This window comes from Rhinoderma darwinii, chromosome 13 (genome assembly GCF_050947455.1).
Source record: "Rhinoderma darwinii isolate aRhiDar2 chromosome 13, aRhiDar2.hap1, whole genome shotgun sequence".
NCBI lineage: Eukaryota > Metazoa > Chordata > Amphibia > Anura > Rhinodermatidae > Rhinoderma > Rhinoderma darwinii.
Window position 1 is genome coordinate 35,686,718 of NC_134699.1, and position 288,358 is coordinate 35,975,075.

A 288,358-nucleotide genomic window follows, 5' to 3' on the forward strand; every position below is an offset into this window, starting at 1 on the left:
AACAGCTCTATGGGGTTGAGATCTGGGGACTGCGCTGGCCACTCCATTACAGATAGAATACCAGCTGCCTGCTTCTTCCCTAAATAGTTCTTGCATAATTTGGAGGTGTGCTTTGGGTCATTGTCCTGTTGTAGGATGACATTGGCTCCAATCAAGCGCTGTCCACAGGGTATGACATGGCATTGCAAAATGGAGTGATAGCTTTCCTTATTCAAAATCCCTTTTACCTTGTACAAATCTCCCACTTTACCAGCACCAAAGCAACCCCAGACCATCACATTACCTCCACCATGCTTGACAGATGGCGTCAGGCACTCTTCCAGCATCTTTTCAGTTGTTCTGCGTCTCACAAATGTTCTTCTGTGTGATCTAAACACCTCAAACTTCGATTCGTCTGTCCATAACACTTTTTTCCAATCTTCCTCTGTCCAATGTCTGTGTGCTTTTGCCCATATTAATCTTTTCCTTTTATTAGCCAGTCTCAGATATGGCTTTTTCTTTGCCACTCTGCCCTGAAGGCCAGCATCCTGGAGTTGCCTCTTCACTGTAGACGTTGACACTAGCGTTTTGCAGGTACTATTTAATGAAGCTGCCAGTTGAGGACCTGTGAGGCGTCTATTTCTCAAACTAGAGAATCAAATGTACTTGTCTTGTTGCTCAGTTGTGCAGCGGGGCCTCCCACTTCTCTTTCTACTCTGGTTAGAGCCTGTTTGTGCTGTCCTCTGAAGGGAGTAGTACACACCGTTGTAGGAAATCTTCAGTTTCTTGGCAATTTCTCGCATGGAATAGCCTTCATTTCTAAGAACAAGAATAGACTGTCGAGTTTCACATGAAAGCTCCCTTTTTCTAGCCATTTTGAGAGTTTAATCGAACCCACAAATGTAATGCTCCAGATTCTCAACTAGCTCAAAGGAAGGTCAGTTTTATAGCTCCTCTAAACAGCAAAACTGTTTACAGTGGTGCTAACATAATTGCACGAGGGTTTTCAAGTGTTTTCTAATCATCCATTAGCCTTCTAACACAGTTAGCAAACACAATGTACCATTAGAACACTGGAGTGATGGTTGCTGGAAATGTGCCTCTATACACCTATGTAGATATTGCATTAAAAACCAGACGTTTGCAGCTAGAATAGTCATTTAGCACATTAACAATGTATAGAGTGCATTTATGATTAATTTAATGTTATCTTCATTGAAAAAAACTGTGCTTTTCTTTCAAAAATAAGGAAATTTCTAAGTGACCCTAAACTTTTGAACGGTAGTGTACGTCTGAAAAAACGACTCCAATACGTCGGCATGTACTGTGCCGACGACCTGTCATTTTACGCGTCGCTGTCAAAAGACGATGCGTAAAATTACAGCCTCGTCAAAAGAAGTGCAGGACACTTCTTGGGATGTTTTTGGAGCCGTTTTCTCATAGACTCTATTGAAAACAGCTCCAAAAACGGCCAAAAAAATGCCCTAAGGGTATGTTCACACGCTGAGCCAAAAACGTCTGAAAATACGGAACAGTTTTCAAGGGAAAACAGCACCTGATTTTCAGAAGTTTTTGGAGCAACTCGCGTTTTTCGCGCCGTTTTTCGCGTTGTTTTCGCTGCGTTTTTGCACCGTTTTTTCGGCCGTTTTTAGAGCTGTTTTCAATAGAGTCTATAAGAAAACGGCTCCAAAAAGTCCCAAGAAGTGTCCTGCACTTCTTTTGACGAGGCTGTAATTTTACGCGTCGTCTTTTGACAGCGATGTGTAAAATGACAGGTCGTCGGCACAGTATATTGGCAAACCCATTGAAAGCAATGGGCAGATGTGTGCCGACGTATTGGAGCCGTCTTTACAGGCGTAATTCGAGGCGTAAAATGCCTCCATAAGGGTATGTGCACACGTAAACTGCATTTACGTCTGAAATTACAGAGCTGTTTTCAGGAGAAAACAGCTCCGTAATTTCAGACGTAATTGCTCGTTCTCGCATTTTGCGAGGCGTCATTGACGGCCATAATTTAGAGCTGTTCTTCATTGAATTCAGTCATTTTACGCATCGTCGTTTGACAGCTATCAAACGACGACGCGTAAATTACAGGTCGTCGGCACAGTATGTCGGCAAACCCATTCAAATGAATGGGCTAATGTTTACCGACGTATTGGAGCCATATTTTCAGACGTAAATCGAGGCGTAAAACGCCTCGTTTACGTCTGAAAATAGGTCGTGTGAACCTAGCCTTAGGGTATGTGCACACGTAAACTGCATTTACGTCTGAAATTACGGAGCTGTTTTCAGGAGAAAACAGCTCCGTAATTTCCGACGTAATTGCTCGTATTCGCATTTTGCGAGGCGTCTTTGACGGCCGTAATTGTGAGCTGTTCTTCATTGGAATCAATGAAAAACAGCTCAAATTACGTCCAAAGAAGTGTCCTGCACTTTTTTGACGAGGCTGTTATTTTACGCGTCGTCGTTTGACAGCTGTCAAACGACGATGCGTAAATTACAGGTCGTCGGCACAGTACGTCGGCAAACCTATTCAAATGAATGGGCAGATATTTGCCAACGTATTGGAGCCGTATTTTCAGGCGTAAATCGAGGCATAATACGGCTTGTTTACGCCTGAAAATAGGTCGAGTGAACCCAGCCTAATGGTATGTTCACACGGCAGCCTCCGGTACGGCTGAAATTACGGAGCTATTTTCAGGAGACAACAGCTCTGGAATTTCAGACGTAATGGCATGTGCAGGCGTTTTTCGCTGCGTCCATTACGGACGTAATTGGAGCTGTTTTTCCATGGAGTCAATGGATAACGGATCCAATTACGTCTCAAGAAGTGACAGGCACTTCTTTGACGCGGGCGTCGTTTGTACGCGCTGTCTTTTGACTGCGGCGCGTAAAAAAAATGACCGTCGGCACAGAACATCATAAAACCCATTCAAATGAATGGGCAGATGTTTGCCGTCGCTTTGGAGCCGTATTTTCGGACGTAATTCGAGGCTAAAACGCCCAAATTACGTCCGTAAATAGGGTGTGTGTACCCAGCCTAATAGTGCAGTCACAGAAGCTGTGCCCACACCATCACCACTGGGTGTCAGCTGTATGTTACAGCTGACACACTGCTGTAACGGCCAGGACCGGAGCTAGTCTCAGATCCAGCCTATTAACCCCTCAGATGCTGCGCTAAATAGAGATTGCAGCATCTGAGGAGTTTTTAGCCCCCGGCACCCCAGCGTCGCGACCATAACGACCCAAACTAGAAAACTGTTTTGTCATTTATCCCACACTGTGAACGCCGTAAAAAAAATAATGAAAAACAACGCCATAATCGCTGTTTTTAGGTCCGATCGCCTCCCAAAAAAATTGAATAAAAAGTCACATTTACCCCAAAATAGTACTAGACAGTCCGTCCCACAAAAAAAATAATCCCTGACAGTCTTGTCCACGCAAGAATAAAGAAGTTATGGCGACAGAAAACAAATGATTTGTTTTAAAAAGTGATTTTATTGTGCAAAAGCTTAGAAACTGTGGTACATAACCTTTTTAACCCCGTCCCGACATTTGACGTATCCATACTACAAAGTCGGGTAGGGGAAGTATCAGGGGCGTAACTAGGAAAGACTGGGCCCCATAGCAAACTTTTGACTGGGGCCCCCCTCTGCTGGGTATCACACAACCCCCCCCCTTGTAGATAGTGCCTCCCTATAGATTCCACCACACAGCGTCCCCCTATAGATAGCACCATACACAGCCCCCTGTAGATGACGCCATAGAGCCCCCCTGTAGATAACGCTATACAGTCCACTCTGTAGATAACGCCATACAGCCCCCCCTGTAGATAACACCATACAGCCCCCTCTGTAGATAACACCAAACAGAACCCCTCTGTAGATAACGCCATATAGCCCCCCCCCCAAAAAAAAACGGCCTATCCGCAGGATAGGGGATACATGTGTGATCGCTGGCAGTGATAAGGAGAACGGGGGACCGAAAGTCCTCCGAAGTTCTCCATGACTAACCTCGGACTTCCGGCGTCTGCGCAGTTCAATAAAAATGAAAGGAGCGCTGGTCACGCATGCGCATAAGCGCGACCAGCTCTCCATTCATTATAGGTTTGTACGGCGTAAAACTACAGCTCCCAGCATGGCCGGAACAATGGTAAGGATATGCTGGGAGATGCGGTTTCACAAAAAAAATCCTATCACCATCATCTTGCTGCAGATCATACAGTGACTACAATACTGATTAGAGGCAGAATAAACATTTACATTAAGTGACTCACCGGTGACGTCTCAGATTCTAGTTCTTTTCTTCTCCCTCCGGTTCAGACATCTATGATGGATTTCTCCCGGCCATGACCCATTTCTGCAGTTTTCCGTTTAGATGTCTTCAGCTTCTCATTTCTGCACCTATAAACAAAGTCAAAATTCTCAACACATCTAAATATAACTGTCACACACACACACACACACACACACACACACACACACACACACACACACACACACACACACACACACACACCGTGCCCCCTGTAGATAGTGACCTACATAGAAGCCCCTGTAGATAGTGCCCACATATGGACTCCAGAGCTGCAAGGCAATAGTGCTAACCACTGAGCCAACGTGCTGCCCTACATATAGCTTCCCCTATAGTTAGTGCTCCACGTATAGCCCAAATCTGTAGATAGTGTCTCACATATAGCTCCCCCTGTATATAGTGTCCCACATATAGAGCCCCTGTATATAGTGGCCCACACCCCCACATATAGAACCCCCTGTATATAATGGCCCACATATAGAGCCCCCTGTATATAATGGCCCACACCCCCACATATAGACCCCCCTGTAGCTACTGCTCCACATGTAGACCCCCCTGTAGCTACTGCCCCACATATAGACCCCCTATATATAATAGCCCACATAAAGACGACCCCCCCCACTATAGATAATGCCATTCACATTTTTATGAGGGGGAAAAAAAATAAATTTGACATACTCACATGATCCCGTTCCCACACTGTTCACTGGCGATGCAGACATGCTCTCTTCTGAGCATGTCTGCAGGAGCTGAACGAGCATCCTCCAATGACGCTGATTGGCGGGGCAGAATGACTTGCCCCGCCAATCAGCACCTTCCAAGCATGGAAGCGGCGCGATGATGTCATCGCGCCGCTAGCCAATCAGTGTCATTGTAAGGCACTGGATGGTCAGGCACGGAACATGCCCGGTCATTCAGTGCTAATACATGTATTTGGCTGCCGCTAGCACTGGGGCCCCCTCCGGTGCTAGCGACACCTACAGGCATGAGAGGGCCTGTGTAAGGCTCGGCGTCGCGGGCCCCACAGTAGCGGCGCTAGCGCTGTAGCAGCCATAACGGCTGCTAGCGGCGCCACCGGGCATTTGGGTGGGCGTGTCGGCTGGCGGCACGGGCCCCCTCAAGCCCCGGGCCCCGTAGCAGCCGCTACTGCTGCTACCGCGGTAGTTACGCCACTGGGAAGTATGGAACGGGTTCACGGAATAAACCCGCTCCATACGATGCCGGTGTCGGCTGTTTGTTACAGCTGACACTTCAGAGTAACCAGCGGCATCGCGCTCGAGTGCGATCCCGCTCGTTTAACTCGTTAAATACCGCGGTCAATAGCAACCGCAGCATTTAAATCGTTAGTGTAAAGGATCTGCCAGGCACAACTTCTGTGTATACGCCCATAGGTAATCAGTCTGCACCTGATTCTATGCCTCTGAGACTGACTCCATCTTCCACCACTCAGGATGGCAGGCTTAGGAGTGGGAGAGCTTATCGCAGCCTGGCCAGACGGAGCTAGCTCCCGACCTCTGTCTATTTATACCTGCCTTTCCTGTTCCTCCTTTGCTTGTGATTCTTCTCGTGTGGTTTCCTGGCCCAGCTACAGCTTCTGACTATTTGATCCTGCTCCATACTGACCCTGGCTTGCTGACTACTCTCCTGCTCTGCGTTTGGTACCTCGTTCCCTCCTGGTTTGACTCGGCTCGTTCACCACTCTTGTTGCTCATGGTGTTGCCGTGGGCAACTGCCCTTTTTCCCTTAGCTTTGTGTACCCTTGTCTGTTTGTCTCGTGCACTTACTGAGCGTAGGGACCGCCGCCCAGTTGTACCCCGTCGCCTAGGGCGGGTCATTGCAAGTAGGCAGGGACAGAGTGGCGGGTAGATTAGGGCTCACTTGTCCGTTTCCCTACCCCCTCCAATTACATAATCACAAGCCCATATACCTAGTCTACCCTGGTCCCTGACACTACTATGGACCCCCTTGAGACCCGGGCCCAGCAAATGCAGGATCTCTCCCTACAGGTCCAGGCCCTGGCTCAGAGGGTCAACCAGCCAGATGCTACCATGGTAGTACCCCTCACCTCACCTCTTGAACCCCACCTCAAGCTGCCTGACCGGTTCTCAGGGGACCGGAGGATTTTCTCTCCTTTCGGGAGAGTTGTAAGCTCTACTTTCGCTTAAAGCCCCACTCCTCAGGTTCTGAGAGCCAGCGGGTGGGTATAATTATGTCCCGGCTCCAGGAAGGGCCCCAAGAATGGGCCTTCTCCCTGGCTCCTGACGCCCCTGAACTTTCCTCTATTGACCGTTTCTTTTCTGCTCTCGGACTCATTTATGACGAGACTGACAGGACTGCCTTTGCCGAGAGTCAGCTGGTGACCTTACGTCAGGGTAAGAGACCTGTGGAGGAGTATTGCTCTGACTTTAGGAAGTGGTGCGTAGCTTCTCGGTGGAATGACCCTGCCTTAAGGTGCCAGTTTAGGTTGGGTCTGTCGAACGCCCTTAAAGACCTGCTAGTTAGCTATCCCTGTTCTGACTCCTTAGACCAGGTTATGGCTTTAGCGGTACGACTTGACCGACGTCTCAGGGAACGACAACTTAAACGGTTTTGTGTTTTCCCCTGTGACTCCCCATGATGCCTCCCGAGGTCCCGTTGCTTCGCTCTTCCACTGAAGACTCGGAGGTACCCATGCAACTCGGGGCCTCCGTGTCCCCCCGATAACGTAGAGAGTTCCGCAGGAAGAATGGTCTCTGCTTCTATTGTGGGGATGACAAACATCAAGTGAATACCTGTCATAGGCGTAAGAATAAGCAGCCGGAAAACTTCCGCGCCGAAGTGATCATCGGGGAGGTCACTTGGGCGCACAGGTATTTCCCGTAAATATGAAACTTAATAAAATCTTGCTTCCCTTTCAGGTCTCTTTTGGTGGTAGGTCTGCTACCGGCAGTGCCTTCGTGGATTCAGGGTCTTCTGCTAATATCATGTCTGTGGAATTTGCTATGTCTCTAGCCATGCCTTTGATTGATTTGCCTAAACCTGTCCCGGTAGTGGGTATCGACTCCACTCCTCTTGCTAATGGTTATTTTACACAGCATACCCCTGTTTTTGAACTCCTTGTTGGCTCCATGCATTTGGAGCAGTGCTCTGTACTGTTGATGCAGGGATTATCGTCCGATTTGGTTTTAGGCCTTCCCTGGTTGCAGTTGCATAATCCCATGTTTGACTGGAATACTGGGGAGCTTACCAAATGGGGTAATGAATGCTTGACGTCATGTTTTTCCGTTAATTCTATTTCTCCCCCTGAGGAGGTGAACACGCTACCTGAGTTTGTTCAGGACTTCGCTGATGTTTTCTCTAAGGAGGCCTCTGAAGTGTTACCTCCTCATAGAGAATACGATTGCGCTATCGAATTGGTACCAGGAGCTAAGCTCCCTAAGGGTAGGATATTTAATCTTTCTTGTCCCGAACGTGAAGCCATGAGAGAGTATATCCAGGAATGCCTGGCCAAGAGTTACATTCGCCCCTCTACTTCTCCGGTAGGTGCTGGCTTCTTCTTCGTAGGGAAGAAGGATGGTGGTCTTAGGCCATGCATTGACTACCGTAACTTGAATAAGGTCACTGTAAGGAACCAGTATCCCCTTCCTTTGATTCCTGATCTCCTTAATCAGGTTCAGGGGGCCCAATGGTTCTCTAAGTTTGATCTACGGGGGGCGTATAACCTTATCCGCATCAAAGAGGGGGATGAGTGGAAGACTGCATTTAACACGCACGAAGGTCACTTCGAATACCTCGTCATGCCCTTTGGGTTGTGTAATGCTCCTGCGGTCTTCCAGAATTTCATAAATGTGATTTTAAGAGATTACCTGGGGGTATTTCTTGTAGTGTACCTTGATTACATACTGGTGTTTTCCAAGGACTGGTCCTCCCACATTGAGCATGTCAGGAAGGTGCTCCAGGTCCATCGGGAAAACAAACTGTTTGCTAAAACCGAAAAATGTGTGTTTGGGGTACAGGAGATACCATTTTTGGGTCAAATCCTCACTCCTCATGAATTCCGCATGGACCCCGCCAAGGTCCAGGCTGTGGCGGAATGGGTCCAACCTGCCTCCCTGAAGGCGTTACAGTGTTTCTTGGGGTTCGCTAATTATTACAGGAGATTTATTGCTAACTTCTCGGTCATCGCTAAGCCTCTTACGGACCTCACTCGCAAAGGTGCTGATCTCCTCCACTGGCCTCCTGAGGTTGTCCAGGCTTTTGAGGTCCTTAAGAAGTGTTTTATCTCGGCCCCGGTGCTGGTTCAGCCCAACCAAATGGAGCCATTTATCGTGGAAGTTGACGCATCCAAGGTGGGAGTGGGGGCTGTCTTGTCCCAGGGTACCAGGTCCCTCACCCATCTCCGCCCCTGTGCCTACTTCTCCAGGAAGTTTTCGCCCACTGAGAGTAACTATGATATTGGCAACCGCAAACTCTTAGCCATTAAATGGGCATTTGAAGAGTGGCGCCACTTCCTGCAGGGGGCTAGGCACCAAGTAACGGTCCTTACCGACCACAAGAATCTGGTTTTCCTAGAATCTGCCCGGAGGCTAAACCAGAGACAAGCTCGATGGGCGCTACTTTTTACCAGATTACCTATAGGGCTGGGTCTAAAAATATTAAGGCCGATGCACTGTCGCGTAGCTTCATGGCCAGCCCTCCTTCGGAGGAAGATCCTGCTTGTATTTTGCCTCCTGGTATAATCATTTCCTCTATTGATTCTGATTTAGTCTCTGAGATTGCGTCTGATCAAGGTTCAGCTCCCGGGAACCTTCCTGAGGACAAGCTGTTTGTTCCCCTGCAATTCCGGCTAAGGGTACTTAGGGAAAGTCATGACTCCGCACTATCTGGTCATCCAGGCATCCTGGGTACCAAACACCTCATTGCCAGAAACTATTGGTGGCCTGGGTTGCCTAAAGACGTTAAGGCCTACGTCGCCGCTTGTGAGGTTTGTGCTATGTCCAAGACTCCCAGGTCCCGACCAGCGGGCTTACTACGTTCTTTGCCCATTCCTTAGAGACCTTGGACCCATATCTCCATGGATTTTATCACCGATTTGCCTCTATCTCAAGGCAAGTCGGTGGTGTGGGTTGTAGTAGACCGCTTCAGTAAGATGTGCCAAGAAACTACCCAATGCCAAGACGTTAGCTACCTTGTTCGTCAAACACATCCTGCATCTCCATGGGGTCCCTGTCAATATTGTTTCGGACAGAGGGGTACAATTTGTTTCATTGTTTTGGAGAGCCTTCTGTAAAAAGTTGGAGATTGATCTGTCCTTCTCCTCTGCCTTCCATCCTGAAACTAATGGCCAAACGGAGAGGACTAATCAGTCTCTAGAACAATATTTAAGGTGTTTTATCTCTGACTGTCAATATGATTGGGTCTCATTCATCCCACTCGCCGAATTTTCCCTTAATAACCGGGTCAGTAATTCGTCAGGGGTCTCCCCCTTTTTCTGTAATTTTGGGTTTAATCCACGGTTCTCCTCCGCTTCACCTGGTAGTTCCAACAATCCCGAGGTAGAGGTCGTTCATCGGGAACTGTGCACAGTCTGGGCACAGGTTCAGAAGAACCTAGAGGCGTCCCAGAGCGTACAAAAAAACTCAGGCTGATAGAAGACGTTCTGCTAACCCCTTGTTTATGGTCGGGGATCTGGTGTGGTTATCGTCTAGGAACTTGCGCCTTAAGGTCCCGTCCAAGAAGTTTGCTCACCGGTTTATTGGGCCGTATAAGGTCATTGAAGTCCCAATCCTGTCTCGTTCCGACTGGAGTTGCCCCCACCTTTTCGAATACACGACGTGTTTCATGCCTCCCTCCTTAAACGCTGCTCCCCGTCCTTGGCTCCCTCGAGGAAACTTCCTGTTCCCATTCTCACCCCTGAGGGGGTGGAATTCGAGGTGGCCAAGATTGTGGACAGCAAGATGGTCCAAGGCTCCCTCCAGTACCTGGTCCATTGGAGAGGATACGGGCCTGAGGAGAGGACTTGGGTACCCGCCCGGGATGTTCACGCTGGGGTATTGGTCAGGAGGTTCCACCTTCGTTTCCCCAATAAACCAGGTCCACTTAGAAAGGGTCCGGTGGCCCCTCATAAAAGGGGGGTACTGTAAAGGATCTGCCAGGCACAACTTCTGTGTATACGCCCATAGGTAATCAGTCTGCACCTGAGTCTATGTCTCTGAGACTGACTCCATCTTCCACCACTCAGGATGGCAGGCTTAGGAGTGGGAGAGCCTATCGCAGCCTGGCCAGACGGAGCTAGCTCCCGCCCTCTGTCTATTTATACCTGCCTTTCCTGTTCCTCCTTTGCTTGTGATTCTTCTCGTGTGGTTTCCTGTCCCAGCTACAGCTTCTGACTAATTGATCCTGCTCCATACTGACCCTGGCTTGCTGACTACTCTCCTGCTCTGCGTTTGGTACCTCGTTCCCTCCTGGTTTGACTCGGCTCGTTCACCACTCTTGTTGATCATGGTGTTGCCGTGGGCAACTGCCCCTTTTCCCTTAGCTTTGTGTACCCTTGTCTGTTTGTCTCGTGCACTTACTGAGCGTAGGGACCAGCGCCCAGTTGTACCCCGTCGCCTAGGGTGGGTCGCTGCAAGTAGGCAGGGACAGAGTGGCGGGTAGATTATGGCTCACTTGTCCGTTTCCCTACCCCCTCCCATTATAGTTAGAAAGAGGGTGGTGACCCACTCTAACAGCTCATAGTGCCCCCCGCAACTCAATCGCAGGGGGGGGGGGTGATGGGTGCTATGGCTGCCTGCCAGGTCTGTCATCTTTGTGCACCTTTGTGGCTTAAAGAGGCTCTGTCACCAGATTTTCAACCCCTATCTCCTATTGCAGCAGATCGGCGCTGCAATGTACAGTGGAGGAAATAAGTATTTGATCCCTTGCTGATTTTGTAAGTTTGCCCACTGTCAAAGTCATGAACAGTCTAGAATTTTTAGGCTAGCTTAATTTTACCAGTGAGAGATAGATTATATAAAAAAAAAAAAAAGAAAATCACATAGTCAAAATTATATATATTTATTTGCATTGTGCACAGAGAAATAAGTATTTGATCCCCTACCAACTATTAAGAGTTCAGCCTCCTCCAGACCAGTTACACGCTCCAAATCAACTTGGTGCCTGCATTAAAGATAGCTGTCTTAAATGGTCACCTGTATAAAAGACTCCTGTCCACAGACTCAATTAATCAGTCTGACTCTAACCTCTACAACATGGGCAAGACCAAAGAGCTTTCTAAGGATGTCAGGGACAAGATCATAGACCTGCACAAGGCTGGAATAGGCTACAAAACCATAAGTAAGACGCTGGGTGAGAAGGAGACAACTGTTGGTGCAATAGTAAGAAAATGGAAGACATACAAAATGACTGTCAATCGACATCGATCTGGGGCTACATGCAAAATCTCACCTCGTGGGGTATCCTTGATCCTGAGGAAGGTGAGAGCTCAGCCGAAAACTACACGGGGGGAACTTGTTAATGATCTCAAGGCAGCTGGGACCACAGTCACCAAGAAAACCATTGGTAACACATTACGCCGTAATGGATTAACATCTTGCAGTGACCGCAAGGTCCCTATGCTCAAGAAGGCACATGTACAGGCCCGTCTGAAGTTTGCAAATGAACATCTGGATGATTCTGGGAGTGATTGGGAGAAGGTGCTGTGGTCAGATGAGACTAAAATTGAGCTCTTTGGCATTAACTCAACTCGCCGATTTTGGAGGAAGACAAATGCTGCCTATGACCCAAAGAACACCGTCCCCACTGTCAAGCATGGAGGAGGAAACATTATGTTTTGGGGGTGTTTCTCTGCTAAGGGCACAGCACTACTTCACCGCATCAATGGGAGAATGGATGGAGCCATGTACCGTCAAATCCTGAGTGACAACCTCCTTCCCTCCACCAGGACATTATAAATGGCTCGTGGCTGGGTCTACCAGCACGACAATGACCCGAAACATACAGCCAAGGCAACAAAGGAGTGGCTCAAAAAGAAGCATATTAAGGTCATGGAGTGGCCTAGCCAGTCTTCAGACCTTAATCCCATCGAAAACTTATGGAGGGAGTTGAAGATCCGAGTTGCCAAGCGACAGCCTCGAAATCTTAATGATTTACAGATGATCTGCAAAGGGGAGTGGGCCAAAATTACATCTAACATGTGTGCAAACCTCATCATCAACTACTAAAAACGTCTGACTGCTGTGCTTGCCAACAAGGGTTTTGCCACCAAGTATTAAGTCTTGTTTGCCAAAGGGATCAAATACTTATTTCCCTGTGCACAATGCAAATAAATATATATAATTTTGACAATGTGATTTTCTGTTTTTTTTTTAATATAATCTATCTCTCACTGGTAAAATTAACCTAGCCTTTAATTTCTAGACTGTTCATGTCTTTGACAGTGGGCAAACTTACAAAATCAGCAAGGGATCAAATACTTATTTCCTTCACTGTAGATAAGAGTAACTTTTTTTTTTTTTTTTTTAAACGAGCATTTTTGGCCAAGTTATGACCATTTTTATATTTATGCAAATGAGGCTTTCTAAAGTACAACTGGGCGTGTTTAAAGTAAAAGTACAACTGGGCGTGTATTATGTGCGTACATCTGGGCGTTTTTACTTCTTTTACTAGCTGGGCGTTGTGAATGGGAGTGTATGATGCTGACGAATCAGCATCATCCACTTCTCTTCGCTAACACCCAGTTTCTGGCAGTGCACAGACACAGCGTGTTCTCGAGAGATCACGCTGTGACGTCACACACTTCCTGCCCCAGGTCCTGCATCGTGTCGGACGAGCGAGGACACATCGGCACCAGAGGCTACAGTTGATTCTGCAGCAGCATCGGCGTTTGCAGGTAAGTCGATGTAGCTACTTACCTGCAAAGGGGGAACTAATAAAAAAAGTAAAAATTAGTTAAATAAAGTTTTTGTTTTTTTTTATGTAAAAGAAAAAAATGTAAAATTAAAAGTTCAAAAAACCCCCCTTTTCCCATTTTCCCCCTAGAGCATAGTAAAAAAAAATAAAAAATAAACATAATTGATATTGCCACGTCCGTAAAAGTCTGAACTATTACAATATATCATTATTTAACCCGCAAAAAACTTTAACCCACTTAATCGACGGAAAAATACTTGTAAATGTAGTAAAATATAGAAAAATATATATATATATATATTTAGTATCGCCGTAATCTTATTGACCCACAATATGTTGTTTTAATTGCACAGTGATTTCCGTAAAAACGACGCACAAAAAAACATGGATGAATCGCTGTTTTTTTCATTTTCTACCCCACAAATATTTTTTTTCCCGTTTCCCAGTACATTATATGGCAAAATAAATGGTGTTGCGAAAAACTACTACTCGTCCCGCAAAATCAAGCCCTCATAGGACTATATCGACGGAAAAATAAAGAAGTTATGGCTTTTGGAAGGTGGGGACGAAAAAACGAAAATGAAAATCTGAAAAAGGGCAGGGATTAAACAGCTCCTTCCTGATTTACCCGACCGCTATTTTGATGTTAACAGAGTGCATACTGCTCCCCGCTCGGATGGCCTGCCCAGAGACGGTGAAACCTCATTATTACTCTGTGAAGGAAAAGGTCATGAAAGCTTCCAGATCCGCGCAACAGCTGTGACATACATATCTTCGCTGATTTGTCTCCTCGCACGATGCAGCGGCGTCGGTCCTTAAAACTCTCCTCCAAATTCTGTTTCGCCGGGAGATTAAATACAGATGGTCCTTCCCCTTTCGTCTCATATTTTCCCATCACAGTCGGCCATAGTTTTGCTTCTATCCAAGAAGGAGAGGCCATTCTGGAGCGTCTGGGTCTACTTTCAAAAGATGGTACACCTCCGCCGAGGAAATCATCACCGCCAGCGTCCTCATCTTCTACAGCATGTATTCGACCATTCTGGAGCTCCAGATCTTCGTCCCGGCCTTCGACTTCTGCTACCTGATCTTATATATCTTTGATGCCATCTTGATACACCTCTCATAGGATCCTATGATTGGAACTTTCTTCACGTAACTGTTCCCTTTGCTGCTTACTATTGACGTTTAATTTTACATTGCCAATGTCTTTAAACTCTTAACGCCGAAGGACGGATATATCCGTCCTCCGCAGCTACTAGTTCGCGCAGGAGGACGGATATATCCGTCCTCTGATCGCGTGGGCACTGCCAGTGTACACACGCGATCAGCGGCAGGAGCACGGCTGTTATAGACAGCCTGGCTCCTACCGCAACTGCCGGAATCAAAGCGCGCTCCGATTCCGGCAGTTTAACCCATTAAATGCCACTGTCAATAGCGACAGCGACATCTAATGTGTTTGACAGAGGGAGGGAGCTCCCTCTGTCACTCCATCGGTGCCCTCGCAAAGAAATAGCGGGGCGCCGTCGGGTTTCCATGGCAGCTGGGGGCCTAACAAAGGCCCCCCAGGTCTGTCTTCAGCAAATGCCTGTTAGGCCATGCCGGAGGCACTGACAGGCAATAATGCTTTGATATACTAAGTATACCAAAGCATTATATATGCGATCAGCAGATCGCATAGTGAAGTCCCCAGGTGGGACTAAAAAAAATAAAAAATGTAAAGCAGTTAAAGTTTGTGGAAAAAAATTAAAATAAATTTACAGTCAAAATAAAATAAAACCAAAAAGTGGTTTTATTTAGTAAAAGTGTCAAAACAAATAACACATACACATATATGGTATCCCCGCAATCATAACGACTTGAACAATAAAATAAACACATTAATTTAACCGCCGGATGAACGGTGTACAAAAAAATCACAAAGAACAACGGCAAAAATCCCTCTTTTCTTCCACTCCTCCCATAAAAAATTAAATAAAAGTTAATCTATAAGTCCTATGTACCTCAAAAAAGTACTAATGAAAACTACACATTGTCCCGCAAAAATCAAGCCCACATACGGCCACATTGACGGAAAAATAAAAAGTTACGGCTCTTGGAATGATGCAAAAACAAGTAATTTTTTTCTAAAAGGGTTTTTATTGTGCAAACGTAGGAAAACATATAACACCTTTACATATTTGGTATCCCATTAATCGTGCCGACCCATAGAATAAATTTAACATGTTATTTACACTGCATAGTAAACGGCGTAAATTTATAACGTGAAAACCAATGCTGGAATAGCTGCTTATTTTCAATTCTCTCCTAAAATAAAGTTAATAAAAGTTAATCGATATATTATAAGCATCTAAAAATAGTACAATTACAAAATACAACTCGTCCTGCAAAAAACAAGCCCTTATATGGCTATGTTGACTGAATAAAAAAAAAGTTACGACTCATAGAATGCGACCGTGAAAAATCAAAAAATAATCCTTGGTCATTAACGCGCAAAATGGCCTGGTCATTAAGGGGTTAATATTGGAATTTTTTTTTAATTTTTTTTCTGATGTTGTTTTTCAGCTAGTTCTGGACCGAGTTATCGTGAGCTGGCCCTGCCGCCGGGCGATAGCATGCCCTCCTTGGGATCTTGAGAGACACCCCTGATATTCTATTGTTCTCTGGGTGGTGCTCTCTCAACATCCCCTATGGCCCTGTTTGAGCGATGCTTTACATTGTACTCTATAAACCGCAATAGTTTATGTTTATTGTCCTTTCCTGTGACCTTCTTCTGATGGTCGAGTGTCTTGGGTATTTTACTTTCTGTGAACATTTTGGTTGCGGCTGATCTTTCGTCTTCCTTTAACATTGTTACTCACACTGTCCAGGGCCACAACCCGCAGAATAAACGGCGGCAAGCCTTCCAGACATATAAATCTTTGCATTGTGATGTTGTGTTTTTACAAGAATTGCATTTCTCCACTAACTCTTGTCCTAAATTTATGCATAATCAATATCCTTTGTATTACTTAGTGGTGGCTGCGGAAAAGAAGAGACGAGTGGGCATCTTTTTCAAACTTAACCTTCCCTTCGTAAATCAAACCACGGTGCCAGACCCTGCGGGCAGGTATTTGCTTGTAACTGGTACACTACAGGACACTCAGGTCACATTTATTTTTTATTATGCACCAAACGAGAGACAAATAGTTTTTTTCACTACAATGTTCAGACATTTACGTCGCCATTTTCTTGGTAAAGTGGTTTTAGGTGGAGATTCTAATGTAGCATTGGATCATCTCCTTGACAAAACGAACGCAGGTGTAATGTCTGTGGCTGCGGGCTGTCAGCTCCAACCTCCCCCTGACAGCCGCAGCCACGAGTCGGCATGTCAGAAGTTTGGATTGGTGTGGGTCCGAGCACTGAGACCCCCCGCCAATCGCTAGAACGAAGCAGCTGAAGCGCTCGTGTAAGCACTCAGCCGCTTTGTGTCTGTTCGGCTTTTTCCGGGAATAAATGTATTGGTGTACGGAGTCAATAGAAAAGTGTATGAGCCCGTACTCCGCTACATTGGGTTTCCGGAAAAAGCCGAACAGACATGAAGAGACTGAGCGCTCACACGAGCCCTTCAGCTGCTTCGTTCTAGCGATTGGTGGGGCTCTCAGTGCTCGGACGCCCACCAATCCAAACTTCTGACATGTCGCTATGACATGTCAGAAGTTTGTCAAGTATTTCAGGAACTTGCAACTGAAATTGAACACTATTTCCAAGTCAATTGTGCAACTGACACTTCCCCAGCTATTAATTGAGAAGCCCATAAAGCTACCCTTAGGCCGGATTCACACGAGCGTGTGCGTTTTGCGCGCGCAAAAAATGCAGCATTTTGCGCGCGCAAAAGGCACTTAACAGCTCCGTGTGTCATCACCATATGATGCGCGGCTGCGTGCTTTTCGCGCAGCCGCCATCATAATGACACTCCGTTTGGATGTTTGTAAACAGAAAAGCACGTGGTGCTTTTCTGTTTTCATTCATAGTTTTACTGCTGTTGCGGGAATCACGCGCATCAAACGGTAGTGCTTCCGTGTGGTGCGCGTGATTTTCACGCACTCATTGACTTCCATGGGTGCGTGATGCGCGAAATACGCACAAAGAACGGACATGTCGTGAGTTTTACGCAGCGGACTCACGCTGCGTAAAAATCACGGAACTGTCTGCACGGCCCCATAGACTAATATAGGTCCGTGCAACGCGCGTGAAAATCATGCGCGTTGCACGGACGTATATCCCGTTCGTCTGATTAAGCCCTTAGAGGGAAACTTATTCAGATCGCTTCAAGATAAGGACGCAATTTATTTAGCTTTAGTTAGACAACAAAAGGCAGACAATACCCTTGACTTACGATCCAAACTTGAGAATGCCCTTACAGAACTTAACTTGTGCCTTACAACTATAGCAGAGCGCCACATTCGTTGGATGCAATATAAATTTTTTGCCCAAAGTGACAAACCCCGCACCCTTTTAGCTCGGAAACTTGCTCAGTTGTCCCGTAACTTTATGGTCCCTAAATTACTGTTAGCGATCGGCACTCTCACACAACACCCTAAAGAGGTTCTCAACAGTTTCTTCGCATTTTACTCCTCCCTGTATAAATCTCCTCCCCACTTAAATAAAGTGAAAGTTGAGGCATTATTTCAGGATATCTCATTGCCTGTATTGACGGACCCTCACAGGGATACTATAAAGGCCCCTATATCGATTCAGGAAGTTTTGAATGCGATTAAATCCCTCCAATCAGCGAAATCTCCAGGACCAGATGGGTTCTCTAATCTTTAGGGCATGCCCCCACGTGGCGGAATTCCTCCGCAACTGTCCGCATCAATGCCGCACCTAATCCGGGTTGCGGATTATGGCTGCGGATCTGCCCAAAATGTGCAGTAAATTGATGCGGACTAGCTGCTGCGGACTGCAGAAAAAGTGCTTCCCTTCTCTCTATCAGTGCAGGATAGAGAGAAGGGACAGCACTTTCCCTAGTGAAAGTAAACTAATTTCATACTTACCGGCCGTTGTCTTGGTGACGCATCCCTCTTTCGGCATCCAGCCCGACCTCCCTGGATGACGCGGCAGTCCATGTGACCGCTGCAGCCGTCACTTACACTGAAACGTCATCCTGGGAAGCCGGACTGGAGACAGAAGCAGGGAGTTCTCGGTAAGTATGAACTTCTATTTTTTTGACAGGTTGCTGTATATTGCGATCGGTAGTCACTGTCCAGGGTGCAGAAACAGTTAATGCCGATCGCTTAACTCTTTCAGCACCCTGGACAGTGACTATTTACTGGCGTCTCCTAGCAACGCTCCCGTAATTCCGGGAGCCCCATTGACATCCTCAGTCTGGCTGTAGACCTAGAAATACATAGGTCCAGCCAGAATGAAGAAATGTCATGTTAAAAAAGCAAGACGCATCCGCAGCACAAATAACATGTGCACGACAGCTGCGGACTTCATTGCGGAATTTAGAATCTCCATTGAAGTCAATGGAGAAATTCCGCCATGAGTCCGCAACCAGTCCGCCACTGGTCCGCAACAGACAGAGCATGCTGCGGACACCAAATTCCGCTCCGCAGTATATGCCCCGCAGCGGAATTTTTCTCAACGTCTAAACGAACACTTCTAAATTAAAGTGGAAGTCAATGGAGAAACGGCTCCGCTGCGGATTAACGCTGCGGAGTGTCCGCAGCGGAATTCAAGTGCAATTCCGCCACATGTGAACCCAGCCTTACTATAAAATATTTGCAGATGTTTTGGCCCCTCACTTGGTCACCCTTTTTAATGATTTGAAGGATGGGGGCTCTTCTGGACCTGAAGCCCTCAAAGCATACATTTCGGTGATCCCCGACTCAGGTAAGGACCCCTCTTCCTGTCAAAATTATCGGCTCATATCATTGATTAATGTTGACATGATTATACTCACTAAAATTTTGGCCACCCGACTTAATGGCTTTCTAGAACAATACATTCACGCTGATCAGGTGGGTTTCGTACCGAATAGACAAGCGGCTGACCAGACTAGAAGGATCATTGATCTTATCTCCCTTGTACGTTCCCATTGGGATGGATCGCAGAGGTTGTGAGCATTGTGCCTGTCGCTAGACCTGCATAAGGACTTAGATTCCCTGACCTGGGATTACTTATTCTTTTTATTACGGAGATGGGGGCTTAGTGATAAATTTATTAATCTTATTTATTACTCAATCATGACACGTCTGAGGTTTTGAACATCAGCGTTCCACATTCCATGGCCAAGTTTATACAACTGAACTTTGAGCTGAGATGGAGGGAAGACAAAATTTCCTATCTGGGCGTTTATCTCACTCCTTGCTGTTCCACCCTTTTTCGCACAAACTTCCTCCCTCTCAAACAAAAATTTGAAACAAACCTATTGCACTGGGCTTCTATGCCTCTTTACTGGTTTGGCAGGATAGCAGCTGTTAAGATGATGGTTCTCCCCAGAATCTTATATTATTTCCACCCTTTACTAATAGATGTCCTTGCTCCCTTTTTAAAAGACCTTCAAAGGCTTATATTGTCCTTCATTTAGGGTCCTAAATGTTGTAGAGTCCCACAAAGTACTTTATATGCTCTTAAAGCCTCTGGGGGTTTGGGTTTACCGAACCTCACTAAATATTATTATACTGCTCGTCTGGCACCCTTACTCTCACTCCATAGTAGCAGTAATCAAACACGTTGGATTTATATTGAACAGGCACAGTTGTTATGGTTGAAGCCCAAACACAGACCACCTGCATTGTGTCCACTCCTCTCTTCTTCCTTGGCGCTGTGGGATAGGTTGAGTCACAGGTTCCGGCTCTGTTCTGTACACATGCCTGCAGCTAGATTGTATGCTAATCCTATTTTTGCACCTGGAATGCAACCGTCAGCATTTCAATGGTGGCTGGACAAGGGTTTGTATCGAATTGGACACTTTTTGATAGACTAGGCGTAAAACCCTGTCATTTTTATCAGTCTATCCACGACATGCCGGACTCATGTACTCATTTAGACCTGCTTCGGTTCTGAAAAGTACGTCTGCATTTGAACATTTATGCTTGAATAATCCTAATGGCCATCACCTCCTGTCTCATATTTATTCATATTTAGTTTCTCCGTCGGATAAACTATCGTATATGTCTATGTGGGAGAGGGACTTACACACATCCTTTACTGTAAGGAAATGGTGGGATATGGTAGAATGTACTGCGAAAATTTCTATTAACGCTTCGCTGGTCGAAGCCAATTATAAAGTATTTTTACGATAGTGGAGAAAATGGAGAAAATGATCCAGCGCTGCAGGAGTGTATTTAAAAAGGAACGTATTCCTAAATTTATTGGCAAACAAATGTTAAAAAAGTATGGCAGGCAGACTTGGTAGCAAGGCAGCAACAGGTAGGTATATTGAGCCTACGTGTTTCAAGCACGTCAAGTGCTCTTACTCATGGCTATCATTCATTCACTGAGACACAAGTCCAAAGGTTTATATGGTAGGCTCCATAGGTGGAGCTTTGGATATTTCTTAATTAGTTAATTAGTTTGGGCAACTTCTGTGTTGCTTGGGAGTATAGAGTATAATATTAACCCCTGGTTGTTTGTGGGTTAATTAACTTTGTCTCTCCTCCAGGAAGACAGAGAATATAAACGGTGGATACCAAGCAAGATCGATCAATTTTTAAGTATATTCTTATTAATTTATATCTTAGAAGTGGTATACATCATAGCTCCAATATATATCTTTAATATGGAGCTATTTGATGTCAAACAATAATAGAAAAAATCGACCAATATCGCATTTGGACCGCACCAAATGTGAAAGTGCCCTAATTGTGCCGATTAAAGATAAAGTTTTAAACCTCTTTTAGGACTTGTGTATCTGTGGATCAGTGAAATGTAGATAAATACCAATATTGCAACAAGTTTGGAAAACATGAAAAGATATTTTAAAAAAAAGTAATTTTGAAGAGGACATATATAATTTCAAATGAAAAAAACACGAAGAAAATGTTAAAAGTAAATGTGAATGTGAATGTTCACATAATAAATTCTATGTTATTTTGAGAACCAAAAATATTGGTATAATTAAAGTGGAAGCAGTTACTCCTATAATGTTGTATATGGTTGTTTGATATATTCTTTTATTGTGCATAAATATATATATGGAGAAACCTATCTCCGTATGTCATCTATTTTTAAACCTGAGTATATTAAATACGATAATGGTAGTAAATAAGCACCTAATTAATAGTATTAATGCTACAGCTTCAGCTATATGGAAACCGAGGTGTACTGGTCATTCATGCGTGAGATACATCGGGACTCCAGTTATAACATGTTGCAGAAATCCTTTTTAAAGGGGATTGAAGAATAATGCGGTTATAGTATATTTATAACAAGTTTGCCATATTGATGGGGAAATTTAGATGTCTATATGCTTCCATGGTTATAATATATTATATATTGTTTGTAAGAAGTTGACTATGTAGGGAAACATTTTTTGGGGGAATGCCTGAGTAACTCAGTATAAAAACATGAGCTCTTTTCGCAAATTTAGACCCTGTGGAAACATGGTTTTCAAATTATATATCCAAAATGCCTCACGAGTTAGAAGCATTTTTTTGAGGTCCCCTCCTCTGATAGAACTTTTAATTTTTTCAATGGCATAGGTTTTTAGAGAAGTTATATTCCTATCATGGCAGGTGATAAAATGCCGCGCGACATTTGATATGTTGGTGATTGCGGGATTTCTGACATAGCTCAAGTGCTCTAGAATTCTAATTTTAAATTTTTTTGTAGTACAGCCTACATATTTTAGGTCACAACTAGTGCATTCTATGATGTAAATTACAAGCTCGGTGTTACAATTAATATATGATTTAATGGGAAAACTAAGTTCACCATTAGAATCTTCGAATTTTCTAGTTATTTTAGTGTAATTGCACACCTTACAGGGGTGGGATCCACACTTGAAAAAACCTTGCTGTTCAAGCCAGGTAGTGTTGGTTGTGTTGGTTGGCAGTAGTGAGGGAGATAAGATGTTACCTATCGTCGGTGCTCTGCGTGCTACTATCCTGCACCCTGATTTTAGAATGTTTTCTAATTTGATATCCTCGTATAATAATGGGATATATCTGTGGATCATATTTTTAATAGCAGAAAATTGTTTGCTAAATTGTAAGCTTAATGTTGGAATATCGTTATTTACGATGATTATCTTTTTATTGATATTTTTATCTGTTAGTAAATCCTGTCTATCTTTAGTGTTCACAATTGCTTTAGCTCTATTGAGCATCCAATTCTTATAGCCCCTTTCGGTTAATTTTTTGCTCATTTTAGATTGTTCCCTATCAAAGCTTTGGCTTGAACGGCAGTTCCTCTTAGCTCTTGTAAATTCACCTATAGGAATTGATGCAATGGTATGCCTTGGATGATTAGAACTGGCATGTAATATAGTGCTACCAGATATTGGTTTCTGGTAAATTTCAGACTGTATAGTTTTGTCTGTTGTAGCAGTAAGTTGTAAATCCAGGAAATTGATGTTATTCTCTTGACTATTGTAAGTGTACCTGAGATTAAAGTCATTGTTGTTAAGATATTTGAGAAAATCAGGAATGGCAGATACATCTCCCTCCCAGATGAAGAGGAGGTCGTCGATGTATCTGCCATACCAATGTATATATTTATTTTTACGATAGTACTTAGTTCTCTCTAGAATGGCCAAGATTTTCCCTTCTTCCTCATCGTTGTGCTTCAGACACTGTGGATGTGTGGGAGATCCTTTACATATATGGGGGGGGCTGCCCGAATGTTCACCGATTTTGGCTGAGAATCTTTAATATGTTATATTCCATAACTCAGATTAATTTGACTCTGTACCCGTCACAGATGTTACTTAATGAGACTGTCCCTGGCTTGTCTAAGGCCTATCATAAATTTGTATCCTTTCTTTTACTTGCAGCCAAAATTGCTATAGCTACATCTTGGAAAAGTCCTGTGATTCCTCTTCATCTGGTTAAGACTAAGTTAAATTGGATTATGGTGAATGATCGATTACAATTAGAGATGAGCGAACCGGGACAACCGAACCCGGTTTCGGTCCGAACTTCCGGAAAAGTTCGGTTCGCAGCGAATCCGAACTTCACCGGGTTCGGTCGAACCCGTTTTGATCGAACCCGGCTACATTTTGGCGCCTGCCACATGTTACATCTAAAATGGAGGATTTCACAAGATCACCTGACATCAGGCTACCCCATAATGCCTTGCAAACGGCTCTCCCAGCCAATCGGGAGGCAGCATAGGGGCGGGCTCAAGCCTGCAATAAAAGTCTATGCACGGAGCTCAGCGGCCATTTTACAGACAGGAGCTGTAGGGATAGCATCTCTGTGCAGTAAGGGAAAGCTTTAGGAATCTAAAAGGCAGGAATTCAGAAATCGAAGGGGCTCATCCACTACTCACTACTCAGCCAGTGTGTGAATACGCTTTTATAAGGGGCTCATCCCCGTTGCATCCAACTTGCAATACAGGCAGCCTTTGTAGTAGTGGTAGTAGTAGTACTACAAGGCCCAGCATTCCCTGAGTGCACTGCGGCGTGGCTGATAGAAATTCTCATTCATTGCCATTTGGCAAGCCAGTGTCAGTGTGTGAATACGCTTTTAGAAGGGGCTCATCCCCGGCCGTTAACATAAATAACAATCCAACTTGCGATACAGGCAGCCTAGTAGTACTACAACACCCAGCATTCCCTGAGTGCACCGCAGCGTGGCTGATAGAAATTGTCATTCATTGCCATTTGCCAAGCCAGTGTCAGTGTGTGAATACGCTTTTAGAAGGGGCTCATCCCCGGCCCGTTAACATAACAAACAAATAACAATACAACTTGCAATACAGGCAGCCTTTGTAGTAGTGGTAGTAGTAGTACTACAAGGCCCAGCATTCCCTGAGTGCACTGCAGCGAGGCTGATAGAAATTCTCATTCATTGCCATTTGCCAAGCCAGTGTCAGTGTGTGAATACGCTTTTAGAAGGGGCTCATCCCCGGCCCGTTAACATAACAAACAAATAACAATACAACTTGCAATACAGGCAGCCTTTGTAGTAGTGGTAGTAGTAGTACTACAAGGCCCAGCATTCCCTGAGTGCACTGCGGCGTGGCTGATAGAAATTCTCATTCATTGCCATTTGGCAAGCCAGTGTCAGTGTGTGAATACGCTTTTAGAAGGGGCTCATCCCCGGCCGTTAACATAACAAACAATACAACTTGCAATACAGGCAGCCTAGTAGTACTACAAGGCCCAGCATTCCCTGAGTGCACTGCAGCGAGGCTGATAGAAATTCTCATTCATTGCCATTTGCCAAGCCAGTGTCAGTGTGTGAATACGCTTTTAGAAGGGGCTCATCCCCGGCCGTTAACATAACAAACAATCCAACTTGCAATACAGGCAGCCTAGTAGTACTACAAGGCCCAGCATTCCCTGAGTGCACTGCAGCGAGGCTGATAGAAATTCTCATTCATTGCCATTTGCCAAGCCAGTATCAGTGTGTGAATACGCTTTTGGAAGGGGCTCATCCCCGGCCCGTTAACATAACAAACAAATAACAATACAACTTGCAATACAGGCAGCGTTTGTAGTAGTGGTAGTAGTAGTACTACAAGGCCCAGCATTCCCTGAGTGCACTGCGGCGTGGCTGATAGAAATTCTCATTCATTGCCATTTGCCAAGCCAGTGTCAGTGTGTGAATACGCTTTTAGAAGGGGCTCTGAAATGTCTGGGAAAAAAAAGGTTGTGAAAGGACGGGGTAGAGGAAAAAACACCCATGCCGTCTCCTCTTCCAGTCCAAATGTTGGATCTGTTTGTGCCAGACCCAGTACCAGCATTTGTGGCACAAGACATGTGCCCAGTTCCACTAGTAGCAGCTGCCATGTGCCTGCTGGTAGTAGTATCAGCAAGCCAGACTTGTCCATCTCCTCCGGTGGGCGGGTTACTTTAGACAATACGGCCATTGTGGACTGGTTGGCTGGCGCGCGGTCATCTCAGCAGGAAGACTCTGACGATCTGGCTTCAAGCCAGGTTTCGTTGAATTCCAGATCCTCTACAGTTCCTTAACACAGTGACAGTAGTAATATAGGTATTTCTAGCGTTTCCATTCCATCATCTATGTCTTCACTCCCCCTTCCTAGCGGGAAGCCATCTTTCCTGAGAGTCCTAAGAGACATCTCCTCGGGTGCGAAGGAAGATACTGAACAACATAGTGATGATGATGATGATGATTTGTTTTCCGCGAGTCAGCCAACGGAGTGTGTTGCGGCAGTGGTGGAGGTGGAAGCAGTGTCCGAGACGCATAGCTGCGGTAGTGGGGGTGTTGGTGGTGGTAGCCGTGGTGGCAGACGCAGTAATGAGGGGGGGCATGGAACCCGCCATGATGTCACATCACATTCACAACATAGTGACAGAAGTGGCGGGGATGATGAGGAAGGCTATGATGATGATGTTGTTTCAGACAGGACGTGGGAACCAGGTGACCAGGTGATGACGGTGTCAGAGGAGGAGGGTAGTAGTGGCGGCACTGGACGTGATAAACAGCCAAGCCGAGGTAGGGGCAGAAGTCAATCTGCAAAACGTTGCAGCGGTAGGGTCAGCTCAGGAGCCGGTGACGGCGACACAGATGCTGGTGTAGGCTCCCGAAAAAAGCCTGCCAGACAAGGGGCAAGCTCGGGTGGTTGTGGTGGTGGTGGTGGTGGTGGACGTGGTACTACCTCTTTACGGTACTCTGCCGTGTGGCAATTTTTCTGTACCTTCCCGGAGGACGAAAACATGGCACAGTGCCGTATCTGCAAGCAGAAAGTAAGGCGTGGGCAGGGCAGCAATGTAGGAACTACCGCTCTACGTAAACACATGGAGCGGCATCACAAGGCCATGTGGGACAATCGACATGCCCCAATATCATCATGTACATCTAATGAAGACCCCTCTTCCGCTGCTGCTGCTCCGAGTCCCTGTCATCTAAGTAGTAGCCAGGCCTTATCCACCATCTCGTTGTCATCATCATCACTGTCATCTAGTGCTCCTCCTACGTCCCGTCAGTTATCCATTACGGAATCGTTGTCCAATAAGCAACAATATATACCCAGTCATCCACTTGTCGTGCGGCTTAATTCACACCTGGCTAAGTTGTTGGTGGTGCAGTCGCTGCCATACCACCTGGTCGACTCCGCCGGCTTCAAGCAATTGATGGCGTGCGCTCAGCCTAGGTGGCGAATACCTAGCCGACATTACTTCTCCAAAACAGCTGTCCCTGCCTTGCACAAGCATGTGGAGGAAAAGGTGTGCCAGTCCTTGCAATTATCCGTGTGCAGCAGGGTACATGCCACCGTCGACATGTGGAGCAGCAAATATGGGCAGGGACAGTACATGTCTTTCACGGACCACTGGGTCAATATTTTGCAGTCCGATGCACCACCGCAGCAATGCCAGGCATTACCACCTCCACGCTTGTATCTTTCTGGTTCAACTCCGGACACCAGGCGCCTACCATCCTCCTCCTCCTACTCCTCCTCCTCCTCCTTGCCTTCCTCCTTGGAGGTATTCCCGTCCCCGACAGGACACAGCGTATCTTCCACTCCTCCTCCCTCCTCTTTTCATAGGTGCAAGGTGAAGCGCCACAACGCTGTCTTACACCTGCTGAGCCTGGGCGAGAAAAGCCACACAGGGCAGGAGCTCCTGCTGTGCATCAAGGAGGAAATCGCACGCTGGCTGTCTCCTCTGAAACTCACACTGGGCAATGTTGTCTCTGATAACGGCAAGAACGTTGTGGCTGCACTGCGTCTAGGTCACCTGACACACGCTCCTTGCATGGCACATGTGATCAATCTGGTCATAACACGCTTCTTAAAGTCATATGTCCAGGAGGGTTTGCGTTCGCTTTAGACGTTCGTATGCATTTAAGCACGCCCTCCTGGACTTGCAGCGTCAAAACAATCTCCCAGAACACAGCCTGATTTGCGACGTTCCAACACGCTGGAATTCCACCCTGCACATGTTGGACCGTCTGTACGAACAGCGGAAAGCCGTGAATGATTTCCTGATGCAGCAGACGGGCAGCGTTTGGAGCCAGTGTAATTTCGAGCTCAGGCACTGGCAGCTGGTTAGAGACGCATGTCGCGTTTTGAGGCCCTTTGAAGAGGCCACACGATTTGTGAGCCGTGACGCTAGCGGAATGAACGATGTTATGCCGCTGATATTCATTATGGAGCAAACGCTCACAGCGATGATTCAGCAAAGGATGGAGGAAGGATCACATCTGGCTATGGATGTTGAGGAGGAGGAGGAGGAGGAGGAGGATGAGGAAACAGGACCTGAAGAGGAGCTGGATTTGGAAATGGAATCACAGGAAGGGATAGGGGACGAGGCAGCCGCACAACATGACAGTGATGGTGGTGATGACGAGTCTGACGACGACCTTGATGATGGACAACCATGGCAGTATGGGGCGGAGATGGAACCAACCGGGCCCTCTGAAACGCTGGCCAGGATGGCGAGCTGTATGCTTCGTTACTTGAGCGCTGACTGTCGTATTGTTAGCATGAAGCAAAGAGATGAGTACTGGATAGCCACACTTTTAGACCCTCGGTATAAAGCCAGAATGGGGGAGTTTTTTGCGCCTTCCGAGAGGGAGGCAAAATTGGCTTATTATAGAGAGAAGCTATGCAGCCAGCTTGTCACGGCTTTCAAACGGCAAACCCCTTCTGCAAGCATGTCTGACGGGGGGGCCACTCTCCGCTCCCCACTGTTTCATCGTTCCACCGCCTCTGGCAGAGCTACCTCTGCAATAGGCGGCAGCCACAGCAGCAGCGGCAGCAGCAGCAGCAGTAGCAGCAGCCAATTCAGTTTGGAAAATATGATGACAACATTTTTACATCCAATACCCCGACCTGACACACATCGTAGTCACCAAAGGGATGTTCACCATCACCAGGTGCAGCACCTAAACAACCAGGTTCACTCGTACCTGGACTGTGCCCTTTCTCCGTCAGAAATCCTGATCCCAGACCCCATGGACTTCTGGGTCAGCAGATTGGATCATTGGCAAGAACTGGCCCAGTTTGCCATGGGTGTACTGTCTTGTCCACCCTCCAGTGTAGCGTCAGAGAGGGTATTCAGCGCGGCAGGGGGCTTCGTCACCCCTAAGCAAACAAGATTGTCCGCCAACAGCTTGGAAAATCTCACGTTTCTGAAAATGATTCAAGCGTGGATCGGTGAGGATTTTAAAACCCCTGTGCCTGATGCCACTGATTAAATCTGACATTGCTGCTGCTGCTGCTGCCGCCTGCTACTGCCGCCTGCTACTACGGGATTCTGTCCTGTCCACTCTTTTTTAATGTGCCGCTGTTGGTGCTGCTACTACTTCTACCACCAATCCACCCCAGTGCCGTCTGCTACAAGCAGGCCTGCCCCACCACAGGGCTTTGTCCTGTGATTGTCCAGTCTCTTTTTTTAATGTGCTGCTACTACTACTACCACCCTTGCTGTCCGTTGGCTACCTCTACTACCACCAATACACCTCCACTGCCGTCTGCTACAAGCAGGCCTGAGGCCGAGGCCTGCCCCACCAGAGGGCTTTGTCCTGTGACTGTCCAGTCTCTTTTTTTAATGTGCTGCTACTGCTACTACTACTACCACCCTTGCTGTTCGTTGGCTACCTCTACTACCACCAATACACCTCCACTGCCACCAGTCTGCTACAAGCAGTCCTGCCCCACCACAGGGCTTTGTCCTGTGACTGTCGTCCAGTCTCTTTTTTTAATGTGCTGCTGCTACTACCAGTCTACCACCCTTGCTGTCTGTGTTGGCTACCTCTACTACCACCAATACACCTCCACTGCCGCCCGTCTGCTACAAGCAGGCCTGCCCCACCACAGGGCTTTCTCCTGTGACTGTCATCCAGTGTCTTTTAATGTGCTGCTACTACTCACCGTTGTCAATAAAAAGGGTAAATTTTTGGAGGGCTTGTCAAAAGCCATTGCTTGTTGCTTTAATGCTTTTACATCTATGTATGGAACTCTTTTATTATAAAAGTAAAAAACATAACAACAACATCAGCCGATGTAAACCATAACCAAAATACAACATATACAAACATAAACATAAGACATTATATACATATTTTTAAATACATCACTGTATTCCTCCATGTTCCCGGACTTGGCCAATTCCTCAACCAGCTACACTCATCCACATTCAACTTTTATCGTATCCCCCGCCACCTCTCAGTATCCATTTGCCCCCACTCACTCCCTTCCGTACTCATTTGAAACAATCAGCCGGAATGTGTCAAACCCCCCAACGTTCATACCCATATTTATATACAACATACTTTAATCTTTACGCCCACATATAAATAAGAATATATATACACCTATACTTTTTTTACACCTCCACCTATATACCTATATATATATTTTTTAATTTATTTATTTTTTTCTTATTATTTTTTTATTATTTTTTTATTATTATTATTTTTTTTTTTCTCAATATATATACTAACCCTAACTCTAACTAACCTAACCCTTCACCACACCAGGCCAACACCCCGCCTCATGTCCCCTCATGTCCGCTTAGTCCTGATGCTGGCCTCCGCCACCACACCGTAGACCTCCCACTCAGACCCTCGCCCCATGTCCTCTCATGTTCTGCATAGTCCGGGCCCGAGCGGGAGAAAAAAAGAAAACAATATAATCCTCCCCACACCCCCCCCCATTCCCCCACCCAACCTATCTAAACCCCTGTCACTCTCCCTCGCATATACATAACAACAAAAACTCAACCCGAAAGCACCAAGTTCGGTTCCTGTAAGCCTTTATACTACCTTTATGTACAGAAAACAAAAAACTCTGCCGTGCACAATCCCAGCCTACCACCATAAAGAGGAGAAAGAGACCCACCCGACCCCCCCGAGGATAGGATCCACCCACGCCGACACCTCCCTATCGCTTCCCCTATCGCTTTCCCCTAAAGCTGTCCCTTCTCTTACCCTTTGTTTGATCTAGCCCTAAACTCGCCCTCCTTTCCCTATTGTTTTCCCTATCGCTTAATTTTTTAGTGCCTAAGCGAGGGCGGACCCCCCCCAGACGAGCCAGATGAGCCCCCCCTCCCCCTGAAGGTCAATACCCTAAGGCACCCCAAAAGAAAAGCCCCTCCATAGGCGAGAGGCTTTGGATGCTCCCAGTCTATCAACCTCCAAAGAACGTACCTTCACCAGGCCACCGATGATGTTCCCTACAACTTCTTCCACCAGAAGGATTTTGCTCTGCGTAGATACTAAACACCGTGCGTTCCAGGTAAAGTGCCTAACCACTATGCTAACTAAAAAAGAAGTGTTACGGTCCCTACCACCTAGGTCTCCGAACATCCCATAAGCCCACCCGGCGTAGGAGAGGTTGGCTAAGCCGAGCCAGCCGATGGAGGCACCCACCCTTTTGTACACCTCTGCATTAAAGGAGCAATGAAGCAGGAAATGCTCCATACTCTCTAGTGTATCGCTACACTCCTCCCGAGGATATCCTCTGTCATCAGTGTTTCTGGACTTCAAATTGCCCCTTACGTACAGTCTCCCGTGGAAGCAGCGCCAAGCCAGATCCCAAAACTTCTGGGGAATCCTCACTGAATTTAAAAGTTTTAATCCCTCCCTGAGGTCACTACTTGGGCAGTCTTTGAGAGCCAGGGGCTTCTGGAAGTGGGTCATCAGAACCCTTCTGTCGAGGAATTTCCTCGGCATGATCCTGATCTCCCACACCCCCAGACCCCACCGGCGTACCATCTTCAAGACCAGGGCGGCATAAGCTGGGAGATGTCCATGGGGTGTACGCAGGTCTTTCACTTGGCCTCCTCTCTCCCATTCCTGGAAGAAGGGCTGAAACCACTCCCTGTAGGAGAGAATCCACCAAGGAGCCCTCTCTTGCCAGAGGTTTGCCATATTGATCTTAACAAAGGTGTTCACTAGGAACATCACTGGGTTAACCATACCTAACCCTCCTAGTTTCCTTGGTAGATACGTAACTTCTCTCTTAATTAGGTTGAGCCTGTTCCCCCATAACAGTTGGAAGAACAGGCTATAGACCCGAGCCCAGAGAGGTTCTGGCAAGATGCACACACTGCCGAGGTAGAGCAACATGGGCACCAGGTAAGCTTTGGCCAAGTGAACCCTTTCTCTAAGGGTTAAGGACCAACCCTTCCATTGGCCGACCTTCTGGGCAACTAACTTTAGCCTGTCATCCCAGTTTTTCTTGGGATAATCACCCGGGCCAAATTCCACTCCTAAGATCTTTGCAGACCCCTGAGGCTCTGGAAGGGTGTCCAGGAGACCAAAACTAGGATCTCCTCCTCCCAGCCAGAGACTCACGCACTTGTCGCGGTTAACCTTGGACCCAGATGCCCGTGAGTAACATTCCACTTCTGACATCACCCACTCCGCCTCCCCTTGAGAGGAGACGAAAATGGAGACGTCATCCGCGTATGCAACCACCCTCTGAGTGGCTTCCGGCCCTTCCAAGCCGACCCCGATCCCCGCCAATGGTCCACGGTCAACCCTTCTTAAAAAAGGGTCAATCGCAAACACATATAGCAGGGGACTCAGAGGACAGCCCTGGCGGACACCAGACCCAACCTCAAAGGGGGTTCCAACCCAACCGTTAACCAGCGGGAAAGTCTCTGCCCCAGTGTATAAGGTCTGGAGCCAATTGACAAACCCTTCCCGGCAGACCATACCTCAGAAGGACCGACCATAGATACTCATGATTCACTCGGTCAAACGCTTTAGCCTGGTCCAAGGACAGGACGTACCCCTTCCACTGGCCAGAATTTCCCCGCTCCACTGCCTCTCTGACACTGAGGACAGCACTAAAAGTGCTGCGGCCTGGAACGGAACAATGCTGGACCGGCGAAAGAAGCCGGGGTGCAAATTTCACCAACCGATTAAACAGCACCTTTGCGAGAACCTTTCTGTCCGTATTGAGGAGTGCTATGGGACGCCAATTCTCAATACGGGTCGAATCCTTACCCTTTGATAGAACAATCAAAGCTGACCTCCTCATTGACTTTGGCAGAGTGCCCGAGGATAGACACTCATTAAATACCGCTGTCAAGAGAGGAACTAGGGTTCCTTTAAAGGTCTTATAGAACTCGGATGTTAAGCCATCCGGCCCTCGCGATTTTTTCAGACCTAGTCCGTCAATCGCCAGCATTACTTCCTCTTCTTTGTTTGGATCCATCAAAACATTAAGGGAGGAGTCCTCTCCTGGCTCAGGGATAGTTTCAGCCAGGAAAGCCGACATCTCCTCCCGGTCTGGATCCTGCCTACCCAAAAGGTGAGAGTAGAAGGATCTAACGACCTCCAGAATCCCTGACTTGGATCTCCTCAGGGACCCTGTACTGTCTATTAGTCCTGTCACTATTTTACGACTCACTGACATCTTACAGTTCCTGTAGGGGTCGGGCGAGCGGTAACTCCCGAAATCCCTCTCAAGAACCAAAGATGCGTGCCTATGATACTGACACCTCTTGAGCAACGCTTTCACCCCGGAGATCTCCTCCTGGCTACCTCCGTCCGAGACCAGACGTTCGAGTTTCCTCCTCAGCTCCTGATACAGGCGGTACCTGCTCATGGACCTGAGGCCTGAAAGCCGGCGGAAAAATCCTGACACCCGATATTTAAACAACTCCCACCACTCAGACTTAGTGCCACCTAGATCCAACAAAGATACCTGGTCCTGGAGAAAATCTTCAAAGGCCTGTCTTATTTCCGCTTCTTCCAGGAGAGTAGAATTCAGCCTCCATATACCTCGACCCATCCGAAGGGATTCTGCAATGTTCAGAGAAAACAAAATCATACAGTGGTCGGAGAATTCCACCTCAACAACGGACACTGGTGAAGAGATGGCTTCCTCCTTCAAAAAAAACCTATCTATCCTAGACCTACAGCTTCCTCTTTGATAGGTGAACCCGGGGTGACCTGGGGTATGCCTGATGTGGATATCCACCAGGCGAGCCTCGCTAGCTATGCTATTTAAGGCTATACTATCGTAGGCCAGTCTGTCTATGGAACCTCCTCTATCGCGGGGTCTAACGACAGTGTTAAAATCCCCTCCAAAGATGACCTGTCGCCTAGAAAAAAGGAAAGGCTTAATCCTCATAAAGAGACTTTTCCGGTCCCACTTAGTTTGGGGACCATAGATGTTGATTAATCGCAATTCTTGTCCCTTTATGAGAACATCTAAAATCAGGCACCTTCCCATTTCTAATTCTATCATCCGTCGGCATTTTACCGGTGCGGTGAAAAGAACCGCCACACCGCTATATGGCTCGGCCGCAAGAGACCAGTAGGAGGGCCCGCGTCGCCAATCCCTCCTGGCTTTTACGACGTCTGCCAAAAGCGCCAGCCTGGTCTCTTGCAAAAACAAAATGTCAGCTTCAACTCGGCTGAGAAAATCAAAGGCCATAAATTTAGCCATATCTGACTTAATGCTGGCGACATTAATGGAAGCCAGCGTCAACGGTGTGGGTACCGCCATCCTGGATGATAAAATTAGATGGCTTTCTTCTTCCCACCCCTGTCATGGTCTGAGGAGGACCCCCCAGACTCTCTACCTTTCTTAGCACGTTTTTTGGAGGTGGTGGAGTCCATCCCCTCCTGGCGGACCTCCCCCCCTCACTCACACTCTCATCCTCGTCCACCTGCCCCAGGTTGACCCCTGCCCCAGAGGCCTTTGTACCTCTCGGGGGAAGGGGTCCGGCGCCCTCTGAGACCCCTACCTCACCCTCCTCTTCACTTTGCTGAAGAGCTGGAAAATCCATGAGGGCTTGGTAGCGGTTGGGGGAGAGCACCAGAGGGGTGCAGATGTTGCCTTCCGTGGCCGGGGCATGGCCAGATGACTTTGGCCCGCACAAGATCTTGCCCTGTGTCCCAGGTGTTTTTTTAGGCTGTACCCTCTCTTCCTCACCAACACTTTCATATTGGGAGGATTGAGAGTCCTCAGCCGCTTGCTCCCTCTGGATCCTCCTGACCTCCTCATCCAATTCAGTGTCCCCAAGGGCATCCGTCTCCAGGGCAGGCTCCGGGTTCAGGCCAGAGGTCCGCCCAGTTGCCTGGGCTTCCCTCAGCTCCCTCTCCTTTTGCCTTTTCTCCAGCCTTCGATGGTAGGAAGGCTGGAGCCCTCTCCTTGATATCTTCACTTGCCCTTTTGCCCCGCCGTCTCTGCATGCCCCCTCACCCACAGGAGCCACCCCACTCTCTTCTCCTGCAGGCTTGGCGACAACATTGACCACGGAGCGAGGACACCTACTGAATGGGTGACCTAAGTCACCACACAGGTGACACCTAATCTGGTCACACGATGCGGCCAGATGACCTACCCCCCCACAATGAGCGCACTTCTGCACCGTGCAGCCTGTGCTCAAGTGTGAGGGGTCGCCACACCGGTGACACAGCCTCGGCTGCCCCTGGTAGAAGACCAGGATGCGATCCCTCCCAAGGAAAGCAGAGGATGGAATGTGGGACACAGTTTGCCCCAGACGCCTAAGTTTAACCATAAACGTCCAGGCCCCTGACCAGATGCCAAACTCATCCAGATTCTTCCTGGGCATCTCCGCCACCTCTCCAAAACGACTTAACCAGGTCATGATGTCAATGCAAGAAAGTGACTCGTTACGGGTGAGAACGGTCACCTTCTTGAGACCATTCTGGCGGGATATCGCTTGTGCAGCAAAATCCCGCCAGCCGGGCTCGTCCTTCACCAGCTCATAATTCCCCCAGAAGACCTCCAGGCCTCCTGGTTGAACAAAGCTGATGTCGAACTCAGCTGAGCCATGAGGGTGTATCAGGGCAAAGATGTCACGTGCCCTGAAGCCCATCCCCAGCAGCAGCTCCACCACCGTTTTCCTGGGGGGACAGATCTCATTGCCACGCCACCGGAGACGGACCACATTCCTCCTGACCACAGCCTGCCCGGTTGTCGGGAGCGACCACTGATCTCCTCTTTTCTCTCGGAAGGCCTCCAACCCGTACCTATCTATCCAGAATGATAGGTCCCTCTGCACACCCCCTACAGTCAGGGACTGCTTCCCCTCCCTTAAGGCCTGCAGGAGGCGCTGTTGCAAGTGACCTTCCCCAGGGCCGGAGGACGAGGGTGGGTGGGCTGGTGGTCCCCCCCCCACTACCCCGGCATAAGTCCTGCTTGGGGCACTGGGAAGAGGAGCACCAGGCCCTCCCACATTTCCTGCTGACACTTTCTCTCGCAACCCTGTCATTCCCTTGGCCAAGCCAGGCTCAACATTTTTTTTCTTTTCACTCGCTTTCCCTGCCCTGACTCCAACTCCCACCTCTGCATCATCAGGTGCAGCTACGGAGGGGCCGCCAGATGACATAAGCGGCACCTCCAAGCAACCCTCCGCATCATCGGTGTCCATATCACTTGCCAGGGCAGGAAAAGACACTTCTCTATTTACATCACTATATACTTCATTAATCACCTCTTTATTTACATCATTGCTCTTTTCTTTACCTTCTTCATTAATTTTTATTTTACGCTCTTCATTAACTTTTATTTTACACTTTTCATTTACTGGCACTGTCACTTTAATTTCTGAGCTGCTTTTCAGCAGCAACTCTGGATTTACATTTGCCAAGCCACTCCCCTCCTCCACTCCGGAGTGACTGGCTCTGCCAGAGGCTTTGGCTCCGCCCTTATCCGAGGCATCGGGTGCCTGCAGACCTATTACGCTGACCGGTCGCGGTGTGACAGGACCGGCCACGTTACAGGCACCCGATCCACGGGACCGCGCCGCCGCTGACTTCCGGTCCGCCCCCTCCTCCGATACTCGGCTCACGCCAAGCACCGGTCTCCGGGGCTCGCCGTCAGCCTGCTCTGGGACCACGCCCCCTGCTGCGCTCTGGCCGCCAGTGCCGCCCACTTCACAGCGAGCGCCGTCCGGCGCCATTTTGCCCGTCCTCGCTGCGATCTTCCCGCTTTCCCGCCCCGCCCCACTGCAGGAGCCGGGGCTGGGGGGTTTGCGGGTTCTGCACTCCGAACCAGAATCTCTTGTGACCCGGAGTGCAGGGGAGACCCATGGACATACACGAGTCTCACCTCTTTCAGCCGCCTCTCCTCTCTCAGCTTCTGCCGCATCTTTTTCTTCCTCCGTTTCTCTGCTGCTGCACTTTTTTCCTCTTCTTCTGGGGGCAGCTCCGAGCCGAAACTGAACCCCTCCAGCGACACAGGGGATTCCTGGTCGCAGATCTGTGTCAGTAGACCGGGGGAGTGCTCCTCCTCTGACCCAGAGCTGCTCCCCGGTAAACGTACCATATTCGGTGAAATAGTCCTTGCCGTTAAATCCCCCGACTCGCGCGGCGCCTCTGCGTCCGACTCCTCCCGTGCTGGGACAGGCACCGGCTCGACAGGGGTTTCCTCCATGGCAGCTTCCATGCTTGCTGCCGAGGTTCCTTGACCGCTTCCTCTAACCGCCATTTCCGTAAATCGGTCCTCATTTTTTAACTTTTCAGCGAAAACGCCTCCTCCTTTTAGGATGGTCGCTCTCCTCTCCTCCACTTCCTTCACCTCCCGGAGCAGGGAGCGGACCTGCGCCGAAAAATTGGCTCTCCTGCCGCCAGAGGATTTCGCTGCCCTCTGCCGGGCTACCGCTAGCTCTCCACGGAGGCGCTGCAGGGACCTACCCAGGTCTTTATACTCCTCGAGGTGGGCCACCAGGCGGGAGCCAAAAGTGGTAGCCTCCTCTCCCGGCCTCAGTGACCCCCACTCCGCGGGGTCCCTGCAGCCATGGTCTTCCGGGCCCGATCTTGCTGGTCCCTCTCCTGGAGAGTGCTCCATCGCCTCTACTCTCTTTGCAGCATGCTGCGATGCCCCAGCCCTGGGGGGCGACGAGGCCACATTGCTGCAGCCCCGAGATGACCTTCTCTCCCCCAGGGCTGGCTCCACTTTCCCAGCCGGCTGGGATGTCCCTCCACTCCCCACCGGCCTACTCCGGAGGGTGGAGGACCGGGACTCCATCTCCGGATGGAGCCCCCCTCAGGGCACTCTGCAAGCCCAGACAGGTGTAACAAACCTGGGCAGGTAATAAAGCAGAGTCCCTCGGAAGGTATATACAAAAAAAACCACACCCAAAACCAAAGCACCTCCACACTCCTCAGAGAGCAAGCCGCATCTGCCAAGAAAATGGGTCAATTTTTGGAGGGCTTGTCAAAAGCCATTGCTTGTTGCTTTAATGCTTTTACATCTATGTATGGAAGAACCCCGGCAGGCATCTGCCAAAAAAAGGGTCAATTTTTGGAGGGCTTGTCAAAAGCCATTGCTTGTTGCTTTTACATCCATGTATGGAAGAACCCCGGCAGGCATCTGCCAATAAAAAGGGTAAATTTTTGGAGGGCTTGTCAAAAGCCATTGCTTGTTGCTTTTAAAAAGGGTCAATTTTTGGAGGGCTTGTCAAAAGCCATTGCTTGTTGCTTTTACATCCATGTATGGAAGAACCCCGGCAGGCATCTGCCAATAAAAAGGGTCAATTTTTGGAGGGCTTGTGAAAAGCCATTGCTTGTTGCTTTTACATCCATGTATGGAAGAACCCCGGCAGGCATCTGCCAATAAAAAGGGTAAATTTTTGGAGGGCTTGTCAAAAGCCATTGCTTGTTGCTTTTAAAAAGGGTCAATTTTTGGAGGGCTTGTCAAAAGCCATTGCTTGTTGCTTTTACATCCATGTATGCAAGAACCCCGGCAGGCATCTGCCAATAAAAAGGGTCAATTTTTGGAGGGCTTGTCAAAAGCCATTGCTTGTTGCTTTTAAAAAGGGTCAATTTTTGGAGGGCTTGTCAAAAGCCATTGCTTGTTGCTTTTACATCCATGTATAGAAGAACCCCGGCAGGCATCTGCCAATAAAAAGGGTCAATTTTTGGAGGGCTTGTGAAAAGCCATTGCTTGTTGCTTTTACATCCATGTATGGAACTCTTTTATTATAAAAGTAAAAAACATAACAACAACATCAGCCGATGTAAACCATAACCAAAATACAACATATACAAACATAAACATAAGACATTATATACATATTTTTAAATACATCACTGTATTCCTCCATGTTCCCGGACTTGGCCAATTCCTCAACCAGCTACACTCATCCACATTCAACTTTTTTCGTATCCCCCGCCACCTCTCAGTATCCATTTGCCCCCACTCACTCCCTTCCGTACTCATTTGAAACAATCAGCCGGAATGTGTCAAACCCCCCAACGTTCATTCCCATATTTATATACAACATACTTTAATCTTTACACCCACATATACATAAGAATATATATACACCTATACTTTTTTTACACCTCCACCTATATACCTATATATATATTTTTTAATTTTTATTTTTATTTATTTTTTCTTATTATTTTTTTTAATTTTTTTATATTTTTATTTTTTTATTTTTTTATTATATTTTATTTTTTTTCCTCAATATATATACTAACCCTAACTCTAACTAACCTAACCCTTCACCACACCAGGCCAACACCCCGCCTCATGTCCCCTCATGTCCGCTTAGTCCTGATGCTGGCCTCCGCCACCACACCGTAGACCTCCCACTCAGACCCTCGCCCCATGTCCTCTCATGTTCTGCATAGTCCGGGCCCGAGCAGGAGAAAAAAATAAAACAATATAATCCTCCCCACACCCCCCCATTCCCCCACCCAACCTATCTAAACCCCTATCACTCTCCCTCGCATATACATAACAACAAAAACACAACCCGAAAGCACCAAGTTCGGTTCCTGTAAGCCTTTATACTGCCTTTATGTACAGAAAACAAAAAACTCTGCCGTGCACAATCCCAGCCTACCACCAGAAAGAGGAGAAAGAGACCCACCCGACCCCCCCCGGGGATAGGATCCACCCACGCCGACACCTCCCTATCGCTTCCCCTATCGCTTTCCCCTAAAGCTGTCCCTTCTCTTACCCTTTGTTTGATCTAGCCCTAAACTCGCCCTCCTTTCCCTATTGTTTTCCCTATCGCTTAATTTTTTAGTGCCTAAGCGAGGGCGGACCCCCCCAGACGAGCCAGATGAGCCCCCCCTCCCCCCGAAGGTCAATACCCTAAGGCACCCCAAAAGAAAAGCCCCTCCATAGGCGAGAGGCTTTGGATGCTCCCAGTCTATCAACCTCCAAAGAACGTACCTTCACCAGGCCACCGATGATGTTCCCTACAACTTCTTCCACCAGAAGGATTTTGCTCTGCGTAGATACTAAACACCGTGCGTTCCAGGTAAAGTGCCTAACCACTATGCTAACTAAAAAAGAAGTGTTACGGTCCCTACCACCTAGGTCTCCGAACATCCCATAAGCCCACCCGGCGTAGGAGAGGTTGGCTAAGCCGAGCCAGCCGATGGAGGCACCCACCCTTTTGTACACCTCTGCATTAAAGGAGCAATGAAGCAGGAAATGCTCCATACTCTCTAGTGTATCGCTACACTCCTCCCGAGGACATCCTCTGTCATCAGTGTTTCTGTACTTCAAATTGCCCCTTACGTACAGTCTCCCGTGGAAGCAGCGCCAAGCCAGATCCCAAAACTTCTGGGGAATCCTCACTGAATTTAAAAGTTTTAATCCCTCCCTGAGGTCACTACTTGGGCAGTCTTTGAGAGCCAGGGGCTTCTGGAAGTGGGTCATCAGAACCCTTCTGTCGAGGAATTTCCTCGGCATGATCCTGATCTCCCACACCTCCAGACCCCACCGGCGTACCATCTTCAAGACCAGGGCGGCATAAGCTGGGAGATGTCCATGGGGTGTACGCAGGTCTTTCACTTGGCCTCCTCTCTCCCATTCCTGGAAGAAGGGCTGAAACCACTCCCTGTAGGAGAGAATCCACCAAGGAGCCCTCTCTTGCCAGAGGTTTGCCATATTGATCTTAACAAAGGTGTTCACTAGGAACACCACTGGGTTAACCATACCTAACCCTCCTAGTTTCCTTGGTAGATACGTAACTTCTCTCTTAATTAGGTTGAGCCTGTTCCCCCATAACAGTTGGAAGAACAGGCTATAGACCCGAGCCCAGAGAGGTTCTGGCAAGATGCACACACTGCCGAGGTAGAGCAACATGGGCACCAGGTAAGCTTTGGCCAAGTGAACCCTTTCTCTAAGGGTTAAGGACCAACCCTTCCATTGGCCGACCTTCTGGGCAACTAACTTTAGCCTGTCATCCCAGTTTTTCTTGGGATAATCACCCGGGCCAAATTCCACTCCTAAGATCTTTGCAGACCCCTGAGGCTCTGGAAGGGTGTCCAGGAGACCAAAACTAGGATCTCCTCCTCCCAGCCAGAGACTCACGCACTTGTCACGGTTAACCTTGGACCCAGATGCCCGTGAGTAACATTCCACTTCTGACATCACCCACTCCGCCTCCCCTTGAGAGGAGACGAAAATGGAGACGTCATCCGCGTATGCAACCACCCTCTGAGTGGCTTCCGGCCCTTCCAAGCCGACCCCGATCCCCGCCAATGGTCCACGGTCAACCCTTCTTAAAAAAGGGTCAATCGCAAACACATATAGCAGGGGACTCAGAGGACAGCCCTGGCGGACACCAGACCCAACCTCAAAGGGGGTTCCAACCCAACCGTTAACCAGCGCGAAAGTCTCTGCCCCAGTGTATAAGGTCTGGAGCCAATTGACAAAGCCTCCCGGCAGACCATACCTCAGAAGGACCGACCATAGATACTCATGATTCACTCGGTCAAACGCTTTGGCCTGGTCCAAGGACAGGACGTACCCCTTCCACTGGCCAGAATTTCCCCGCTCCACTGCCTCTCTGACACTGAGGACAGCACTAAAAGTGCTGCGGCCTGGAACGGAACAATGCTGGACCGGCGAAAGAAGCCGGGGTGCAAATTTCACCAACCGATTAAACAGCACCTTTGCGAGAACCTTTCTGTCCGTATTGAGGAGCGCTATGGGACGCCAATTCTCAATACGGGTCGAATCCTTACCCTTTGATAGAACAATCAAAGCTGACCTCCTCATTGACTTTGGCAGAGTGCCCGAGGATAGACACTCATTAAATACCGCTGTCAAGAGAGGAACTAGGGTTCCTTTAAAGGTCTTATAGAACTCGGATGTTAAGCCATCCGGCCCTGGCGATTTTTTCAGACCTAGTCCGTCAATCGCCAGCATTACTTCCTCTTCTTTGATTGGATCCATCAAAACATTAAGGGAGGAGTCCTCTCCCGGCTCAGGGATAGTTTCAGCCAGGAAAGCCAACATCTCCTCCCGGTCTGGATCCTGCCTACCCAAAAGGTGAGAGTAGAAGGATCTAACGACCTCCAGAATCCCTGACTTGGATCTCCTCAGGGACCCTGTACTGTCTATTAGTCCTGTCACTATTTTACGACTCACTGACATCTTACAGTTCCTGTAGGGGTCGGGCGAGCGGTACCTCCCGAAATCCCTCTCAAGAACCAAAGATGCGTGCCTATGATACTGACACCTCTTGAGCAACGCTTTCACCCCGGAGATCTCCTCCTGGCTACCTCCGTCCGAGACCAGACGTTCGAGTTTCCTCCTCAGCTCCTGATACAGGCGGTACCTGCTCATGGAACTGAGGCCTGAAAGCCGGCGGAAAAATACTGACACCCGATATTTAAACAACTCCCACCACTCAGACTTAGTGCCACCTAGATCCAACAAAGATACCTGGTCCTGGAGAAAATCTTCAAAGGCCTGTCTTATTTCCGCTTCTTCCAGGAGAGTAGAATTCAGCCTCCATATACCTCGACCCATCCGAAGGGATTCTGCAATGTTCAGAGAAAACAAAATCATACAGTGGTCGGAGAATTCCACCTCAACAACGGACACTGGTGAAGAGATGGCTTCCTCCTTCAAAAAAAACCTATCTATCCTAGACCTACAGCTTCCTCTTTGATAGGTGAACCCGGGGTGACCTGGGGTATGCCTGATGTGGATATCCACCAGGCGAGCCTCGCTAGCTATGCTATTTAAGGCTATACTATCGTAGGCCAGTCTGTCTATGGAACCTCCTCTATCGCGGGGTCTAACGACAGTGTTAAAATCCCCTCCAAAGATGACCTGTCGCCTAGAAAAAAGGAAAGGCTTAATCCTCATAAAGAGACTTTTCCGGTCCCACTTAGTTTGGGGACCATAGATGTTGATTAATCGCAATTCTTGTCCCTTTATGAGAACATCTAAAATCAGGCACCTTCCCATTTCTAATTCTATCATCCGTCGGCATTTTACCGGTGCGGTGAAAAGAACCGCCACACCGCTATATGGCTCGGCCGCAAGAGACCAGTAGGAGGGCCCGCGTCGCCAATCCCTCCTGGCTTTTACGACGTCTGCCAAAAGCGCCAGCCTGGTCTCTTGCAAAAACAAAATGTCAGCTTCAACTCGGCTGAGAAAATCAAAGGCCATAAATTTAGCCATATCTGACTTAATGCTGGCGACATTAATGGAAGCCAGCGTCAACGGTGTGGGTACCGCCATCCTGGATGATAAAATTAGATGGCTTTCTTCTTCCCACCCCTGTCATGGTCTGAGGAGGACCCCCCAGACTCTCTACCTTTCTTAGCACGTTTTTTGGAGGTGGTGGAGTCCATCCCCTCCTGGCGGACCTCCCCCCCCTCACACACACTCCCATCCTCGTCCACCTTCCCCAGGTTGACCCCTGCCCCAGAGGCCTTTGTACCTCTCGGGGGAAGGGGTCCGGCGCCCTCTGAGACCCCTACCTCACCCTCCTCTTCACTTTGCTGAAGAGCTGGAAAATCCATGAGGGCTTGGTAGCGGTTGGGGGAGAGCACCAGAGGGGTGCAGATGTTGCCTTCCGTGGCCGGGGCATGGCCAGATGACTTTGGCCCGCTCAAGATCTTGCCCTGTGTCCCAGGTGTTTTTTTAGGCTGTACCCTCTCTTCCTCACCAACACTTTCATATTGGGAGGATTGAGAGTCCTCAGCCACTTGCTCCCTCTGGATCCTCCTGACCTCCTCATCCAATTCAGTGTCCCCAAGGGCATCCGTCTCCAGGGCAGGCTCCGGGTTCAGGCCAGAGGTCCGCCCAGTTGCCTGGGCTTCCCTCAGCTCCCTCTCCTTTTGCCTTTTCTCCAGCCTTCGATGGTAGGAAGGCTGGAGCCCTCTCCTTGATATCTTCACTTGCCCTTTTGCCCCGCCGTCTCTGCATGCCCCCTCACCCACAGGAGCCACCCCACTCTCTTCTCCTGCAGGCTTGGCGACAACATTGACCACGGAGCGAGGACACCTACTGAATGGGTGACCTAAGTCACCACACAGGTGACACCTAATCTGGTCACACGATGCGGCCAGATGACCTACCCCCCCACAATGAGCGCACTTCTGCACCGTGCAGCCTGCGCTCAAGTGTGAGGGGTCGCCACACCGGTGACACAGCCTCGGCTGCCCCTGGTAGAAGACCAGGATGCGATCCCTCCCAAGGAAAGCAGAGGATGGAATGTGGGACACAGTTTGCCCCAGACGCCTAAGTTTAACCATAAACGTCCAGGCCCCTGACCAGATGCCAAACTCATCCTGATTCTTCCTGGGCATCTCCGCCACCTCTCCAAAACGACTTAACCAGGTCATGATGTCAATGCAAGAAAGTGACTCGTTACGGGTGAGAACGGTCACCTTCTTGAGACCATTCTGGCGGGATATCGCTTGTGCAGCAAAATCCCGCCAGCCGGGCTCGTCCTTCACCAGCTCATAATTCCCCCAGAAGACCTCCAGGCCTCCTGGTTGAACAAAGCTGATGTCGAACTCAGCTGAGCCATGAGGGTGTATCAGGGCAAAGATGTCACGTGCCCTGAAGCCCATCCCCAGCAGCAGCTCCACCACCGTTTTCCTGGGGGGACAGATCTCATTGCCACGCCACCGGAGACGGACCACATTCCTCCTGACCACAGCCTGCCCGGTTGTCGGGAGCGACCACTGATCTCCTCTTTTCTCTCAGAAGGCCTCCAACCCGTACCTATCTATCCAGAATGATAGGTCCCTCTGCACACCCCCTACAGTCAGGGACTGCTTCCCCTCCCTTAAGGCCTGCAGGAGGCGCTGTTGCAAGTGACCTTCCCCAGGGCCGGAGGACGAGGGTGGGTGGGCTGGTGGTCCCCCCCCACTACCCCGGCATAAGTCCTGCTTGGGGCACTGGGAAGAGGAGCACCAGGCCCTCCCACATTTCCGGCTGACACTTTCTCTCGCAACCCTGTCATTCCCTTGGCCAAGCCAGGCTCAACATTTTTTTTCTTTTCACTCGCTTTCCCTGCCATGACTCCAACTCCCACCTCTGCATCATCAGGTGCAGCTACGGAGGGGCCGCCAGATGACATAAGCGGCACCTCCAAGCAACCCTCCGCATCATCGGTGTCCATATCACTTGCCAGGGCAGGAAAAGACACTTCTCTATTTACATCACTATATACTTCATTAATCACCTCTTTATTTACATCATTGCTCTTTTCTTTACCTTCTTCATTAATTTTTATTTTACGCTCTTCATTAACTTTTATTTTACACTTTTCATTTACTGGTACTGTCACTTTAATTTCTGAGCTGCTTTTCAGCAGCAACTCTGGATTTACATTTGCCAAGCCACTCCCCTCCTCCACTCCGGAGTGACTGGCTCTGCCAGAGGCTTTGGCTCCGCCCTTATCCGAGGCATCGGGTGCCTGCAGACCTATTACGCTGACCGGTCGCGGTGTGACAGGACCGGCCACGTTACAGGCACCCGATCCACGGGACCGCGCCGCCGCTGACTTCCGGTCCGCCCCCTCCTCCGATACTCGGCTCACGCCAAGCACCGGTCTCCGGGGCTCGCCGTCAGCCTGCTCTGGGACCACGCCCCCTGCTGCGCTCTGGCCGCCAGTGCCGCCCACTTCACAGCGAGCGCCATCCGGCGCCATTTTGCCCGTCCTCGCTGCGATCTTCCCGCTTTCCCGCCCCGACCCCACTGCAGGAGCCGGGGCTGGGGGGTTTGCGGGTTCTGCACTCCGAACCAGAATCTCTTGTGACCCGGAGTGCAGGGGAGACCCATGGACATACACGAGTCTCACCTCTTTCAGCCGCCTCTCCTCTCTCAGCTTCTGCCGCATCTTTTTCTTCCTCCGTTTCTCCGCTGCTGCACTTTTTTCCTCTTCCTCTGGGGGCAGCTCCGAGCCGAAACTGAACCCCTCCAGCGACACAGGGGATTCCTGGTCGCAGATCTGTGTCAGTAGACCGGGGGGGTGCTCCTCCTCTGACCCGGAGCTGCTCCCCGGTAAACGTACCATATTCGGTGAAATAGTCCTTGCCGTTAAATCCCCCGACTCGCGCGGCGCCTCTGCGTCCGACTCCTCCCGTGCTGGGACAGGCACCGGCTCGACAGGGGTTTCCTCCATGGCAGCTTCCATGCTTGCTGCCGAGGTTCCTTGACCGCTTCCTCTAACCGCCATTTCCGTAAATCGGTCCTCATTTTTTAACTTTTCAGCGAAAACGCCTCCTCCTTTTAGGATGGTCGCTCTCCTCTCCTCCACTTCCTTCACCTCCCGGAGCAGGGAGCGGACCTGCGCCGAAAACTTGGCTCTCCTGCCGCCAGAGGATTTCGCTGCCCTCTGCCGGGCTACCGCTAGCTCTCCACGGAGGCGCTGCAGGGACCTACCCAGGTCTTTATACTCCTCGAGGTGGGCCACCAGGCGGGAGCCAAAAGTGGTAGCCTCCTCTCCCGGCCTCAGTGACCCCCACTCCGCGGGGTCCCTGCAGCCATGGTCTTCCGGGCCCGATCTTGCTGGTCCCTCTCCTGGAGAGTGCTCCATCGCCTCTGCTCTCTTTGCAGCATGCTGCGATGCCCCAGCCCTGGGGGGCGACGAGGCCACATTGCTGCAGCCCCGAGATGACCTTCTCTCCCCCAGGGCTGGCTCCACTTTCCCAGCCGGCTGGGATGTCCCTCCACCCCCCACCGGCCTACTCCGGAGGGTGGAGGACCGGGACTCCATCTCCGGATGGAGCCCCCCTCAGGGCACTCTGCAAGCCCAGACAGGTGTAACAAACCTGGGCAGGTAATAAAGCAGAGTCCCTGGGAAGGTATATACAAAAAAAACCACACCCAAAACCAAAGCACCTCCACACTCCTCAGAGAGCAAGCCGCATCTGCCAAGAAAATGGGTCAATTTTTGGAGGGCTTGTCAAAAGCCATTGCTTGTTGCTTTAATGCTTTTACATCTATGTATGGAAGAACCCCGGCAGGCATCTGCCAAAAAAAGGGTCAATTTTTGGAGGGCTTGTCAAAAGCCATTGCTTGTTGCTTTTACATCCATGTATGGAAGAACCCCGGCAGGCATCTGCCAATAAAAAGGGTAAATTTTTGGAGGGCTTGTCAAAAGCCATTGCTTGTTGCTTTTACATCCATGTATGGAAGAACCCCGGCAGGCATCTGCCAATAAAAAGGGTCAATTTTTGGAGGGCTTGTCAAAAGCCATTGCTTATTGCTTTTACATCCATGTATGGAAGAACCCCGGAAGGCATCTGCCAAAAAAAAGGGTCAATTTTTGGAGGGCTTGTGAAAAGCCATTGCTTGTTGCTTTTATATCTATGTATGGTAGAACCCCGGCAGGCATCTGCCAATTGAGGAGTATTGTTCTGACTTTAGGAAGTGGTGCGTAGCTTCTCGGTGGAATGACCCTGCCTTAAGGTGCCAGTTTAGGTTGGGTCTGTCGAACGCCATGAAAGACCTGCTAGTTAGCTATCCCTCTTCTGACTCCCTAGACCAGGTTATGGCTTTAGCGGTACGACTTGACCGACGTCTCAGGGAACGACAACTTGAACGTTTTTGTGTTCACCCCTCTGACTCCCCCATGATGCCTCCCGAGGTCCCGTTTCTTCGCTCTTCCACGGAAGACTCGGAGGTACCTATGCAACTCGGGGCCTCCGTGTCCCCTCGACAACGTAGAGAGTTCCGCAGCAAGAATGGTCTCTGCTTCTATTGTGGGGATGACAAGCATCAAGTGAACACCTGTCCTAGGCGTAAGAATAAGCAGCCGGAAAACTTCCGCGCCTAAGTGATCATCGGGGAGGTCATTTGGGCGCACAGGTATTTCCCGTAAACATGAAACGTAATAAAATCTTGCTTCCCTTTCAGGTCTCTTTTGGTGGTAGGTCTGCTACCGGCAGTGCCTTCGTGGATTCAGGATCTTCTGCTAATATCATGTCTGTGGAATTTGCCATGTCTCTAGCTATGCCTTTGATTGATTTGCCTAAACCTGTCCCGGTAGTGGGTATCGACTCCACTCCTCTTGCTAATGGTTATTTTACACAGCACACCCCTGTTTTTGAACTCCTTGTTGGCTCCATGCATTTGGAGCAGTGCTCTGTACTGTTGATGCAGGGATTATCGTCTGATTTGGTTTTAGGCCTTCCCTTGTTGCAGTTGCATAATCCCACGTTTGACTGGAATACTGGGGAGCTTACCAAATGGGGTAATGAATGCTTGATGTCATGGTTTTCTGTTAATTCTATTTCTCCCCCTGAGGAGGTGAACACGCTACCTGAATTTGTTCAGGACTTCGCTGATGTTTTCTCTAAGGAGGCCCCCAAAGTGTTACATCCTCATAGAGAATACGATTGCGCTATCGAATTGGTACCAGGAGCTAAGCTCCCTAAGGGTAGGATATTTAATCTTTCTTGTCCCGAACGTGAAGCCATGAGAGAGTATATCCAGGAATGCCTGGCCAAGGGTTACATTCGCCCCTCTACTTCTCCGCGCTGGCTTCTTCTTCGTAGGGAAGAAGGATGGTGGTCTTAGGCCATGCATTGACTACCGTAACTTGAATAAGGTCACTGTAAGGAACCAGTATCCCCTTCCTTTGATTCCTGATCTCTTTAATCAGGGTCAGGGGGCCCAATGGTTCTCTAAGTTTGATCTACGGGGGGCGTATAACCTTATCCGCATCAAAGAGGGGGATGAGTGGAAGACTGCGTTTAACACGCCCGAAGGTCATTTCGAATACCTCGTCATGCCCTTTGGGTTGTGTAATGCTCCTGCGGTCTTCCAGAATTTCATAAATGAGATTTTAAGAAATTACCTAGGGGTATTTCTTGTAGTGTACCTTGATGACATACTGGTGTTTTCCAAGGACTTGTCCTCCCACATTGAGCATGTCAGGAAGGTGCTCCAGGTCCTTCGGGGAAAACAAACTGTTTGTGAAAACCGAAAAATGTGTGTTTGTGGTACAGGAGATACCATTTTTGGGTCAAATCCTCACTCCTCATGAATTCCGCATGGACCCCGTCAAGGTCCAGGCTGTGGCAGAATGGGTCCAACCTGCCTCCCTGAAGGCGTTACAGTGTTTCTTGGGGTTCGCTAATTATTACAGGAGATTTATTGCTAACTTCTCGGTCATCGCTAAGCCTCTTACGGACCTCACTCGCAAAGGTGCTGATCTCCTTCACTGGCCTCCTGAGGCTGTCCAGGCTTTTGAGGCCCTTAAGAAGTGCTTTATCTCGGCCCCGGTGCTGGTTCAGCCCAGTCAAATGGAGCCATTTATTGTGGAAGTTGACGCATCCGAGGTGGGAGTGGGGGCTGTCTTGTCCGAGGGTACCAGGTCCCTCACCCATCTCCGTCCCTGTGCCTACTTTTCCAGGAAGTTTTCGCCCACTGAGAGTATCTATGATATTGGCAACCGCAAACTCTTAGCCATTAAATGGGCATTTGAAGAGTGGCGCCACTTCCTGGAGGGGGCTAGGCACCAGGTAATGGTCCTTACTGACCACAAGAATATGGTTTTCCTAGAATCTGCCCGGAGGCTAAACCCGAGACAAGCTCGATGGGCGTTATTTTTTACCAGATTCAACTTTTTGGTTACCTATAGGGCTGGGTCTAAAAATATTAAGGCCGATGCACTGTCGCGTGGCTTCATGGCCAGCCCTCCTTCGGAGGAAGATCCTGCTTGTATTTTGCCTCCTGGTATAATCATTTCTTCTATTGATTCTGATTTAGTCTCTGAAATTGCGGCTGATCAAGGTTCAGCTCCCAGGAACCTTCCTGAGGACAAGCTGTTTGTTCCCCTGCAATTCCGGCTAAGGGTACTTAGGGAAAATCATGACTCCGCACTATCTGGTCATCCCGGCGTCCTGGGTACCAAACACCTCATTGCCAGGAACTATTGGTGGCCTGGGTTGCCTAAAGACGTTAAGGCCTATGTCGCCGCTTGTGAGGTTTGTGCTAGGTCCAAGACTCCCAGGTCCCGACCAGCGGGCTTACTATGTTCTTTGCCCATTCCCCAGAGACCTTGGACCCATATCTCCATGGATTTTATCACTGATTTGCCTCCATCTCAAGGCAAGTCGGTGGTGTGGGTTGTAGTAGACCGCTTCAGTAAGATGTGCCACTTTGTGCCCCTCAAGAAACTACCCAATGCCAAGACGTTAGCTACCTTGTTTGTCAAACACATCCTGCGTCTCCATGGGGTCCCTGTCAATATTGTTTCAGACAGAGGGGTACAAATTGTTTCATTGTTTTGGAGAGCCTTCTGTAAAAAGTTGGAGATTCATCTGTCCTTCTCCTCTGCCTTCCATCCTGAAACTAATGGCCAAACTGAGAGGACTAATCAATCTCTAGAACAGGGGTCTCAAGCACACGGCCCGCGGGCCGCATGCGGCCCCTGGGGCTGTCATCTGCGGCCCGCGGGACACAGAGCCGCTAGTATCGGCTCTGCTCTGAGACTCTGGAATTCCCTGACATCGCTGTCCACATATGAACAGCGATGTCTGGGGCTTCCCCAGAGCCGGAGTCCCGGGCAGAGCACTAGTACAGGCTCTGCTCCGGGACTCTGTGGAATTCCCTGACATCGCTGCCGATATATGGACAGTGTGTCAGGGTCTTGCCCAGAGCGGAGCAGAGCGCTGGTGTCGGCTCTGCTCCTGGACTCTGTGGAATTCCCTGACATCGCTGTCCACATATGAAGAGTGATGTCTGGGGCTTCCCCAGAGCCGGAGTCCTGAGCAGAGCGCTGGTGTCGGCTCTGCTCCGGGACTCTGTGGAATTCCCTGACATTGCTGCCCATATGTGGACAGTGTGTCAGGGTCTTCCCCAGAGTGGAGCAGAGCGCTGGTGTCGGCTCTGCTCCTGGACTCTGTGGAATTCCCTGACATCGCTGTCCACATATGAACAGCGATGTCTGGGGCTTCCCCAGAGCCGGAGTCCCGGGCAGAGCACTAGTACAGGCTCTGCTCCGGGACTCTGTGGAATTCCCTGACATCGCTGCCCATATATGGACAGTGTGTCAGGGTCTTGCCCAGAGCGGAGCAGAGCGCTGGTGTCGGCTCTGCTCCTGGACTCTGTGGAATTCCCTGACATCGCTGCCCATATGTGGACAGTGTGTCAGGGTCTTCCCCAGAGCGGAGTCCCGGGCAGAGCGCTAGTGGAATTCCCTGACATATCTGCCCATATATGGACAGTGTGTCAGGGTCTTCCCCAGAGCGGAGTCCCTGGCAGAGCGCTATTATCGGCTCCGCTCCGGGACTCTGTGGAATTTCCTGACATTGCTGCCCATATATGGACAGTGTGTCAGGGTCTTCCCCAGAGCGGAGTCCCGGGCAGAGCGCTATTATCGGCAACACAGGACTTAATTACTATATTTTTTCTATCGATCCTCATTTTTAACAATCAGAATTAAAACTTGGAAAAAGTTTATTTTTACATTTCATCAGCGCTGGATCTACCTCTTCCCCTATACAACGTTCGTGTGCCGTCACGAAGACCCGTGCGCAGGGACCTAATACTAACGTCCACATAATAAGGTGAGCTGGAGGCATCTTTCTCTTTTTTCTTGTAAATCTATAATTTTATTACATCTTTTAATACAGGGAGCAAATCCATTAGATCAATTTTACAAAAACATTGGCATATCTTATGTAATGATCCGGTTTTAAAGGGGTCACTACCATCTATACCGAAGGTTACTTTTAGAAGATCAAAAATCTTAAAAAATTTATTAGCCCCAAGTAAATTACATAACATTAATAAACAACAAATTCCAAGAATAAAACCAATACTTTTGGGATCTTTCCATTGTGGGCAACCAAGATGCCTTTGTTGTTCCAATATGACACACAAAACAACAACCTTTATTTCCATGGTAACATCAGAATCTTTTTCTATTAAAAGTTTTTTAAATTGTGGGAGTGAATATGTCATCTACTTGCTGCAGTGCACTTGCAAATTACAATACATAGGGCGCACGACTCAGACCTTACGGAATAGGATCAATAAGCACAGGTCAAACGTGAATAGAGGATTTCCCAAAGTGTCTCCCGACACTGTTTGTATAAGCACAACTGTAATTTAGAGTGCATAAGTATTACTCCAATTGAACAAATACCGGCACACCATACCAATAGATTCATATGTTTGAAACAGAGAGAGAACTATTGGATCTATAAAAGTTGTACATTGCATCCTGAAGGTCTAAATTACATCAGTGAGTCCTCATTAGACTAAAATATCGATATTACTCCTTCAAATATATATGATATGGTTTGGAAGTACTTATAATAGATTTTTCCCTACAGACATAAATTTCTATAACCTCTTTTCTACCGACTTTCTGTTCATTGCAAACTGGTTTCCAAGTTGCTCTGACTAAAAGGTTAGCTAGTTTTATATGTCAACCTTTGATCTATATATTTATATGCATATTTGGATTTTTTAAATTGAGTATGATAATCTCTATTTTTGATGAAGTGCATCTTTCCCTTCAATGTAATAGAAGGGATTGTTTCTGTGTGGCAGGTGTTGTTGTGGCAACGGGGACGCTATTTGCCTCCCTCTAGCGTATAAATGGATTTGGGTCTCTTATAAGCAAAATAATGTCTATAATACTTGGAACTTACTTTGGAATGATTGAATTAAATGCCACATGCATTATTCGTTTTTTATCAATGCTGCTATATGTTGCTTTTGTTTTATATATGTTTTTCTTTTTAATTTCTCCACTAATTTTCTGTTTACCGTAAAATGGTTTTTAATTGACTCTGACTAAAAAGGTTAGTGAACCACCTTTTCTATTATTATCATTGTATTTATACATTTACATATACATTTTGATCATAGTCATCTTTAAAAATGGAGTATAGTGTTTTTTATTTTTGATACAATACATCTTTCCCTTCAATATAATATGCTTCCCCTCTTCTATTTTTTGCGATTCTATGTGACAGGTGTTGTTATGGCAACAGGGACGCTATTTGTCTCCTCTGTAGCGTATAAATGGATCTTGGTCCCTTGTAAGTAAAATAATGTCTATAATGATTTGAATTTATTCTAGAATCGTATTAAATTGTTACAATTATTATTTGTTTTTAACCAATGCTGCTATATGTTGGTTTTTAAATACTCCATGTTTTACCAATAATTTTTTAGTGCGCTTATCGCATTCTTTATTTTCTATTTAAATACTTTTACTAATAGTCTGAAATTTTACAGATAATGTTGATTTTATAATAATGTATTAACATATGAATCTATTATTTTGATGTTCAAGTGAGATTATATATGCGACTTTCCTCTTCCGGAGTATCTTTTGTCCCCTCCCCATTTCCCTTCTATGATTGGTCTTTTTTGGGGATTGATATGTATATATATATATATATATATATATATATATATATGAGATGTTTGTTGTATACCATATATTTATGGCCTGATGAAGACGAATGTCCTGCTTCGAAACGCGTAGCCTGTAAATTATGTCATATTAAATACGTTTATTATAGCAGCGCCTGAAAATTCTGGTCCTTTTTTCTTTTCCTTTTTACTTTACACAGTATAATGTCCGCTTAGTGACCCCCACACAGTATATTGCCTCCTGTAGATTTTGCAATATAGCCTCCCTGTAGACAGTGCCATAATCCCCCACCTCCTTTTTGTAGATCGTGCCATACAGCCCCCCACCTCCCCCTTGTAGACAGTGCCCTACAGTCCCCCACCTCCCCCTTGTAGACAGTGCCATACAGTCCCCCACCTCCCCCTTGTAGACAGTGCCATACAGTCCCCCACCTCCCCCTTGAATACAGTGCCCCCAAACAAAAACAAAAATTGTACTCACCTAGGCCCCGTTCCCATGACGAACTGAGCTGCTCCACGACGGGATCCTGTAGCCTAGTACAGAGTTTCCCAACCTTTTCAGACTCGAGGCAGCACTGGAAAAATAAAATTTCCTCAGGGCCCCCTTACCAAAAATTGTTTAGAGAACGACAGAAAACGGCTAAGAACAAGCACTACATTCGTAGGGTATGTTCACACAGCGTTTTTTGTAAGGCAAAAAAAATCTGCCTCAAAATTCCTTCAGGAAGTGACAGCGTTATTTGACCTTTTTTTGTGTTTTTTCATAAGCTGTTGAAGCGAATGCAAAAGACGCAGGAAAAAAAGCTCCAAACGGGCGCCACAGGTATTTTCTGCCTATTAATTTCAATTGGAGGTCAGAGGCGGAAACCACTTGAAGACCATCAGCCCCCCACTCACAGTAAAATGACCATCAGCCCGCCACTCACAGTAAATTGACCATCAGCCCACCACTCACAGTAAAATGACCAACAGCCCCCCACTCACAGTAAAATGACCATCAGCCCACCACTCACAGTAAAATGACCATCAGCCCACCACTCACAGATTCCCCCTGTAGGTAGCGCCACACAGCGCCTTGTAGGTAGCGCCACACAGCCCCTTGTGGGTAGCGCCACACAGCCCCCTTGTGGGTAGCACCACACAGCCCCTTGTAGGTAGCACCACACCTCCCCCATTGAAGGTAGCACCAGACAGCCCCCTTATAGGTAGCGCCAGAGAGCCCCCTTGTAGATAGCGCCACACAGCTCCCTTGTAGGTAGCGCCACACAGCCACCTTGTAGATAGCGCCACACAGCCCCCTGTATGGAGTACCACAAAGCCCCCTGGTAGGAAGTGCCGCACAGCCCTCTGCTATGGAGTGCCGCAAAGCCTCCTGCTATGGAGTGACGCACAGCCCCCTGATAGGGAGTGCCGCACAGCCCCCTAGTAGGGAGTGCTGCACAGCCCCCTGGTAGGGTGTGCTGCACAGACCCCTGGTTGGTAGTGCCACAAAGCCCACAGCCCCATGGTAGGTAGTGCCACACTGCCCACAGCCCCCTGGTTGGTAGTGCCACACTACCCACAGCCCCCTGGTTGGTAGTGCCCCACAGCCCCCTGGTTGGTAGTGCCACACAGACCCCTGGTTGGTAGTGCCACAAAGCCCACAGCCCCATGGTAGGTAGTGCCACACTGCCCACAGCCCCCTGCTTGGTAGTGCCACACAGCCCCCTGGTTGGTAGTGCCACACAGCCCCCTGGTTGGTAGTGCCACAAAGCCCACAGCCTCATGGTAGGTAGTGCCACACTGCCCACAGCCCCCTGGTTGGTAGTGCCACACTACCCACAGCCCCCTGGTTGGTAGTGCCCCACAGCCCCCTGGTTGGTAGTGTCACACAGCCCACAGTCCCCTGGTTGGTAGTGCCACACAGCCCACAGCCCCCTGGTTGGTAGTGCCACACTGCCCACAGCCTCCTGGTTGGTAGTGCCACACAGCCCTCAGCGCCCTGGTTAGTAGTGCCACACGGCTCACAGGTTGGTAGTGCCACACAGCCCCCTGGAAGGTAGTGCCACACTACCCACAGCCCCCCTGTAGGTAGTGCAAGGACTACGAAATGACCCTGATAGGTGGTGGGCAATAGACATTCAAAAAAGGACAACTGTGCAGGAGCACACAAAATACCCAGCTTTCCCGGCTATCAAATAAATGTGAGGAAATAAACTAAGATATAACTTTTATTTAGTCTAGATAAAGGATTAATCCTTTTAGCTAGATTAAATAAAAGTTATATCTTAGTTTATTTCCACACATTTATTTGATAGCCGGGAAAACTGGGTATTTTGTGTGCTCCTGTACAGTTGTCCTTTTTTGTAGGTAGTGCACTGCAGCCCACAGCCCCCCTGTAGATAGAACCCCCCCACAACCCCTTCCAGTATAGATAGCTGTAGCTACCTGAAGGAGCGGAATCCCCATGTGGCCGTGGATTCCGCTCCTGGAGCGCTGCTTGATGTCTCTGTCCATATATGGACAGTAACATCAGAGGAAACGCCTGAAGCCGAATCCCCGTCCACAGCGTAGCTGACGCTGTGACCGTCGATTCCACTCCAGGAGAAGCTCCTATCATCTGTGTCCATGACGTCATTGGCTTCTCCTGGAGTGGATTCCCCGGTTATGGTGTCTGCAACGCTGTGGATGGGGATTCCGCTTCAGGAATTTCCCCTGATATCACTGTCCATATATGGACAGAGACATCAAACAGCACTCCATGGCCACATGGGGATTCCGCTCCTTCAGGGAGCTACAGTGGCGCTAGTAGATAACAGAGCAGGGAGATACCTCCCGCTCTGCTATACGGCCGTCGTTACCGCTATAGCAGCCGCAGCAGCTGGTAGCGGCGCCACCACCCTCATGCCCGGTGTCGCCGCTAGCAGCCGCTATGGCTGCTACAGCGGTAGCGACGGCCACTAAGTTAAGAAGCGCCCAGGCGGAAAGGCGACTGTAGTTAGTGTGTGTATCCCCGCTTGTAGTTGCAACGGCACGGGGATACACACACCCGATGGCGCCCCTCTTGCAGTGTGGCGGCTGGCGACCTGTGCGACATCACTGGTCGAACGTATCGAAGGCCGGCCATGGGTGTGGGTCCCATCGGTCGGACCCCCACCGATCTAGCATTTTTCACCTATTCAGTGAATAGGTGAAAAAGACTAAAGGTTGGAATACCCCTTTAAACATGCTATCACTTGCTCTTTTTTTTTTTTTTTTTGTGAAATCCACTTATTTTCTGAAATTTTCAGCTTTTTATTTTATAGCTTAGCAGACAAGTTTTTTTTTTCTTACTAGCTTTTCTATCAGTAAGACTCTGCTGTGGTTAGTTCTGTGTGAATGAATAACAGGTTGCTGCAAGACTCCCGACACTCCAAGTAAGTATTATTTGTGCCTGAATCCTTTTGCAGACAAAAGGATGTACTGCTCCTCCTGCAAAGTTATCACCAAATTACACTAGAACCTAAGCTCAGAGATGGTGGTCAGCTTTCAATCAAATGTCCTGCTGACAGAAACCAAAATGCAAAAAAATACAGTGCCATTCAGGTAGGGGGAAGCTTTAGAGACTATTAGAGAAAGAAAAAAAATCAATGGAGTCTTACTTTAACCAAATGTGAGTTAAAGAGTAACTACACTTTTATCAAAGTTTTGATATGTCTTAGAAACATATCAAAAGTTTGGACCGGTGGGGCTCCAGGTGCTGTGACCCCCACCGCTACTGAAATGAAGGTGGAGCAGCGCTCAGCTGAGCGCCCTGCACCTTTGGCTGTGATCGGCGCTCCCTCTCAAGCTGCAGACAGATCACATAGACGTTCTATGTTAGCTGTCCTCAGCCTGACGAGGAGCACTGATCACAGCCGAAGGAGCAAAGCACTCAGCTCAGGGATTTTGCACTTTAGTTTAAACATTGATCTCAGCACTCAGACCACCACCAATACAAACTTTTGATATGTCTCTATGAAGTATCAAAAGTTTAAAAGTGTAGTTCCTATTTAACTGTGGCCATTTGTGTCTGTGCCACACGAAGTAGGAAAAACATAGGAAGGATGAAACATGGTACTAACAGAAGGCACTTTAATCAAAGGATCATAGGAAACCCCTTTTAGATTAGCTCCATCCAGGCTACTGGCCTGGCAAACAGCTGAATTTGCCGGCAAGAAGCCAATAGAAAGAAATAAGGGTCTACAAAAGTTAAAAGTTAGGACATATTGTATAATATGATTTTAAGTTGGGACACATGAATTTCTGATGTGTTAGGAAATAAACATTATGAGGTAATGAGACACAGCATTGCCTCCTGGCACATAATACACAGCTGTGTAGCATTAATACCATTATACATGTGAAAGTCAGTCTAGAAATGCCACATCACCAAGGTCCTTAGACCATTATTAATATTCATATACAAATATACAAGCTTTAGATGTTGTTATATAACACTCAAGTACCATCACAGATATTGAACTCTGTCATAGGGACTGTGGATAACGAGACATGGGGCCTATAGAGGATGGTGTGGTGTGGACCCACTGTGTCACCAAGAGATTTGGCTTGTGGTAATCTGGAGTCCCTGGGTATTCACCCTTTAACACAGGGGTCTCAAACACGTGGCCCGCGGGCCACATGCGGCTACTGGGGATGTCATCTGCGGCCTGCGGTGCACTGTAGCTCCCTCGGAAGAGGAGAGAGCAGGCCAAAGGAGGAATGCGCTGGCGCTCCTTCATGACGTCATGAAGGAGCGCAGTCTGTTGGTGGTAGGTGAGCAATAGCCTCACAGCCCCTGGAGATAGTGCAACCCCCCCATAGATATCGCCCCACACACACCCCTGTAGATAGCGCTACTTTCCCCCCTGAGCAAATCTCCCAACCGTCCTGGATTCAGCGGGACAATTCTGGATTATGGGCTGTGTCCCGCTGTCCCGGGCGGCTGGGGGATGTCCCGCTGTCAATTGTATCTGCATCCTCAGGACGCAGATACATTTGAATCCAATGCTGAAGCAAGGAACCGTCAGCTCCCTGCTTCAGCATTAGTTCATAGCGGAGGAACAAAGGGAGCTCCTCCGCTTGCCGTAGACTCCCTGGACACAGCGCTACTAAGTGCTGTGCCCGGGGAAGCCCTGAACGTCACTGTCCATATATGGACAGTGACGTCAGTGGCTACTCCTGGAGTGGAATCCCCGTTGCCGACTCTCTGGCAGAGGATTCCGCTCCAGGAGTAGCCCATGACATCACTGTCCATATATGAACAGTGACATCAAGTATTCCCTCTAGGAGCAGAATCCTCGGCCTATGCTCTGGCTGGGGATTCCACTCCTACAGGGAGTCCCAATGGCGCTATCTACGGCGGAGGGGGTGGCACTACAGAGGGCAGTGTGGCATTATCTATAGAGGGCAGTGTGGCTTTATCTACAGAGGGCAGTTTGGCATTATCTACAGAGGGCAATTTGGCATTATCTACAGAGGGCAGTGTGGCAGTATCTACAGAGGGCACTGTGGCAGTATCTACAGGGGGCACTATGGCAATATCTACAAAGGGCAATGTGGCATTATCTACAGAGGGCAGTGTGGAATTATCTACAGAGGGCACTGTGGCATTATCTACAGAGGGCAGTGTGGCAGTATCTACAGAGGGCACTGTGGCAGTATCTACAGAGGGCACTATGGCATTATCTACAGAGGGCACTGTGGCACTATCTACAGAGGGCACTGTGGCACTATCTACAGGGGGCACTATGGCATTATCTACAGAGGGCACTGTGGCAGTATCTACAGTGGGGACTATGGCAATATCTACAGAGGGCACTGTGGCAATATCTACAGAGGACACTGTGGCAATATCTACAGAGGGCAGTGTGGCATTATCTACAGAGGGCAGTGTTGCATTATTTACGGAGGGCACTGTGGCATTATCGACATAGGGAAGTGTGGCATTATCTACAGAGGGCACTGTGGCAGTATCTACAGTGGGCACTGTGGCAATATCTACAGAGGGCACTGTGGCAATATCTACAGAGGGCACTGTGGCAATATCAACAAAGGGCAATGTGGCATTATCTACAGAGGGCAGTGTGGAATTATCTACAGAGGGCACTGTGGCATTATCTACAGAGGGCAGTGTGGCAGTATCTACAGAGGGCAGTGTTGCATTATCTACAGAGGATAATGTGGCATTGTCTACAGAGGGCAGTGTGGCAGTATCTACAGAGGGCACTGTGGCAGTATCTACAGAGGGCACTGTGGCACTATCTACAGGGGGCACTATGGCATTATCTACAGAGGGCACTGTGGCAGTATCTACAGTGGGGACTATGGCAATATCTACAGAGGGCACTGTGTCAATATCTACAGAGGACACTGTGGCAATATCTACAGAGGGCAGTGTGGCATTATCTACAGAGGGCAGTGTTGCATTATTTACGGAGGGCACTGTGGCATTATCGACAGAGGGAAGTGTGGCAGTATCTACAGAGGGCAGTGTGGCATTATCTACAGAGGGCAGTGTGGCAGTATCTACAGAGGGCACTGTGTAATTATCTAGGAGGGGTGTGGAATTATATAGAATAAACATTTACAATAAGTGACCCACAGGTGACGTTTTCTCAGATTCTAGTTGTTGTTTTTTTTGCATCTGGTCGAGACCTCTATGATGACTTCTCCCGACAACGGCCCATTTCTGCAGTTTTACGCTCATATCTCTTCATCTTCTCACTTTTTAAACATTTCTGCACTTGTCAACAAAGATAAATTTCTCATGGCACCACACACTACGCCCCTAAATATAATATCGCCAAACACTGCACCTCTAATTATTATAGCACCATACACTGTGTCTCTGATTATAATAGCACCATACACTGTGTCCCCCCCCCACACACACAGTGCCCCCTGTAGATAGTGCCCCTCATAGAGCCCCTGTATATCGTGCCCCCATAGATCCCCCTGTAGATAGTGGCCCCATAGATCACCCAGTAGATAGTGCCCCAAATACAGCCCCCTGTAGATAGGGCTCCACATATAGCCCCTCACACTTTTAACAGAGAAAAAAACTTTACATACTAACCTAAACCCATTCCCGCTCTGTCCTCTTGCAATGCAATGATGTCAGTTGCGTCGTTGAAAGGTGCTGTCATTCAACGATGTTAGCGGATCTTGCAGCATATGTCATTAAAAGGCACTTATGTGCTTATGCATGCAATTGTATATGCATCCTGTATCTGCTCATCTCGTCTCATGGACAGTGCAGCCCTGGGCAGGGGCAATCCACAGGTATAACAAGCAAACGACAATGCAAGGTTTCACCAGGGACGTAACTAGGAAAAACTGGGACGCATAGCAAACTTTTGACTGGGTCCACGGGTCCCCCCCCTCCCCTAGGTGCCACACACAGCTCCTCTTGTAGATAGTGCCATACAGCCCCCCCTGTAGAGAGCGCCACACATCACCCCCTGTAGATAGCGCCATACACACCCCTGTAGATAGCGCCAAACAGCTCCCCCTGTAGATAGCGCCATTCAGCCCCCTCCTGTAGATAGCGCCATATAGTGAACGCCCCTCCTTTACATAGCGCCATTTAGCGACCCGAAACAAATAAAACAAATAAAACAAAAAAACGTCATACTTACCTAGGCCCTGTTCCCCTGACAAACACCGACAGGATCCTTGCGTAGGCCGGCGTGATCCAGTGACGTCATCACGCCGGCCTGCGCAGGGATCCTGTCCTTGCTGCTGATAGGCTGCAGGCCGAACGTGGCCTATAGCCTAGTAAATTGCAGAGTAGGGAGCTTCCTCCCTGCTCTACCATAGTGTTCAATAGCATTTGCATCCTAAGGCTGCTAGTGGTGCCACCGGGCATGCTATGTCTGCTACATCGGTAATTACGTCACAGGGTTTCACTAGCAAATAGGAGGAACAAAATTGCTTGGGCAATTACCAAACAGATGGGAGGCTCCTTTATAACCTGGTGAATAGTGCCCAAGATGCAAGAGGAGAATGACGGCGATGGACGCCTCAAATGACGTCTGAAAATACGGCTCCAATACGTCGGCAAACATCTGCCCATTCATTTCAATGGGTTTGCCGATGTACTGTGCCGACGACCTGTCATTTTACGCGTCGCTGTCAAAAGACGACGCGTAAAATTACAGCCTCGTCAAAAGAAGTGCAGGACACTTCTTGTGACGTTTTTATAAACTATATAAATTTGGTATTGCCGCATACATAACGACTCGCTGAATAAAGTTATTATGTTTATACCACACGGTAAACGGTGTAAATTTAAAACGCAAAAAAGAATGTCAACATTTTCCTGAGTTTTTTTCCATTACTGCCCAAAAAGTTAATCAATAAATTATACTTAAATTATGTGTGTCTTATATATAAATTATGTACCCCAAAATGGTGCTATTAAAAAATACAACTTGTCTCGCAAAAAACAAGACCTTATACAGCCGTGTGGAAAAAAAAAGTTGTATCTCTTTGAATACAACTAGAGATGAGCGAACCGGGACAACCGAACACGGTTTCGGTCCGAACTTCCGGAAAAGTTCGGTTCGCAGCGAATCCGAACTTCACCGGGTTCGGCTGAACCCGTTTTGACCAAACCCGGCTACATTTTGGCGCCTGCCACATGTTACATCTAAAATGGAGGATTTCACAAGATCACCTGACATCAGGCTACCCCATAATGCCTTGCAAACAGCTCTCCCAGCCAATCGGGAGGCAGCATAGGGGCGGGCTCAAGCCTGCAATAAAAGTCTATGCACGGAGCTCAGCGGCCATTTTACAGACAGGAGCTGTAGGGATAGCATCTCTGTGCAGTAAGGGAAAGCTTTAGGAATCTAAAAGGCAGGAATCCAGAAATCGAAGGGGCTCATCCACTACTCACTACTCAGCCAGTGTGTGAATACGCTTTTATAAGGGGCTCATCCCCGTTGCATCCAACTTGCAATACAGGCAGCCTTTGTAGTAGTGGTAGTAGTAGTACTACAAGGCCCAGCATTCCCTGAGTGCACTGCAGCTAGGCTGATAGAAATTCTCATTCATTGCCATTTGCCAAGCCAGTGTCAGTGTGTGAATACGCTTTTAGAAGGGGCTCATCCCCGGCCGTTAACATAACAAACAATCCAACTTGCAATACAGGCAGCCTAGTAGTACTATAAGGCCCAGCATTCCCAGAGTGCACTGCAGCAAGGCTGATAGAAATTCTCATTCATTGCCATTTGCCAAGCCAATGTCAGTGTGTAAATACGCTTTTAGAAGGGGTTCATCCCCGGCCGTTAACATAACAAACAATCCAACTTGCAATACAGGCAGCCTAGTAGTACTACAAGGCCCAGCATTCCCTGAGTGCACTGCAGCGAGGCTGATAGAAATTCTCATTCATTGCCATTTGCCAAGCCAGTGTCAGTGTGTGAATACGCTTTTAGAAGGGGCTCATCCCCGGCCCGTTAACATAACAAACAATCCAACTTGCAATACAGCCAGCCTAGTAGTACTACAAGGCCCAGCATTCCCTGAGTGCACTGCAGCGAGGCTGATAGAAATTCTCATTCATTGCCATTTGCCAAGCCAGTGTCAGTGTGTGAATACGCTTTTAAAAGGGGCTCATCCCCGGCCCGTTAACATAACAAACAAATAACAATACAACTTGGAATACAGGCAGCCTTTGTAGTAGTGGTAGTAGTAGTACTACAAGGCCCAGCATTCCCTGAGTCAGTGCACAGTGGCTGACAGAAATTCTCATTCATTGCCATTTGCCAAGTCAGTGTCAGTGTGTGAATACGCTTTTAGAAGGGGCTCATCCCCGGCCGTTAACATAACAAACAAATAGCAATCCAACTTGCAATACAGGCAGCCTTTGTAGTAGTAGTAGTAGTAGTAGTAGTACTACAAGGCCCAGCATTCCCTGAGTGCACTGCGGCGTGGCTGATAGAAATTCTCATTCATTGCCATTTGCCAAGCCAGTGTCAGTGTGTGAATACGCTTTTAGAAGGGTCTCATCACCGGCCGTTAACATAACAAACAAATAACAATCCAACTTGCAATACAGGCAGCCTTTGTAGTAGTAGTAGTAGTAGACGTAGTACTACAACGCCCAGCATTCCCTGAGTGCACTGCAGCGTGGCTGATAGAAATTCTCATTCATCGCCATTTGGCAAGCCAGTGTTGTGTGAATACGCTTTTAGAAGGGGCTCATCCCCGGCTGTTAACATAACAAACAAATAACAATCCAACTTGCAATACAGGCAGCCTTTGTAGTAGTAGTAGTAGTAGTAGTAGTAGTACTACAAGGCCCAGAATTCCCTGAGTGCACTGCGGCGTGGCTGATAGAAATTCTCATTCATTGCCATTTGCCAAGCCAGTGTCAGTGTGTGAATACGCTTTTAGAAGGGGCTCATCCCCGTCCGTTAACATAACAAACAAATAACAATCCAACTTGCAATACAGGCAGCCTTTGTAGTAGTAGTAGTAGTAGTAGTAGTAGTAGTAGTAGTACTACAAGGCCCAGCATTCCCTGAGTGCACTGCAGCGTGGCTGATAGAAATTCTCATTCATTGCCATTTGCCATGCCAGTGTCAGTGTGAATACGCTTTTAGAAGGGGCTCATCCCCGGCCGTTAACCCCTTGCGTACCTTCGCCGTAATAGTACGTCGCTGGCCGCTTATTCCAGCGTACCTTCGACGTACTATTACGGCGCAGGAATAAACTGTCACTATGTGAAATCACATAGTGACAGAACAGCGGCGGCAGCTGTCATTGACAGCTAACCGTCTCTGCTACCGGCCTGGGGACCAATTAGCAGTCCCCAATGCCGGCGATTGCTGTGATTGGTCAGTCTCTGAAGACTGACCAATCACAGCCGTCTGTGACGTCGTCTGCAGGAGAAAGCTCCTGTCACTTTCTCTGATCTCCTCACTTCTGTGAGATACGTGAGGAGATCAGAAAAAGCGGTGTAAAAAAAAAAACCACTTTTTATTAACCCCTTCCCGAAAATGGGCGTATAGTAACGCCCTGAGGATGAAGCGGGCACAGGAGCTGTGCTCGCTCCATCTTCATCGGATGTCGGCTGTAATATACAGCCGACATCCCACTGCAACTACAGCGATCACTGTCCTCTCCGATCGCTGTAGTTTAACCCCTTAAATGCCGCTGTCAATAGCGACAGCGGCATTTAAGTGATTGATACAGAGGGAGGGGGCTCCCTCTGCACCCCATTGCCCCCCCCCCCGCGAGAAATCGCGGGGTTCTGATGGTTGCAATGGCAACCAGGAAGCCTAGCAACGGCTTCCTGGTTGCCAGGTACGGGAGCCTATTAGGTCCTGCCCAGGGCAGGACGTGATAGGCTCAACTGTAAGTTGTAAAGTGACAGTTACAATACACTGCACTACACAAGTACATACAGAAGTAGTGCAGTGTATTGTGCAGGGGATCAGAAGATCAGATCTTCCAGTCCCCTAGTATGTGTAAAATAAAAAGTGAAAAAAAAGTTAAAAAAAAGTTTTAGATAAATAAATAAATAAATACAAGTTTTACGTAATAAAAACAATAATCGCCTTGTTTCCCTGATCAAGCCCTTTATAATTAGAAAAAAAATGAAAAAAAAGACAAAAACTAGACATAATAAGTATCGCCGCGTTCGTATTGGCCTGACCTAAAAAAATATCATATTATTTATCCCGCACGGTGAACACTGTAAAAAAAATACCATAAAAAACAATGGCAGAATTTCCTTTTTTGGTCACGTTGTTTCCAAAAAAATGGAATAAAAAGTGATCAAAAAGTCGCGCATAGCCAAACATGGTACCAATAAAAACGACAGTGTGTCACGCAAAAAACAAGCCCTCACAAAGCTCCGTCGACAAAAAAATAAAAAAGTTATGGCTCTCAGGAGATGGTGACACTAAAACATTTTATTTAGAAAAAAGTGTTTTTTTTTTTGTAAAAGTAGTAAAACATATAAAAACTATATAAATTTGGTATTGCCATAATCGTATCAAACCGCAGAATAAAGTATACATGTTGTTTATACTGCACAGAGAACGCCGGTAAAAAATTATAAAAAAAATAGTGAAAGAATTTCTGTTTTTTGGTCTCCTCACCTCAGAAAAAATGGAATAAAAACTGATCAAATTATCGCATGTACCCCAAAATGATACTAATAAAAACTACAGCTCGTCCCATGAAAATCAAGCACTCACATAGCTCGTCAACGGAAAAATAAAAAGTTCTGACTCTTGGAACGCAATAATGCAAAATGACGGCCCAGACTAATTTATGTGTGCAGCAGTTCTTTACCTAAAACCCCACGTCATCATTTGCAGCCCCCACTGGTAGATCCTGTAAATGCAGCGAAAACGATGACATTTTGGGGTCTGTGCTACATATGGGGCTAGTGAAGAAGTCAAGATTAGTCAATACTGGAGTGCGGATATTTTGTACAACACCACAGACACCCTTTAGAAGTGCGACTCCTGCACCCAATAATCCGGCCTGTGCATGAAGGATTGGTTCAAAGCGTACGTCACTATCCAGGGATAATTAATTTTATTATTCATTCTCCCCATTATTACATCATCCTATTATGACCTATTGCACTCCGCCCAGCTTACATATACCCTGATGTACTCCGCACAGTTTACATATACCCTGATGTACTCCGCCCAGCTTACATATACCCTGATGTACTCCACCCAGCTTACATATACCCTGATGTACTCCGCCCAGCTTACATATACCCTGATGTACTCCGCCCAGTTTACATATGCCCTGATGTACTCCGCCCAGCTTACATATGCCCTGATGTACTCTGCCCAGCTTACATATACCCTGATGTACTCTGCACAGCTTACATATACCCTGATGTACTCCGCGCATCTTACATATACCCTGATGTACTCCGCCCAGCTTACATATAACCTGATGTACTCCGCACAGTTTACATATACCCCGATATACTCCGCACAGCTTACATATACCCAGATGTACTCTGCACAGCTTACATATACCCTGATGTACTCCGCGCATCTTACATATACCCTGATGTACTCCGCCCAGCTTACATATACCCTGATGTACTCCGCACAGTTTACATATACCCCGATATACTCCGCCCAGCTTACATATACCCTGATGTACTCCGCACAGTTTACATATACCCTGATGTACTCCGCCCAGCAAACATATACCCTGATGAACTCCGCCCAGCTTACATATACCCTGATGTACTCCGCCCAGCTTACATATACCCTGATGTACTCCGCCCAGTTTACATATGCCCTGATGTACTCCGCCCAGCTTACATATGCCCTGATGTACTCTGCCCAGCTTACATATACCCTGATGTACTCTGCACAGCTTACATATACCCTGATGTACTCCGCGCATCTTACATATACCCTGATGTACTCCGCCCAGCTTACATATACCCTGATGTACTCCGCACAGCTTACATATACCCTGATACACTCCGCCCAGCTTACATATACCCTGATGTACTCTGCCCAACTTACATATACCCTGATGTACTCCGCACAGATTACATATGCCCCCACATTATAAACTGAAACACCAGTAAAACACTAAACAAAACTACTACCAAGCAAAATCTGCGCTCCAAAAGCCAAATGGCGCTCCTTCTGGGCCTGGCAGTGTGCCCAAACAGCGGTTTATGACCACATATGGGGTATTACCATACTCTGGAGAACCGCTTAACAATTTATGGGGCGTATGTCTCCAGTGGTACAAGCTGGGCCCAACGCATTGGGCACTGAAATAGCATATATGTGGAAAATGTCAATTTTCAATCTGCAACATCCACTGTGCACTAATTTCTGCAAAACCTTTGGGGGTCAAAATGCTCACTACACTTCTAGATGAATTCCTTGAGGGGTGTAGTTTCCTAAATGGGGTCACTTCTCGGGAGTTTTCACTGTACTGGTACCTCAGCGCAATGCAACATGGCGTCAAAAACAAATTTTGTAAAATCTCCACTCCAAAAATGAAATTGCACTTTTTCCGTTTAGACCCTTGCCGTATGTCCAAATAGCCGTTCACAACCACATATGGCGTATTTCCGTAATCAGGAGAAATTGTGTAACACATTTTGGGGTGTCTTTTCTCCTGTATTCCTTGTGGAAATGAAAAATTCTGAGCTAAAGCTACAGGTTATTGGAAAAAAAAAATGTTTTCATTTTCACGGACCAATTCTAATAAAATCTATAAAACACCTGAGGGCTCAAAATGCTCACTACACCTCTAATTTAATTCTTTCAGGGGTATAGTCTCCAAATTGGGATCACATCTGGGGAATTTCTACTATACTGGTACTTCAGGGGCTCTGCAAATGCGACATGGCCCCCAGAAACCAATTCAGCAAAATCTGAGCTGCAAAATCCAAATGGTGCTCCGTCCCTTCTGTGCCCTGCCATGGGTCCAAACAGCAGTTTATTACCACATAATGGGGTATTTCCGTAATCAGGAGAAATTTCTTTACAAATGTTGAGGTGCTTTTTCTCCTTTATTCCTTATAAAAATTTGAAAATTCTGTGTTTTTTCCAAAAAAAAGTCTCTTTTCATCTTCACAGACTAATTCCAATAAATTCAGCAAAAAAACTGTGGGGTCAAAATGATAACTATACCACTAGAAAAATTCCTTGAGGGGTATAGTTTCCAAAATGGGGTCACTTTTGGGGGGATTCCACTGTTTAGGTCCCTCCAGGGCGTTGCAAACGTGACACGGCACTGAAAACCATTCCAGTAAAATCAGAGCTCCAAAATCCAAATGAGGGTCCTTCCCTTCTGAGCCCTGCTGTGGGTCCAAACAGCAGTTTATTACCACATATGGGGTATTTCCGTAATCGCGAGAAATTACTTTACAAATGTTGGGGTGCTTTCTCTCCTTTATTTCTTGCAAAAATTAGAAATTTTTACGTTTTTCCAGAAAAAAAGTAGATTTTCATTTTCACAGACTAACTCCAGAAAATATAGCAAAATACCTGTGGGGTCAAAATGCTAACTATACCCCTAGATAAATTCCCTGAGGGGTGTAGTTTAAAAAATGGGGGTTACTTTTGGGGGTTTCCACTGTTTTGGCACCACAAGACCTCTTCAAACCTGACATGGTGCCTAAAATATATTCTGAAAAAAGGAGGCCCCAAAATCCAAGAGGTGCTCCTTTGCTTCTGAGGCCTCTGTTTCAGTCCATTAGCGCACTAGGGCCACATGTGGGATATTTCTAAAAACTGCAGAATCTGGGCAATAAATATTGGGTTGCGTTTCTCAGGTAAAACCTTCTGTGGTACAGAAGAAAATGTATTACATATGAATTTTGTAAAAAAAAATGAAATTTAGGGATCTCAGGCTGTCTAAGCAGGGGAGCCACTGACTGGATGTCAGGTCTCCTTTAAGTATCCCATAAAGCACACTGAGTGGGTTCCTGATATGAGTGGTCGAAGGAATCACATGGGAGGGAGGGTTTAAGATTATATAAAGGAGGTTACTTCCTGTAGTGAGCCTCTTTCCCGCTTTCCAGACAGAGTTAAGGAACCTCTACAGCTAGTGAAGCTTTACAGAGGAATCATCACTCTAACATGGCGGAGCAAGCGCTGCTGGCGCTATTGAAAGAGAAGATAGCAAAGGAAGGATCAGCCTGGCTAACCCCGCTCCTACGAGGTTTGTCTGAGCAAATTGATGGCGCGGTGTCTGAGCCGTTAGCCAGTGGCAGGAGGCCCGCAAGGAGGTGCCGTCCGCCTACTCGGCTGAGTCCTTCCCCCACTAGAGCTAAAAAACGGGGGAGGGCGCCGTCTCGTCACCAGGCTCAGCAGCGTGGCGCAGTGAGCGAGCAGCGTAGTGCAGAAGAGACACTGCCGGTGCTCGATGGAGTGCTGGCTGGCAGCCAGGCCTCCCATCCCCCAGGGCATCATAGCAGACAGGCAGGGGTAGTGAGGCAACGCACACCCCCGCGTGTAGATGGCGCGGTGGGACATAGCAGCGGCATGGGACAGGAGGTAGTGAAGCAACAGGCTGCTCCAAAACCACCTGGCAGGCTTGCTAGGTGGTTTGGCAGGAAATCTGCTAATGTTGTAAAGGACACGGCAGTTATGAGTGGAGACAGGGGGGAGGGGGGAGTCCCCACAAGCAATGCAGGACCTAGTCAGATTGCAGACGATAGTGAGGAAGATTTTTTCGAGTGCATTCAGGGTACACCGCAGGATAGGGCAAGTGAGCAGTTACAGAGATGTGTTTCCGCCGGCAGGGCCCACAGGTGTGGGACAAGGGGCCGTGGATCGGACACATGCTCCGAATCTGGATCTGACAGGTCGGGGAGACGAAAGCAGAGAAGGCTTGGCTCCCACAGACGCACAAATTATAGGGATAGAAGGAGTAGGCATAGGCAACGGTCGTGCAGTAGGGTTTCTAGACATCGTTCACGAGGCGCACGAAGAAGTAGGTCAGCATATCGCACGTCCTCGGCTTCCTCGGAGGAGTCCGTGGATAGACACAGCAGGAGGTCACGCGGGAGCAGACAACGTGGGCGGAGAAGCAGATCGTTCGACCGAAGGAGACACGGAAAGACTACATCGGTTGAGGCGACAACGGTTGTTTCTCCGCCGCCCACAACGCAAAATGCAGATGTTCAGTCAGCGGGTCATCAGAGTGGTGAGTTATCATGCGCACAAGCATGGAATAAAAACGCTGATAATGGTGACGAGTTATTTGGTATGCTGAAAAATGTTTTGGAGAAAATGGGGGGGGCTGAGGTCCCGATTAAGGTCCCAGGGGCGGCGGAGCCGCAGCCTGTGCAGGCGTTGGATAACACGGGCATGTTGCTCAGGGACTCGTATTTTTGTGGAGTTGCTCCTCTGGGGACACATATTTCAAATGAAGTTAGAGAAAAAATTAAAAAATTTGAATATGTGGATATATGGTCTTTAGTGTCGCCAGAGCAGCTAACAGTTGATAAAGAGAGGAAGTTTGAAAAAACTGATGATAAAAAGCCCAAAGTGGCAAAAACGTTTGGAAATTGGTTGCAGGCTTTCGCGGTGTTGGCAAGCATAGCGAGTCAAAGTAAACCAGAAAAAGCCTTCGAATTGTTTACATATCTGGATACAATTTATTCTGCGCATAAGTTGCACGGGGGAACGGCATGGTGGAGGTACGACGAGGAATTCAGGCGCCGTTTAGCTATTCGGCCAGACATAGGTTGGTCCTCTAAGGCCACGGATGTATGGATACAATTAATGATGACGCAGCGGCCCCAGAATTCCTTTCTTGCCTCCTCCGCCGCCCCCCCTTAGGCGGCAGTTGCGGGTCGAAGACCAGGGGCTTGTTGGCTCTTCAATGAGGGGCATTGTCGGTTTTTCGCTTCATGCAAATTCAAGCATGAATGCTCCATATGTGGGGGATCCCACTCAGCGCTGCGTTGCTTTAAGAGAAGTAAGAACCCCGCGAGACCAGCTGCTGCAGGTAAGCCAGAGGACGCCGGTGAACGTCAAAAGGATGCGCCCCTGGTTAGACAGGTACCCCAGGAGACAGGAGGCAGAAATGCTCATTAAGGGTTTTACACAGGGTTTTCATATACCACATGTTTATCAGCCGGCTGCTACGTTTGCTTCAAATTTAAAGTCTGTTATAGCTCAACCGGAAATTGCTCAGGAAAAAATAGACAAGGAAGTTAGCACGGAACCACCATTAGAGAACCTCAGAATTTCCCCTCTGGGGATCGTGCCAAAGAAAGAGCAGGGAAAATTTCGTCTCATACACCACTTGTCCTTCCCTCCAGGTGAATCAGTCAATGATGGGATATCTAAGGAGGAGGCGGCTGTGTCGTACATATCATTTGACAGAGCTATGCAGTTAGTTTCAAAAGCGGGCCCTTTTTCCTTGCTAGCTAAGTCTGACATTGAATCAGCCTTCCGCCTCCTCCCGGTTCATCCTGACTGTTTTCACCTGTTGGGGTGTCAATTGAACGGGCTATATTATGTGGACATGTGTTTGCCGATGGGGTGCTCTATTTCATGCCGCTATTTTGAGATGTTCAGTTCCTTTTTAGAGTGGGTTGTGCGGTCTGAGACAGGCAACACATCGGTAATACACTACTTGGATGATTTTTTGTTCATCGGTCCACGGGATGAGTCGTTATGTTTATACACTTTGAATTCTTTCAGGTTTTTTATGGCCATGTTTGGTGTCCCTCTAGCGGAGGACAAAACGGAAGGCCCATGTTGGTGCCTCTCCTTCCTGGGGATAAAAATCGATACGAGCAGGATGGTTCTCAGCCTCCCGGAAGACAAAATTGCAAAATTGAGACGGGATATCAACAGTAGCATATGCGCAAAAAAGGTCACGTTGCATGACTTACAGTCCTTGTTGGGTCAATTGGCGTTTGCATGCAGGATATTCCCTATGGGAAGGGTTTTTGCTAGGAGGTTGGCCATGGCAACGGCAGGGGCAAAACAGCCGCACCATTTTATAAGACTACCCAGTTCGTTAAAAGATGATTTAAGGATGTGGCAATCTTTCCTAAAAGTTTATGAAGGTATATCGTGTCTCATGGAGGAAGAAATGGGCAATGCGGACCTGCAGCTGTACACAGATGCGGCAGGGGCCCATGGTTATGGGGCGGTTTTTGAGCATAAGTGGTCGGCTGGTGTTTGGCCGGCGGATTGGTACGAAAAAGGTTTTACTAAAAATCTGACGTTATTGGAGTTGTTCCCCATCGTAGTAGCAGTGGAGCTATGGGGTGCAGAGATGGCGAACAGGCGTATCTTGTTTTGGTCCGATAATGAGAGTACGGTTGTGGTTATAAATAAATTAACGTCTAGTTCTCTCCCGGTGTTAGCTCTGCTCAGACGGTTAGTGCTAAAATGTTTATCGTTTAATGTGGTGTTCAGGGCATGTCATGTCCCGGGGGTTGTTAATGACGTTGCTGATGCTCTGTCTCGTTTTCAGTGGCTTCGTTTCAGGACATTGCATCCTCGGGCGGATCAGGAGGGGTACGACTGCCCGCCATCTCTTTGGGACCTGCCGGGGAGCAGCTGACACCGCTGCTGCAGAATTCTCTGGCGACAACTACGTGGAACTGCCATGGTAAGACATGGTCTGAATGGCTGTCACATGCAAATGCGACTGAGGTAATGTCCCCGGAGTCATGTTATGTGATCACGTTGCGGTATTTAGGTTCTTTAAGGGAAAAAGGCATGTCGGCAGCGGTGGTTCAAAAGCGCTTATCAGGGGTTGCGTTTGCGCTAAAGATGTTGGGGGTGGAGGATGTCACCAAGCGTTTTGTTTTTGCGCAAATGTTAAAAGGTTGGAGGAAGGAAAAGAAGACATCGGACGGCCGTCGTCCAGTGTCTTTTATTTTGCTACGGCGATTGGCGGACGCGGCGACATCAGTTTGTTCTTCCGTTTTTGAAGCATGCTTATTTTCATGCGCTTTTGCGCTCGCTTTTTCGGGGCACTGCGCGTTAGTGAATTAGTATCCACCTCGCGGTCCTGTCCGTCGGGCTTGTTGGCGGATGACGTAGTGGCACTGTCGGATTCAATAAAAATTCGGGTGCGGCGGTCTAAAACAGATGTGTTGGGAAAAGGGGTGTGGTTAACCATCTTTGCTCTAGATTCAAAATTTTGCCCGGTAAGGGTGGTGAAGAGCTACATGGCGTTGCGCCCGCAGGGGGGTAGTTTCTTGTCACATAAGGATGGATCTCCTTTGTCAAAATTTCAATTTTCTTCCATTTTTAAAAAATGCTTGGTCTCGGTGGGTTTGCCTCCTTCTGAGTTTGGGACCCATTCGTTCCGCATAGGGGCCGCCACAATGGCGGATGTGGCGGGTTTGACGGAGGTGGAAATAAAAAATTTGGGAAGATGGAAATCGGGTTGTTTTAAGAGTTACATTCGTCCTCATTTGTTAACCTGTTGAATTTTATATGTTTCTGCAGATGTTCGTAGACCGGTGGTTTGGTTTATTGGTCATTCGTACATTTATTGGGCGGCTCAGAGGGCGTCTTGCCGACCTGGAGGGCTGGATCTTGGCTTCAAACATGCGGATGTGTACTGGAGGGGTATCAGAGGCCTAAAATGGCTGCAAGTCCTTCCGGAGGTGGTGGCTGTGAGCAGGATGTCACAATCTCCAACGGTCGTGGTGATACACGCAGGTGGCAATGACCTGTGCTCAACGAGGGTAGCGGAGCTGATTTCCATTATGCGGTCGGACTTTGATCGCTTCGCTGCCTTTTTTACGGATCTGGTGGTAGTGTGGTCCGAAGTAGTTCCGAGGGTTTTATGGAAGGGAGCTAGGAACAACGCGTCCCTGGAACGGACCAGACGGCTTTTGAACGTTAGGGTATCGCGGCATGTCAGGGGTCAAGGGGGTGTAGTCATCAGGCATAGGCAGTTGGAAGGTGACAATAGGGGTTTAATGTTGCAAGACGGGGTACACTTGAACGACATTGGCCTGGACATTTTCCTTTCAGGTTTGCAGGACGCCGTCGATAGGGCATTGTTTTTGCTTAGGGGGGTGGGACGGAGCGCGGTGTAGGAATACACCCGTCTCCGCTTGGCGTGTTCGGAGGCTCTTGTTCCGTTTCGTTGAAGGGAATGTGTAAGACGGCTCACCTGGCAAAACAACAAAGACATGCCCACCGCGGGGGCGGTGGCACGGCATGCGAGGTGATCGTCATCCAGAACATCAAGTTAATGAATGTCAATGAACGGACAAGGTTTCCTTTTGTTATATTGTTAATAAAAGCTGTGGCCACCCCCACTTTATTCCACTAAGATGACTATGTGTGTTTTTCTATAGTAAGTATTTAAGTTGCACTCAGTAGCTGGGAAGGTACATACAGTCTTAGGGATCTCAGGCTGTCTAAGCAGGGGAGCCACTGACTGGATGTCAGGTCTCCTTTAAGTATCCCATAAAGCACACTGAGTGGGTTCCTGATATGAGTGGTCGAAGGAATCACATGGGAGGGAGGGTTTAAGATTATATAAAGGAGGTTACTTCCTGTAGTGAGCCTCTTTCCCGCTTTCCAGACAGAGTTAAGGAACGCCCGCCCGCCCGCCCGCCCTTCTTTTATTGAGAAATTAGAAGTATTTATGGCTTTGTGTTGTATGACTTTGTATTGATAAGATTGGTTTCCATTTGTCACAGCTGGCGTGTTCGGAGGCTCTTGTTCCGTTTCGTTGAAGGGAATGTGTAAGACGGCTCACCTGGCAAAACAACAAAGACATGCCCACCGCGGGGGCGGTGGCACGGCATGCGAGGTGATCGTCATCCAGAACATCAAGTTAATGAATGTCAATGAACGGACAAGGTTTCCTTTTGTTATATTGTTAATAAAAGCTGTGGCCACCCCCACTTTATTCCACTAAGATGACTATGTGTGTTTTTCTATAGTAAGTATTTAAGTTGCACTCAGTAGCTGGGAAGGTACATACAGTCTTGAAAATTTCAGCTCTACTTTCCTTCAATTCCTGTAAAATGCCTAAAGGGTTGAAACACTTTCTGAATGCTGTTTTGGATACTTTGAGGGGTGCAGTTTTCAAAATGGGGTGTTTTATGGGGGTTTCGAAAAATAAAAGGATGTTCAAAAAACGATGCAAACATAAAGTAGACATATGGGAGATGTTAATTGGTAACTATTTTGTGTGGTATTACTATCTGTTTTACAAGCAGATGCATTTAAAATTGGAAAAATCATAATTTCTTCATATTTTCGCTAAATGTTGGTGTTTTTCACAAATAAGCAATGAATTTATCGACCAAATTTTTTCACTAAACTAAAGTACAATATGTCACGAGAAAACAATCTCAGAATCAATTGGATAGGTAAAAGCATTCCGGAGTTATTACCACATAAAGTGATACATGTCAGATTTGAAAAAATGGGTCTGGTCCTCAAGGCCAAAATGAGCTGGGTACTCAAGGGGTTAACATAACAAACAAATAACAATCCAACTTGCAATACAGGCAGCCTTTGTTGTAGTAGTAGTAGTAGTAGTACTACAAGGCCCAGCATTCCCTGAGTGCACTGCGGCGTGGCTGATAGAAATTCTCATTCATTGCCATTTGCCAAGCCAGTGTCAGGGTGTGAATACGCTTTTAGAAGGGGCTCATCCCCGGCCGTTACATAACAAACAAATAACAATCCAACTTGCAATACAGGCAGCCTTTGTAGTAGTAGTAGTAGTAGTAGTAGTAGTAGTAGTACTACAAGGCCCAGCATTCCCTGAGTGCACTGCGGCGTGGCTGATAGATATTCTCATTCATTGCCATTTGCCAAGCCAGTGTCAGTGTGTGAATACGCTTTTAGAAGCGGCTCATCCCCGGCCGTTAACATGACAAACAAATAACACTCCAACTTGCAATACAGGCAGCCTTTGTAGTAGACGTAGTACTACAACGCCCAGCATTCCCTGAGTGCACTGCAGCGTGGCTGATAGAAATTCTCATTCATCGCCATTTGCCAAGCCAGTGTCAGTGTGTGAATACGCTTTTAGAAGGGGCTCATCCCCGTCCGTTAACATAACAAACAAATAACAATCCAACTTGCAATACAGGCAGCCTTTGTAGTAGTAGTAGTAGTAGTAGTAGTAGTAGTAGTAGTAGTACTACAAGGCCCAGCATTCCCTGAGTGCACTGCAGCGTGGCTGATAGAAATTCTCATTCATTGCCATTTGCCATGCCAGTGTCAGTGTGAATACGCTTTTAGAAGGGGCTCATCCCCGGCCGTTAACCCCTTGCGTACCTTCGCCGTAATAGTACGTCGCTGGCCGCTTATTCCAGCGTACCTTCGACGTACTATTACGGCGCAGGAATAAACTGTCACTATGTGAAATCACATAGTGACAGAACAGCGGCGGCAGCTGTCATTGACAGCTAACCGTCTCTGCTACCGGCCTGGGGACCAATTAGCAGTCCCCAATGCCGGCGATTGCTGTGATTGGTCAGTCTCTGAAGACTGACCAATCACAGCCGTCTGTGACGTCGTCTGCAGGAGAAAGCTCCTGTCACTTTCTCTGATCTCCTCACTTCTGTGAGATACGTGAGGAGATCAGAAAAAGCGGTGTAAAAAAAAAAAACACTTTTTATTAACCCCTTCCCGAAAATGGGCGTATAGTAACGCCCTGAGGATGAAGCGGGCACAGGAGCTGTGCTCGCTCCATCTTCATCGGATGTCGGCTGTAATATACAGCCGACATCCCACTGCAACTACAGCGATCACTGTCCTCTCCGATCGCTGTAGTTTAACCCCTTAAATGCCGCTGTCAATAGCGACAGCGGCATTTAAGTGATTGATACAGAGGGAGGGGGCTCCCTCTGCACCCCATTGCCCCCCCCCCCGCGAGAAATCGCGGGGTTCTGATGGTTGCAATGGCAACCAGGAAGCCTAGCAACGGCTTCCTGGTTGCCAGGTACGGGAGCCTATTAGGTCCTGCCCAGGGCAGGACGTGATAGGCTCAACTGTAAGTTGTAAAGTGACAGTTACAATACACTGCACTACACAAGTACATACAGAAGTAGTGCAGTGTAGTGTACAGGGGATCAGAAGATCAGATCTTCCAGTCCCCTAGTATGTGTAAAATAAAAAGTGAAAAAAAAGTTAAAAAAAAAGTTTTAGATAAATAAATAAATAAATACAAGTTTTACGTAATAAAAACAATAATCGCCTTGTTTCCCTGATCAAGCCCTTTATAACTAGAAAAAAAATGAAAAAAAAGACAAAAACTAGACATAATAAGTATCGCCGCGTTCGTATTGGCCTGACCTAAAAAAATATCATATTATTTATCCCGCACGGTGAACACTGTAAAAAAAAATACCATAAAAAACAATGGCAGAATTTCCTTTTTTGGTCACGTTGTTTCCAAAAAAATGGAATAAAAAGTGATCAAAAAGTCGCGCATAGCCAAACATGGTACCAATAAAAACGACAGTGTGTCACGCAAAAAACAAGCCCTCACAAAGCTCCGTCGACAAAAAAATAAAAAAGTTATGGCTCTCAGGAGATGGTGACACTAAAACATTTTATTTAGAAAAAAGTGTTTTTTTTTTTGTAAAAGTAGTAAAACATATAAAAACTATATAAATTTGGTATTGCCATAATCGTATCAAACCGCAGAATAAAGTATACATGTTGTTTATACTGCACAGAGAACGCCGGTAAAAAATTATAAAAAAAATAGTGAAAGAATTTCTGTTTTTTGGTCTCCTCACCTCAGAAAAAATGGAATAAAAACTGATCAAATTATCGCATGTACCCCAAAATGATACTAATAAAAACTACAGCTCGTCCCATGAAAATCAAGCACTCACATAGCTCGTCAACGGAAAAATAAAAAGTTCTGACTCTTGGAACGCAATAATGCAAAATGACGGCCCAGACTAATTTATGTGTGCAGCAGTTCTTTACCTAAAACCCCACGTCATCATTTGCAGCCCCCACTGGTAGATCCTGTAAATGCAGCGAAAACGATGACATTTTGGGGTCTGTGCTACATATGGGGCTAGTGAAGAAGTCAAGATTAGTCAATACTGGAGTGCGGATATTTTGTACAACACCACAGACACCCTTTAGAAGTGCGACTCCTGCACCCAATAATCCGGCCTGTGCATGAAGGATTGGTTCAAAGCGTACGTCACTATCCAGGGATAATTAATTTTATTATTCATTCTCCCCATTATTACATCATCCTATTATGACCTATTGCACTCCGCCCAGCTTACATATACCCTGATGTACTCCGCACAGTTTACATATACCCTGATGTACTCCGCCCAGCTTACATATACCCTGATGTACTCCACCCAGCTTACATATACCCTGATGTACTCCGCCCAGCTTACATATACCCTGATGTACTCCGCCCAGTTTACATATGCCCTGATGTACTCCGCCCAGCTTACATATGCCCTGATGTACTCTGCCCAGCTTACATATACCCTGATGTACTCTGCACAGCTTACATATACCCTGATGTACTCCGCGCATCTTACATATACCCTGATGTACTCCGCCCAGCTTACATATAACCTGATGTACTCCGCACAGTTTACATATACCCCGATATACTCCGCACAGCTTACATATACCCAGATGTACTCTGCACAGCTTACATATACCCTGATGTACTCCGCGCATCTTACATATACCCTGATGTACTCCGCCCAGCTTACATATACCCTGATGTACTCCGCACAGTTTACATATACCCCGATATACTCCGCCCAGCTTACATATACCCTGATGTACTCCGCACAGTTTACATATACCCTGATGTACTCCGCCCAGCAAACATATACCCTGATGAACTCCGCCCAGCTTACATATACCCTGATGTACTCCGCCCAGCTTACATATACCCTGATGTACTCCGCCCAGTTTACATATGCCCTGATGTACTCCGCCCAGCTTACATATGCCCTGATGTACTCTGCCCAGCTTACATATACCCTGATGTACTCTGCACAGCTTACATATACCCTGATGTACTCCGCGCATCTTACATATACCCTGATGTACTCCGCCCAGCTTACATATACCCTGATGTACTCCGCACAGCTTACATATACCCTGATACACTCCGCCCAGCTTACATATACCCTGATGTACTCTGCCCAACTTACATATACCCTGATGTACTCCGCACAGATTACATATGCCCCCACATTATAAACTGAAACACCAGTAAAACACTAAACAAAACTACTACCAAGCAAAATCTGCGCTCCAAAAGCCAAATGGCGCTCCTTCTGGGCCTGGCAGTGTGCCCAAACAGCGGTTTATGACCACATATGGGGTATTACCATACTCTGGAGAACCGCTTAACAATTTATGGGGCGTATGTCTCCAGTGGTACAAGCTGGGCCCAACGCATTGGGCACTGAAATAGCATATATGTGGAAAATGTCAATTTTCAATCTGCAACATCCACTGTGCACTAATTTCTGCAAAACCTTTGGGGGTCAAAATGCTCACTACACTTCTAGATGAATTCCTTGAGGGGTGTAGTTTCCTAAATGGGGTCACTTCTCGGGAGTTTTCACTGTACTGGTACCTCAGCGCAATGCAACATGGCGTCAAAAACAAATTTTGTAAAATCTCCACTCCAAAAATGAAATTGCACTTTTTCCGTTTAGACCCTTGCCGTATGTCCAAATAGCCGTTCACAACCACATATGGCGTATTTCCGTAATCAGGAGAAATTGTGTAACACATTTTGGGGTGTCTTTTCTCCTGTATTCCTTGTGGAAATGAAAAATTCTGAGCTAAAGCTACAGGTTATTGGAAAAAAAAAATGTTTTCATTTTCACGGACCAATTCTAATAAAATCTATAAAACACCTGAGGGCTCAAAATGCTCACTACACCTCTAATTTAATTCTTTCAGGGGTATAGTCTCCAAATTGGGATCACATCTGGGGAATTTCTACTATACTGGTACTTCAGGGGCTCTGCAAATGCGACATGGCCCCCAGAAACCAATTCAGCAAAATCTGAGCTGCAAAATCCAAATGGTGCTCCGTCCCTTCTGTGCCCTGCCATGGGTCCAAACAGCAGTTTATTACCACATAATGGGGTATTTCCGTAATCAGGAGAAATTTCTTTACAAATGTTGAGGTGCTTTTTCTCCTTTATTCCTTATAAAAATTTGAAAATTCTGTGTTTTTTCCAAAAAAAAGTCTCTTTTCATCTTCACAGACTAATTCCAATAAATTCAGCAAAAAAACTGTGGGGTCAAAATGATAACTATACCACTAGAAAAATTCCTTGAGGGGTATAGTTTCCAAAATGGGGTCACTTTTGGGGGGATTCCACTGTTTAGGTCCCTCCAGGGCGTTGCAAACGTGACACGGCACTGAAAACCATTCCAGTAAAATCAGAGCTCCAAAATCCAAATGAGGGTCCTTCCCTTCTGAGCCCTGCTGTGGGTCCAAACAGCAGTTTATTACCACATATGGGGTATTTCCGTAATCGCGAGAAATTACTTTACAAATGTTGGGGTGCTTTCTCTCCTTTATTTCTTGCAAAAATTAGAAATTTTTACGTTTTTCCAGAAAAAAAGTAGATTTTCATTTTCACAGACTAACTCCAGAAAATATAGCAAAATACCTGTGGGGTCAAAATGCTAACTATACCCCTAGATAAATTCCCTGAGGGGTGTAGTTTAAAAAATGGGGGTTACTTTTGGGGGTTTCCACTGTTTTGGCACCACAAGACCTCTTCAAACCTGACATGGTGCCTAAAATATATTCTGAAAAAAGGAGGCCCCAAAATCCAAGAGGTGCTCCTTTGCTTCTGAGGCCTCTGTTTCAGTCCATTAGCGCACTAGGGCCACATGTGGGATATTTCTAAAAACTGCAGAATCTGGGCAATAAATATTGGGTTGCGTTTCTCAGGTAAAACCTTCTGTGGTACAGAAGAAAATGTATTACATATGAATTTTGTAAAAAAAAATGAAATTTAGGGATCTCAGGCTGTCTAAGCAGGGGAGCCACTGACTGGATGTCAGGTCTCCTTTAAGTATCCCATAAAGCACACTGAGTGGGTTCCTGATATGAGTGGTCGAAGGAATCACATGGGAGGGAGGGTTTAAGATTATATAAAGGAGGTTACTTCCTGTAGTGAGCCTCTTTCCCGCTTTCCAGACAGAGTTAAGGAACCTCTACAGCTAGTGAAGCTTTACAGAGGAATCATCACTCTAACATGGCGGAGCAAGCGCTGCTGGCGCTATTGAAAGAGAAGATAGCAAAGGAAGGATCAGCCTGGCTAACCCCGCTCCTACGAGGTTTGTCTGAGCAAATTGATGGCGCGGTGTCTGAGCCGTTAGCCAGTGGCAGGAGGCCCGCAAGGAGGTGCCGTCCGCCTACTCGGCTGAGTCCTTCCCCCACTAGAGCTAAAAAACGGGGGAGGGCGCCGTCTCGTCACCAGGCTCAGCAGCGTGGCGCAGTGAGCGAGCAGCGTAGTGCAGGAGAGACACTGCCGGTGCTCGATGGAGTGCTGGCTGGCAGCCAGGCCTCCCATCCCCCAGGGCATCATAGCAGACAGGCAGGGGTAGTGAGGCAACGCACACCCCCGCGTGTAGATGGCGCGGTGGGACATAGCAGCGGCATGGGACAGGAGGTAGTGAAGCAACAGGCTGCTCCAAAACCACCTGGCAGGCTTGCTAGGTGGTTTGGCAGGAAATCTGCTAATGTTGTAAAGGACACGGCAGTTATGAGTGGAGACAGGGGGGAGGGGGGAGTCCCCACAAGCAATGCAGGACCTAGTCAGATTGCAGACGATAGTGAGGAAGATTTTTTCGAGTGCATTCAGGGTACACCGCAGGATAGGGCAAGTGAGCAGTTACAGAGATGTGTTTCCGCCGGCAGGGCCCACAGGTGTGGGACAAGGGGCCGTGGATCGGACACATGCTCCGAATCTGGATCTGACAGGTCGGGGAGACGAAAGCAGAGAAGGCTTGGCTCCCACAGACGCACAAATTATAGGGATAGAAGGAGTAGGCATAGGCAACGGTCGTGCAGTAGGGTTTCTAGACATCGTTCACGAGGCGCACGAAGAAGTAGGTCAGCATATCGCACGTCCTCGGCTTCCTCGGAGGAGTCCGTGGATAGACACAGCAGGAGGTCACGCGGGAGCAGACAACGTGGGCAGAGAAGCAGATCGTTCGACCGAAGGAGACACGGAAAGACTACATCGGTTGAGGCGACAACGGTTGTTTCTCCGCCGCCCACAACGCAAAATGCAGATGTTCAGTCAGCGGGTCATCAGAGTGGTGAGTTATCATGCGCACAAGCATGGAATAAAAACGCTGATAATGGTGACGAGTTATTTGGTATGCTGAAAAATGTTTTGGAGAAAATGGGGGGGGCTGAGGTCCCGATTAAGGTCCCAGGGGCGGCGGAGCCGCAGCCTGTGCAGGCGTTGGATAACACGGGCATGTTGCTCAGGGACTCGTATTTTTGTGGAGTTGCTCCTCTGGGGACACATATTTCAAATGAAGTTAGAGAAAAAATTAAAAAATTTGAATATGTGGATATATGGTCTTTAGTGTCGCCAGAGCAGCTAACAGTTGATAAAGAGAGGAAGTTTGAAAAAACTGATGATAAAAAGCCCAAAGTGGCAAAAACGTTTGGAAATTGGTTGCAGGCTTTCGCGGTGTTGGCAAGCATAGCGAGTCAAAGTAAACCAGAAAAAGCCTTCGAATTGTTTACATATCTGGATACAATTTATTCTGCGCATAAGTTGCACGGGGGAACGGCATGGTGGAGGTACGACGAGGAATTCAGGCGCCGTTTAGCTATTCGGCCAGACATAGGTTGGTCCTCTAAGGCCACGGATGTATGGATACAATTAATGATGACGCAGCGGCCCCAGAATTCCTTTCTTGCCTCCTCCGCCGCCCCCCCTCAGGCGGCAGTTGCGGGTCGAAGACCAGGGGCTTGTTGGCTCTTCAATGAGGGGCATTGTCGGTTTTTCGCTTCATGCAAATTCAAGCATGAATGCTCCATATGTGGGGGATCCCACTCAGCGCTGCGTTGCTTTAAGAGAAGTAAGAACCCCGCGAGACCAGCTGCTGCAGGTAAGCCAGAGGACGCCGGTGAACGTCAAAAGGATGCGCCCCTGGTTAGACAGGTACCCCAGGAGACAGGAGGCAGAAATGCTCATTAAGGGTTTTACACAGGGTTTTCATATACCACATGTTTATCAGCCGGCTGCTACGTTTGCTTCAAATTTAAAGTCTGTTATAGCTCAACCGGAAATTGCTCAGGAAAAAATAGACAAGGAAGTTAGCACGGAACCACCATTAGAGAACCTCAGAATTTCCCCTCTGGGGATCGTGCCAAAGAAAGAGCAGGGAAAATTTCGTCTCATACACCACTTGTCCTTCCCTCCAGGTGAATCAGTCAATGATGGGATATCTAAGGAGGAGGCGGCTGTGTCGTACATATCATTTGACAGAGCTATGCAGTTAGTTTCAAAAGCGGGCCCTTTTTCCTTGCTAGCTAAGTCTGACATTGAATCAGCCTTCCGCCTCCTCCCGGTTCATCCTGACTGTTTTCACCTGTTGGGGTGTCAATTGAACGGGCTATATTATGTGGACATGTGTTTGCCGATGGGGTGCTCTATTTCATGCCGCTATTTTGAGATGTTCAGTTCCTTTTTAGAGTGGGTTGTGCGGTCTGAGACAGGCAACACATCGGTAATACACTACTTGGATGATTTTTTGTTCATCGGTCCACGGGATGAGTCGTTATGTTTATACACTTTGAATTCTTTCAGGTTTTTTATGGCCATGTTTGGTGTCCCTCTAGCGGAGGACAAAACGGAAGGCCCATGTTGGTGCCTCTCCTTCCTGGGGATAAAAATCGATACGAGCAGGATGGTTCTCAGCCTCCCGGAAGACAAAATTGCAAAATTGAGACGGGATATCAACAGTAGCATATGCGCAAAAAAGGTCACGTTGCATGACTTACAGTCCTTGTTGGGTCAATTGGCGTTTGCATGCAGGATATTCCCTATGGGAAGGGTTTTTGCTAGGAGGTTGGCCATGGCAACGGCAGGGGCAAAACAGCCGCACCATTTTATAAGACTACCCAGTTCGTTAAAAGATGATTTAAGGATGTGGCAATCTTTCCTAAAAGTTTATGAAGGTATATCGTGTCTCATGGAGGAAGAAATGGGCAATGCGGACCTGCAGCTGTACACAGATGCGGCAGGGGCCCATGGTTATGGGGCGGTTTTTGAGCATAAGTGGTCGGCTGGTGTTTGGCCGGCGGATTGGTACGAAAAAGGTTTTACTAAAAATCTGACGTTATTGGAGTTGTTCCCCATCGTAGTAGCAGTGGAGCTATGGGGTGCAGAGATGGCGAACAGGCGTATCTTGTTTTGGTCCGATAATGAGAGTACGGTTGTGGTTATAAATAAATTAACGTCTAGTTCTCTCCCGGTGTTAGCTCTGCTCAGACGGTTAGTGCTAAAATGTTTATCGTTTAATGTGGTGTTCAGGGCATGTCATGTCCCGGGGGTTGTTAATGACGTTGCTGATGCTCTGTCTCGTTTTCAGTGGCTTCGTTTCAGGACATTGCATCCTCGGGCGGATCAGGAGGGGTACGACTGCCCGCCATCTCTTTGGGACCTGCCGGGGAGCAGCTGACACCGCTGCTGCAGAATTCTCTGGCGACAACTACGTGGAACTGCCATGGTAAGACATGGTCTGAATGGCTGTCACATGCAAATGCGACTGAGGTAATGTCCCCGGAGTCATGTTATGTGATCACGTTGCGGTATTTAGGTTCTTTAAGGGAAAAAGGCATGTCGGCAGCGGTGGTTCAAAAGCGCTTATCAGGGGTTGCGTTTGCGCTAAAGATGTTGGGGGTGGAGGATGTCACCAAGCGTTTTGTTTTTGCGCAAATGTTAAAAGGTTGGAGGAAGGAAAAGAAGACATCGGACGGCCGTCGTCCAGTGTCTTTTATTTTGCTACGGCGATTGGCGGACGCGGCGACATCAGTTTGTTCTTCCGTTTTTGAAGCATGCTTATTTTCATGCGCTTTTGCGCTCGCTTTTTCGGGGCACTGCGCGTTAGTGAATTAGTATCCACCTCGCGGTCCTGTCCGTCGGGCTTGTTGGCGGATGACGTAGTGGCACTGTCGGATTCAATAAAAATTCGGGTGCGGCGGTCTAAAACAGATGTGTTGGGAAAAGGGGTGTGGTTAACCATCTTTGCTCTAGATTCAAAATTTTGCCCGGTAAGGGTGGTGAAGAGCTACATGGCGTTGCGCCCGCAGGGGGGTAGTTTCTTGTCACATAAGGATGGATCTCCTTTGTCAAAATTTCAATTTTCTTCCATTTTTAAAAAATGCTTGGTCTCGGTGGGTTTGCCTCCTTCTGAGTTTGGGACCCATTCGTTCCGCATAGGGGCCGCCACAATGGCGGATGTGGCGGGTTTGACGGAGGTGGAAATAAAAAATTTGGGAAGATGGAAATCGGGTTGTTTTAAGAGTTACATTCGTCCTCATTTGTTAACCTGTTGAATTTTATATGTTTCTGCAGATGTTCGTAGACCGGTGGTTTGGTTTATTGGTCATTCGTACATTTATTGGGCGGCTCAGAGGGCGTCTTGCCGACCTGGAGGGCTGGATCTTGGCTTCAAACATGCGGATGTGTACTGGAGGGGTATCAGAGGCCTAAAATGGCTGCAAGTCCTTCCGGAGGTGGTGGCTGTGAGCAGGATGTCACAATCTCCAACGGTCGTGGTGATACACGCAGGTGGCAATGACCTGTGCTCAACGAGGGTAGCGGAGCTGATTTCCATTATGCGGTCGGACTTTGATCGCTTCGCTGCCTTTTTTACGGATCTGGTGGTAGTGTGGTCCGAAGTAGTTCCGAGGGTTTTATGGAAGGGAGCTAGGAACAACGCGTCCCTGGAACGGACCAGACGGCTTTTGAACGTTAGGGTATCGCGGCATGTCAGGGGTCAAGGGGGTGTAGTCATCAGGCATAGGCAGTTGGAAGGTGACAATAGGGGTTTAATGTTGCAAGACGGGGTACACTTGAACGACATTGGCCTGGACATTTTCCTTTCAGGTTTGCAGGACGCCGTCGATAGGGCATTGTTTTTGCTTAGGGGGGTGGGACGGAGCGCGGTGTAGGAATACACCCGTCTCCGCTTGGCGTGTTCGGAGGCTCTTGTTCCGTTTCGTTGAAGGGAATGTGTAAGACGGCTCACCTGGCAAAACAACAAAGACATGCCCACCGCGGGGGCGGTGGCACGGCATGCGAGGTGATCGTCATCCAGAACATCAAGTTAATGAATGTCAATGAACGGACAAGGTTTCCTTTTGTTATATTGTTAATAAAAGCTGTGGCCACCCCCACTTTATTCCACTAAGATGACTATGTGTGTTTTTCTATAGTAAGTATTTAAGTTGCACTCAGTAGCTGGGAAGGTACATACAGTCTTAGGGATCTCAGGCTGTCTAAGCAGGGGAGCCACTGACTGGATGTCAGGTCTCCTTTAAGTATCCCATAAAGCACACTGAGTGGGTTCCTGATATGAGTGGTCGAAGGAATCACATGGGAGGGAGGGTTTAAGATTATATAAAGGAGGTTACTTCCTGTAGTGAGCCTCTTTCCCGCTTTCCAGACAGAGTTAAGGAACGCCCGCCCGCCCGCCCGCCCTTCTTTTATTGAGAAATTAGAAGTATTTATGGCTTTGTGTTGTATGACTTTGTATTGATAAGATTGGTTTCCATTTGTCACAGCTGGCGTGTTCGGAGGCTCTTGTTCCGTTTCGTTGAAGGAAATGTGTAAGACGGCTCACCTGGCAAAACAACAAAGACATGCCCACCGCGGGGGCGGTGGCACGGCATGCGAGGTGATCGTCATCCAGAACATCAAGTTAATGAATGTCAATGAACGGACAAGGTTTCCTTTTGTTATATTGTTAATAAAAGCTGTGGCCACCCCCACTTTATTCCACTAAGATGACTATGTGTGTTTTTCTATAGTAAGTATTTAAGTTGCACTCAGTAGCTGGGAAGGTACATACAGTCTTGAAAATTTCAGCTCTACTTTCCTTCAATTCCTGTAAAATGCCTAAAGGGTTGAAACACTTTCTGAATGCTGTTTTGGATACTTTGAGGGGTGCAGTTTTCAAAATGGGGTGTTTTATGGGGGTTTCGAAAAATAAAAGGATGTTCAAAAAACGATGCAAACATAAAGTAGACATATGGGAGATGTTAATTGGTAACTATTTTGTGTGGTATTACTATCTGTTTTACAAGCAGATGCATTTAAAATTGGAAAAATCATAATTTCTTCATATTTTCGCTAAATGTTGGTGTTTTTCACAAATAAGCAATGAATTTATCGACCAAATTTTTTCACTAAACTAAAGTACAATATGTCACGAGAAAACAATCTCAGAATCAATTGGATAGGTAAAAGCATTCCGGAGTTATTACCACATAAAGTGATACATGTCAGATTTGAAAAAATGGGTCTGGTCCTCAAGGCCAAAATGAGCTGGGTACTCAAGGGGTTAACATAACAAACAAATAACAATCCAACTTGCAATACAGGCAGCCTTTGTTGTAGTAGTAGTACTACAAGGCCCAGCATTCCCTGAGTGCACTGCGGCGTGGCTGATAGAAATTCTCATTCATTGCCATTTGCCAAGCCAGTGTCAGGGTGTGAATACGCTTTTAGAAGGGGCTCATCCCCGGCCGTTACATAACAAACAAATAACAATCCAACTTGCAATACAGGCAGCCTTTGTAGTAGTAGTAGTAGTAGTAGTAGTAGTAGTAGTACTACAAGGCCCAGCATTCCCTGAGTCAGTGCACAGTGGCTGACAGAAATTCTCATTCATTGCCATTTGCCAAGTCAGTGTCAGTGTGTGAATACACTTTTAGAAGGGGCTCATCCCCGGCCGTTAACATAACAAACAAATAGCAATCCAAATTGCAATACAGGCAGCCTTTGTAGTAGTAGTAGTAGTAGTAGTAGTAGTAGTAGTACTACAAGGCCCAGCATTCCCTGAGTGCACTGCGGCGTGGCTGATAGAAATTCTCATTCATTGCCATTTGCCAAGCCAGTGTCAGTGTGTGAATACGCTTTTAGAAGGGGCTCATCCACGGCCATTAACATAACAAATAACAATCCAACTTGCAATACAGGCAGCCTTTGTAGTAGTAGTAGTACTACTAAAAGGCCCAGCATTCCCTAAGTGCACTGCGGCGTGGCTGATAGAAATTCTCATTCATTGCCATTTGCCAAGCCAGTGTCAGTGTGTGAATACGCTTTTAGAAGGGGCTCATCCACGGCCGTTAACATAACAAACAAATAACAATCCAACTTGCAATATAGGCAGCCTTTGTAGTAGACGTAGTACTACAACGCCCAGCATTCCCTGAGTGCACTGCAGCTTGGCTGGTAGAAATTCTCATTCATCGCCATTTGGCAAGCCAGTGTCAGTGTGAATACGCTTTTAGAAGGGGCTCATCCCCGGCTGTTAACATAACAAACAAATAACAATCCAACTTGCAATACAGGCAGCCTTTGTAGTAGTAGTAGTAGTAGTAGTAGTAGTAGTAGTAGTAGTAGTAGTAGTAGTACTACAAGGCCCAGCATTCCCTGAGTGCACTGCAGCGTTGCTGATAGAAATTCTCATTCATTGCCATTTGGCAAGCCAGTGTCAGTGTGAATACGCTTTTAGAAGGGGCTCATCCCCCAGGTTTTGATTCAACTTGCTGCACTCTAGCAGTGAAATGTCTTGTTAAAAAAAGGTTTTGAAAGGACGGGGTAGAGGAAAAAACACCCATGCCGTCTCCTCCTCCAGTCCAAATGTTGGATCTGTTGGTGCCAGACCCAGTACCAGCATTTGTGGCACAAGACATGTGACCAGTTCCACTAGTAGCAGCAGCCATGTGCCTGCTGGTAGTAGTAGCAGTATCAGCAAGCCAGACTTGTCCATCTCCTCCGGTGGGCGGGTTACTTTAGACAATACGGCCATTGTGGACTGGTTGGCTGGCTCGCGGTCATCTCAGCAGGAAGACTCTGACGATCTGGCTTCAAGCCAGGTTTCGTTGGATTCCAGATCCTCTACAGTTCCTTGGCACAGTAACAGTAGTAATATAGGTATTTCTAGCGTTTCCATTCCATCATCTATGTCTTCGCTCCCCCTTCCTAGCGGGAAGCCATCTTTCCTGAGAGTCCTAAGAGACATCTCCTCGGGTGCGAAGGAAGATACTGAACAACATAGTGATGATGATTTGTTTTCCGCGAGTCAACCAACAGAGTGTGTTGCGGCGGTGGTGGAGGTGGAAGCGGTGTCCGAGACGCATAGCTGCGGTAGTGGGGGTGTTGGTGGTGGTAGCCGTGGTGGCAGACACAGTAATGAGGGGGGCATGGAGCCCGCCATGATGTCACATCAAATTCACAACACAGTGACAGAAGTGACGGGGATGATGAGGAAGGCTATGATGATGATGTTGTTTTAGACAGGACGTGGGAACCAGGTGACGAGGTGATGACGGCGTCAGAGGAGGAGGGTAGTAGTGGCGGCACTGGCCGTGATAAACATCCAAGCCGAGGTAGGGGCAGAAGTCATTCTGCAAAACGTTGCAGCGGTAGGGTCAGCTCAGGAGCCGGTGACGGCGACACTGATGCTGGTGTAGGCTCCCGAAGAAAGCCTGCCAGACAAGGGGCAAGCTCGGGTGGTGGTGGTGGTGGTGGACGTGGTACTACCTCTTTACGGTACTCTGCCGTGTGGCAATTTTTCTGTACCTTCCCGGAGGACGAAAACATGGCACAGTGCCGTATCTGCAAGCAGAAAGTAAGGCGTGGGCAGGGCAGCAATGTAGGAACTACCGCTCTACGTAAACACATGGAGCGGCATCACAAGGCCATGTGGGACAATCGACATGCCCCACCATCATCATGTACATCTAATGAAGACCCCTCTGCCGCTGCTGCTGCTGCTCCGAGTCCCTGTCATCTATGTAGTAGCCAGGCCTTATCCACCATGTCGTTGTCATCATCATCATCACTGTCATCTGGTGACGTAGGACTGGACTGGATAGCCACACTTTTAGACCCTCGGTATGAAGCCAGAATGGGGGAGTTTTTTGCGTCTTCCAAGATGGAGGCAAAATTGGCTTATTATCGAGAGAAGCTATGCAGCCAGCTTGTCACGGCTTTCAAACGGCAAACACCTGCTGCAAGCATGTCTGACCGGGGGGCCACTCTCCGCTCCCCACTGTCTCATCGTTCCACCGCCTCTGGCAGAGCTACCTCTGCAACAGGCGGCAGCAGCGGCAGCAGCAGCAGCAGCCAATTCAGTTTGGAAAATATGATGACAACATTTTTACATCCAATACCCCGACCTGACACACATCGTAGTCACCAAAGGGATGTTCACCATCACCAGGTGCAGCACCTAAACAACCAGGTTCACTCGTACCGGGACTGTGCCCTTTCTCCATCAGAAATGCTGATCCCAGACCCCATGGACTTCTGGGTCAGCAGATTGGATCATTGGCAAGAACTGGCCCAGTTTGCCATGGGTGCCCCACCACAGGGCTTTGTTCTGTGACTGTTGTCCAGTCTCTTTTTTTAATGTGCTGCTACTACCAATCTACCACCCTTGCTGTCTGTGTTGGCTACCTCTACTACCACCAATACACCTACACTGCCGTCTGCTACAAGCAGGCCTGAGGCCTGCCCCACCACAGGGCTTTGTCCTGTGACTGTTGTCCAGTCTCTTTTTTTAATGTGCTGCTACTACTACTACCACCCTTGATGTATGTGTTGGCTACCGCTACTACCACCAATACACCTCCACTGCCATCTGCTACAAGCAGGCCTGCCCCACCACAGGGCTTTGTCCTGTGACTGTCGTCCAGTCTCTTTTTTTAATGTGCTGCTACTACTACTACCACCCTTGCTGTCTGTGTTGGCTACCTCTACTACCACCAATACACCTCCACTGCCGCCCGTCTGCTACAAGCATTCCTGAGGCCTTTCCCACCACAGGGCTTTGTCCTGTGACTGTCGTCCAGTCTCTTTTTTTAATGTGCTGCTACTACCAGTCTACCACCCTTGCTGTCTGGGTTGGCTACCTCTACTACCACCAATACACCTCCACTGCCATCTGCTACAAGCAGGCCTGCCCCTCTCTTCTTTTAATGTGCTGCTAAAACTACTACCACCCTTGCTGTCTGAGTTGGCTACCTCTACTACCACCAATACACCTACACTGCCGTCTGCTACAAGCAGGCCTGAGGCCTGCCCCACCACAGGGCTTTGTCCTGTGACTGTCGTCCAGTCTCTTTTTTTAATGTGCTGCTACTACCAGTCCTCCACCCTTGCTGTCTGTGTTGGCTACCTCTACTACCACCAATACACCTCCACTGCCATCTGCTACAAGCAGGCCTGAGGCCTGCCCCACCACAGGGCTTTGTCCTGTGACTGTCGTCCAGTCTCTTTTTTTAATGTGCTGCTACTGCTACTACCACGCTTGTTGTCTGTGTTGGCTACCTCTACTACCACCATGACCTGCCTAAGTAGAGTCGTGTGTTAATGAACCTTCCCTTACCCATCCTATCCCTCCACCCCCACCTTTAGGAAAGACACGTGACACCGAGGTTGGATGTGAAATGGCCACAGCAGCCGTTTATTAATTTCACAGTTTTATAAAAACAATTTAAATCCGAAACATTCGGATAACTAGTTAGGAATCCACCAGAGAATTCCTCCTAATAATTCACATGACCCAACATGGGTCAGAATCGTAAATAACAATTTTAACGTTAACATTAACCCGAGCAGAGGAAGTCCTTGAAGCCCTTTCAGATATTCCTTTTTTAAGAACACACCGAGTTAGCCATCTGCAAACCACCAATTACCTCCAGCCGTCAACCAGCTCGGAAGCACCGTTCACCTCTGCAGATGGCTCCAACCACTAGAAGTCCACTTCAAAGGGATAACACCCGATGAAGCCCTCAAGTGATATACCGACCACTAGAAGTCCACTTCAAAGGGATAACACCCGATGAAGCCTTCAAGTGATATACCTTCCACCAGAAGACCACTTCAAAGGGATAACACCCGATGAAGTCTTCAACCATGTACCTTTTTTGGGGGACGCATACCCCCGATGCGACCCCCCCACCATTTTGTACTGACTGGCCTCAAGGACTGGCCACAGCGAAACAGGCCTTGACCACCTTAAGCCTGTGAGTTCCGCCACACCACCACCGCCCTTTCTATTCCTTCTGCTATCGCCAAGCTCCAAAGATCAATGCCAACCTCGGTCAGATGAACCCCATCACTCCTCCAGAAGTTCCCCACTCCTGACTCCAAATCCCTGTGCCGCACGCAAATGCCCCCGTTTTTTGCTACAAAACGGGACACCGCCCGATTAACTTTAATGCGAGCCTTATTGACTCTCTCCACTGACCTAGCCAACCGCCAATGTTTCCTCGGGACTATGTCCGACCACACTATCACCAACTTGGGATAAGAAACCCACAAACACAACATATCGTGTTTGATGTCCCGCACCAACTCACGAAAGGGGCGGACTCCTAAGTCATTCCCACCCACGTGCAACACTAAGACCTCCGGAACCCTATCAAGCCGGGCATATGTCTGGAATTCCGCCAACACCCTGCTCCATGACATACCTCTAAATCCCAGCCAATGCACAACCGCATCCTGTCGCGGAATGCGCAACTGGCGACCGTCCGGGCGGACGTCCGCCCTCAAAGCCCCCCAGTGCACGTAAGAATGACCCAGCAACCACACCAAACACGGAGGCGAATCTGAAACAGAAAAACAATTAGACACCACCATATAAAACATTTCTTAAGCGTTAACAACAAACCTCATAACAAATGGGGGCGGACATAGGACCTAAATCTGTTGGACTCCCATCGACCAATGCGCCGAACCCCTTCATCATCCAACCCCCAGCGCCCCGCTTCAGTTGCTGCGCCAATCCTGAAGGAATGAGATGAATATGAGCCCGCCGCGACACCAACCGCCGTCAGACATTTTTTAAATACAGCTCCAAACTGAAACCTGGACAAAAACGACCCGTCCACATGACGTAACAAAGGCAAATCTGGAGACCACGCTCGCGGCTTAAAACCCTGCATGCACTCTACTGGGCACATAACCGACCCCGGGAGGGCGAACAAAACTATCAGCTTACCCTTCCCTAATTGGTCAGTTTTTGACCGACGCAACCATACCTCCAGCCGATCTGCGAATAAGCTCACTTCCCCAGATCTCAGCCCCCCTGCCTGTTTGGTACTTGGCGACACCAACTCACCTACTCTAAATGCCCCAAAGAACGCTAACGAAAAAGCTAACCGAAACAAATCCCTTTCGTCTGAAGAACGACAGACCGATGCTAATGAACCGCCCAACGAGCTAAGCAACGCAAACGACACAGGCCTTCTACTATCCGCCTCCACTCTACCTCGGCGCAACCCCTTCAAAGCCTGTAGCACCAGAAATTCCTTAGATACATCCTGAAAGCCTCGCAACTTAAAACCAAACGCCACCGCAGATATGAACCGGTTCACCTTTGCCACTGAAAACCCCGCCTCCCAGGCGTCCCCTAACCAGTACAAAAGTGCCACCAACCTGTCTCAATCCGTATTGACGTCACCCAACTCTCTTACCCACTCCTCCCACTGCCTCCAACAAGCAGAATAAGCACTCCACGTCGTGCGCGCCAAAGACCTTTGTACCAGTTGTTCTACGGGACCGAGACCAGATCCCAAAGATGTTCCGGACAAGCCAAACCGATACGTTCCGCTCCCGGTGCCAATTGCCGAAACCGGTCCCACTGCGAGCGAGAAAGAGCATCAGCGATACAATTCCGTACTCCCGGCACATGCACCGCCACCACCCACGCGTTCAACGACAAACATACCAACACTAAATGTCGCAACAATTGAACTACCGGAGGAGAGGACGCCGTGATGTTATTAATGGCCAGCACCACCCCCATGTTGTCGCAGTAAAAACGAACCTTCTTATCCCTGAGCCTGTCCCCCCAAATGGTTGCCGCCACCACGATGGGGAACAGCTCGAGCAGGGCCAGATTCCGCGTGAGTCCACTGGACACCCAACTAGCCGGCCATTGACCTGCGCACCACGGACCTCCCCCGTAAGCTCCAAAACCGCCCGCCCCAGCCGCATCCGTAAAAATATTCAAATCACTCGTATCCTGCGCTGGGGCCATCCACAGCGAGCGACCATTGTACTGGCCCAAGAAGTCATCCCAAACCTGAAAATCAGCTCGGTGCTCCTCCTTGAGCCGCACAAAATGATGCGGTGCACGCACTCCCGCCGTTGCCGCCGCCAACCGTCTACCAAACACCCTCCCCATTGGCATAATCCGGCAGGCGAAATTCAACTTCCCCAGCAGCGACTGAAGCTCCCGCAGCGTCATTTTCTTCAGTCTACAAGCCCGCCGTACCTCCAGCCTCAAAGCACCCAGCTTATCCGCAGGGAGACGACACTCCATTGCCACCGAATCTATTTCAATTCCCAAAAAACAAATCGTCGCTACCGGGCCCTCCGTTTTTTCTGGCGCCAAAGGGATCCCAAAATCCCTCGCCACCTTCTGTAGTGCATAAAGCAAATTACCGCAAACCGGCGAACCCCCCGGGCCAACGCACAAGAAATCATCTAAGTAATGGATCAACGAGTCGACCCCGGATACTTCCCTCGTTACCCACTCCACGAAGCTACTAAACGCCTCGAAGTATGCACAAGAAAGGGAACACCCCATCGGAAGGCACCGATCCACGTAAAAAGCCCCATTCCAAAAACAGCCCAACAGCCGTTGGCTTTCTGGATGAACTGGCAACAACCTGAACGCCGCCTCGATGTCGGTTTTTGCTAGCAGCGCGCCCGGACCCGCAGCCCGCACTAAACCCACCGCCTTATCGAATGAGGTATAGACTACGGAGCACAACTCGTGATCTATCCCGTCATTTACCGACGAACCCTTGGGATACGATAAGTGTTGAATTAAACGAAATTTTCCCGGCTCGCGCTTAGGAACAATACCCAACGGGGACACAACTAAATCTTTTACTGGCGAATCAACAAAAGGCCCTGACATGCGACCCAACGAAACTTCTTTTAACAATTTGTCCGACACGACCTTGGCATGCAAGTAAGCCGATTTTAAATTCCTCCGCGTAACCGGAACCTCATAAGGAGGCGGAGGAATAACGAAACCAACACAAAACCCCTCGTAAAGCAACTTAGCCGCCGCCCTATCCGGACACTCATTTAGATAAGGGGCCATCTTTTCCACCCTCACCGGTGACACCCCCTTGACCAGCCGCGGAGGACTGGTTCCCTGACCTCTTTTTTCGCATACATTTTGCCGCCCCGTGTGATGCACCATTACACTCGGAACACACGTGCTTGAACTTGCACGTGGCCCCGAACTTACACTGGCCTTCATTAAATTGCCAGCAAAACCCCGCCTTTCCCCCGCCGCCTTGTCCAACCTGACTAGACTGGCCTCCTTGGCCGGAGCTCCCGGGAAAGGACTGCCTAACCGGAGCCGTAACCCGTAACCAGAGAGCAATATCCTTCTGGTCCCACCGAATCGCCGGCCGAACCGCTTTCCGCTGACGGAATTGCTCATCGTATCGCAGCCACGCCTGGCCCCCATACGCCCTTTGAGCCTCCCCAATGGCATCGAAATAACAAAACAACGCCGAACAATTTTCCGGCGCCTTTTCCCCTATCACACTGGCTAATATGGCGAACGCCTGCGACCAATTAACGAACGTCTGCGGGATAAGCCTATACCGCCGCCGTTCCTCCTCGTCCTTTTTACTCTCGTCCCGCTTGCTCTTATCCAAATTAAATTTAGCGAGCGGCAAGAGAGAAAAAATCTCAACATATTCGTCCTTCCAGATCCGCTCACGCACCTCCTGCTTTAAATGCGCCCCCAACGGACCTTCGAAACAAACATACACCTCCCCACGAGCACGATCATCAATACGCACCCGATCGCCATCTTTTTGCGCCTCGGTCTGTACCGACACCGCGACCGCCTCTCTAACCGCCGTTACGGGCCGCGCTTGTAACAATCCCACTTCCCTGGGACCCTCCCAAACTACCGCCGGGGACACTTCCGTGACTACCGGCGCCACCGCCCTATCTAGGCGCCCGACCAGCTCTCTCAAGCAACCCACTAAGTCTGCCAGACCCGCGCCATCACGCCCGCCCGTGCCACTACCGGCCACCGATGCGACGCTAGCAACCCCCCCGCCGACACCCGACATAAAAATCGCTGGATATGACAATGATGGAGTTATACACTCACCGGGCTGCACAGGCGCTGTGTTCCCGTCAGCCGGACCCTCCTGACCTCGACGATACGCGTCCAGTTCACCTTCCTCCAGCTCTTCTCTCGCAGACGACTGGCCATCCCACCGACATCTTCGGAACGGAGATGATGAAGCGCTGACCGATGGGCCGGCAACCTGCCGCCCGACCGCTGGAACCCAGACTTCCGACCGGACCTGTTGCCTCGACGTCGCAGTAGATCTAGTCGTCCGTCTTGATGATCCTGAAGAAGCCTGCCCCCTGGCCGGAACATCACCAGGCGGGGCGGCCGTACCTTGTCCTCCGAATCTTCCATCCGATGGGGGAGGGGTGACAGGGAGCCCGGCCTGCGACTCCCTGCATACCGCCGGACCCCGTCGCGGTTTGGGATTCCTGCCAGGACGCAGGGCCTGGGAAGGGGCGGTCCTCCCAGCTGCCTGGCCTGCAGCGTCCTGGATCGGGCTCCCTCTGCGACGCCGTGTCCGCGGGACTGCCTCAGGACTGAGGCACTCTGGAGGTCGGGACCGCCGGGAGGGACGGGTCGACCCGGCCTGAGTCGCCGTCACCCCCGGCAACGCTCTCTGCCTGCTCCGATCAGGAGCGGTTGTTGCCGACTCCCCCCCCGCCGCCATAGTAAGGCTAGGAAGGGGGCCGGGGGAGGGGAGCCTGTCCCCTGTAACAGACCCCGAACGCCGGGCCTGACGTGGCGAAACGGCGTCCGGGATCCTCGTTAATGCAGCCACGGTCTCCTCCAGCCATCCGGGACCGTGGTGCACAGCAGCGGCACGCAGCCGCTCTAATAATAATGCCTCCGACATAGGGAGTAGCGCGGGCAACGGGGAGCTTGTCTCTCCCTGTGTTACTTCTCCCGCTGCTTCCGGCTCAATGCCGAAAACAGCGGGAAGCTCAGCAACGGCCCCCTGACTCCTCCTTGTCCCTCCTCCACCTCCTCCTAACTCTCCCTACAACTATTAACCCTTTCCCTACCAGGGAGGTCATGGAGGCTTCCCCTTAAGCCCTGCAGGCTGCGTCCAGCCTCTTCTATACACCTCCACTGCCGCCTGTCTGCTACAAGCAGGCCTGAGGCCTGCCCCACCACAGGGCTTTGTTCTGTGACTGTCGTCCAGTCTCTTTTTTTAATGTGCTGCTGCTACTACTACTACCACCCTTGCTGTCTGTGTTGGCTACCCCTACTACCACCAATACGCCTCCACTGCCGTCTGCTACAAGCAGGCCTGGAGGGCTTGTCAAAAGCCATTGCTTGTTGCTTTTACATCCATGTATGGATGAACCCCGGCAGGCATCTGCCAATAAAAAGGGTACATTTTTGGAGGGCTTGTGAAAAGCCATTGCTTGTTGCTCTTACATCCATGTATGGAAGAACCCCGGCAGGCATCAGCCGCCTAAAATGGTTAATTTTTGTACCTTTTTTAACAATGAATTAAAGAGGCTCTGTCACCAGATTTTGCAACCTCTATCTGCTATTGCAGCAGATCGGCGCTGCAATGTAGATAAGAGTAACGTTTTTATTTTTAAAAAACTAGCATTTTTAGCCAAGTTATGACCATTTTTGTATTTATGCAAATGAGGCTTGCTAAAGTCCAACTGGGCGTGTTTAACGTAAAAGTCCAACTGGGCGTGTATTATGTGTGTTACATCTGGGCGTGTTTACTTCTTTTACTAGCTGGGCGTTCTGACGAGAAGTATCATCCACTTCTCTCCAGAACGCCCAGCTTCTGGCAGTGCAGACACAGCGTGTTCTCGAGAGATCACGCTGTGTCGTCACTCACTTCCTGCCCCAGGTCCTGCATCGTGTCGGACGAGCGAGGACATATCGGCACCAGAGGCTACAGTTGATTCTGCAGCAGCATCTACGTTTGCATTTAAAGAGGCTCTGTCACCAGATTTTGCAACCCCTATCTGCTATTGCAGCAGATAGGCGCTGCAATGTAGATTACAGTAACGTTTTTATTTTTAAAAAACGAGCATTTTTGGCCAAGTTATGACCATTTTCGTATTTATGCAAATGAGGCTTGCAAAAGTACAACTGGGCGTGCTGAAAAGTAAAAGTACAACTGGGCGTGTATTATGTGCGTACATCGGGGCGTGTTTACTACTTTTACTAGCTGGGCGTTCTGATGAGAAGTATCATCCACTTCTCTTCAGAACGCCCAGCTTCTGGCAGTGCAGACACAGCGTGTTCTCGAGAGATAACGCTGTGACGTCACTCACAGGTCCTGCATCGTGTCAGACGAGCGAGGACACCGGCACCAGAGGCTACAGATGATTCTGCAGCAGCATCAGCGTTTGCAGGTAAGTAGCTACATCGACTTACCTCATTTGCATAACTACAAAAATGGTCATAACTTGGCCAAAAATGCTCGTTTTTTAAAAATAAAAACGTTACTGTAATCTACATTGCAGCACCGATCTGCTGCAATAGCAGATAGGGGTTGCAAAATCTGGTGACAGAGCCTCTTTAAGGTTAAAAATACTTTTGGTATTAAGGGGTTAAAGGGGTCGTCCGAGATACGATCAAAATTTCAAAAAGTGTGTCATACATTACCCCTTATACAGACAACCTAAATAAAGCCGTATTTAAAAAAATAAAATCCACTTACCACGTATCTTCTTTGAATTTAGCGCCGTTTGTTTACATGCACTTCAGGTCCGGTTTGTTGATGTTTCCTTCTTTTTTCCTGCATGCATTGCAGGCTGTAATGAGCATGCATGTAGGGTCCATGTGTGACACTGTTTGTTAGAACCTGTACCTAAGCCTAACACAATGTAGGCTTAGATACAGAATCCCAGCAGACAGTAATATTATACAGTATAATGTTATAGGCTCTGCTCCGGGACTCTGTGGAATCCCCTGACATCGGAGCAGAGCCTATACTAGCGTTATGAGGCTCCTCCTTGCGTCTGCTCTGTCCTCTCCCTAGGGTGCAACGGGCAGCAGATAACAGCCTCAAGGGCTGCATGCGTCCCGTGTGCCGCGTGTTTGATAACCCGTTATCAAAGCCTACTATGTGTAGGCTTTTGCAGTGTATGTAGTTCTAAAACATATAAGTGCCGGTGCTGACATTGTACCTCATAGACCGGGATAGTCATACGCAGGTGCCGTCCTTGTTCACTGTGAACACGCACAGGCGCGCTCACAGTGAACCACTACATAGGCTGCGCAGGCACTAAAGAACAAGCCTCCGCAGAAATGAGACGTCATCAGTGATGTGTTGTGTACCATCCGAGGTATCTCTGGTCCGAGACCATGTGATCGGTATACGACACGACAGTGGAGGAGGCAGAAAACGTGACGTCGGAGCTCATGTGATGAGCAGGAAAAAGCAGCCAGAGTGGAGGACAGAAGCAAGATTGCAAGGGTAAGTATATTATGATATTGTAAATATCTGCAATGTGGTTTTAAATGTACAAAAAAAATAATCTCAGACAACCCCTTTAATATCAGAAAAATATATATTTTTGCAATTTTGTTTTCTTTATCTTAGACTTGTAATTGCAACAAGAACCACAACCATCAAGTCCTCCACTAGATGCCAAACGCAGATTTAAAGAAAGCAAAGTCTAGATTCTGTGGCTTGTCAATAAGTCCCAATTACGTCTATAAGGTATTTTATTCAGAAGAATATTGCATTTATCTTATGCTTTCTTTTCATTTCACGTTTGATACAATATTCAGCATGTAGTCTGTGATATTCTCCTGATATACACAGACGTGCCATAGATTTTTACTAGTGAAATATTTGCTATACGTTGGCGCTGATCTTCAGACACGCCACATTGCTTGTTACTAGACATGACCGCCATGGTTATCTGGCTACAGCAGCTGAACTACAAAAATTAAAAACTACCCCCTTCAGAAATGGAGAAGGTGGTGTGGAGGGGAAGCCCACTTGCGCTTACAGCTGCCAAGATTCTGTCGGGCATTGACTACTATCTCAGTCCCTTATGTGACTATATAATAAACTGAGTAATTTATTAAATGGCCACAAAAACTGGCTGAGATGACAGTTACTGTCAGTCAGTGTTTGAGCAGCTGTAAGCGCGGGTGGGCTTCACTTCGACCCCACCTTCTCCATATTACTGCAGCCCCTCCTCCGCTCTCTTCACCAATCGTCTTTCTGCCCTGCTTGAGCACGTCATGCAGGGCTGCAATTGCAGATTACTTCCTGTTGCTGGCTGCCTGTCCAGTGTCCACATCCTGCTAACTATAGTAAAGGCAGGGCGGCAGTGGGAGCAGGAAGAGAACAAGCCCGGTTAGCAATGAATAAAGTGAACCAGTCCCACAATGGCATTCCCCATGGACACAACCATTTTCAGACACTGAGCCTCCATAGAAGAAATGAATACTTCAAAGCACCTGGTATGCGAAGGACCTGTGACTCTCCGACTACAACTCCCAGCATATCCTAACAGCAGTAGACTTTCTGGGAGTTGAAGTTTCCCAGCAATGCCTGTAGGTCTACAGCTCTCAGGATATGCTGGGAGTTATAGTTTACCAACAGATTAATGGATAACCCTCTTTGATAACCGTGTCACCCTCCATCTGTTGGAATACTACAACTTCCAGCATATCCTGAAGGCTGAAGACTTTCAGTGCTAAACACTACAACTCCCAGCATGTCCGGAAGGTCTACAGTTCTCACCATATGCAGAGAGTTATAGTTCCCAACAAATGAACAGTCAACTCCTTGATGACCACTGATTTGTGTAGTTGTGTGTAGGAGAAGGGCAAGTTTTGTGAACATATCAGGGTCTATAGTACATTTAATCCACCACTGTACACTACCGTTCAAAAGTTTAGGGCACTTAGAAATTTCCTTATTTTTGAAAGAAAAGCACAGTTTTTTTCAATGAAGATAACATTAAATTAATCAGAAATACACTCTATACATTGTTAATGTGGTAAATGACTATACTAGCTGCAAACGTGTAAAGGATCTGCCAGGCACTACGTCTGTGGATACTCCCAGGATTAATCAGTCGACACCTGAGGCCAGACCTCTTAGACTGACACCGGCTCCCACCAATCAGGGTGGCAGGCTCAGGAGTGGGAGAGCCTATCAAGGTCTGGTCAGTCGGAGTTAGCTCCGCCCCCTGTCCATTTATACCTGCCGTTTTCTCTTCCTCATTGCTTGTGATTCTTCTGGTTTCCTGGCCCCACTGCTGCCTTGCTCCAGCCTGCTTCTGCCGTGCTGCAGCCTTGCTTCAGTTCCGCTTATCCTGCTTCGCTCTGCCCCCGGCTTGCTTCCTGCTCCGTGCTCTGCGTTTGTATACTTCATTACATCCTGATCCTGACTGCTCGTTCACCACTCCGTTCCCTCACGGTGTTCCGTGGACTACTGCCCCTTCCCTTGCTTGTTCCCTGTTTGTATCCCCTTGCACTTAGTCAGCGTAGGGACCGCCGCCAAGTTGTACCCCGTCGCCTAGGGCGGGTCGTTGCAAGTAGGCAGGGACAGGGCGGTGGGTAGATTAGGGCTCACTTGTTCCCTTCACCTCCTTCCGCCATTACAAAACGTCTGGCTTTTAATGCAATATCTACATAGGCCCATTTCCAGCAACCATCACTCCAGTGTTCTAATGGTACATTGTGTTTGCTAACTGTGTTAGAAGGTTAATGGATGATTAGAAAACACTTGAAAACCCTTGTGCAATTATGTTAGCACCGCTGTAAACAGTTTTGCTGTTTAAAGGAGCTATAAAACTGACCTTCCTTTGAGGTAGTTAAGAATCTGGAGCATTACATTTGTGGGTTCGATTAAATTCTCCAAATGGCTAGAAAAAGAGAGCTTTCATGTGAAACTCGACAGTCTATTCTTGTTCTTGGAAATTAAGGCTATTCCATGCGAGAAATTGCCAAGAAACAGAAGATTTCCTACAACGGTTTGTACTACTCCCTTCAGAGGACAGCACAAACAGGCTCTAACCAGAGTAGAAAGAGAAGTGGGAGGCTCCGTTGCACAACTGAGCAACAAGACAAGTACATTAGAGTCTCTAGTTTGAGAAATAGACGCTTCACAGGTCCTCAACTGGCAGCTTCATTAAATAGTACCCGCAAAACGCCAGTGTCAACGTCTACAGTGAAGAGGCGACTTCAGGATGCTGGCCTTCAGGGCAGAGTGGCAAAGAAAAAGCCATATCTGAGACCGGCTAATAAAAGGAAAAGATTAATATGGGCAAAAGCACACAGACATTGGGCAGAGGAAGATTGGAAAAAAGTGTTATGGACAGACAAATTGAAGTTTGAGGTGTTTGGATCACGCAGAAGAACATTTGTGAGACGCAGAACAACTGAAAAGATGCTGGAAGAGTGCCTGACGCCATCTGTCAAGCATGGTGGAGGTAATGTGATGGTCTGGGGTTGCTTTGGTGCTGGTAAAGTGGGAGATTTGGACAATGTAAAAAGGATTTTGAATAAGGAAGCCTATCACTCCATTTTGCAACGCCATGCCATACCCTGTGGACAGCGCTTGATTGGAGCCAATTTCATCCTACAACAGGACAATGACCCAAAGCACACCTCCAAATTATACAAGAACTATTTAGGGAAGAAGCAGGCAGCTGGTATTCTATATGTAATGGAGTGGCCAGAGCAGTCACCAGATCTCAACCCCATAGAGCTGTTGTGGGAGCAGCTTGACCGTATTGTACGCAAGAAGTGCCTATTAAGCCAATCCAACTTGTGGGAGGGGCTTCTGGAAGCATGGGGTGAAATTTCTCCTGATTACCTCAGCAAATTAACAGCTAGAATGCCAAAGGTCTGCAATGCTGTAATTGCTGCAAATGGAGCATTCTTTGATGAAAGCAAAGTTTGAAGGAGAAAATTATTATTTCAAATAAAAATCATTATTTCTAACCTTGTCAATGTCTTGACTATAGAGTTTTCATGGAAAAACCAAAATTGTCTGGGTGACCCCAGACTTTTGAACGGTAGTATATATATATATATATATATATATATATATATATACAGCTCCAGAAACAAGCTCAGTACATAAATACAGCACTAGCAGACATACAGCTGAATTTAGTGCAACCCCTGCCGTATGGGTTTGTATGGCGTAAAGCTACAGCTCCCAGTATGGACCGAACAATGGTAAGGATATGCTGGGAGTTGCGGTTTCACAAAAAAATATTGCACCACCCATCATCTCTTTGCAGATCATATAGTGACTACAATGCTGATTAGAGGCAGAATAAACATTTACATTAAGTGACTCACTGGTGACGTCTCAGATTCTAGTTCTTCTTTTTCTCTTTTCTTCTCCACCCGGTCCAGACCTCTATGATGACTTCTCCTAGCCACGGCCCATTTATGCAGTTTGCCGCTCAGATGTCTTCAGCTTCTCACTATTCAAACATTTCTGCACCTATAAACGAAGATAAAATTCTCATGGTGACACACACTACACCCCTAAATATATTATCGCCATACACTGTACCCCTAAATATAATAGTTCCATACACTGCACCTCTAATTATAATAGCACCATACACTGTGTCTCCGATTCTAATTTCACCATACTCTGTGTCACTGATTATAATAGCACCATACATTGTTTCCCACACACACAGTGCTCCCCGTAGATAGTGCCCCCCATAGAGCCCCTTGAAGATAGTGCCCCACATATAGCCCCCCTGTAGATAGTGCCCCACATATAGCCCCCCTGTAGATAGTGCCCCACATATAGCCCCCCCTGTAGATGGTTCCCCACATATAGCCCCCCTGTAAATGGTGCCCCACATATAGCCCCATGTAGATAGTGACCCACATATAGCCTCCCCTGTAGATAGCGTCCCACATATAGCCTCCCCTGTAGATAAGGCCCGACATAAAGCCCCATGTAGGTTGTGCCCCACATATAGCTCCTCCTCTATATAGTGCCTCACATATAGCCCCCCTTAGTGTCCTACATATAGCCTCTTCTGTAGACTCTGCCCCACACATAGCCTACCCTGTAGATAGTGTCCCACATATAGCTCCCCTCTGTAGATAATGCCACTCACACTTTTCTGTGGAAAAAAAACCCTTACATACTCACCTTGATTCCATTCCCACGCTGTCCTGTGTCAATGCAGGCCTGCTCTCCTCTGAGCAGATCTTCTGCGGCTGAATGACGGCACTGATTGGCAGGGCAGAATCACTTGCCCCGTCAATCAGCGCCTTTCAACAACGGATGCGGTGCGAGGACGTCATCGCGCCGCTAGCGTTGTTGAAAAGCACTGATTGGCGGGGCAAGTCATTCTGTCCTGACAATCAGCGTCATTGCAAGGCAGGTACAATTAGTGCAGGAGGGGGTGGCGGCGGCTGGTTTCAGTGACGCTGGCGCCCCCTCAGAAAGGCAGCAGGCCGCCGGCACTAATTGTCTGGGCGGCCAGTGGAGCACTATAGGGGGAGCTATTTGTGGGACACTATATACAGGGGTGGGCTGTATGGGGGCACTGTCTACAGGGGGCTCTATGGTAGATGTGTGAGATCTCCCCCTGAGGAAGCAATTTAACAGCGAAACGCTCGTTGGGGCTTTTGTGCTGGAGCATTTATCGGACTGCAACTACAATATATTATGGGTGAGCTACTGTCTATATATCTTTGTATTAACACCTGACTAAGATGGTTTGAATCCTGTTTCATTGTTCTAGACTCAACATAGAGTTTATACAACTTTTTCACTTTCCATATAGGAAGTTTTTGAACACATGACAGGATGTGATCTGTGATAGTATAGCTAACCCAGTTTGTACACAAGTAATGCTGATAATCGCTCCCTAACCTTTTTACTAGGGTCTTGTCCTTGTATTGTATTATATATATACATTGTTTTTTACAAAACTGTCTGTCTATATATGTTTATAAAATTTCTACTTTTTATATATATTCCTGGCTATAAGCTCTTCTCCTTCTCTGTGTTTTGATACATTTAAATGGAGCTGCCTATTTGATTATATATGGGGGGTCGGTTTTTGAACCATACCTAGCCCGCAGTACTAATGCTATTTGGAGTGCATATATTGATTACTATCTATAGGGGGCACGGGGTGTGTGTGTGTGTGTGTGTGTGTGTGAGACACAGTGCATGGTGCTATTATAATTAGGTGCAGTGTATGGCGCTATTATATTTAGGGGCATAGTGTGTGGTATAATGAGAACTTTATCTGTATTTATAGTTGTAGAAATGTTGGAAAAGTGAGAAGCTGAAGACATCTGAGCGGCAAACTGCAGAAATGGGCTGTGACCGGGAGAAGTCATCATAGAGGTCTGGACCGGATGGAGAAAAAGAGCTAGAATCTGAGACGTCACCGGTGAGTCACTTAATGTAAATGTTTATTCTGCCTCTAATCAGCACTGTAGTAACTGTATGATCTGCAGTGAGATGATGGGTGGTATGATTATGATATGATTTATTTTTTGTGAAACAGCATCTCCCAGCATATCCTTACCATTATTTGGGCCATGCTGGGAGCTGTAGTTTTACTCTGTACATACCTATACGGCAGGGGTTGCACTAAATTGAGCTGTATTTGTGTACTGAGCTTGGTTCTGGTGCTGTATATATGTACTGAGCATGGTTCTGGTATTGTGTATAGAACTATATTTGTTGTAAAATGTACAAATGTTTTTATGCTCGAGTTACATAAAAAGAAATGTGGAAAATAAATGAAACAGCATTGATTGGTAGAGAAAACAAACACGGCGAGGGGGATGGTTCTTCCTTGGCTTCTCTCTTTGAGTTGATTGATACATTTGGTAGTTTATCTGGTCTATCGGTAAATTGGGCCAAATCCGTTAGGTTTCCACTTACTCCTAGTCATACTGCGCATTCATATAAGTCTCTTAACCCAAAATATATACTTGGTTTATGGGTAAACCCGTTAGTGACCGCCCCATAGTGTTTTTACGACAGACACTAACGGGCTTTATTCTGATGCAATAGCCTTTTTACAGCGCTGCATCAGAATAAATAAACAGAGCAGGGAGCCGTTAAATGTCCCTGCTCTCAGCTGCCAGAGGTAGCTGAGGGCTGGGGGCATCCCTGCTCAAACGGGTGAGATCGATATTAGTATCGATCTCATCCGTTTAACCCCTCAGATGCGGCACTCAATAACGAGCGCCGTATCTGAGTGGTTTTGGAGAAAGGGAGGAAGCTCCCTCTCATCCCACTGACACCCGGCGATAAGATCGCCGAGTGTCTGTGTCTCCGATGGCAGCCGGGGGCCTAATAAAGGCCCCCAGGTCTGCCTGTAGTGAATGCCTGCTAGGTCATGCCTCTGGCACGGACAGGCATACACGGACAGGCATAATACACTGCAATACAGAAGTATTGCAGTGTATTATAAATCTGATCGGATAATCGCATAGTGAAGTCCCCTAGTGGGACTAGTAAAAGAGTAAAAAAAAAAGTTTAATACAAAGTGAAATTAAAAAAAAAGTGAAAAGAAAATATGAAAAACCCACTTTTCCCCCTTACAAACTGCTTTATTATTAACAAACAAAATAAAGTAAAAAAGTTACACATATTTGGTATCGCCGCGTCCGTAATGACCCCAACTATAAACCTATTACATCATTTAACCCGCATGGTGAACATCGTAATAAAATTAAAAAAACGTGCAAAAAATGCTGTTTTCTTTGAATCCAGCCTTAAAAAATATGTGATAAAAAGTGATCAAAAAGTCGCATCTACTCCAAAATGGTACCAATAAAAACGACAAGTTGTCCTGCAAAAAAAAAAGCTCTCATACAATTGCATCGGCGAAAAAATAAGAGTTATGGCTCTTCAGATATGGAGACACAAAAACAAATAATTTAAAAAAAAAAGTGTTTTCAATGTGTAAAAGTAGTAAAACATACAAAAACTATACAAATGTTGTATCTTTGCAATTGCAAAAACCCACTGGATAAAGTTATGTTATTTATACCACACGGTAAACGGCGTAAATTTAGGATGCAAAAATTGCAGGTTTAGTTGTATTCCCCCCCAAAAAAAGTTAATAAAAGTTAATCAATAAATTCTATGTACTCCAAAATGGTGCTATTAAAAATTACAACTTTTCCCACAAAAAACAAGACCTTATACAGCAATGTCGACGCAAAAATAAAAAAGTTATAGCTCTTTGAATGAGACGATGGAAAAAACGTAAAAAATGGCCTGGCCATTAAGGCCTAAAATAGGCTGGTCATTAAGGGGTTAAAGCCTGATTGTAGTACCCGAAAAACATGAATTTGCTTGTAGACATTCAGCAACACACGGATAGCGTTCTAGAAGGCAGATTTAAAATATGCTCTGATGAACAGACATTCACAAAGAAGTAGATTACACCCACTCCTTTTTAATTTAGCCCTAGACCCTCTGCTAAGACACCTACACACATGGCGGGGCTTCAAGGGCATGCACTTTGGTTCTGAAGAACCAAGACTTACCGCATTTGCAGATCATATAATTCTCTTTATTCCGACACCTAAGCACACCCTACAATCCCTGCTACACAAGACAGAAACAGTAGGTGTATTGATGGGCTTCTCCATCAACGTCCATTAATTGGAAGTACTTCTACTCACAGGTACCACTCATCTCATAATTACCTCGTAAAATAGCAGACACATGTTTATCATATCTAGTTGTCCAAATCACTCCCACACCCTCCAAACTATATTCTACTAAGCAGAAGCGTTTTGTCACCTCAGAGTGCAAGCAGATATAACTGCATGGAGTGGCTTCAGGGCTCTAGTTCATTGGGAGGGCAAATCTTTTAATATGTAAACAGATCCATAACCATGGAATTACCAATAAGTGCTGTCAATTGTCAGTTGACAATTGACAGCACTTATGGAATTACCAATAAGTGCTGTCAATTGTCAAAGGTTTGTATATCAGAGAACAGTGCACATAACAAATAAAACCTTTTTAATAAAAAAGTTTTTATTGAACCAATACACATTATATCATATGAATCCACAGGATCCAATACAGATTATACAAGTACATCAAACCTTTGGTTCATAAATTTTACAAAAAATAGAAACAACATAAAACCAAAATAACATGGTGTAAAGGATCTGCCAGGCACAGCTTCTGTGTCAACGCTCATAGGTAATCAGTCTGCACCTGCTTCTATGTCTGTGAGACTGACTCCATCTTCCACCACTCAGGGTGGCAGGCTTAGGAGTGGGAGAGCCTATCACAGCCTGGCCAGACGGAGCTAGCTCCCGCCCTCTGTATATTTATAACTGCCTTTCCTGTTCCTCCTTGCTTGTGATTCTTCTCTGTTTGTTTCCTGGACCTGCTGCAGCTTCTTGAACTATTTGTCCTTGCTTCATATTGACCCCGGCTTACTGACTTCTCTCCTGCTCTGCGTTTGGTACCTCGTACACTCCTGGTTTGACTCAGCTTGTTCACTACTCTCCAGCTCTGCGTTTGGTACCTCGTACACTCCTGGTTTGACTCGGCTCGTTTACCACTCTTGTTGCTCATGGTGTTGCCATGGGCAACTGCCCCTTTTCCCCTTAGCTTCTGTGTACCCTTGTCTGTTTGTCTGTCGTGCACTTACTGAGCGTAGGGACCGTCGCCCAGTTGTACCCCGTCGCCTAGGGCGGGTCGTTGCAAGTAGGCAGGGACAGAGTGGCGGGTAGACTAGAGCTCACCTGTCCGTTTCCCTACCCCCCGTCATTACATAATCACAAGCCCATACCTAGTCTACCTTGGTCCCTGACACCACTATGGACCCCCGTGAGACCCTGGCTCAGCAAATGCAGGGTCTCTCCCTACAGGTCCAGGCCCTGGCTCAGAGGGTCAACCAGCCTGATGCTACCTTGGTAGTTCCCCTCACCTCACCTCTTGAACCCCACCTCAAGTTGCCCGACTGGTTCTCAGGGGACCGGAGGGCTTTTCTCTCCTTTCGGGAGAGTTGTAGGCTTTACTTTCGTTTAAAGCCTCATTCCTCAGGTTCTGAGAGCCAGCGGGTGGGTATAATTATGTCCCGGCTCCAGGAAGGGCCCCAAGAGTGGGCCTTCTCCTTGGCTCCTGACGCCCCTGAACTTTCCTCCGTTGATCGTTTCTTTTCTGCTCTCGGACTCATTTATGACGAGACTGACAGGACTGCCTTTGCCGAGAGTCAGCTGGTGACCTTACGTCAGGGTAAGAGACCTGTTGAGGAGTATTGTTCTGACTTTAGGAAGTGGTGCGTTGCTTCTCGGTGGAATGACCCTGCCTTAAGGTGCCAGTTTAGGTTGGGTCTGTCGAACGCCCTGAAAGACCTGCTAGTTAGCTATCCCTCTTCTGACTCCCTAGACCAGGTTATGGCTTTAGCGGTACGACTTGACCGACGTCTCAGGGAACGACAACGTGAACGTTTATGTGTTTTCTCCTCCGACTCCCCCATTATGCCTCCCGAAGTTCCGTTGCTTCGTTCCTCCCCGAAAGACTCAGAGATACCTATGCAACTCGGAGCCTCCGTGTCCCCCCAACAACGTAGAGAATTCCGCAGGAAGAATGGTCTCTGCTTCTACTGTGGGGATGACAAGCATCAAGTGAACAACTGTCCTAAGCGTAAGAATGCAGCCAGAGAACTTCCGCGACTAAGTGATCATCGGGGAGGTCACTTGGGCGCACAGGTATTTCCCGTAAATATGAAACGTACTAAGATCTTGCTTCCCTTTCAGGTCTCTTTTGGTGGTAGGTCTGCTACCGGCAGTGCCTTAGTGGATTCAGGGTCCTCTACTAATATCATGTCTGTGGAATTTGCTATGTCTCTTGCTATGCCTCTGATTGATTTGCCTAAACCTGTCCCGGTAGTGGGTATCGACTCCACTCCTCTTGCTAATGGTTATTTTACACAGCATACCCCTGTTTTTGAACTCCTTGTTGGCTCCATGCATTTGGAGCAGTGCTCTGTACTGTTGATGCAGGGATTATCGTACGATTTGGTTCTAGGCCTTCCCTGGTTGCAGTTGCATAATCCCACGTTTGACTGTAATACTGGGGAGCTAACCAAATGGGGTAATGAATGTTTTACGTCATGTTTTTCTGTTAATTCTATTTCTCCCCCTGAGGAGGCGAACACGCTACCCGAGTTTGTTCAGGACTTCGCTGATGTTTTCTCTAAGGAGGCCTCCGAAGTGTTACCTCCTCATAAAGAATACGATTGCGCTATCGAATTGGTACCAGGAGCTAAGCTTCCTAAGGGTAGGATATTTAATCTTTCTTGTCCCGAACGTGAAGCCATGAGAGAGTATATCCAGGAATGCCTGGCCAAGGGTTACATTCGTCCCTCTACTTCTCCGGTAGGTGCTGGCTTCTTCTTCGTAGGGAAGAAGGATGGTGGTCTTAGGCCATGCATTGACTACCGTAGCCTGAATAAGGTCACGGTAAGGCACCAGTATCCCCTTCCTTTGATTCCTGATCTCTTCAATCAGGTTCAGGGGGCCCAATGGTTCTCTAAGTTGGACCTACGGGGGGCGTATAACCTTATCCGCATCAAAGAGGGGGATGAGTGGAAGACTGCGTTTAACACGCCCGAAGGCCATTTCGAATACCTCGTCATGCCCTTTGGGTTATGTAATGCCCCTGCGGTCTTCCAGAATTTCATAAATGAGATTTTGAGAAATTACCTGGGGATATTTCTTGTAGTGTACCTTGATGACATACTGGTGTTTTCCAAGGACCGGTCCTCCCACAATGAGCATGTCAGGAAGGTGCTCCAGGTCCTTCGGGAAAACAAACTGTTTGCCAAAACCGAAAAATGTGTGTTTGGGGTACAGGAAATACCATTTTTGGGTCAAATCCTCACTCCTCATGAATTCCGCATGGACCTCGCCAAGGTTCAGGCTGTGGCGGAATGGGTCCAACCTGCCTCCCTGAAGGCGTTACAGTGTTTTTTGGGGTTCGCTAATTATTACAGGAGATTTATTGCTAACTTCTCGGTCATCGCTAAGCCTCTTACGGACCTCACTCGCAAAGGAGCTGATCTCCTCCACTGGCCTCCTGAGGCTGTCCAGGCTTTTGAGGTCCTTAAGAAGTGCTTTATCTCGGCCCCGGTGCTGGTTCAGCCCAACCAAATGGAGCCATTTATCGTGGAAGTTGACGCATCTGAGGTGGGAGTGGGGGCTGTCTTGTCCCAGGGTACCAGGTCCCTCACCCATCTCCGCCCCTGTGCCTACTTCTCCAGGAAGTTTTCGCCAACTGAGAGTAACTATGATATTGGCAACCCCGAACTCTTAGCCATTAAATGGGCATTTGAAGAGTGGCGCCACTTCCTGGAGGGGGCTAGGCACCAGGTAACGGTCCTTACCGACCACAAGAATCTGGTTTTCCTAGAATCTGCCCGGAGGCTAAACCCGAGACAAGCTCGATGGGCGTTATTTTTTACCAGATTCAATTTTTGGGTTACCTATAGGGCTGGGTCTAAAAATATTAAGGCTGATGCACTGTCGCGTAGCTTCATGGCCTGCCCTCCTTCGGAGGAAGATCCTGCTTGTATTTTGCCTCCAAGTATAATCATTTCCTCGATTGATTCTGATTTAGTCTCTGAAATTGCTGCTGATCAAGGTTCAGCTCCCGGGAACCTTCCTGAGAACAAGCTGTTTGTTCCCCTGCAATTCCGGCTAAGGGTACTTAGGGAAAATCATGACTCCGCACTATCTGGTCATCCAGGCATCCTGGGTACCAAACACCTCATTACTAGAAACTATTGGTGGCCTGGGTTGCCTAAAGATGTTAAGGCCTACGTCGCCGCTTGTGAGGTTTGTGCTAGGTCCAAGACTCCCAGGTCCCGACCAGCGGGCTTACTGCGTTCGTTGCCCATTCCCCAGAGACCTTGGACACATATCTCCATGGATGTTATCACCGATTTGCCTCCATCCCAAGGCAAGTCGGTGGTGTGGGTGGTAGTAGACCGCTTCAGTAAGATGTGCCACTTTGTGCCCCTCAAGAAACTACCCAACGCCAAGACGTTGGCTACCTTGTTTGTCAAACACATCCTGCGTCTCCATGGGGTCCCTATCAATATTGTTTCGGACAGAGGGGTACAATTTGTTTCATTGTTTTGGAGAGCCTTCTGTATGAAGTTGGAGATTGATCTGTCCTTCTCCTCTGCCTTCCATCCTGAAACCAATGGCCAAACTGAGAGGACTAATCAATCTCTAGAACAATATTTAAGGTGTTTTGTCTCTGACTGTCAATATGATTGGGTCTCATTCATTCCCCTCGCCGAATTTTCCCTTAATAACCGGGTCAGTAACTCGTCAGGGGTCTCCCCCTTTTTCTGTAATTTTGGGTTTAATCCACGGTTCTCCTCCGTTTCACCTGGTAGTTCCAACAATCCCGAGGTAGAGGTCGTTCATCGGGAACTGTGCACAGTCTGGGCCCAGGTTCAGAAGAACCTAGAGGCGTCCCAGAGCGTACAAAAAACTCAGGCTGATAGAAAACGTTCTGCTAACCCCCTGTTTATGGTCAGAGATCTGGTGTGGTTGTCGTCTAGGAACTTGCGTCTCAAGGTTCCGTCCAAGAAGTTTGCTCCCCGGTTTATTGGGCCATATAAGGTCATTGAGGTCCTCAATCCTGTCTCCTTCCGGCTGGAGTTACACCCGTCTTTTCGTATACACGACGTGTTTCATGCCTCTCTCCTTAAACGCTGCTCCCCGTCCTTGGCTCCCTCGAGGAGACCTCCTGTTCCCGTCCTCACCCCTGAGGGGGTGGAATTCGAGGTGGCCAAGATTGTGGACAGCAAGATGGTCCAAGGCTCCCTCCAGTACCTGGTCCATTGGAGAGGATACGGGCCAGAGGAGAGGACTTGGGTACCCGCCCGGGATGTTCACACTGGGGTATTGGTCAGGAGGTTCCACCTGCGTTTCCCCAGTAAGCCAGGTCCACTTAGAAAGGGTCCGGTGGCCCCTCATAAAAGGGGGGGTACTGTAAAGGATCTGCCAGGCACAGCTTCGGGGTTAACTCCCATAATTAATCAGTCAGCACCTGAATCTACATCCCTGAGACTAACTCCAGCTTCCACCACTAAGGCTGGCAGGCTTAGGCGTGGGAGAGCCTATCGCAACCTGGCCAGACTCAGCTAGCTCCCACCCTCGGTCTATTTAAGCCTGCCCTTCCTGTCCCTCGGTGCTTGTGATTCTTTTCGTGTGGTTTCCTGGCCCAGCTACAGCTCCTTCTATTTTGATCCTGCTCCATACAGACCCTGGCTTACTGACTACTCTTCTGCTCTTCGTTTGGTACCTCGCACACTCCTGGCTTGACTCGGCTCGTTCACCACTCTGGTTGCTCACGGTGTTGCCGTGGGCAACTGCCCCTTTCCCTTGCTTGTATTCCCTTGTATGTTTGTCGTGTTTGTCGTGAACTTACTGAGCGCAGGGACCGCCGCCCAGTTGTACCCCGTCGCCTAGGGCGGGTCGTTGCAAGTAGGCAGGGACAGTGTGGCGGGTAGATTAGGGCTCACTTGTCCGTTTCCCTACCCCCCGTCATTACAAAGGCTGTAAAGGATCTGCCAGGCACAGTTTCGGGGTTAACGCCCATAGATAATCAGCCTGCACCTGCTTCTATGTCTGTGAGACTGACTCCATCTTCCACCACTCAGGGTGGCAGGCTTAGGAGTGGGAGAACCTATCACAGCCTGGCCAGACGGAGCTAGCTCCCGCCCTCTGTCTATTTATACCTGCCTTTCCTGTTCCTCCTTTGCTTGTGATTCTTTTCGTTTGGTTTCCTGGCCCTGCTGCAGCGTCTTGTACTATTGTCCTTGCTTCATATTGACCCCGGCTTGCTGACTACTCTCCTGCTCTGCGTTTGGTACCTCGTACACTCCTGGTTTGACTCGGCTTGTTTACTTCTCTTGTTGCTCACGGTGTTGCCATGGGCAACTGCCCCTTTCTCCCCCTAGCTCTGTGTACCCTTGTCTGTTTGTCTGTCGTGCACTTATTGAGCGTAGGGACTGTCGCCCAGTTGTACCCCGTCGCCTAGGGCGGGTCGTTGCAAGTAGGCAGGGACTGAGTGGCGGGTAGATTAGGGCTCACTTGTCTGTCTCCCCACCCCCCGTCATTACAAAGGCATCTTCTGACGAATATTCCTTTAGGACAGCCAAACTTTGGAACCCGGAAGATACTGAGGCGGCTCTCTACTTCTGTCTAGTATCCGCCTTTCGCTTCATGTGATCGACTGCCAGTAGAATAGAGGAACGGGTCTGTTGCCAGATTTTCAGAAAGTACCTAAATGCAGAGTCAGTTGCGGGTACCTGAGATGTAGCTGCCATAGGAAGAGGTATTCGTGGATGTTGGCCGTAGACAATGGAGAACGGTGTGGAAGTGGTGGAGTCACTGGTGTGGTTGTTATACCAGAACTCGACCCATGAAAGAAGCTGTGCCCAGTCATGATGCTGCATCGAGATGAAGTAGTGGAGATAATTTTCCATGATCTGGTTAATCCTCTCGACTTGCCCATGGAAAAGTCCAATCTCTCATTCAGGAGTTTACAGAGGGCTCTCCAGAATTTTTAGGTAAATTGAACCCTCCCGATCGGACACGATGTGAAGGGGCAAGCTATGCAAGCGGAAGATGTGCTGAATGAAGAGACTTGCCAGTCGAGGAGTAGAAGGTAGGCCATCTTTTAAAACCGGTCCACCACCACCCAGACAGTATTGTATCCAGCTGAGGGAGTGAGGTCAGTGACAAAGTCTATTGCAATGTGCTGCCAAGGGGCATTGGGTACAGGCAGAGGTTGGAGCAGTCCGGTAGGCTTGGAGTGAGAAACCTTGTTTGAAGCACACACCGAGCAGGAAGAGACAAAGTCCATAACATCTTTGGGCAACGTGGGCCACCAGAAATGACGAGCTAGTGAACTGCATATTGCCTGCTGCTCCAGTATATAAAGCACCCTGGTTTTTTTTTTGTTTTGGTTTTTTTCTGGACCCTCGAACCTGTAAGAGACTGAAGTCGGAATATGCCAATGGGAAGATTACATTGGTACTCTCTCTCATTTACAAGCTGCTTGAATTGCGGTTTTTGAAATCGGTAGTCTCTGATCAGACTCTATTTTATAACTTTATATTCATATTTTTATATTGTTTGTTTTTGTGTTTTGTGTATTGTGTGTCTGGAGAGAGTAAAGGGGGGAAGGAAGAATCAGGGAAAATGCCAGCTAAAAATAGAAAATCTTTGAGCCCTAGTAAGGAGGGTAAGAATACAAGCAAGATGGACAGATATATAATGTCCCCCCTTGTAGCAGGGAAAACTAGAACAGCAAATAAAACAACTGGGGAGATTTTGAGCGACCAAGCTCTACCATCATTGACTGAGATTTTAGACGCTATTAATAAAGTATCCTCTCAAGTAAGTAGCATTAGTATAGAAATTGCAATAATAAGAGATGATATGGGTAAAATTAAAGAAAGATATACTGAAGTGGAAAATAGAGTGAGTTCACTTGAAGATGAAGTTACCCAATTGAAAAAGGAGATGAAGGGGTTAGTGGAAGGAAATAGTACACTAAAAAATAAAATGGTTGACATAGAAGATCGCTCCAGAAGGAGTAACATCAGATTATTGGGTTTTCCAGAAGGGGAAGAAAGGGAAGGTGTTGAAACTTTTGTCCAAAATTGGATCAAAAACAAAATAGGAATTGAAAATCATCTCCTTTGTTTGGCATAGAGAAAGCTCATAGAGTACCAGCAAGAGTGCCTATCCCTGGTTCTAGACCTAGAGCTATAATAGCCAAGGTTCTAAATTCCCGGGATAGAGATAATATATTGAGAAAGTCAAGGGAGTTACAAAATCTATCCCATAACAATTCAAAAATAGCAATATATCCTGACTACTCATATGACACTCAATTAAAGAGACAAGCTTTTGGTCCAGTCAAGAAAAAACTCAGAGAGGCAGGGATTAAATATTCTTTAATGTATCCAGCAAAATTGAGAACAGAATATCAGGGTAAGGTTAATTTTCATTCGTCACAGGAAGAGACATTTAAGTGGTTAGCAAGTTTGAAATCATTATGAATTAATTAATGGTGTATTAGAGGGAACATGCGTTGGTTGAGAGACTTGTTAAAAAAATGACAAGTCAACAGAAGGGAAGGGGAGGTGGGTGGGTGGGGCAAGACCGATCTGGTATTGGAATATATTAAGGATTTTTTACGAATATGTTATATAAAATTTCTAATATTTGTCACTTTTCATTCTGTTAAAACGCACGAATGAACACAAAAATTGTGGTATGGAATATTAGGGGTATGGGGGAAAAATTAAAACGTTTTACTATTAAGAATTATATAAAAAAACAGTTTCCATCAATTACATGTTTGTTAGAAACACATTTGACACAAGAAACAATCCCAAGATTGGGAAATAGGTGGTGGTCACAACAGTTTCATTCTATACACTCCTCCTATTCGAGGGGAGTGAGTGTTCTTATTCACTCGGGAGTGCAATGTGAGATACTTGATAAAAATATAGACAACGAAGGTAGATTCATTTTTATTCACTGTAGATTAAAGGAATTAATTTGTATTTTAGCTTTTGTATACATTCCACCTCCGTTTTCATCCGTGGCGTTCATGAAATTATGTAATTATATTATTAGTAGAAGCGATTGTCCTGTAATGGTTTTGGGGGATATGAATTGTGTTATGGACGAGGTAATGGATAGGGTTAGCACTAAGGGAAGAAATAATAGCCCAATTAAAACATTATTGGCGAGGATAAGTGAAGAAATGGGTCTAGTAGATATATGGAGACTGAAAAACCCTAAAAAGAAAATGTACTCTTGTTATAGTGGTTCACAATATACCATGTCACGTATTGACTTGGTATTGTGTAGTGAATCACTTGTTACAACTATTGGGAAAATAAAATATGACAACAAAAGCATTTCGGATCATACGCCACTTATTGTGGACATAAAAATAAATGAAAAAAAGGAATTCATTAAGCCTATAAAAATAAATCCACATTGGTTCTCATTATTACAAGACCTTGAAAATATTAAAGTTGAAATTCATAATATTTTGTCACTAAATTGGGAGACTGCCCCAGACTTAATTGTTTGGGAAACATTAAAAGCCTGTATAAGGGGTATCCTTTTTGAAAGAATAATAAGATTAAAAAGAGAATATAATAAGATTGAGCAGGGAAAAGAACGAAGTGCAAATTTGTTGGAGGCAAATTACTTTGAAACCCCTACGGAAGATAGTTTAAAGTTGTGGCTTCAGGCCCAAGAGGAATATAAGGCCTGGTTAATCGAGAAAGCACAAAATAAATTATTTTTTCTGGGGCAGAAAAATTTCTGTGAATCAGGAACACGAAATAAACTATTAATGAGTATCATTAAAAATCAAAGTCAGAAGAGTAATATTTTGGCAATTCTTGATAAAAGAGGGAATATGATTAAGCATGATTATGAAATTAGATCAGAATTCTTGAATTATTATTCAGAATTGTATGGCTCCGGAAAAAAGTATAATGAAGAACAATTGGAGCTCTTTCTAGATTCAATGTCTTTCTCCCCCTTGTCTGATATTCAGAAAGATGAGTTGGATCGACCAATCTCCCTGGAAGAATTAAGAAATGCATTGACTAGTGTTAATGGAAATACAGCTCCAGGTTTGGATGGTTTCCCATTTGAACTGTATAGAATATTTGGGAAGAACTATTACCAGCCCTGTTAAAAACATTGAGTTCGGCAGTGGTAGAGGGCAAATTGCCAAGTTCAATGGTAGAAGCTAATATAGCTTTGATATTGAAACCAGGTAAATGCCCGGAAAGGATGGAATCTTACAGACCTATTTCCCTGTTGAACACGGATGCTAAACTTTTCGCCAAAGTGTTGGCGGGAAGGTTGGCTAAAGTAATCTCTACTGTAGTACATAGTGATCAGCAGGGATTTATTTCTGGTAGAATAGTCAACCAGTGTGTTCGTCGGGTATTTGGGAATATTCAAGTTACACCAGGAGAGGCCCTCCGCTCCATTCTGTCTCTCGATGCAGTTAAAGCATTTGACAGAGTGGAGTGGGGCTATTTATGGGCAGTCATGAGAAAGCAAGGTTTTCGAGAATCTTTTATAGGAATGGTTAAATTATTATATAATGGTCCTAGAGCAAACATTAACATAAATGGTGAGAACTCAGAATTTTTCAATATAAGTAGGGGCACAAGACAGGGCTGTCCTCTTTCTCCCCTACTCTTTGCATTAGCAATGGAACCTCTCGCCTGTTTGATCAGAGAGGATGGAAATATTGTGGGTTTTGGAGCTAGGGGGGAAGAGGATAAAATTATCTTATATGCTGACGACCTTTTATTTTTTTTGACGAACCCGGAAGAAAAATTGGATTATGTTATATCTATTATTCAAAAATTTGGATTCTATTCTGGTCTAAAGATCAATTGGGAAAAATCCATATTAATGCCACTAGATAAAAGCGATTTAGTACTACAAACAAAAATTCGAATCATATATCCAGGAGAAAGCTTTAGATATTTGGGTATAGAAATTTCAAATAATATAAAATAATTTTTGGATTATAATTTGCTCCCCCTTATAAACGAAATGGAAAAAAAATAAGAATATGGAACGAATTGCCAATATCAAAAGCCGATAAAATTGTCTTGATTAAAACAGTTCTAATCCCCAAACTCTTATATGTTTTTGGGGTTACTCCGGTGTGGATACAAGATAAATATTTTAAGAAAATCATAACTATCTTTAATTACCTGATTTGGGGAAGGAAGAGAGTTCGGATTAAGCTAGACTACTTATGTCCTTCAAGAGAACAAGGAGGACTAGCATTTCCAGATATTCGAGTATATTATTTAGAAGAACCTAGAGGCATCCCAGAGCATACAAAAAACTCAGGCAGATAGAAAACGTTCTGCTAACCCCTTGTTTATGGTCGGGGATCTGGTGTGGCTATCGTCTAAAAATTTGCGGCTTTAGGTCCCGTCCAAGAAGTTTGCTCCCCGGTTTATAGGGCCGTACAAGGTCATTGAAGTCCTCAATACTGTCTCCTTCCGACTGGAGTTGCCCCCATCTTTTCGAGTACACGACGTGTTCCATGCCTCCCTCCTTAAACGCTGCTCCCCGTCCTTGGCTCCCTCGAGAAAACCTCCGGTCCCTGTTCTCACCCCTGAGGGGGCAGAATTCGAGGTGGCCAAGATTGTGGACAGCAGGATGGTCCAAGGCTCCCTCCAGTACCTGGTCCATTGGAGAGGTTACGGGCCTGAGGAGAGAACTTGGGTACCCGCTCGGGATGTTCACGCTGGGATATTGGTCAGGAGGTTTCACCTTCGTTTCCCCAGTAAACCAGGTCCACTTAGAAAGGGTCCGGTGGCCCCTCTTAAAAGGGGCGGTACTGTAAAGGATCTGCCAGGCACAGCTTCGGGGGTTAACGCCCATAGATAATCAGTCTGCACCTGCTTCTATGTCTGTGAGACTGACTCCATCTTCCACCACTCAGGGTGGCAGGCTTAGGAGTGGGAGAACCTATCACAGCCTGGCCAGACGGAGCTAGCTCCCGCCCTCTGTCTATTTATACCTGCCTTTCCTGTTCCTCCTTTGCTTGTTATTCTTTTTGTTTGGTTTCCTGGCCCTGCTGCAGCGTCTTATACTATTGTCTTTGCTTCATATTGACCCCGGCTTGCTGACTACTCTCCTGCTCTGCGTTTGGTACCTCGTACACTCCTGGTTTGACTCGGCTTGTTTACTTCTCTTGTTGCTCACGGTGTTGCCGTGGGCAACTGCCCCTTTCTCCCCCTAGCTCTGTGTACCCTTGTCTGTTTGTCTGTCGTGCACTTATTGAGCGTAGGGACTGTCGCCCAGTTGTACCCCGTCGCCTAGGGCGGGTCGTTGCAAGTAGGCAGGGACTGAGTGGCAGGTAGATTAGGGCTCACTTGTCTGTCTCCCCACCCCCCGTCATTATAAAGGCACCTTCAGACGAATATTCCTTTAGGACAGCCAAACTTTGGAACCCGGAAGATACTGAGGCGGCTCTCTACTTCTAGTATCCCCCTTTCGCTTCATGTGATCGACTGCCGTAGAATAGAGGAACGGGTCTGTTGCCAGATTTTCAGAAAGTACCTAAATGCAGAGTCAGTTGCGGGTACCTGAGATGTAGCTGCCATAGGAAGAGGGATTTGTGGATGTTGGCCGTAGACAATGAGGAATGGTGTGGAAGTGGTGGATTCACTGGTGTGGTTGTTATACCAGAACTCGACCCATGAAAGAAGCTGTGCCCAGTCATGATGCTGCATCGAGATGAAGTAGTGGAGATAATTTTCCATGATCTGGTTAATCCTCTCGACTTGCCCATGGAAAAGTCCAATCTCTCATCCAGGAGTTTACAGAGGGCTCTCCAGAATTTTGAGGTAAATTGAACCCTCCCGATCGAACACGATGTGAAGGGGCAAGCTATGCAAGCGGAAGATGTGCTGAATGAAGAGACTTGCCAGTCGAGGAGTAGAAGGTAGGCCATCTTTTAAAACCGGTCCACCACCACCCAGACAGTATTGTATCCAGCTGAGGGAGGGAGGTCAGTGACAAAGTCTATTGCAATGTGCTGCCAAGGGACATTGGGTACAGGCAGAGGTTGGAGCAGTCCGGTAGCATTTCCAGATATTCGAGTATATTATTTAGCAGCACAATTACAATACATACAAGAATGGTATAAGGCAGAGTTCTTACAATGGTTGATCACTAACATTAAAGGCTGTTTTTCAGATATTTATGAGGTGTTAGAATCTGGTCAATTAAAATCTGGAGTTATGGAAAACGTGTTGACCACACAACTCCTGCATGAATGCTGGAACAGTTTAAGAAATATGACTGGTCGAAATGGTTTTTTATCCTTTTCCCCATTATGGCACAATCTTAATATAGAAGAATGTAAGGCTATCCCAGAGTTACCATTGTTAAAACTTAGAGGGATTAGATATGTACTAGATATAATGGAAGAAGGAAAAATCAAAACATGGGAAAAATTATTAGTTGATTTTGACTTGACGGAGAAGGAAAGATTCTCCTATATCCAATTAAAGCACGCATTTGATAAATTTAAAGATGGCAATCCTCTCAATAAAGACCATATGAATGACTTTTACAAAAAACTGAGAAAATACAAATGTGAAAAAAAACCTCTCTCCAGGTTGTATAAATCCCTGATGGAAATAAAGTCAAGGAAAATAAAATTTAATTGTGTTATAAAATGGGAGAAGGAATTGAATAACGATTGTGTTCTTGATAGGAACATAATATTTCAAAATATTTGTAAAGTATCGATAAGCATGAACCATCAGCTTATTCAGTTCAATTTGATACATAGGCTTTACTATACGCCAGCCCTTTTGAGTAAGTTCTCTATTAATAAAGCTTCTAACTGCCCCAGATGTGGTGCAGCGGAAGCAAACTATTTGCACATGTTATGGAATTGTATTAAGATTGCTGATTACTGGGATAGAATTTTTAAAAACATTTTGGAAAAAATAGATCCAGATATAGTGTTTCAACTTCAACTGGTATTGCTGGGTGATGATTCCCAATTAAAAATTTCTAAGGAAAAAAAATGTGGATTAATAAAACTATTATTTATTGCAAAATTACTAATAGTTAGAAAGTGGATATCTAGCTCCCCATCGGAGTTTAATGCTTGGGTAAATAATGTGAAAATTATAATGAAATATGAGAAAATCTATAATCAAGGCAAACACTGTAAAACTTATTGGGGGGAGTGGTAAGAATTTTTTTTTTTCTTTTACCAAGATCGGTCTTGAGAGGGTGGGGGGTGGGAGTAGCGGGAAAATGTAAAAATGTGTATAAATTGTATTTTCTTTATTCCTTACTTGTATGGAATTTTATATTGTATTGAATAAAAAAGGATTCTCCTCCTGTCTGCCAACTGCATAAAAGTCCCCCCAACCCCGGAGGGATGGATTAGCTGTAATAATGTAGGACGGGTCTATGAAACATTGGGGGGACTCCACAATGTCCTCGGTTTCAAACGACCTGGATATGGCATCGGCCCTCACATTTTTGTCAGTTGGATGGAAGTGGAGCACAAATTGGAAACAGGTGAAGAACAGCGACCACCTGGCTTGATGAGGGTTTAGCCATTGAGCCGACTGGAGAGAAGTAATGGGTTGTCTCCACTCCTCCAGCGCCAATTTGATGGCCAATAACTCGCGATCCCCAATAGAGTAATTTCGCTCAGCAGAGGAAAAATGTCTCGAGTAATAGCCACACACCACTGTTCCTTTAAAGCTTCTCTGGAATATAAGTGCACCTGAACCAACAGAGTAAGCGTCCAACTCCAAAAAGAACTGTCGAGAGACGTCAGGATGATGGAGGATTGAGGCTGAGGTATAGGCATTCTTGAGGCTATTAAATGCAGATTCTGCCTCTCGGGTCCACACCTTGGCGTTCACACCCTTCTTGGTAAGGGTAGAGATGGGTCCGTTAGTGATGAGATGTTTGGGATAAACTGCCTGTAGAAGTTGGCGAATCCCAAAAAACGCTGTATGGACCGCAGGCCCTGAGGACGTGGCCATTCCAGGACGGACTTTACCTTCTCAGGATCCATCTTGAGACCTTGATCCGAGATGATGTAGCTCAGGAAGGACAGAGAATTTTTTTCAAAGACGCACTTCTTCAGCTTGGCATACACGTGATTCTCCCATAAACGCAGCAGAACTTAACAAACATGCCTCCGATGAGTCGTCGGATCTGGAGAGAAAATCAAAATATCATAGAGATAAACCACAACACAGACATGGAAGAGATCTCGGAAGATATCATTGACAAATTCCTGGAAGAGCCGGACACAGACCGAAGTGCATCACCAGGTATTTGTAGTGCCCGTCTCGAGTGTTGAATGCTGTCTTCCACTCGTCACCTTGATGGATTAGGATCCAATTATAAGACCCACGCAAGTCTAGTTTAGAGAAAATCCTGGCTCCTCGTATGCGGTCAAACAGTTCAGATATTAGTGGCAACACGTATTTGTTCTTGATCGTGATCTGGTTGAGACCACTGTTGTCAATGCAGGTTCGAAGAGATCGTCTATCTTCTTAACGAGGAAGAACCTGGCCCCGGTCGGGGAGGAAGGTTTTCGTATGAAACTCCTCTCAAGATTCTCCTTGATATAGGCTAACATGGACTGAGTCTCTGGCAAGGAGAAAGGATATACCCGTCCACGAAGAGGAGAAGCATTTGGAACCCGTTCAATCGGACAGTCGTAAGACCGGTGTGAAGGAAGCATCTCAGCCTCCTTTTTGCTGAAGACATCTGCAAACTGGGAAAAATTAGCGGGCAATCCCGCCAATGACTGAGGTAGCAGAGGCTGGACGGGATGGATCTGTACCAGGCAGCGGTGGGGACATTTGGGGCCCCATTGGAGAACGTCTCCTGAATTCCAATCCAGGACTGGAGCATGCAACTGGAGCCAAGGCAGACCCAGCAAAATCGGATTAACGGCTTTAGGCAAGACAAGGAATGTAATCAGTTCTGTTTGAGCTTCAGTGGCTTGGTCTCAGACACGATCGGATCGGGCAGAGGAAGACCATTCACCTAGGCAACAGCCAAAGACGACTCCAGAGGAACAGTGGGCAACTGGAGAAGATACACTAGATCTTGCTGGATGATGTTTGCCACTGATGCTACGTCCTGATAGGCAGAGATCCGATGCATCTTTTATTTAGCACCCTTCCGCCTAGGGTTGTCTCTCCAACCAAACCTAGCCACTGGAGATATTTGGAGACACAGACGCATAAAATGGCCTCCGGGGCCGCAATATACACATAGGCCCGAAGTGTGTCTGCATTGTTTTTCTTGGACAGGCAATTTGAGACGGTCCGCTTGCATAGGTTCCTCAGGTGGAGTAGCAAATGAGGGCAACAGCGGTTGCTGAAATGTAGGAGCCAGCCTAGGAAGTCTTCTAGACCAGCGTACCTCTAGAGACCGTTCCTGAATCTGCATGTCAATCCGGGTGGTTATAAAAATAAGGTAATCTAGGGTAGAGGGCAGGTCTCTAGCGGCTAGCTCGTCTTTGACTTCAGAGGATAGACTCTGCCAGAATGTGGTCACTAAGGCCTCGTTGTTCCAGGTCAGCTCGGCCACCGTGGTACGGAACTGAATGGAGTACTCGCCCACAGAGGTGTCTCCTTGGTGCAGGGTCATCAGGGATACAGCTGCAGAAGAGACTCGTCCAGGTTCCTTAAATACTGTGCGGAAGGTTTGTAGGAAGAACTGTAAATCACGGGTCTCTGGTCCCTGATGTTCCCAGATGGGATTCTCCCGTGCCAGGGCTTTGCAAGCCAGGAGAGAGACTATGAATTTGATCCTAGCCTCATGGGAAGGAAATGCTCTGGCATTTAGGCTGAAGTGCACTGGTTTAGAGATCCCCTGCTGGACCGCGCGTCTCCATCGTAGCGATGAGGTAGTGACAGCGAAAATTGGAAGTCAGCACTGGCACTGACAGGAGGTGTAGCAAGAGGAACAACAGGAGCAGGTGCTGTGGCGGTTGCAGCTTGCGCATCCAGCCGATGTGCAATGGAATTCACCGCCAGGAGGAGTTGGTCCTGTCGTGATCGAAGGTCTCGTATGTCTGCCTGCATGACTTGTGACGTCGTCATGGTCTTGGGTTAACCAGCGGGGTCCATGGCCTGAGCGTACTGTCACGATCTGCGGGTATGTGGACCCACTGGGCCATACCACCGTAGCGGCATAGCAGCTGGCCAACAGAGTACCAAGTCAATATATAAAGTCCAAGTACAAGGGTACCTGTGATAGTCCAGATAGTAGCAACGGCTAGGCACAGATGGGATCTTGACGGCAGGTAATGCAGACGAGACAGATGACACCAGACGTGGTGTAACACAGCAGACATGGCAGAACTCGACTTCAACAATATAACGGGCACAGAAACAACTACAACACGGGATACAGGATGCAGGTAGCAGGGCACGGGAACAACGGGAACAGGGTAACACTACGGAACCATTTGCAAGACTAACAGAGGAATACGAACAATGCTTAGGGTCCAGAGTGATCATGGGCTAATTAATGATGTTTAACATGTGCAACACAGCAGAGTGGAGCGGAAGTGACCATGGCTGCAGCCGTCGAGGAGTGAGTAATCCCCAGAGACCACGGCCATGGACGTTACAATTTGGCTCTCTTTAGTTCCTGCACAATAAGTGAGAGAACATTTGATCCTACAATCTGTATCAGTTCTTCACACACAGTAGAAGACAAATATGATGTCTGCCCCCTTCCTTTATTTGCATGCTGTTTTATGTATTCATCTAGGAACTCATCAACCTTTGCCATGACTTCCAAGAACCCTGGATAGTTCCCATTATGTGAGGACCCAATAATGTAATTTTTTTCCTCTTAAAGGAAGTCCTCTTTCTGAAAGGAAGATTATAACTGAAAGGAACCTTTTTACGACCTTACGTCAGTAAGTTTTTTCACTTTCCATTTACAACCCTATGAGCTGCTTGTTCTCTGCTCACTACTGATAATGTAGCCTGCTTGTCTAGGTCACTACATTCATGAGTGAATAGTCTGTCCTCAATGTGTTTCCAATCATTGGTGAAGACACCACGCTTGCTAGACACCAGTTTAAAAAAAAAATGTATGACCACATGTGGGGTATTTCCGTACTCGGGAGAAATTGTTTTACAAAAATTGGTTGTTTTTTTCTCCTTTATCCCTTGTGAAAATTAGAAAATTCAACATTTTAGTGGAAAAAAATAGTGATATTCATTTTCGCGGCCTAATTCTAATAAATTCTGCAAAAGACCCGTGGGGTCTAAATGCTCACTATAACCCTAGAAAAATTCCATGAGGGGTGTTTCCAAAATGGGGTAACTTGGGGGGCTTCCACTGTTTTGGTTCCTCCAAGGCGTTGCAAACGCGACACGGCACCGAAAACCAATCCAGCAAAATCCGTGCTCCAAAATCCAAATGGCGCTCCTTCCCTTCTGAGCGCTGCCATGGGTCCAATCAGCAGTTTATTACCACATATGGGGTATTTCCGTAATCTGGAGAAAATGCTTTACAAATGTTGTGGTTCTTTTTTTCCTTTATTCCTTGTAAAAATTAAAAATTTCTATGCTTTTTCAGACAAAAAGTAGATTTTCATTTTCACGGCCTAATTCCACTAAATTCTGCAAAAAACCTTTGTGGTCAAATGCTAACTAAACCCCTAGATAAATTCCTTGAGAGGTGTATTTTCCAAAATTGGGTCACTTTTGGGGTGTTTCCACTGTTTTGGTCCCTTCAGGGCATTGCAAACGCGACATGGCACCGAAAACCAATCCAGTAAAATCCGTGCTCCAAAATCCAAATGGCGCTATTTCCCTTCTGAGCCCTGCTGTGGGTCCAATCAGCAGTTTATTACCACATATGTGATATTGCCGTAATCGGGAGACATTGCTTTACAAATTTTGGAGTGCATTTTTCCGTTATTCCTTGACAATATTAAACATTTCAATGTTTTTTCCGAAAAACAGTCGATTTTCATTTTTACAGACTAATTCCAATATATTTAGTGAAAAACCTGTATGGTCAAAATGCTAACAATACCCCTAGATAGATTCCTTGAGAGGTGTTGTTTCCAAAAAGGGGTAACTTTTGGGGTGTTTCCACTGTTTTGGCACCACAAGACCTCTTCAAACCTGACAAGGTGCCTAAAATATATTAAAAAAAAAAAGGAAAAAAGGAGACCCAAAATCCACTCCTTTGCTCCTTTGATTTTGTGGCTTGTGTTTCAGTCCTTTAGCACACTAGGGCCACATGTGGGATATTTCTAAAAATGGCAGAATCTGGGCAATAAAATTTTGAGTTGTATTTCTTGGGTAAAACCTTCTGTGTTACAAAAAAAAATGTATTAGTAATGAATTTCGGCAAAAAAAACAAAACATTTGTACATTTCCCCTCTACTTTGTTTTAATTCCTGTGAAACACCTAAGGCCTCATGCACACTTCCATCACCGTTTTCTCGGCCGTTTTTGACGGATCCGTGTGTCCGTTTTTGTTTCCGTGTGCACTCCGTTTCCGTTCCGTGTTTCCGTTTTACACGGACTTTTCCTTCCGTTTTTCCGTTTAAAAAACGGATGTGAACTTCATTTGAACCTGTCACATGTCCCAGGAAACACCCATAGAAAGTTTACAAGAAGTTTTGTGTGCTGTTTTCTGTAGCTTTCAGAGCATAGAGAACAGTTTGAGATTACTCTGCTTGGCTTACTTTGGTTTTTTGGGTGTTTTGGAGTGAAAATATGAGCCTATCTTCAGGAATGAATGTTTACTGAAGTCTGTGAACTTTTGCTCACCCAGCCGTTGCTATGGCAACGGATCCGTCAAAAACGGACGGCACACGGAAGCCTTTCGTGTGCCATCCGATTTTTTCACTGACCCATTGACTTATATGGGCTACACGGTCACTGAATCACTGAGCAAAGTAGGACATGCTCTACTTTGCACGGAACGGAACAACGGATCCGTTTAAATAACTGAAGTGTGCATGGGGCCATTGAAATGAATGGGTTCAGGGTGCTATCAGTGACAAAAACGGATAGCACTCTGAAGGAAAAAACTGAAGTGTGCATGAGGCTTAAAGGGTTAAAACACTTTGTGAATGCTGATTCGAATACCTTGAGGGGTGCAGTTTTTAAAATGGGGTGACTTCTGGGGATTTTCTAAAATAGAAGGCCCTCAAAGCCACTTCAGAACTGGACTGGTCCCTGAAAAAATGACCTTTTGAAATTTTCTTTATAATATGAGAAATTGCTGCTAAAGTTCTAAGCCTTGTAACGTCCTAGAAAAATAAAAGGACATTCAATAAATGATGCAAACATAAAGTAGACATATAGGAAATGTTAACTAGTAACTATTTTGCGTGGTATTACTATCTGTTTTACAAGCAGATACGTTTAAATGTATAAAAATGCTAATTTTTGCAATTTTTCCTAAATTGTGGTGTTTTTCAGAAATAAATACCAAAATTATCTACCAAATTTTTTCACTAACATAAAGTACAACATGTCACGAGAAAACATTCTCAGAATCGCTTGGATAGGTAAAAGCATTCCAATGTTATTACCACATAAAGTAACACATGTCCGATTTGAAAAAATTGTCTGTATCCTGAAGGCCAAAACAGGCTGGGTCCTGAAGGGGTTAAGTTCTGTAACTTCTTCAGTGTTCTTTTCTAAATCAGCATCAGATGTTTCTGACAATGTATGTATACAAATTGAGTCACAAGACTGATAGAAATGTAGGATTATCATTGTTATTGACATATCTTTCTGTATGTTGATCAAACTGTTCATCTTTTCTTTTAAAGAAAGTCTGTAACTAGAGATGAGCGAACTTATGAAAAGTTTGGTTCGGCTGGTTCGCCGAATTTCATGAAAAAGTTAGATTCAGACCGAACTAGTTCTGACCGAACCTGTAATACAAGAAAGCCCCTAAAAATCGTGTATAACACTGTTTAAAAGCCCTAGAAGCCCTGTATAACACTCTTAGGTCACCCATGAGTGTATCCAAGTACTTTTGAGCTGTCTTTAAGGCAAAGTTAGTGTCAAAGTTACGCCAACATGTATGGATATAGGAAAACGGATGGGACACGGTGATAACTAACAGAAACCACTGCACTTGTGCATGTTGTATGCTTAATGCATTGTTAAAAAAGGTACAAAAATTAATAATTTTAGGCGGCTGATCCCTGCCAGGGTTCATACATATAAGGTGGTAAAAGAAGAAGCAATGGCTTTTGACAAGCCCTCAAAAAATTTACCCTTTATGGTGGCAGATGCCTGCCGGGGTTCATCCATACATGGATGTAAAAGCAACAAGCAATGGCTTTTGACAAGCCCTCCAAAAATTGACCCTTTTTATTGGCAGATGCCTGCCGGGGTTCATCTATACATGGATGTAAAAGCAACAAGCAATGGCTTTTGACAAGCCCTCCAAAAATGTACCCTTTTTATTGGCAGATGCCTGCCGGGGTTCTTCCATACATGGATGTAAAAGCAACAAGCAATGGCTTTTGACAAGCCTTCCAAAACTTTACCCTTTTTATTGGCAGATGCCTGCCGGGGTTCATCCATACATGGATGTAAAAGCAACAAGCAATGGCTTTTCACAAGCCCTCCAGAAATGTATCCTTTTTAATGGCAGATGCCTGCCAGGGTTCATCCATACATGGATGTAAAAGCAACAAGCAATGGCTTTTCACAAGCCCTCCAAAAATGTACCCTTTTTATTGGCAGATGCCTGCCGGGGTTCATCCATACATGGATGTAAAAGCAACAAGCAATGGCTTTTCACAAGCCCTCCAGGCCTGCTTGTAGTAGACGGCAGTGGAGGTGTATTGGTGGTAGTAGAGGTAGCCAACGGACAGCAAGGGTGGTGGTAGTTGTAGTAGTAGCACATTAAAAGACTCTGGACAGTCACAGGACAAAGCCCTGTGGTGGGGCAGGCCTCAGGCCTGCTTGTAGCAGACGGCAGTGGAGGTGTATTGGTGGTAGTAGAGGTAGCCAACGGCCACAAGGGTGGTAGTAGTAGCAGCACATTAAAAGACACTGGACAGTCACAGGACAAAGCCCTGTGGTGGGGCAGGCCTCAGGCCTGCTTGTAGCAGACGGCAGTGGAGGTGTATTGGTGGTAGTAGAGGTAGCCAACGGACAGCAAGGGTGGTGGTAGTATTAGTAGTAGTAGCAGCACATTAAAAGAGACTGGACAGTCATAGGACAAAGTCCCGTGGGGGGGCAGGCCTTAGGCCTGCTTGTAGCAAACGGCAGTGGAGGTGTATTGGTGGTAGTAGAGGTAGCCAACGGACAGCAAGGGTGGTAGTAGTAGTAGCAGCACAATAAAAGACACTGGACAGTCACAGGACAAAGCCCTGTGGTGGGGCAGCCCTGCTTGTAGCAGACGGCACTGGGGGTGGATTGGTGGTGGTTGACTGGTAGTAGTGGTGGTGGTGGACTACTGACAGCACGGGTGGTGGGGGTAGTAGTAGCTGCATCAACAGCACAGCAGCACATTAAAAAAGAGTGGACAGGACAAAGCCCTGTGGTTGTTTTTCTGAGACTTGTCAGAGGTACTGCGGATGGTGCTGTGCTGTGTATGAGGACTGGCGTCGGTTACTAGGCAGACACAGACAACATGGAAGATCAAGCCAAGGCTTCCTTTGGAACAAAACATGTGGAAAATAAACTGTGGCAGAATTTTACAATCCCCAGATAAAAAGAGGACATTAAAAAAAGACTGTGGTGGGGCAGGCCTGCTTGTAGCAGACGGCAGTGGAGGTGTATTGGTGGTAGTAGAGGTAGCCAACGGACAGCAAGGGTGGTGGTAGTAGTAGTAGTAGCAGCACATTAAAAGAGTCTGGACAGTCACAGGACAAAGCCCTGTGGTGGGGCAGGCCTCAGGCCTGCTTGTAGCAGACGGCAGTGGAGGTGTAATGGTGGTAGTAGAGGTAGCCAACGGACAGCAAGGGTGGTAGTAGTAGTAGCAGCACATTAAAAGACACTGGACAGTCACAGGACAAAGCCCTGTGGTGGGGCAGGCCTGCTTGTAGCAGACGGCACTGGGGGTGGATTGGTGGTAGAAGTAGTAGCAGCACCAACAGCGGCACATTAAAAAAAGAGTGGACAGGACAGATTCCCGTAGTAGCAGGCGGCAGTAGCAGGCGGCAGAGGCAGCAGCAGCAGCAATGTCAGTGGCATCAGGCACAGGGGTTTTATAATCCTCACCGATCCACGCTTGATTCATTTTCAGAAACGTGAGATTTTCCAAGCTGTTGGCGGAAAATCTTGTTCGCTTAGGGGTGACGAAGCCCCCTACCACGCTGAATACCCTCTCTGACACTACACTGGAGGGTGGACAAGACAGTATACGCATGGCAAACTGGGCCAGTTCTTGCCAATGATCCAATCTGCTGACCCAGAAGTCCATGGGGTCTGGGATCAGGATTTCTGACGGAGAAACGGCACAGTCCAGGTACGAGTGAACCTGGTTGTTTAGGTGCTGGACCTGGTGATGGTGAACATCCCTTTGGTGACTACGATGTGTGTTAGGTCGGGGTATTGGATGTAAAAATGTTGTCATCATATTTTCCAAATTGAATTGGCTGCTGCTGCTGCCGCTGCTACCGCCTATTGCAGAGGTAGCTCTGCTAGAGGTGGTGGAACGATGAGACAGTGGGGATCGGAGAGTGGCCCCCCCGGTCAGACATGCTTGCAGCAGGTGTTTGCCGTTTGAAAGCCGTGACAAGCTGGCTGCATAGCTTCTCTCGATAATAAGCCAATTTTGCCTCCCTCTCGGAAGGCGCAAAAAACTCCCCGATTCTGGCTTTAGACAGAGGGTTTAAAAGTGTGACTATCTAGTACTCATCTCTTTGCTTCATGCTAACAATACGACAGTCAGCGCGCAAGTAACGAAGCATAGAGCTCGCCATCCTGGCCAGCGTTTCAGAGGACCCGGTTGGTTCCATCTCCGCCTCATACTGCCATGGTTGTCCATCATCAAGGTCGTCGTCAGACTCGTCATCACCATCAGGCCTCATTTACTCGAGCGTGTGCATTTTGCGCGCGCAAAAAACGCAGTGTTTTGCGTGTGCAAAAGGCACTTGACAGCTCCGTGTGTCATCCGTGTATGATGCGCGGCTGCGTGATTTTCGCGCAGCCGCCATCATAGAGATGAGGCTAGTCGACGTCAGTCACTGTCCATTGTGCTGAAAGAGTTAACTGATCGGCAGTAACTCTTTCAGCACCCTCGACAGTGCATTCCGATCACCATATCGAGTAACCTGTTTAAAAAAAAAAAGGTTCGTACTTACCGAGAACTTCCCGGCCGTTGCCTTGGTGACGCGTCCTTGGTGACGCGCCTCTCTTGACATCTGGCCCCACCTCCCTGGATGACGCGGCAGTCCATGTGACCGCTGCAGCCTGTTCTTGGCTTGTGATTGGCTGCAGCTGTCACTTGGACTGAATTGTCATCCCGGGAGGTGAGACTGGAGGAAGAAGCCGGGAGTTATCGGTAAGTCAGAACTTTTTTTTTTTTACATGTTCACGTATATTGGAATCGGAAGTTACTGTCTAGGGTGCTGAACCAGTTTAACTCTTTCAGCACCCTGCACAGTGACTGTCTCCTGCCGGGTTCGGTCAAAACGAGTTCGGCCGAACCCGGTAAAGTTTGGTTCGCTCATGTCTAAGACACTCCGTTCGGATGTTTGTAAACAGAAAAGCACGTGGTGCTTTTCTGTTTACATTCAGTTTGACAGCTCTTGCGCGAATCACGCAGTTCGCACGGAAGTGCTTCCGTGCGACCTTCGTGGTTTTCACGCACCCATTGACTTCAATGGGTCCGTGATGCGCGAAAAACGCACGATTATAGAACATGTCGTGAGTTTTACGCAATGCACTCGCGCTGCGCAAAATTCACGCATCGTCTGCACTGCCCCATAGAGTAATGTAGGTGCGTAAGACACGCGTGAAAATCACGCGCGTATATTACGCTCGTGTAAATGAGGCCTCACAGTCATGTTGTGCGGCTGCCTCGTCCCCTATCCCTTCCTGTGATTCCATCTCCAAATCCAGCTCCTCTTCAGGTCCTGTTTCCTCATCCTCATCCTCCTCCTCCTCCTCAACATCCATAGCCAGATGTGATCCTTCCTCTCCATCCTTTGCTGAATCATCGCTGTGAGCGTTTGCTCCATAATGAATATCAGCGGCATAACATCGTTCATTCTGCTAGCGTCACGGCTCACAAATCGTGTGGCCTCTTCAAAGGGCCTCAAAACGCAACATGCGTCTCTAACCAGCTGCCAGTGCCTGAGCTCGAAATTACACTGGCTCCAAACGCTGCCCGTCTGCTGCATCAGGAAATCATTCACGGCTTTCCGCTGTTCATACAGACGGTCCAACATGTGCAGGGTGGAATTCCAGCGTGTTGGAACGTCGCAAATCAGGCTGTGTTCAGGGAGATTGTTTTGACGCTGCAAGTCCAGGAGGGCGTGCTTAAATGCATACGAACGTCTAAAGCGAACGCAAACCCTCCTGGACATGGCCAGCACACCCTTCAAACCAACATATGACTTTAAGAAGCGTGTTATGACCAGATTGATCACATGTGCCATGCAAGGAGCGTGTGTCAGGTGATCTAGACCCAGTGCAGCCACAACGTTCTTCCCGTTATCAGAGACAACATTGCCCAGTGTGAGTTTCAGAGGAGACAGCCAGCGTGCGATTTCCTCCTTGATGCACAGCAGCAGCTCCTGCCCTGTGTGGCTTTTCTCGCCCAGGCTCAGCAGGTGTAAGACAGCGTTGTGGCGCTTCACCTTGCACCTATGAAAAGAAGAGGGAGGAGGAGTGGAAGATACGCTGTGTCCTGTCGGGGACGGGAAAACCTCCATTGAGGAGGGCAAGGAGGAGGAGGAGGAGTATGGTAGGCTCCTGGTGTCCGGAGTTGAACCAGAAACATACAAGCGTGGAGGTGGTAATGCCTGGCATTGCTGCGGTGGTGCATCGGACTGGAAAAAATATTCACCCAGTGGGCCGTGAAAGACATGTACTGTCCCTGCCCATAGTTGCTGCTCCACGTGTCGACGGTGGCATGTACCCTGCTGCACACGGATAATTGCAAGGACTGGCCCACCTTTTCCTCCACATGCTTGTGCAAGGCAGGGATAGCTGTTTTGGAGAAGTAATGGCGGCTAGGTATTCGCCACCTAGGCTGAGCGCACGCCATCAATTGCTTAAAGCCGGCGGAGTCGACAAGGTGGTACGGCAGCGACTGCACCACCAACAACTTAGCCAGGTGTGAATTAAGCCGCACGACAAGTGGATGACTGAGTATATATTGTTGCTTATTGGACAACGATTCCGTAATGGATAACTGACGGGACGTAGGAGGAGCACTAGATGACAGTGATGATGATGACGACAACGACATGGTGGATAAGGCCTGGCTACTACTTAGATGACAGTGACTAGGAGCAGCAGCAGCAACGGCAGAGGGGTCTTCATTAGATGTACATGATGATGGTGGGGCATGTCGATTGTGATGCCGCTCCATGTGTTTACGTAGAGCGGTAGTTCCTACATTGCTGCCCTGCCCACGCCTTACTCTCTGCTTGCAGATACGGCACTGTGCCATGGTTTCGTCCTCCGGGAAGGTACAAAAAAATTGCCACACGGCAGAGCACCGTAAAGAGGTAGTACCACGTCCACCACCACCACCCGAGCTTGCCGCTTGTCTGGCAGGCTTTTTTCGGGAGCCTACACCAGTAGCATCAGTGTTGCCGTCACCGGCTCCTGAGCTGACCCTACCGCTGCAACGTTTTGCAGATTGACTTCTGCCCCTTCCTCGGCTTGGCTGTTTATCACTGCCAGTGCCGCCACTACTACACTCCTCCTCTGACGCCGTCATCACCTCGTCACTTGGTTCCCACGTCCTGTCTAAAACAACATCATCATAGCCCTCCTCATCATCCCCGCCACTTCTGTCACTGTGTTGTGAATGTGATGTGACATCATGGCGGGCTCCATGCCCCCCTCATTACTGCGTCTGCCACCACGGCAACCACCAACACCCCCACTACCACAGCTATGCGTCTCGGACACCGCTTCCACCTCCACCACCGCCGCAACACACTCCGTTGGCTGACTCGCGGAAAACAAATCATTATCACTATGTTGTTCAGTATCTTCCTTCGCACCCGAGGAGATGTCTCTTAGGACTTTCAGGAAAGATGGCTTCCCGCTAGGAAGGGGGAGTGAAGACATAGATGATGGAATGGAAACGCTAGAAATACCCATATTACTACTGTCACTGTGCCAAGGAACTGTAGAGGATCTGGAATCCAACGAAACCTGGCTTGAAGCCACATCGTCAGAGTCTTCCTGCTGAGATGACCGTGAGCCAGCCAACCAGTCCACAATGGCCATATTGTCTAAAGTAACCCGCCCACCGGAGGAGATGGACAAGTCTGGCTTGCTGATACTGCTGCTACTACTACCAGCAGGCACATGGCTGCTGCTACTAGTGGAACTGGGCACATGTCTTGTGCCACAAATGCTGGTACTGGGTCTGGCACCAACAGATCCAACATTTGGACTGGAAGAGGACATGGCATGGGTGTTTTTTCCTCTACCCCGTCCTTTCACAACCTTTTTTTTACCAGACATTTCACTGCTGTGCTGGAGTGCAGCAAGTTGAATCAAAACCCCAGGGATGAGCCCCTTCTAAAAGCGTATTCACACACTGTCTTGGCAAATGGCAATGAGAATTTCTATCAGCCACTGTGCACTGACTCAGGGAATGCTGGCCCTGGGCGAACTTGTAGTACTACAAAGACTGTCTCAGCTGCCTGTATTGCAAGTTGGATGCAACGGGGATGAGCCCCTTCTAAACGCATATTCACACACTGGCTTGGCAAATTGCAATGAATGAGTATTTCTATTAGCCACTGTGCACTGACTCAGGGAATGCTGGGCATTGTAGTACTACAATGGCTGCCTCAGCTGCATATATTGCAAGTTGGATGCAACGGGGATGAGCCCCTTCTAAAAGCGTATTCACACACTGGCTTGGCAAATGGCAATGAATGAGAATTTCTATCAGCCACTGTGCACTCAGGGAATACTGGGTGTTGTAGTACTACAAAGGCTGCCTGTATTGCAAGTTGAATTGTTATGTTAACCCATGCAACGGGGATGAGCCCCTTCTAAAAGCTTATTCACACACTGGCTTGGCAAATGGCAATGAATGAGAAATTCTATCAGCCACGCCGCGGTGCACTCAGGGAATGCTGGGCGTTGTAGTACTACAAAGGCTGCCTGCATTGCAAGTTGGATTGTTATGTTAACCCATGCAACGGGGATGAGCCCCTTCTAAAAGCTTATTCACACACTGGCTTGGCAAATGGCAATGAATGAGAATATCTATCAGCCGCGGTGCACTCAGGGAATGCTGGGCGTTGTAGTACTACAAAGGCTGCCTGTATTTCAAGTTGGATTGTTATGTTAACCCATGCAACGGGGATGAGCCCCTTCTAAAAGCTTATTCACACACTGGCTTGGCAAATGGCAATGAATGAGAATTTCTATCAGCCGCGGTGCACTCAGGGAATGCTGGGTGTTGTAGTACTAGAAGGGCTGCCTGTATTGCAATTTGATTTGTTATGTTAACGGGGATGAGCCCCTTCTAAAAGCTTATTCACACACTGGCTTGGCAAATGGCAATGAATGAGAATTTCTATCAGCCACGCCGCGGTGCACTCAGGGAATGCTGGGCGTTGTAGTACTACAAAGGCTGCCTGTATTGCAAGTTGGATTGTTATGTTAACCCATGCAACGGGGATGAGCCCCTTCTAAAAGCTTATTCACACACTGGCTTTGCAAATGGCAATGAATGAGAATTTCTATCAGCCGCGGTTCACTCAGGGAATGCTGGGCATTGTAGTACTACAAAGGCTGCCTGTATTGCAATTTGATTTGTTATCTTAACGGGGATAAGCCCCTTCTAAAAGCTTATTCACACACTGGCTTGGCAAATGGCAATGAATGAGAATTTCTATTAGCCGCGGTGCACTCAGGGAATGCTGGGCGTTTTAGTACTACAAGGGCTGCCTGTATTGCAATTTGATTTGTTAACGGGGATGAGCCCCTTCTAAAAACGTATTCACACACTGGATTGGCAAATGGCAATGAATGAGAATTTCTATCAGCCACGCCGCGGTGCACTCAGGGAATGCTGGGCGTTGTAGTACTACAAAGGCTGCCTGCATTGCAAGTTGGATTGTTATGTTAACCCATGCAACGGGGATGAGCCCCTTCTAAAAGCTTATTCACACACTGGCTTGGCAAATGGCAATGAATGAGAATATCTATCAGCCGCGGTGCACTCAGGGAATGCTGGGCGTTGTAGTACTACAAAGGCTGCCTGTATTTCAAGTTGGATTGTTATGTTAACCCATGCAACGGGGATGAGCCCCTTCTAAAAGCTTATTCACACACTGGCTTGGCAAATGGCAATGAATGAGAATTTCTATCAGCCGCGGTGCACTCAGGGAATACTGGGTGTTGTAGTACTACAAAGGCTGCCTGTATTGCAAGTTGAATTGTTATGTTAACCCATGCAACGGGATGAGCCCCTTCTAAAAGCTTATTCACACACTGGCTTGGCAAATGGCAATGAATGAGAAATTCTATCAGCCACGCCGCGGTGCACTCAGGGAATGCTGGGCGTTGTAGTACTACAAAGGCTGCCTGCATTGCAAGTTGGATTGTTATGTTAACCCATGCAACGGGGATGAGCCCCTTCTAAAAGCTTATTCACACACTGGCTTGGCAAATGGCAATGAATGAGAATATCTATCAGCCGCGGTGCACTCAGGGAATGCTGGGCGTTGTAGTACTACAAAGGCTGCCTGTATTTCAAGTTGGATTGTTATGTTAACCCATGCAACGGGGATGAGCCCCTTCTAAAAGCTTATTCACACACTGGCTTGGCAAATGGCAATGAATGAGAATTTCTATCAGCCGCGGTGCACTCAGGGAATGCTGGGTGTTGTAGTACTAGAAGGGCTGCCTGTATTGCAATTTGATTTGTTATGTTAACGGGGATGAGCCCCTTCTAAAAGCTTATTCACACACTGGCTTGGCAAATGGCAATGAATGAGAATTTCTATCAGCCACGCCGCGGTGCACTCAGGGAATGCTGGGCGTTGTAGTACTACAAAGGCTGCCTGTATTGCAAGTTGGATTGTTATGTTAACCCATGCAACGGGGATGAGCCCCTTCTAAAAGCTTATTCACACACTGGCTTTGCAAATGGCAATGAATGAGAATTTCTATCAGCCGCGGTTCACTCAGGGAATGCTGGGCATTGTAGTACTACAAAGGCTGCCTGTATTGCAATTTGATTTGTTATCTTAACGGGGATAAGCCCCTTCTAAAAGCTTATTCACACACTGGCTTGGCAAATGGCAATGAATGAGAATTTCTATCAGCCGCGGTGCACTCAGGGAATGCTGGGCGTTTTAGTACTACAAGGGCTGCCTGTATTGCAATTTGATTTGTTAACGGGGATGAGCCCCTTCTAAAAACGTATTCACACACTGGATTGGCAAATGGCAATGAATGAGAATTTCTATCAGCCACGCCGCGGTGCACTCAGGGAATGCTGGGCGTTGTAGTACTACAAAGGCTGCCTGTATTGCAAGTTGGATTGTTATGTTAACCCATGCAATGGGGATGAGCCCCTTATAAAAGCTTATTCACACACTGGCTTGGCAAATGGAGAATTTGTATTGCAATTTGGATGTTGATTGTTGAGAGTAGAGTAGACTCCCTCTGTAGTGGATGAGCCCCTTCGATTCCTGGATTCTTGTCTTTTAGTTTCCTAAAGCTTTTCCTAACTGCACAGAGATGCTATCCCTACAGCTCCTGTCTGTAAAATGGCCGCTGAGCTCCGTGCAGACTTTTATTGCAGGCTTGAGCCCGCACCTATGCTGCCTCCCGATTGGCTGGGAGAGCCGTTTGCAAGGCATTATGGGGTAGCCTGATGTCAGGTGATATTTTGAAATCCTCCATTTTACATCTAACATGTGCCAGGCTCCAAAATGTAGCCGGGTTCGGTCAAAACGAGTTCGGCCGAACCCGGTGAAGTTCGGATTCGCTGCGAACGGAACTTTTCACGATGTTCGGACCGAAACCGGGTTCGGTTGTCCCGGTTCGCTCATCTCTATCTGTAACTTAGGCATTTTAGAAATCTCTTCTTTTTTTGTTGCATTTTCAGCTGCTGCTCTTTTAGTTTCTGAGCACCTGATTTGTTTGTTGGATGCATGATCTAGGATTATAGGATAACAAGGGTCAGTTCACATAGAGGTTTTTTTTACATGTTTTTTGACGCGGAAACCGCGTCGGAAAACAACACAGAACGTCCGAAATGCCTCTCATTGATTTCAATGGAAGGCAAAGGCGTTTTTTTCCCACAAGCGGAAAAACCGTCTCGCGGAAAAAAGAAGTGACATGCCCTATCTTCAGGCGTTTACGTTTCTGACCTCCCATTGACATCTATGGGAGGCAGAGAAAGTGTATTTTGCAGCGTTTTTGCCAGCTCAATGGCCACGGGCGAAAAACGCAGCGAAAATCGCTACAAACGGCGTGCAGGCAGATCAAAATCTGCCTGCAAAAAAACTCTGTGTGAACAGGCTTCAATAGTGTTCTGTATTTTCTAAATCGATTTTTACAAAATCAATAATTTAAAGGAAGCAAAAGATATTCTATGCCTGATTTACAGGTTATAAATCATTAAAAAAAAGGACAATCATCATTAGGCTAGGTTTACATTGATATATTTGTTTCAGACTTAGGGCGGATCTACATGAACGTGCTATACGTCCGTGCAACCCGCGTGGTTTCACGCGGGTTGCACGGACCTATGTAAGTCTATGGGGCATTGCAGACTGTACGTGAGTTTTGCGCAGCGTGAGTCCGCTGCGTAAAACTCACGACATGTTCTATATTTCAGCTTTTTTCGCGCATCACGCACCCATTGAAGTCAATGGGTGCGTGAAAATCACGCGCACCACACGGAGGCACTTCCTTGAGACGCGCGTTATTCGCACAACAGCAGTAAAAGAATGAATGTAAATAGAAAAGCACCACATGCTTTTCTGTTTACAAACATCCAAACGGAGTGTCATAATGATGGCGGCTGCGCGAAAAGCACGCAGCAGTGCATCCATGTGAACATGACACACGGAGCTGTCAAGTGCCTTTTGCGCACGCAAAACCCAGCGGTTTTTGCGTGCGCAAAACGCACACGCTCGTGTAAATCCGCCCTTAGGATGTGTATTTAGTGCCAAAACACCACTTATTGTTTTGGTGGTACATAGAGTGACTAACTCCAATGCTGCCAGCTGAAAGTTGAGGATCAGATCATAGATAACTGTATGTGCTAGCTTGTCTTTTCCACACTTTGGGTATGTTCACACGCAGGTCTGCCATCAGGGGGGTATTAGGGGTACTGGTGTGAGGGGCCCGGCCAAACCTAATTGAAAGGGGGGCCCGGCAACTTCCGCGACTTGCCTTTGGTAGAAAAAAACAGGCCCCTGAAATGGGGCCCGTTTTTTTCACCACAGAATGTCGTGAGCTGCGGGCCCCCCCTCTCGTCATGGGGGCCGTCGACCGATCGCGCGCACAAGGAAACTCCCGCGCGTGCGCACTTGTGAGCGTCCGCGAGCGCGCACCCATGAACGCCCGCACTCGAGACCGCCCGTGCGCGCACCCGCAACAGCAAGGGCGCTCCGAGACACGACAGCCCGGGCGCTCGCAGCCGCGACTGCACGCGCGCACCCGCGATCGCCCGCGCGCGCACCCGCGAACTAAGCGCGCACAGCCGCGGACACACATGGACACAACTTACCTGGAGCCTGGCTGGAGGTGAAGGACTGGACGTCTGGACCGAAGACATCGCCTGAAGAGGACTGGAGTGGGAGCCAGCAGCTCTTCTGACACACTGAGTAAAGTATCTGAAAGTGCTGATCATGTATGGCCCTGTTCACACAGAGTATTTTGCAGGCAGAAAAAAATCTGCCTCAAAATTCCTTAAAGAATTATTCAGACGAACGTGTAATACGTCCGTGCAATGCGCGTGATTTTCACGCGCCTCGCACGGACCTATGTTACTCTATGGGGCCGTGCAGACTGTCAGTGATTTTCACGCAGCGTGTGTCCGCTGCGTAAAACTCACGACATGTCCTATATTTGTGCGTTGTTCGCGCATCACGCACCCATTGAAGTCAATGGGTGCGTGAAAATCACGCGCACCACACGAAAGCACTTCCGCAGCAGTAAAAACTATGAATTTAAACAGAAAAGCACCACATGCTTTTCTGTTTACAAACATACAAAGAGAGTGTCATAATGATGGTGGCTGCGCGAAAATCACGCAGCCACGCATCATACGCTGCTGCCACACGGAGCTGTTATGGACCTTTTGCATGCTCAAAACGCCACGTTTTTTGCGCGAGCAAAAAGCACACACTTGTGTAAATCCGGCCTTAGGGTAGGAACACACTAGGCATGAACACTGCGGATTTTATGCAACACATTTTATTGTGGAAAATCCGCAGCGTATTACAGCCGCAGCAGAATGGATGAGATTTGAACAAATCTCATCCACACGCTGCAAAAAAAATTGACCTGCAGTGTGGATTTTTAAGTCGCAGCATGTCAATTTATTCTGTGGAATCGCTGCTCCTCTGTTGCGGAAATGCTGCGGTTCTGCCGCAAAAATCACAAATGAGAAAAAAAAAGGTACTTTTTTAAATTTATAAAAAGTTTAGACTTACCCCGGCCGTAGTCCTGGCAACGCGATCCTCTATTCTTAGCGTAGCCCGGCCTCCTGTCATGACGTTTCATCCCATGTGACTGCTGCAGCGGTCACATGGTCTACAGCGTCATCCCAGGAGGCGGGGCTACGTTCAGAAGAGAGAGACTCGTCACCTAAACTACGGCCGGGGCAAGTCTAAACTTTTTTTTCCCTGCAGGATTCCCTGCGGCTACCGGGGCGGATAAGCTGTGTAGTTTTACTCAGCATATCCGCCTAGTGTGTTCCTTATGATGTCGCTCCTGGAGCTGCTGTCTGTCTCTAAATAAGCAATTGGTCCAGTAGAATTTGGAATTATGTTTTTTTGTGAACCAGCTTAAAAAAATACAAAACTTTTGTGTTAGGGCCTGTTCACATCACCGTTCGCTTCCGTTCCGGGGTTCCGTCTGAGGTTTTCCTCTGGTGAACCCCGCAACGGAAAGTGAAAGTGACAGCATAGCTTCCGTTTCCGTCACCATTAGCGCAGTCGACTACGCTATTGATTCCGTCCGAAAACCAGCCGGAATGGTGACGAACGGAAACCATTAGTGATGTTTCCGTCACCATTGAGATCAATTTTCACGCACCCATTGACTTCAAAGGGTGCGTGATATGCGAACAATGCACAAATATCGGACATGTCGTGAGTTTTACGCAGCGGACACACGGACACACGCTGCGTGAAAATCACTGACAGTCTGCACGGCCCCATAAAGTAACATAGGTCCGTGCGAGGCGCATGAAAATCACGCGCGCTGCACGGATGTATTACACGTTCGTCTGAATAAGCCCTAACAATAAGGCCCAGTTAACAGAGTTTTTGGGCCTTGATATTGGCTCAGACACTGCGTCAGAATCAGCACCAAACAACTTCCAAAACCGCCTCTCATTGATTTAATCTGAAATCAATGGGAGCCAGTCGCGGAAAAAAAAAAAGCAGCACATCCTTTCTTGCCGCTGTTCCGCCTCTGACCTGCCATCGAAATCAATGGGAGGCAGAAAATGCATTTTTCGCTGCCTTTTTTGTCTGCTGTCCTCAATCGCCGCGGGCAAAAAACACAGCAAGATAGTGTGGGCAGGTCAAAATCTGCCTCAAAATTCGGTGCACGGTTCCAGGCGGTCACGGGTGCGCGCGCCGGCAGTCGCGGATGCGTGCAGTCGCCGGTGCGCACGCGAGGGAGTTTGCGGGTGCGTGCGATCGGTCGCGTGGGCGGGCGGTGTTTGACGGCCCCATGACGAGAGGGGGGCCCACAGCTCACAACATTCTTTTGGTGAAAAAAACGGGCCCCATTGCAGGGGCCTGTTTTTTTTCTACCAAAGGCAAGTCGAGGCAGTTGCCGGGCCCCCCTTTCAATTAGGTTTGGGCCGGGCCCCTCACATCAGTAACCCTAATACCCCCCTGATGGCGGCCCTGGGTAGCATAATATAGTGCTGGACGGAGTACCGTTAACAGGCGGTGTCACGGTAGGGGGGCCCAGAAAATTTAACTGTATGGGGCCCTGAAATTCCTGATGGCGGCCCTGTTCACGCGGCTTATTTTCGGCTGTTTTTCGGTCTGTAAACGGATGAAAAACTGACTAAAAATTGGAAGCAGAATGCCTCCAAACATCTGCCCATTGATTTGAATGGGAAAAATGGTGTTCTGTTCTGACGGGGCCTTTTCTTACGCAGCCGTTTTGAAGAATGGCCACGTAAAATAACGCACGCGAAAAAGAAGTGCATGTCACTTCTTGAGCTGTTTTTCATTGACTCCATAGCCGTAAAAAACGCTGCGAAAAACACGAGTTGCTAAAAAACAGAACAGAAATCTTGTTTATCCAAAACAAAAAAAATGAAGGATTACCACCACAGACGGCTGTACCCTCATACATCAGTGATTATAAGCCTAAACCACGAGTTGAGACTACACACAGTTAAAGTACAATGGAAAGATTTGAACGTTATGTGTTTTGAACTCACTCCTGGTTTTGGCTGACAATCACTGATGGAAAACATTGACATTTGAATAAAGCCTTATTCACACAAACGTGTTAAACGTCCGTGTGACGGCCGTTGAAACAACGGCCGTCACACGGAGCTATATCATTTAATGTGGCCATTCACACGGCCGTTGTTTCAACAGACCGTGTAAAGGGTCCATAAGAAAATAGGACATAGGACATTTTTGCAAAAAAAAAAAACTAAGGGCAAGCAGCGCTCGTATAAGCACTGTACCCCCTTCAAAACAGCTGCTCGGCGGGGGTCAGCTATTGATGACCTATCCTGAGAATAGGCCATCAATTTTTAGGGATTGCAAGGGGTTTTCCCACAACCACATGTATTCCCTATCTACAGAATAGGGGATACATGTGTGATCGCTGGGGGTCCGACCACTGGGACCCCCAGCGATGAGATCGGGGGACCGAAATTCCCCCGAAGTGCTCCATGAGAATGGAGCACTAGTACACTTGATCGACCATTGCTTCATGAATTTTTATGGAGCTGCTGGAGACAGCGGTCCCCTAGGTCCCTAGAAATGAATGGAGTGCTGGCCAATTCGGGGGACATTCGGTCCCCAGTTCTCATCGCTGGGGGCCCCAGTGGTCGGACCCCCAGCGATCACACATGTATCCCCAATCCTGTGGATAGGGGATAGATGTGTTTCTTCTGAGGAAAACACTTTTAATTTGTAATATATGACGTTTCAGAAGTTCATTGACGTGTACTTTCTATTGCGCCACAGGGGAGAAGACAGAAGACTGCTGGAGGTGACTATAAGATTTTTTTATTTTTCGTATTACTAACTTTATTTTTTTTGTTTTGCAGGTTCCGCTGGACCGATTTGACTATGTCGTAGATTCGTTAGACTACTTCGATGATCTAAGTTTTGTTTTTTTTAAATAAAATGGTCAAAGAAGGTTTTGTGGGGGAGTTCTTATTTCAATAAAAAAATTTTTTTGTAATGATAGGGGTAGGGAAACGGACAAGTGAGCCCTAATCTACCCGCCACTCTGTCCCTGCCTACTTGCAACGACCCGCCCTAGGCGACGGGGTACAACTGGGCGGCGGTCCCTACGCTCAGTAAGTGCACGAGACAAACAGACAAAAGTACACAAAGCTAAGGGAAATGGGGCAGTTGCCCACGGCAACACCGTGAGCAACAAGAGAGGTGAACGAGCCGAGTAAAACCAGGAGTGTACGAGGTACCAAACGCAGAGCAGGAGAGTAGTCAGTAAGCCAGGGTCAGTATGGAGCAGGATCAAATAGTCAGAAGCTGTAGCAAGGCCAGGAAACCACATGAGAAGAATCACAAGCAAAGGAGGAACAGGAAAGGCAGGTATAAATAGACCGAGGGCGGGAGCTAGCTGATTCTGGCCAGGCTGCGATAGGCTCTCCCACTCCCATTCCAGCCTGAGTGGTGGAAGCTGGAGTCAGTCTCAGAGACATAGACTCAGGTGCCGACTGATTACCAATGGGAGTTAACCCCGAAGCTGTGCCTGGCAGATCCTTTACAGTACCCCCCCTTTTATGAGGGGCCACCGGACCCTTTCTAAGTGGACCTGGTTTATTGGGGAAATGAAGGTGGAACTTCCTGACCAATACCCCAGCGTGAACATCCCGGGCGGGTACCCAAGTCCTCTCCTCAGGCCCGTATCCTCTCCAATGGACCAGGTACTGGAGGGAGCCTTGGACCATCTTGCTGTCCACAATCTTGGCCACCTCCAATTCCACCCCCTAAGGGGTGAGAACGGGAACAGGAGGTCTCCTCGAGAGAGCCAAGGACGGGGAGCAGCGTTTAAGGAGGGAGGCATGAAACACGTCGTGTATTCGAAAAGATGGGGGCAACTCCAGTCGGAAGGAGACAGGATTGAGGACTTCAATGACCTTATACGGCCCAATAAACCGGTGAGCAAATTTCTTGGACGGGACCTTAAGGCGCAAGTTCCTAGACGATGACCACACCAGATCCCCGACCATAAACAAGGGGTTAGCAGAACGTCTTCTATCAGCCTGAGTTTTTTGTATGCTCTGGGACGCCTCTAGGTTCTTCGGAACCTGAGCCCAGACTGTGCACAGTTCCCGATGAACGACCTCTACCTCGGGATTGTTGGAACTACCAGGTGAAACGGAGGAGAACCGTGGATTAAACCCAAAATTACAGAAAAAGGGGGAGACCCCTGACGAGTTACTGACCCGGTTATTAAGGGAAAATTCGGCGAGGGGAATGAATGAGACCCAATCAAATTGACAGTCAGAGATACGAGAGATGCAGGTAAAAACAAATAGGATCTATGTTGGCGCTGCTGCGTAGTGTGGACAAGGTACAGATCCAGAAGATCAGTTTTGAGTTTTATAAACTGTTTTATTGCAACGCGTTTCAACGCCGAACTGGCGTTTTCATCAGGCATAGGGATACAGAAAAAAAGACACATGCTTATATAAGGCCAGTTCAGACTAAACAATTAGGTAAAAAAACGCGAAAATACTTTGGCAGGTCAAAGTTCAGATGGAACGATCTATTGCAATGTCAGTATGAGTTTTAATACAAACACATAAATAAAAGGACAAATAAAAGTATATAAGTAATAAAAGACGGGATGTCACATCAAAGAGTGATTTTGGAACGGTATGCATGAGTAGATTAAAACATTGTGTAGTGTGTACGGGACGGCAACATTTGGTTGCTTATATCGTTAGCTAGTGTCATCGGGAGAGAGGGGTGAGCAAATTGTATCTGATTTTATTATTTATTTTTTATGTTAGTTGTGTGTTGTGTTTGGGATGTAAACGATTCAATTTGATGGTTATACTGTTTACACGTTGCCTCGGAAACCAACTGTGTTACGGAAGCCGATGCGATCCACAAGAAGATGGAACGCATGGTGAGCCATGCATACCGTTCCAAAATCACTCTTTGATGTGACATCCCGTCTTTTATTACTTATATACTTTTATTTGTCCTTTTATTTATGTGTTTGTATTAAAACTCATACTGACATTGCAATAGATCGTTCCATCTGAACTTTGACCTGCCGAAGTATTTTCGCGGTTTTTTACCTAATTGTTTAGTCTGAACTGGCCTTATATAAGCATGTGTCTTTTTTTCTGCATCCCTATGCCTGATGAAAACGCCAGTTCGGCGTTGAAACGCGTTGCAATTAAACAGTTTATAAAACTCAAAACTGATCTTCTGGATCTGTACCTTGTCCACACTACGCAGCAGCGCCAACATAGATCCTATTTGTTTTTACCTGCATCTCTCGTACCCAAGCGGTCACCTCGGTAACCGGCTCGGATCTGGCAGCAGCTATCCCGTGGACCCCTCCGTTGAACTCTCCTAACCTCACGGTGAGCATATATATCTCCTCTATTTCTCACCTCCATCTCCTTTGATCCACACCAAGTGGCGCCGTGGTTTTTTGCTCTTTATCCTACAGTCAGAGATAAAACACCTTAAATATTGTTCTAGAGATTGATTAGTCCTCTCGGTTTGGCCATTAGTTTCAGGATGGAAGGCAGAGGAGAAGGACAGATCAATCTCCAACTTTTTACAGAAGGCTCTCCAAAACAATGAAACAAATTGTACCCCTCTGTCCGAAACAATATTGACAGGGACCCCATGGAGGCGCAGGATGTGTTTGACAAACAAGGTAGCTAACGTCTTGGCATTGGGTAGTTTCTTGAGGGGCACAAAGTGGCACATCTTACTGAAGCGGTCTACTACAACCCACACCACCGACTTGCCTTGAGATGGAGGCAAATCGGTGATAAAATCCATGGAGATATGGGTCCAAGGTCTCTGGGGAATGGGCAAAGAACGTAGTAAGCCCGCTGGTCGGGACCTGGGAGTCTTTGACCTAGCACAAACCTCACAAGCGGCGACGTAGGCCTTAATGTCTTTAGGCAACCCAGGCCACCAATAGTTTCTGGCAATGAGGTGTTTGGTACCCAGGACGCCTGGATGACCAGAGAGTGCAGGAGTCATGATTTTCCCTAAGTACCCTTAGCCGGAATTGCAGAGGAACAAACAGCTTGTCCTCAGGAAGGTTCCCGGGAGCTGAACCTTGATCAGCCGCAATTTCTGAGACTAAATCAGAATCAATAGCAGAAATGATTATACCAGGAGGCAGAATACAAGCAGGATCTTCCTCCGAAGGGGGGCTGGCCATGAAGCTACGCGACAGTGCATTGGCCTTAATATTTTTAGACCCGGTCCTATAGGTAACCAAAAAGTTGAATCTGGTAAAAAATAGCGCCCATCGAGCTTGTCTCGGGTTTAGCCTCCGGGCAGATTCTAGGAAAACCAGATTCTTGTGGTCGGTAAGGACCGTTACCTGGTGCCTAGCCCCCTCCAGGAAGTGGCGCCACTCTTCAAATGCCCATTTAATGGCTAAGAGTTCGCGGTTGCCAATATCATAGTTACTCTCGATGGGCGAAAACTTCCTGGAGAAGTAGGCACAGGGACGGAGATGGGTGAGGGACCTGGTACCCTGGGACAAGACAGCCCCCACTCCTACCTCGGATGTGTCAACTTCCACGATAAATGGCTCCATTTGGTTGGGCTGAACCAGCACCGGGGCCGAGATAAAGCACTTCTTAAGGACCTCAAAAGCCTGGACAGCCTCAGGAGGCCAGTGGAGGAGATCAGCACCTTTGCGAGTGAGGTCCGTAAGAGGCTTAGCGATGACCGAGAAGTTAGCAATAAATCTCCTGTAATAATTAGCGAACCCCAAGAAACACTGTAATGCCTTCAGGGAGGCAGGTTGGACCCATTCCGCCACAGCCTGGACCTTGGCGGGGACCATGCGGAATTCATGAGGAGTGAGGATTTGACCCAAAAATGGTATCTCCTGTACCCCAAACACACATTTTTCGGTTTTCGCAAACAGTTTGTTTTCCCGAAGGACCTGGAGCACCTTCCTGACATGCTCAATGTGGGAGGACAAGTCCTTGGAAAACACCAGTATGTCATCAAGGTACACTACAAGAAATACCCCCAGGTAATCCCTTAAAATTTCATTTATGAAATTCTGGAAGACCGCAGGAACATTACACAACACAAAGGGCATGACGAGGTATTCGAAATGACCTTCAGGCTTGTTAAACGCAGTCTTCCACTCATCCCCCTCTTTGATGCGGATAAGGTTATACGCCCCCCGTAGATCAAACTTAGAGAACCATTGGGCCCCCTGAACCTGATTAAAGAGATCAGGAATCAAAGGAAGGGGATACTGGTTCCTTACAGTGACCTTATTCAAGTTACGGTAGTCAATGCATGGCCTAAGAGCACCATCCTTCTTCCCTACGAAGAAGAAGCCAGCACCTACCGGAGAAGTAGAGGGGCGAATGTAACCCTTGGCCAGGCATTCCTGGATATACTCTCTCATGGCTTCACGTTTGGGACAAGAAAGATTAAATATCCTACCCTTAGGGAGCTTAGCTCCTGGTACCAATTCGATAGCGCAGTCGTATTCTCTATGAGGAGGTAACACTTTGGAGGCCTCCTTAGAGAAAACATCAGCGAAGTCCTGCACAAACTCAGGTAGCGTGTTCACCTCCTCAGGGGGAGAAATGGAATTAACAGCAAAACATGACATCAAGCATTCATTACCCCATTTGGTAAGCTCCCCAGTATTCCAGTCAAACGTGGGATTATGCAACTGCAACCAGGGAAGGCCTAAAACCAAATCGGACGATAATCCCTGCATCAACAGTACAGAGCACTGCTCCAAATGCATGGAGCCAACAAGGAGTTCAAAAACAGGGGTATGCTGTGTAAAATAACCATTAGCAAGAGGAGTGGAGTCGATACCCACTACCGGGACAGGTTTAGGCAAATCAATCAAAGGCATAGCTAGAGACATAGCAAATTCCACAGACATGATATTAGCAGAAGACCCTGAATCCACGAAGGCACTGCCGGTAGCAGACCTACCACCTAAAGAGACCTGAAAGGGAAGCAAGATCTTATTACGTTTCATATTTACGGGAAATACCTGTGCGCCCAAGTGACCTCCCCGATGATCACTTAGGCGCGGAAGTTTTCCGGCTGCTTATTCTTACGCCTAGGACAGGTGTTCACTTGATGCTTGTCATCCCCACAATAGAAGCAGAGACCATTCTTCCTGCGGAACTCTCTACGTTGTCGGGGGGGACACGGAGGACTCGAGTTGCATAGGTACCTCCGAGTCTTCCGTGGAAGAACGAAGCAACGGGACCTCGGGAGGCATCATGGGGGAGTCAGAGGGGAAAACACAAAAACGTTCAAGTTGTCGTTCCCTGAGACGTCGGTCAAGTCATACCGCTAAAGCCATAACCTGGTCTAGGGAGTCAGAAGAGGGATAGCTAACTAGCAGGTCTTTCAGGGCGTTCGACAGACCCAACCTAAACTGGCACCTTAAGGCAGGGTCATTCCACCGAGAAGCAACGCACCACTTCCTAAAGTCAGAACAATACTCCTCAACAGGTCTCTTACCCTGACGTAAGGTCACCAGCTGACTCTCGGCAAAGGCAGTCCTGTCAGTCTCGTCATAAATGAGTCCGAGAGCAGAAAAGAAACGATCAACGGAGGAAAGTTCAGGGGCGTCAGGAGCCAAGGAGAAGGCCCACTCTTGGGGCCCTTCCAGGAGCCGGGACATAATTATACCCACCCGCTGGCTCTCAGAACCTGAGGAGTGAGGCTTTAAGCGAAAGTAGAGCCTACAACTCTCCCAAAAGGAGAGAAAAGTCCTACGGTCCCCTGAGAACCGGTCAGGCAACTTGAGGTGGGGTTCAAGAGGTGAGGTGAGGGGCACTACCATGGTAGCGTCAGGCTGGTTGACCCTCTGAGCCAGGGCCTGGACCTGTAGGAAGAGACCCTGCATTTGCTGGGCCAGGGTCTCAAGGGGGTCCATAGTAGAGACAGGGACCAGGGTAGACTAGGTAATGGGCTTGTGATTATGTAATGATAGGAGTAGGGAAACAGACAAGTGAGCCCTAATCTACCCGCCACTCTGTCCCTGCCTACTTGCAACGACCCGCCCTAGGCGACGGGGTACAACTGGGCGGCGGTCCCTACGCTCAGTAAGTGCGCGAGACAAACAGACAAGGGTACACAAAGCTAAGGGAAATGGGGCAGTTGCCCACGGCAACACCGTGAGCAACAAGAGAGGTGAACGAGCCGAGTAAAACCAGGAGTGTACGAGGTACCAAACGCAGAGCAGGAGAGTAGTCAGTAAGCCAGGGTCAGTATGGAGCAGGATCAAATAGTCAGAAGCTGTAGCAAGGCCAGGAAACCACACGAGAAGAATCACAATCAAAGGAGGAACAGGAAAGGCAGGTATAAATAGACCGAGGGCGGGAGCTAGCTGAGTCTGGCCAGGCTGCGATAGGCTCTCCCACACCTAAGCCTGCCAGCCTGAGTGGTGGAAGCTGGAGTCAGTCTCAGAGACATAGATTCAGGTGCCGACTGATTACCTATGGGAGTTAACCCCGAAGCTGTGCCTGGCAGATCCTTTACAATTTTCTTATGTGTCTGTGTTTTATTCAATACTTTAATAGCGTCTTCGTAATGGTTGTCTGATTGACAGCGTCTATTACTAAGGTGGGGCTTAGTGTGAGCAAGTAAAATGACTGCAACTAACCCCCCATTATTACCCCGGTACCCACCGCCACCAGGGGTGTTGTCAAGAGCCGGGTATGATCCAGTACCTGACCATCTGTAGTGATGGGCGGGCACTGAGGTGGCAGCAGCCTGGTATTATGAGGCTGAAAAGGGCTAAAAATCCTCGCCCTTCCGACCCTTGTAATGCTAGTCTGCTGCTGTGTTGTACCTGGCTGGTTATGGAAAATGGGGGGAACCCCATGTCGTTTAAAAAAAAATAAAAAAAAAAATTAAGAAAACAACATTGCGTCCCCCCAATTTTCATAACCAGACAGATTCAATATAGCAGCCTACCATTAACAGGGTGGGGGGCCCACTGTTTTTGGTCTTTCCCAGCCTAATAATTCCAGCCTGCGGCCACACCAGTGACCTCCCGTCACTATAGATGGTCGGGTACTGGATCGTACCCGGTTCTTCCCGACACCCCTGGTGGCAGTGGGTACTGGGGTAATAATGGGGGTTAGTTGCAGTCTTTTTACTGGCTAAGGCCTCATGCACATGAACATATTTTTTCCCTCCCATAAATACTGGCGTAAATACGGGTCCGGTGTCACACGTATTCGACACATTTTGCACCAGTATTTACGGACCCGTGCCTGTAAATACGGTTCCGGTGTCACCGGTATTCCACCCGTATTTACGGGCACGTTTTCGATGCAAAATTGCACTGTACTAATCGGCAGCCCCTTCTCTCTATCAGTGCAGGATAGAGAGAAGGGGCAGCCCTTTCCCTAGTAAAAGTAAAATAAATTCATACTTACCCGGCCGTTGCCTTGGTGACACGTCCCTCTCTTGACATCCAGCCCGACATCCCTGGATGACGCGGCAGTCCATATGACCGCTATAGCCTGTGATTGGCCTGTGATTGGCTGCAGCGGTCACATGGGCTGAAACATCATCCAGGGATGTCGTGCCGGATGTCAAGAGAGGGACGTGTCACCAAGGCAACAGCCGGGAGGCCGGACTGGAGGAAGAAGCAGGAAGTTCTCGGTAATTATGAACGTCTTTTTTTTTTTTTACAGGTTGCTCTATATTGTGATCGGAATTCACTGTCCAGGGTGCTGAAAGAGTTACTGCCGATCAGTTAACTCCTTCAGCACCCTGGACAGTGACTATTTACTGTTGTCGCCTAGCAACGCTGCCGTAATGACGGGTGCACACACGTAGCCACTCGTCATTACGGGAGCTCCATAGACTTCTATGGGCTGCCCGTGCCGTTATTACGGCCTGAAATAGGACATGTTCTATCTTTTTCAACGGCACGGGCACCTTCTCGTAAGCATATGGGGAGGTAACCGTGGCCAATGGAAGTCTATGGGCCCGTTATTTCGGGTCGTAATTACGACCCGTAATAACGGGAGTTTTTACGGTCGTGTGCATGAGCCTTAAAACACTAAGTCCCACCTTAGTAATGGATGCCGTCAATCAGACAACTACCATTACTAAGGTGCTAATAAACGATTAAAAAAACACAGACACATAAGAAAATATTTTTTATTGAAATAAGAACTTCCCATACAACACTCTTTGGCCATTTTATTTTAAAAAACTGTACATCATCGAAGTAGTCCAACGAATCTACGAGTTAGATTAAAATGGTCAAGCGAAACCTGCAATACAAAAAAAATAAGGTTAGTAATTGTGAAAGTGATTAGAATATGTTTAAAAGATAACATTTTGCATGGACTCCATCTTGTATGGTAGGCGTCCATTTTGAATTTGTTGGAATCCATCTTTTGGCCTGAAGGAGCTATCTTGAGATTAATAAGTAAAAAGTAATATGTCAGCAGCTGTCTTGAAGCAATTCTATGTTGTGTTCTTGAATTGAATGTTTTATTACTTTTGTAAAGGGCAGATCAAATAGCCTTGGTCGAATGGACAATGACATTGTTTACCATGAGGGAGGGGATTCAGCCTTGGGCTCTGTTTAAATGATTTAATCTTATCTACAGTCCATTCTCTAGTTAGATAAGAAGTAGAGATAAATTAATTTGTAGGAACCTTGAAGGGTGAAGAATTATTATAATGCATTCAAATATTCTCATTGGCTGAATCAGAGTCAATATCATATTGTAGATGATTGGCTGAAATCAAAGCCTACACATGTCCTCTCCTTATACTTATATACTTGTCTGGATCAATAAAGAGCAGAGAAGGATTTTGAGCATACAAGCATGGTCTCTTGTGTCATCTTTTCTCTCATATATATATATATACATATATACATATATATATATATATATATATATATATATATATATATATATATATATATATATATATATATACACAGTGGAGGAAATAAGTATTTGATCCCTTGCTGATTTTGTAAGTTTGCCCACTGTCAAAGACATGAACAGTCTAGAATTTTTAGGCTAGGTTAATTTTACCAGTGAGAGATAGATTATATAAAAAAAAAAAAAGAAAATCACATAGTCAAAATTATATATATTTATTTGCATTGTGCACAGAGAAATAAGTATTTGATCCCCTACCAGCCATTAAGAGTTCAGCCTCCTCCAGACCAGTTACACGCTCCAAATCAACTTGGTGCCTGCATTAAAGACAGCTGTCTTAAATAGTCACCTGTATAAAAGACTCCTGTCCACAGACTCAATTAATCAGTCTGACTCTAACCTCTACAACATGGGCAAGACCAAAGAGCTTTCTAAGGATGTCAGGGACAAGATCATAGACCTGTACAAGGCTGGAATGGGCTACAAAACCATAAGTAAGACGCTGGGTGAGAAGGAGACAACTGTTGGTGCAATAGTAAGAAAATGGAAGAAATACAAAATGACTGTCAATCGACATCGATCTGGGGCTCCATGCAAAATCTCACCTCGTGGGGTATCCTTGATCCTGAGGAAGGTGAGAGCTCAGCCGAAAACTACACGGGGGGAACTTGTTAATGATCTCAAGGCAGCTGGGACCACAGTCACCAATAAAACTATTGGTAACACATTACGCCGTAATGGATTAAAATCCTGCAGTGCCTGCAAGGTCCCCCTGCTCAAGAAGGCACATGTACAGGCCCGTCTGAAGTTTGCAAATGAACATCTGGATGATTCTGAAAGTGATTGGGAGAAGGTGCTGTGGTCAGATTAGACTAAAATTGAGCTCTTTGGCATTAACTCAACTCGCCGTGTTTGGAGGAAGAGAAATGCTGCCTATGACCCAAAGAACACCGTCCCCACTGTCAAGCATGGAGGTGGAAACATTATGTTTTGGGGGTGTTTCTCTGCTAAGGGCACAGGACTACTTCACCGCATCAATGGGAGAATGGATGGAGCCATGTACTGTCAAATCCTGAGTGACAACCTCCTTCCCTCCACCAGGACATTAAAAATGGCTCGTGGCTTGGTCTTCCAGCAAAACAATGACCCGAAACATACAGCCAAGGCAACAAAAGAGTGGCTCAAAAAGAAGCACATTAAGGTCATGGAGTGGCCTAGCCAGTCTCCAGACCTTAATCCCATTGAAAACTTATCGAGGGAGCTGAAGATCCGAGTTGCCAAGTGACAGCCTCGAAATCTTAATGATTTACAGATGATCTGCAAAGAGGAGTGGGCCAAAATTCCATCTAACTTGTGTGCAAACCTCATCATCAACTACTAAAAACGTCTGACTGCTGTGCTTGCCAACAAGGGTTTTGCCACCAAGTATTAAGTCTTGTTTGCCAAAGGGATCAAATACTTATTTCTCTGTGCACAATGCAAATAAATATATAAAATTTTGACAATGTGATTTTCTTTTCTTTTTTTTTTTTATATAATCTATCTCTCACTGGTAAAATTAACCTAGCCTAAAAATTCTAGACTGTTCATGTCTTTGACAGTGGGCAAACTTACAAAATCAGCAAGGGATCAAATACTTATTTCCTTCACTGTAGTAGCTGCTGTCTTACAACGATACAGCTGCAAACTACGTCAACATGCTGCATTCCCACGAGTCAGCACAGTTTTCAAATGATTGTTAACCCCTTCCCGACATTTGCCGTACATGTACGTCATGGAAAGCATTGACTTCCCGCATCTTGCCGTACATGTACGCCGAATGTTTTGGACCGGCTCAGAAGCTGAGCCGGTCCCATCATCACCGGATCTCAGCTGTATCTTACAGCTGACATCCGGCTGTAACGGCGGGGACCGAAATTAGCTTCGATCCCCGCCATTAACCCCTTAAGTGCAGCGCTCAAACGCGATCGATGCACTTAAGGTGTTTGCAGCTCATCGGAACCCCAGTAATGAAATTGCCGGGGTTCCGGTGGCTGCAATGGCAACCGGAGGCCTAATACTGGCCTCCCGGTCTGCCTAGCACCGAAGCCGGTCAAGATCCGCCCGGCGGCGGAGCCTGATCGGCTTCCGTAGCTGCCGGCAAGATGGCGCCGGGTCAGGAGCTGATCCGGCGTCATCAGCGGTGGAAGTCAGCTGTACTGTACAGCTGACATCCACCTGTAACGGCAGGAACCGGAGCTAGCTCCGATCCCTGCCATTAACCCCTTCGATGCAGCAATCGAAAGCGATTGCCGCATCGTAGCGGTTACTAGCAGATCGCCAGCCCTGACAGCCAATCAGGACTGGCGACTGCTGTTATGGCAACAGGAGACACAATGGTCTCCTGCTCTGCCATTACGGAAGCCGATTTAGGCCCCGCCGGGAGGCGAAGCCTAATCGGCTTGCTGTCAGTGAATGACTGACAGATCTAATACATTGCACTACATAGGTAGTGCAATGTATTAGAAAAAAAAAAATCTGACCGTTGGACCTTCAAGTCCCCTAGTGGGACTTGAGAAAAAGTGTAAAAAAAGTATAAAAACGTGTAAAAAAAAGTGCAAATAATGAAAGTTTGAAAACAATAAAAGTTTCAAGTAATCAAATAAAACACAATCCCCCTTTTACTCTTATCAAGTCCTTTATTATTGAAAAATAATAATAAACCATATGTATTTGGTATCGCCGCGACCGTAACGACCTGAGGTATCAAAATATTATATTATTTATTGCACACGGTGAACAGCGTAAAAAAAAACTTAAAAAACGTTACCAGAGTTTCTGTTTTTTAGTCACTTTGCCCTACAAATGTTAGAATAAAAAGTGATCAAAAAGTCGCACGTATCCAAAAATGGTACCTATAAAAACTATAGCTCGTCCCGCAAAAAACAAGCCCTCATACACCTCCGTCGACAAAAAAAATTAAAAAGTTATGGTTCTCACAACTTGGCGACAGAAAAAATACTTTTTACAAAAGTAATTTTATTGTGAAAAAAGTTGTAAAACATAAAAAAGTGCTATAAATTAGGTATCGCCGGAATCGTACTGACCCGCAGAATAAAGTTAACATGTCATTTATAACGCATGGTGAACGCTGTATAAAAAAAAAAAAAAAAAAAGCTGTGCCGGAATTGCGTTTTTTTGTTTACCTGGCATCCCAAAAAATAGGATAAAAGGTGATCAAAAAGTCGCATGTACCCCAAAATGGTACCAATAATAACTACAGCTCGTCCCGCAACAAACCAGCCCTCATACCGCTACGTCTATGAAAAATAAAATTAGTTATGGCTCCAATAAGTCAGGAAATAAAAAAATATGCAGTTGTGCCCGAGGGGAACATTTCTTCTGTTTGAAGAGGCGATTTATCAAGGACCTAAAATTAGGGAACCAGGAAGGGGAGAGCCCAAACATATCCGCTGGAAGCGACGGTGCCGGTATTATACCAGGACAACACTTCCTAGCAAAATTCCCCAAACTACAAAGGCGCGGAGTGTGGACCAAAAGGGGGATAATAAAGGACGCCATATATCAGTGCGACACCGGCCTGTGCAGAAAGGATTGCCTCACAGCGTAACACACATCTATGGATCATTTTATTGTTTTTTTTTACCCCATTATTATACCACCTGACTATGCCCCTTATATACTCCGCCCGGCTTACATATGCCCTACATTATAAACGGAAACACCAGTAAGACTCCAAACAAAACTACTACCAAGCAAAATCCACGCTCCAAAAGCCAAATGGCGTTCCCTCCCATCTGAACCCTACAGCGGCCCAAACAGCAGTTTCCTTCCACATATATGGCACAGTCATACCCGGGAGAACCCTTTTAGCAATTTTTGGGGTGTGTGTCTCCAGTGGCATAAGCTGGGCACTACATATTTGCCACTGAATGGCATATCTAGGGAAAAATATAAATTTTTAATTTGCACCATCCACAGCGCATTCATTTATGGAAAAGACCTGTGGGGTGAAAATGCTCACTACACCCCTTAATAAATGCCTTGAGGGGGGCAGTTTCCATAATAGGGTCACTTCTCAGGGGTTTATTTTTATTATTTCACATCTGAGCCTCTGCAGTTGTGAACCAATACTTTGTAAATCGCCAAATTAGGCCTCAATTTGACATGGTACGCTTTCACTCCTGAGCCTGGTCGATTGTCCAGGCAAGAGATTAGGGCCACATGTAGGGTGTTTCTAAAACCAGGAAACCCAGCATAATAATTAGAGAGCTGTCTTGTTATGGTGGCACAAGCCGGGCACCACATATTGTCCACATATCTGTGGAAAAAATCCCATTTTCACTCTGCAACATCGAGTTCACACTAATTTCTACAAAACACCTGCAGGGTTAACATGCTCACTACACCCCTAGGTAAATGCATTGAGGGGTGTAGTTTCCAAAATTGGGTCACTTCTGGGGGGTTTCCACTGTCTTGGGCCCACAGGCGCCCAGAAACCAATCCAGCAACATCTGCACTCCAAATGGCGGTCCTTCCCTTCTGAGCCCTGCCGTGTGCCCAAACAGCAGTTTATGACCACATATGGGGTATTGCCGTACTCGGTAGAAATTGCTTTACAAATGTTGGGTTCTTTTTTTTCCTTTATTTGTTGCGAAAATGAAAAAATTTGCGCTAAAGCTACGTCTTATTGAAGAAAAAGGATTGTTTTTATTTTCACTGCCCAATTCGAATAAATTCTATGAAACATCTGTGGGGTCAAAATGCTCACTACGCCCCTAGATGAATTCCTCAAGAGCTGTAGTTTCCTAAATGGTGTCACTTTTTGGGCGTTTTCATTGTTTTTTTCCCCTCAGGGGCTTTGCAAATGTGACATGTCCTCCGCAAACCATTCCTGCTCAATGTGATCTCAAAAAGCCAAATAGTGCTCTTTCCCTTCTAAGCCAAGCCGTGTCTCCAAACAGCCGTTTATTACCACATGTGGGGCATTGTTTTACTCAGGAGAAATTGCTTTACAAATTTTGTGGTGCTTTTTCTCCTTCAGTCCTTGTGGAAATGAGTAAAAATAAGCTAAACCTACATTTTCTTTGAAAAAATGTTGATTTTTATTTTCAGGGCCTACTTCCAATAATTTCTGCAAAAAACCTGTGGAGTCAAATCGCTCACTATACCCCTAGATAATTTCCTCAATGGGTGTAGTCTCCAAAATGGGGTCACTTGTGGGGGGTTTCCACTGTTTTGTCTCCTCAGGGACTTCGTAAATGTGACATGGCCTCCGCAAACCATTCCTGCTAAACTTGAGCTCCAAAAGCTAAATAGCGCTCTTTCCCTTCTCAGCCCTGCCGTGTCTCCAAACAACCGTTTATTACCACATGTGGGGTATTGTTTTACTCGGGAGAGATTGGTTTACAAATTTTACGGTGCTTTTTCTCCTTCAGTCCTTGTGGAAATGAGAAAAAATTAGCTAAACCTACATTTTCTTTGAAAAAATTTAGATTGTCATTTTCAGGGCCTATTTCCAATAATTTATGCAAAAAACCTGTTGGGTCAAAACGCTCACTATACCCCTAGATAATTTCCTCAATGGGTGTAGTTTCCAAAATGGGGTCACTTGTGGGGAGTTTCCACTGTTTTGTCCCCTCAGGGGCTTTGTAAATGTGACATGGCCTCCGCAAACCATTCCTGCTAAACTTGAGCTCCAAAAGCCAAATAGCGCTCTTTCCCTTCTCAGCCATGCCGTGTCTCCAAACAACCGTTTATTACCACATGTGGGGTATTGTTTTACTCGGGAGAAATTGCTTTACAAATTTTACGGTGCTTTTTCTCCTTTAGTCCTTGTGGAAATTAGAAAAAAAATCGCTAAACCTACATTTTCTTTGAAGAAATGTTGATTTTAATTTTCACGGCCTACTTCCAATAATTTCTGTAAAAAAACTGTGCGGTCAAAATGCTCACTGTACCCCTAGATAATTTCCTCAATGGGTGTAGTTTCCCAGATGGGGTCACTTTTGGGTGATTTTGACTGTTTTGGCACTGCAAGAGCCCTTCAAACCTGACATGGTGCCTAAAATTTATTCTAACAAAAATAAGGCCCCAAAATCCACTAGGTGTTACTTTGCTTCTGAGGCCGGTGCTTCAGTCCAGTAGCACGCTACGGCCACATGTGGGATATTTCCTAAAACTGCAGAAACTGGGCAACAAATATTGAGTTGCATTTCTCTGGTAAAACCTTCTGTGTTATAAAAAAAATTGTACTAAAAATTTATTTCTGCAAAAAAATATGAAATTTGTAAATTTCACCTCTACTTTGCTTTAATTCCTGTGACATGTGTAAAGGGTTAAGACATTTTCTAAATGCTGTTTTGAATACTTTGAGGGGTGAAGTTTTTAAAATGGGGTGACTTTTTGGGGGTTTCTAATATATAAGGCCCTCAAAGCCACTTCACAACTGAACTGGCCCCTGTAAAAATGGCCTTTTGAAATTTTCTTGAAAATGTGAGAAATTGCTGCTAAAGTTCTAAGCCTTGTGAGGTCATAGAAAAATAAAAGGATGTTCAAAAAACGATGCCAATCTAAAGTAGACATATGGGGGATGTTAATTAGCAACAATTTTGTGTGGTATAACTGCCTGTCTTATAAGCAGATACATTTAAATTGGGAAAAATGCTAATTTTTGCAATTTTTCGCTAAATTTTGGTGTTTTTCACAATTAAATACTGAACATATCGAGCAAATTTTGCCAGTAACTTAAAGTCCAATGTGTCACGAGAAAACAGTCTCAGAATTGCTTGGATAGGTGAAAGCATTCCGGAGTTATTACCACATAAAGTGACACATGTCAGATTTGAAAAATGAGGCCCGGTCAGGAAGGTCAAAAGTGGCTAAAGAGGGAAGGGGTTAATGTCCATGCAGTTTTTTGCAAACCATAACAATCATTTGAAAACCGCACCGACTTTTGGTAAAACTGCATGTGCTTTGTGTTGTACTGGACGATGGTTGTTAGTAAAGATCTGATTGTTTGCATTAAAGGCTGTGTACCCCTTTGAAGTGGATTGTTTTATTTTTTTAATAAAATGTCAGTCAGTGTGTTTTGTGCAACTTTATAATTCGTTTTTATTAAAAAAATATTTTTACTTTTTGAGATACAGCTGCTCTGTATCCTGTATACAGAGCAGCTGAATCCTGAACACGTCAGGTGCGTGGGACTGACGGGTCCTGTGTGTCTCTGACATGCAGCTTCCACCTATAATAGGTGGATACAGTCGACTACTCTATTGATTCCGCCAAAAAAACGGAAACCTTGCGAAACGGAGACAAACGGAAACCATTAGCAACAGAAGTGTTACCATTGAAATCAATGGTAATGGTAACGGAAAGCTGTGGTTTCTGTTCGGTTTCCGTTCGTGGGTTCCCCTGACGGAAAGGTCTGATGGAACCCATGCACGGAACCTTGACGCATGTGAGAATGAAGCCTAACTATTACTGTATGATCTGTACAGATGATAGAGGGTACTATTTTTTGGGGTATAAGCAACTCCCAGTATATTATTACCATTGTTCAGGTCATACTGGAAGCTGCTAACCTGACTTTGCAAATGATCTCTGTACTGAAATGTATTTGTACTTAGCTTGGTCCTGATGCTGTATATATGTATAAGCTCTGTTAGGGTATGTTCATACGCAGTGGTTTCATGCGTAATTCTAGCGTTTTATGCCCCGAATTACGCCTGAAACATCAGGCGTTTTATGCCTCGAATTACGCCTACAAACATCTGCCCATTGAAATCAATGGGAAAAACAGCATTTAGTTCATACGGGACGTCTTTTTACGCCTCTGTTTCAAAAAACGGAGCGTAAAAAGACGCTCCATAAGGGTATGTTCACACGATAACGTCAATTATGGCTGAAATTACGGAGCTGTTTTCAGGAGAAAACAGCTCCTGCATTTCAGACGTAATTGCTCGTACTCACGTTTTGCAAGGTGTCAACTACGGACATAATTTGGAGTTGTTCTTCATTGGATTCAATGAAAAACGGCTCCAATTATGTCCCAAGAAGTGTCTTGCACTTCTTTGACGAGGCTCTTATTTTACGCATCGTCTTTTGACAGCGACGCGTAAATTACAGGTCGTCGGCACAGTACATCGACAAACCCATTGAAATGAATGGGCAGATGTTTGCCGACGTATTGGAGCCGTGTTTTCAGGCGTAATTCGAGGCATAAAACGCCTCTATTACGCCTGAAAATAGGTCGTGTGAACCCAGCCTAAAAAGAAGTAGCATGTCACTTCTTCAGGTGTTTTTTGGAGATGATTTTTGGAGCAAGTCATTTTGCCCCGCCAATCAGCGTCATTGTAAGGATCATGCCCGGCCATTCAGCTTTAAAGCATGTATTTGTGCCTGCGTGCTATATACACAGGTACAATTACTGCAAGAGGGGGTGGCTGTTGCTAGCACCGGGGCCCCCTGCGGTGCTAGCGATGCCCCCGGGCATGAGGGGGCTCATGTCACCCGGCCCATAAATGTTAGAGACTCGGCGGCAAGGGCCTTGTAGTAGCGTCGCTACAGCTGTAGCAGCCATAACGGCTGCTAGCCGCGCTATCGGACATATGGGGGGGCGTGTCTGCTAGCTGCATGGGCCCCCTCAAGCCGTCGGCCCCGGAGCAGCCGCTACGGCTGCTACCGCCGTAGATACGCCACTGGGCGAGGCACTGAGAGGCAGGGCAGGCACTCTGAAGCAGGAATCAGGATGGCACACACAAATTGCTTCAGGCTTCAGCGTCATCACTCACTTACTGCTGGAGGTGTGAGTGACCCAGAGTGGGAGAGAAGGGTGGTCGGGATTTAAAGTGCCTCTTAACTTCACATTGGATGCAGCAGAGATAGGAGGTGGAGTTAGAATTAGCAAATGCTACATTAAGCCATCCTATTGGCCAGCCTTAGTTTCCATCACTTACCCACCAATGATCATTGCTATGTTCTGCTCTGCCCGGAAATAAGCTGAAGGTAGTGTTAGGAGGAGAATCTTGCTGCTGGAGGCGGAGACCGGGAGAAGTGGACAGCCTATCATCAGAGAGTAAAATCGCAAATGTGACGTTTTACTCAAACCCTGGCTGTGCCGGGGGTTAAATTTAGATGCTCCGGCTGAGAAATAAAGTTAAGTAGACAATGCACAGCAGCGCAACTGAGCTTTTCAAATGGATATAATTTTTATATAAAAAATGTTCCTTTGGGCCCCCTTGTTGCCTTGGGCCCCATGCACTTGCCCAGATTGCCCTCATTATAATCCGCCCCTGAGTAATAGTAGTAGTAGTAGTAGTAGTAGTAGTAGTAGTAGTAGTAGTAGTAGTAGCAGTAGTAGTAGTAGTAGTTGTAGTACTAGTAGTAGTAGTAGTAATAGTAATAATAATAGTAATAATAATAAATCACATTGTTAAAAGTTACATAAAGTATACATCAAAAGTTTTTTCTAGGTAGAAGTAACGTATTACCAAAATTTACTTTTGAATACCATAAAATGCAGAGTTAAGAAGGCAACTATAACTGTTTGAAACTTTTTAATGGGGCATGTATATATGTCAATTAGTAATTGGTTAGGTTACAATTGTAACACAAATGTTTACAAACTAGTGCAGTAAAGTTGCCTATTGCATGGCATCACATTCTGTCATTTTCTAGTATTCAGTCTTTGATATAAACATTCACTCACCTCCTGATGGCCGCAGCCATGGATCAGTGAGCGCTGGCCCGCATCTCCTCCTCAGGAGACGCCGGAGCTCACTTCCGCTTCACTCAGCTGGGTCCCGTAGGGTGCGCACGCACGCTCATGCCTGCTCTTAAAGGGCCAGCGCGCACCTGAATCTGATGCCAAATTAGCCCATGATCACCCTGGACTATAAGGCTATGTTCACACGGGGTATTTTGCCAAGTTTTTTGACGCGGAAACCGCGTCGCAAAACTCGGCAAAAGCGGCCCGAGAACGCCTCCAATTGATTTCAATGGGACGCATCGGCGTTTTTTTCCCGCGAGAGGTAAAACTGCCTCGCGGGAAAAAGAAGCGACATGCCCTATCTTCGGGCGCTTCCGCCTCTGACCTCCCATTGACTTCAATGGGAGGCAGGAGAAAGCGTATATCTCGCTGTGATAATCGCCGCGAAAATCGGCGTGCAGGGAGAGGAATATCTGCCTCAAAGTTCCAAACGGAATTTTGAGGCAGATATTCCTCCCCGAAAATACTCTGTGTGAACATAGCCTAAGAAGGGATCTGCCCCTTCCTGCATTGCCTGAGCATTGTTGTCGTTACCTATGTTCATCTATTCAAATCGTTCCCTAAGTGTCTTCCAGTTCCCAGTGTTCCCGTTCCTGCTACCTTTAACCTGTATCCCGAGTTATCCTGGTCCAAGTGCCGTATTGAGTTGGAGTCGTGTTGTGCTGAGTACCACACCTGTTCTGCTGCACCACGCCTGGTGCCTGCCTGCTGCCTAAGTCCCATCCGAGCCTGTCTTGCTACTGTCTGAAGCTACCACAGGTACACCTATACGAACTATAGACTTTGACCTGCGTCTTGTTGGCCAGCTGCCATACCGTTAAGTACGCTCAGGCCATGGACCCCGCTGGTCAATCCAAGAACATGACGATGTCACAAGTGATGTGAGTGAATATGCTAGACCTCCGGTCTCGACAGGACCAACTCCTCCAGGCATTGAATATTATTTCACATCGGCTGGATGTGCAAACTGCCGTTACTTCTACTATACCTCCTGGCAGTAAAGACCGTCCAACTACACCTCCTGGCAGTGCTGATCCCCGATTGTCTTTGCCGCTACCTCATCGCTATGATGGAAACGCGAAGACCTGCCGGGGATTTTTGAACCAGTGCCAGATCCACTTTAGCCTGTATGGAGGGGCATTTTCGACAGGCAGGGGACTAGCATGGGCGAACCCTATATGGGAGAGACAAGTACCAGAGACCTGTGACTTCCAGGGGTTACTACGGACTTTTCGCACTGTATTTGAGGAGCCTGGATGAGTCTCATCGACAGCTGCCTCCTTCCTGTACCTACGCCAGGGAGACACTTCCATGGGCGAGTACGCCATCCACTTCAGCACCCTGGCGGGAGAATTGTTGTGGAACAATGAGGCCTTGGTGGCTAAATTCTGGCAGGGACTATCTCATGAGATTAAGGATGAGCTTGCTGCCCAAGATCTGCCGTCTACCCTGGATAACCTCATCCTTCTGGCCGCCCAGATTGACATAAGGATCCGAGAATGGTCTCAAGAGGTTTGCCGGGAGGGAGGACTCTATAGCCCGGTTCCTACTTTGCAGCAACCCCTGCTGTCCTCATCAGCTGTTCCTCCAAAGGAGTCTTTGAAGATGGACCATCTCAAGCTGTCTACCCTGGAGAGACAACGCAGACACACTTCGAGACTCTGTCTGTATTGCGGCCTCGGAGGCCATCTTGAGCATCTGTGCCCCAAAAAGCCCTAGAGCCTAGGGTTCATTGGAGAGACATCCCTGGCTGAAGAAGGACTTTCTTCTAAATTGTCCATCCCTGTGACGATAGTGTCCGGTGAAAAAATGCACCAGGTATCTGCTTATCTGGACTCTGGATCCGCAGCTAACTTCATTCGGAGAGACCTGGTGGATCTTCTCCAGTTGGCCACAACCCCTCTGGAGAGGCCTTTGATGTTTGCATCTGTGAATTCACTACACCTGCCAGACCCGGTTGTAGCTGTGACCAAGCCACCGAAGCTCCAAGTGGGGGCCCTCCATTCCGAGCTCCTCTCATTCTTTGTCCTGTCTAAGGCCGTCCAACCCTGTGCTGTTGGGCCTGCCCTGGCTCCGACTACATGACCCAGTCCTGGACTGGAATTCTGGAGAGGTCCTCCAGTGGGGCCCCGAGTGTCTCAACCGCTGCCTGGTACAGATTCATCCAGCCCAGCCTACTCTACCTCAGTTATTGGCAGGATTGCCTAGTCATTATTCTATGTTCTCGGATGTCTTGAGCAAGAAGTAGGCAGAGATGCTGCCCCCAAACCGGGCGTATGACTGTCCTATCGAGCTGATTCCTGGTGCATCCCTTCCCCGTGGTAGGGTATATCCTCCCTCCTTGCCAGAGACTCAGTCCATGTCCGCTTATGTTAAAGAGAATCTGGAGAGGGGCTTCATACGGAAGTCCTCCTCTCCGGCAGGAGCCAGGTTCTTCTTTGTCAAGAAAAAGGATGGTTTTCTGCGACCCTGCATCGACTACCAGGGTCTCAACCAGATCACGGTAAGAAATAGATATCCGTTGCCATTGATTTCAGAACTGTTTGACCACATATGAAAAGCCAAGATTTTTTCTAAGCTAGACCTGCGTGGGGTTTATAAACTAATCCGGATTCGCCGGGGTGACGAATGGAAGACGGCATTTAACACCCGTGACGGACACTATGAATATCTAGTAATGCCCTTCGGCCTGTGTATCACTCCCGCGGTCTTCCAGGAGTTCGTTAATGATATCTTCCGTGACCTTTTCTATGTTTGTGTTGTGGTCTATCTTGATGACATGTTGATTTTTTTGTCCAGACCCGATGACTCATCAGAGACATGTCCGTCAAGTTTTGCTGCAACTAAGGGAGAATCGCCTGTACGCCAATTTGGAGAAGTAAGTGTTTGAGAGAAATGCTCTACCCTTCCTGGGCTACATCATTTCAGATCAAGGCCTCAAGATGGATCCTGAGAAGGTAAAGGCCGTCCTGGAATGGCCACGTCCTCAAGGCTTGAGGTCCATACAGTGTTTCCTGGGATTCACCAATTTCTACAGACAGTTCATTCCAGACTTCTCCTCACTGACATCTCCTATCTCCACCCTCACCAAGAAAGGCATGAACGCCAAGGTGTGGACTCCAGAAGCGGAATTCACATATAATAGCCTGAAGAGTGCCTTCACGTCAGCCTCTATCCTCCATCATCCAGATGTATCTCTACAGTTTTCGTTGGAGGTGGACGCCTCTTCTGTTGGTGCTGGTGCACTCTTGTTCCAGAGAGGTTCCAAGGGCAAGAAAATGGTATGTGACTATTACTCTATACTCTTCTCTACCCTTCCTGGTTTACATCATTTCAGATCAAGGCCTCAAGATGGATCCTGAGAAGGTAAAGGCCATCCTGGAATGGCCACGTCCTCAAGGCTTGAGGTCCATACAGTGTTTCCTGGGATTCACCAATTTCTACAGACAGTTCATTCTAGACTTCTCCTCACTGACATCTCCTATCTCCACCCTCACTAAGAAAGGCATGGACGCCAAGGTGTGGACTCCAGAAGCGGAATCCGCACATAATAGCCTGAAGAGTGCCTTCACGTCAGCCTCTATCCTCCATCATCCAGATGTATCTCGACAGTTTTCGTTGGAGGTGGACACCTCCTCTGTTGGTGCTGGTGCACTCTTTTTCTAGAGAGGTTCCAAGGGCAAGACAATGGTATGTGGCTATTACTCTATACTCTTCTCTTCCGCAGAACGCAACTACTCGATTGGGAATCGGGAGTTACTGGCCATCAAATTGGCTCTGGAGGAGTGGAGACATCTTCGAGAGGGCATAGTTCATCCTATCTTGATATTCACATGCCACAAGAATCTCACCTATCTCCAGACGGCTCAACGGCTGAACCCTCGTCAGGCCAAGTGGTCGCTGTTCTTTGCCCGGTTCCAGTTTGAGCTCCACTACCGTCCAACCGACAAGAATGTGAGGGCCGATGCCTTGTCCGGGTCGTTCGAGACAGAGGACACCATGGAGTCTCCACAAAGTATTATTGACCTATCTTGCATTGTTTCGCTCAACCTTCTGCAAGTTAGAGACATCCCTCCGGGGAGGACTTTTGTGCGCCTGGCAGACAGAGAATGAATCCTCCGCTGGGGACACAGCTCCATACTGGCAGATCATGTGGGTACCCATAAGACCCGAGACCTGATTGCCCGTCATTTCTGGTGGCCCACACTACCCAAAGACATCATGGACTTTGTTTCATCCTGCTCGGTGTGCGTAGCTAATGAGGTTTCTCACTCCAAACCTGTTGGCCTGCTCCAGCCGCTGCCTGTGCCCGATACTCCCTGGCAGCATATAGCAATGGACTTTGTTACGGACCTGCCTCCCCTTGCAGGATGCAGTACAGTCTGGGTGGTGGTGGACCGATTTTCGAAGATGGCTCATTTAATTACGCTGACCAGTCTACCTTCTGCTTCTCGACTGCCTGCCCTCTTCATCCAACACATCTTCCACCTGCACAGATTGCATCGGCATATCATGTCTGACAGGGGGGGTACAGTTCACTACAAAGTTCTAGAGAGCCGTCTGTAAACTCCTCGATGTAAAGTTGGACTTTTTCTCAGTCTACCATCCTTAGTCCAATGGTCAAGTCGAGAGAATCAATCAAATCATGGAGAATTACCTAAGACACTTAATCTCTAAGCAGCATGATGACTATGTGCAGCTTCTTCCTTGAGCCGTGTTCTCGTACAATAATCATACAAGCGAGTCCACAAGAAATACACCGTTCTTCATCGTCTACGGCCAACACCCACAAATCAATCTCCCGGTGTCCGTTATGTCCGAAGTGCCCGCAGCTGATTCTGCTTTTAGGGACTTCCTGCAGATCTGGCAGCAGACCCGATCCTCCATTCTGCTGGCGGTGGACCGCATGAAACGTAAGCCAGACACAAGGAGAAGAGAACCTCCCCAGTTTTCTCCAGGTACCAAGGTCTGGCTGTCCTCCAGAAATATCCGGCTGAGGGTGCCATCATACAAGTTTGCTCCCAGGTTCCTCGGACCCTTCGAGATCTTGCAACAGATCAACCCTGTCTCCTACAAGCTTCGGCTGCCTCCTACCCTCAAGATCCCCAACTCCTTCCATGTCTCCCTTCTGAAGCCTGTGCTCCTGAACCGCTACTCTAAGATTCCTAGTCCTGCAGTGGCTCCCAGCGGTTCATCAGATACATTTGATGTTAAGGAGATCCTGGACACCAAGAGAGTGGGTGGAAGAAACTTTTATTTGGTAGATTGGAGGGGGTTTGGACCTGAAGAGAGGTCCTGGGAGCCAGAGGAGAACCTCAATGCTCCTACCCTCCTGAAGAAGTTTCTCTCTCGCTCTGGCCCCAAGAGGAGGGGATGTAAGAGGGGGGATACTGTAATGCCCATTGGCGTGGGCTGTCAGTTTCACTCACCTCCTGACGCCCGCATCAATGGATCAGTGAGCGCTGGCCCGCATCTCCTCCTCAGGAGACGCCAGCGCTCACTTATGCTTCACTCAGCCGGGTCCCGTAGGGCCAGCGTGCGCACCTGAATCTGATACCAAAACAGACCATGATCACCCTGGACTATAAGAAGGGCTCTGCCCCTTCCTGCATTGCCTGAGCATTGTTGTCATTACCTATGTTGGTCTATGCAAATGGTTCCCTAAGTGTCTTCCAGTTCCCAGTGTTCCCGTTCCTGCTACCTGTAACCTGTATCCCGAGTTATCCTGGTCCAAGTGCCATATTGAGTTGGAGTCATGTTGCGCTGAATACCAAGCCTGTCCTGCTACATCACACCTGGTGCTTGCCTGCTGCCTAAGTCCCACCCGAGCCTGTCTTGCGACTGTCTGAACCTACCACAGGTACACCTATACGAAACATAGACTTTGACTTGTGTCCTATTGGCCAGCTGCCATACCGTTAAGGCGGTACGGCCCAGTGGGTCCACGCACCCTACGTGACAATAAGCTTCTCCTACATGCAATAGTAAGTATATACTGTATTAGGGAATAGTTATATATTTTATTCCTTAAAGGGCACAAGGGTGATATACAGAGGGTTTCCCACTCTGACCTCCCTCCTCTATTAGGGTATGTTCACACAGCTTATTTTCAGCCATTTTTCGGGCCGTAAATGCCCTGAAAAACGGCTGAAAATACGGAAGCTGAATGCCTCCAAATATCTGCCCATTGATTTCAATGGGATAAACGGCATTTCGTTCCTATGGGGTGGTTTTTATGCGCCCGTTTGAAAAAACGGTGCGTAAAACTACGCCCCATAAAAAGAAGTGCACTTTTTCATTGGGTCAATAGAAAAACAGCTCCAAAAACGGTCTTAAAAAACGCATCAGAAAACACTTGATGCTTAAAAAACGGCTGAAAATCAAAGGCTGTTTTACCTTGAAAACAGCTCCGTATTTTACAGCCGTTTTTCGTTTAGCGTGGGAACATACCCTCACTGGGAGCAGAGGGCTGCTCAATTTAAATGTGGGCTATACAACAATTAATTTCCCCTCTTATAATAAAAGCATTAACCCCTTAACGCACCATGACGTAACTGTACGTCAAGGTGAGCAGTAAGTTCGCGCACCTTGACGTGCAGTTACGTCTGTGCTTTGACAGTTAACCGCCGTGCGGTGCTACACCACAGCGGCGCTACACCGCAGCGGCGGTTAACTCTGCAGGGTGTCTGCCCTGCATTCCCAGTTGCCGATCAGCGGCCTATCGCCGCTGATATCGGCAGTTAACCCCTTAATTGCGGCGCTCGATTTTGAACGCCACAATTAAGGTGTTTAGCACCGATCGGCAGCCCCCATGTGGAATCACGGGGGCTGGCGATGGTACCCATGGCAACCGGACGCCAGACAATGGCTTCCGGGTTGCCATGTACAGAAGCCTATGAGGACCACCCGGAGGGTGACTGTTACGTCACAATGACAGTTGGAATGCATTACACTACGTTTGTAGTGTAATGTATTCCAGCAGCGATCAGAGCTGCCAGTCTAAGTGTCCCCTAGTGGGACAAGTAAAAAAAAGAATAAAAATGTTTTAAAAAAAGTGTAAAAATAAAAGTTAGAAGTGATATAAACAAGAACTGCTTTTTTTCCTATTATAAGGCTTTTATTATAGGAAAAAAAATGAATACGTAAAAAAAAATTACACATATTTGGTATCACCGTGTTCGTAACGACCCCAACTATAAAACTATAATATTATTTTTCCCGCACGGTGAACACCGCAAAAAAAATAAACGAAAAACAATGCCAGAATCACTATTTTTTGGTCACCACCCATCCCAAAATATGTAATAAAAAGTGATCAAAAAGTCGCATGTACGCCAAAATAGTACCGATACAAACAACAACCCGTCCCGCAAAAAACAAGCCCTTACACAGCTTTTTTGACTGAAAAATAAAAAAGTAATGGCTCTCAGAATACGGTGACACAAAAAATAAATTATTTTCTAAATAAGTTATTTTATTGCGCAAACGCTGCAAAACATAAAAAAACGATATACATATGGTATCGCTGTAATCGTACCGACCTGCAGAATAAAGTATAATAGTCATTTATAGCCCAGGGTAAACGCCGTCAAAAATAAATAAAAATCATTGTCAGAATTGATGGTTTTTGGTCACCTGGCTTGCCGAAAAATTTAATAAAAAGTGATCAACAAAATCGCATGTACCCCAAAATGGTACCAATGAAAAGTACAGATTGTCCCGCAACAAATAAGCCCTCACACGGCTCCGGTGGTGAAAAAATAAAAAAAGTTCCGGCTCCCAGATTATGGCGATGCAAAATGTGCAGAGCTTTCCAAAAGCGGATAGGATCGGGTGCCATTTATAAGTGCGACACTGGCCACATATCTGTGGATTATTATTTACCGCATTATTATACCCTCTTATTAAGCCCTGATGTACTCTGCCCAGTCTACATATGCCCCCACATTATAAACTGAAATACCAGCAAAACGCCAGAGCTACTACCAAGCAAAATCTGCGCTCCAAAAGCCAAATGGCGTCCCTCCCTTCTCAGCCCTACAGCGTGCCCAAACAGCCGTTTACGTCCACCGATATGGCATCGCCATACCCGGGAGAACCCTGTTAATATTTTATGTGGTATTTGTGGCACAAACTGGGCACAACATATAGTGCACTAAAATGACACATCAGTGGAAAATTTTAATTTTCACACTGCACCATCCGCTGCGCATTAAACCCTTCGCGCACCATGACTTAATAGCATGTCGTGGTGTGGGGAATGATATAAAGAGCATCTCACGCGCTGAGCCCGCGCCATACGCTGCGGGTGTCAGCTGTGTATTACAGCTGATACCCGGGACTAACGGACAGAAACAGCGATCACGCTGTTACAGGAGCCTGTAAAAATACATTAGTATTGCAGTGTATTCTACCAGTGATCTAACGATCGCTGGTTCAAGTCTCCTAGGGGGACTAATAAAATATGTAAAAACAAAAGTAAATAGTTATTATCAGTGGAAAAAATTAAATAAATATTTAAAGTCCAAAAAGAAACTACGCAAAATTGGTATCGCTGCATCCGTAAAAGTCCAAGCTATTACAATATACCATTATTTAACTCACACGGTGAACGCCGTGAAAAATAAAGAATTTTAAACGGCAAAATCTGCGTTTTTTTGGTCACCCTGGCTCTACCAAAAAATTTAATAAAAAGTGCTCAAAAAGTCTTATGTACCAAAAAATGATGCCAATAAAAACTACAGCTCGTCCCGCAAAAAATATGCCCTCACACCACTCTATTGACGGAAAAATAAAAAAGTTGTGGCTCTCGGAAAGCGGGGAGGAAAAACGAAAAAGCAAAAAGCAAAACATGAATCAGTTCGTAAAGGGTTAATTACTTTCTAATGAAAAAGCATTTATGACCACATGTGGGGTATAGCCGTACTCGGGAGAAATTGCTTTACAAATGTTGGGTTGCATTTTATCCTTTATCCTTTGTGAAATTGAAAAAATGCAACATTTTAGTGGAAATAATGTCGATATTAATTTTCACGGCCTAATTCTAATAAATTCTGCAAAAGACGTGTGGGGCCTAAATGTTGACTATACCCCTAGATAGATTCCTTAAGTGGTGTAGTTTCCCAAATGGGGTTACTTTTGAGGGGCTTCCACTGTTTCGGTCTCTCGGGGGCTTTGCAAATTCGACATGACACCCGAAAACTATTCCAGCTAAATTTGAGCTCCAAAAGCCAAATAGCGCTCCTTCTCTTCTAAGCCCCGGTGTGGGTCCAAGCAGCAGTTTATTACCACATATGGGGTATTTACGTAATCAGGAGAAATTGTTTTACAAATGTTGGGGTGCTTTTTCTCCTTTATTCCTTGTAAAAATTAAAAATGGCTACCTTTTTTCAGAAAAAAAATAGATTTGTACCTTTACAGACTAATTCCAATGAATTCAGCAAAACAACTGTGGGGTCAAAATGCTAACTTTACCCCTAGAAAAATTCCTTGAGGGGTGTAGCTTCCAAAATGGGTGTCACTATTGGGGGGTTTCCACGGTTTTCATCCCTCCAGTGCATTGCAAACGCGACACGGCACTGAAAACTATTCCAGCAAAATCAGAAATCCAAAATCCAAATGGTGCTCCTTCTCTTCTGAGGCCTGCTGTGGGTCCAAACAGTAGTTTATTACCACATATGGGGTATTGCTATAATCGGAAGAAATTGCTTTACATATGTTGGGGTGTTTTTTCTACTTTATTCCTTGTAAAAATTGTACATTTCTAAGTTTTTTCACAAAAAAAGTAGATTTTCATCTTCACATACTAATTCAAATAAATTTAGCAAAAAAACTGTTGGTTCAAAATGCTAACTATACCCATAGATAATTTCCTTGAGGGGTATAGTTTCCAAAATGGGGTAACTTTTTGGGGGTCTTTACTGTTTTGGTACCACAAGACCTATTCAAACCTAACATGGTGCCTAAAATATATTCTAAAAAAAGGAGGCCCCAAAATCCACTAGGTGCTCCTTTGCTTCTGAGGCCTGTGTTTCAGTCCATTATCACACTAGCGCCACATGTGGGATATTTATAAAAACTGCAGAATCTGGGCAATAAATATTGAGTTGCATTTCTTGGGTAAAACCTTCTCTGGTACAGAAAAAATGTATTACAAATGAATTTTCGAAGAAAAAAAATGAAATTTGTAAATTTCACCTCTACTTTGCTTTAATTCCTGTGAAACGCCTAAAGGGTTAAAACACTTTCTGAATGCTGTTTTGAATACTTTGAGGGGTGCAGTTTTCAAAATGGGGTGACTTCTGCAGACTTTCTAATATATAAGGCCCTCAAAGCCATTTCAGAACTGAACTGGTCCCTGAAAAAATAGCCTTTTGAAATTTTCTTGAAAATATGAGAAATTGCTTCTAAAGTTCTAAGCCTTGTAACGTCCTAGAAAAGTAAAAGAATGTTCAAAAAGCGACGCAAACATAAAGTAGACATATGGGAAATATAAACTAGTAAGTATTTTGTGTGGTATTCCTATCTGTTTTACAAGTAAATACATTTAAATTTAGAAAAATGCACATTTTTGCTAATTTTCTCTAAATCTTGGCGTTTCTTACAAATAAATATTGAATTTAACGACAAAAATTTTTCAGTATCATAAAGTACAACATGTCACGAGAAAACAATCTCAGAATCGCTTGGATAGGCAAAAGCATTCTGGAGTTATTACCACATAAAGTGACACATGTCAGATTTGCAAAAATGGGGCTGGTCCTGAAGGCCAAAACAGGCTTAGACACTAAGGAGTTAAGGGAGTCGGACCCCTTACTGTAAAAACATATACGTTTATTAATTTATATGTATTTTCAGTTCCTATTTAATAGGAATTTCTGTATATTATATTCATTTGGGATACTTTTCTACCCATTAACCTATGCATAAACATATTTTTTCTTCTAGTTTTATGCTCTTCAGCATTTGATTATATCTTTACGTAGACTTAAAGAGGCTCTGTCACCAGATTTTGCAGCCCCTATCTGCTATTGCAGCAGATAGGCGCTGCAATGTAGATTACAGTAACGTTTTTATTTTTAAAAAACGAGCATTTTTGGCCAAGTTATGACCACTTTTGTAGCTATGCTAATGAGGCTTTCAAAAGTCCAAGTGGGTGTGTTTAAAAGTAAAAGTCCAAGTGGGCGTGTATTATGTGTGTACATCGGGGCGTTTTTAATACTTTTACTAGCTGGGCGCTCTGAAGAGAAGTATCATCCACTTCTCTTCAGAACGCCCAGCTTCTGGCAGTGCAGACACAGCCGTGTTCTCGAGAGATCACGCTGTGACGTCACTCACAGGTCCTGCATCGTGTCAGACGAGCGAGGACACCGGCACCAGAGGCTTCAGTTGATTCTGCAGCAGCATCGGCGTTTGCAGGTAAGTCGATGTAGCTACTTACCTGCAAACGCTGATGCTGCTGCAGAATCAACTGTAGCCTCTGGTGCCGGTGTCCTCGCTCGTCTGACACGATGCAGGACCTGTGAGTGTCGTCACAGCGTGATCTCTCGAGAACACGGCTGTGTCTGCACTGCCAGAAGCTGGGCGTTCTGAAGAGAAGTGGATGATACTTCTCTTCAGAGCGCCCAGCTAGTAAAAGTATTAAAAACGCCCCGATGTACGCACATAATACACGCCCACTTGGACTTTTACTTTTAAACACACCCACTTGGACTTTTGCAAGCCTCATTTGCATAACTACAAAAATGGTCATAACTTGGCCAAAAATGCTCGTTTTTTAAAAATAAAAACGTTACTGTAATCTACATTGCAGCGCCTATCTGCTGCAATAGCAGATAGGGGCTGCAAAATCTGGTGACAGAGCCTCTTTAAGGACTTCGGTCAAAAAGAAGGCTTTATCCCATTCATGTTCTTCAGTAGAGACTACATAATCACTATTATCAACATTTATTTATATATATATATATATATATATATATATATATATATATATATATATATATATATATATATATATGTATATACACACACTAGCCCTTCTCAATGAATTAGAATATCTTCAAAAAGTTATTTTATTTCAGTAATTCAATTCAAAAAGTGAAACATATATTATATATACTCATTACACACTGAGTAATCTATTTCCAGGTTTTTTTTCTTTTAACCCCTTTACGACAAAAGACGGATATATCCGTCCTGTGCAGGAGTTAGTTCCCGCCAGTTTACTGCCAGTGTATCCACGCGAACAGACTATACACAGCCTGGCTCCTGCCGCAACTGCCGGAATCAAAGCGAACTCCGATTCCGGCCGTTTAACCCATTTAATGCCGCTGTCAATAGCGACAGCGACATCTAATGTGTTTGACAGAGGAACGGAGCTCCCTCTGTCACCCCAACGGCGCCCCCGCAAAGAAATCGCAAATTCCATGGCAGCCAGGGGCCTAACAAAGGTCTGCCTTCAGCAAATGCCTGTTAGGCCATGCCGGAGGCATGGCCTAATAGATTGGCTGTCAGTATTACACTACTAAGTATACCAAAGCATTATATATGCGATCAGCAGATCGCATAGTGAAGTCCCCTGGTAGGCCTAAAAAAAAAATGTAAAGCAGTTAAATAAAGTTTGTGAAAAAAAAATATAAACAATTACAGTCAAAATAAAATAAAAGAGGTTTTATTTAGTAAAAGTGTCAAAACAAATAACACATACACATATATGGTATCCTCTCGATTGTAACGACTTGAACAATAATATGAACACATTAATTAAACCGCTTAATGAACGGCATCCAAAAAAACGCAAAAAACAACGGCAAAATTGTCTCTTTTCTCCCATTACCCCCATAAAAAATTAAATATAAGTTAATCTATAAGTCCTATGTACCCCCAAAATAGTACTAATGAAAACTACACATTGGCCCGCAAAAATCAAGCCCACATACGGCCACATTGACGAAAAAATAAAAAAGTTACGGCTCTTGAAATGCGGCGATGCAAAACAAGTAATTTTTTTGTAAAAGGGGTTTTATTGTGCAAACTTAGGAAAACATATAAAACCTTTACATATTTGGTATCCCTGTAATAATGGCGACCCATAGAATAAAGGTAACATGATATTTATGCTGCATAGTAAATGGTGTAAATTTATAACGTGAAAATCAATGCTGGAATAGCTGCTTATTTTCAATTCTCTCCTAAAATAACGTTAATAAAAGTTAATCAATATATTATAAGCATCTAAAAATTGAGCAATTACAAAATACAACTTGTCCCGCAAAAAACAAGCCCTTATACGGCTATGTCGATGGAATAAAAAAAAAGTTACGACTGGGACCGTGAAAAAACAAAAAATAATCCTTGGTCATTAACGCGCAAAATGGCCTGGTCATTAAGGGGTTAATGTTGATGATTATGGCTAACAGTTAAGGAAAACCCCAAAATTTAGTATCTCAGAAAATTAGAACATTAAATAAAACCCAATTTCACAAATTATTTTTAATACCGAAATGTTGGCCTACTGAAAAGTATGTACAGTATTTGCACTCAATACTTGGTCGGGGCTCCTTTTGCATGAATTACTGCATCAATGTGGCGAGGCATGGAGGCGATCAGCCTATGGCACTGCTGAGGTGTTATAGGAAGCCCAGGTTGCTTTGATAGCGGCCTTCACCTCGTCTGCATTGTTGGGTCTGGTGTCTCATCTTCCTCTTGACTAGAGATGAGCGAACCAGGACAACCGAACCCGGTTTCGGTCCAAACATCGCGAAAAGTTCGGTTCGCAGCGAATCCGAATTTCACCGGGTTCGGCCGAACACATTTTGACCGAACCCGGGTGGGCAGAAAAAACATTACAAAAATATTATACTAATCGGAAGCCACTTGTCTCTATCAATCACTGATAGAGAAAAGAGGCTGCTGATTAAAAATAAAACAAAAAGCATTTCATACGTACCCGGTCGTTGTCTTGGTGACGAGTTTCTCTTCTTCCTCCAGTCTGACCTTCTCTCCTGACGCGGCAGCCTGTGATTGGCTGCAGAGGCGGTCACGTGGGATGAAGCGTCATCCCTGGAGGCCAGCCTTCTGACGTCATCCTGACGTGCGTGACCGCCACTACAGCCTGTGATTGGCTGCAGCGGCCGCGGCAGCCTGTGATTTGCTGCAGAGGCCGCGGCAGCCTGTGATTGGCTGCAGCGGCCGCGGCAGCCTGTGATTGACTGCAGAGGCGGTCACGTGACGTGCGTGACCGCCACTAAAGCATGTGATTGGCTGCAGCGGCGACATGGATGAAACGTCATCGCTGGAGGCCGGATAGGAGGAATGTAAGCATGAACGTATTTTTTATTACATTAAAATTTTATTTTCCGCGCGTCGAGCATGGTACTGTCAAGGTTGCTGAAAGAGTTAGTGCAGCCCATTAACTCTTTCAGCACCCTGGACAGTACCATTCTCGGCGCACGGAAATTACAGGTTCGGTCCGAATCAAACTTTTTCGTGAAATTCGGCGAACCAGCCGAACCGAACTTTTCATAAGTTCGCTCATCTCTACTCTTGACAATACCCCATAGATTCTCTATGGGGTTTAGGTCAGGCGAGTTTGCTGGCCAATCAAGCGCAGTGATACTGTGGATATTAAACCAGGGATTGGTACTTTTGGCAGTGTGGGCAGGTGCCAAGTCCTGCTGGAAAATTAAATCAGCATCTCCATAAAGCTGGTCAGCAGAGGGAAGCATGAAGTGCTCTAAAATTTCCTGCTAGATGGCTGCGCTGACTCTGGACTTGATATAACACAGTGGACCAACACCAGCAGATGACATGGCCCCCAAACCATCACTGACTGTGGAAACTTCACACTGGACCGCAAGCAACTTGGATTGATGCCTCTCCACTCTTCCTCCACACTCTGGGACCTTGATTTCCAAATGAAATGCAAAATTTACTTTCATCTGAAAACAGGACTTTGGACCACGGAGCAACAGGCTAGTCCTTTTAAAGACTTAGGAAAATGCTGGAAAAAAATCACTCCCTGTGTAATGAATATATATAATATATGAGTTCCACTATTGAATTACTGAAATAAATTAACTTTTTGATGATATTCTAATTCATTGAGGACTAGTGTATGTATATATATATATATATAGCAAAAGAAAATTTGCAGCACTCCAATGTGAAGAAAATGGTGGTTTATTCAATCCAAATACAAAAGCAACGTTTCAATCCTACGATAGGATCTTTATCAAGCTTGATAAAGATCCTATCGTAGGATTGAAACGTTGCTTTTGTATTTGGATTGAATAAACCACCATTTTCTTCACATTGGAGTGCTGTAAATTTTCTTTTGCTATATCTGACATTCCGTCCGAGGATCGGGACGTTTTGCTGGGCACCTGTTCAATGGGTTCTTTGTGAGTGCTGCTGCCTTCTCTTTTCTATATATATATATATATATATATATATATATATATATATATATACTGGTATAGAAAACCCGTTACATCGGTTTGCTAGCAAAAAAAATTATAAGTATTTATAATTGTGCTCTTTGAGATCGACATTGTTCATTAGCTTGTCTTCCTTCAGGGTTTTGCCTTCTTAACGCCTTGTTTTGGGAATAGTTTCTCGTTGTTCCTGGCGTTTCTCTGCCCTCGTAGTTGCTCTTCTTATTCTCTAGGCTTCTGTTTTCCTTTGTCTTTTAGTGATTATGTCTTCGGACAAATTTGTTATTTTTGGCGGCATTTTCTTAGTGCAATTACACCCTTTAGGGCAATTATACTCTTTAAAACAATTACGCCTTTTAAGGTTGTTTCGCTCCTTAGAGCAATTACGCCACTTAAGGTGGTTACACCTCTTTGGGCGTTTTTTAGCCTCTTCGGGCTTTATTAGCCTCTGTGGTCAATTATTAGTTTCGTCAGGCTTTTATTAGCTTCTTTGGGTATTTTTTTTAGCCTCTTCAGGCTTTCCACCTTTGGCTTTCCCCCCTTCCGCCCTTATCCACCACTCGACCACTCCCACCACTCCTATTTGAATATCCACCACTCGACCACTCCCACTTGAAAATCTTGTGCTTCAACTCAAATATCCACCACTCGACCACTCCCACCCGAAAATCCTACGCTCCAACTTGATTGTCCACCACTCCCACTCGAAAATCCCATGCTTCAACTCGGTTGTCCACAACGACCAGTAACACTTACCTGTTGTTGCTTCTATCGTCGAAATTAAATAATAATAAGGAATTTGAAAGAAGGAGAGAAATTAGGTTTGGCGCATATCATAGAGTTTGGTTGTATTTGGTAACAGAGAGAAAAGCAGGTGAGTAAAAATAAAAGTCAACTGTGCCTCGGACACCATGTCCTTGCCAAATATATATATATTTATGAATATATATATATTTTTTTATAAAAGTGCTTGATAAACCTATTCGCTAATGTCAGGAATCACCTTGTATTTTTATGTTACAGGGCGTACAGCAATATGTAAGATGCTTTTTACGTCTTCTCAGCAGGACCATTATGTTTGGCTGGAAACACACCTAAATACTCTCTGTATAACAAAGACATTAGACAGGGCTTCCACTATTTTTAAATAAAAATGGTTGATTGATTATTGGAAACAAGTTGTATCTGGTCAATTTATTATGGCTTTTCATATCTTCTAATAACATACCTGCCTAGAAAACAAATACCCATTATTTTTATTAGCTTCCCAGAATGACGTGATCGGTGGCACAGCACGACTCCAACTCTCTAAGATACAGGAACACGGTAGCACGGGATACAGGATACAGGTAGCAGGAACGGGAACACTGGGAACTGGAAAACACTAAGGGACCATTTGCAAGACTAACACAGGTAAACACAACAACGCTCAGGCAATGAGTGAAGGTGCAGGCCCCTTCTTATAGTCCAGGGTGATTAGACAATTCTAAACACGTGTGCGCGCTGGCCCTTTGAGGCTGAGACTGAGCTCGCGCGTGCACCCTAGTGGTCACTGCAGGCCAGGACAGCTGCATGTGCTGGCATCTCCGGGAAGGAAGTGTTAGGGATCTGCCAGGTACTACGTCTAGGTATACTCCTGGGATTAATCAATCCACACCTGAGGCCAGACCTCTTAGACTGACACCGGCTCCCACCAACCAGGGTGGCAGGCTCAGGAGTGGGAGAGCCTATCGCAGCCTGGTCAGTCGGAGTTAGCTCCGCCCCCTGTCCTTTATTACCTGCCGTGTTCTCTTCCTCAGTGCTTGTAATTCTTCTGGATTCCTGGCCCCACTGCTGCTTGCTCCAGCCTGCTTCTGCCGTGCTTCTGCCTTGCTGCAGTTCCGCTTAACCTGCTTCGCTTTGCCCCTGGCTTGCTTCCTTCTCCGTGCTCACGTTGGTATACTCCACTTCATCCTGGTCCTGACCACTCATTCACCTCTCCGTTTCTTCGTGGCGTTCCGTGGGCTACTGCCCCTTCCCTTGCGTGTTCCCTGTTTGTTCTCCCGTGCACTTAGACAGCGTAGGGACCGCCGCCCAGTTGTACCCCGTCGCCTAGGGCGGGTCGTTGCAAGTAGGCAGGGACAGGGCGGTGGGTAGATTAGGGCTCACTTTCCCTTCACCTCCTTCCTGCCATTACATAATTACAAGCCCATACCTAGTCTACCATTTCTCCTACGCTGACGCTATCATGGACCCCCTTGAGACCCTGACCCAGCAGATGCAGGGCCTCTCCCTACAGGTCCAGGCCCTGGCCCAGAGGGTCAACCAGGGTGACGCTGCCTTAGTAGTACCCCTCACCTCACCTCTAGAACCCGACCTCAAGTTACCTGACCGGTTCTCAGGGGACCGTAAGACGTTTCTCTCCTTCCGGGAGAGTTGCAGACTGTATTTCCGCCTAAAACCCCACTCCTCAGGTTCCGAGAACCAGCGGGTGGGTATCATCATATCCCGACTCCAGGAAGGGCCCCAAGAATGGGCCTTCTCCTTGGCTCCTGACGCCCCTGAACTTTCCTCTGTTGATCGTTTTTTCTCTGCCCTCGGACTCATTTACGACGAGACTGACAGGACTGCTTTAGCCGAGAGTCAGCTGGTGACCTTACGTCAGGGTAGGAGACCGGTTGAGGAATACTGTTCTGATTTTAGAAAGTGGTGCGTAGCTTCTCGGTGGAACGACCCGGCCCTAAGATGCCAGTTTAGGTTAGGATTATCTGACGCCCTGAAGGATCTGCTGGTTAGCTACCCCTCTTCTGACTCCCTTGACCAGGTCATGGCCCTAGCAGTACGACTTGACCGACGTCTCAGGGAACGTCAGCTTGAACATTTCAATGTGCCCCCCTCTGACTTTTCTGCGATCCCCCCCGAGGTCCCGTCTCCTCGCCCCTCCACGGAGGACTCGGAGGTACCTATGCAACTCGGGGCCTCCATGTCCCCTCGACAACGTAGGGAGTTTCGCAGAATGAATGGTCTCTGCTTCTACTGTGGGGACGACAAGCATATATTGAACACCTGTCCCAGGCGCAAGAATAAAAAGCCGGAAAACTTCCGCGCCTAAGTGATAATCGGGGAGGTCACTTGGGCGCACAGGTATTTCCCGTTAATGTGAAACGCAATAAAATTTTGCTTCCCTTTCAGGTCTCGTTTGCTGGCCGGTCTGCCACGGGCAGTGCTTTCGTGGATTCTGGCTCATCTGCTAATATCATGTCTGTGGAATTTGCTATGTCTCTAAAAATGCCTTCTATTGATTTACCTTATCCTATCCCTGTAGTAGGTATCGACTCCACTCCCCTTGCTAATGGTTATTTTACTCAGCATACTCCTGTTTTTGAACTCCTGGTTGGCTCCATGCATTTGGAGCAGTGCTCTGTACTGGTGATGTAGGGATTATCGTCTGATCTGGTATTAGGTCTTCCCTGGTTGCAGTTGCATAATCCCACGTTTGATTGGAATACTGGGGATCTCACCAAATGGGGTAGTGCATATCTGATGTCATGTCTTTCTGTTAACTCTATTTCTCCCCGGGAGGAGGTAAACACGCTTCCTGAGTTTGTTCAGGACTTCGCCGATGTGTTTTCTAAGGAGGCCTCCGAGGTGTTGCCCCCCCATAGAGATTACGATTGCGCCATCGATTTGGTGCCTGGTGCCAAGCTTCCTAAGGGTAGGATATTTAATCTTTCATGTCCTGAACGTGAAGCTATGAGGGTGTATATCCAAGAATGCCTGGCCAAGGGTTTCATTCGCCCCTCGACTTCTCCTGTAGGTGCTGGCTTCTTCTTCGTGGGGAAGAAGGATGGTGGTCTTAGGCCGTGCATTGATTATCGTAACCTGAATAAGGTCACCGTAAGGAACCAGTACCCTCTTCCTTTGATTCCGGATCTTTTTAATCAGGTTCAGGGAGCCCAATGGTTTTCTAAGTTCGATCTACGGGGGGCATATAACCTTATCCGCATCAAAGAGGGGGATGAGTGGAAAACTGCGTTCAACACACCCGAGGGTCATTTCGAACACCTGGTCATGCCCTTTGGGTTGTGTAATGCCCCTGCTGTCTTCCAGAATTTTATTAATGAAATCCTGAGAGATTACCTGGGTAATTTTCTTGTTGTGTACCTTGATGACATACTGGTGTTTTCCAAGGACTGGTCCTCCCACGTGGAGCATGTCAGGAAGGTGCTCCAGGTCCTTCGGGAGAATAATCTGTTTGCTAAAACTGAAAAATGTGTCTTTGGGGTACAGGAGATACCATTTTTGGGTCAAATCCTCACTCCTCATGAATTCCGCATGGACCCTGCCAAGGTTCAGGCTGTGGCGGAATGGGTCCAACCTGCCTCCCTTAAGGCGTTACAGTGTTTTTTAGGGTTCGCCAACTATTACAGGATATTTATTGCCAACTTCTCGGTCGTCGCTAAGCCTCTTACGGACCTTACTCGCAAGGGTGCTGATGTCCTCCATTGGCCCCCTGAGGCCGTCCAGGCCTTTGAGACCCTCAAGAAGTGCTTTATCTCGGCCCCCGTGCTGATTCAGCCCAACCAAGAGGAGCCATTTATTGTGGAGGTTGACGCATCCGAGGTGGGAGTGGGGGCTGTCTTGTCCCAGGGTACCAGCTCCCTCACCCATCTCCGCCCCTGTGCTTACTTCTCTAGGAAGTTTTCGCCCACGGAGAGTAACTATGATATTGGCAACCGCGAACTTCTAGCCATTAAATGGGCTTTTGAAGAGTGGCGGCACTTCCTGGAGGGGGCCAGACACCAGGTAATGGTCCTTACTGATCACAAGAATCTGGTTTTCCTAGAATCGGCCCGGAGGCTTAATCCTAGACAAGCTCGGTGGGCACTATTCTTTACCAGATTTAATTTCTTGGTTACCTATAGGGCTGGGTCCAAGAATATTAAGGCTGATGCTCTGTCACGTAGTTTCATGGCCAATCCTCCTTCCGAGAAGGATCCTGCTTGTATTTTACCCCCTGGTATAATCGTTTCTGCCACGGATTCTGATTTAGCTTCTGATATCGCGGCTGATCAGGGTTCAGCTCCCGGGAACGTCCCTGGGGACAAACTGTTTGCTCCCCTGCAATACCGGCTAAGGGTACTCGGGGAAAACCATGACTCCGCTCTATCTGGTCATCCTGGCATCTTGGGCACCAAACACCTCATTACCAGAAACTATTGGTGGCCTGGGTTGCCTAAAGACGTTAGGGCTTACGTCGCCGCTTGTGAGGTTTGCGCTAGGTCCAAAACCCCTAGGTCCCGACCTGCGGGCCTACTACGTTCCTTGCTCATTCCCTAGAGACCTTGGACCCATATCTCCATGGATTTTATCACCGATTTGCCCCCATCTCAGGGCAAGTCGGTGGTGTGGGTGGTAGTAGACCGCTTCAGCAAGATGTGCCACTTTGTGCCCCTTAAGAAGCTACCTAACGCCAAGACGTTAGCTTCTTTGTTTGTGAAACACATCCTGCGTCTCCATGGGGCCCCAGTCAATATCGTTTCTGACACAGAGGGGTACAATTTGTTTCCTTATTTTGGAGAGCTTTTTGTAAAAAGTAGGAGATTGATCTGTCCTTCTCCTCCGCCTTCCATCCCGAAACTAATGGCCAAACGGAAAGGACTAACCAATCCCTGGAACAATATTTAAGGTGTTTCATCTCTGACTGTCAATTCGATTGGGACTCATTCCTTCCCCTTGCTGAATTTTCCCTGAATAACCGGGTCAGTAACTCGTCAGGGGTCTCCCCGTTTTTCTGTAATTTCGGGTTTAACCCAAGGTTCTCCTCCGTTTCCCCTAGTTGTTCCAATAATCCTGAGGTAGAGGATGTTCATCGGGAACTGTGCACAGTCTGGGCCCAGGTTCAGAAGATCCTAGAGGCGTCCCAGAGCGCACAAAAGATTCAGGCTGATAGTAGACGTTCTGCTAACCCCCGGTTTGTCGTCAGGGATTTGGTCTGGTTGTCGTCCAGGAACTTGCGCCTTAAGGTCCCGTCCAGGAAGTTTGCTCCCCGATTTATTGGACCTTATAAGATCATTGAAGTCCTCAACCCTGTATCCTTCTGTCTGGAGCTGCCGCCATCCTTTCGCATACATGACGTCTTCCATGCCTCCCTCCTTAAACGCTGCTCCCCGTCCTGGTCCCCCTCGAGGAAACCTCCTGTTCCCGTTCTCACCCCTGAGGGGGTGGAATTCGAGGTGGCCAAGATTATGGACAGTAGGATGGTCCAGGGCTCCCTCCAGTACCTGGTCCATTGGAGAGGATACGGGCCGGAGGAGAGGACTTGGGTACCTGCTCGTGATGTTCACGCTGGGGTATTGATCAGGAGGTTCCACCTTCTCTTCCCTACTAAACCGGGTCCTCTTAGTAAGGGTCCGGTGGCCCCTCATAAAAGGGGGAGTACTGTTAGGGATCTGCCAGGTACTACGTCTAGGTATACTCCTGGGATTAATCAATCCACACCTGAGGCCAGACCTCTTAGACTGACACCGGCTCCCAACAACCAGGGTGGCAGGCTCAGGAGTGGGAGAGCCTATCGGGGCCTGGTCAGTCGGAGTTAGCTCCGCCCCCTGTCCTTTATTACCTGCCGTGTTCTCTTCCTCAGTGCTTGTAATTCTTCTGGATTCCTGGCCCCACTGCTGCTTGCTCCAGCCTGCTTCTGCCGTGCTTCTGCCTTGCTGCAGTTCCGCTTAACCTGCTTCGCTTTGCCCCTGGCTTGCTTCCTTCTCCGTGCTCACGTTGGTATACTCCACTTCATCCTGGTCCTGACTACTCATTCACCTCTCCGTTTCCTCGCGGCGTTCCGTGGGCTACTGCCCCTTCCCTTGCATGTTCCCTGTTTGTTCTCCCGTGCACTTAGACAGCGTAGGGACCGCCGCCCAGTTGTACCCCGTCGCCTAGGGCGGGTCGTTGCAAATAGGCAGGGACAGGGCGGTGGGTAGATTAGGGCTCACTTTCCCTTCACCTCCTTCCTGCCATTACAGGAAGGCGTCGGAAGAATGAGAGGAGTCTGCGGCCGCAGACATTACAGGTAGGCATACCTCTCAACTGTCCCAGAATCAGCGGGAAAGTCACGGATTCCGATTGCATGTCCCGGTGTCTACTGTATCAGTGTCCATTGCCAAGTACATGGACCCTGTACAGCGGTACACATATTAAGCACTCCACCGGCTGCTGTATGGTAATTTAAAGAGGCTCTGTCACCAGATTATAAGTGCCCTATACATAATCTGATCGGTGCTGTAATGTAGATAACAGAAGTGGTTTTTATTTTAAAAAACAATAATTTTTAACCAAGTTATAAACAATTTTAGATTTATGCTAATTAGTTTCTTAGTAGACAACTGGGCGTTGTGAAGAGAAGAGTATGACGCTGACCAATCAGCGACATATACTTCTCATCGTTCCAGCCCAGCCTCTTTCACTGCACAGCGTGATTGTGCACAGCGTGAATATGCACAGCGTGATTGTGCAGTGAAAGAAGCTGGGCTGGAACAATGAGAAGTGCATGACGCTGATTGGTCAGCGTCATACACTTCTCTTCACAACGCCCAGTTGGTAAAAAGTAAAAACACGGTTAGTTGTCTATTAAGAAACTAATTAGCATAAATCTAAAATTGTTCATAACTTTGTCAAAAATGATCGTTTTTCAACATTGAATTTTTATTGGTTTTAAACACAGAAAAACATTGTTGTACATAAGCATACAAATTATACCATCAATAAGATGGTCCCAAAACACAATAATACCATCCAGTACAACTGAGGTAGACAACCTGAGAACATCAACTTGTAAGGGAAGGTGGGAAGGAAGGGAGGGATAGGAAAACAGGGAGAGTTTTCTCAAAAACATTCTTGTATCCTTTATTGTATTGTATTCCACCATTATTATTATTAACCGCTTCTTCTCTTATAGTCAGTGTATTCCACATGGAAGTCTCCTGTTACCTTCGTCTGGCTCACCCCGGGAACATGTCAGTCCACCTTTGCCACTGAGCCTCAAACCTATTCATTTTGTTCTGACGAAGTGCAAATAATCTTTCATATACACAATGGAATGAGACCTTTTCTATAATTTCCCTCAAGGACGGGACCGAGACTGACTTCCAGTTTTTGGCCACCAATAGTTTTACCAACAGACAAATATGGCAAACCAGGGCTCTATCTTCCGGTGAAATTAGTCCCATATTTAGGGACAGCAGGGCCAGATCTGCACTTGGTGTCACTTGAACGCCCAACAGTCTGGAAGCCAGATTGAACACTGAGACCCACACTGAAGCGATAGTGGGACACTCCCAAAATATGTGATATAGGGTCCCCCGTCCTCGGAACTCGGAATGAGCCAAGGCAAATTCCTCTCTTAATTCTGAGAAGGATTTAATACTGTCCTCCCCATAAAGATCTGCCAGCGTTGCCACTCCCAACCTAACCCAATTACGCAGACTCAGATCCGGTATCACCAGTTCAAGAGCATCTACTGGCAGGAAGAGTTTGTACCCCGAATCAGAGGAGGGTGTCACTGTCAGGATATGTCTCCATGCCTGTAACGACACTCGTACTGTGGGAAATTTAGGAAGTATCAGCCTAGGAAATTTTGCATGGATTAATAGTAGCGACGTAAGAGGAACATCCCCTATCAGGTGTTGTTCAATCGTCAGCCAACTAGAGCCCGAGGATGCGGTGCACCAGTAACGTAATTGTCGTATCACTATGGCCTTATGATAGGCCTCTAAGCTCGGTACTCCCATCCCTCCTCTCTGTCTATGTATGTAGAGACGATGCCTAGCTACCCGAGGCTTCTTATTTTTCCATATAAACCGCATCAGCTGGTCCTGTAATTTACGGAGGATAAAGGCCGGTAGAGGCACCACCACTGTCCTAAACACATAGAGTATCTTGGGGAGGATAAGCATTTTATACAAAATTACTCTACCCATCCAGGATGGCTCTGTATTCGATAAGCGATTTAATTCGTCTTGTAATTTGTCATGAAGAGGGAGCATATTAATATGGGCTAATTTAGATGTTGGTGAGCACAGTTTTATGCCTAAATAAGGAATCGACATCTCCTCCCAGCCAAACGGAAATTCCCTCTGGATATCTTGTCGCAGTGTCAATGGTATGGCCACTCCTAATATCTGAGACTTGGAGGCATTAACTTTATAATAGGACACGTTGCCAAATTGTATCAAAATCTCTGCTACCCTGCGGAGCGAGGACAGCGGTTCTGTAAGGGTCAGTATGACATCGTCTGCAAACAATCCAATTTTATGCTGTCTATGTCCTACTGAAATCCCTCGTACCCCCATATCTATCCGTATCAATTCCGCCATCGGCTCCATCACCATGGTAAAAAGCAAAGGCGACAATGGGCAGCCTTGTCTTGTTCCATTGGTGATATTAAATGGCTCAGACAGCATCCCGTTAGCCAACACTCGGGCGGAAGGTGTAGAGTACAAGGCCCCGATCGCCCCTAGTATGGCTCCCGAAAATCCAAATCTCTTCATAGTTTCAAAGGCAAATCCCCAATGTATCCTATCGAACACCTTTTCTGCATCCAGAGTAAGGAGAACAGAGGGCGTCCGACCTGCCTCCACCCTAGAAATTAGATTTATAATGCGCCTTGTACCATCTGGCGCCTGTCTCCCTTTAGTAAATCCTACTTGATCGTTATGAATTACTGTGGGGAGTATCGTCAAAAGACGTTGGACCAATATTTTTGCATAAATCTTTGTGTCGCAATTTAACAATGAGATGGGTCGAAAATTAGCCGGGAGAGTCGGGGATTTCCCTTGTTTTGGTATTGTTACAATAGTAGCCTGCAGCATCTCAGCCGGGAGGCTTCCCTTAGCTATTGCTACATTAAAAATACGAGCTAGGTAAGGGGTCAGAATAGATTAGTTAAATTTGTAATATTCAGATGAAAACCCATCCGGCCCCGGGGCCTTACCTGGTTTACCTAATTTTATAGCTTTAGACACCTCGTCCGGTAGAATAGGAGCGTTTAGCTGCTCTAGTTGAAGAGAAGTTATTTTAGGCAGTTGAATCTGATCTAGAAATATATCTATTGCCTCTGCTGTAGGTGGCACTATACTGGAATCATCTTGTAAATTGTATAATTTGGAGTAGAACTGGCTAAACCTATCCGCTATCCCTTGGGGATTTGAGATTTTTGGCTCACTCCCTTCCGCTATCAAAAACGGTATCCTCGACTTCTGCCGTCTTTGTTTAACCCTATTCGCCATATATTTACTCGCCTTATTGTGTGAGGTGTAATATGTCATGCGGAGGGAGGTCAAACTTCTGTCAAAGTCTGCTATCAGTATTTCTCTCAATTCCCGCCTTAATTTAGCCAGGGCATCATGGACCATGGGAGACGGGGCAGATTGCTGTTGCATCTCTAGGGATTTTATCTGTGCTAGTATGCGGTCTGTGCTCAGCTGTTTTTGTTTTTTATAATGGGAGCTTTGCTGGATCAAAAGCCCTCTCATCACCGCCTTATGGGCGTTCCACAACACAAATGGATCTCTGTCCGGTGAATCATTTAGGTCAAAATAATCCTTTATCTGGGAGGAAATACGCCCTCTATATTGGGTCAAGGCCATCAGAAAAGTATTGTTCCTCCATGACCTATGCGGGCGATTCCATGGTGACAGCGCTACCTGCATGGAGACCGGGGCATGATCCGACCAAGTAATGTCTCCCACATCAGCTTTTATCACTGAATTCAGCAACCACTTATCTACCAAAAACAGATCTATCCTAGAGAAGGTGTGGTGACAAGGCGAGTAGAAGGAGAATTCTCTTGACGAAGCATTGTGACATCTAAACACATCGTATATGTCCTGTTGCTGAACCAACTTTGACAAAGTAGGGAGAGATCTCCTGCTCCTACTGGTAGAGTCTAAAATTCTGTCTGGAATGATATTGAAATCTCCACATAAAATGTCTGCCCCTGCTGGATTTTGCGAACTTTCTTTATGGTTTTGTTTAGAAATCTAATCTGAGAAACATTAGGAGCATATATGTTGACTAGTGTGATTAGGGTATCGTTAATGGAGCATATCAGAGCAAGAAATCTCCCCCTCACATCCACCCGAGATTCCACCAATTTAAAATCTATCGTATCCCTGATAGCTATCAAAACCCCCGCCTTTTTTTGTTCTGCATTAGACATAAAAACATGGGGAAATCTAGTATTTGTAAAGGTCGGACAATTCAATTGCTGAAAATGCGTTTCTTGTAGACACATAATATCCGCCCCCGATTTCAGAGCTTCCTTCCAGGCCGACGACCTTTTGAAAGGACTATTTAGAACTTTAACATTGAGAGACATTATCTTAACCGCCATAATCCCTATTACATAGCTGCACTATAACATATGTATGGCACTGTATCATTATGACATTGCACACTCGGGCTGTACTGAAAAGGATATTCTTGAAAAAGCTGTTTGGATAAAACAACCGGGAAGACAACCGGGAAAAACAGAAACATAAAAAACTGCATTAGTTTTTGTAAAACAACATTCTCCGGAACCAGGAACAGTTCCAGTAGGATCCCATCAACCTTGGCGATCCCTTACAGAATTCGGGGGTGAAAGTTCGACAAGATGTGACTCGACCTCTCGTTCAGCTAATAAAGCCAGTCTTTCAACGAGGTTCGGTGGTCCTTGACCACTCTGGGGAAATCCTTGCCGGTTCCCTGGGAGATATTTTCCGCTGTGAGCCCGAGAGTAGGAAACCCCAGTCCGACATCAATTTATCCGCATCAGCAGGCTTAAACAGGACATGGGTGCGTTCATCTTTCCTTATCAACAACTTTGTAGGGAAGCCCCATTTATAGGGTATTTTATGATTCCGTAGCAACAGGGTTACCGGAGAGAAGGCCCTCCTTGCTTGTAACGTAGCTTGCGAGAGATCCGCATATAAATGGACACCTCCAAATGGATCTGGTAGGGGCTGTCTTTTCCGCGCAGCGAACATCAAGGCCTCCTTGACATGATAAAAATGAATGCGGGAGATCACGTCGCGTGGTATGTCAGCCGGCAGAGCTTTAGGCTTAGGCAAACGGTGGGCACGATCGATAATCCAATCCGAAGGATGGGTATCGGGCAATAAGGTTTTAATCAGCTTCTGAAGATACCCTTGAAGATCTGCTTGTGCCACCGATTCTGGGATACCTCGAAACTTAACATTGTTCCGCCTGTTTCGAACCTCCATATCCGCCATTTTATTTTTCATAGCTTCCACCTCCTCTTCTAACACATAGTGCGCATCCACCAGATCATTATGGGCCTGTGTGAAATCTCCCATCTTGTTTTCCACGTGATCCACTCTAGTACCCAAATCTTCTATGGAAGTATTTAACTTGGCCGTGATTTTGGCCATATCTTGTTGTAAAGATCCTCCTAGCGCCATTACGATGTCTTTAATAAATTTTTCTGACGCCACCTGGTCTGTAGTAGGCAGATTGTATATTGGGTCTCCTTCCCTTTCAACTTCTTCCTCCAAAGCCCCTGGGCTCTGTCTGTTAGGGTTTATTAGAGGCCCTTCTTCCTCCCTTTCCCGCCTCTGGCCCTCTTCCCCGTTAGCATGAAGTGTTTGCAAAGGGCTACCTGCCAGTAACCCATCTCCTTCTCTCTCCTTAGATCTCTGTCTGGGGCACACTGGAGTGTGTGAGGACTCACCCAGAGAGGCTGTAGGAGACGCTGGTCCGGAGCTTCTGCCACAAGCGCCGGAATCTCCTGGAGTATTCACGCCGGCGCCATCTTGGATGTCGTCCCGCCTCATGCTGCGGGTGGAGAAGAAGTCCGTCAGGCGCTTCGGGCCGGTTTTATTGCCTCTCTTCCTGGTCATCATCTCGCCTGCACTCCGGGACTCCGGTAAATTCCAGGTAAGTCGGCTTTCGGTCGCTTATTCCTAGTCGCTTTGAGGTCTGTGGACGGAGCTCCGAATCAAGCGTCCGCCACGGTCAGCATCCAGGCCACGCCCCCAAAAATGATCGTTTTTCAAATGAAAAACCACTGCTGTAATCTACATTACAGCGCCAATCAGATTATGTATAATCTGGTGACAGAGCCTCTTTAATGAGGCACCATATTCTCCCTTGGAAACAACACTACTAGCAAAGAATACCTCATTAGTATGGCAGGCGATGGAGCATGCCACAATGTTTTGCTGTGCAAAATCGGAGGGACATGGAAATACAATTGTAGCTTATAAGTGATACATTTGATATAGATTTGAATACGGAAATTTGCACTAGGTCTCTCACTGTTACCATCTGTACCAGCAAACACCATGCATAGAGATGAGCGAATCGATTCTACATGTATCAAATGCGGTAAGAATTTCCCAATAGTTTAAGATTTGGTGAAATCTAAAACATTTGTGGTTCGCAGCACACGAATTGTGGCAAAATGATGGCCACCCAATAGTGTCGGCCGCCATTTAAGGGCTCCTTTCACTTGACTTTATTGCCTTCCGTCGGAGGTATACGTTGGAGCTTCCCCAGGGCTGAAGTCCCCAGGCAGAGCATCAAGACAATGGCGGATCATCATATGGGCGGTTTGGGCGGCCGCCCGGGGCCCGAGGCACTCAGGGGGCCCATGGCTGTCCGAACTGCACATAATCTTAAAAACTATGCAGCGCACTTGCGCTGCTAACTGTCACTGCAGAGAGAAGGTGCAGGGAGAACAATTTGAGGCAGGCTTAGCCGGGATAGTGAAAATTACCTCTCTACATAAACGTGCTCCGAATAGAAGGCTAAAGGACCTTTGATGACGTCATGCCCATGTGACCCCCGCCCACCAATCAGGTCCGTCTACCACTGTGAAGGAGCAGAGTATCTGCAGGGGAGAAGGCCCGCCCACCAGTCAAGTTTTTACACAGAGCTCCAGGCTGGTGAGTGCTTTTCCAAACCCCGATCTCTTCATCAATTGATCCCTCCATTACCCCCCCCTCATCACTCACTCCCTCCATCACTCCCTCCCTCTGTTCATCCCTCCCTTCATTCCTCCATCACTCACTCCCTCCCATCATCCCTCCATAACTCACTCCCTCCCTTCATCACTGCTGTGTGTCGCTATCTACAGGGGCTGTGTGTGTGTGTGTGATGCTATCTACAGGGGGCTGTGTGTGTGTGTGTGACGCTATCTACAGGGGGCTGTGTGTGTGACGCTATCTACAGGGGGCTGTGTGTATGACGCTATCTACAGGGGGCTGTGTGTGTGTGACGCTATCTACAGGGGGCTGTGTGTGTGTGACACTATCTACAGGGGGCTGTGTGTGATGCTATCTACAGGGGGCTGTGTGTGTGTGACGCTATCTACAGTGGGCTGTGTGTGTGACACTATCTACAGGGGGCTGTGTGTGTGATGCTATCTACAGGGGGCTGTGTGTGTAGCGCTATCTACAGGGGACTGTGTGTGTAACGCTATCTACAGGTGGCTGTGTGTGTGTGTGTGTGTGTGTGTGTGTGTGTGTGTGTGTGTGACGCTATCTACAGGGGGCTGTGTGTGACGCTATCTACAGGGGGTTGTGTGTGTGATGCTATCTACAGGGAGCTGTGTGTGTGTGACGCTATCTACAGGGGGCTGTGTGTGTGTGACGCTATCTACAGGGGGCTGTGTTACCATTCCCCTTGTCAGGAGGATGTGTCCCTGCACAGTGTGATACTGTCAGCGATGGTTGGAGACTGTCAGTATGTAGGGACACAGCCCTTTGACAAGGGGAATCGTAACACCCATTTGTTAATGCTTGTACAAAAAGGTAGTGTTACGGCGCGGCGGGGGAGAAGGGGGACCCAAGTTTGGGTAACAGCCCAAGGCCATAGTCTACTTAATCCGCAACTGCATCAGGAGTACAAAGCCGTAGGGAACTACCTGATATAACTGTCCTCACACAACAGCCTCGGTTCCCCGAGTGTGTTGCATGAGGCAGGCAGGGAAAGCTCCAGCGATCCCTGCCCTAAATGAGATGTCTAAGTGCCTGGGAGCCCACTCACCTGCTCCACCGTCCTCATCTATGCTACCTGCACTCAGGCCTGCCCGCACCAGAATGAGTCCGCTTATTCTCCTCTCCTGATTCTTGTGGCCTTTCTGATACCCAGCCATCCACCAACCCGACAATCCATCCTTCAAAGCAGACAGCTGCTTTTTTTCTCCCAGGGAAGCTACGTCATATATGGCCAGTTACATCACTGGGACCCATGGAAGCTAGAGTGACGTAACGGTCCATATAAGACAGCGGGCTGCGTGGAGAGAGCATTCACGAAACATATTCTACTGTATGTCTATACAGTAGGATACATTGCAGCCTTCCGTTGAAGGCAATGACTTGATGTGAAGGGGGCCTCAGAGTCAGACACGTGTTTACAGGGTTACCGGGGAACTTGTAATTCACTCAAAACTCATTGGATCGTATTGGGCCAAAAACTAATTTAGAAAAGTACATTCATCTCTTACCATGCACCTAACAACAATTTTACAAATGATTAACAGGTACAAAGCACTGACTGCACGGGTGACTATCAGCTACTATACTTTAACCGTAAAAGTGATGATCAGGGATTGAGCACTGATTGTTCCAAAGACTGCTAGGTACAGGATACAAGGACAGATGCTGAATGTAATAATAATAATAATCTTTATTTATATAGCGCCAACATATTACTCAGCACTTTACAATTTAAAGGGAACATAAACAGACAATACATAGTGACAAAGCTCATTTTCAATTCAGACAGGAGGATTGAGGGCCCTGCTTGCAAGAGTTTACAATCTATGAGAAAAAAGGGAGACACAAAGTGTAAAAGTGTTTGTTCAGTACAATGGTCCAGCCATCTTTTATACATATGGGGTAGTACACATAAAGCTGCATGAGCCGGTCACTAGCCAGTATCCGTGTATGACGGACATGAAATGCAGTACGATGCAAGGAGTGTGAGGGAATCTTATTCTGATGACTAATGGGGCCAAGGAAAGGAGTCAGATTAGGTAATGTTATAGGCCTCTCTAAAAAGATGTGTTTTCAGGGCACGTTTAAAACTGTGGATATTGGGAATTAATCTGATTGTCTGTGGTAGCGCATTTCAGAGGACTAGTGCAGCACAAGAAAAATCTTGAAGACGGGAGTGGGAGGTTCGGATTATGGAGGATTTTAATCTAAGTTCATTGGCAGAACGTAGAGTGCGAGTTGGCTGGTAGACAGATATGAGGGAGGAGATGTAAGGAGGTTCACCACTGTGGAGAGCTTTGTAGGTGAGAGTAATAAGTTTGAATTTAATTTTGAAGGGGAAGAGCAACCAGTGTAGTGATTGGCACAGGGTAGAGGCGTTGGTGTAGTGGTTGGTCAGAAAGATGAGCCTGGCTGCTGCATTGAGGATAGGTTGGAGAGAGGAGAGTTTAGTGAGGGGAAGACCGACTAGTAATGAGTTACTGTAGTCAAGACGAGAGTGAATCAGAGCAACAAAGAGAGTTTTGGCTGTTTCCTCAGTAAGAAAAGGGCGGATTCTGGAGATGTTTTTGAGGTGAAAATGACAGGAGCGTGAAAGTGATTGAAAGTGTGGAGCAAAGGTAAGATCGGAGTCAACATTAACCCCGAGACAGCAGGCGTGCTGCCTAGGAGTTATGATAGTGCCACACACAGAGATGGAGTCATCAGGTTTAGGTAGGTTAGTAGATGATGGGAACACAAGCAGCTCAGTTTTAGAAAGATTCAGTTTCAGATAGAGAGAGGACATGATGTTAGAGACAGCGGACAGACAATCACTGGTGTTTTGTATTAGAGCAGGGGTGATGTCATGGGAAGAGGCATATAATTGTGTGTCATCAGCGTAGGGATGGTACTGGAAGCCAAGTCTGCTGATAGTTTGTCCAATAGGTGCTGTGTAGAGAGAAAACAGGAGCGAAAGTGGATAGAGCTGGTTCCCCAGCAGCATTTAAAAGAAACAGGATCCTGACCTGTCCACAGAGTTTAAAGCAGCACAGAGTATTTCAGGAGATGAGCGTGCGGATCTTGTGCGGGGTGGTGACTTGCCAATCATGTGAAGGTGTTATTGAGGACAGGAGTGGAGGAGAGGTAACAGACTGAGAGCTACGTAATGGTAAGAGCAGAGTTCACAGCAGCACAGAATATTTCAGGAGAGGAGCGTGCAGATGTTGAGGAGTGTATGACGCTGACTGGTCACTGATTGGTCAGCATCATACACATAATCACGCACAGTTAAAAACACAATACACGCCCAGTTGGACATAACGAAAAAAAACGCCCAGTTGTCCATTTCAAAGCTCATTTGCATATATGCACACGACCGTAAAAACTCCCGTTATTACGGGTCGTATTTACGACCTGTAATAACGGGCTCATAGACTTCTATTGGCCACGGGTACCTTCCCGTTTTCTTATGGGAAGGTGCCCGCGCCGTTGAAAAAGATAGAACATGTCCTATTTCAGGCCGTAATAACGGCACGGGCAGCCCATAGAGTCTATGGAGCTGCCGTAATGACGGGTGGCTACATGTGTGCACCCATCATTACGGCAGCGTTGCTAGGGACGTCAAACAATAGTCACTGTCCAGGGTGCTGAAAGAGTTAACTGATCGACAGTAACTGTTTCAGCACCCTGGACAGTGAATTCCGATCAGAATATAGAGTAACCTGTAAAAAAAAAAGACGTTCATACTTACTGAGAACTTCCTGCTTCCTCCAGTCCGGTCTCCCGGCCGTTGCCTTGGTGACGCGTCCCTCTCGACATCCGGCCCGACATTCCTGGATGACGATTCAGTCCAAGTGACAGCTGCAGCCAATTACAGGCCAATCACAGCCTGCAGCCAATCACAGGCTAATCCCAGGCTGCAGCGGTCACATGGATTGCCACGTCATCCAGGGAGGTCGGGCTGGATGTCAAGAGAGGGACGGGTCACCAAGGCAACGGTGACGCGTCCCTCTCTTGACATCCAGCCCGATTGTGATTGGCTGCAGCCTGTGATTGGCCTGTGATTGGCTGCAGCCTGTGATTGGCTGCAGCGGTCACTTGGCCAATCACAGGCTGCAGCCAATCACAGGCCAGCGGTCTGTGATTGGCTGCAGCGGTCACTTGGACTGAATCGTCATCCCGGGAGGTCGGATTGGATGTCAAGAGAGGGACGCAACGGTGACGCGTCCCTCTCTTGACATCCAGCCCGATTGTGATTGGCTGCAGCCTGATATGAAGGTAACCTGTAATAGTACATGGAGTGCCTATAGCTACATAGTACAGAGATACAAGGACGATGTCTGCCTCTGTATAGGCTCAATGCTCATGGCGGAGCTGTGTGCAGTAAGACATTTTTAACAATGACTGACAAATGTTTAGCTTGTGTATAGACACATGTAAAATAAAGCTGTTAACAATAAGGTGTTTTCATGGTTGCACCACGAGAAGTAATTACGGTTTAATCCTTCAATTTTCTGTTTTACTATTACTTCTGTTACAGCCTTTTCTCATTATCCTTTTATTAACTTATTCTAAGGAATTGGAGGGACATTGCAGCGGTTTCATTGTCAGGTGGTTGACCTCAATATCTCACAAGAAAGTCATCTGTTTCTGCAGCCAATCACAATCGGGCTGGATGTCAAGAGAGGGAAGCGTCACCGTTTCCTTGGTGACGCGTCCCTCTCGACATCCAGTCCGACCTCCCGGGATGACGCGGCAGTCCAGGTGACCGCTGCAGCCTGGGATTGGCCTGTGATTGGCTGCAGCGGTCACTTGGAATGAATCGTCATCCCGGGAGGTCGGACTGGAGGAAGAAGCAGGGAGATATCGGTAAGTAGGAACTTCTATTTTTTTTACACGTTGATCTATATTGTGATCGGAAGTCACTGTCCAGGGTGCTGAAACAGTTACAGCCGATCGTTTAACTCTTTCAGCACCCTGGACAGTGACTATCTCCGCCGGGTTCGGTCAAAACGTGTGATGTTCGGATTTGCTGTGAACCGAACTTTTCCCGATGTTCGGACCGAAACCGGGTTCGGTTGTCCCGGTTCGCTCATCTCTAGTCAAGAGCTGTTTTTTTCAGTAATGGGTTTATAATGGCATGTTTAACCCCTTCTCGCCGCAGCCCTTTTTAAGTTCTTCATTTTAGTTTTTTCCTCTTCACCTTCCAAAAGCCATAACTTCTTTATTTTTCTGTCGATATAGTCCTATGAGGGCTTGATTTTTGCGGGACGAGTTGTAGCTTTTTGTAGCACCATTTATTTTGCCATATAATGTACTAGGAAACAGGAAAAAATTATTTCTGGGGTAGAAAATGAAAAAAACAGCGATTCCTCCATGGTTTTTTGCTAGCAGTTTTTACGGAATTCACTGTGCAATTAAAATAACATGTTAACTTTATTCTGTGGGTCAATACGATTATGGCAATACCAAATATATATAGTTTTTTCTATATTTTACTACTTTTACAAGTAAAAACCTAAGTGTAAAAAAGAAAATTTATTTTGTGTCGCCAAATTCCGAGAGCCATAACTTTTTTATTTTTTTGTCGATTAAGTGGTATGAGGGCTTATTTTTTGTGGGATAAGCTGTAGTTTTTAATAATACCATTTTGGTGTACATGCAACATTTTGATCACTTTTTATTTCATTTTTTGTGGGAGACTAGGTGACCAAAAAATAGAGATTTTTTTTTATGGCGTTCACCGTGCCGGTTAAATAATGATATATTGTAATAGTTCAGACTTTTACGGACGTGGCGATACCAATTATGTTTATTTATTTATTTTTTACTATGCTCTAGGGGGAAAATGGGAAAAGGTTTTTTTTTTATCTCTTAATTTTCAATTTATTTTTTTACAAAAAAAAAATTATTGAACAAATTTTTACTATTTTTATTAGTCCCCCTAGGGGACTTCAACCAGCGATCATTAGATCGCTTGCACGATACACTGCAACACTAATGTATTGCAGTATATTGTGATTCTGACAGGCATCTATTAAGCACTGCCGGAGGCAGGGCTTAATAGGTGCACAAAGATGGCGGACCTGGGGGACTTCATTAGGCCCCAAGGCAGCCATAGCAACCATCGCACCCCCGCAATTGCGTTGTGCGGGGGGGCGCGATGAGCTGTTAGAGGGGGTCGCCCCCTCTTTCTAACGATTTAAATGCTGCGGTCGCTATTGACCGCAGCATTTAACGAGTTAAACGAGCGGGATCGCACTCGAGCGCGATGCCGCTCGTTACTCTGAAGTGTCGGCTATAACAAAGAGCCGACAGCGGCATCGTATGGAGCGGGTTCACTCCGTGAGCCCGTTCCATACTTCCCCTACCCGACTTTGGCTTATGGATACGTCAAATGTCGGGAAGGGGTTAAAAGAGGAGGGAAATATACCAGAAGAAAGAGAGGTTAAAAATTTTGGTCAGGTGACAAGTGACTGCTGGGGAGAGGGACTGGAGGAGGTGTGAGGGGATAGGATCACTAGGGCAGGTAGTAGGACGAGAAGAAGAGAGGAGTCTAGAGACGGATGGCAGGGGATTGATGTTACTAGGGGACTGGGAAATAATATCATGCCGGATTTTGTCAATTTTAACTTTAAAATAAGTGGCCAGGTCTTCAGCACTGAGATCTGTGATTGGCGTCTGCACTTTAGGACTAAGGAGGGAGTGAAAAGTATCAAAGGGGCGTTTTGGATTATTAGATAGTGTGGAGATGAGAGAGGTGAAATACACTTGTTTGGCTCTGTGAAGGGCAGAGTTGTAGGTTTTGAGCATAAATTTAGGCGTGTACCAGGGTTGTCGTCATCTTTGTCGGTTGGTTCGGAGTGTAGGGGGGGGCTGCTTCTTCCAATGCATTTTTGAGTGTTGTAATGTTTGGCGGCCAGATTGGGACAGGAGAGGGAAGAGATAGGGGACAATGAGGTCTGTAGACTGTCTATGAGATTCTGAGTGTTAGGCCTGATTTACACGAGCGTGTGCGTTTTGCGCACGCAAAAAACGCAGCGTTTTGCATGCGCAAAATGCACTTAACAGCTGCGTGTGTCATGAGTGTATGATGCGCTGCTGCGTGATTTTCGTGCAGCCGCCATCATTATGACACTCCGTTTGGATGTTTGTAAACAGAAAAACACGTGGTGCTTTTCTGTTTACATTCAGAGTTTCACAGAACTTGCGCGAATCACGCAGTTCGCACGGAAGTGCTTCCGTGCGACCTGCGTGGTTTTCACGCACCCATTGATCTCAATGGGTGCGTGATGGGCAAAAAACTCTGAAATATAGAACATGTCGTGAGTTTTACGCAGCGCACTCATGCTGCGCAAAACTCACGGACTGTCTGCAATGCCCCATAGAGTAATATAAGTGCGTACGACATGCGTGAAAAGCACGCGCGTATATTACGCTCGTGTAAATGATGCCATAATGGCATGTAGCTTTCTGTATGTCTGATACGTAGGCATGACCTGAGGAGGCAGATAATATTTGATAGTAAAGGAGAGAAGGTTGTTGTCAGAGAACGGGAGAGGAGAGTTAATAAAGTCAGAAACTGAGCAGAGATGGAAGAAGACCAGGTCAAGCGAATGCCCGTCTTCATGTGTAGGAGAGTTAATAAGTTGTGACAGACCTAGGGAAGAGGTTAAAGATAGAAATTGGGAGGCAGATGGGGAGGTTGGGTTGTTAGATGGAACTAAAATGTGGACACCACAACACTATTCCGGTTTTCTTTATAAATCTTTACTTAGTCAATAACCATATAAACAGATGAAATCAGCAACAGTATAAGTTCAACAGTCTATTTATCCTTCAATGGCTCCGCCTAATATCAGTCTCTGTCCTTTACGTGTCTCCAGACGCTACGGGGGAATGGCGGTGGGCCTGGCAGGGGTTCTGTAATCGGCTGACGGCTCACCTTGGCAGTATGCGCGGTGTCCTGTTAGTCCACTCTTTGGATCGTTGAGCCAAGGGTGCTTCTCTCATGTAATGGCAGCAGCCTGGTCACCGTTGCTCCCAGTCTCTCGCTCAGGGTACCAGATAGCAGTCTGCTGGATATGACTCCTAGGTTCTTCTTTTCCTCACACCAGTCTGGAGCTCCTTATCCTGCTGCTCTCTCTTTCTTGCTGTTTACTTTAACTTTCAATATCTCTTCCCGGAGCTCATATCTCATGCTCCTTCTCTCTCTCTCTCTTTCAACATGGCTGCCCCCTCTCCACTTGCTAATCTCCCCCCTGTTCCGTTTTTAGCTCCTCCCCCTTTAACCCCACGTTTTCATGTCCAGTGTAATCTGTCCAGCAACTCACTGCAACTGCTCTACCACCATCTAGTGGTCACTAACGATATAACAGGCATTATACAATAGTAAGTAACAAACAATGCTTCAACCTCCTACACAAATAGGAGGAAGTAGATAGACACCCAAGTGCTGGCAAAAGGGGGGAAACAGAAGGGGGCTGCGACCCCTGTGACCGACGTTGGGAAGGGGGCTATTACCCCTATCGTACAAGGGTGCTGGGACCCCCACGATATCGTGGGTACGGAGGGGGCTGATACCCCTATCACCCAAGGGGGCTGGAACCCCAATAACTGGTCTGGTAAATGTGGGGAGTGGGACCCCTTCCACAGCATGGGGGCTGGAAACCCCCTACAGGGTTATCAATGGGGATGTTGAAGTCACCCATGATGAGAGCGGATGTTTCAGAGGAAAGAAATTGTGGAAGCCAGGCAGCAAAATGATCCAGGAATTGGCGGGTGAGCCCAGGGGGCAGTAGACAACTGCCACTTTGAGGGAAAAAAGGTGAAAGAGTCTAAGGTTGGGGACTTCAAAGGAGGGGAGTGTGAGTGAGGGGACAGGAGAAATGACCTGGAAAGTGCAGTGTGGTGAAAGAAGTATGCCTACTCCTCCACCGTGCCTGTTCTCAGGTCTGGGGGCATGAGAGAAGTGTAGACCAACATGAGATAGGGCAGCAGGAGAAGCAGTGTCAGACAGGTGTAGGCATGTTTCTGTAAGATCCAGAACATTGAGAGAGTTAGAAAGGAATAAGCCATGAATAAAGGTGAGTTTGTTGCCCACGGACCGAGAATTCCAGAGCGCACAGTTAAAAGAGGCAGGAAAAGACATACAAGAAATGTTGAGGAGATTTGCAAGGTTTCTATGTGTGGCAGGTAAGGGGTTGAGCTTGGCAGAAGAAAAGGGAGGACCAGGGTTGGGAGAGATGTCCCCTGCAGCTAGTAGCAGGAGAATGGAAAGAGACAGCAGATGGTTCAGTGGTTTTTGAGAGCGACCTTTGTGTTGAGCAGTGGGATGAGATGGGTTAAGGTGATTCTGTAAAGTGAATAGTGCATGGGAGCTGTTCATGGGCAAGGGAAGGAGAGAGGGACTGATGTGGACAGAATTTACTAAGTGGCGAAATGGGCAATATGTTTGTAAACCAACAACAGCTACAATGATGAGTGAGGCAGCAAACATGTTGCGATGGTTTGGTCGTAGGAAACAGAACATTTCTATAGTTCTATAGCAGTAATTTTAAGCCCTTGGCGCACCACGACGCAACTGTACGTCCATGTGGCCAGTGTCTTAGCGCACGGGGACGTACAGTTACTGCATGTTTCCCGGTGAAAACTGACAGCTGACACTCCACTATATAGCGATCAGCGGCTTATTTCCGCTGATTTCCGCAATTAAACCCTTAATTGCGGTGACCGATTGCAATCACCGCATTCAGGGGTTTCTAGCACATCGGTAGACCTCACAATGAAATTGTGAGGTTTGCAGATGGCTAGCATGGCGACCGGAGGTCAAGTAATGGCCTTCGTGTCTGCCATGTAGGGAAGCCTATCAGGATCAGCCTCCTGATAGACTTCCTGTCAGAGTGACAGGACGTCACTGCCGTTCGCGATGCACACTGTCGATGATAGTGTCAGTGACAGTGTGCATCGGGAACCGGGAGGTAAGCTGTCTCTAACAGCTGACACTCCACTGTTGCCGATCAGCGGCTCATTGCCACTGATTTCGGCAATTAACCCGTTACATGCGGGGCTCGATTGCGATCTCCGCATGTAGGGAGTTTGTAGCACATCAGCAGCCCCCATGCAATTGTGTGGGCTGCTGATGCTTGTGATGGCACCCGGGGGCCAGACAATGGCCTTCGGGTCTGCCATGTATGGAAGCCTATGAGGACCAGCCTCTGGCTGGTCCTCGTAGACTTGCTGTCAGAGTGACTATGATGTCACACTGACAGTTGGAATACGTTACACTACCTAGGTAGTGTAATGTATTCTAGCAGCGATCAAAGCTGCAGGTAAAAAAAGAGCGTTTGAAAAGTAAAGTAAAAATAAAGTAAACAAAAATGTTTTACAAAAGTGTAAAAATAAAATATTTTTTTTTCCTATAATAAGTCTCTTATTATAGGAAAAAAATGAAAACGTTAAATAACAGTACACATATTTGGTTTCACCGCGTTCGTAACGACCCAATCTATAAAACTATAATCTTATTTTTACTGCACGGTGAACGCCGCAAAAAAAACAAACTAAAAACCATGCCAGAATCACAATTTTTTGGTCACCACCCCTCCCAAAATATAGAATAAAAAGTGGTTAAAAGGTCGCATGTACCCGAAAATAGTACCAATAAATCTACAACCCGTCCCGCAAAAAAACAAGCCCTTACACCGCTTTTTTGACTGAAAAGTAAAAAAGTTACGGCTCCCAGAATTTGGTGACACAGAAATTAAATTATTTTTATAAAGAAGTGATTTTATTGTGCAAACGCTGCAAAACATAAAAAACTATATACATATGGTATCGCTGTAATCGTACTGACCCGCAGAATAAAGTAAAATTGTCATTATAGTGCATTATGAACGCGATAAGAAATAAAGAATTTAAAACGCCAAAATCACTGTTTTTGTTTACCAAAGCTCTAAATAAAATGTAATAAAAAGTGATCAAAAAGTTGCATGTACCAAAAAATGGTACCAATAAAAACTACAGCTCGTCCTGCCAAAAAAAAGCCCTCACACAGCTCAATTAATGGAAAAATAAAAAAGTTATGGCGTTTTGAAGGCGGGGAGTGAAAAACTAAAATAGAAATGCAAAAAAGGATCAGTCCTGCAAAGGTTAATTAATTTCTATTAAAAAAATAAATTATTACCACATGTGGGGTATTGTCATACTCGAGAGAGATTGCGTTACAAATTTAGAGCGACTTTTTCTCCTTTATCCCTTGTGAAAATGAAAAAATTCAACATATTAGTGGACAAAAATGTTTCCATTTTCACAGCCTAATTCTACTAAATTCTGCAAAAAAACTGTGTGATATAAATGCTTACTATACCCCTAGAAAAATTCCTTAAGGGGTGTAGTTTCCCAAAGATGGTAACTTTTGGGGGGTTTCCACTATTTTGTTCCCTGCAATCGCGACATTGCACTAAAAACCAATCCAGCAAAATCTGCGCTCCAAAATCCATATGGCGCTCCCTCCCTTCTGAGCGCTGCCGTGGGTCTACACAGCAGTTTATTACCACATTTGGGGTATTTCCGTAATTGGGAGAAGATGCTTTGCAAATGTTGGGGTGCATTTTCTTCTTTATTCCTTGTAAATATTACAAATTTCTATGTTTCTTCAGAAAAAAAGTAGATTTTCATTTTCACAGACTAACTCCAATAAATATAGCAAAATACCTGTGGGGTCAAAGTGCTAACTATACCCCTAGATAAATTCCTTGAGGGGTGTAGTTTCCAAAATGGGTTCACTTTTGGGGAGTTCCCACTGTATTGGCACCACAAGACCTCTTCAAACCTGACATTGTGCCTAAAATATAATCTAAAAATAAGCAGGCCCCAAAATCCTGTAGGTGCTCCTTTGTTTCTGAGGCCTGTGTTTCGGTCCATTAATGCATTAGGGCCACATTTGGGATATTCCGAAAAACTGCAGGACCTGGGCAATAAATATTGAGTTGTATTTCTCTGGTAAAAGCTTCCGTGTTACACAATTTTTTTTATTACAAATGAATTTCGGCAAAAAAAAAAGAAATTTGTACATTTCCCCTCTACTTTGCTTTATTTCCTGTGAAACGCCTAAAGGGTTAGGAAACTTTCTGAATGCTGTTTTGAATACTTTGAGGGGTGCAGTTTTTAAAATGGGGTGATTTATTGGGGGATTCTAATATATAAGGCCCTCAAAACCACTTCAGATCTAAACTGGTCCCTGTAAAAGTAGCCTTTTGAATTTTTCTTGAAAATGTGAGAAATTGCTTCTAAAGTTCTAAGCCTTGTAACGTCCTAGAAAAATAAAAGGATGTTTAAAAAACGATGCAAATATAAAGTAGACATATGGGAAATGGTAACTAGTGACTATTTTGTGTGGTATTACTATCTGTTTTACAAGCAGATACATTTACATTTAGAAAAATGCACATTTTTGCAAATTTTCTCTAAATTTTGGTGTTTTTCATGAATAAATATTGAATTTATTGACCAAATTTTTCCACTATCATAAAGTACAATATGTCACAAGAAAACAATCTCAGAATCGCTTGGATAGGTGAAAGAATTCCGGAGTTATTACCACATAAAGTGACACATGTCAGATTTGAAAAAATTGGCTGTGCCACAAGGCCAAAACAGGCTCAGACCTAAAGGAGTTAATGTATGCAAGTTTGTTTGTTTGTTTGTTTGTTTGTTTAGTCCACACAGCTTACCTGTCACTTACCCTGTCTAACTGCCATGTATAACTGCCAGGACACTTTGCCAATAATGAATGTAATGCCAAGCACTGGATGCAGAATATATTACTAACCAACGGGCACCATATCTGCATAATCAATTAATGCTACTGTTTCAAGTATTCTCTTGGGAAAGTGGCATGAAGCTGTGTGATGCTACTGTGATGTTCCTGAATCTAGGCAGAGATATCTCACTATTCATGTTTTTATTTCATACAATCTGTATAGTGTATATAACTCCAACACTGCATTCTAGCACCAAATTTGGAAGTGTATATGACAGCTAAAGGGTTGCCGAATAAAGGGGCAAAGACGCAGCTTTTCCACCAAGACCCGCAGACACATAGCAAGGTGCCTTTGTGACGCAACATTTATAAAACTATAAGCCATTTTAAATAAGAGTTGGAAAAAATGCAACTAATATTGGTAATGCTATAATATGTATTAGAAAAGGTTGAAATGCACTGACTATGATTTTGCTTGCAATATTTATTTTTCTGTGAGAATATTACTTTGGAATTTAAATAATATCCATTCAATTGGATAAACATTAAATGTAAACAGACTATATTGTATAATGGATTGTAATGTCCGTGGCTTTGGGCCGTCAGCTCCAATTCCCTCCTGACAGCCGCAGCCACGAGTCGGCAAGCGCTGGCTCCAGCCTCCTCCTCCGGAGACGCCAGCGCTCGCTTCCACTCACCTCATCCGGATCCCGTAGACTTTTGATTAACTTTGAACCCGTGAGTACGCTGGAGTATAAGAGAGGTCCAGCCCCCTTCTTCTATGCCTGAGCATTGTTGATGTTTCCCAATTTTGTCTATGGGATGGCCTCCTAGTTTGGTCCTGTTCCTGTGTTCCCTGCATTCCATACTATCCTGGTCGAGCACTGTGCTGTGCCAAAGTCGTGTCGTGCTGTATCTCACGTCTGACCTGCTTCACCTCGTCTGACGTCTAGATGCTGCCTAGTCCCAGCCGAGCCTGCCTTACTGCTGTCCGAGCTGCCACAGGTACCTATACGAACTATAGACATTGACCTGCGCCCTGTTGGCCAGCTGCATTACCGCCAAGGCGGTACGGCCGGGTGGGTCCACAGACCCTTCGTGACATGTATTCATTGACACAGCGGGGGTGTATGTTACACCTGTATGTGGGTGCATACACTTCCAGTCTGCATATAGGGTTCAGATGTATGCACTGTTGACTTGTTGACATATAATACAAAGCACAGCCATATGTATCGTCAAGTATTACACTTTCCATATGTTTCCCTTGATAGTACAGGAAAGGATTGTACCATGCTGTGAATAGAACACGGCATGTGAAAAATTGCTATTCCCATTGGATTTACATAAAGGTTTCCTTATGTTTCTTCCCTACATAGTGTATATGGAATGTTAAGATGTCTCCTGCCTTTAGTTTCTAGGTAGAACGTACTCGTCTGACTGCTATCGTTGTCAGCTATATTAGCTAACATGTGGCAATTTCTTACCCATTCACCCGGAGTGCAATATTTTATCCTTAGTGAGAGAATAATCCCCCTCCATCCCTCTCATTGAACTTTTTACTTTCTTTTATGTTGAGCAGCATGAAATGTTGGGAAGCATAATTCAATTGTAACAACCAGAAAATAGCTAGCTACTCAAACTATATGGGTTTCAAATAAAATCTATGTATCCAGCAATGTAGAAAATTACTGAATGAAAAGAAAAGCTGCCAGCCACCACTAGAAAGCATTTCGGATCATATTTTTTTTATACATTGAATTTGCCTAAGTGGTGGCTACAGACAGCTAGATTTATCAGTTAACTATTTTTAACCAAGCTCCTTTATTTACATTACCAGAATATTATGTCAGATACAATACATATCACTGCATGACACGAAGTTACAGAACAGCTAAGAGAAGTAGTTAAATATAGCAGCAATGAAGACCAGGAACAGTTATATGGTATAGGTTTCATACATCCTGACTCCACTTTCATTTATTGCAACTGCCGAAGAATTTGCAAGCGTGTGCTTCGTAGTGGATAGTACACCAAACATCTAGCAGCCATTCTTTATACAAATGGGACCATGCGTCATATTATTAGGAGGGGTGCCGGATATCACAATGAACTTGCCGTTGCAAACACATGGAAAACAAAAAGGGGTTGGGGGACAGGGAACTGTGCAATGTTTGTATTTGAAGACAGTGAGAGACAGAGAGAGAGAGAGAGAGAGAATGTGCCAAAAAAATAGAAGAAAACAGTATGAGGAACATGGAACCGATGTTGGGCTGAGGCGTGGCCAGGACCTCATGGAGACTGCTGCTCTGCTCTCTAAGTGCCCACATCGGCTGAAAGTCGACATACTTCACCGTTGTAATGTAGAAAAGACGACGTGGGTCAGTTTGCGCTGGATAAAGTCCCTTTAACCCTCTCTCACCTTGGACTCTTACCTCATGTGGGAGAACAGGGACCCGACAGCTGCTTCCATCATGGTGCCGCAGCATTCTTCCTCGACTCCCCGCGCTGACGAGCCTAGTGGTTAGTTGCCTGCACAATTGCTACCTGCGTTCTCAGCTCGGGACCCCTCACCACCTTCCCTGTCAACCTTGCAGGACGCAGGTTGAGACCTTTCACAACACCATGTGGTGATCCCACTAGCGGCCATTTCTGGCTTAGCCTCTCTTCGTGGGACAGCTCCACGTGGTTCAGCCTGCTCCTTCCAAAGAGGACATTGCTATGGTCACTCATCCATCTCAGGCCCTAGGTTACCTAGATGTGGTACTCTGACCTCAGCATGTCCCCTCAAGCTACACCTCTGCTCGGATTGAGCTGACACCTGTTGATTGGTGGTCTCATATACAAAAGCTCACCAAGCAGCAGGGTTTTCATGCACTTATTACTGAGGTTAAAGAGACCTGTAGAAGTGAAATAGTGGCAAATCGCCAAGATGTTAAACATGTTGCACATCAACTTGATCAGTTTGAAGAAGACCACAATTCGACTAGAACCACCATACGTCAGCTCGAAACCCAGCCCTCTTCTCAGGCTTGCGCGATCCGGGATTTACAGCACTACATAGAGGACCTGGACAACAGGGGGTGCAGGCACAATATTAAAATTAAATCTCAAGATGAGGAAGATGTAACTGCAATCCTGCAAACGATCTTCAACTCTGGATTATGCCGCCTGTCAGGGCAGCCGATTAAAATTGACCACGCTCATAGGGCTTTGTGCTCAAAAACAATGGGGAGCTGTCCACGGGACATTATTTGTTGTATCACAGACTATCTCCTTAAGGAGGAGATTATGATGAAAGCTCGTCCACTTTGCCAAATTGCTGACAATGGACCTTTCCTGGTTTACCCTCTTGCAACTTTTGTCCCTGTGCCTTTTATTGACTTTGCTGCGGAAACATGCAGTCCTCTACAGGTGGGGCTTTCACTTTAGCTTAACAGCCTTAAAAGAGAGGCGATCAGCTATATTTCGTTCTACAGAAGATCTTTCAGACTTCTGTCTTAGCTTCCACCTTGACCCTCCTCCACTACTAAACTAGGACTTGCCTCCTTAACCACCTCGATTGCCTCCCTCTTGGCAGCGGGTCCAATCTCGGAAACACTAGCATCGGGTGTTGAATGGAGAATGTGATATGGACTGACCTAACCCAGTGTCTCTGGTAAAATTGTTTGTGCTTAATATTATGGAAGTGCATTTCCTGATAACTAGTCTTACTACCCTATTTTTCCATAGGCCCTGTTCCCACAGCACTTTTTTACGCTGATATTGACATGGAAACTGCATTTAAATCAGCGCCAAAAAGAAACACTGCAAATGTCCCTACATTGATGTCAATGGGAAGTAGAGGTGGGGTTTTTTCCCCAGCGACTTCGGTCAGCATGGGGATAAAAAAATAAAAAATAAAGTCATGCCCTATCTTGGAGTGGTTTCTGCCTCTGAACCTCTATTAAAATCAATAGTAGGTGGAAAAAAACACGCCGTTCATTTGGAGGAATTTTTGACCCGTTTTTTTAATTTGCTAAACACGCCTTTTCTCCAGGCCCTCGGGGGGCCTCTACTCCTCCCAGTGAGATTGTATAATGTCCATTCTTCCAAATTCCCCATCAGAAATGTTACTTGTGAGGGCTGCCCCCTTTTGCTCCTTTATGTGCTGAGCATTGGGCCATTATCGGCCCAGTTTAGAGCTAACCCTGATATTCAATGAATCCCCATTCGTGATAAATCCTTCAAGATATCTTTCTTTGCGGTGATGTTTTGTTGACATTAACTAATCCCTCAATTACCCTTTCTAATCTCCATCGTGCTATTACTCAGTAGAGCCAGCTGTCGGTATATGACATAAGTTACACTAAAACGGAAGCCCTTTCTATCAATATTCTGCCTCCTTTGTTGTCCAATTTGAAATTGTCTTTCCGCTACACCTGAAGGGAGAAAACACTTACATATTTGGGAGTCCATATAACCCCCTCCTATTGTTTCATGCAAATTTCCCACTTATTGTCAAGGAGCGTCATATACTGTTAACTACATGCCAAATGCTTCTTATCGCTTTACTAGTCCGAGGAGCGGCAATTTTATGTCACGGTTTGCTAAATACCATTATCTTTTTGAATTTAGACCTCCACCCTTCACTCTATACAGTTTTCCTTTCTTAAGCTTGTATGGAATCTGAAGCGTCATTGTATTACTAGGGCTGTTCTTACTGCAAGCATTTTGCGAGAAGGCCTGTCCCCCCCCCCCCCCCGATAGTTCTCTATATTATTATACTGCCCATTTACACCACTTGGCATTTTGGTTTACTCTGTCTGTGTATAACAGATGAACTGAGGTGGAGAGGCTCTGGTTAGCTCCCAGACATCCCAGCACACTAATTTGGGGTCCAGTACCTTGGGTTCAGCTTCGAGCCCTCTTAAGACCTATGGCCTTTTCTATGGATATTTGGTGTAACTGTAGAATTGCGCTTTCAGCTTTACACACTTCCTCGCACCCTACTCCCTTTTTGTTCATGCCACATCTTCCTGATAGTATGACTTCTGCAAAGTCTTCACCCTGGTACAATGTCGGATTATATAGCTTTGGAGACCTAGTAGACCCTAGTACAAGAAGCTTATGATGTTAGCTAAACTTAAATCTACATATTTGCTTAATTTTACTGGAGCCTATAGTTACTAACAGCCCATTATTTCTCTACCTCACTAGGCACAACAGTGGTCCCTCGACTCACCCCTTTTGAACGGACAAACTTTCAGAGTCCCTCTGTCACGGGACTTTTCTACAATATATATAGCTTATTGAATGGTGTTGAATACTCCCCTACAAAAAAACATGTTTAGATGGGAGAATTGGTTGGTTAGGAAACTTCCTCATGACTGATAGAGAGTAATTTGGTCTAGAACAATTAAGAGCTTCATATGTATTTTATACAAGGAAAATCAACTTAAACTATTGATGACCCGGTATCACACCCCAGCACTCCTCCATAAATTTAGCTCCGCTATCACGAATGTATGTTGATGATACAACTCTCATGACAGTTCTCTTTACCATATATTCTGGAACTGCCCATTTATTGTTTACTTCTGGACTATGGTCAAAGTTTTACTCAGGAACTTATTGGATCAGGATATTATCCTTGACCCACTTACCTATCTTTTTAATTTACATAAGCAAATCCAGTACAAGGTTCCACCTTTTTACTGCTGCAAAGTGTCGAACTGCATTGTTCTGGAGAACATTTAACGGCCCTTACATGCAATGCCTCAGGTAAATTCCTGGAAACCTGGGCCTAGCGGGACTCATTTTGTACCAGAGCTTACAGTACCTCTGATAGTTCTAGGTTATTTTATATATGCCTTTGTTTGTGTCTCTTGTGTGAGCAGTTTTTTTTTTCTTTCCCCTCTTTCCTTTTTTTCCTCACCCATCCTACCCCCATACAATATTTGTACACGGATCTGTGCATTCTTTATTTCTGTGCTGTGAATGTATTTCTACATTGAATGTACACACTGTATGCTTTCAAAATCTTTTTTTTTATGCTTTCTGTACCCTTTAAGATGTTTGAAATCTAATAAAAATAAGAAAAATGTCTACATACAGTGTATATAAAAATTCTACACACCCCGGCAGGTTTTTGTCATGTCAAAAAATCAGTACAAGATTAATAATTTCAGAACTTTTTCCACCTTTAATGTGACAGATAATCTGTAGAATTCCATTGAAAAAAAAAACCCTGAAATCATTTAGAGGGGAAAAATAAAAATAACGAAAACTACAATAATGTGATTGCATAAGCGTGAACACACTCTTATAATTGGGGATGTGGTTGTGTTCAGAATTAGCCAATCACATTTAAACTCATGTTAAATAGCAGTGTCAAGAAGGGTCTGTGGACCCACTGGGCCGTACTGCCTTGGCGGTAAGGCAGCTGGCCAACAGGGCACAGGTTTGAGTCTATAGGATATAGGGTACCTGTGGCAGCACGGACAGTAGCTTGGCAGGAACTAGGCAGCAGGTGGACGTCAGGCGTGGGGAAGCAGACAGGCGTGGTAATCAGCAAAGCACGACTATAGCAGGCACGGCACTAGATCAGGATACATGTACAGGAACAGGAAACACTGGGAGCAGGAAACACTAGGGGACCATTTGCATAGACAGACTAAGGAAACACAACAACGCTCAGGCATAGAACTAGGGGGCTGGACCCCTCTTATAGTCCAGGGTACTCACAGGTCAAAGTTCGTCCATGAGGTCCGGTGCGCGCGCTGCCCCTTTAAGAGCGGGCACAAGCGTGCGCGCGCACCCTACGGGATCCAGCAGAGGTGAGTGGATGCGAGCGCTGGCGTCACCAGAGGAGGAGGTTGGGGCCAGCGCTTGCCGACTCGTGGCTGCGGCTGTCAGGGGCAGGTTGGAGCTGACAGCCGGCAGCCACGGACATTACAAGCAGTCAGTACACAGCTGCCATTATTTATCGTGATTCTGATTAACCCCATATAAAGTCAAGGTGGAGGGAATTATGAACAGTTCCAAATATCACGCAAAACTTGGCACAAAACCTGCAAGCCTCTGCTAAAAAGCTGAAGAGTAATTTCACCTTTTAGCACGACAATGACCCAAAGCATACATCCAAATCAACAAAAGAATGGCTTCATCAGAAGAATAGTCCAGCCAGAGCCCAGACCTTAATCCCATTGAAAATCTGTGGGGTGACCTGAAGAGGGCTATACACAGGGGATGCCCTCGAAATCTGACAAATTTGGAGCGCTTTTGCAAGGAAGAGTGGGCAACAATGGCCAAGTCAAGACTTCTTCCCAAAAAGACTGAATGCTCTCATAAAATCAAAGGGTAATTACAACAAAGTATTAATTTAACCCCTTCAAGACTAAGCCTGTTTTGGCTTTGAGGACGAAGCCGATATTTTTCAAATCTGACATGTGTCAATTTATGTGGTAATAACTTAGGAATGCTTTTACCTATCCAAATGATTCTGAGATTGTTTTCTCGTAACATATCGTACTTTGTTAGTGAAAAAATGTGGTCGATAAATTCAGTGAAAAACACCAGAATGTAGAGAAAATGGGCATTGCCTTTTTCTAAATTTAAATGTATCTGCTTGTAGGACAGATAGTAATACCACACAAAATAGTTACTATTTCAAATATCCCATATGTCTACTTTATGTTTGCATGGTTTTTTGAACATCCTTTTATTTTTCTACGATGTTACGAGGCTTAGAACTTTAGCAGCAATTTCTCATATTTTCTAGAAAATTTCAAAAGGCTATTTTTTCACGGACCAGTTCAGATCTAAAGCGGCTTTGTGGGCCTTATATATTAGAAAGTTCCCATAAATCACCCAATTTTTAAAACTGCATCCCTCAAAGTATTTAAAACAGCATTCAAAAAGTGTTATAACCCATTAGGTGTTTCACAGGAATTAAAGCAAATTAGACCTAAAATGTTCAAATTTCATTTTTTTTGCCAAAATTAATTAGTAATACTTTTTTCTCTGTAACACAGAAGGTTTTACTCGAGAAATACAACTCAATATTTATTGCCCAGATTCTGCAGTTTTTAGAAATATTCCACATGTGGCCCTAGTGTGCAATTGGACTAAAACCACAGGCCTCAGAAGCAAAGGAGCACCTAGTGGATTTTGGGGCCTCTTTTTTTAAATATTTTTTATGCACCATGTCAGGTTTGAAGAGGTCTTGTAGCGCCAAAACAGTAAAAACAAAAAACAAAAGTGACCCCATTTTGGAAACTACACCCCTCAAGGAATTTATATAGGTGTAAAGTTGTATGCATTTTGACCCCACAGTATTTTTTTTGCGAAATTTATTTGAATTAGTCTGTAAAGATGAAAATTAACTTTTTTTCTGAAAAACATAGAAATTAATTAACCATTAATCCATTTTTTGCTTTTTCTTTTTTGTTTTTCCCTCCCCATATTCCAAGAGATATAACTTTTTTATTTTTCCGTCAATAAAGTGGTGTGAGAGCTGATTTCTTGCGGCAGGCGTTGTAGTTTCTATTGACACCATTTAAAGTACCATTTAATGTACTGGGAAACTGAAAATAAAAATTTTTGCAGGCTGAAATTGGTAAAAACAGCGATTCCCCCATGTTTTTTTGGGTTTAGTTTTTACAGCATTCACCGTGCAGTAAAACAGACAACTTAAATTTTTTCTGCGACTCAATACGATTACGGTGATATCAAATTTATATTGTTTTTTTTATATTTTACTACTTTTACAAAGTAAAAACTATTTGTTAAAAAAAATTGTTTTGTTTCACCACATTCCGAGGCATCAATTTTTTTTCTTTTTCCGTGGATTATGCGGTGTGAGGGCTTATTTTTTGCGGGACGAGCTGCAGTTTTTATTGGTACCACTTTTTGGTACATACAACATTTTGAGCACTTTTTATAAAAATTTTTAGATCTAAGGTAACAAAAAAAAATGACGATTTTGCTGTTTTAAATAATTTTTTTCTTTACAGCGTTTACTGTGCAAATTAAATAATGGTATATCGTAATAGTTCAGACTTTAACAGACCCAGGAATACCAATTTTTTGTATTTTTTACATTACTGGGTGTCAGCTATAATTCCACAGCTAACACCCGCAGCATATGGTGCGAGCTCAGCACGTGAGCCCACCCCATATATCACCCCCCCCCCCCCGCACCATGACATGCTATTAAAGGGGTTTTCCGGAACTAATTAATCCAATCCTGTTGAACTAAACATGTCAAACCAAATCTTTTTGCAATGTACTTGCGTTTGAAAAGATGTTCCTAGCGGCGTATCTCATCTTCTATCACGTGATGCCTCACTAACCTGAAATTCTAACTTCCGCCTCAGCCCCGTCCATGAGCTCTAACTTCCGTTTTCCGGCAGTCTGAGTGTACGGTAACGTCATAAATGACGTAACTGTACACTGTGTTAAGGGGTTGTACCATGTTCTCTTACTCCTATTCAGAGCATGCGTGGTTGACACACACTGTGTCCAACACGCATGCTCTTTTCCAGGGTTCGGCAACCTCCCGCACCCGTGCCACAGCTGGCACGCGGGGCCTTGATCACTGACATGCTCTCCCCATGTTCAGCGCCGTTGTATGCTGCAACGCTGAACACAGGGAGAGACTCAGTGGCAGAGTGGATACACACAGCGCCAGAGCGGGGAGACACAGTCGCAGAGTGGGAAGAGACAGGGGCAGAGCGGAGAGACTGTGGCAGAGACAGTGGCAGAGTGGGGAGACACACTGGTATGCTCTCCCCGTGTTCATAGCCGTTGTATGCTGCGGCGCTGAACACAGGTAGAGACTCAGGGGCAGAGCAAGGAGAGACAGGGGCTGAGTGGAGAGACACAGGGGGAGAGTGGGGACACACAGGGGCACAGCGAGGGGAGACACTGTATCTGCAGTGGGGAGAGACTACTAGGGGTGGAAACATTGGCACTTTGGTTCATGGGATTTGTAGTCTTCATTCACAACAGGAAACGGCCGGTCACAGCAAAATAGTGATGTAAACAAACTGGAAAATAACCTCAGGGAGCGTAGAATGAAAAAATTGAGTCATAAAAACAGGTGGGGAACATAGGTTGAGCAGAAGTAACACATATAAATGCTTATTAAATTAAAATAACGATGTCGGAAAACCCCTTTAAGTCGTGGTGCGCAAAGGGGTTAATGCGCAGCGGATTGTGCAAAGTGAAAATTAAAATTTTCCACTGATATGCCATTAAAGGGAATGTGTCGCAAATTAAACTTTTTTTTTTTAAGTGTCGTTACTTATTTCTATTATATTTTTTACGTTTTTTGCTGTATTTTTTTCTTTTTTCCATATGGTGGAAAGTATAAAAAATTAAATAATAATTTTACATGTTTGCCTATGTTGGCCACCAGGGGGGAGCACTTCCCAGAATTGCAGCAAGGTAAATAAGGCAAAGCAACCTGATTTCCAGCTGCTGTAAATGTGGGAGGGAATCTCACCTCCCCTCCCACAAGCCAGGAAAAGGTGTCTTCAAATTGCTAAGCAGTGTCCGGCAGTCATATTGGGTGTGATTCTGCAGCTGGCAGAAGTTATAGGACACACCAAAAGGCTAAGGGTATGTTCACACGCTTACTAAACTAAGGGAAAACAGCTCCTGATTTTCAGTCATTTTTTAATCATACTCGTGTTTTTTAACGGCCGTTTTTGGAGCTGTTTTTCTATAAAGTCAATGAAAAATGGCTCCAAAACGTCCCAAGAAGTGATGTGCACTTAATTTTGGTCGGGCGTCTTTTTACGTGCTGTTTTTGGAAAACTACCACGTAAAAAACGCCCTGTCGGAACAGAACGCCGTATTTCCCATTGAAACCAATGGGCAGATGCTTGTAGGCGTTCTGCTTCCGATTTTTCAGCTGAAAACATTGTGTGTGAACATACCCTTAGGGTATGTGCACACGCTAACTGCATTTACGTCTGAAATTACGGAGCTGTTTTCAGGAGAAAACAGTTCCGTCATTTCAGACGTAATTGCTCGTACTCGCGTTTTATGAGATGTCAATTACGGCCGTAATTTGGAGCTGTTCTTCATGGGATTCAATGGAAAAACGGCTCAAATTACGTCCAAAGAAGTATCCTGCACTTCTGTGCCGAGGCTGTTATTTTACGCGCCGTCTTTTGACAGCGACGCGTAAAATTACAGGTTGTCGGCACAGTACATCGTCAAACCCATTCAAATGAATGGGCAGATGTTTGCCGACGTATTGGAGCCGTTTTATCAAGCGTAAATCGAGGCGTAAAATGCCTCGTTTACGCCTGAAAATAGATCGTGTGAACCCAGCCTTAGAATGATGAAAGTGAAGTGAATGACTTTTCAGTTGACCGGTTCACACGCCGTGTATTTGACATTTATTTTTTTTTTGCACATTTTACGTGCAAAAAAACACATTAAAAAAACGCTTGATTACACTTGATTTTGCTTATTTGGGGGGGGGGGTGTGTGTGTGTGTGTGGGGGGGGGTGCTCGCCGCTGATTCTGCAAAAAAGCTGATGAGCGGCTATGAAGTATCAGCGGCGCCCGTGCACACTCCGCTCTGCCACACACACACACACGGGAAAAGTCTTAAAGGGGTCATCCAGGAAAACATGGTGCCGCACCTGTCCTCAGGTCGTGTGTGGTATTACAGCTCTGTCCTATTCACTTCAATGGAGGTGAACTGCAATACCAGACACAACCTGAGGACAGGTGCGGCGCTGTGTCTCCAATCCGGACACCCCTTCTGTCCTGAGATGACCCGACGGGGGTGGCGGGTGTCAGAGCCACCCAGCGCAATCACTGTAGACAGAACCACACAACTACGGCATGAGGGCAGGGCTTGTCCTGAGTGCACTGTCTCTTGTTATGGACAGATTTATAGTCACATGAACCCCGTCTGATGAACCGGTAACCTAGGTCCAATCACATGACAGAGGGGGATCACCAAAAACCCTGTGCACCCTCAGCCCGTCCATCCAGCCCTTTCCTGGTTATATCTGCTTCTGGGAATGCTGGGTGACCATTACCCCTCCTACTGGAGTGTGTTTGGGGATGTGACTAATGAACCTCTCACACTCCAGTAGGAAGGGTAATGGTGGTCACCCAGCTTTCCCAGACCCCTGAACGGTAAATCTCTCTAGTTGTGCTGAGGCTGAGAGGTTCATTAGTCACATTCGTAAACACACTCCAGTAGGAGGGGTAATGGTGGTCACCCAGCTTTCCCAGACCCCTGAACGGCAAATCTCTCTAGTTGTACTGAGACTGTTTTGGAATGTGACTAATGAACCTCTCAGTCTCAGCACAACTAGAGAGATTTATTGTTCAGGGGTCTCGGAAAAGCTGGGTGTCCACCATTACCCCTCCTACTGGAGTGTGTTTGGGGATGTGACTAATGAACCTCTCACACTCCAGTAGGAAGGGTAAAGGTGGTTACCCAGCTTTCCCAGACCCCAGACCCCTGAATGGTAAATCTCTCTAGTTGTACTGAGACTGTTTGGGAATGTGACTAATGAACCTCTCAGTCTCAGCACAACAAGAGAGATTTTTTATCGTTCAGGGGTCTGGGAAAGCATTGTACCACACTAACAGCGGGCATATTATTACCCAGCATTCCCAGGACAGTTACATCATGTGTCCTTTATACAGAGTCTCCTGCACGACTGGGAAGGCGGCCGTCGGGGGGGGGGGGGTCGCCCGTTTGGGGGAGGGGCCCATCGGGGGAGCCGTTTGGGGGGGCCCGTCGGGGCGGGGGGGCCGTCGGCGGGGGGCCGTCGGGGGGGGGCAGGGGCCCGTCGGGGGTCACGAGAGCTGGGTTCTGTGAGAGAGAGAGAGGGACAGACAGAGACACGGACCTTACCTGCAGTGCAGCTGGTCTTCAGTATGGCGCCTGCTATCTCCCTGCAAACAGCTGATCTGCTGTGTGACTCTGACCTGCATCTGCGCAGTACAGAGCCAGAGAGCAGAGTCAATGGAATGGCTCCAGTTCATTGACTCCTATGCACTGTTGCTGCCGTATTCCATCTCTGTATGTGTCGTTAATATTTTAAAAAAAAGTTTTATATTTTCTGTCTCTAATTTATTTTATTTTTTTACTTTTTAAAGAGATTAGGCATTTATATAAAAAGAATAATATTTAAAAGTGTATATATATGTATACGATTATGATGGTAAGATCAGATTATCTCTATATATTGCAGAGATCATTGTGGGTGTATATGTTTTTTTAACCATTTTTTATGTATGTAAATTTATATAAATTTAAATGTCATGCGGCTATATAAACCTGTTAATTAGACACGTCACACATGCCCCAGAGGAAGCCGGAAGGGCGAAACCCAGGGTCGGGCGAGAGTGTTTGGCGTGCCGCCTAGAAATTTTTAAGATTTTTACTTACCTTGATGCTTTTATCTTGCTTGTTACTTCTGTGAGTATGGATTAAACTTGGCGTGGAGCAATCTTTTTTCAGAGGGTGTTGCACTATGTGTCTACCTTTTTCCATCTATTAGAGACATAAGATCCTTTTCCTACCAGGAGTTCTTTGAATGTGGAGAGAGACGATAAGGAGCTTGGTGGAACTACAAGGATAAGAATTACCATCCACACCCTCATTGGATTGCGCACTGTCCACTGCATTTTTCTGGGAGAGAGTCCATACTGAATGATATTGGACTGTTACCAGTGCCGTCTGAGCGGTAAACGTCACTGTACTTTATATATGTTATTTAGGGTATTTGTTGGATCATACCCAATTTAGTTTTGCCTGCTCCGGTCTGAGAGAGATTTTGTGGGTATTTGAGCCAAGAGAAACCACCATTATATTTGTATTTTTGGGTACATGTGACCTTTTTGATCACTTTTTATTCTATATTTTGGGTGGGATGGTGACCAAAAAATATTGATTCTGGCATTGTTTTTTACTTATTTTTTGTGCGGTGTTCACAGTGCGGGAAAAATAATATTATAGTTTTATCGTTTGCGTCGTTACAAACACTTTGATACCAAATATGTGCACTTTTTTTAACGTGTTCATTTTTTCCTATAATAAAAGTCTTATAGGGAAAAAAAAGCAGTTTTCTAACTTAAAACTTTTATTTTTACACTTTTATACAACATTTTTACTACCTTTTTTTTTTTACTTTTTTTGTCCAACTTGGGGACTTGAATACTTGCAGCTCTGATCGCTGCTAGAATACATTACACTACCTATGTATTCCAACTGTCAGTGTGACGTGAGAGTCACTCTGACAGGAAGCCTATGAGGACCAGCCTCCGGCTGGTCCTCATTGGCTTCCGTACATGGCAGTCTGGAGGCCATTGCTGGCCTCCGGTTGCCATGACAATCATCAGCAGCCCTCGCAATTGCATGTGGGAGCTGCCGATCTGCTCTAAACCCCTTAAATACGGCGATTGCAATCGACCGCCGCATCTAACGGGTTAATTGACAAAATCAGTGGCGATAGGCCGATGATCGGCAACAGGGAAAGCAGGGCAGACACCCTGCACAGTTAACCGCCGCTGCGGTGTAGCGGTGCGCGGCGGTTAACTGTTAAAAGTCCAGACATAACTGCACGTCAAGGTGCGGGAAGCGGTTAAGGGTGTGCATATTTATGTTACAACATTATTTTTGTTCTTTTTATTTTTTTTCCACCCTAAAAGATTTCAGTTTGTTTTTCAATACAATTGTACAGATTATAGGTGACAGGTGGAAAAAGTTCTGAAATTATTCATCTTGGGCTGATTTTGTAACATTTCAAAAATCTGGCATTTTAACAGGGGTGTTTAGACTTTTTATATCCACTGTAGGTTGCACTTGTAAATGGGTAGGGTTATCAATTTTCATTTTCACGTGTTTCAGTATTTACATCAATAGTATATGAATGTAATAGAATGACATTGTTACTGTGCTGCAATAAAAAAATAACACAAATACATAGTCGTATACAAATTATATTTATATATATATATATTTCTTTTTAGTTTTATTTTTTTATTTGTTTTATTTTTTTATTTGTTTAACTTTTTTTAGAAAAAGTCATGTCAATATGTATATTATGTATATAAAAATTTCTAAGACCCTTAGGTTATGTTCACACGGAGTGTTTTCAGCCGTTTTTCGTCCCGAAAAACGGCTGAAAATCGGAAGCAGAACGCCTCCAAACATCTGCCCATTTCAATGGGAGAAACGGCGTTCTGTTCCGACAGGGCGTTTTTTACGCGGCCGTTTTGTAAAAAAAACGCCCGCAAAATAGAAGTGCATGTCAATTTTTCAGCCGTTTTTGGAGTCATTTTTCATAGACTATAGAAAAACAACTCCAAAAACGGCCATTAAAAACACCACGAAAAATGCGACTTTGATGAAAAAACGACTGAAAATCAGGAGCTGTTTTCCCTTGAAATCAGCTCTGTATTTTGAGAAGTTTTTTATTTTGTGTGTTGACATACCCGAAGAGTATGTCACAACGCTTAGCAAAATACTTCTGAAAATACGGAGTTGTTTTCAAAGGAAAACAGCTCCTGATTTTTAGCGGTTTTTTAAGCAAACTCGCGTTTTACGCTGCGTTTTTTACGGCCGTTTTTGGAGCTGTTTTTCTATAGAATCAATGAAAAACAGCTCCAAAAACGGCTCAAGATCTTTTTCACGGGCGTTATTTAACGCAACCGTTTTTCAAAACGGCAGCGTAAAAAAACGGCCCATTGGAGCATAACGACGTTTTTAGCATTGAAATCAATAGGCAGATGTTTGGAGATGTTCTGCTTCCGATTTTTCGGCCGTTTTTTTGGCCGTTTACTGGCCGAATAACGGCCAAAAATAAGCCGTGTGAACATACTCTTACTCTCAAACGAACTATGAAGACTCTGTATTTCAGAAGTTGCCTTGCATGTTCATCATGAAAACTTTCAAGTGATGGAGTCAATTTTCCACATACCTGTTCTCCCACTTGAAATATTCTTTTGTATTGAGACAAAAAGGTAAAGTTCTTTACAGAGTCTCTGGCTATTATTTTGTAAGAAACACTGGAGCTTTTACTTATTTCCTATACAAGCCGGACAAGAATTCCACTCATATGTTTTACATCTCTTGTGAAGAGACAGCGAGATCTGAGTCACAACCATTATACTTGCAAAGTTTACTACCTGAGTAGTCGACCTTTTGTCTATTTTCTCTGAGAAATCACTTTTTAAAGATTTTATGGAATGTAAAATGTACTCAATGTGAATGTACTTCATATTCAAGAAGGACAAAGCAGATCTGACCGTGCCTCTACGTTATCAGGTAAGAGTTTTTATTCTATTTGTCAATATGCTCGAGGGATTTATATATTTCTACACTGTTGGTGCTTTGTTAGAAATGATATGTATGTGGGGAAAAAAGCAGTGAGAATGGAGTATACGTCAGATATAAAATCCTCAATAATTACACTGTTCATTTTTGTAACTTAGATTTATCTTTGACATTGAGTTCACATTGTATTTCATGTTAGCAAAGAAATGAAGATATTACAGTCATTAATATGAAAACAAATCTGTATTTTATTTAAATGCATCTAAAATTAAGGCTTGTAAAATGCAAGTATAATATAGATTAGCTATCAATTCCATTTGACAGGATATATAATGTTATAAGGAATTATTATTCTTTAATGGACTATTTCCCTATTTGAGCTACAAGTGATATTATAGTCAAGAAACCAAGAGTCTCCTCAGCAATACTGTTATAGAAATATCCATGAGTATAGTTAAAATAAATTCATTTTTGTCAGAAAAAATAAATGATATTATATATATAAAATGTATTCATTTCTGACAATTACTACGAACATATTTTAATAGTGAAAAAAATAACAGAAATAAAACATAGTTGAATACGGACACTTATATTCTCTCATTTACTTATCTATTTATCTATTTTTCCTTCTCATTGTAAAGAAAAATATCTTATAAAAACAGAAGCAGCTGAATGTTCTCTCAGATCTGGTTAGACACAGAAAGTTCACCCACTATTATGTTTACATAATACAATTATGAATAATGATGACTTATTGAAATGTAATATTTTTATTAAAATATATTTATAATCAACAAAATCACAACATCACAACATGATCCATCAATTAGTCAGGTGACAGACACAATGCTTACAAATGATCCTCGCACACAAGCCATATTCTTATCCTAATACAAAGCAAGAAAAGATAAGTAATACATTGTCAAATGATGGGTTAACCAGCAGAGTTTGAGATCATGTCTACAGAAGTATAAAACTACAACTATTCCTAAAAATATTGTTTTACAATAAACAGCTATTCTTAAATAATGTGTATCAGCAAGCTACTTTATGATAACTTAAAGGATCATTTTAATTAAATCTATTCTAAAATATTTACTATTCAGTAATACTTATAAATTATTATTTTTGTATACATTTATATATTAGTTTATATATCTATAAAGTATTTGTTTCAATATAAAGATATAGAAACCAAGTGCAGTTATTTTTAATATCAATAGGAATGAAAACGTTTATATTTTTTAACGTGGATAAACATCAAATTTTATTCTTTATATGTAACATCCTTTCCTATTTGTATTACTTTTATTTTGTTAACAGTCAAGTAGGTTAAATATAAATAAATACAAAAATTATTTGATATTCCAAGTAGATTTGCTCTACTATTAAACATGTGCATAATTTAAGCAAAGCAGGGGAAGATATGTGGCTGCTAGACACTTCTGAAGTGCAGGTTAGGCAGGTAAAAATGCGTCCAGTCAGAGAGGTCCCCAAGCGGGATCCCCCAACAAAAGTCTAATTTCTATGGTACTCACAGGTGCTATGGTTTCACAGTTCATTAATAGAATAGAATATTTAGATACATGTTTAGTTAATAATCAATAAGTTAATAAGAAATCTGTGTTTCTTATGTCAATTTACAATTCAAGTGCTCTGTACATAGTAACTGTGAGGTACCAGTCCATGTAGCAAATTTACAATACATATGCACTGCATATAAGTGTAAGGTACCAGTACAGACAGTAAATGAACAAAGGAAATTTACTTTACAAATGATTGCAATGAACTTAGTAAACATAAGGTACCAGGGCACTGCACTGTTGTTTACCCACCTATTTACACTGACAGGAAAGTCATTATAAATCCTAATCTACCAGCAGGAAACCGTCCATGTAACCATTGTGAAGACCAGCTACTGTACAGTGACGCAGAGAATATATTCATATAATCTCAAAACTAATGGAAATGAAGAATATAATATAAGTTACTACTTTCAAGCTAAATTATATAAAAGATACATATGGGAGCACTCTTGGCTTTCTCTATAGACTTGCCCTTCATAGATTTAAAAGTGCTGCTTCTACAACAGTCAACAGTCTCAAACATGTATAACAAATTGTATAATGAATATGTCATAGAAATCCGAGACCTAAACAACCATATCTAAAACATGTACATGAATAGTCTATGTTAAGAAAGGAATGGACGTAACGTTACGTAATATAATTTTGATTAACTATATAGGAGAGCAGTGTATATAATGAATTGGTCAAAGAAATATATATATATATATATATATATATATATATATATATATATATATATATATATATATATATATATATAAATATATAATGAGAAAAAGAGTAAAGCAGCACGGCAACAGCAGTGGGTGCAGGCCTCCTAGGTTGAGGCTAGGAACCCTTGTTAATGAAATCCCAAAAAATGAAGAGGCAGCACTCCAAGGAAATTGGTGAAAAAAAGTGGTGTGTTTATTCACCCCAGGCAGGCAACGTTTCGATCCGTCTCTATGGGATCTTTGTCAATATATATATATATATATATATATATTGTACAAATGTTTAATATCACAATTGATTATTTACTGTTATTTTAATGATTAGGACGGAAGCTGTCTCTATCCCCTATTGGCAATGGTGGATCCTGTGTTAGCTTCCGCCAGCTTTATAATCGAGGTGTCACCTTTCGTTGTAATCCTGCTCAGAAGAATCAGGCAGTGTCAGTCTATTATGAGGCTCAGTGGCCACAGTGAAAACTACAATATTTAAGGTTTTGTTTGTTAACCCCTTCCCATTGCAGTCATTTTTCATATTCTCCTTTTTCGTTTTTTCCTCCCAGCATTCCAAAAGCAATAACTTTTTTATTTTTCGGTCAACATAACTGTATGAAGGCTTGTTTTTTGCAAGTTGAGTTGTAGTTTTTAACGGCACCATTTATTGTACCATACAATGTATTGAAAACCTGAAAAATAATTCTTTGTTGGGTGGAATAGAAGACAAAACTGTGATTCCTCCATTGTTTTTTGGTTTAGATTTTTTTTGGTGTTCACTGTGCAGTAAAAACAACATGTTAACTTTATTCTACAGGTTGATACGTTTACGGCGATACTAAATTTAAAAAGTTTTTATTTGATCTTTTACAACTATTTTACAAGTAAAAACTTTTTGTTGACTGGAGTAATATTATTTTTAATATATACTTGGTCGATGTATGGTCAAAGGGGAGACATGCCGATATTTATGAATTGCTTGACTCTGGATAATTGCAGGATTGTGAGTTTTCAAGTGGTAGAATGTTGCACAAAGTTTGTATTAGGCTGGGTTCACACGTGGCGGAATTTCACTTAAATTCCGCTGCGGACACTCCGCAGCGTTAATCCGCAGCGGAGCCGTTTGTCCATTGACTTACACTTTAATTTAGCAGTGTTCGTTTAGACGAGGCGTAAAATTCCGCTGCGGAGCATAGGCTGCGGAGCGGAATTTGGTGTCCGCAGCATGCTCTGTCTGTTGCGGAGCAGTGGCGGACTCATGGCGGAATTTCTCCATTGACTTCAATGGAGATTCTAATTTCCGCAATGAAGTCCGCAGCTGTCATGCACATGTTATGTGTGCTGCGGATCCGTCTTGCTTTTTTAACTTGACATTTCTTCATTCTGGCTGGACCTATGTATTTCTAGGTCTACAGCCAGACTGAGGAAGTCAATGGGGCTCCCGTAATGACGGGAGCGTTGCTAGGAGACGTCTGTAAATAGTCACTGTCCAGGGTGCTGAAAGAGTTAAGCGATCGGCAGTAACTGTTTCTGCACCCGGGACAGTGACTACCGATCCCAATATACATGTATCTGTAAAAAAAATGAAGTTCATACTTACCGAGAACTCCCTGCTTCTGTCTCCAGTCCGGCCTCCCAGGATGACGTTTCAGTCTAAGTGACGGCTGCAGCCAATCACAGGCTAATAACAGGCTGCAGCGGTCACATGGACTGCCGCGTCATCCAGGGAGATCGGGCTGGATGCCGAAGGAGGGACGCGTCACCAAGACAACGGGCGGTAAGTATGAATTTCTTTGACTTTCACAAGGGAAAGTGCTGTCCCTTCTCTCTATCCTGCACTGATAGGGAGAAGGGAAGTACTTTTACCGCAGTCCGCAGCAGCTAGTCCGCATCAATTTACTGCACATTTTGTGCAGATCCGCAGCAGAATCTGCAACGCAGATTCTGTGCGGCATTGATGCGGACAGTTGCGGAGGAAATCCGCCACGTGTGGTCATGCCCTTACACTTAAGAAGTGTAAGGTGATATTTACAGAATTTTCTCCACTATGGTATAATAAGAATCTTAAAGAAGTCTGGAAAATGACGACACCTGCTTTTTGGGTTAAAAAAAGGCGTCACTAAATGATCAGAATTATTGGATAACGGTAAAATAATTTGTTTTATTCACTTAAAGGATTTATAAGCACTGACTGACAATATGGATACATTTATATATCTCCAACTACATCATGCATTACATGCAAAGGTGTATAATTTGCAGATAATGTCTGAAAAACTCTGTCAAAAAAGTATTGTTGTTATGTCGCCATATTCTAAGACACATTACTTTTTTATATTTCGGTCGATTTAGTAATGTGAGGGCTTGTTTTATTTCAAGTTGTAGTTTTTATTGGTATCATTTTAGGGTACATGCGATTTCTTTGATCACTTTTTATTTAACTTTTTTTAGGAAGAGAGGTGACCAAAAAACAGCAACGCTTACATTGTGGAAATGTTTTCCTACAGCATTCACCCTGATGGGGGGAATAATGGTATATTTTAATAGTTTGAAGAAAACCTATATACGCCTCATATTAATGTATACAGAAAAAGAGTCTTTTAGACATATGTTAATCCAAAAATATAAATTTTATTATTCCACAAATTGGAAACCTATGGTGCAGGTATAGGGACACAACATATATTTGTGCACATATACACATAGTGGGTATAACTAGAGATGAGCGAACTTATGAAAAGTTCGGTTCGGCAAGTTCGCCGAATTTCGTGAAAAAGTTTGATTCTGACCGAACCTGCCATACAAGAAAGCCCCTAAAAGTGGTGTATAACACTGTTTAAAAGCCCTAGAAGCCCTGTATAACACTCTTAGGTCACCCATGAGTGTATCCAAGTACTTTTGAGCTGTCTTTAAGGCAAAGTTAGTGTCAAAGTTACGCCAACATGTATGTCTATAGGAAAACGGATGGGACACGGTGATAACTAACAGAAACCACTGCACTTGTGCATGTTGTATGCTTAATGCATTTTTAAAAAAGGTACAAAAATTAACCATTTTTGGCGGCAGATGCCTGCCAGGGTTCATACATATAAGGTGGTAAAAGAAGAAGCAATGGCTTTTGACAAGCCCTCCAAAAATTGACCCTTTTTATTGGCAGATGCCTGCCGGGGTTCTTCCATACATGGATATAAAAGCAACAAGCAATGGCTTTTGACAAGCCCTCCAAAAATTGACCCTTTTTATTGCCAGATGCCTGCCGGGGTTCTTCCATACATGGATGTAAAAGCAACAAGCAATGGCTTTTGACAAGCCGTCCAAAAATTGACCCTTTTTATTGGCAGATGCCTGCCGGGGTTCTTCCATACATGGATGTGAAAGCAACAAGCAATGGCTTTTGACAAGCCCTCCAAAAATTGACCCTTTTTATTGCCAGATGCCTGCCGGGGTTCTTCCATAGATGGATGTAAAAGCAACAAGCAATGGCTTTTGACAAGCCCTCCAAAAATTGACCCTTTTTCTTGGCAGATGCCTGCCGGGGTTCTTCCATACATGGATGTAAAAGCAACAAGCAATGGCTTTTGACAAGCCCTCCAAAAATTGACCCTTTTTATTGGCAGATGCCTGCCGGGGTTCTTCCATACATGGATGTAAAAGCAACAAGCAATGGCTTTTGACAAGCCCTCCAAAAATTGACCCTTTTTATTGGCAGATACCTGCCGGGGTTCTTCCATACATGGATGTAAAAGCAACAAGCAATGGCTTTTGACAAGCCCTCCAAAAATTGACCCTTTTTATTGGCAAGGGTGAGCAGTAGCAGCACATTAAAAGACACTGGACAGTCACAGGACAAAGCCCTGTGGTGGGGCAGGCCTGCTTGTAGCAGACGGGTGGCAGTGGAGGTGTATTGGTGGTAGTAGAGGTAGACTAGCCAACACAGACAGCAAGGGTGGTAGACTGGTAGTAGCAGCAGCACATTAAAAAAAGAGACTGGACGACACTCACAGGACAAAGCCCTGTGGTGGGGTAGGCCTGCTTGTAGCAGACGGGCGGCAGTGGAGGTGTATTGGTGGTAGTAGAGGTAGCCAACACAGACAGCAAGGGTGGTAGTAGTAGTAGTAGTAGTAGTAGTAGTAGTAGTAGTAGTAGTAGTAGTAGTAGTAGTAGCAGCACATTAAAACAGACTGGACAGTCACAGGAGGACAAAGCCCTGTGGTGGGGCAGGCCTCAGGCCTGCTTGTAGCAGACGGCAGTGGAGGTGTATTGGTGGTAGTAGAGGTAGCCGACACAGACAGCAAGGGTGATAGTAGTAGTAGTAGTAGTAGTAGTCAGTGCCGCCATCAGGAATTTCAGGGCCCCCTACAGCTAAATTTTCTGGGCCCCCCTACCGTGGCACCGCCTGTTAACGGTACTCCGTCCAGCACCATATCATGGTACCCAGGGCCGCCATCAGGGGGGGGGGTATTATGGGTACTGATGTGAGAGGCCCGGCCAAACCTAATTGAAAGGGGGGCCCGGCAACTGCCGCGACTTGCCTTTGGTAGAAAAAAAAAACAGGCCCCTGCAATGGGGCTTGTTTTTTTCACCAAAAGAATGTCGTGAGCTACGGGCCCCCCTTTCAATTAGGTTTGGCCGGGCCTCTCACATCAGTACCCATAATACCCCCCCTGATGGCGGCCCTGGGTAGCATGGGGGTCGTCATGGGGGCCGTCAAACACTGCCGCCCGTGCAACCGATCGCGCGCACCCGCAAACTCCCGCGCATGCGCACCCGCGAACTGCGCACCGAATTTTGAGGCAGATTTTGACCTGCCCAAACTATCTTGCCGCGTTTTTTGCCCGCGGCGATTGAGGACAGCAGACAAAAAACGCAGGGAAAAATGCATTTTCTGCCTCCCATTGATTTCGATGGCAGGTCAGAGGCGGAACCGCGGCAAGAAAGGACGTGCTGCTTTTTCTTTTTTCCGCGACTGGCTCCCATTGATTTCAGATTAAATCAATGGGAGGCGGTTTTGGAAGTTCTTTGGTGCTGATTCTGACGCAGTGTCCGAGTCAATATCAAGGCCCAAAAACTCTGTGAACTTGGCCTTATTGTTAGGGCTTATTCAGACGAACGTGTAATACATCCGTGCAACGCGCGTGATTTTCACGCGCCTCGCACGGACCTATGTTACTCTATGGGGCCGTGCAGACTGTCAGTGATTTTCAAGCAGCGTGTGTCCGTGTGTCCGCTGCGTAAAACTCACGACATGTCCAATATTTGTGCATTGTTCGCGCATCACGCACCCATTGAAGTCAATGGGTGGGTTAAAATCACGCCCAGCACTTCCGCAGCCGTATAAACTATGAATGAAAACAGAAAAGCACCGTGGGCTACAAACATACAAACAGAGTGTCATAATGATGGCGGCTGCGCGAAAATCACGCAGCCGCGCATCATACGCTGCTGACACACGGAGCTGTTATGGACCTTTTGCATGCGCAAAACGCCACGTTTTTGCGCACTCAAAAAGCACACGCTCGTGTAAATCCGGCCTTAGGATAGGAACACACTAGGCATGAACACTGCGGATTTTATGCAACACATTTTATTGTGGAAAATCCACAGCGTATCACAGTCGCAGCAGAGTGAAAATCACTGACAGTCTGCACGGCCCCATAGAGTAACATATCACGCGCGTTGCACGGATGTATTACACGTTCGTCTGAATAAGCCCTAACAATAAGGCCCAGTTCACAGAGTTTTTGGGCCTTGATATTGACTCGGACACTGCGTCAGAATCAGCACCAAACAACTTCCAAAACCGCCTCCCATTGATTTAATCTGAAATCAATGGGAGCCAGTCGCGGAAAAAAGGAAAAGCAGCACGTCCTTTTTTGCCGCGGTTCTACCTCTGACCTTCCATCGAAATCAATGGGAGGCAGAAAATGCATTTTTCGCTGCGTTTTTTGTCTGCTGTCCTCAATCGCAGCGGGCAAAAAACGCAGCAAAAAACGCGGCAAGATAGTGTGGGCAGGTCAAAATCTGCCTCAAAATTCTTTAAGGAATTTTGAGGCAGATTTTTTCGGCCTGCAAAATACTCTGTGTGAACAGGGCCATACATAAACAGCACTTTGAGACACTTTACTCACTGTGTCTGAAGAGCTGCTCCCACTCCAGTCCTCTTCAGGCGATGTCTTCGGTCCAGATGTCGTCCTTGACCTCCAGGCTCCAGAAAATGGCGGGGATCGTAGAACTCCTGCCGCCGCGCAACAACTAGACTCCCCCCCCTCTCCTTACGCAGCTACGCTCTGGAGAAGGAGGACGAGGCGGAGTCGGACGAGGAGGCGGAGTCGGACGAGGAGGCGGAGTCGGGCCAGCAGGTAAGTAAACTGTGCGCCGCTGTCCCTGTGTGGCTGTCCTTCCCCGTAGATCGGACTTGTGTTGCGGGCACACCGCCTCCCTCTCGGCGGCGCGCCTGGTCGTTCGCGCGTGGGCGCGGTCATGCGAGCGCGTGCGCGAGCTTGCGGTCGTTTGCGCGCGCAAGCGGTGTTTCGCGGCGGTGATGAGAGGGGGGCCCGCAGCTCACGGCGGTGTTTGACGAGAGGGGGGTGTTTGACGAGAGGGGGGTGTTTGACGAGAGGGGGGCCCGCAGCTCACGACATTGTTTTGGTGAAAAGAACAGGCCCCATTGCAGGGGCCTGTTTTTTTCTACCAAAGGCAAGTCGCGGCAGTTGCCGGGCCCCCCTTTCAATTAAGTTTGGCCGTGCCCCCTACACTAGTACCCCTAATACCCCCCTGATGACGGCCCTGTGTAGCGGGAATCACGCGCGTCACCCGGAAGTGCTTCCGTGTGCCGTGCACGATTTGCACGCACCCAATGACTTCAATGGGTGTGTGCTGCGTGAAACACGGGCAAGTATAGGATATGTCGTGAGTTTTACACAGCGCACACACGCTGCGTGAAATTCACTGACAGTCTGAACGGCCCCATTCACTAACATAAGTCAGTGCGACGTAATAAGTATCACGGACGTATAACCCGTTCGTGTGAATAAGGCCTTATATTGTCATTTGTAGTGAATTTTCAGTGCACAATCCGCACCAAAAATAGGAGGCAAGTAAGTGGCTTATTCAGATGTCCATGTTCGGTCTGTGATATACGGAGTGTGTATCGGCTATATTTCCCGGACCGACCACAGTTCAGGGAGCCGGGTTTCTAGCATCACAGTTATCTATGATCATAGTCCCTCCGTTCCCGTGGGAATACTGTCCCCGGTCCCGTACTGAAAGCATCATTACAGTATGGGACAGTATTCCCGCAGAGAGGCAGGGACTCCCAGCAACACTGATAACTATGATGCTAGGAGTCCGGCTCCATGAATTGTGGTCAGCCTGTGAGATACAGCCGATACACGCTCCGTATGTCACGGACCGAATGCGGCCGTCTGAATAAGGCCTTAGTCTAGTTACACAGTGCGGTGAAATCCCATTTTTTTGCCACAATTTTTGCAAAAAAACGTGACTTGACCGCACTGTGAGAATATAGCCTAACAGCACTTTTCATGTTTTGTATCTTTTTTTTTATGCAATTTTCGTAATTGCGGCACAAATCACGCGGTTTTGCCGCGATTTTTATATAATCGCGGCAAAACTGCGCCATTTTTGCCGCGATTACGAAAATCGCGGCAAAAAAGCGCTAGGAAAACGAAAAAATACCAAAAAACTTTTTAACCAACTTTATACAATCTACAAATGGGGTCAGGGGGATGGGAATCAGAATGGATAGGGGAACATACTCACCAGCCTGCAGGTCCGGTCGGCAGTGTAGAGGAGCTGGGGGGCGGGATCTCCACACGCAGCTTCAGCACATGCTGCATCTTCCCCTCCAGTGAAGCTACAACAGGTATGCAGGGGCTGCCGCGAGTGTTGCTAGGGGAGTGTCGCTAGGGGGGTGTCGCTAGGGGGGTGCCACGGGCGTTGCGAGGGGGGCCCGTGAGCGTTGCGAGGGGGGGCCCGTGAGCGTTGCGAGGGGGGGGCAACAGTCTGAGGGGGGGGGGGGCGACGGCAGCCCGGCGGGCCCCTTTTACTTCATCCATGTGGCCGGGCCCCTGACGGGAGTACCAGTAATACCCCCCTGATGGCGGCCCTGGTAGTAGTAGTAGTAGTAGTAGTAGTAGTAGCAGCACATTAAAACAGACTGGACAGTCACAGGAGGACAAAGCCCTGTGGTGGGGCAGGCCTCAGGCCTGCTTGTAGCAGATGGCAGTGGAGGTGTATTGGTGGTAGTAGAGGTAGCCAACAGACAGCAAGGGTAGTAGTAGTAGTAGTAGTAGTAGTAGTAGTAGCAGCACATTAAAACAGACTGGACAGTCACAGGAGGACAAAGCCCTGTGGTGGGGCAGGCCTCAGGCCTGCTTGTAGCAGACGGCAGTGGAGGTGTATTGGTGGTAGTAGAGGTAGCCAACACAGACAGCAAGGGTGGTAGTAGTAGTAGTAGTAGTAGTAGTAGTAGTAGTAGTAGTAGTAGCAGCACATTAAAACAGACTGGACAGTCACAGGAGGACAAAGCCCTGTGGAGGGGCAGGCCTCAGGCCTGCTTGTAGCAGAAGGCAGTGGACGTGTATTGGTGGTAGTAGAGGTAGCCAACAGACAGCAAGGGTGGGAGTAGTAGTAGTAGCAGCACATTAAAAAAAGAGACTGGACAGTCACAGGACAAAGGCCTCTGGTGGGGCAGGCCTGCTTGTAGCAGACGGCACTGGGGTGGATTGGTGGTAGAAGTAGTAGCAGCACCAACAGCGGCACATTAAAAAAAGTGTGGACAGGACAGAATCCCGTAGTAGCAGGCGGCAGTAGCAGGCGGCAGCAGCAATGTCAGATCTAATCAGTGGCATCAGGCACAGGGGTTTTAAAATCCTCACCGATCCACGCTTGATTCATTTTCAGAAACGTGAGATTTTCCAAGCTGTTGGCGGACAATCTTGTTCGCTTAGGGGTGACGAAGCCCCCTGCTGCGCTGAATACCCTCTCTGACGCTACACTGGAGGGTGGACAAGACAGTACACCCATGGCAAACTGGGCCAGTTCTTGCCAATGATCCAATCTGCTGACCCAGAAGTCCATGGGGTCTGGGATCAGCATTTCTGACGGAGAAAGGGCACAGTCCAGGTACGAGTGAACCTGGTTGTTTAGGTGCTGCACCTGGTGATGGTGAACATCCCTTTGGTGACTACGATGTGTGTCAGGTCGGGGTATTGGATGTAAAAATGTTGTCATCATATTGTTAGGGATCTGCCAGGTACTTCATCTAGCTATACTCCTGGGATTAATCAATCCACACCTGAGGCCAGACCTGTTCGACTGACACCATCTCCCACCAACCAGGGTGGCAGGCTCAGGAGTGGGAGAGCCTATCGCGGCCTGGTCTCTCGGAGTTAGCTCCGCCCCCTGCCCTTTATTACCTGTCCTGTGCTCTCCCTCAGTGCTTGTAATTCTTTTGGATTCCTGGCCCCACTGCTGCTTGCTCCAGCCTGCTTCTTCCGTGCTTCTGCCTTGCTGCAGTTCTGCCTGACCTGCTTTGCTTGCCCTGGCTTGCTTCTGTCTCCGTGCCCGCTCGGGTGTACTCACTTCGTCCTGGTCCTGACTGTTCGTTCGCCGCCCCGTTTCCTCGTGGCGTTCCGTGGCTACTGCCCCTTCCCTTGCGTGTTCCCTGTTTGTCTTCCTGTGCACTTAGCCAGCGTAGGGACCGCCGCCCAGTTGTACCTCATCGCCTAGGGCGGGTCGTTGCAAGTAGGCAGGGACAGGGCGGTGGGTAGATTAGGGCTCACTTTCCCTTCACCTCCTTCCTGCCATTACATAATTACAAGCCCTTACCTAGTCTACCATTTCTCCTACGCTGACGCTATCATGGACCCCCTTGAGACCCTGACCCAGCAGATGCAGGGCCTCTCCCTACAGGTCCAGGCCCTGGCCCAAAGGGTCAATCAGGGTGACGCTGCTTTAGTAGTACCCCTCACCTCACCTCTAGAACCCGACCTCAAGTTACCTGACCGGTTTTCAGGGGACCGTAAGACGTTTCTCTCCTTCCGGGAGAGTTGCAGACTGTATTTCCGCCTAAAGCCCCACTCCTCAGGTTCCGAGAACCAGCGGGTGGGTATCATCATATCCCGACTCCAGGAAGGGCCCCAAGAGTGGGCCTTCTCCTTGGCTCCTGACGCCCCTGAACTTTCCTCTGTTGATCGTTTTTTCTCTGCCCTCGGACTCATTTACGACGAGACTGACAGGACTGCTTTAGCCGAGAGTCAGCTGGTGACCTTACGTCAGGGTAGGAGACCGGTTGAGGAATACTGTTCTGATTTTAGGAAGTGGTGCGTAGCTTCTCAGTGGAACGATCCGGCCCTAAGGTGCCAGTTTAGGTTAGGATTATCTGACGCCCTGAAGGATCTGCTGGTTAGCTACCCCTCGCCTGACTCCCTTGACCAGGTTATGGCCCTAGCAGTACGACTTGACCGACGTCTCAGGGAACGTCAGCTAGAACGCTTCAGTGTGCTCCCCTCTGACTTTTCTGCGATTTCCCCCGAGGTCCCGTCTCCTCGCCCCTCCACGGAGGACTCGGAGGTACCTATGCAACTCGGGGCCTCCATGTCCCCTCGACAACGTAGGGAGTTTCGCAGAATGAATGGTCTCTGCTTCTACTGTGGGGACGACAAGCATCTACTGAACACCTGTCCCAGGCGCAAGAATAAGAAGCCGGAAAACTTCCGCGCCTAAGTGATCATCGGGGAGGTCACTTGGGCGCACAGGTATTTCCCGTTAATGTGAAACGCAATAAGATTTTGCTTCCCTTTCAGGTCTCGTTTGCTGGCCGGTCTGCCACGGGCAGTGCTTTCGTGGATTCTGGCTCATCTGCTAATATCATGTCTGTGGAATTTGCTATGTCTCTAAAGATGCCTTGTATTGATTTACCTTATCCTATCCCTGTAGTAGGAATCGACTCAACCCCCCTTGCTAATGGTTATTTTACTCAGCATACTCCTGTTTTTGAACTCCTGGTTGGCTCCATGCATTTGGAGCAGTGCTCTGTACTGGTGATGCAGGGATTATCGTCTGATCTGGTTTTAGGCCTTCCCTGGTTGCAGTTGCATAATCCCACATTTGATTGGAATACTGGGGATCTCACCAAATGGGGTAATGAATGTCTTATGTCATGTCTTTCTGTTAACTCTATTTCTCCCCGGGAGGAGGTAAACACGCTTCCTGAGTTTGTTCAGGACTTCGCCGATGTGTTTTCTAAGGAGGCCTCCGAGGTGTTGCCCCCCCATAGAGATTACGATTGCGCTATCGATTTGGTGCCTGGTGCCAAGCTTCCTAAGGGTAGGATATTTAATCTTTCATGTCCTGAACGTGAAGCGATGAGGGTGTATATCCAAGAATGCCTGGCCAAGGGTTTCATTCGCCCCTCGACTTCTCCTGTAGGTGCTGGCTTCTTCTTCGTGGGGAAGAAGGATGGTGGTCTTAGGCCGTGCATTGATTATCGTAACCTGAATAAGGTCACCGTAAGGAACCAGTACCCACTTCCTTTGATTCCGGATCTTTTTAATCAGGTTCAGGGAGCCCAATGGTTTTCTAAGTTCGATCTACGGGGGGCATATAACCTTATCCGCATCAAAGAGGGGGATGAGTGGAAAACTGCGTTCAACACACCCGAGGGTCATTTCGAATACCTGGTCATGCCCTTTGGGTTGTGTAATGCCCCTGCTGTCTTCCAGAATTTTATTAATGAAATCCTGAGAGAGTACCTGGGTAATTTTCTTGTTGTGTACCTTGATGACATACTGGTGTTTTCCAAGGACTGATCCTCCCACGTGGAGCATGTCAGGAAGGTGCTCCAGGTCCTTCGGGAGAATAATCTGTTTGCTAAGACTGAAAAATGTGTCTTTGGGGTACAGGAGATACCATTTTTAGGGCAAATCCTCACTCCTCATGAATTCCGCATGGACCCTGCCAAGGTTCAAGCTGTGGCGGAATGGGTCCAACCTGCCTCCCTTAAGGCGTTACAGTGTTTTTTAGGGTTCGCCAACTATTACAGGAGATTTATTGCCAACTTCTCGGTCGTCGCTAAGCCTCTTACGGACCTTACCCGCAAGGGTGCCGATGTCCTCCATTGGCCCCCTGAGGCCGTCCAGGCCTTTGAGACTCTCAAGAAGTGCTTTATCTCGGCCCCCGTGCTGATTCAGCCCAACCAAGAGGAGCCATTTATTGTGGAGGTTGACGCTTCCGAGGTGGGAGTGGGGGCCGTCTTGTCCCAGGGTACCAGCTCCCTCACCCATCTCCGCCCCTGTGCTTACTTCTCTAGGAAGTTTTCGCCCACGGAGAGTAACTATGATATTGGCAACCGCGAACTTCTAGCCATTAAATGGGCTTTTGAGGAGTGGCGGCACTTCCTGGAGGGGGCCAGACACCAGGTAACGGTCCTTACGGATCACAAGAATCTGGTTTTCCTAGAATCGGCCCGGAGGCTTAATCCTAGACAAGCTCGGTGGGCACTATTCTTTACCAGATTTAATTTCTTGGTTACCTATAGGGCTGGGTCCAAGAATATTAAGGCTGACGCTCTGTCACGTAGTTTCATGGCCAATCCTCCTTCCGAGAAGGATCCCGCTTGTATTTTACCCCCTGGTATAATCGTCTCTGCCACGGATTCTGATTTAGCTTCTGATATCGCGGCTGATCAGGGTGCAGCTCCCGGGAACGTCCCTGGGGACAAACTGTTTGTTCCCCTGCAATATCGGCTGAGGGTACTCAGGGAAAACCATGACTCCGCTCTATCCGGTCATCCTGGCATCTTGGGCACCAAACACCTCATTACCAGAAACTATTGGTGGCCTGGGTTGCCTAAAGATGTTAGGGCTTACGTCGCCGCTTGTGAGGTTTGCGCTAGGTCCAAAACCCCTAGGTCCCGACCTGCGGGCCTACTACGTTCCTTGCCCATTCCCCAGAGACCTTGGACCCATATCTCCATGGATTTTATTACCGATTTGCCTCCATCTCAGGGCAAGTCGGTGGTGTGGGTGGTAGTCGACCGCTTCAGCAAGATGTGCCACTTTGTGCCCCTTAAGAAGCTACCTAACGCCAAGACGTTAGCTTCTTTGTTTGTGAAACACATCCTGCGTCTCCATGGGGCCCCAGTCAATATCGTTTCTGACAGAGGGGTACAATTTGTTTCCTTATTTTGGAGAGCTTTTTGTAAAAAGTTGGAGATTGATCTGTCCTTCTCCTCCGCCTTCCATCCCGAAACTAATGGCCAAACGGAAAGGACCAACCAATCCCTGGAACAATATTTAAGGTGTTTCATCTCTGACTGTCAATTCGATTGGGTCTCATTCCTTCCCCTTGCTGAATTTTCCCTGAATAACCGGGTCAGTAACTCGTCAGGGGTCTCCCCGTTTTTCTGTAATTTCGGGTTTAACCCAAGGTTCTCCTCCGTCTCCCCTGGTTGTTCCAATAATCCTGAGGTAGAGGAGGTTCATCGGGAACTGTGCACTGTCTGGGCCCAGGTTCAGAAGAACCTAGAGGCGTCCCAGAGCGCACAAAAGATTCAGGCGGATAGTAGACGTTCTGCTAACCCCCGGTTTGTCGTCGGGGATTTGGTCTGGTTGTCGTCCAGGAACTTGCGCCTTAAGGCCCCGTCCAGGAAGTTTGCGCCCCGATTTATTGGACCTTATAAGATCATTGAAGTCCTCAACCCTGTATCCTTCCGTCTGGAGCTCCCCCCATCCTTTCGCATACATGACGTCTTCCATGCCTCCCTCCTTAAACGCTGCTCCCCGTCCTGGTCCCCCTCGAGGATACCTCCTGTTCCCGTTCTCACCCCTGAGGGGGTGGAATTCGAGGTGGCCAAGATTATGGACAGTAGGATGGTCCAGGGCTCCCTCCAGTACCTGGTCCATTGGAGAGGATACGGGCCGGAGGAGAGGACTTGGGTACCTGCCCGTGATGTTCACGCTGGGGTATTGATCAGGAGGTTCCACCTCCTCTTCCCAACTAAACCGGGTCCCCTTAGTAAGGGTCCGGTGGCCCCTCATAAAAGGGGGAGTACTGTTAGGGATCTGCCAGGTACTTCATCTAGCTATACTCCTGGGATTAATCAATCCACACCTGAGGCCAGACCTGTTCGACTGACACCATCTCCCACCAACCAGGGTGGCAGGCTCAGGAGTGGGAGAGCCTATCGCGGCCTGGTCTCTCGGAGTTAGCTCCGCCCCCTGCCCTTTATTACCTGTCCTGTGCTCTCCCTCAGTGCTTGTAATTCTTTTGGATTCCTGGCCCCACTGCTGCTTGCTCCAGCCTGCTTCTTCCGTGCTTCTGCCTTGCTGCAGTTCTGCCTGACCTGCTTTGCTTGCCCTGGCTTGCTTCTGTCTCCGTGCCCGCTCGGGTGTACTCACTTCGTCCTGGTCCTGACTGTTCGTTCGCCGCCCCGTTTCCTCGTGGCGTTCCGTGGCTACTGCCCCTTCCCTTGCGTGTTCCCTGTTTGTCTTCCTGTGCACTTAGCCAGCGTAGGGACCGCCGCCCAGTTGTACCTCGTCGCCTAGGGCGGGTCGTTGCAAGTAGGCAGGGACAGGGCGGTGGGTAGATTAGGGCTCACTTTCCCTTCACCTCCTTCCTGCCATTACACATATTTTCCAAACTGAATTGGCTGCTGCTGCTGCTGCTGCCGCGGCTGCCACAGCTGCCGCCTATTGCAGAGGTAGCTCTGCCAGAGGCGGTGGAACGATGAGACAGTGGGGAGCGGAGAGTGGCCCCCCGGTCAGACATGCTTGCAGCAGGTGTTTGCCGTTTGAAAGCCGTGACAAGCTGGCTGCATAGCTTCTCTCGATAATAAGCCAATTTTGCCTCCCTCTCGGAAGGCGCAAAAAACTCCCCCATTCTGGCTTTATACCGAGGGTCTAAAAGTGTGGCTATCCAGTACTCATCTCTTTGCTTCATGCTAACAATACGACAGTCAGCGCGCAAGTAACGAAGCATACAGCTCGCCATCCTGGCCAGCGTTTCAGAGGGCCCGGTTGGTTCCATCTCCGCCCCATACTGCCATGGTTGTCCATCATCAAGGTCGTCGTCAGACTCGTCATCACCACCATCACTGTCATGTTGTGCGGCTGCCTCGTCCCCTATCCCTTCCTGTGATTCCATCTCCAAATCCAGCTCCTCTTCAGGTCTTGTTTCCTCATCCTCATCCTCCCCCTCCTCCTCAACATCCATTGCCAGATGTAATCCTTCCTCCATCCTTTGCTGAATCATCGCTGTGAGCGTTTGCTCCATAATGAATATCAGCGGCATAACATCGTTCATTCCGCTAGCGTCACGGCTCACAAATCGTGTGGCCTCTTCAAAGGGCCTCAAAACGCGACATGCGTCTCTAACCAGCTGCCAGTGCCTGAGCTCGAAATGACATTGGCTCCAAACGCTGCCCGTCTGCTGCATTAGGAAATCATTCACGGCTTTCCGCTGTTCGTACAGACGGTCCAACATGTGCAGGGTGTAATTCCAGCGTGTTGGAACGTCGCAAATCAGGCTGTGTTCTGGGAGATTGTTTTGACGCTGCAAGTCCAGGAGGGCGTGCTTAAATGTATACGAACGTCTAAAGCGAACACAAACCCTCCTGGACATGGCCAGCACACCCTTCAAACCAACATATGACTTTAAGAAGCGTGTTATGACCAGATTTATCACATGTGCCATGCAAGGAGCGTGTGTCAGGTGACCTAGGCGCAGAGCAGCCACAACGTTCTTGCCGTTATCAGAGACAACATTGCCCAGTGTGAGTTTCAGAGGAGACAGCCAGCGTGCGATTTCCTCCTTGATGCACAGCAGCAGCTCCTGCCCTGTGTGGCTTTTCTCGCCCAGGCTCAGCAGGTGTAAGACAGCGTTGTGGCGCTTCACCTTGCACCTATGAAAAGAGGAGGGAGGAGGAGTGGAAGATACGCTGTGTCCTGTCGGGGACGGGAAGACCTCCAAGGAGGAAGGCAAGGAGGAGGAGGAGGAGTAGGAGGAGGAGGATGGTAGGCGCCTGGTGTCCGGAGTTGAACCAGAAAGATACAAGCGTGGAGGTGGTAATGCCTGGCATTGCTGCGGTGGTGCATCAGACTGCAAAATATTGACCCAGTGGGCCGTGAAAGACATGTACTGTCCCTGCCCATAGTTGCTGCTCCACGTGTCGACGGTGGCATGTACCCTGCTGCACACGGATAATTGCAAGGACTGGCACACCTTTTCCTCCACATGCTTGTGCAAGGCAGGGACAGCTGTTTTGGAGAAGTAATGTCGGCTAGGTATTCGCCACCTAGGCTGAGTGCACGCCATAAATTGCTTGAAGCCGGCGGAGTCGACCAGGTGGTACGGCAGCGACTGCACCACCAACAACTTAGCCAGGTGTGAATTAAGCCGCACGACAAGTGGATGACTGGGTATATATTGTTGCTTATTGGACAACGATTCCGTAATAGATAACTGACGGGACGTAGGAGGAGCACTAGATGACAGTGATGATGATGATGACAACGACATGGTGGATAAGGCCTGGCTACTACTTAGATAACAGGGATTCGGAGCAGCAGCGGAAGAGGGGTCTTCATTAGATGTACATGATGGTGGGGCATGTTGATTGTCCCACATGGCCTTGTGATGCCGTTCCATGTGTTTACGTAGAGCAGTAGTTCCTACATTGCTGCCCTGCCCACGTCTTACTTTCTGCTTGCAGATACGGCACTGTGCCATGTTTTCGTCCTCCGGGAAGGTACATAAAAATTGCCACACGGCAGAGTACCGTAAAGAGGTAGTACCACGTCCACCACCACCACCACCACAACCACCCGAGCTTGCCCCTTGTCTGGCAGGCTTTTTTCGGGAGCCTACACCAGCATCTGTGTCGCCGTCACCGGCTCCTGAGCTGACCCTACCGCTGCAACGTTTTGCAGATTGACTTCTGCCCCTACCTCGGCTTGGCTGTTTATCACGTCCAGTGCCGCCACTACTACCCTCCTCCTCTGACGCCGTCATCACCTCGTCACCTGGTTCCCACATCCTGTCTAAAACAACATCATCATCATAGCCTTCTTCATCATCCCCGCCACTTCTGTCACTGTGTTGTGAATGTGATGTGACATCATGGCGGGCTCCATGCCCCCCCTCATTACTGCGTCTGCCACTACGGCTACCACCACCAACACCCCCACTACCGCAGCTATGCGTCTCGGTCACCGCTTCCACCTCCACCACCGCCGCAACACACTCCGTTGGCTGACTCGCGGAAAACAAATCATCATCATCATCATCACTATGTTGTTCAGTATCTTCCTTCGCACCCGAGGAGATGTCTCTTAGGACTCTCAGGAAACCTTTATAAGGTTTTCAAATTGTTTAAATTTTTAAATGATTCTTTGGATCACAAATGGAGGAAAAAGAATAATGGGGCAGTTGCCCTCCTACCCCGTATTTTTCGGTTAGTAGTCCTCCATATTGAAGTGTCCCGCAATGATGTTGCGTCCTCTCTCAGATGGTAAAAAAAAGCGACAGGTAGGTCTCCCTACGCGTTTCCTGCTGACCAGGCAATTCCTCAGGGGAGATAGGTCAATAAAGCAGAAATGTCCAGAGTCGGGGCTTGCTGCTTGAAGTGTGATTGTCGATTCGTGTGGAGAGGAGTGCTCTGTGATTCAGAGCATGTTGAATCGATGGAGCAGTAAATTTCAATTCACTGCTCAGCTGTCGTTTCTTGCACGAGGGAAAACTCAATGGTTAGAGTAGGTTTGCAGTGGCAAAAAAGAAATCCTTTGGTTAAAACACCCTTGCAGTGGCAAGTAATGTAACCGTCCTGGTAGGAGGCAAACAAAGAACGCCTGTCCCTGGCGTGTACCGTGTTTGCCTCCTACCAGGACGGTTACATTACTTGCCACTGCAAGGGTGTTTTAACCAAAGGATTTCTTTTTTGCCACTGCAAACCTACTCTAACCATTGAGTTTTCCCTCGTGCAAGAAACGACAGCTGAGCAGTAAATTGAAATTTACTGCTCCATCGATTCAACATGTTCTGAATCACAGAGCACTCCTCTCCACACGAATCGACAATCACACTTCAAGCAGCAAGCCCCGACTCTGGACATTTCTGCTTTATTGACCTATCTCCCCTGAGGAGTTGCCTGGTCAGCAGGAAACGCGTAGGGAGACCTACCTGTCCCTTTTTTTACCATCTGAGAGAGGACGCAACATCATTGCGGGACACTTCAATATGGAGGACTACTAACCGAAAAATACGGGGTAGGAGGGCAGCTGCCCCATTATTCCTTTTCCTCCATTTGTGATCCAAAGAATCTTTTAAAAATTTAAAATTTTTTAAAACCTTATAAAGGTGGACTGATTACTTTCTGCTGTCAAAAGAATTTCTGACAACAACTTGAAACGATGGAAAATAATTCATTGTATGCAGTATTGGCAAATAGGTTCCTTATGTTCATCTCATAATTGTTTATACCTATTTTTTATTCATATCAGTAAAAGTTATATTTTAGTGCTCCGGATCTATTTTCTTTATGATACTACTACCAGCAGGCACATGGCAGCTGCTACTAGTGGAACTGGGCACATGTCTTGTGCCACAAATGCTGGTACTGGGTGTGGCACCAACAGATCCAACATTTGGACTGGAAGAGGAGACGGCATGGGTGTTTTTTCCTCTACCCCGTCCTTTCACAACCTTTTTTTTCCCAGACATTTCAGAGCCCCTTCTAAAAGCGTATTCACACACTGACACTGGCTTGGCAAATGGCAATGAATGAGAATTTCAATCAGCCTCGCTGCAGTGCACTCAGGGAATGCTGGGCGTTGTAGTACTACTAGGCTGCCTGTATCGCAAGTTGGATTGTTATTCCTGTTAACGGCCAGGGAAGAGCCCCTTCTAAAAGCGTATTCACACACTGACACTGGCTTGGCAAATGGCAATGAAAGAGAATTTCAATCAGCCTCGCTGCAGATCACTCAGGGAATGCTGGGCGTTGTAGTACTACTAGGCTGCCTGTATCGCAAGTTGGATTGTTATTCCTGTTAACGGCCAGGGATGAGCCCCTTCTAAAAGCGTATTCACACACTGACACTGGCTTGGCAAATGGCAATGAATGAGAATTTCAATCAGCCTCGCTGCAGTGCACTCAGGGAATGCTGGGCGTTGTAGTACTACTAGGCTGCCTGTATCGCAAGTTGGATTGTTATTCCTGTTAACGGCCAGGGATGAGCCCCTTCTAAAAGCGTATTCACACACTGACACTGGCTTGGCAAATGGCAATGAATGAGAATTTCAATCAGCCTCGCTGCAGTGCACTCAGGGAATGCTGGGCCTTGTAGTACTACTAGGCTGCCTGTATCGCAAGTTGGATTGTTATTCCTGTTAACGGCCAGGGATGAGCCCCTTCTAAAAGCGTATTCACACACTGACACTGGCTTGGCAAATGGCAATGAATGAGAATTTCAATCAGCCTCGCTGCAGTGCACTCAGGGAATGCTGGGCCTTGTAGTACTACTAGGCTGCCTGTATCGCAAGTTGGATTGTTATTCCTGTTAACGGCCAGGGATGAGCCCCTTCTAAAAGCGTATTCACACACTGACACTGGCTTGGCAAATGGCAATGAATGAGAATTTCAATCAGCCTCGCTGCAGTGCACTCAGGGAATGCTGGGCCTTGTAGTACTACTACTACCACTACTACAAAGGCTGCCTGTATTGCAAGTTGGATGCAACGGGGATGAGCCCCTTATAAAAGCGTATTCACACACACTGGCTGAGTAGTGAGTAGTGGATGAGCCCCTTCGATTTCTGGATTCCTGCCTTTTAGATTCCTAAAGCTTTCCCTTACTGCACAGAGATGCTATCCCTACAGCTCCTGTCTGTAAAATGGCCGCTGAGCTCCGTGCATAGACTTTTATTGCAGGCTTGAGCCCGCCCCTATGCTGCCTCCCGATTGGCTGGGAGAGCCGTTTGCAAGGCATTATGGGGTAGCCTGATGTCAGGTGATCTTGTGAAATCCTCCGTTTTAGATGTAACATGTGGCAGGCGCCAAAAATGTAGCCGGGTTCGGACAAAAGGGGTTCGGCCGAACCCGGTGAAGTTCGGATTCGCTGCGAACCGAACTTTTCCTGAAGTTCGGACCGAAACCGGGTTCGGTTGTCCCGGTTCGCTCATCTCTAGGTATAACTAATCGTGATGTGAACTGATGGCTGCTGATGGATATTACAAACATTTTGAACTCCTCTCCAGATGAATAATTTGTAAATAGTCTGAACGCCAGATTCGGACTGTAACGCTACATTGCTTGACATATAGGGTGATGTGCGCATGCGTTTGATTGGCCGTCCACATGCTGTGCCGGAAGTTGTCAGAGATAGGGCGGAAGTGCAGGCGATGGGGAAACCTGCCACTGCACTGAACGCTCCTGACGCGTATTACACACGTGGGAACTCTTAATGAATCGCTATGCGCCATTGGTCACCGTTATACAGGTGTAGTATTTAAACCACACTCTATTACACTATTATCAACTCCTGACGAAGGGTGCGAAACGCACGTCGAGGTGTTCCTCTCCTGAGACCATCAACAGCCATCATGTCAGCCACAGGTCATAGATATGTTGCCATGCCCATTATTTATGTATGGTAGTCAGTGTAACGTCTTTAACAGACTTTACCTAGGTAGAGTGGAAGCAGATACTATTAGGACCTTGTACTATTTTGAAGATTATATGCTCTTCCCTGGAGCTGTTATGTTACCTGCTGTTTATTATGTACTATTATAATAATTAGGCCATGGTGGTTATTTGATGACCTCGGAGTTTGTTACATTTTAAGTATGTTTTAATTTTGTATGTACATGTATGTTTATCTTTGGGAGGGTTTCCAATTTGTGGAATAATAAAATGTATATTTTTTGGACTAACATATGTCTAAAATACCTTTTTCTGTATACATTAATATGAGGCGTATATAGGTTTTCTTCAATACACCGTGTTCCAAATTATTATGCACATTGGATTTAAGTGTCATAAACATTTAATTATTAGTTTTTCAATTAAACTCATGGATGGTATTGTGTATTAGGGCTCTTTGGATCATTGTAATCAATCTCAGACACCTGTGATAATTAGTTTGCCAGGTGTGCCCAATCAAAGGAAAACTACTTAAGAAGGACGTTCCACATTATTAAGCAGGCCACAGGTGTCAAGCAATATGGAAAAGTAAAAGGATCTCTCTGCTGCCGAAAAGCGTGAAATAGTGCAATACCTTGGACAAGGTATGAAAACATTGGATATTTCAAGAAAACGTAAGCGTGATCATCGTACTGTGAAAAGATTTGTGGCTGATTCAGAGCACAGACGGGTTCGTTCAGATAAAGGCATAATGAGGAAGGTTTCTGCCAGACAAATTAATAGGATTAGGAGAGCAGCTGCTAAAATGCCATTGCAAAGCAGCAAACAGGTATTTGAAGCCGCTGGTGCCTCTGGAGTCCCGCGAACCTCAAGGTGTAGAATCCTCCAGAGGTTTCCAAGTGTGCATAAAGCTATTATTCGCCAACCCCTAAACAATGCTCACAAGCAGAAACGGTTGCAATGTGCTCAGAAATATATGAAGACTAATTTTCAGACCGTGTTGTTTACTGATGAGTGCCATGCAACCCTGGATGGTCCAGATGGATTGAGTAGTGGATGGTTGGTGAATGGCCACCATGTCCCAACAAGGCTGCGACGTCAGCAAGGAGGTGGCGGAGTCATGTTTTGGGCTGGAATCATGGGGAGAGAGCTGGTAGGCCCCTTTAGGGTCCCTGACGGTGTGAAAATGACCTCTGCAAAGTACATAGAGTTTATGACTGACCACTTTCTTCCGTGGTACAAAAAGAAGAACCGTGCCTTCCGTAGCAAAATTATCTTCATGCATGACAATGCACCATCTCATGCTGCAAAGAATACCTCTATGTCATTGGCTGCTATGGGCATAAAAGGAGAGAAACTCATGGTGTGGCCCCCATGTTCCCCTGACCTCAACCCTATTGAGAACCTTTGGAGCATCCTCAAGCAAAATATCTATGAGGGTGGGAGGCAGTTCAAATCAAAACAGAAGCTCTGGGAGGTTATTCTGACATCCTGCAAAGATATTCAAGCAGAAACTGTCCAAATACTCACAAATTCAATGGATGCAAGAATTGTGAAGGTGATATCAAAGAAGGGGTCCTATGTTAACATGTAACTTGGCCTGGTAAGCTTTTTTTTTATTGAAAGAGCTTTTGATTTATGTAAATATGACCTCCTGATGCTGCAAATTCAACAAATTTCCATTTTAGTTCTCTTTACAACCTTTAAAATGTTTTGATCTCTGTTGTGCATAATAATTTGAAACAGTGCATTTTGAGTTTTTTACTTCTAAAAAAAAAAATCTGTTATCATTAGGAGATTAGTTCAATAAAATTTGCATTATACTCCAATGGTTGATGGCTTGAAGATTATACTGACTGTCATTTGCATCGACTATTTAGGAAAATCAGCGAAAAATAACATTTGCATAATAATTTGGAATGCGGTGTATAGACTATGTCTTATAGTTATAATGCTGCCCAAGGGGTATTATTGGTGCTAATTCTTATATTTTAATAGTTTGGGCTTTTACCGATGCGGCATACCAATGCAATTTACTTTTGTATTGCTTATATGGAAAAAGCTACCTTTTTTTTTTCTACTTTTAGCTGTTTTTATTTTTTAATATTTCTTTAAACTTCTTTTTTACTTTTTTTTTTTTTACAACTGTTAGGCCATGTTCACACGTGGTGGAATTTTTCTGCTGCAAATGTTGGTGCAGATTCAGGGCAATTGCGCAACGAATGCTGTGCACCAACATTTGCATATTTGACAGGTAATTCAGACGTTGCAGATATCACAGTGGACACTCCACAGATTTCAGTTTTTCCATTGCAAGGGCTGAAATCCGCAGTGAAATTCCACATAATGAGCATGCTGCGGAGGGAAAATTCTGCACTGCAGCCTAATTTCCGCACAGTTATTTTCCGCAACGTCTAAACTAAGTTTCTTAAAAATGTATAGAAACCAATGTAAAAAACAGCTGCTGCAGAATTCCACTGCAGATTGTCCGCAGCGGAATTCAACAGCAATTCCACCATGTCTAAGGGCACGGCCAGACGTTGTGTATTTCTGTAGACACTGTCCACATCAATGCCGCACATAATCTGCGTTGCAGATTCCGTTGCGCCTTTGCCTAAAATGTGCAGTAAATTGATACGGATTAGCCGTTGCGTATTCAGGTGAAGAGTACATCCTGCTTTCTTTTAAAACATTTCATCTCAGTCTGGCTATAGACCTCGAAACACATATGTCCGGCCAGAATGAAGAAATATCCTGTTAGTAAAACCAATCCGCAACGCAACACACATAACATCTGCGGATTTCATTGCAGAATTTTGAATCTCCATTGAAGTCAATGGAGAAATTCCGCAATAAGCCCGCAACAAGTTCGCAACAAGTTCGCAACAAGTCCGCAACAGCCAGTGTATGCTGCGGACACCAAATTCTGCACCGCAGCCTATGGTCCGCAGCAGAGTTTTCTGCCACGTCTGCACGAACCTAACTAAAAAGGTGTGGAAACCAATGGAGAAAATATGCGCTGCAGATTTTCGCAGCGGACTGTCCACAGCGGAATTCCATAGCAATTCCGCCACATCTGGCCGTGCCCTGAATGTGCCCCCCTGAGGAAGCTGATACAGCGAAACGCGCGTTGGGGTGCTATTTTCTCTACGTGGATCACGGGTTTACTTCTATAGCCATGGGTAAGTTTATGTTTCCTGGCTCCCTCTGGTAAATTCCAGATGAGCAGCCCTTTACACCTTAGGATGTATATCTAGATCGGATGGTTCCTTATACCATGGGACGGCCAAACGGTACATTCACTGGATATCAGACTTTAGGTTTTCTGGATATTTTCTTCCAGAGCATCATGTGATGCTGCTTGGATACATGGGATATACATTGGACATATGGGAGATTTATTGGATCTGTATAGATACGTCAGTGCGACACTCATACATGATAGACAGTGGTTTCTTGTGACTATATATTAGTACATTGTACTTTTGTATACCTTTTTTATCTAGTACATATATGTCCGTTTTTGTCCATGTTTAAATATTCATATCATCCTTGTGGTTATATGCTATTTCGGAGTGATCCATATATAACTTTCCTTTTTTAGAAACCTCGCTATGCTTTTATCAATTTGTTATATGTGTATAATATATGTAATAAAATGTATCTTTTCTACTCGATATGTAGCTTTGTGACTCTTGTTTCTCAATTTTATGCTATGCTATAGTAGAGTCCGCTATTCTTTGATATTTTGGGGGTGCCTTGAACTAATGTTGGTCGTACCTAACCACTTACCTTCTCCTGTGAGACATTTGTCTATAAATCTATATAATATAGGAGTTTCACTATTTGAATTGAATTACTGAAATAAATAAACTTTTCCATGATATTCTAATTAATTAAGGGGGACTAGTATATTGTTACAAACACCACTCCCGGCACACGTGACTTGAATGCTACTGTAAAGGAGAACCGCTTGTCCACTCTCACTCTTACACACGCCCATCGCAACAGGCTAACAATGAGTTAAGTGCACCCCAAAACCAGTTCACACATCCACACAAAATGCTGCCACCACTTGCCATATTAGTCCGACAAGAGCCTCCTCTTGGTAACACACATGTTCACACAGGCACACACAATATAAATAGCATTCAACAGGTTACACCTTTCCTCTTCGAGGTTGTGGGTAGGTTTAGAGCAGCAAGGAACAAACATATTAGTTTTAAGGTTTAATATACGAAAGTACAGTGCTTACAAAAAAGGTTACAAAAATGATGTAACAAAAATGACACACATATAAGCAAAACAGTTACAAAATAAAAGGGAATAAAGCAAAGAATAACAGACCTCTTACGTATTTGATAGGTTAGAGACCCCGCCGAGGAGAACAGCTTGAAGGTGGACAGAACTGCAATGTGGTCGCATCTCCTGTGGTCTGACAATGTGTAATTCTTGGTATGCCATTATAAAGGGTCCAAACAAGACCCATCACCCCTTCTCCTGGTCCGGTAGAAGGAGGATGGCTAATTACATGCAAAACAGGGAAAGTTGCTGGACACAATTCTAATCGGTCATAACTCCTTATGTGAATCTCGTAGCGAGATACTATGCCCGACAAGTTCCCGGGCATATATTTACTAACCTTGGCATACCAAACATGACTATGAAATATTAATAATTTTAACCAACATTCTGTCAGGGGTTTCTCATGGCCGAGAATCCCTGCGCTTGAGACCCAAGGAGCATCTGAGTTCCAGGATCATATACACCTAGCTGGGTTATATATAAGATGAATTATGACAGGAGGGGCTTTGAAGGATTATATTTATTTTGTTCCATACAGCCATTTCTGTAGACATGTGGGTAGTGGAGTCTGGCTGTCTGGCTTCCAAAGCATTGACTCTATTAGCACCCAGGTGTGATGGGAGCCCCACAGAGACAAATTTGGTCCTTGTGTTGACATGCAAACTAATTTGATTATGTCTCTGGGAAAGGACATCCTGATTATCCACCACAGTCAGGGAGATTTACCTGATGCCTGGGTTTTAAAACATAACTCATAACCTCATACCTCTCCCTTTTATAAATGGCATGGGAGATTGATTCACAACCTGAAAATTAAGAATATTATATCCCCCAAAGACTGGTTTATCACACCTCCCCCTTTATGATGTGCCCTGGGAAACTGACTTACAGGTAATTTCCCAAGCACATCCCCTTAGCGGGATAACCTATCGGCGTTCCCATGTACACTTCCCTTCTTATGCTGGATCGTAAAGTTATACTGCTGTAGAGCTAGGCTCCACCGCAGTAGTTTGCCATTATCACCCACAAACCTGTGTAACCAGCTAAGAGGGTTGTGATTGGTCACTACAGCGAAATTACGCCCATAAAGGTAGGGTTGCAACTTCTGCAGGGCCCACACTATGGCTAAGCACTACGGTGGCATATACCACCTCCCTGGGCAGAAGCTTCCTGCCTAAATACATAATTGGATGTTCTTCCCCCCCTGAATTTATCTGGCTGAGAACCAGGGGCATAACTAGGAAAGACTGGGCCCCATAGCAAACTTTTGACTGGGGCCCCCCTTCCCCTGGGTGTCACACAACCCCCCCTTGTAGATAGTACCTTTTTTACAGCCCCCCTGTAGATAACGCCATACAGCCCCCCTGTAGATAACGCCATACAGCCCCCTCTGTAGATAGCGCCATACAGCCCCCCTGTAGATAATGCCATACAGCCCCCCTGTAGATAATGCCATACAGCCCCCTCTGTAGATAACGCCATACAGCCCCCTCTGTAGATAATGCCATACAGCCCCCTCAGTAGATAACACCATACAGCCCCCCTGTAGATAACAACATACAGAGTCCCCCCTGTAGAAAACGCCATACAGCCCCCTCTGTAGATAACGCCATACAGCCCCCCTGTAGATAACGCCATACAGCCCCCTCTGTAGATAACACCATAGCGCCCCCTCTGTAAATAACGCCATACAGCCCCCCTGTAGATAATGCCATACAGCCCTCCTGTAGATAACGGCATACAGACTCCCCTGTAGATAACGCCATACAGACCCCCCTGTAGATAACGCCATACAGACCCCCCTATAGATAACGCCATACAGCGCCCCCTGTAGATAACGCCATATAGCCCCCTCTGTAGATAACGCCATACAGCCCCCCTGTAGATAACGCCATACAGCCCCCTCTGTAGATAACGCCATACAGCCCCCTCTGTAGATAACGCCATACAGCCCCCTGTAGATAACGCCATACAGCTCCCTCTGTAGATAACGCCATACAGCCCCCTCTGTAGATAACGCCATATAGCACCCTGTAGATAACGCCATACAGCCCCCCTGTAGATAGCGCCATACAGCCCCCTCTGTAGATAACGCCATACAGACCCCCCCTGTAGATAACGCCATACAGAACCCCCCTGTAGATAATGCCATACAGAGTCCCCCCTATAGATAGCGCCATACAGCCCCCTGTAGATAACGCCATACAGCCCCCTTTGTAGATAACGCCATACAGCCCCCTCTGTAGATAACGCCATACAGAACCCCCCCTGTATATAATGCCATACAGAGTCCCCCCTGTAGATAACACCATACAGACCCCCTGTAGATAAAGCCATACAGCCCCCCCTGTAGATAACGCCATACAGCCCTCTCTGTAGGTAACGCCATACAGAGTCCCCCCTGTAGATAATGCCATACAGCCCCCCGTAGATAACGCCATACAGTGTACCCCCTGTAGATAACGTCATACAGAGTCCCCCCTGTAGATAACGCCATACAGCCCCCCCTGTAGGTAACACCATACAGCCCCCCTGTAGGTAACGCTATACAGCCCCCCCTGTAGGTAACGCCATGCAGCCCCCCTGTAGGTAACCCCCCCAAAAAATCCGACCTACAGTGTGTCCTACAAAATACATATATCCCTTATCCACAGGATAGGGGATACATGTGTGATCGCTGGCAGCAATAGGGAGAACGGGGGACCGAAAGTCCGCTGAAGTTCTCCATGACTAACCTCTGACTTCTGGCGTCTGCGCAGCTCAATAAAAATGAAAGGAGCGCTGGTCACACATGCGCACAAGCGCGACCGGCGCTCCATTCATTTCTACGGAGCTGCCGACACAGACCCCGGAAGTCCGAGGTTTGTGATGGAGAACATCAGGGGACTTTCAGTCCCCCGTTCTCCCTATCAATGCCAGCGATCACACATGTATCCCCTATCCTGTGGATAGGGGATACATGTCTTTTGCTTAATGGCAGAGCGGGGAGATACCTCCCTGCTCTGCCGTAGTGTTAAGTGGCGTCGCGCTGTAGCAGCCATAGCGGCTGCTAGCGGAGCCTCCGGCCATGGTGGGTGCCCGTGCCGTCGGGCGACACGGGCCACCTCATGCCGCGGGCCCCCTAGCAGCCGCTACGGCTGCTACAGCGGTAGTTACGCCACTGCTGAGAACCACACCCAGGCCATAGGCACTGGCATCAGTCAGGACCACGAACCTTCGGGTGAAATCTGGGGCTTGCAACACTGGGGATCTGGCAAGGGCAGCTTTCAGTGTGGCAAGAGAGTTCTCACAGGTGGCTGTCCAATTCACTATACAAAAAATGTCAGCCGCACAGCCAAGAAGTCGTAATGATGAGGGTGCAAGCCCGCCAGGGACACGACCAAAGTCACCCAAATGTATAGTTCAAACAATCAGGCAGCACTCCAGAGATGTAGCAAAATAGAAAAAGTGCTTTAATCCATCAGTCAAATGCATTGTTTCAGCTCTACAATAGAGCCCTTCTCAAAAGAAAGGCTCTATTGTAGAGCTGAAACGTTGCATTTGACTGATGGATTAAAGCACTTTTTCTATTTTGCTACATCTCAGGAGTGCTGCCTGATTTTTGGAACTATATATACACTGCCGTTCAAAAGTTTGGGGTCACCCAGACAATTTTGTGTTTTCCATGAAAACTCACACTTATATTTATCAAATGAGTTGCAAAATGACTAGAAAATATAGTCAAGACATTGACAAGGTTAGAAATAATGATTTTTATTTCAAATAATAATTTTCTCCTTCAAATTTGCTTTCGTCAAAGAATGCTCCATTTGCAGCAATTACAGCATTGCAGACCTTTGGCATTCTAGCTGTTAATTTGCTGAGGTAATCGGAACAAATTTCACCCCATGCTTCCAGAAGGCCCTCCCACAAGTTGGATTGGCTTGATGGGCACTTCTTGCATACCATACGGTCAAGCTGCTCCCACAACAGCTCTATGGGGTTGAGATCTGGTGATTCCGCTGGCCACTCCATTACAGATAGAATACCAGCTGCCTGCTTCTTCCCTAAATAGTTCTTGCATAATTTGGAGGTGTGCTTTGGGGCATTGTCCTGTTGTAGGATGAAATTGGCTCCAATCAAGCGCTGTCCACAGGGTATGGCATGGCGTTGCAAAATGGAGTGATAGCCTTCCTTATTCAAAATCCCTTTTACCTTGTACAAATCTCCCACTTTACCAGCACCAAAGCAACCCCAGACCATCACATTACCTCCACCATGCTTGACAGATGGCGTCAGGCACTCTTCCAGCATCTTTTCAGTTGTTCTGCGTCTCACAAATGTTCTTTTGTGTGACCCAAACACCTCAAACTTCGATTCGTCTGTCCATAACACTTTTTTCCAATCTTCCTCTGTCCAATGTCTGTGTGCTTTTGCCCATATTCATTTTTTCCTTTTATTAGCCAGTCTCAGATATGGCTTTTTCTTTGCCACTCTGCCCTGAAGGCCAGCATCCCGGTGTCGCCTCTTCAATGTAGACGTTGACACTGGCGTTTTGTGGGTACTATTTAATGAAGCTGCCAGTTGAAGACCTGTGAGGCGTCTATTTCTCAAACTAGAGACTCTAATGTACTTGTCTTGCTTCTCAGTTGTGCAGCGGGGCCTCCCACTTCTCTTTCTACTCTGGTTAGAGCCTGTTTGTGCTGTCCTCTGAAGGGAGTAGTACACACCGTTGTAGGAAATCTTCAGTTTCTTGGCAATTTCTCGCATGGAATAGCCTTCATTTCTAAGAACAAGAATAGACTGTCGAGTTTCACATGAAAGCTCCCTTTTTATAGCCATTTTGAGAGTTTAATCAAACTCACAAATGTAATGCTCCAGATTCTTAACTAGCTCAAAGGAAGGTCAGTTTTATAACTCCTCTAAACAGCAAAACTGTTTACAGCGGTGCTAACATAATTGCGCAAGGGTTTTCAAGTGTTTTCTTATCATACATTAGCCTTCTAACACAGTTAGCAAACACAATGTACCATTAGAACACTGGAGTGATGGTTGCTGGAAATGGGCCTCTATACACCTATGTACAGTAGATATTGCATTAAAAACCAGACATTTGCAGCTAGAATAGTCATTTAGTACATTAACAATGTATAGAGTGTATTTCTGATTAATTTAATGTTATCGTCATTGAAAAAAACTGTGCTTTTCTTGCAGAAATAAGGAAATTTCTAAGTGACCCTAAACTTTTGAACGGTAGTGTATATAGTGCTAGGATCTAATTCTCTTCAGCTCCATTTAATACATAAATGTGAACCTTATATTTGAACTTGACTTTCATTCCTTGCTTGATGGGTTTAGTAAGCTAGCATTCATAAATAAATGAGGATGTGTCATTAGTCTATTGCGCAGGTAAGCACCAGGAGAATTTTTATTATTGAACAATATTTAACCCCTTCAGGACTGAGCCTGTTTTGGCCTTGAGGACGAAGCCGATTTTTCAAATCTGAGATTTGTCAATTTATGTGGTAATATCTTTGGAATGTTTTTACCTATCCAATCGATTCCGAGACTATTTTATCGTATGCTTTATGTTAGTCGAAAAATGTGGTTGATAAATTCAGTATTTATTTGTGAAAAACACAAACATTTGGAGAAAATGTGCAAAAATGTGCATTTTTCTAAATTTGAATGTATCTGCTTGTAAAACAGATAGTAATACCACACAATATAGTAACTGATTAACATTTCCTATATGCCTACTTTATGTTTGCATAGTTTTTTGAACATTCTTTTATTTTTCTGGGACGTTACAACAAGGCTTAGAACTTTAACAGCAATTTCTCACTTTTTTAAGAAAATTTCAAAAGGCAATTTTTTTAGGGACCAGTTCAGTGCTGAAGTGGCTTTGAGGGCCTTATATATTAGATAGACCCCATAAATCACCCTATTTTAAAAACTGCACCCCTCAAAGAATTCAAAACAGCATTTAGAAAGTTTCTTAACCCCTTCCCGCTCCTGGACGTACTATTAGGTCATGGTAGCTGTATAGTTCGCGCTCCATGACCTAATAGTACGTCACGGGAGTAACGGCCGTTTCGGCCATCCTCCCGACTCATACAGGAGCTGTGACAGCTGCTGTCTCGCACAGCAGCTGCCGCAGCTCCTACAGCGGGGACCGATCACTGTGTCCCCGCTCATTAACCCCTTAACCCCTTAAAAGCAGCGTTCAATAGGGATCGCGGCTTTTTAGGGGTTAAGCTACAATCGCCGGCCCTCTACATGATAGCGGCCCACTTTTTCCCTTTTCAGTCTTTTACTATTAATAAAAATAGATAGATAAACAAATAAACTATACATAATTGGTATTGCCGCGTCCGTAACGGCCTGAACTACAAAATTATTTTGTTATTTGTCCCGCGCGGTGAATGCCGTAAAAGAAAATAATCATAAACCGTACCACAATCACAATTGTTTGGTCACTTTACCTCCCAAAAAATGGAATAAAAAGAGATCAAAAAGTCGCATTTACCTAAAAATGGTAATGATTGAAACTACAGTTCGTTACGCAAAAAATAAGTCCTTGCACGGCTTTAAAAAAGTTCTGGATCTTAGAATAAGGTAACACAAAAAGTGAATGATTTCTTACAAAACGTATTTTATTGTGCAAACGCCATAAGACATAAAAAAAACTATAAACATCTGGTATCGCCGTAATCGTATCGCCCCGCAAAATAAAGTGAATATGTAATTTATAGCGCACGGTGAACGTTGTAAAAAAAATTGAATAAAAAACAGCAATTCCACTATTGTTTTTTTAGTCACCACGCCACCTAAAAATAGAATAAAAACTGATCAAAAAGTCGCATGCACCCCATGAAAACTACAATGAATTCCTCAAGGGGTCTTGTTTCCAAAATGGGGTCACTTTTGGGGGGTTTCCCACTGTTTTGGCACCACAAGACCTCTTCAAACCGGACATGGTGCCTAATAAAAAAAGAGGGCTCAAAATCCACTAGGTGCTCCATTGCTTCGGAGGCCGGTGATTCAGTCCATTAGCGCACTAGGGCTACATGTGGGATATTTCTCAAAACTGCAGAATCTGGCCAATAAGTATTAAGTTGCGTTTCTCTGGTAAAACCTTTTGTGTTATAGAAAAAAAAATTGTATAAAAAGGATTTTCTGACAAAAATAAATATGCAAATTTCACCTCTACTTTGCGCTCGATTCCTGTGAAACACCTAAAGAGTTCATAAACTTTCTAAATGCTGTTGTGAATACTTTGAGGGGTCTATTTTCTAAAATGGGGTGTTTCATAGGGGTGTCTAATATATGGGCCCTTCAAAGCAACTTCAGAACTAAACTGGAACCTAAAAAAAAAAAAAAAATAGGCAATACTTCGCTTCTTACATTATACTGATAATGAGCAGTGCCCACCCCGAGATTACCCCAGTTTTGACCGTTTGTATAAACGGAGACTCCTATTAGACCGTTTCAGTGCCCTGTTTTCCCAAGCATACACGCACCCAAGAAGTGTATTTCTATTGATGAGTCCTTGGTACATTTTGAAGGGAGGCTTCAATTCCGCCAGTACATGCCGCGTAAGAGGGCAAGGTATGGCGTGAAGATGTATAAGCTGTGCGAGAGTGCATCAGGGTATACCTACAAATTTAGGATATATGAAGGGAAGGACACCAGTATTCAGCCCCCAGAATGCCCCCCCTTACTGGGAGTTAATGCAAAAATTGTGTGTGATTTGGTGCACCCACTGCTGGACCAGCGTTACCACCTCTACCTGAATAATTTTTATACCAGCGTCCCACTCTTCAACTGCCTCGCTTCCAGAAGTCCTGCGGCATGCGGCACCGCTAGAAGAAAGCCTCCCTAAGACTCTGCTTGGGCAAACACTCAGAAGGGGTGAGAGCAGGGCACAATCTAGCAGCAACATATTATATTGTGTGTCAAGTACAAGGACAAGAGAGATGTCCTTGTATTGACAACAATATATGGCCACACTAGTATCCATGTACTTGTACAAGGTACCAGTACAGAGACCCCCAAACCAGACTGCATCCTGGAGTACAATAGGAACATGGGAGGGGTGGACTTGTCAGATCAAGCCCTGAAGCGCCATGCGGTGTGGTATAAGAAGCTGGCCGTGCATATCATACAGATGGCATTGTACAATGTGTACATGCTACATCGATGTACAGGCCAGATGTAAAGGATCTGCCAGACACAGCTTCTATGTCGACGCCCGTGGGTAATCAGTCTGCACCTGCTTCTATGTCTGTGAGACTGACTCCATCTTCCACCACTCAGGATGGCAGGCTTAGGAGTGGGAGAGCCTATCACAGCCTGGTCAGATGGAGCTGGCTCCCGCCCACTGTCTATTTATACCTGCCTTTCCTGTTCCTCCTTTGCCTGCTCTGCTTGTTTCCTGGTTTCTGCTGCTGCTGCTTGAACTACTGATCCTCTGCTTGTTATTGACCTTGGCTTACTGACCACTCTCCTGCTCAGCATTTGGTACCTCATGCATTCCTGGTTTGACTCGGCTCGCTCACTATTCTCGTTGCTCATCGTGTCTCTGTGGGCAGCTGCCCCTTTTCCCTAGCTTCTGTGTACCCTTGTCTGTCGTGCACTTACTGAGCGTAGGGACCGTCGCCCAGTTGTACCCCGTCGCCTAGGACGGGTCGTTGCAAGTAGGCAGGGACTGAGTGGCGGGTAGATTAGGGCTCACCTGTCTGTCTCCCTACCCCGTTATTACATAATCACAGGCCCATATACCTACTCTACCCTGGTCCCTGACACAACTATGGACCCCCTTGAGACCCTGGCTCAGCAAATGCAGGGTCTCTCCCTACAGGTCCAAGCCCTGGCTCAGAGGGACAGCCAGCATGATGCTACCCTGGTAGTGCCCCCCACCTCACCTCTTGAACCCCACCTCAAGTTGCCTGACCGGTTCTCAGGGGACCGGAAGACTTTTTTCTCCTTTCGGGAGAGTTGTAGGCTCTATTTCCGTCTAAGGCCCCACTCCTCAGGTTCTCAGAGCCAGCGGGTGGGTATAATTATGTCCTGGCTCCAGGACGGGCCCCAAGAATGGGCCTTCTCCTTGGCTCCTGACTCCCCTGAACTTTCCTCCGTTGATCTTTTCTTTTCTGCTCTCGGGCTCATTTATGACGAGACTGACAAAACTGCCTTTGCCGAAAGTCAGCTGGTGACCTTACGTCAGGGTAAGAGACCCTTTGAGGAGTACTTGTCTGACTTTAGGAAGTGATGTGTAGCTTCTCGGTGGAATGACCCTGCCTTGAGGTATTAGTTTTGAAAGACCTGTTAGTTAGTTATCCCTCTTCGGACTCTCTAGATCAGGTTATGGCTTTAGCGGTACGTCTTGACCGACGTCTCAGGGAACGATGACTTGAACGTTTTTGTGCCTTCTCCTCTGGCTCCCCTATGATGGCTCCAGAGGTTCCATTGCTTCGTTCTTCCACGGAAAACTCGTATGAACCAATGAAACTCGGGGCCTCCGTGTCTCCCCAACAAGGTAGAGAGTTCCGCAGGAAGAACGGTCTCTGCTTCTACTGTGGGGATGACAAGCATTAAGTGAACGACTGTCCTAGGCGTAAGAATAAGCAGCCGGAAAACTTCCGCGCCTAAGTGACCTTCGGGGAGGTCGCTTGGGCGCACAGGTATTTCCTGTAAATATGAAGCCTAATAAAATCTTGCTTCCCTTTCAGGTCTCTTTTGGTGGAAGGTCTGCCACCGGCAGTGCCTTCGTGGACTCAGGGTCTTCTGCTAATATTATGTCTGTGGAATTTGCTATGTCTCTAGCTATACCATTGATTGATTTGCATAAACCTGTCCTGGTAGTGGGTATCGACTCCACTCCACTTGCTAATGGTTATTTTACACAGCATACCCCTGTATTTGAATTCATGGTTGGCTCCATGCATTTGGAGCAATGTTCTGTGTTGGTGATGCAGGGATTATCGTCCGATTTGGTTTTAGGCCTTCCTTGGTTGCAGATGCATAATCCCACGTTTAACTGGAATACTGGGGATCTTACTAAATGGGGTAATGAATGCATGACTTCCTGTTTTTCTATCAATTTGGTTTCTCTCGCTGAGGAGGTGAACACCCTACCTGAGTTTATTCAGGACTTCGCTGATGTTTTTTCTAAAAAAGCCTCTGAAGTGTTACCTCCTCATAGAGAGTACGATAGTGTAATCGATTTGGTACCAGGAGCTAAACTTCCTAAAGGTAGGATATTTAATCTCTCTTGTCCTGAACGTGAAGCCATGAGAGAATATATCCAGGAAAGCATGGCCAAGGGTTACATTCGCCTCTCTACTTCTCCGGTAAATGCTGGCTTCTTCTTCGTAGGGAAGAAGGATGGTGGTCTTAGGCCATGCATCGATTACCAGAGCTTGAATAAGGTCACTGTAAGGAAACAATATCCCCTTCCTTTGATTCATGATCTCTTCAATCAGGTTCAGGGGCCCAATGTTTCTCTAAGTTTGATCTTCGTTGGGCTTATAACCTTATCCGAATCAGAGAAGGGGATGAGTGGAAGACTGTGTTTAACATGCCCGAAGATCATTTCGAATACCTCGCCTGCCCTTTGGGTTGTGTAATGCTCCCGCGGTCTTCTAGAATTTTATAAATGAGATTTTAAGAGACTACCCGGGGGTATTTCTTGTAGTGTACCTTGATGATATACTTGTGTTTTCCAAGGACTGGTCCTCCCACATTGAGCATGTCAGGAAGGTGCTCCAGGCCCTTAGGGAAAACAAACTCTTTGCTAAAACTGAAAAATGTGTGTTTGGGGTGCAGGAGATACCATTTTTGGGTCAAATCCTCACTCCTAACGAGTTCCGCATGGACCCTGCCAAGGTTCAGGCTGTGGCGGAATGGGTCCAACCTGCCTTCCTGAAGGCTTTACAGTGCTTCCTGGGGTTCGCTAATTATTACAGGAGATTTATTGCTAACTTCTCGGTCATCGCTAAGCCTCTTACGGACCTAACTCGCAAAGGTGCTGATCTCCTCCACTGGCCTCCAGAGGCGGTTCAGGCTTTTGAGGTCCTTAAGAGGTGCTTTGTCTCTGCCCGAGTGCTAATTCAGCCTAACCAAATGGAGCCATTCATCGTGGAGGTTGACGCCTCCGAGGTGGGAGTGGGTGCTGTCTTGTCCCAGGGTACTAGGTCTCTCACCCATCTCTGTCCCTGTGCCTACTTCTCCAGGAAGTTCTCCCCCACTGAGAGTAACTATGACGTTGGCAACCGCGAACTCTTAGCCATTAAATGGACATTTGAAGAGTGGCGCCACTTCCTGGAGGGGATAGGCACCAGGTAACGGTCCTTACCGACCACAAGAATCTTCACGGAGGCTAAATCCGAGACAAGCTCGATGGGCGTTATTTTTTACTAGATTCAACTTTGTGGTCACCTATAGGGCTGGGTCTAAGAATATTAAAGCTGATGTACTGTCGCGTAGCTTCATGGCCAGCCCTCCTCTTGAGGAGGATCCTGCTTGTGTTTTGCCCCAGGTATAATCATATTCTCTGTTGATTCTGACTTAGCCTCCGAAATTGCGGCTGATCAAGGTTCAGCTCCCGGGAACCTTCCTGAGAACAAGCTGTTTGTTCCCCTGCAATTCTGGCTAAGGGTACTCAGGGAGAATCATGACTCTGCACTATCTGGCCATCCAGGCATCCTGGGTACCAAGCACCTAATTTCTAGAACCTATTGGTGGCCTGGGTTGCTTAAAGACGTTAAGTTCTACGTCGCCGATTGTGAAACTTTTGCTAGGTCCAAGACTCCCAGGTCCCGACCAGCGGACTTACTATGTTCTTTGCCCATTCCCCAGAGACCTTGGACCCATATCTCCATGGATTTTATCACCGATCTGCCTCCATCCCAAGGCAAGCCGATGGTGTGGGTTGTAGTAGACCGCTTCAGCAAGATGTCCCACTTTGTACCCTTCAAGAAAATACCCAATCCCAAGACGTTAGCTACCTTGTTTGTCAAACACATCCTGCGTCTCCATGGTGTTCCTGTCAATATTGTTTCTGACAGAGGGGTACAATTTGTTTCATTGTTTTGGAGAGCCTTCTGTAAGAAGTTGGAAATTGATCTGTCCTTCTCCTCGGCCTTCCATCCTGAAACTAATGGCCAAACTGAGAGGACTAATCAGTCTCTAGAACAATATTTAAGGTGTTTTATCTCGGACTGTCAAGGTGATTGGGTCTCCTTCATTCCCCTCGCCGAATTCTCCCTTAATAACCGGGTCAGTAACTCGTCGGGGGTCTCCCCCTTCTTCTGTAATTTTGGTTTTAATCCACGGTTCTCCTCCGTTTCACCTGGTTGTTCCAACAATCCCAAGGTAGATGTCATTCATTGGGAACTGTGCACAGTCTGGGCCCAGGTTCAGAAGAACTTTGAGGCGTCCCAGAGTATCCAAAAGACTCAGGCAGATAAGAGACGTTCTTCTAACCCCTTGTTTGTGGTCGGGGATCTGGTGTGGCTGTCTTCAAAAAATTTGCGCCTTAAAGTTCCGTCCAAAAAATTTGCTCCCCGATATATAGGGCCGTACAAGATCATTGAGGTCCTTAACCCTGTCTCCTTCCGGCTGGAGTTACCCCCGTCCTTTCATGTAAACAATGTGTTCCATGACTCCCTCCTGAAAAGCTGCTCCCTGTCCATGGCTACCTCGAGGAAACCTCCGGTCCCTGTTCTCACTCCTGAAGGAGTAGAATTTGAGGTGGCCAGGATTGTGGACAGCAGGATGGTCCAAGGCTCCCTCCAGTACCTTGTCCATTGGAGAGGATACGGGCCTGAGGAGAGGACTTGGGTACCCGCCCGGGATGTTCACGCTGGGCTATTGCTCAGGAAGTTCCATCTTCGGTTCCCCAACAAGCCAGGTCCACCTAGGAAGGGTCCAGTGGCCCCTCATAAAAGGGGGGTACTGTAAAGGATTTGCCAGACACAGCTTCTGTGTCGACGCCCGTGGTTAATCATCCTGCATCTGTTCCTAGGTCTGCTGGAGTGACTCGATCTGCTACCACTCAGGCTGGTAGGTTGAGAAGTGGGAGAACCTATCACAGCCTTGCCAGACGGTTCTAGCTCCCGTCCTTGGTCTATGTATACCTTCATTTGCTGCTTGTCCTTTGCCTGTGATTCTCCTGTTTCCTGGCTCTGCTGTTCCTGCTATATAAAATTGACCTCTGCTTCCTATCGACCCTGGCTTGACTGACTACTATTCTTCTGCTCTGCTTTTGTTACCACGCACTCTCCTGGTTTGACTCGGCTCGTTCACTCTCCTGTTGCTCATGGTGTTGCCGTGGGCAACTGCCCCACTTCCCTGCTTCAGTGTACCCTTTCCCTGTGTTGTCTGTCGTGCACATATTGAGTGTAGGGACCGTCGCCCAGTTGTACGCCGTTGCCTGGGACAGGCCGTGCAAGTAGGCAGGGACTGGGTTGTGGGTAGATTAGGGCTCACCTGTCTGTCTCCCTCCCCTGCCATTACAGTAATGTTCCATAATTAGCACGTAAAGCAAGGGTGACAACAGGCAGCCCTGCCTTGTGCCCATTGTGACTTGCAGTGGGTATGATAGGAAACCATTGACTCTCACTATAGCCGTTGGACCACCATATAAAGCCATAATTTTTCCCAGGAGCCAATACCAATTTGACTGAAGGTACTATGGAGGAACGCCCAATGGACCCTATCAAAAGTCTTTTTGTTATATATAGATAGGAGGCAGGCAAGGATTATACTTTTTTGTGCATATGATATAAAAAGTAGTACATTATTGGTATTATCCCAAGCCTCACGGCCCATAATGAACCCCACTTGATCACCATGAATATGTGAGGGAAGGATGTTATGATTTTGGCGAAAATCTTTATGTCCTCATTAATGATAGAAATGATGCGAAAGTTAGGACGTGAAGTTAGGACCTTTGGTAAGCCAAAAAAGGGCATGGGTTAAATAGAGATGAATACTTTTGTCACAAATGGGGTCAGCTGTTCTCTCAATAGCCTTTAAAATGTATTATTGAACTTGTTTAGACCCGGGCTTTTACAGAGCGGAAAATTTTTAATAGCACATCCGTGAAAATGCCTCTTCCAATGAAGAGGATTTCCCGGTTATCTGGCCTTTCTTCAACACGTCGGATTTAAAGAGGCTCTGTCACCAGATTATAAATGCCCTATCTCCTACATAATCTGATCGGTGCTGTAATGTAGATAGCAGCAGTGGTTTTTATTTTGAAAAACTATCATTTTTGAGCAAGTTATGTGCTAGTTTAGATTTATGCTAATCAGTTTCTCAATGGACAACTGGGCATGTTTTTACTTTTTACCAACTGGGTGTTGTACAGAGGAGTGTATGATGCTGACCAATCAGTGACTAATCAGTGTTCTACACTTCTCATTGTTCCAGCCCAGCATGATCCACAGCACAGTGTAATTGTGCAGTGAAAGAAGCTGGGCTGGAACAATGAGAAGTGTATGAGGCTGAAACGAATTAGCATAAATCTAAAATTGCTCATAACTTGCTCAAAAATGATCGTTTTTCAAAATAAAAACCACTGCTGTTATCTACATTACAGCGCCGATCAGAGTATGTAGGAGATAGGGCACTTATAATCTGGTGACAGAGCCTCTTTAAACTGAAGAGGACGCCTGACATATATGAACGGACCCTAACAGATATGTCATATTTTTTATGTGCGTAGATCTGCATCAGTCAATTTTAGTATGTTGAAAAGTGTACTTTCCATGGCTTAGACGTCTTTTCAACACTTCACTTATCAAATAGACTTAAAAAAGAATACAGAAACCATGTGTAATACCAAGCAATGCCAGTAAATGAATGTTAGAATATGGACTCCTTGATTAAAGATTTGTAGGTAATACAATATGACCTTTCTAACACCTAGTCTCAGTTAAAAACACAAATGTGTTCAACTTGAATCGACCAACTATATCAGGCTTTCTTTATCAAAACACATTTTGGTATCTTTTGAAAGATGTATCAAAGAAAATAAGCAGATTTGGTGCACATTCAGGGGAATTAGTGAAATATTGCACACTTTTAGATTTTATATTTAAACACCAAACTTTGAATAATGTGCTTAATAAACTGTATAGTCCTGGAGAAACCGCAGTGCTGCAATGAAACTGAAATGTTTTAAATAAGAACACCACACATTAAAAAGTTTTTCTGATTTTATAGAAATTAAGCTTCATCAGTGTATAAATGAAAGATTATGCAACTTTCTAATATACTTTGTATATCGATTTCTCATCATTTGTAAGATGTCTGTTTGCCATCAGTGGAAAAAAAATATTCTTATTCACATCCAGAGGCTAAAGACCAGTACAGAACTTGTCATGGGCTTAGATTATGTGGATATTATTGTATTGAGTCTAGGCAATCTTCTGCCATCAGGGGACAGTCAGAGTGCCCCCATACATAGTAGATTGTTGGATGATCCCACATAATCGCAACTATAATCTTAGCCCCTTAGTGACCACCAATATGCCTTTCATGGCGGTCAATAAGGGGCCCTAGGCTAGGCCGTCGCCTTTTCACGGCGGCTCAGTCAAAGTCCTGCTTTCTGATGCCAGTCGGGCACCTGCTCCAATGGTAGCGATCTAAGTTTACTCCGATGGCGGCAGTTTAACCCGTTAAATGCTGCGGTCAATAGCGATCGCAGCATTTAAATAATTTGCAGAGGGAGGGAGCTCCCTCTCTCACCCATTGGCGGCCCGCAAATGCAGTTGAAGGCCTCCGACGGGGTGTCATGCCATCTGTGGGCCTAATAAAGGCCCCCAGGTCTGCCCTGGGTATATACCAATTAGGATGTGTCGGAGGCACGTCTTAATAGATTGCCTGTCAGATTTACACTGACAGGCAATAATGCTCCGGTATACTAAGTATACCAAAGCATTATAGCAGTGATCAAAAGATCGCACAGTGAAGTCCCCTAGTGGGACTAAATAATTAAGTAATAAATGTGAAATAAAAATTATTAATAAAGATTACAGTAAAAAAAAATATAAGAACAACACATTTATTTTCCATAAAAAGTGGTTTTATTTAGTAATAATGTAAAAAATAAAATAAAAGTGCACATATAAGGTATCGCCGCTACCGTAATGACCCAAACAATAAAGTTAACATGTAACTTAAACTGCATGTGCTGGCATCTCAGGGGAGGAAGACGTCTGCAGGATGATAGGAGTGTGCGGTCGCGGACATTACTGTATCCTTCCTCTTACGCCCCCGCTTCTTGGGACCAGAACGAGAGAGGAACTTCTTAATGAGGGACATTCTCCTGCCAGGACCTCTCTTCTGGGCCAAACCCCTTCCAATCCACCAAGTAAAAGGCTTTTCCTCTTATCCTCTTGAAGTCCAAGATCTCCTTGACCTCAAATACATCGGCAGAACCGCTGGGGGCAACTGCAGGGCTAAAAGGCGTAGAGTAGCGTCTCAGAACCACAGGCTTCAGAAGAGACACGTGAAAGGACTTGGGGATTCTGAGGGTAGCGGGCAGCCGAAACTTCTTCACGAGGGTAGGAGCATTGAGGTTCTCCTCTGGCACCCAGGACCTCTCTTCTGGACCAAATCCCTTCCAATCCACCAAAATAAAAAGTTCTTCCTTCTACTTTTTTGGTGTCCAAGATCTCCTTAAACTCAAATGTATCTGATGAACCGCTGGAGGCAACTGCAGGACTAGGAGTCTTGGTGTAGCGGTTCAGGACCACAGGCTTCAGGAGGGAGACATGAAAGGAGTTGGGGCTCTTGAGGGTGGGAGGCAGCCGAAACTTGTAGGAGACCGGGTGGATCCGCTGGGGGATCTCAAAGGGTCCATGGGAGCGAATTTGCAAGAAGGCACCCTCATCCTAATATTTCTTGAGGACAACCAGACCTTGGTACGTGGAAGAAACTGGGAGGCTCTCTTCTCCTTGTATCTGACATTCGCTTCATGCGGTTGACCGCCAGCAGAATAGAGGATCGGGTTTGCTGCCAGATCTGTAGGAAGTCCCTGAATGCAGAGTCAGCTGCGGGCACCTGCGACATAACTGACATCGGGAGAGGGATTTGTGGGTGTTGGCCGTAAACTATAAAGAATAGTGTGGTTCTTGTGGACTCGCTTGTATGGTTGTTATAAGAGATCTCGGCCCAATGAAGAAGGTGCACCCAGTCATCATGCTGCCTGGAGATGAAGTGTTGTAGGTAGTTGTCCATGATCTGATGATCCTCTTGACTTGACCATTGGACTGGGGATGGTAGGCTGAGGAAAAGTCCAACTTTATATTGAGGAGTTTACAGAGGGCTCTCCAGAACTTTGAGGTGAACTGAACCCCCCGATCAGACCCAATATGCAGAGGTAAGCCGTGCAGGCAGAAGATTCGTTGGATGAAGGAGTTGGTCAGTCGAGAAGCAGACGGTAGGCCGGTCAGCGGAACGAAATGAGCCATTTTGGAGAATCGGTCCACCACCACCCAGACCGTACTGCATCCGGCAGAGGGAGGCAGGTCCATGACAAAGTCCATTGCTATATGTTGTCAGTGAGAATTGGGCACAGGGAGCGGCAGGAGGAGGCCAGCAGGTTTGGAATGAGCAACCTGCAGGAAGGGACAAAGTCCACAACATCTTTGGGTAGCGTGGGCCACCAAAAATGACGAGTAATCAGGTCTTGGGTTTTACGAACACCAGCGTACCCAGCCAGTTTAGAGCTGTGTTCCCAGCGGAGAATTCCTCTCCTGTCTGCCAACCGAACAAAAGTCCTCCCCGGAGGGATGTCTCTAACCTGCAAAGGATTGGCAGTGACAATGCAGGATGGGTCTATGATACTTTGAAGAGACTCCACCATGTCATCCATCTCAAATGACCAGGACAGGGCATCAGCCATCACATTCTTGTCAGCGGGACGGTAGTGGAGCACAAATTGGAAACGGGTGAAGAACAGCGACAACCTGGCTTGACGGGGTTTAGTCGTTGAGCTGAATGGAGATAGGTGAGGTACTTGTGGTCGGTGTATATCAGGATGGGGTGAGCTACGCCCTCTAGCATATGTCTCCACTACTCCAGAGCCAATTTGATGGCCAGTAACTCCCGATCCCCAATAGAGTAGTTGCACTCTGCAGAAGAAAAAAATGTCGAGTAATAGCCACATACTACTGCCTTTCCTTTGGAATTCCTCTGGAACAGAAGTGCAGCTGCATCAACAGAAGAAGCGTCCACCTCCAATGAGAACTGCCGAGACACATCAGGATGATGGAGGATCGAGGCTGAAGTGAAGGCTTTCTTGAGGCTATTAAATGCAGATTCTGCTTCTGGAGTTCAATCCTTGGCGTTCACACCATTCTTGGTAAGGTTAGAGATGGGAGCTGTCAGTAATGAGAAGTTTGGGATAAACTGCCTGTAGAAGTTGGTGAATCCCAAAAAATGCTGTATGGACTTCAGGCCTCTAGGACGTGGCCATTCCAGAATGGACTTTACTATCTCAGGATCCATCTTGAGACCTTGATCCGAGATGATGTAGCCCAGGAAGGGCTGAGAATTCTTTTCAAAGACGCACTTCTCCAGCTTGGCATATGGACGATTCTCCCTTAATTGCAGTAGAATTTGCCTCTGATGAGTCGTCGAATCTGGGGAGAAAATCAAAATATCATCGAGATAGACTACAACACAGACATAGAGGAGATCTCTTTCATTGACGAATTTCTGGAAGACCACGGGAGCGTAACACCGTCCGAAGGGCATCACAAGATATTCGTAGTGCCCGTCCCGGGTGTTGAACGCCGTCTTCCACTCGTCACCTTGACGAATTCGGATCAAATTATAAGCCCAATGTAATGACGGGGTAAGGAAACAGACAAGTGAGCCCTAATCTACCCGCCACTCAGTCCCTGCCTACATGCAACGACCCGCCCTAGGCGACGGGGTACAACTGGGCGACGGTCCCTACGCTCAATAAGTGCCCGACAGACAAACAGACAAGGGTACACAGAAGCAAGGGAAAAGGGGCAGTTGCCCACGGCAACACCGCGAGCAACAAGAGTGGTGAACGAGCCGAGTCAAACCAGGAGTGTGCGAGGTACCAAACGCAGAGCAGTAGAGTAGTGAACAAGCCGAGTCAAACCAGGAGTGTACGAGGTACCAAACGCAGAGCAGGAGAGTAGTCAGTAAGCCAGGGTCGATATGAAGCAGTATCAAATGGTTAAAAAAGCTGCAGAAGGGCAAGGAAACAAAACAAGAATCTCAAGCATGGAGGAACAGGAAAGGCAGGTATAAATGGACAGAGGGCGGGAGCTAGCTCCGTCTGGCCAGGCTGTGATAGGCTCTCCCACTCCTAAGCCTGCCATCCTGAGTGGTGGAAGATGGAGTCAGTCTCACAGACATAGAAGCAGGTGCAGGCTGATTACCTGTGGGCGTGGATACAGACGCTGTGCCTGGCAGATCCTTAACAGTACCCCCCTTTTATGAGGGGCCACCGGACCCTTTCTAGATGGCCCTGGTTTATTGGGGAAACGAAGGTGGAACCTCCTGACCAATACCCCAGCGTGAACATCCCGGGCGGGTACCCAAGTCCTCTCCTCGGGCCAGTATCCTCTCCAATGGACCAGGTACTGGAGGGAGCCTTGGACCATCTTGCTGTCCACAATTTTGGCCACCTCGAATTCTACCCCCTCAGGGGTGAGAACGGGGACAGGAGGTTTCCTCGAGGGAGCCAAGGACGGGGAGCAGCGTTTAAGGAGGGAGGCATGAAACACGTTGTGTATTCGAAAGCATGGGGGCAACTCCAGTCGGAAGGAGACAGGGTTGAGGACTTCAATGACCTTGTACGACCCTATAAACCGGGGAGCAAACTTCTTGGACGGGACTTTAAGGTGCAAGTTCTTAGACGATAGCCACACCAGATGCCCAATCACAAACAAGGGGTTAGCAGAACGTCTTCTATCTGCCTGAGTTTTTTGTATGCTCTGGGATGCCTCTAGGTTCTTCTGAACCTGGGCCCAGACTGTGCACAGTTCCCGATGAACGACCTCTACCTCGGGATTGTTGGAACTACCAGGTGAAACGGAGGAGAACCGTGGATTAAACCCAAAATTACAGAAAAAGGGGGAGACCCCTGACGAGTTACTGACCTGGTTATTAAGGGAAAATTCGGCGAGGGGAATGAATGAGACCCAATCATGTTGACAGTCAGAGATAAAACACCTTAAATATTGTTCTAGAGATTGATTAGTCCTCTCGGTTTGGCCATTAGTTTCAGGATGGTAGGCAGAGGAGAAGGACAGATCAATCTCCAACTTTTTACAGAAGGCTCTCCAAAACAAAGAAACAAATTGTACCCCTCTGTTAGAAACAATATTGACAGGGACCCCATGGAGACGCAGGATGTGTTTGACAAACAAGGTAGCTAACGTCTTAGCATTGGGTAGTTTTTTGAGGGGCACAAAGTGGCACATCTTACTGAAGCGGTCTACTACAACCCACACCACCGACTTGCCTTGAGATGGAGGCAAATCGGTGATAAAATCCATGAAGATATGGGTCCAAGGTCTCTGGGGAATGGGCAAAGAACGTAGTAAGCCCGCTGGTCGGGACCTGGGAGTCTTGGACCTAGCACAAACCTCACAAGTGGCGACGTAGGCCTTAACGTCTTTAGGCAACCCAGGCCACCAATAGTTTCTGGCAATGAGGTGCTTGGTAGCCAGGATGCCTGGATGACCAGATAGTGCGGAGTCATGATTTTCGCTAAGCACCCTTAGCCGGAATTGCAGGGGAACAAACAGCTTGTTCTCAGGAAGGTTCCTGGGAGCTGAACCTTGATCAGCAGCAATTACAGAGACTAAATCAGAATCAATAGAGGAAATGATTATACCTGGAGGCAAAATACAAGCAGGATCTTCCTCCGAAGGAGGGCTGGCCATGAAGCTACGCGACAGTGCATCAGCCTTAATATTTTTTGACCCAGCCCTATAGGTAACCAAAAAATTGAATCCGATAAAAAATAACGCCCATCGAGCTTGTCTCGGGTTTAGCCTCCGGGCAGATTCTAGGAAAATCAGATTCTTGTGGTCGGTAAGGACCGTTACCTGGTGCCTAGCCCCCTCCAGGAAGTGGTGCCACTCTTCAAATGCCCATTTAATGGCTAAGAGTTCGCGGTTGCCAATATGATAGTTACTCTCAGTGGGGAAAACTTCCTGGAGAAGTAGGCACAGGGACAGAGATGGGTGAGGGACCTGGTACCCTGGGACAAGACAGCCCCCACTCCCACCTCGGACGCGTCAACCTCCACGATAAATGGCTGCATTTGGTTAGGCTGAACCAACACCGGGGCCGAGATAAAGCACTTCTTAAGGACCTCAAAAGCCTGGACAGCCTCAGGAGGCCAGCGGAGGAGATCAGCACCCTTGCGAGTGAGGTCCATAAGAGGCTTAGCGATGACCGAGATGTTAGCAATAAATCTCCTGTAATAATTAGCGAACCCCAAGAAGCACTGTAACGCCTTCAGGGAGGCAGGTTGGACCCAATCCGCCACAGCCTGGACCTTGGCGGGGTTCATGCGGAATTCATGAGGAGTGAGGATTTGACCCAAAAATGGTATCTCCTGCACCCCAAACACACATTTTTCGGTCTTCGCAAACAGTTTGTTTTCCTGAAGGACCTGGAGCACCTTCCTAACATGCTCAATGTGGGAGGACCAGTCCTTGGAAAACACAAGTATGTCATCAAGGTACACTACAAGAAATACCCCCAGGTAATCTCTTAAAATCTCATTTATGAAATTCTGGAAGACCGCGGGAGCATTACACAAGCCAAAGGGCATGACGAGGTATTCGAAATTACCTACGGGCGTGTTAAACGCAGTCTTCCACTCATCCCCCTCTTTGATGCGGATAAGGTTATACGCCCCCCGTAGATCAAACTTAGAGAACCATTGGGCCCCCTGAACCTGATTAAAGAGATCAGGAATCAAAGGAAGGGGATACTGGTTCCTTACAGTGACCTTATTCAAGTTACGGTAGTCAATGCATGGCCTAAGACCACCATCCTTCTTTCCTACGAATAAGAAGCCAGCACCTACCGGAGACGTAGAGGGGCGAATGTAACCCTTGGCCAGGCATTCTTGGATATACTCTCTCATGGCTTCACGTTCGGGACAAGAGAGATTAAATATCCTACCCTTAGGGAGCTTAGCTCCTGGTACCAAATCGATAGCGCAATCGTATTCTCTATGAGGAGGTAACACTTCGGAGGCCTCCTTAGAGAAAACATCAGCGAAGTCCTGAACAAACTCAGGTAGCGTGTTCATCTCCTCAGCCAACAAGGAGTTCAAAAACAGGGGTATGCTGTGCAAAATAACCATTAGCAAGAGGAGTGGAGTCGATACCCACTACCGGGACAGGTTTAGGCAAATCAATCAAAGGCATAGCTAGAGACATAGCAAATTCCACAGACATGATATTAGCAGACGACAATGAATCTACGAAGGCACTGCCGGTAGCAGACCTACCACCAAAAGAGATCTGGAAGGGAAGCAAGGTTTTATTACGTTTCATATTTACGGGAAATACCTGTGCGCCCAAGTGACCTCCCTGATGATCACTTAGGTGCGGAAGTTTTCCGGCTGCTTATTCTTACGCCTAGGACAGTTGTTCACTTGATGCTTGTCATCTCCACAATAGAAGCAGAGACCATTCTTCCTGCGGAACTCTCTACGTTGTTGGGGGGACACGGAGGCCCCGAGTTGCATAGGTACCTCCGAGTCTTCCGTGGAAGAACGAAGCAACGGAACCTCGGGAGGCATCATGGGGGAGTCAGAGGAGAAAACACAAAAGCGTTCACGTTGTCGTTCCCTGAGACGTCGGTCAAGTCGTACCGCTAAAGCCATAACTTGGTCTAGGGAGTCAGAAGAGGGATAGCTAACTAGCAGGTCCTTCAGGGCGTTCGACAGACCCAACCTAAACTGGCACCTTAAGGCAGGGTCATTCCACCGAGACGCTACGCACCACTTCCTAAAGTCAGAGCAATACTCCTCAACAGGTCTCTTACCCTGACGTAAGGTCACCAGCTGACTCTCGGCAAAGGCAGTCCTGTCAGTCTCGTCATAAATGAGTCCGAGAGCAGAAAAGAAAACATCAACGGAGGAAAGTTCAGGGGCGTCAGGAGCCAAGGAGAAGGCCCATTCTTGGGGCCCTTCCTGGAGCCGGGACATAATTATACCCACCCGCTGGCTCTCAGAACCTGAGGAGTGGGGCTTTAAACGAAAATAGAGCCTACAACTCTCCCGAAAGGAGAGAAAAGTCTTCCGGTCCGCTGAGAACCGGTCAGGCAACTCTAGGTGGGGTTCAAGAGGTGAGGTGAGGGGCACTACCATGGTAGCATCAGGCTGGTTGACCCTCTGAGCCAGGGCCTGGACCTGTAGGGAGAGACCCTGCATTTGCTGAACCAGGGTCTCAAGGGGGTCCATAGTAGTTTGAGGGACCAGGGTAGAGTAGGTATATGGACTTGTGATTATGTAATGACGGGGTAAGGAAACAGACAAGTGAGCCCTAATCTACCCGCCACTCAGTCCCTGCCTACTTGCAACGACCCGCCCTAGGCGACGGGGTACAACTGGGCGACGGTCTCTACGCTCAATAAGTGCCCGACAGACAAACACTCAAGGGTACACACAAGCAAGGGAAAAGGGGCAGTTGCCCACGGCAACACCGCGAGCAACAAGAGTGGTGAACGAGCCGAGTCAAACCAGGAGTGTACGAGGTACCAAACGCAGAGCAGGAGAGTAGTGAACAAGCCGAGTCAAACCAGCAGTGTACAAGGTACCAAACGCAGAGCAGGAGAGTAGTCAGTAAGCCAGGGTCGATATGAAGCAGGGTCAAATGGTTAAAGAAGATGCAGCAGGGCCAGGAAACAAAACAAGAATCACAAGCAAGGAGGAACAGGAAAGGCAGGTATAAATGGACAGAGGGCGGGAGCTAGCTCCGTCTGGCCAGGCTGTGATAGGCTCTCCCACTCCTAAGCCTGCCATCCTGAGTGGTGGAAGATGGAGTCAGTCTCACAGACATAGAAGCAGGTGCAGGCTGATTACCTGTGGGCGTGGATACAGACGCTGTGCCTGGCAGATCCTTAACACCCCACGCAAGTCTAATTTTGAAAAAATCCTGGCTCCTCGTATACAGTCTAACAGTTCGGATATAAGTGGCAACGGGTATTTGTTCTTTACCATGATCTGGTTGAGACCACGATTGTCAATGCAGCCTCGAAGAGATCCGTCTTTCTTTTTAAGGAAGAAGAAATCGACCCCGGCCGGGGAGGAAGATTTTCGTGTGAAAACCCTCTCCAAATTCTACTTGATATAGACAGACATGGATTGAGTCTCTGGCAAGGAGAGAGGGTATACCCATCTACGGGGAAGAGAGGCATTTGGAACCAGTTCAATGGGGCAGTCATAAGTCTGGTGTTGGGGCAGCGTCTCAGCCTCCCTCTTGCTGAAGACATCCGCAAACTGAGCGAAATGAGGGGTAATCCTGCCAATTACTTAGGCAGAGGAGGCTAGACAGGATGGTTCTGCAACTGACAGAGATCGAGACATTTGGAGCCCCATTGGAAAACCTCCCCGGAATTCCAGTCCAGGACTGGGGCATGTAGTCGAAGCCAAGGCAGACCCAGCAGAAAAGGATTGATGGATTTGAGCTAAACAAGAAACGAAATCAGTTCTGAATGAAGGACTCCAACCTGGAGCTTCAGCGGCTTGGTCTCAGATACAATCGGAACAGTCAGAGGCAGTCCATTCACCGAGGTAACAGCCAAAGATGTCTCTAAAGGAACTGTGGGCACCTGGAGATGATCCACTAGATCCTTTTGGATCAAGTTTTCCGCGGACCCGGAGTCCAGATAGGCAGAAACCCAGTGTGTCTACTCGCCTGACAATATGGTCACAGGAATGATCAGCTTGGAATTGAACCTTTTATTTGTTACCATTCAGTCTAGGGTCATCACTCCAATCAATCCTAGGCACTGGGGTATCTCTGGCCTCTGGGGACACAAACGTACAACATGGCCTCCGAGGCCGCAATACAGACAAAATCCTGAAGTGCGTCTGCGTTGTCTCTCCTGGTTAGACAATTTGGCCCGGTCCATCTGCATAGGCTCCTCTGGTTGGGCGACTGAAGAGGACAGTAGGGATTGCTGGAAAGTAGAAGCCAGCCTAAGAAATCCTCCCTCCCTGAGAAACTCTTGGGAACGCTCCCGGATCCTCATGTCAACCGGGGTGGCTAGTAGGATGAGATCGTCCAGGGTAGGTGGCAGATCATGAGTGGCCAGCTCGCCTTTAATCCCAGAAGACAGTCCCTGCTAGAATGAGGCCACCAAGGCCTCGTTGTTCCAGGTTAGTCCAGCAGCCAGGGTATGAAACTGAACAGCATAGTCGCCCACTGAGAGGTCTCCCTGGTGTAGGATCAGCAGGAATGCAGCAGCAGAAGAAACTCTCCCAGGTTCCTAAAATATCGAAAGAAAAGTCCGTAAAAAGCACTGCAAGTCATGAGTCTCTTCTCCCTGATGTACCCACAGAGGATTTTCCCATGCCAGGGCTTTGCCAGTAAGGAGAGAGATTATGAAGGCGATCCTAGCATCATCAAAGGAGAAGGCCCTGACAGTGGATCTGGCACGAATTCAGAAATCCCCTGCAGGACCTCGTGTCTCCGTCATAGCGAGGAGGTAGCGGCAGGAAGCATATGGTATCGGCACTGGTACAGGCAGGAGGTGTAGCAGGAAGAACAGCAGGGATAGGTGCGGTGACGACTGTGGCTTGAGCAACCAGCCGATGTGCAATGGTGTTCACAGACAGGAGGAGTTGGTCTTGCCGTGACTGAAGGTCTTGCATCTCTGCCAGGTCTCAGGTTGACCAGCGGGGTCCATGGCCTCAAACATTTGTGTGCACCGGTCCTTTAGGGCCGGGAATGAGCTCGAGCGCGCACCATAGTGGTCACTGCAGGACAGGACAGCCGCATGTGCTGGCATCTCTGGGGAGGAAGACATCTGCAGGATGATAGGAGTCTGCGGTCTGCGACCACAGACATAACAACCCCTTTAGCTAAATCCGGATATATGTTCCATGGAAAATGAGTATGTGGCACAACATGGGGTAATATATACAGACCAAACTCTTATCCTTAAACCATCAGGAGCTTGTTCTGTATATATTACCCCATATTGTGACACATCTACTAACTCCTTTCTATCTAAATCTACTTATATTTTCTAAGTGAATATTATGCCCACTGACTGAATTTATATTATGATGTGATGTAGAAATTGTCATCCTAGAAGAACTTCTGCACTTTGATTTTATATTATATTGAACTTGGTACAGCCAGCTCATTGTCTGCCATATTGTATGTGATTCTCCGCATTTTAATATATTTAAGTTGTGTGTCATGAAATAATAAATGAATTGTCCTTTTGTTAAATCTTGCCTATCCAGTAAGTTTTTTTTTGGAGGATTTGCATTTATAGCAAGGATCCAAAAGAAAGACTACCTAAGGCCTAATTCCCACGAGCATATTTCACGTCCGTGTTACGCACGTGAAAATAACGCACATCACACGGACCTATGCAAGTCAATGGGGCCATTCAGACATTCCGTGTTTTTCACGCAGCGTGTATCCGCTGCGTGAAACTCACTGCATGTCCTAAGCTCGTGCATTTTTGCACATCATGCACCCATTGAAGCCAATGGGTGCGTGAAAATCACGGAAGCACACGGACGCACATCCGTGTGCTGTGCGTGATTCATGCAACAGTTGCTAAAGTAATGATGAGAAAAAGAAAACTACCTCCTTCAGTTTATTTTGCTGACGTAAAAAACGCATGACATACGCGCGTAAAAAACGCTGACAAGCACCATACACTGATGTTACACGGAACTGCAGCGCAGGAAAAACGCTGCATTTTTTACACGCGCAAAACGGACACGTTCGTATGAATAAGGCCTAATAATCATCTTCCGTGCAGAAGATCTGCAACAATTTACAGTACAATATATGTGACTAGGGTTTTCAAAGCCCTGTTCTTATGTAGTGGAAAAAGTCTGCACAGATTTCAGGACATGCCGAAGATTCTAAAATCTGTAGCATGCCGACTATTTTGCAGAAATGCCACAAATTACTATGTCCCTTTTAATTTAGGACTAGATGACAAACATGTGCTATGAAAAATGTACGGGCACTTTTAACTGTTGCACTTTTTTCCCCAGACATCAGAAAGACTTTATTGAAACAAAGTGATATGGGAATTTTATGAGGAAATTGTAGAGATTGAAATGTAGTGACTGACAAGCCGCTGTTAGTTTACCTAGCATGGTCAAGATTTTCATCAAAGGAGATGTCTCGTAAAGACAACCTTTTTTGCAATTGAAGTTGTTGTGGCAAATAACAGTGGATCTAGCTTTAGAAGAAATGTAATACATGAACAAGTCACATCCACCAGAGTGAGAGACCCTTTTTGTGAACTCTCCACTCTGGCACAAAGAAGGAGGTTCTTGTTAAGGATCTGCCAGGCACAGCGTCTGTATCCACGCCCATAGGAAATCAGCCTGCACCTGCTTCTATGTCTGTGAGACTGACTCCATCTTCCACCACTCAGGATGGCAGGCTTAGGAGTGGGAGAGCCTATCACAGCCTGGCCAGACAGAGCTAGCTCCCGTCCTCTGTCTATTTATACCTGCCTTTCCTGTTCCTCCTTGCTTGTGATTCTTGTTTTGTTTCCTGGCCCTGCTGCAGCTTCTTTAACCATTTGACTCTGCTTCATATCGACCCTGGCTTACTGACTACTCTCCTGCTCTGCGTTTGGTACCTCGTACACTGCTGGTTTGACTCGGCTTGTTCACTACTCTCCTGCTCTGCGTTTGGTACCTCGTACACTCCTGGTTTGACTCGGCTCGTTCACCGCTCTTGTTGCTCGCGGTGTTGCCGTGGGCAACTGCCCCTTTTCCCTTGCTTCTGTGTACCCTTGTCTGTTTGTCTGTCGGGCATTTATTGAGCGTAGGGACCGTCGCCCAGTTTTACCCCGTCGCCTAGGGCGGGTCGTTGCAAGTAGGCAGGGACTGAGTGGCGGGTAGATTAGGGCTCACTTGTCTATTTCCTTACCCCGTCATTACAGTTCTAAATACTATACTAAATATATTGGGAACTGCTGAGCAGACTATGTTACAGTGTTACAGATATGTCATATTTTTATATGCAGAGGCCTGCATCAGTCATTTTTAGTATGTTGAAAAGTGTACTTTCCATGGCTTAAATATCTTTTCAACACTTCACTTATCAAATAGACTTAAAAAAGAATACAGAAAGTTTGATATAAACCATGTGTAATACCAAGCAATGCTAAAAGCTTGGCCAGTAAATGAATGATAGAATATGGACTCCTTGATCAAAGATTTGTAGGTAATACAATATGAACTTTCTAACACCTAGTCTCAGTTAAAAACACAAATGGGTTCAACTTGAAGCGACCCACTATATCAGGCTTTCTTTTATCAAAACACATTTTGGTATCTTTTAAAAGATGTATCAAAGAAAATAAGCAGATTTGGTGCACATTCAGTGGAATTAGTGAAATATTGCACACTTTAGGTGAAAATCAAGATCATATTTTGCATTTAGAAATCAAACTTTGAATAATGTGCTTAATAAATCTTATAGTCCTGGACAGGGGCGTAACTAGGAAAGACTGGGCCCCATAGCAAACTTTTGACTGGGGCTCCCCCTCCGCTGGGTATCACACAACCCCCCCCCTTGTAGATAGTGCCTCCCTATAGATTCCACCACACAGCGCCCCCTATAGATAGCACCATACACAGCCCCCTGTAGATAGCGCCATACACAGCCCCCTGTAGATAGCGCCATACACAGCCCCTTGTAGATAACGCCTTACAGCCCCCCTGTAGATAACGTCTTACAGTCCAAAATCCCCTGTAGATAACGCCATACAGCCACCCCTGTAGATAACGCCATACAGCCACCCCCGTAGATAACGCCATACAGCCCCCTGTAGATAACGCCATACAGCGCCCTGTAGATAATGCCATACAACCCCCTGTAGATAACGTCTTACAGCCCCAAATCCCCCTGTAGATAACAGCATACAGACCCCCCTGTAGATAACGCCATACAGCCCCCCCTGTAGATAACGGCATACAGCCCCCCTGTAGATAACTGCATACAGCCCCCCTGTAGATAATACCATACAGCCCCCCTGTAGATAATGTCTTACAGCCCCAAATTCCCCCTGTAGATAAAGCCATACAGACCCCCTGTAGATAACGCCACACAGCCCCCCTGTAGATAACGCCACACAGCCCCCCTGTAGATAATATCTTACAGACCCAAATCCCCCCTGTAGATAACGCTATACAGATCCCCCCTGTAGATAACGCCATACAGACCCCCCTGTAGATAACGCCATATAGCCCCCCCCCCAAAAAAAAACGGCCTGTAGTTTGTCCTACAAAAGACATGCATCCCCTAACCACAGGATAGGGGATACATGTGTGATCGCTGGCAGTGATAAGGAGAACGGGGGACCGAAAGTCCCCCGAAGTTCTCCATGACAAACCTCGGACTTCCGGCGTCTGCACAGTTCAATAAAAATGAAAGGAGTGCTGGTCACGCATGCGCACAATCGCGACCGGTGCGCAAGTAATTTCTATGGAGCTGCAGAAAGACCCCGGAAGTCCGAGGTTTGTCATGGAGAACTTCGGCAGGTTTCTGGTTTTCTGACGGAATCAATAGCGGAGTCGATTGATTCCGTCGGAAAACCGGAAACCTGCCGGAATGGTAACGAACGGAAACCATTAACAATGTTTACGTCACCATTGAGATCAATGGTGACTGAAACGGAAGCTGTGCTTTCACTTTCACTTTCCATTGCGGGGTTCACCCGACGGAAACCTCCGACAGAACCCCCGGACCTTATATGAACGGTGATGTGAACAGGCCCTTACACTGAAAGGCAATAATGCTCTGGTACACTAAGTATACCAAAGCATTATAGCAGCGATCAAAAGATCGCACAGTGGAGTCGGCTAGTGGGACTAAAAAAAATAAGTAATAAATGTGAAATAAAAAATATTAATAAAGATTACAGTAAAAAAAACATTTTTTTTCCATAAGAAGTGGTTTTATTAAGAAAAAGTGTAAAAAATTAAATAAAAGTACACATATATGGTATGGCCGCGACTGTTTTAACCCAAACAATAAAGTTAACATGTAACTTAAACCACATAGTGACATCGTTAAAAAACTAAAAAAAACAATGGCGAAATTGCTATTTTTTACCATTGCCCCCCAAAAAGTCATAATAAAAGTTAATCAATAAGTCCCATGTACCCCAAAACAGTACCAATCAAAACTAGATCTCGTCCCGAAAAAAATAAGCTCTCACATTATTACATTGATGGAAAAATAAAAAAAATTACGGCTCTTGGAAAGCGACGATGCAAAAACAAATAATTTTAGTTCAAAAGAGTTTTTATTGTGCAGAAGTCGTGAAACATAAAAAAAACTATACATATGTGGTATCGTCTTAATTAGAGATGAGCGAACCGGGACAACCGATTTCGGTCCGAACATCTTGAAAAGTTCGGTTCGCAGCGAATCCAAACTTCACCGGGTTCGGCCGAACACGTTTTGACCGAACCCGGCTTATGAGTCACTGATTTTCCGGTACGCGACATCAGGAGATAGTCATTGTCCAGGGTGCTGAAAGAGTTAAGCGATCGGCAGTAACTGTTTCAGCACCCTGGACAGTGACTTCCGATCACAAGATACATCAACGTGTAAAAAAAAATAGAAGTTCTTGCTTACCGATAACTCCGTGCTTCTTCCTCCAGTCCGACATCCCGGGATGACGATTCAGTCCAAGTGACCGCTGCAGCCAATCACAGGCCGATCACAGGCTGCAGCCAATCACAGGCCAATCCCAGGCTGCAGGCTTTTTTCTAAGATACGTTTGATTTGGTCTTATTATAGCATATGGGGATAATTTTTGGGTGGTGCAGCGGTGACATGGACTGCCGTGTCATCCAGGTAGGTCGGGCTGGATGCCGAAAGAGGGACGCGTCACCAAGGCAACGGTGACGCATCCCTCTCTTGACATCCAGCCCGACATCCCTGGATGACGCGACAGTCCATGTGACCGCTGCAGCATGTGATTGGCCTGTGATTGGCTGCAGCGGTCACATTGGCTGAAACGTCATCCAGGGATGTCGAGAGGGACGCATCACCAAGGCAACGGCCGGGAGACAGGACTGGAGGAAGAAGCAGCAAGTTCTCGGTAAGTACGAACGTATTTTTCTTTTTTTTTTTACAGTTTGCTCTATATTGTGATTGGAATTCACTGTCCAGGGTGCTGAAAGAGTTACTGCCGATCAGTTAACTCTTTCAGCACCCTGGATAGTGACTATTTACTGACGTCGCCTAGCAACGCTGCCGTAATGCCGGGCGCACACATGTAGCCACCCGTCATTACGGGAGTTCCATACATGATTTTTATGGGCTTTCTTGAATTACAGGTTCGGTCCGAACTAGTTCGGTCCGAATCGAACTTTTTCAAGAAATTTGGCGAACCAGCCGAACCGAACTTATCATAAGTTGGCTCATCTCTAGTCGTTATCGTACCAACCCATAGAATAAAGGTAACATGTTATTTACGTCGCACAGTGAATGCCGTGAATTGAAAACACATAGTACAATGGCAGAATTTCAGGGTTTTTTTCTATTCCCCCCCCAAAAAAAGTTAATAATCAAAAAATTATAGGTACCCCAAAATGGTGCCATTAAAAAGTACAACTAATCCCGCAAAAAAACAAGTTCTTATACAGCTATCTCGTCGAAAAAATAAAAAAGTTATAGCTCTTCGAATGCGACTATAGAAAAATTAAAAAAAATAGCTTGGTCATTAGGGTCTAAAATAGACTGGTCACTAAGGGGTTAACAATTACAGAGCTTTATAGAGCATAGTTCAACCCAAAGAAAAACAGACAAGAAATCAACAGAGTTCAGACTTCCTTCCAAAATATCAACCCTGTTTTGGACTAATTTCGATCATTGACAAAGTGCTGTATAAACAGCAATCAATCTACAATAATACAACGCTGTCCCATGTTAGTAATGGTTAGTAATTTTTCACTACACCTATTTTCCATATATTGTCTAAAAAATGCTTACTGATGTCTATGATTTATAAATGCACTATATTTTCAGACAGATAAAAAAAAATAACCATTTTAAGCAATCTCGTGCTGAATAGCTAAGTACTGTCAGATAAACAGTGTATTCCTAAAAATTAAACAAACATCCGCAGCGTTTTAAATGTTGTACCAGGGCAGGACTTAGTCTAGATGGCGCCCTATGTGAAATTATTTGCGGCGCCCCACACCATCATAAAAAAAATGCCCAATAAAAAAGTATAATGCCCCCCGACAGTATAATGCCCCTTCAGTGCCCACATACAGTATAATAATCATAATATTTAATAATATAATATATTATAACCCCTCAGTATTTTGTCCTCTAATTGCGCCCACACAGTATTATGCCCCCTAAGTACCACACACAGTATATTGCCCCCCTGTGGTGCCCCTACACAGTATAATGTCTGCTTAGTGGCCTCCACACAGTATAATGCCCCCCTCCCCTGGCTGCCTCACACAGCCCCCACCTTGTAGATAGTGCCCCCTGTAGATTGTGCCATACAGCCTCCTTGCAGACAGTACCATAATCCCCACCTCATCTCTGTAGACTGTGCCATAATCCCACACCTCCCCCATGTAGACAGTGCCATACAGCCCCCCACCTCCCCCATGTAGACTTTACCATAGAGCCCCCCCACCTCCCTCATGTAGACAGTGCCCTCCAAACAAAAAAATTGTACTCACATAGGCCCCGTTTCCACGACGAACTGAGCTGCTAAACCATGTCGACGACAGGATCCTTGAATAGGACGGCGTGATTCTGTAGCCTAGTACAGATTTTCCCAACCTTTTCGGACTCGAAGCACCCCTGGAAAAAAAAATCAGCCCCCCACTCACAGTAAAATGACCATTAGCCTCTCACTCACAGTAACATGACCATCACCCCCCCTCACAGTAAAATAACCATCAGCTCCCCACTCACAGTAAAATGACCATCAGTCCCCCAATAAAGTGACGATCAGCCTCCCAGTAAAATGACCACCCGCCCCCCACTCACAGTAAAATGACCATCAGCCCACCACTCTCACTAAAATGACCATCAGCCCACCACTCACAGATGCCTCCCGTCGCAGGGTGTGAAACGCGCGTCGCGTTGTCTCTCTTCAGTTTTTCATCGTCCATCATGCCAGTAAGGGTATGTACACACACAAACTAAAAAACTTCTGAAAATACGAAGATGTTTTCAAGGGAAAACAGCTCCTGATTTTCAGCCGTTTTTTTTAGCAACTTGCTGCGTTTTTTACGGACATTTTTGGAGTTGTTTTTCTATAGAGTCAATAAAAAACGTCTCCAAAAACGTCTCAAGAAGTGACATGCACTTCTTTTTTGCGGCCAGTTTTTTTACGCGGTAATTTTTCAAAACGGCCGCGTAAAAAAATGTTCCGTCGGAACAGAACGCCGTTTTCCCACTGCAATCAATGGGCAGATATTTGGAGGCATTCTGCTTCTGATTTTTCGGCTGTTTTCCGGTTGTTTACAACCCGAAAAACGGCAGAAAATAAGCCGTGTGAACATACCCTAACAGGTAATCTGCCTCTTTCATTTTGCTATTGAGCATGGTGTAGATATGTATAACCTCCAGTTATTTACTTGGGACGGCTGATTAGTGGAGACATTGTGTTCTAGACACCCTTTCCTCTTTTCTGCATAATAACATAGCTTGTAATTTACTTTTTGTGTGGCCTTATTCTAAGAGTCATAACTTTTTTATTTTTCCATCAATAAAGCGGGCTTGTTTTTCGGAACCATTTTTAGGTACATGCGACTTTTTGATCTCTTTTTATTCCATTTTTTGGGAGGTGAAGTGACCAAAAAATTGTGATTCTGGTATGGTTTATTATTATTATTTTCTTTTATGGCATTCACCGCGTGGGATAAATAACAAAATACTTTTGTAGTTCAGGCCGATACCAATTATGTATAGTTTATATGTTTATTTTTATTAACAATAAAGGACTGATAAGGAAAAAAGGGGGATTTTTACTTTTTAAACTTTTTTTTTACATTTTTACTTTGTCCCACTAGGGGACTTGAGGGCAGGAGGCCCTGATTTCAATTCTAATACACTGCACTACATGCGTAGTGCAGTGTATTAGAGCTGTCAGCTACTCACTGACAACAAGCATAGTGGGTCCTGACTTTGTCCGGACCCACTAGGCTTCCGTAAATGGCATAGCCAGACGCCAATGTTAGGCCTCCGGTTGCCATAGCAGCCATCAGCGCCTGCGATAATGTTGTGGGCCGTCAATGGTATTTTACCCCCTAAGAAGCTGCGATCGCTATTGAACGCGGCTTCTAAGGGGTTATTTTGCGGGGACCGCCGTGATCGGTCCCTGAACACTGAGCTGTGATAGCCTGCTGTTGGAAACAGCAGGTATCACAGCTCAAACACACGCTGGGGAAAGATGGCGTCGTGTTAACTCAGGTCAGTACATTTACTGAGCTGAGCGCGAACGATGCGCTCAGCCCGACGTAATAGTACTGAGCTGAGCGGGAAGGGGTTAAGAACAATATACATGGTTGTTGCTGGAATTTTGATGGTCTTTACAAGAGTTCATGGTTTTTAATTGCGTTTTATATTTTTGTATGTAATTGTGGGAAGGCGGTGTTCATGTTTATGGAGGAATAAAATAAAGTAGTATATTTTGGACTATACTGGTCTAAATTGTTTATTTAATTTGAGACATATTTTGGTTTAGTTATTATTAAATTATGTCTTGTATATGTATTTATGCCTGAAGGTATTATAGGTTCTATTAGATAGTGCAACACAGCCCTCTGTAGATAGTGCCACACACATCCTTGTAGGTAGTGCCACACAGCCCCCTTGTAGGTAGTGCCCCACAGCCCACTTGTAGGTAGTGCCACACAGCACCCTTGTAGGTAGTGCCACACAGAACCCTTGTAGGTAGTGCCACACAGCCCCCTGTAGATAGTGCCACACAGACCCCTTTGTAGGTAGTGCCACACAGCCCCCTTGTAGGTAGTGCCACGCAGCCCCCGCCACACAGCCCCCTGTAGGTAGTGCCACACAGCCCACTTGTAGATAGCACCTCGGCCCTTCGTGTAGATAGCGCCACATATATGGACAGAGACATAAAGCGCTCCTTCTAGGAGCAGAATCCCCAGCCACACGGGGATTCCGCTCCTTCAGGGAGCTACAGTGGCGCTAGTAGATAGCAGAGTAGGGAGATGCCTCCCTGCTCTACTATAGTGTTCAATAATATTTGCATCCTAAGGACGCAGATACTATAGAATGTGGAATCGCTACCGCTACAGCAGCCACAGCAGCTGTTAGTGGTGCCACCGGCCATCTGGGAGCCCATCCTGAAGGGCGGCACAGGCGCCCTCATGCCCGATGTCTCAACTAGCAGCCGCTATGGCTGCTACAGCAGTATCGACGCCACTGAGAGAAGAAGCACCCGGGTGGAAAGGCAGCAGCTGCATCGCCAGGCCTGGGCGCTTCTGAAACACAAGTAGGGGAATTTCAATAGTCTATTACTTTTTCCTCAATGTGGAGGACAACTGTTGTACAGTTTTTAAGAAGGGTAAGAAGGTGGGACCGTGTAACTACCGTCCAGTAAGTTTTATATATGTGGCATGTAAAATATTTGAAGGAATTCTAAGAGATAAACTGCAAAAGTATATAGCGGTGAATAATCTAATAACTGATCCAGCATGGCATCATGACAAACAGCTTGTGCCTAACCAACATGCTCGGCTTCTATGAGGTTTTAAGTGCAAATCAGGACGTTGGTCATGTGGCTGATGTAATATAGCTGGAGTTTGATACTGCACCACATAGCAGTATCTACGTGGGTAAATAATTGGTTGAATGGTCACTAACTTTTCAATGAACTAAATCAATAGTACAAGTGAATATAAATAAATTATGTAATATAATGCCTATTTCTCCACTTATCAGGCTCCTTTGCTCCTCCCTCCTCCTCTCCCACCATAACTGTTCACTCTATCTGAATTCACTGAGGGATAAGATTACAGCTGCCCATAGAAGTCTATGTAGAGGAGAGGGGTAAGGAGGGAGCAGAAGCAGAGTGAGAGAGGCAGAGACATTGCAGTAGCTTCCTAGTAAGTGTTATATCTGACACCAGTGCTGAATTCACAGCAACACTTCTCATTACTGCTGTGTAATGTCCTCCATGCTGCTGCTACAGCTTCTATATATGTGATAGATAGGAGAGCAGGATTTTCCTCTTCTATGTGTGCAGTGTATAGAAGACATGATAGCAGTTAGGCTCCACCCATTAGCTCAGAGAAAACTGAGAATTAGAGATAGTGCCTGCAGAGGGGAAAACTGCGGAATACAAGTCATATAATGGCCAGAAATAGTGTTGTTCCTCATGTACACACAAATGAAAGCTTATTCTGAAAAATCACCTGAAAGGTGAGGTACGCTTTAAAGGGACAGAAAACAAAGACTTTCTATAAATGGTACATACTGAAGTGGGGTACAACAAGAATCTGTGTTAGGCCCAATTATTTTAAGTTTCTTTATGAATGACATTATGGATATGATTGATAGTAAGGTGTCAGTTGGTGCTTATAGTACAAAACTTTGTAGGATACTTTACCCCTTCAGAACTGAGCCTGTTTTAGCCATGAGGACGAAGCCGATTTGATCAAATCTGATATGTGTTACCTTATGCAGTAATAACTTGGGAATGCTTTTACCTATCCAAGTGCTTCTGAGATTGTTTTCTCGTAAAATATTGTACTTGAAAAAACACCAAAATTGAGAAAATGTGCAAAAATTTGCATTTTTCTAAATTTAAAGGTATCTGCTTGTAAGACAGACAGTTTGTCATGTTTGTGGCTACGGGCTGTCAGCTCCAATCTCCCCCTGACAGCCGCAGCCACGAGCCGGCAAGCGCTGGCCCCAGCCTCCTCCTCAGGAGTCGCCAGCGCTCGCTTCCACTCACCTCAGCCAGATCCCGTAGGGTGCGCGCACATGCACGTGCCCGCTCTTAAAGTGGACTTTGATGAACATCAGGCCGTGAGTACCCTGGACTATAAGAGGGGTCCAGCCCCCTGCTTTGATGCCTGAGAGTTGTTGTTGTTTCCTAAGTTTGTCTATGTGATGGCCTCCTAGTATGTTCCTGTTCCCTGCATTCTGTACTATCCTGGTCGAGTACTATGCTGAGCCAAAGTCGTGCCGTGCTGTATACCACGCCTGTCCTGCTTCACCACGCCTGACGTCTGCCTGCTGCCTAGTTCCAGCCGAGCCTGCCTTGCTACTGTCCGAGCTGCCACAGGTACCCTATACGAACTATAGACATTGACCTACGCCCTGTTGGCCAGCTGCCATACCGTCAAGGCGCTACATCCCAGTGGGTCCACAGACCCTTCGTGACAGTACGCTCAGGCCATGGACCCTACTGGTCGATTCAAGTCCTGCTTGATATGCTAGACCTCCGGTCTCGACAGGACCAACTCCTCCAGGCGTTGAACATTCTTGCTCGTCGGCAGGAGGCACAAGCTGCCGTTCCTCCTACTACAGCTCCTGGCAGTGTTGCTCCTCAGACTACACCTCTTGGCAGTGTTGACCCATGTGTTTCTTTGCCACTTCCTGACTACTATGATGGAGACACAAGTACCTGTCGTGGATTTCTGAATCAGTGCCAGATCCTCTTCAGCCTGTATAGTAGGACATTTTCATCTGATGGCGCAATGGTGTTGTCTGGGAGATGGTCTTGGAACCCAGGCAACGCTTGGCACAGCGGGTAGAGGCAGTCGGATGGATAGGCAGAAGTCAGGACAGGCAGCAGACGTTGTAACGGGTATGGCAGCAATAGGTCAAGGCAGGCAGCAGACGTCATAACGGGTATGACAGCAATAGGTCAAGGCAGGCGGCAGATGTCGTAACAGGTATGGCAGCAATAGGTCAAGGCAGGCGGCAGAAAAGGATAGTCAATTTCAAGCAGAGGTCAGTAACAAAAGGCAGAAGGAATGGAAACAGGAAACTAGGGCACAAGGAACTCACGGGGAACTTGGTTGAACAAGCAGGGATGGAAGGGAGGAGGAACCTTAAAGAGTCTCTGTCACCACATTATAAGTGCCCTATCTCCTACATAAGATCTGCGCTATAATGTAGGTGACAGCAGTGCTTTTTATTTGAAAAAAAACGACCTACTTTCACCACTTTATTAGCGATTTTAGATTTATGCTAATGAGTGTCTTAATGTCCAAGTGGGCGTGTTTTTACTTTGGACCAAGTGGACGTTGTACAGAGGAGTGTATGACGCTGACCAATCAGCGTCATTCACTCCTCTCCATTAATTTAGGCAGCGCATGGGGATCCTTTTAGATCGCTATGTGCTGTCTTATACTAACACATTAACGATACTGAAGTGTTTAGACAGTGAATAGACATTCCACGGGATGTCTTTTCACAATCTCTGCACTTCGTTACTGTTTCTGTGGTAGTTACAGCAGAGCACAGCGTAATCTCGCGAGATTACGCTGTAGATGACAGGTTACAACGAGACAGCTGTGCTCTGCTGTAACTACCACAGACACATTAACGAAGTGCAGAGATTGTGAATAGATATCCCGTGGAATGTCTATTGACTGTCTATACACTTCAGTATCGTTAATGTGTTAGTATAAGACAGCACATAGCGATCTAAAAGGATCCCTATGCGCTGCCTAAATGAATGGAGAGGAGTGCATGACGCTGATTGGTCAGCGTCATACACTCCTCTGTACAACGCCCACTTGTTCTAAAGTAAAAACACGCCCACTTGGGCATTAAGACACTCATTAGCATAAATCTAAAATCGCTAATAAAGTGGTGAAAATAGATCGTTTTTTTTAAATAAAAAGCACTGCTGTCACCTACATTATAGCGCCCATCTCCTAATGTGGTGACAGAGCCTCTTTAAATAGGAAGTTCTTAGGAATTAAGGCGCACGCTGGCCCTTTAAGGCAGGACGAGTCAGCACGCACACCCTCTAGTGACTGCAGCCGCACATCAAGGATGCCGACCGCGGAAGGAGGTAATGGATGCACTCACCTGACGGCGTCCAGGGCCAGCAGAGCGTCCGGACCGGGTAAAGTGGAGCTCGGGATGAGCAGCTGGTGAGGGAGGGCGCCGGAACCGGAGAAGAGGCCGTGTGGACGCCGGGGAACGGCGCGGCAGCCGTTACAGTACCCCCCTCTTACGCCCCCTCTTTTTAGGTTTGCTTGGAAACCTTCGCTCAAAGTCCTTGATGAGAGCTGGAGCGTTGATATTCTCCACGGGCTCCCATGATCTCTCCTCAGGACCATAATCTTTCCAGTCCACTATGTTCCATAATCTCCCCCGTGATCGTTTGACATCCAGGATCTCTTGAATTTCAAATTCGGCATCAGCCGCTGGTGCAGGACGGACAGGAATTTTCTTAAAGAATCGGTTGAGTATAGTGGGTTTCAGGTTTTTAGAGACTGAGGAAGGCGAAGTTTGAAAGTTACTGGATTAATTTGTTTCGTTATTTCATAGGGGCCCAGAAACAGAGGAGCTAGCTTGTAACAAGGGGTCTTCAGATGTATGTACCGGGTGGACAGCCAGACTTTATCCCCAGGAAGGAGCTGCGGCGGTATACTGCGTCTTTTATCCGCGTCTCTTTTAAACCTGGCTACGGCTTTGT